Source organism: Sus scrofa, chromosome 6, assembly GCF_054392235.1.
Source record: "Sus scrofa isolate SSC_HxYL_T2T_F1_AM1 chromosome 6, Sscrofa_HxYL_maternal_Yorkshire_Landrace_v2.0, whole genome shotgun sequence".
NCBI lineage: Eukaryota > Metazoa > Chordata > Mammalia > Artiodactyla > Suidae > Sus > Sus scrofa.
In genome coordinates this window covers 171,330,561-171,582,491 of record NC_139388.1, presented here as the reverse complement: position 1 = coordinate 171,582,491, position 251,931 = coordinate 171,330,561, and the positions used below count along the sequence as shown (strand labels likewise).

General features: G+C 51.1%; 5 protein-coding genes across 24 annotated transcripts; 2 read left to right on the top strand and 3 right to left on the bottom strand.

Annotated features, from left to right (window-relative positions):
* The first annotated feature begins 10,986 nt into the window (after positions 1 to 10,986).
* KLF17 (KLF transcription factor 17) lies at positions 10,987 to 22,550 on the top strand. Its single transcript, NM_001164010.2, is given in 3 exon segments — positions 10,987 to 11,126; positions 20,405 to 21,260; positions 21,592 to 22,550. Coding segments are annotated over 3 exon segments (1,164 nt in total). The 5' UTR covers positions 10,987 to 11,066; the 3' UTR covers positions 21,840 to 22,550.
* Positions 22,551 to 40,655: 18,105 nt separating this feature from the next.
* LOC146403026 (uncharacterized) lies at positions 40,656 to 54,107 on the bottom strand. The gene is made up of 8 exons (XM_084965750.1): positions 53,955 to 54,107; positions 48,074 to 48,196; positions 46,962 to 47,075; positions 45,818 to 45,931; positions 45,100 to 45,309; positions 42,979 to 43,101; positions 41,970 to 42,747; positions 40,656 to 41,338 (listed from the first exon to the last, which is right to left on the bottom strand). Exons 1-8 carry the CDS (start codon positions 53,967 to 53,969, stop codon positions 41,163 to 41,165), a joined length of 1,653 nt encoding a protein of 550 aa, XP_084821876.1. The 5' UTR covers positions 53,970 to 54,107; the 3' UTR covers positions 40,656 to 41,162.
* Positions 54,108 to 65,047: 10,940 nt separating this feature from the next.
* On the bottom strand, positions 65,048 to 78,863 carry LOC146403025 (uncharacterized). Its single transcript, XM_084965346.1, has 7 exons — positions 78,765 to 78,863; positions 72,031 to 72,153; positions 70,898 to 71,011; positions 69,747 to 69,860; positions 67,108 to 67,320; positions 66,365 to 66,959; positions 65,048 to 65,733 (listed from the first exon to the last, which is right to left on the bottom strand). Exons 1-7 carry the CDS (start codon positions 78,777 to 78,779, stop codon positions 65,558 to 65,560), a joined length of 1,350 nt encoding a protein of 449 aa, XP_084821472.1. The 5' UTR covers positions 78,780 to 78,863; the 3' UTR covers positions 65,048 to 65,557.
* A 28,538-nt stretch (positions 78,864 to 107,401) lies between these two features.
* On the top strand, positions 107,402 to 115,986 carry DMAP1 (DNA methyltransferase 1 associated protein 1). The gene is given in 10 exon segments (NM_001243640.1): positions 107,402 to 107,814; positions 108,377 to 108,468; positions 108,727 to 108,922; positions 113,978 to 114,136; positions 114,239 to 114,406; positions 114,536 to 114,721; positions 114,845 to 114,916; positions 115,174 to 115,246; positions 115,376 to 115,671; positions 115,876 to 115,986. Coding segments are annotated over 10 exon segments (1,407 nt in total). The 5' UTR covers positions 107,402 to 107,709; the 3' UTR covers positions 115,936 to 115,986.
* A 420-nt stretch (positions 115,987 to 116,406) lies between these two features.
* On the bottom strand, positions 116,407 to 241,906 carry ERI3 (ERI1 exoribonuclease family member 3). 20 transcript variants are annotated; one of them, XR_014808512.1, is made up of 10 exons: positions 241,487 to 241,852; positions 238,941 to 239,016; positions 227,595 to 227,872; positions 209,689 to 209,805; positions 203,903 to 204,098; positions 202,857 to 202,916; positions 198,533 to 198,624; positions 174,686 to 174,758; positions 140,147 to 140,246; positions 116,407 to 116,932 (listed from the first exon to the last, which is right to left on the bottom strand). XR_014808512.1 is itself a non-coding variant. In XM_021096789.2 (9 exons), exons 3-9 carry the CDS (start codon positions 227,847 to 227,849, stop codon positions 116,850 to 116,852), a joined length of 780 nt encoding a protein of 259 aa, XP_020952448.1. In that variant the 5' UTR covers positions 227,850 to 227,872; positions 238,941 to 239,016; positions 241,855 to 241,906; the 3' UTR covers positions 116,407 to 116,849. The 20 variants fall into 20 exon arrangements, 19 of the variants coding, with proteins under 19 accessions (XP_020952448.1, XP_020952447.2, XP_020952446.2 ...); XM_021096789.2 differs by lacking the exons at positions 203,903 to 204,098; positions 241,487 to 241,852 and adding an exon at positions 241,855 to 241,906; XM_021096788.2 differs by lacking the exon at positions 203,903 to 204,098 and having other exon boundaries at positions 140,115 to 140,246; positions 241,436 to 241,852.
* Positions 241,907 to 251,931: the final 10,025 nt, after the last annotated feature.

The window sequence follows — 251,931 nt, the reverse complement described above, 5'->3', positions numbered from 1 at the left end:
AAGTAGGTCTAGTGGTGATGAACTCCCTCAGCTTTTGTTTGTCTAGGAAATTCCTTAGCTCTCTTTCATTTCTCTAGGACAAGTTGGCCAGCTGAAGTGTTCTTGAGGGGTAGTTTTTCCTGCAGCACTTTGTATATATATCATCCCACTATCTCCTTGCCTGCAAGGTTTCTGCTGACAAAGTCACTAATAGCCTTATGGGGATTCCTTTGAATGAGATGAATTTTCTCATTTTTCTGCTTTTAAATTCGTCTTTGTTTTTTGTTTGTTTGTTTGTTTTTGTCTTTTTGCCTTTTCTAGGACCACACACACGGCACATGGAGATTCCCAGGCTAGGGGTCTAATCAGAGCTGTAGCCGCCAACCTACACCAGAGGCACAGCAACTCAGGATCCGAGCTGCGTCTGCGACCTACATCACAGGTCATGGCAACACCGGATCCTTAACCCACTGAGCAAGGCCAGGGATCGAACCTGCAACCTCATGGTTCCTAGTCGGATTCATTAACCACTGAGCCACGACAGAAACGCCTGTCTTTGTTTTTTTTGACAGTTTTATTATATTATGTCTCAGTCAAGTCTTCTTTGAGTTGAATCCGTATGGGGACCTATGAGCTTCATGTATTTGGATATCCAATCTCCTCCCAGATTTGGGAAGTTTTTAGCCCTTATTTCTTTAAATAAGCTTTCAGCCCTTTTCACTCTTCTCTTTCTAGAACTCTCATAATGCAAATATTGTTTGCTGGGTCGTGTTATGAAATTCACGTAGACTTTCTTCACTTTTTCATTCGGTAACAATGTTCGAGAATGTTCTTTGTTCTCCTCTGATTGATTAATTTCAAAAGACTTGCCCTCTACTTCAAGATTCTTCTGCTTTAAGCAGAAGCAGTCTGCTGTTTATGCTCCCTACCGCATTTTTCTTCGTTTCATCCATTGTGTCTTCAGCTCCAAGAATTTCTGTTTTTTGTTTTTGTTGCTTTTAAATTCCTATCTCTCTGTTGAATTCACTTTGTTCATGTATTGTTTCCCAATTTCATTGAATTGTCTCTTTGTGTTTCCTCGTGGCTCACTGAGCCTCTATAAGACAGTTATTTTGAATTCCTTATTTTGGGCAAATTGCAGATCTCCGCTTCTTTGGGGTTGGGTACTGAAAAATTATTTTGTTTCCTTGGTGGTGCCGTGTTTCCCTGATTTGTCATGTACTTCGAAGACTTGCATGGCTACTTTCCCATTTGAAATAGCAATTACCTCTTTAGTTCCTTACCGACTGGCTTGGGGAGAGAAATAGTTCCTCTCCTCTTTCTAGGGCTTCTGAGGCTTTTTCAGACTTTTCCTAAGGGTGTGCTGCTCCACACGCACACTTCTTATCCTCTCTTGTGGCAGAATTCTTCTTTTTTTTTTTTTTTCCCCGTCTTTTTAGAGCCATACCCACGGCACATGGAGGTTCCCAGGCTAGGGGTCAAATCAGAACTGTATCTGCTGGCCTACGCCACAGCCACAGCAACACGGGATCCTTAACCCACTGAGCAAGGCCAGGGATTGAACCTGCGTCTTCATGGATGTTAGTCAGATTTGTTTCTGCTGAGCCGCGACAGGAACACCCCAGTGGCAGAATTCTTCAGCTTTTTGCATGTTTTCTCTTGATCCTGCAAAGCTAGACCAAGTGCTGGCAGCCCCCCTTTTGCTTTCCCATGTGACGGTACTGAATGCTCTAGTTTGTGATTTTCTACCAGGTCTGCAGAGTTGGGCTGGCCTTCTCCGTGTACCCACGAACCCTCTACAAAGGCATACCTTCCACACCATTCGGAGCACACACGGGGAGCCAGCCACGAGGTGGAGTGTGCGGGTGAGGCATGTGGAGTGCGGAGGGTACTGTGGGTCAGCTGGGGGGATTTGCAGGTGAGACGTCTCATGCCCAGTGGCTCACGGGCAGGCTTCCTGGGGGAGTCTGTGCTACGGTGAATAGGATCTTCGTCCCTTTGATGCCCTCTTTGAGCTCTACCTTCTGCCCCCACTTTCTTGTTGTGCCGGACATCTCAGTATCTGCGTGGGGTGACAGAGCCGTGGGAGTCTTTGGCACAACTGGGGATGCTGGGCATTTACCGCGAGCTCACTTCTCCCCATGGGAGACATCATGGGCCATCATGGTGTCTTGGCACCGAGCTGTGCCTGCTGAGGGGAGGGGCGATTCAGGAGAAGGGAAACGGTTCCTCTTGTGTTCTTTAATTTGCCCACTCTCAAGCTGCCTAAGTCGCTGCTGCGGGGAGGAAGGTGGTAGGACACTCTTACTCTGCGCTGGTGATGGCGTCACTCTCCTGACTGCACCTCCTTTCAGTGTCACAGGGGAGGATGGTCCAATGGGCTTTATTATTTAATTCTCTCAGGCAATGTGCCTTTGTCTGATGCTATTACTACTAATTAGGGCCTAGATTCTCTGAAGTCGCATGTTGACTTGTGGATTTTTGCCTAGTACAGATACCAGTGATATCTCTCCAGTGGAAAAGATAATTCCAACGATTACGGGTTTCAGGCCCTGTGGTACTAGTTTCATCTGGTCTTGGTTCAGGCTGCTATAACCAAGTACCACAGACTGGGTGGCTTATAAATAATAGAAACCTATTTTTCGCAGTTCTGGAGGCTGAAAGTCCAAGACCGGGATGCCAGCATGGTCAGGCTCTGGAAAGCGCCCTCTTCTGCGTCTGTCTTCTCCTCATATCCTTACACGACAGAAAGAAAGTGACAGAGTTCTCTGGGGTCTCTTTCATGAGGGCACTGGGGCCACGTATGAGGGTTCCAGCCTTATTGTATAATTATCTCCCAAACATTCCACCTCCTGTCATCGTAGTTCTTTTTTTTTTAAAATAAATATGTTTTAAAATTCTTTTTTTGGCTGTCCTGCGGCATATGGAGTGCCCTGCTGGCAACCTGGATCCTTCAATCCACGGTGCCAGGCCAGGGATCGAACTTGCGTCCTGGCACTGCAGAGACACCACTGATCCCATTGAACCACAGTGGAAACTCACATCGCATTTCAAGATAGGAATTTTGAGGAACACAATCATTTCGTCCATAAGCCTTTAATTTGGCAAACTTATTTAAGCATTGCCTTTTCATGTAATTATGTAAATTTCTGTTCTTTAAATGTTCCTTGAATCAGTTTTCTCAACCTTCTGAGTTAAGCTTTGAAAAATTCTACTTTGACAGAGTTAGGGTGAACCTGGGGTTGAGGGTTGAGACGACATTACTGAGCAATTAAGATCTGCACTAGTTATGGAGTTCCTGGCGTGGCTCAGTGGTTAACGAATCCAACTAGGAACTGTGAGGTTGCGGGTTTGATCCCTGGCCTCGGCCCAGTGGGTCAGGGATCCGGCGTTTCCCTGAGCTGTCCTATAAGTCACAGGCGCGGCTCGGATCCTGCGTTGCTGTGGCTGTGGTGTAGGCCAGCAGCTACAGCTCCGATTCCATCCCTAGCCTGGGAACCTCCATATGCCGCATGTGCAGCCCTAAAAGGACAAATGACCAAAAAAAAAAAAAAACTATTTATAAATGTTATATTGCATGAGCTCCTTTTTTTCTTTGAAGTAATATTTTTATAAATAAACTATTTAGAACTAACTTTAGGTTTACAGAAGAGTTACAAAGGTAGTTCAGAGAGTTACTGTGTACCCTTCACTCAGCTTCTCGTAATGTCGACGTCACACATAACAGTGGGACACTTGTCAAAACCAAGAAACCGGAGTTCCCGTTGTGGCTCAGTGGTTAACGAACCCGACTAGGAACCAGGAGGTTTCAGGTTCCATCCTGGCCTTGCTCCGTGGGTTAAGGTTCCGGCGTTGCCCTCAGCTGTGCTGTGGATGGAAGATGCGGCTCGGATCCTGAATTGCTGCAGCTGTGGTGTAGGCCAGCGGCTACAGCTCTGATTAGAACCCTGGCCTGGGACCCTCCATGTGTCATGGGTGCAGCCCTAGCAAAAACAAAAAAACAAAAAGATAAAAAACAAAAAAACGAAAAACCAAGAAACAAATACTGGGAGTTTCTGCTGTGGCTGAGTAGGTTAAGAATCTGACTTAGCACCGATGAGGATGTGGGTTTAACCCCTGGCCTCACTCAGTGGGTTAAGGCGTTACCATAGGCTGCAGTGTAGGTTGCAGATGCAGCTCAGAATCTGCACTGCTGTGGTATAGGCCAGCAGCTGTGGCTCCAATTTGACCCCTAGCCCAGAAACTTCCATATGTATGGCCATAAACAAAACAAAACAAATATTGGTACAAAACTACAAATTTAACCATTGACTTTATTCGGATTTCACCAATTTTCCCACTAATGTCCTTTTCCTGTTCTAGGATTCAACCCAGGATACTGAGTTATATTTATCAGATTGCACTTTTGAGATTTATGAAGATACATGGCATTCTTTGTTTGTTGGCCACATCTACAGCATGTGAAAGTTCATAGGCCAGGGATCGAACCTGGGCCACAGCAACGACCCAAGCTAAGCTGCTGCAGGGACAATGCCAGATCCTTAATCCATTGTGCCCCCAGGGGACCCCACATGGCATTCTTATTTATTCCTTCTGACTGAAGATGGAATTCCATTGTGTGACTGCAACCAAGGTATGTATTTTCCTTTTGGTAGGTATTTAGGTTATTTCCAAATTTCCTTTACTATTACAAACCATAATCCTAGTACCTTTGTCCTCACGCGGAGGCTCCCAGGCCAGGGGTCAAAACCACGCCACAGCAGTGACCTGAGCCACAGCAGGGACAATGCCGGTCCTTCACCACGAGGCCACCAGGGGATTTCTGTCCTTATCTTCTTTACACTGTCAGGAGGCAGAGAGAGAGCTGCTGTCTGTCATTTATGATGACGTCTCAGCCCGTAACCTTTGAAACCTGGCTCTGACTTTCTGTTTTGCTTCATCTTCACTCCCAGCCAATCTTCCAAGCTCACTACTGACGTCTTCAGCCCTCTAATGTTTTCTTTTTTTTTTCTTTCCTTTTTTTTTTTTTTTTTTTTTTGTCTTTTTGCCACTTCTTGGGCCACCCCCGCGGCGTATGGAGGTTCCCAGGCTAGGGGTTGAATCGGAGCTGTAGCCACCAGCCTATGCCAGAGCCACAGCAACGCAGGATCTGAGCCGAGTCTGCAACCTACACCACAGCTCACAGCAACGCCAGATCATTAACCCACTGAGCAAGGGCAGGGACCGAACCTTCAACCTCATGGTTCCTAGTCAGATTCGTTAACCACTGCGCCACGCCACGATGGGAACTCCTCTCTAATGTTTTCTAATGCTGCCCAGGGCTCTCCTAGTTTCCAGACTTGCCTCTGGTTATCTTCCTCACTCTGCCAGGAGTTCCAGCAGTCTCTGTTACAATGCCCTGCAGATTAAGAGCAGAATGGGATTAGTGAGTGTATTGTAAGAAATAATTGTTTTGTTTTTGGTGGTGGTTTTTTTTTTTTTTTTTTTTTTTTTTTGTCATTTTAGGGCCACACCCACAGCATAGGAAGGTTCCCCGGCTAGGGGTCAAATCAGAGCTGTAGCCACTGACCTATGCCACAGCCACAGCAACACAGGATCTGAGCTGCATCTGCAACCTACACCACAGCCACAGCACCACAGCCACAGCAACGAGAGATCCAAGCTGTGTCTGTGACCTACACCACAGCTCACGGCAACGCTGGATCTTTAACCCACTGAGCGAGGTCAGGGATCGAACCTACGTCCTCATGGATGCTAGTCAGACTCGTTTCCACTGAGCCACGACAAGAACTCCAGAAATAATTGTTATGTAAAACTTTCTTTTTATGATCATGGATATGAATATTTATGAGCATGGATATGGAATGAGACCACCTAGAGGCGTATGAGAGCGAAAGAGCTTTATCGAACACAGGCTGTAGGTGAGAGAGTCAGGCATGCCACAGAGGGGGCTAAACGGAAGATCACTAAGGAAGCTGGCTCAACCCAGTAGGTGGGTAGCCTAGAAAGACTGAAGATGGTGGCCGTGCCTTTATGAGGGTCAGGGTGAGGTCCACAGCAAAAAGAGTGAGGGGATTTCACTGCTGTGTTTGAATGTCACTAGGACACAGCCAGGAAAGGACAAGTAGGGGAACTTGTGGCAGGAACCAGCCTTATCACACTAGAGTACCTGGTCTCCTCGGCAGGGAGCTCACAGATGGTGGGGCTGATGAGCAGGAAAATATGAAGACTACCCTACCCTGGTGATCTCAAACATCCTAAAGGGTTCACCTCTGAAATCTACACTTCCAGCCTAGACTTTGCGTCCCATGCTTCGCACTCATAAATTTAACTGCTTCCTGGACATCTCTAGGGAGCAGGTAGATATAGGTAATCTCAAAGCCAACCTGTTCAAACATGAATTCATCATCTTAAGAGTTCCCTGGTGGCTCAGTGAGTTAAGGAGCAGGCATTGCCACTGCTGCAGCTCAGGTCACTGCTATGGTGTGGGTTTGATCTGATCCCTGGCTTGGGAACTTCTGCATGTCTCAAGCCGGGCCAAAACCCAAACCAAACCAAAACAAAAATGAATTTATCATCTGTAACATGCCCTGATTCTGTTCCTCTTCTGGGGTTCCCTACATCTTAGGGAACGGCATCAACAACCTCCCAGAACTCAAGGTAAACACCTGGGAGCTTCCCTTGCCCCCCTTCTCTTCCCCAGCATCAATCCAATGCAGCACCAATTGCGTCTATTCTATTATCTTGGGTCAGACACTTTTGTCAGTTGTATTCACTTTGTATTCATTTTTGCATTTACTCAATATCTTTTTATGCCTGAACCTGTTGTGTTATGGGAAACAGAAATAAGCCCATGCTTCTCAAACTGTCTTGGTGAAGGGCCATTTCTTTTTTATTTTTCCCCATCAGTCAAGGATAGATGCTTTTGTAAAACACAATGAAAATCAATTACTAGAAAAACAAAATGAAAAATAGGACATACAAAATACAAGCTCCAAGCTTTCATTATTAAATTCATGAAACAAAAATTACTTGCCAAATTGCTATAAACATTTCTAAACGTGTCTCTCAGTTTCTGTGCCTATCTGGTCGCAGAATGGTTAGGTTTGCAAACTTGGGGTCATCCGTGGACCACACTCTAAGTGGCATAGAGGAGAGGGAGGCAAACACAGAATAGGCTATGTGTATGTGGGTCTCGGAGTGGGGAGGGAGAAAGCGGAAAAAGAAGATTCTTAAGCAAACAAATAATAAGCACCTCATCAAAACCAAAAGCAATTAGTTACCTGTGCCAAGACGTGGGTAACCTAAGGCGGTGGGAGCACAGAGGAAGCACCTAACCCAGCCTGATACCAGGGAAGTTCGCCTTATATGAGGTGCAAGACAGACAGGAGTTAGTCAGGCTGGAAATGCTCTAATAATGAGTGAGATGGGCTTTTTCTTTCTTTCTTTTTTTTTTTTTTTTTTGGTCTTTTTTGTCTTTTCAGGGCCACGCCCACAGCACATGGAGGCTCCCTGGCTAGGGGTCTAATCGGCCTATGCCCCAGCCCACAGCAATGAGGGATCCGAGCCGCATCTGCGACCTACACCACAGGTCACCTAAACCCCGGATCCTTAATCCACTGAGTGAGACCATGGATCAAACCCGAATCCTCATGGATGCCAGTTTGGTTCATTAACTTCTGAGCCACGACAGGAACCCTGGAAAGGATATTTTTAGCATAGAACCAAATTCTGGAGACCTTACGTAGCTTGGGGAATCATCTTTCCTGATTGGATGGACTGACTGTGTTTCTCGGAATCTTAGCCATCAGTTCCCACATGCATAAATGGATGCGATAATCCTCTCTTTAAATGATGAAAGAAGAGAAGCCTTTAACAGAACCTGGTGCTTGGTACCATTGCTTTTTTTGCATGTAAGTGATACAGGAATCAAAGCTACCTCGGATGGTGGGGTCGAGGGGGTGGAGGGACAGGACTAGAGCCAAGGATGACCTGGGCTCTGGGGGCGGGGGTTGACAAGGAATGCAGGGGGACATGTTTGCCCTGACTCATCCCCCGGCCTCAGGCATGTTTCTCTAGGAGAGCCAGCAGATCATGGCTTTTTTAGGTTTGGGAAGGAGGCAGGACCCCAGAGTAATCTCTTTCCTCTAGTTCCTGGTGTTCCAGATGTCCACAGTAAAACTAGGCTCTCGGAGTTCCTATCGTGGCGCAGTGGTTAACAAATCCAACTGGGAGCAATGAGGTTACAGGTTCGATCCCTGGCCTTGCTCAGTGGGTTAAGGAGCTGGCGTTGCCGTGAGCTGTGGTGTAGGTCACAGATGCAGCTCAGATCCTGCATGGCTGTGGCTGTGGCTGTGGCATAGACTGGCAGCTATAGCTCACATCTGAGCCTTAGCATGGAAATCTCCATGCGATGTGGATGAGGCCCTAAAGAGAAAAAAATAAATAGATAAAAAATGAAAAGAAAATTAAGCTCTAAGTTAAAAGGTTGAAGGCTGGGGGTGGTTCTGTCTTTCCCTGGGGGGTTTGATGAAATAAAGACATTAGCAGATCATAGTATCCAGTCTTATATTTAGCTCTTTAATCTGTTTTGAGTTTATTTTTGTGTAAGGTATTAGGAAGTATTCTGATTTCATTCTTTTACATGTAGCTGTCCAGTTTTCCCAGCACCACTTTTTTTTTTTTCTTTTTTCTTTGTCTTTTTAGGGCTGCCCCCACGGCATATGGAGGTCCCCAGGCTAGGGGTCAAATTGGAGCTGTAGTCACTGGCCTATACCACAGCCACAGCAATGCCAGATCCAAGCCTCAAATGTGACCTACACCACAGCTCACAGCAATGCCTGATCCTTAAGCCACTAAGCAAGGCCAGGGATCAAACCTGAGTCCCCATGGATGCCAGTCAGATCTTTTCCACTAAGCCATGATGGGAACCCTTCCCAGCACCACTTATTGAAGGGACTGTCTTTTATCCATTGTATATTCTTGCCTCTTTTGTCATAGATTAGTTGATTGTAGTGCGTGGCTTTAATTCTGGTCTCTCTATTCTGTTCCACTGATCTATATTTCTGTTTTTGTGGCAGTACCATACAGTTTTGATGACTATAGCTTTGTAGTATAGTCTTAAGTTAGGGCGACTCATTCCTCCACCTCCATTTTTCTTTCTCAGGATGGCTTTGGCTATTCTGGGTCTTTTGTGGCTCCATACAAACTTTAAAATATTTTGTTCTAGTTCAGTGAAAAGTGTCCTTAGTGGGTCATTCGTAAATCCCAAAGCTAATCCTCTCAAGTGCTGGTTGCTAATAATCAGAGAGATTAAATTGCAGATTCCAAAATCTCAAAACTAGAATGATACAAAATTTACATGAAATTAATACAAAATTTGATTTATGAAAATAATTTTACCCTATAAGGGAATGAAATACTAAAAAATGATCTACTCTGGCAAATATGATTTGTTCCAAAAATGTTTTCTAAGTGCCATGTTGGAAGGGACATTAGGTATATAGTGACTGGAAGAGGCATCAATAGGAGTCAGAGACAACCCTGGAGGAGGTGGCAGCTGAACTGATAGCTACGCAGGTGTTAATCACAGAAGCATCACTACTATTTTTCAAGGGTCTGCTCTCAGCCCCACCCCTTGCTAGTAGCTGGAGATATTAAGTTGTCATCACTCAGTTGCTCCCTTGAGCAACTAGGGGTCATCTTGATTCCTCTTTTCCTCACAGCCCTTTACCATTCCAAAATATAGAGTTCTGAATTCTTTTTTCTTTTCTTTTTCTTTCTTTCTTTCTTTTTTTCTTTTCTTTTCTTTTTTTTTTTTTTCTTTTTTTGTATGTGGAAATTCTGGAGCCAGGGAGCAAACCCAGGCCACAGCAGTGACCTGAGCCACAGTACTGACAATCCTGGATCCTTAACCCGCTGAGCCACCAGGGAACTCCTGACCTTTTTAATTCTAAAATATTCTCTAATCACCATCACCAAACACTGACTTCTCTTTCGTGGGGGCCTGCTTTAGCTTTCTAACTGATGTTCCTGCTTCCACCTTGTCCATAAGCCTCAAAAGAGCCCAATGATTATTTTAAAAACTTCAGATCGGATCAATTTTCTGCTTAAAATCCTCCATGGTCCAGACTGCTTTCCATGGTCTCCGAGACCTCGGCCATCTCTGTCCTCAGGCAATTCCGCGCTTCCTCCTTTACCCACCTCACTGGCCCTCCCTCTTGCCAGACAAGCTCTTTCTTGCCTTGTGGTCCACCCGTCTTCCTACGGCTGGTCCCTTTCAGGCCCTTGGTTCTCAGCTCACATTTTCCTGTTTTGTTTTCCCCACAGTACTCACCACCACCTAAAACGATATGAACTGTTGACCTTATTACATTCATTTCTCGTCTGCCCATTGAGGATGAATATTTCTTGAGAGCAAGGACTTCGTGGTGTCTCGTTTGCCATTGTCTCCCTAGTTCCAAAAAAGAGTGCCCAACACACGGTAGGGGTACTCCGCAAATAGCACAGAAAAAAGATTTTGTTTCCCGGAGCACCCAAGGGACGTTGGTACCTGGCCTAGGGAGGAGGAGATCCGACTTACGGCAAGAACCCTGACCTGGTGGGGTGGTGCTAAAAGCTCTCCAGTCTGCAAAGGCCCTACGGAGGCCTGCTGCTCTCTCCAGCTTCTTTCAACAAGACCGGGCCAACGTCTGAAACCTCTGTGTCCCCATCCTCGTGTCCCCCCCCCGCCCCCCGCTTGCTTGGGAGAAATAGAGATGCTCAGACTGAAGGGTGGATGGGGTAGGTTGGGTGGGGAAGTCGTGAGACGTGATGAAAGCCTGACTTCTCCTGTTAGTGACCCTGCTGCGTTTGCGCAGGATCACCGAGGGGCTGGAGCCCTGCGGGGTGGGGCAGGGGCTGCTGGGTGGGTCCGTGGGTGTGGCCCTTGGCTCCGCCCCCTTGCCCGGTGAGAAGTAGACGCTGAGCAAGGGATTCCGTGATTGTGGCGTCGCGGCCGAGCACCGGCCCTGCGACGCGTGGCGGGTCTCAGCTTGGCTGATCTGGACCCTCACGGAGTCCCGATGTGCAGCGGATCCCAGGCTGAGATGGAGCAGGGGGCCGAGGGCCTGAGCCAGTGGCCTGTGGCTCCGCACCAGTTTACAGAGGTGAGTCCGGGGGTCCCGGGGACCCGCCTCGGGGCTGGGGGAGTGGAGGGAAGCCGCGATCTGGAGGGTGAGGCGTCCGAGGAACTCGTTGGGTAGGGAAATCTGGGGAGACGAGAACAGAAATCACGTATCCCTTATTCAATTAATATTCTCCGAGCATCAGCATTGGGTGGGGGTGGGTGGCGAAGAGGTTCCAGGTAACTTTTGATGGAGGCTTTTGAGTACTCTGGAGAGAAGGCAAAGTTAGAAAGTCAGCGGTGAGCAGACAGGGAGGGAAAAATGACTGAGGGGCAGGCCTTTGCTAGATTCTAGGAATGCAATGATGAGTTTACCATAAGATAGTCCACCAGTTTTATTAATAAGTAGCTGAATGATTGGAAGTCTACCAGTTATAGTAAAGGAGAATTACAGGGGCCATAGAAATGAGTAGTAGAGGTGTTTGATCTGGTTTAGGAGGTTGAGAAGACAGCTGAGAATTTGGTCTGGGACCAGAGAGAACTGGTTAGGCGAAGGGTTAGCAGATGCTGAGACCACAAACAGATTGCTTCCGCTTCGGAGGCAGTGAAAGATGGACTTTGAGACCAAGGCTAAGAGAGGGGTGGACGAGTGGCCAAGGCGAGGGGAGGGGAGGCGGGGACCTTGGGCATCCCGGGATGCCATCCCAGGCTTGAGATGGTTATTCCAAGAGTGGTGGGGAAGCCATTGATGAGTTTAAACGTGATCAACAGGGTAATTAGATTTGTATTTTGAAAAGAGTGCCCTGGGGGGGCATGGACCGAACTCTAGGCTCCTTATCTTGAAAATCCAATCAAAAGTCAGAATTGGTGGCCTAACTAGCGAGGTAAGAGTGGAGCTGGAGAAAACAGAATAAACCCTGGAGATGTCTTGGAGGAAGACACCGCAAGGGTTGGTAATTACTCACATCCAGGTGGTGAAGGAGGCTTTCAGGGCAACTTGGCAGATTTCTGACTTACACAGTTGGGTAAGAATAGTGGTGACATTTCTCACGTAAGAGCAAAGGATGCGAAGGAACGGAATTAATAGTTTCTTCCCCTGGGGGTGAGTTGGGGGTGTGTGTGCGGGGGTAACGTTGATCAAGAGTTTTGGGACAAAGTCCGACGATGTGCCTTTGGGCTATCCAAAAGGACTGAGCATTAAATGGCAGCTGGAAGATTCCAAAGAGGTCTGCCCTGGAGCTACCGATTTTAGAATAATTGACTATAAACAGAAATGGACCCATTAGCATGAGAAAGATTGCCCAGAGAGTAGCATAATGCAGAGAGGACTGAGAAAGAGGAAGGGAAGGAGGAAAACCAGGCACGTGTGTCCTTGTGTTCCAAGGCCAAGAGAAGGAACCATTTCCAGAAGATGGCCAGTAGTCTCAGCCTCAGGAAAGGTCAAGCAAGGAAGAGTCTGACGTGTGTTTGGACCTAGTAACTCGGAGAGGATCGTCAGGTGACTTTATGAAAGCTGTTTAGTCTATGGAGAGATGCGGGCCAGACTGAACTTGGAGGAATGACAATAAAGTGAGAGAGTGGGACACATGTATTTAGATGTCTCCAAAGAAGTTTGCTTGTAAAGCATCAGGAACGTAAAAGGGAGGGAAAGGGGGCTGAGTACCCCAGAAATACCCCAACAGTAGACAGTTACCTGGCCCCTGTTAGGTGCCAACCTGGTGCAAGTGGTGAATAAAATAGATGGGGGTTCTGATAAAAGAGATGGGGTGATTTCTTTTCTTCCAGGATCAAAACATTATACTGCTATCAGAATTAATGATAATTTCTTAATATCCTTTTAGATGTAATTCTTATTCAAATTCCCCTAGTTATCCCTAAAATGACTCTTCCAGCTAGTGTGTCCAAACCAGAATCCAATTTAAGATCACACATGTATCTGGTTGTTCCTGGTTATTACATTTCTTGAGTCTCTTTGCAATTAGATTCATTTTTTGCTTTGCTTTTTTTTTCTTTTTTCTTTTTCCTGAATGACTTCCCATCTTTCATCATCCTGAAGTCTCTCTTGGAGAAAGTTCCTCCTTGTGGATTTCTCATACTGCGTTGGCACGATTTAGGTTACCTATTTTTTGTATTCCCTCTAAAGTGAGGTTAGCTCCGAAAGCTAATTGGATTCCTGATTTATATTAAATTTTCCTTGATTGAAAATCTCCTTAGAGGTTGTGTAATGATTTTCCATCATGCTTTCTCCATGTATTAGCTTCGATTCCTCTGTAAAATAGGATTTTTCTTAAACAACTGGGATCATTTGGTGAGTTTGAAGTAACAGTTTCCTACTGGACAGAATAAATGCTTAAGGCTTTTACTTCAATTCACAATGTTTAAAGCTGGGATAAAAGCTGATCCTTTGTCACTTGTGGCTCATGAATTTTCATAAATTCAGTCTATTCAAATCAACAATCATTCCTTTGGATTCTCAAATTTTCACAAATTTGGTCAGTGGGAACCCCTTCTGGCCCTTTTTTAAACATTTAAATTGCAGTAAAGTCTGTATAATATAAGGATATGATTATAATGATGTTTAAGTGTACAGTTCAGTGGCATTAAACATATTTGCATTATTATGCAATTGTTGCCACCACCCATCTCCAGAATTTTTCTTATTTTCCCAAAGTGAAACCCTTAACTATTAAAACAGTAACTTCCCAATTCTTCCTTCCCTCACCTTCCACTCAGTCCCTGGCCATCATCGTTCTGCTTTTTTTGAATTTGATTTCCTTAAGTACTTCATACATAGAATCATACATTATTATTATTATTTTGTGTGTGACTGGCTTATTTCACTTAATGTCCTAATGTTGAAGCATGTGTCAGAATTTCCTTCCATTTTAAGGCTGAATGATATGCTCTTGGAGGTAAAGACCACATTTTGTGTCTCTTTTCAGCTGTTGATGGGCACTTGAATTGCTTCCACATTTTGGCTCTTGTGAATAATGCTGCTCTGAACACAGGTGTACAAATATCCATTCCAGTCCCTGCTTTCAATTCTTGTAGGTGTATACCCAGAAGTAGTCTTCCTGGGTCCTGTAGTCATTCTATTTTTAACCTAATGAGGAAGCAAGCATCACGCTGTTTCCATAACAGCTGTGCCATTGTATCATTCCCACCAGACGTATCGGTTCTAATAGCTCCATATCTTGCCAATGCTTTTTTTTTTAATTGTAATCATTTTAGTGGGTGTGGAGTGGCGTTTCATTGTGGTTTTGATTTACTGTTCCCCTAGTGATTAGTGATGTTGAGCATCCTTTTTTTTTTTCAACATTTTTTTATGTGCTTGTTGTCTATTTGTATGTCTTTGGAGAAACGTTCTTTGCCCGCATTTCTGAATTGAGTTTTAATGCTAAGTTAGAGGGGTTCTCTATATATTCTAGATATTAACCCCTTGTCAGCTTTGTGATTTGCAAATGTTTTTTCCCGTTCTGTGGGTTGCCTTTATACTCTGATGGTAGTGTCTTGATGCACAAAAGTTTTAAATTTTGGTGTCGTCTGATTTTGTCTATTTTTCTCTTGTTATTGTGCCTTTGGTGTCCTATTGCAGAAATCTTTACCAAATCCAATGTCGTGAAGCTTTCCCCTATATTTTTTCTTCCAAGTTTTATACTTTGGCTCTTACATGTAGGGTTTTGATCCATTTTGAGTTAATTTTTGTATTTGCTGTTAAGGGTCCAACTTCATTCTTTTGCTTGTGGATATCCAACTACACCGGCACCATTTATTGAAAAGACTGTTCTTTCCCTGCTGAATGGTCTTGGCGTCTTTTGATAATCATTGCTCCATCTGTGTGAGAGGTTATTCCTGGGCTTTCTTCCTTTCTGTTGGTGAATGGGTCTATATCCTTAACACCAGCACTATCCTGTTTTGATTACTGTGGCTTTGTCATAACTTTTGAATGAGGAAGTGTGAATTTTCCAGGTTTGTTCTTCTGTTTCAAGATTGTTTTGGCTATTTGGGATTCCATCTGAATTTTAGAGTAGATTTTTCTATTTTTGTTAAAGATGAATTTTGATAGGACTTGTATTGAAACTGTGTATTGCTTTGGCTAGCACTGATATAATGTATGTAATCCTTAGGATTTTCTACAGGGAAACAGTTTACTCACTATTGCTGATTTATTACAAATGATATTTTAAAGAATACACTGGAACAGTCAGATAAAGTGCACAGGGTGTGAGGTATGGGGAAGGAAGGGGCAGAGAGCATCCATTTTCCAGGCACACCACCCTCCTAGCACCTCCATGTGTTCAACAACCCAGAAGCTCTCTGAACTCTACTGTGGGGATTTTTATGGAGGCTTTATCATGTAGACATAATCAATTTATTAACTCACTTTTAGCCCCTCCCCTCTTTCTGGAGAATGAGGGATGGGGCCAAAAATTCCAAGGTTCTAATCATTGCCCACCGAGAGTTGCCCCATTGGAACAAAAGATGCTCTTGTTCAGGAAATTCCAAGGGATTTAGGAGCTCTGTATCAGGAACTGAGGCAAAAACTGATATACACATTTCTTATTCTATCATGAGTCTTGGAGTTACGCATCAAGCACAACAGGACCAGCTTTTATAGTTTCCATGTATGTGTCCTGGCTAGAAATCTTTTTTTTCATATAGCTTTGAGTTAATGTCCAGTGTTCTTTCATTTCAACCTGCAGGACTCTATCACCATTTCTTGCAGGGCAATTCAGATCTAATGGTAATGAACTCCTCCAGCTTTTGTTTATTTGTGAGTAAACAAAATTAATTTCTCCTTCTATTTGAAGGTCACGTGTGCCAGGTATAAGATTCTTGGTTAGGAGTTCCTACCGTGGCACGGCAGAAATGAATATGACTAGGAACCATGAAGTTGTGGGTTCAATCCCTGGCCTCGCTCAGTGGGTTGAAGACCTGGTGTTGCTAATCTGGCCTGGCTGTGGCTGTGGCTGTGGTGTAGGCTGGCAGCTGTAGCTCTGATTGGACCCCTGTGCTGGGAACCTCCATAGGCTGCAGGTGTGGCCCTAAAAAAAAAAAAAAGAAAAAAAGAAAAAGATTCTTGGTTAGACAGTTCCAGCATTTTGAATATATCAACCCAGGCCTTTTGGCATCCAATGTTTCTGATGAGAAATCTACTGATAATCTTATTGGGATCCTTTATGTAATGAGTTACTTCTCCCTTGTTATTCCCAAGAGTCTCTATCTTTGGACAGTTTGATTATATCATGTGTCTCAGTATCTATTTTTTTTTTTTCCAGTGTGGATCTCTTTGAGTTTATCCTATTTGAAGCTCATTGAGCTCCTTAAATGTTTATATTCATGTCTTTCATCAAATTTGAGATGTTTTCAGCCATTATTTTTTTTTCCCAAGCAATCTCTCTATCCCTTTTCTCTCTTCTAGGACTCCCACAAGCATATGTTGGTCTGTTTGATGTCCCACAGGCCACTTAGACCCTCTGCTCAGTGTCCTTCAATCTTTCTTCCTGTTCCTCAACTCAACAATTTCAATTACTGTTTTCAGATTAGCTGATTCTTCTGCCTGCTCAAATCTGCTATTGAATCCTGCTAGTCAGTTTTTCATTTTAGTTATTATATTTTCCAGCACCAGAATTTCTTATTCTTTTTTTTTTTTGCCTTTTTTTTTTTCTTTTTAGGACCACACTCTTGGCATATGGAGGTTCCCAGGCCAGGGGTCGAATCAGAGCTACAGCTGCCAGCCTACACCGCAGCCACAGCAATGTGAGATCCCCAACCCACTGAGCGAGGCCAGGGATTGAACCTGTGTCCTCATGGATACTAGTCAGATTCATTTCTGCTGAGCCACGATGGGAACTCCAGCACCAGAATTTCTTTGTAGAGTTTCTCTTTGGGTTCTCTATCTCTTTGTTGAAATTTCCATCGTGTTCATACATCATCTATGTGACTCTCTCCACGTCTTCTTGTAGCTCTTTGAGCATCTTTGAGACAGTTTTAGTTTCTTTGTATAGTAAGTTCACTATCTGGTCTTTCCCAGAGACATTTCTGTTTTGTTTTTTTTTTCTTCCTGTGTCATTTTATGACTTGTGTTTTTTTGTTGTTGAAAACTGGACCTTTGAATTGTATAATGTACAAACTCTGGAAATCAGTCTTCCTCTTCCTCAGAGTTTGCTGTTTTTTTGTTTCCCTATAGTTTTTTTTTTTTAAATAATGATTTTTGTTTTTTCCATTATTGCAGGTTTACAGGGTTCTGTCAATTTCTTCATTGATGTGTATTGTCTCTGTGCCAGGATCAGTCTGAAATGTATGTAAACTTAAGGTTTTCTCAGATCTTTTCTGAGCCTGCATCTTTTCTTGGGTATTTTCCAAATTTTCCAAATTTCCTGGTATATGTGGTTGCTTTTGAATACAATATATAGTATTTGATAATATTATATATAATAATTTAAGATAATAGTTCTTAAATATCTGGTTCCCCACAGGTGAAAAAAGGGGAAAAAATGAAGGGTGAAAAAAACAAATCCTTTTAAATAGCCTGGAAGTCCCGTCAGTTGGGGGAGGAGGGTTGGTAACAAGGGTAGTGGAGTCCCCACAATGGCCTCCCACCTCTTTGCACCTCATTACCCCAAGCAGCAATTAGTGATCAGAACACAGATTCCCCAGTATTTGTAGCACAAGGTTTTTATTGCCCAGTTCGGTCCCACAGCTGAGGCAAGCTGCTCCAGAACCATGAGCTCTGCTTCCTGGCATGGAACCCAGGGGTGTTTTGGGATAGGCACCGCCTACCTAAGGGCTGAAATTGACGGGAAATTAACTGCAATTTACTTCCCAAGACTTCTCTTGGAAGTTACAAGCATTTAAAGGACTCCATTGTTCCAGAGTCATTATATCCAGCAAATTCTGCCTGTGTAATTGTTATCTTGGTGGGGCTGTGGATTCCTGGGGCTTCCTACCCTACTATCTTCCCTGGTGTCACTTCCTGTGTCCTTTTGACACAATCCTAATAATCTTTGGAAGTTCCCTTATTTTCTAGCACAATAAGATGCACCAGGCTCACTTATTCTTTCCTTGTTCCAGACTTGGAGTCAGGAAATTCTCCAAGGATGACTCTTCCTTTTAGTTAGGACTGGAATTGAAGGCCAGAGTCTGAGCATGAGGGTTTTGTGTTTGCATAGAATAGTTTTTGTTTAAATACAGCATTATACTTATTTCTGACTTTTATAATTGCCCTTATGCTGAAAATCTTGATTTCTTACAGTATTATTTTAAAACTACTTTATTGCGAAAAATAACACTCAAACAGAAAAGTGAATGAGTACACGGCGTAATGAATTATTAGAAAATAATGACCTTTGAAGCATTGTTAGCACTGCAGAAGCCCCTACAGTTCCCCTTATCATTGCCCCTCTCTTCCATCTAATATTACTCATAACCTACTGTCCGGTCATAACTTCTTTGAAATCCTCAATTTCTTCCCTGTGGTGTGTCTATAATTGATGTGAAAACTGCAATTGCTTTAAATTTTGCTTTCTTTCTTTTCTTTCCTTTTTCCTTTTCCAGTGTGTATTTGAATGTAAATTTTTCCTGGATCTGTGACAGCACTTTTCTGGTGAATTTTCTTTTTCTTTTGAGAAGTAACAACCTTCAGTTTCTGTTTTGATGATTTAGTATCTTCTAAAGGAGTCTGGTCCCCCCCCTCATATTTTGGTTTTCATATTTGAATGGACTGGTCTTTTCTGGACCCTCCCAATGGAGGAGTAGGTGGGAGACTGTGGGATAACATTTCCAGTTTCTCAGTTCCAGAGCTCTCTATTGCTGCAGTAACTGACAACTTTAAAAAATATGATTCTTGGCCTTCCCATCATGGTTAAGGAATCCGACTAGGAACCGAGAGGTTGCGGGTTCTATCCCTGGCCTTGCTCAGTGAGTTAAGGATCTGGCGTTGCCATGAGCTGTGGTGTAGGTCGCAGACGTGGCTAGGATCCCGCGTTGCTGTGGCTGTGATGTAGGCCGGCAGCTACAGCTCCGATTATCTCCCTAGCCTGGGAACCTCCATGTGCTATGGGAGCGGCCCTAGAAAAGGCCAAAAGACAAAAAAAAAAAAATATATATATATATATATATATATATATATATATGATTCTTGAATCTTGTCTTGTTTCAAGAGGTTCTATCGCCAATCTCTCCTTTTTTCCCTTCACGCCTATGCAGGTCGGTCATCAAGGAATACCGTTCTTAACTTCCAGGACAATACCTCACCTTTTTCATCTCATTATTATTTTTTGTTTGTTTGTTTGTTTTTGTCTCTTTGCTATTTCTTTGGGCTGCCCCCGCGGCATATGGAGGTTCCCAGGCTAGGGGTCGAATCGGAGCTGTAGCCACTGGCCTACGCCAGAGCCACAGCAACGGGGGTCCAAGCCGCGTCTGCGACCTACACCACAGCTCACGGCAACGCCGGATCCTTAACCCACTGAGCAAGGGCAGGGACCAAACCCGCAACCTCATGGTTCCTGGTCGGATTCGTTAACCACTGCGCCACGACGGGAACGCCTCATTATTATTTTTTATGGCTGCCCCTGCGGCGTATGGAAGTTCCCAGGCCAGGGGTCCCATTGGAGCTGCAGCTGTCAGTCTGCACCACAGTTCATTGCAATGCTGGATCCTTAACCCACTGCTGAGCAAGGCCAGGGATCGAACCTGCGTCCTCTTGGATACTAATCGGGTTCATTTCTGACGAGCCACCGCAGGAACTCTCCCTCATCTTTTTTAAAAGTTCTTGTGAAGATATGCCTCCTCTAATGCTTGATCTCAGACCTGCCCACACTGTTCCCACTCAGGTGAGAGCCTCTTCTGTAGTAGGTAAATATCTGTGAATGTTCCAAGTTTTGCTAAAGCCAAGACCTATCTGAACTCTCTCCATTCATTCTTGTTACCTTTATGGCTTTTTGAACCTGTTCTGCTTGTTTGGGATGGTCTCTCACTTTCACACTTAAACATAACCTGAAGTTTGAGGGTGTGCTCAGAGTGTTGCTGAAGGTATGGATTGTCGAATATTCATTTGCTCTTTGTGCTTTTTATGAAATAAAAGCAAAACCATGCCAAGCAGGAATGGTGGCATGAGTCACAGCTAGGCTTCCACCATGCTTCTGTCAGCCAGACTTGCATTTTAGACAGCCCAAGCTGGGAAAAGGCCTGGAGGTAGGCTAATTCAGGCAGGGAAATGACGGAGGCCTGGATTGGGGTGAGGTCTGGAAATGGGGAGAAGAGGCTTGTGGAACAGGAATTTGAGCTATGGTGAATTTCACCTGACTCTCTTTCTCCAAGGACACTGAGAAGTCACTGTCCTTTTTGGACATGTCTTCATCTCCAGGAAGCGGTGGAGTGCACACCTCTTGGAACCGTGGCCCATCAGGCATTCGGCGTGTCCCTCAGTGCCCAGAGCTGGAGAGGATGTCCTTGGCCTCTGCGCAGGCACCCAGGCAGAGTGCCTGTGAAATGGGGCAGCAGTTCAGTATGTCACCGCCTGAGCATGGCCTGAGCTACTGCCCTCAGATGACGTTCACTGCTTCCCAGATGGTTTACAGTCAGGGAATGTCTCCTTCCCAGCCAGGAATGGGGGCTTTCAAGGGCGCCCAGGCCATGCCCTTAGGCGAGCCCAGTATTTCAAGTGTGGCTGTGACCTTCAGTGGGAATCTAAGGATGCCCCCCAGTGGGCTGCCGGTCTCACCTCCCAGTGGAATCCCGTTGATGTCGCACATTGGAATGCCAACAATGCCTTATTCTGGCCTCCCGACAGTACCTTTCAACGGAGACGCTTTAACACCTAACATGTTTTTGGATCCAACCATGCCTCCCACTGAGGTTCAGGCAGTGCTCCCCTCTTTGGCTCAGATGTTGCCCTCTAGAGATCCCCAGGACTTTGCAATGCCCCCCGCTGGATCTCCATCACTGCTGCCTTTGGAATCCCAGGGCTCTTTTCTGAGCCAGCCAGTCTCCCAGGAAGACTTTCCTAAGCACCACTTATGTGAGCCACGGAGAGAGGCGCAAAATTCCAGGGCTCAAGAAAGGGCTTCTGGGAGGAGCTCTCCCGTTTCAAGGCCTTACCACTGTGAGTATGAGAACTGTGGCAAAGCTTATACGAAGCGCTCCCACCTCGTGAGTCACCAGCGCAAACACACAGGTAAATGGGGGTCAGACGGGTAGGGTGGCTGGAGGAAGCTCTGGGCTTTAGCTTTGTGGGGGACCCCTGGTTTGTAATGGTTTGCGCTTAGCCCTTCATCCTTCAAGCTCGAGATCAAACTCTGCTGGCCGCACTGCCTCGCCTCCCCGTGGTCCAGAATGACTGCCGAGATGCTGGGGACTACTGATGATGCTGTCTCCTCCCTGCGTTCCTGTATTTGCCCTTTTGATTCCTCATCGTCAACTGCTCCGCTCACAAAGTCAGACTCCTTCCTTCCTATCTGGTAGCCTGTTCCTCCACTGAATTCCTTCTCTCGCTTGTCCTCCCCCAGGTGAGAGACCCTATAAATGCACGTGGGAAGCCTGTACCTGGTCCTTTTTCCGTTCCGATGAACTTGGAAGGCACACTCGAATACACACCAGATATCGACCACATAAGTGTGACCAGTGCGGCCGACAGTTCATGAGATCTGACCATCTCAGGCAACACCAGAGGACTCACATGCGGATGCCAAGATCCCCGGACCCGCAGGCAGACAGTGGACGCAGGGCCGGTCCTCTTCCTGCGCCTCATCTTTAGATCAATCTCGTCTTCCCCTCCTGTTGGCTGCTCCACCCAGATGCTGCCTGCCTCTGACCAGCCTGTCTCTCATAGGTGTAGGCTTAGATGAAGACAGAAAGATTATGAGGCAGGGTGGAAGCCCTTGTGAGCTCTGGACCCAGCGGGGCTCCTCCAAAACTGTCTTGGAGGCCCTCCCGTCTCTGGGCTCCCTACGTCTGTCAAGTGTAGCCGCGTAGGAAGGTGGAGCAACGTTGAGATCCGGAGCAATAGGAAGAAGCGCGTTTATCTTAGGTGATTCCCAGCTTGAAACACTGTAGTGACTCTCCTGTGCTTACTACATAAAATCCAAGTGCCTTATCTTGGTCTTTGACAGTTTTCCGGAGCCCGGCTATATTCAAATCCTGAATTTACCACTCACCAGCCATGTGACCCCAGGAAAGGTCATTATGCCCAGTTCCCTCCTCCGATAATAAGAAAGACTGTTTTGAACACATTTTATGCCCCAAATCAGATTCTCTCTGAGTTCCCGTTGTGGTGCAGCAGAAATGAGTCTGACGAGTATCCATGAGGATGTGGGTTCGCTCCCTGGCCTCCGCTCCATGGGTTAGAGGTCGAGTGTTGCCCTGAGCTGTGGTGTAGGTCGCAGACGCAGCTCGAACTGGATCCCGAGTTGCTGTGGCTCTGGCGTAGGCTGGCAGCCACAGCTCTGATTCAGCCTCTAGCCTGGGAACTTCCATATGCTGGGGGTGTGACCCTAAAAACCAAAACAAAAACCAATCCGATTCTCTCTGGCGCTCCCCAGCCACAGGTCCAGAGTGTGTCTCTCCCCTCATTTCCAGACGTGGGTGGATACTTCCTGTAGAACAGAAGACCTGGCATCTCGGTTAGCTACCAGCAACCCAGGAGTGTGGAGGAGCTGATGCTCGTAGGGTTACATTTGACTAATGGGAGATGGGAGAAAGCCACGCAGATAAATCTCCCTCTTCTTCCATCCCTTCCCGGAATTGGTGCAAGACACCATTTCTCCCAACAGTACGGCCAGTGGGAGGACCTCCCAAGTAGCCAGTGGACACACCACCTGGGTCTCTTCTAGGTTTGTCATGAACGAGGTTTAACCTGCTATCACCTTGTGTTACCTCCTGTTTTTCCTCACCTCGCATCTCTTTTCTTATTCTCAATGCCCTGGATTTGCACCACCCAAATAAAAAAGATCCAGTACTTAGTCCTTGTTCTGGGCTCTCTTTTCTAGGTGACTCAAGGGTGGAGGGAATCAGACTGGGGCAGAGAAGGATGAATCCCTCTGTAACTTCCTCTCTTACCCCGACCCAGCCACGTTGTTCAGCATCTCATTTCTGGACTTGTTAGCCATCTGTTTTACTGACCCGCAAATGGAATGGAGAGGAACTTGCCTAAAGTTCTCAAGTGGCAGAGCTGGGATCCCAGCTGGGGTCTGTCCACTTCCAGAGGTAGATCTGGAACTTAGAGATGATGTCTTACTACAGGTGTCTCAGCATCCAGGCTGGTGCCCGGCACTGCCAGGTGATGGCACAATAAAATGAATCAGGTTTGGTTCCTGTGGCCCAGGGGCCATCTCCGGGCTAGGGGCTGAAAGCGCTCAATATCACCAAGCAGGAGAAGAGCCAAAGCTCTGTGGACTTGAAACTTATTCTGGGCATCTGGGGGTGTCCCTGGCCTTGGCCGTGCCTGCCCCTCCCTCCTCCACCCCAATCCTGTCTTGCATGGCCACCTTGGTCTGTTTCTTTCGTGTCGTAGCCCCAGCATACCTGGGCCTGACACGCCGGTGGCTTCACCCAAATTCCAAATGAAGGAAGTGGATGTGATTTAAAACCTGGCGACAGAGGGTGCCCTTTTGGGACAAGAGCGCGCCATGCTTGCTACGGTGGTGGGCAAAACAGGCCCCCATCCCTCGGGGCCTCAACCTAGTGGAGGAGGGACTTAGGATGGTACAGCCTGTTGTGAGGACAGCTACCTGGAATGTGCCACAGTAGGCCAGCAGGCCAGGAAGGCATTCCTTGGGAAGTGAAGTTTGACTTCAGGGTTACAGATTAACTAGGAGTTAGGCAGATTAAGAAAGTAAGGGGATGATTGGAAAAAAAAATCAACCTCTCCTTTTATTGTCTGCTGATTATCCTGTGGCCGGCAAGGCTAATCCTTTCCCGGTATGGTCTTGCCCCACACAAGGCAGGATAATGGGTAGGTAAGACCTTGTGGGCTCTCAAGTAAGGCTAGAAAATTTTCATCCAGCCTGGCTGTGTGGCCTTGGGTAAATTGTTATCTCTGCTTTATTTATTTATTTATTTATTTATTTATTTATTTTTGGTCTTTTTAGGGCCCCACCTGTGGTATATGGAGGTTCCCAGGCTAGGGGTCTAGTCGGAGCTGTAGCTGTCAGCCCACACCACAGCCACGCCAGATTCGAGCCTCATCTGTGACCACAGCTCACAGCAACGACAGATCCTTAATCCACTGAGCGAGGCCAGGGATTGAACCCGCAACCTCAAGTTCCTGTTATCTCTGCTTTAGATAGCAATTGGGCCAGATTAGTAGATTCAAGCTCAAGAGAGATAAAACCAGTCGTATTCAGAAATGGTTTCTTTACGAATCTGACTCGCACCCTTGAGAATGCAGGTTCCATCCCTGGCCTCGCTCAGCGGGTTAAGGATCCAGCGTTGCCATGAGCCATGAGCTGTGGTGTAGGCCAGCAGCTACAGCTCCGATTGGACCCCTAGCCTGGAAACCTCCATATGCTGTGAGTGCAGACTTATAAAGACCAATAAAAAAAAGAAGAAAAAAAAAAAAAAGGAAGAAAGAAAAAGAAATGATTTCTTTGATTGGTTTAAGAGAGAGGGAGGGGTTTTCGGGGCTCCAGGTGAGAGAGGGAGGTGGCTTGAACCACGCTGTGAGCGTGGAGGTGGAGAGTAGTAGATTTAGGAGAGAAAATTAACCCTGGTGGTAACTGGACTTGGTTGGTTAGGGAGTGGTCAAGGATGATGCCCAGGTTTCTGCCTTTTTTTATAGGTAACACAGAAGGAGAATTGGAGTACATTCATTAAATTTATTTTTATTGTGATACCTAACGTGTGCAAAACATCTTTTGTATATGTACAATTTAAAGAATAATAAAAACACTTACCTTTTATGTCACTTGAGAAAATATAAGAATACACTTGAAGACTGAATTCCCCTCTCTGATCACATGCCTTGTCCTCAGCAGCGGTAACTGCGGTCAAGCATTTTGGTTAATCTTGCCTTTGATTTTCTTTGTTTTTACCATATATGTATCGTATTCTTAAGCAATGTAATGATGGGGTTTATGTGGCTTTGAATTTTGTGTTTATTTTATTTGGGGTTTATTGAAATGCTTCAATCTGAAGTTTTAAAGTCTTAATAAAATTTGGAAAAATTTGGCCATTGTTTTGTCAATTTTTTTCCCCACCCCTTCTTCTGACACACAATCTACCCACGTGATATTGTCCCACAGATCACCAACAAATATGTCCAGTGGTTTTTTTCCCCTCTGCTTCATCTTAGATGTCTTCAAGCTAACCTGGAGATCTTCTGTGATTTGCATCTGCTATCAGTTCCAACTATTGTGTTTTTCAGATACTGGGTTTTTTTTTTTTTTTTTCATTTCTAGAAATTCTATCTGGATCTTTTTGAATCTCTTCATTTCTCTCCTTATCAAGCATGATGATGTTTTTACTTTCTTTAACATACGAAGCATAGATATAATAGCTATTTTAATGTCCTCAGATGCTAATTTCCATTGTGTTTGTTATTTCTGAGTCTCTATCAGTAGACTGGTAATTGCCCTTATTTTTCTCATGGTAATTTTCCTTATTTTTCTGCTTCTTTGGCTGATAACTTTACTGGATGCCAGACAGTTGTGACTTTACATGGTTGCTTGCTGGATTTTGGTTTTGTTTGTTTGTTTTTGCTTTATTGGGCCACTCTTGTGCATATGGAAGTTCCCAGGCTAGGGGTCAAATCGGAGCTGCTGCTGCTGCTGGCCTGCGCCACAGCCCCAGTAACGCCAGATCCAAGCCTTGTGTGCAACCTACACCACAGCCTCAGCAGTGCCGGATTCTTGACCCACAGAGCAAGGCCAGGGATCAAACCTCATCTTTCCTCATGGATTCTAGTCGGTTCGTTATCACTGAGCCACAAAGGGAACTCCTGGATTTTGGATTTTGTTTTATTCCTTTCAATGGTGTTTCTTGGTTTTTATTTCCAGCATGCATTGTACTTGGAATCAGTTGGATTTCTTTGAGGCTTACTCCCCCCACCCCACCCCAGGGAATTTTTATTTATTTATTTTATTTATTTATTTTTGTCTTTTTGCCATTTCTTGGGCCGCTCCCTCGACTTATGGAGGTTCCCAGGTTAGGGGTCGAATCAGAGCTGTAGCCACCAGCCTTAGGGAATTTTTATTTAGATGAGGCTTTACCTTTAAGGTTTTTTTAGGATAGGCTCAGAGCTGCCTCCCCCACCCAGGACTAATTTGCCCCCTCCTTTGGCAAAATATCCCGAGGGTTCTGCCTTATCTGTGTGCTCTGTCCTTGCATTCTGGCTGTTGGAAACAAAATGTTTCCAGCCCTGTGTGGGCTGTAGGAATTGTCCGGCTTACACTTTTCAGTGATCTTTTTCTTAGTCTTGAGTAATTTCTTCTCAGGATGGGCAGCACTCAAAGACAGGGAGCCATGTGTCCGGGTCTCAAGTGCACGCACACACACACACACACACACACACACACACACACACACACACTCTGTCTCTCTGCAAAACCATCCTCTCAACCACTCTGCCTGACAAATTCCAGCTGCCTTGGGCTTCGCAAACTTGAGTCTCTGTTTCCTCACGACCTGTGCCATCCATGGTCCCTTGCTGAAAACCACGGCGTCGTCTTTTGTCTGGTTCTCTAGGAGTTCAAGGTGAGAATGCAAACCCAGCGTCTGGCACGCCACCTTTAAAACACATTCCAGGGGAATCACAGTGTAACGAAGTCTGAATGTGTATTTTTGCTCCCATTTGCTTACGCTTTTGAGATTTATCAGGGACGTGCGTGCTGAAGGAGTGTGTTTATTTTCACCATTGTGTAGTATTCTATTATCTGGATATGCAATTTATCTATCCTACTGGGTCACTTCCAGTTTTTGTTGTTATTAAGAACAGGGCTGCTTTGAATATTCCTGCTGAAAGTCCCACTTGCCTTTATGACAAATTTCTCTTTGAGGCATTTCCAAAGGGTGGTTGTTAACCCATTAGTGGGTTGTGAGCTGATTGGGGAAACACAGCAGTTGTAGGGCAAGGTTGGCAGGGGCTGAGCTTGGTGACAGTTTATTGAAGCATCCGTCTATCCTGTTTTGGGACTTTCTCCTGTGGCGTGAGTGGCTTGTGTATTTGCGAAAGAGGTGGTTAGAGTCAGCAGGGGTTGAGGTTTTGTCAGGTGGGTGCCACAGCAGGACAAAGGAACAGAGGCATTTAGGACAATGGCGGGAGAATCAAGGGACCCCGGAATCTAAAGCAGGGTGGGATAGGGAGATGTGAAGTCCAGAGGAGGCTGAGGAACCGACACAGTAGAGCTACCCATAGGTTCTTAGGAGGTCAGATAACTGGTAGATTAGCAATAGTGGAGGGAGGCTGGCAAGAGAAATGGCGGTGGAGCCTGAGATGTTGAACAGGTATTTTCGAAGGAAGAATGATGATGACATCGAGGATGTGGCCCTAGAAGCAGGCAGCTGGGGTAGACTAGAGGCGAAGATTTGGGAAATGTTGAGAATTCAGGGTGTCATCCTTGCCTGGTGCTGAGGACTATGGCTAAGCCTTGGGCGGAGGGGTGTACTCGAGGCAGGTGACAAATCCTAGGAGTGAGTGAAAGTGACCAGGGAGGGGAGTGGAGAATAGTGACAAGGAGAAGGATAAGTAAGGAATCTAAGGATTGAACTTGCACCACAGCAGTGACCTGAGCCACAGCAGCGACAATGTGACAATGTCGGATCCTTTAACCACGATTCTTCCCCATTATGGGGAAGAAGAGCGATTTTTAAGTACATTGTGGTGAGAGATCCAGAGGTAGGTGGAATGGGGAGAACGAGGGATCTCCATAAGGCAGAGCTGTAGCGGGATCTGAAGGCAAGCAGAAGAGGGAACTTCTTGGCAGAGACGGAGGAGGTAGTGGAGTCCCTAGATTCTGGGCAGGAGTTCCAGAGGGTGCAGTGGGGGTCATTTGGGAGGGGCTTGGGAGAAGGATGGGGGAAAAAAGACCTAGAAAGGGGAAGGCTTTCCAAAGATCTTTCAGACATTCATCCCGCCGAGTGTTAGAACTCTCCTTTTACTCATTCACTGATCAAAATGGACTGGGTGTCCAGGGGTCTTGGTGCTGGGGATACAGCGGCCAGGAGGTCAACTGGGTCTTAGCTTCCACAGGAGCTCTGGGCTAAGGGTAGAAAGTGACAGGTGATTTCAGTTGCGTGTGGGAAGCCCATCTTGATTGCCTCGTACAGAGGATGGATAGAAGATTCTGGGCTGAAGAGTAGACAACCACGTAAGGGTTGCAGATAGGGGGCTGCACCGTCAAGCAGATTATGCGTAGCGGTGTTGGGGATGAGGGAGTTGAACGGAGATGTTTCTCCTGACTTCACTCCGTAGGTCCCTTCCCAGGCCCCAGCCACGGTCCCTGCTGGGGGGGGGGGGGCTGTGCTGGCAACATGCCCCTCGCTATGTGTGTGTGGTGATGCTGCCTTTGTCAGGGAAGCACGGGAGGTGGGTGCTTGACCAGGGGTCCTGGGGCTGCAGCTAATGCCCTCCTGAAGGCAACACCCCCTCCTCTGTTCCAGACCCGTGTAGAATTCAGCCACCCTCCACAGACTGGAGAGACAGTTCTTAAAGGAAATCCTGTGGGCTGGAGAAACGAGGCATGGAATCTGCCCTTGAATGAAGCCTTGGATGGTTGCAGAAAAGACAAGATGGGAAGGGATAGGAGGAATGCACACAAGCTCTTAGAAAACACTGGTCCATCTTGTATTCCACTCTTGCAGAGTATATGCAGAAAAGAAAGCCCCTTGTCTTTTCTTGAGCCACACCCGCGGCATTGGGAGGTTCCCAGGCTAGGGGTCTAATTGGAGCTGCAGCTGCCGGCCTTCACCACAGCCACACAGGATCCGAGCCACGTCTGCGACCTACACCGCAGCTCACGGCAACGCCGGATCGTTAACCCACTGAGCAAGGGCAGGGATCGAACCCTCAACCTCATGGTTCCTAGTCGGATTTGTTAACCACTGCGCCACGACGGGAACTCCAGAAAGCCCCTTTTCAATAAGTCTCTCTCTCCTCTGGCTTTCAGGTACTTATTCATCCATTCATTTGTTCAGTTCTTGCTTAGTGACTCAGACCTCAGGCTGCGAATCTTCCCTACGTTTGTGTTGAGATAAAAGATAAGCCTCTAACTTTCAGTTATTCTTTCTCTTTCCTTTCCTTCCTCCTTTTCTTTCACCTGATTCATTAAAAACATCTCAAGTAGATAATATGTCCACGCAGTACACAATTCAAAGGCAGCCCATATTGCTCAGTGACAAGTCCTCCTGCCACTTTTGAACTTCTCTCCTTGGAAACGATGCTGCTTTTTGCCATGAGCCTTCCATACCTATCGCTAATATATACACGGTATTCACACGGTTGGGTCTCTTGCTGCTTTCACTTATCAGTATACCTCGAAGGCTCTTTGATGTCCGCAAATATAGAAGAGCTAGTATTTTTTAAATTGATGCATATCATTTCATCATATGGATATACCGTATTTCATCAAGTTTTACTGGAGCATGTTCATTTGCTATGATCAATGCTTTATCTTTTTTAAAATTTTTATTTTCTTTTTCTGGCCGCATCTGCGGCATAATGAGGTTCCCAGGCTGGGGTCGAATCAGAGCTGCAGCTGCCAACCTACACCACAGCTATAGCAACGCGGGATCCTTAGCCCACTGAGCAAGGCCAGGGACTTGAACTTGCATCCTCACGGACTATGTCAGGTTCTTAACATGTGGAGCCTCAACAGGAACTCCCCAATGCTGAGATCTTGGGAAAGTTGTTTTTCTTTTAATAGATGAGTGTATTTCCATTGCGTTATAAACATTTAATCTTATGGATTTATTTTATTGCCTTTTGAGGGGACAGTTTGGTAAGCTTTATTTTAGAGCAGTTTTGGGAAAATTGGGACCATAGAACAGAGAGATCTCATGTACTCGATACCCAATTTCCTTTCTTATTAACATCTTACATAGGATAGTATATTTGTTACAGTTAATAAACCAATATTGATACATTTTTATTAACTAAAGGCTATGCTTTTTAGATTTCCTCAGTTTTTACCAAATATCCTCTTTCTGTTCCAGGATTTCATCCTGAAAACACATTGTGTTTAGTAATCATAATTTCTTTCTTTCTTTCTTTTGCCACACTGGCAGCTTATGAAATTTCCTGGGCCAGGGATGCATCCCATGCCACAGCAGCAACCCAAGCCACTGCAGTGAGAATGCCGGATCCTTAACCCACTGAGCCACATGGGAACTCCAATAATCACGTTTTCTTAGGCTCTTCTTGGCTGTGACAATTTCTCACTTTTTTTAAAAATAACCTTTAAGTTTTGAGGCATACCTGTCAGATATTCCGTAGACTGTCTCTCAGTGCATTTGTCTGATATTTTTCCTCATGATTTGTCTGGAGCTATGTGTTTTTAGGAGGATGCCCACAGAGATAAAGTGCCGTTTCCAGGATTTCCTGTTGTGGCGCAGTGGAAACAAATACGACTAGGAAACAGGAGGTTTCGGGTTTGATCCCTGGTCTCAGTGGGTTAAGGATCCGGCGTTGCCGTGAGCTGTGGTGTAGGTCACAGACGTGGCTTGGATCCTGTGTTGCTGTGGCTGTGGTGTAGGCCGGCAGCTGTAACTCCCATTCGAGCCCTAGCCTGGGAACTTCCATATGCCATGGGTAAGGCCCTAAAAGCCAACAACAACAACAACAAAACAGTGCTGTTTCCAGGAAATCATAGCATGGGTATATATTCGTGTGACTTAGGCTGTTGGCGTTAACCTCGATTGCTTGGGGGAGGCTGTGTTTGTTCAGCTTCTCGACTGTAAAGCTGCTCTCCCACCCCCTCTCTTACACTGTGCTCTTGGGAAGGGAGGGCAGCCCACAGCTGAGAAGTGGGAATGGCGTTCCACCTTCCGAAGGGGAAGGAATTCCTCTGCATGGGAGATTTGCCTAGTCTTCCCTATTCATTTAATCATTTATGCCCAAATAATATCGCAATAATTCACATAAGAAAATCATCCTTTTAAAGTGTATATTCAACAGTTCAAAAATGTATTCATGAAGGGAGTTCCCTTTATGGTTCAGCGGTCAACGAACCCGAATAGAATCCATGAGGATGCGGGTTCGATCCCTGGCCTCGCTCAGTGGGTTAAGGGTCCGGTGTTGCCATGAGCTGTGGTGTGGGTCACAAACGCTGCATAGGCTGGCAGCTACAGCTCCAATTTGACCCCTAGCCTGGGAACCGCCATATGCCACAGGCGTGGCCCTAAAATAGCAAAAAAAAAAAAAATATATATATATATATATATATATATGTATACATATATATGTGTATATATATATGTTCATGAAGTTGTGTGATCATTGCCACTAATTCCAAGACGTTTGCATCACTCCAGAAAGAAACCCCGTACCTGTTAATAGTCGCTGTCCCACCTCCCGATTCCTCTACCCCTGGGCAGTCACTCATTTACTCCCGTCCCCTGGATTTGCCTGGCCTTGGCATTTCATGTTACTGATTCATGTTATGTGACTGGCTTAGCTAAATGCTTTCCAGGTTCGTCCGTGTTGTAGCCTGAATCCCGACGTCACTCCTTTCACGGGTGAGGAGTTTTCCAGGGGATGGACACCACCCTTGGTCTCTCCATCAGGTAGTGGACCCTGGGGGTGTTTCCACTTTCTGATATTATAAATCATGCCGCTGTGAACATCTGTGTACGGGTTTTTGTGGGGGGCACGTGCCTTCAGGTCTCTTAGTGTGAAACCGCTGAGTCATAGGGGAACTCGTGTAACGTTTGGAGGAACTGCCAAAACTATTTCTAAAGTGATCACACCATCTTACGTTGCCACTGGCAACGTGTGAGGGTTCCAGTTTCTCCATTTGATTAACATTTGCCCGTTTCCATCTTTTTTTTTTTTTTTGGTCTTTTTAGGGCTGCACCTGCAGCACATGGAGGTTCCCAGGCTAGGGGTTTAGTCGGAGCTGCAGCCGCCGGCCTACACCACAGCCACAGCAACGCCAGATCCAAGCTGCATCTGCGAACTACACCACAGCTCACGGCCACACTGGATCCTTAACCCACTGAGCCAGGCCAGGGATTGAACCCACAACCTCATGGTTCCTAGTCGGATTCGTTTCTGCTGTGCCACGACAGGAACTCTGCCAGTTTCCGTCTTTTAATTTTAGTCACCCTAGTGGGTGTGAAGTCTTATCTCACTATGGTTTTAATTTGCATTTCCCTAGTTGAGTATCTTTTCATGTGCTTATTGGCCATTTGTGTATGTCTTTTGTATTTTTCTTACAAATATAGCAAATTGGCCATTTGTATTCTTTCTCTGGAGAAATGTCTATTCAAATTCCTTTTTCAATTTTTAATTGGGTCATTTGTCTTTTTATTGGTGAATTGTAAGGGTTTTTATGTTCTGGATACTAGACTCTTACCAGATATATGATTTGCAATATTTTCTCCCACTCTGTGGGTGGTATTTTCATATTCCTGATGAGATCCTTGGAAGTACAACAGTTTCAAATTTCGATGAATTTCAGTCCTTCTATTTTTAATTTGGTTGCTTGGGCTTCTGCTGTCATATGCAAGAAATCATTGCCTAATTCATGGTTAAAAGACACACCTGTATGTTTTCTTCTAGGAATTTTCTAGGCTTAGCTCTTATATCCAGGTCTTTGATTGCTTTGAGTTAATTTTTTCTTTTTTCTTTTTTTTTTGAGTTAATTTTTTCTTTGCTGTGACTTCATTCTTTTGCATGTGGCTATCCCACTGTTTCTGTATTATATTCTCTACTCGCTAAGGTATCATGTTCATAGTTTTTAAAGTTTTTGGACATGTATAAAATAGCCGATATGAATTCTTTGTTCCGTGAGTCTGCTATCTGGGCATCTTTAGCGACATTTTCTCTCAACTATTCCTTCCTAATGTATTGGCCGTTCTTTTTTGTTTCTTGGCATGATTGGAGATTTTTTGGAAAACCTGACATTGTACATGATAATGTGGCAGCTCTAGAGATCTGATTCTCCTTCTCCCCAGGGCTGGTTGTTGTTATTGTTATTATCTGCGGAATGACTTTTCAGAAGGAATTCTGCAAAGACTGGACTCTTTGTTGTGTGCGACCACCAGAGTTTCTGCTTAGCCCCCTTAATGGTCAGCTAATGATTGGACAGATATTTCCTTAGATGCCTGGAACCGATAAGTGTCACAGTCTTTGCCAAGTGGTTCTGTGTGCACATTGGGGTGGCACCTCGTCAACGTTCAGCCAGGCAGCTGACAACTCTTATCTCAGCCTTCACTTCCTGCTTGCACAAAACCTCAAGGTTAGCCAGAAATAAGAACCCAGGGCCGTCTCAGATCTTTCCTGAGCACATGCACCAAGACCCAGGCATGAGCCCAGCATTATATAGGTGCGTGACCTTCCAGAATCCCAGTAATATGTTGGCGCTTTCCAGCGTCTCCTGTGGCTCTTTTATCTCCCAGCTTTTCCATTTAACCTTCTTAGTAGCCTCCCGTTTGCTCTCAATTATTGTCTACTGCTCCCAAGCAGGTGTGATGGTCACCCATTGCCTGAGTTCATTCTGATAAATGCCCCCCAGAGAAAAAGGCTGTTTGTATGCAAGCAAGCACTACATCAGACCAAATACTGTCAGTCTTGCAAATGGGGCCTTCCAGGGGCCTTCCGTCAGTTCAAATAATGACAGTTCTCCGGGAACAAGCCTTTTGAAACTTTTTTTTTTTACTTTTTATTTACTTATTTTGGCTTTTTAAGGCTGCCCCTGAGGCCTATGGTGGTCCCTGGGCTAGGGGTCGTATCAGAGCTGTCGCTGCCAGCCACAGCTACAGCCACAGCGGATCCGAGCTGTGTCTGACTGAGCCAGGTCCGGGACTCACTGAACAAGGCCAAGGATCGAATCCACATCCTCATGGATATATTAGTCCGATTCCTAACCTGCTGAGCCATGAAGGGAGCTCCCCAGCCCCATTTCTTAAAGTTCGTCTCTCTTCTAGTGTCTCTCTCCAGAGGAGAGACATACGTCCTTATGTCTATTTGTGGGCTTTTCATTTTATTCCAGTCATTTGTCTCCTCGTGGATCAGCTCCACATCACTATTCACTGCCTCGCAGCCCCAGAGCACAGCTTAGGATCACCTTGCAGCTGCCCCGTCTATGCAGACACTGCACCCTGCAGGCCTCCTACCCACACCAGTACCCCTGGTAACTCCCAAGGTTCTTCTGACTCTCCCGACACCACGGCCCTCCCATCCTGGACACTGTGTGTTCTGTGCCTCATGCCCACACAAGCACCTCCATTCCCTCTCATGCACTCAGCCCGTCTACAGCTCGCCTGCACCCCGGAGGTTCCTTCCTGCTTGGTCAGTGACTGTGGACCAGCTCGGCTTCCGCAGTGGCTGCAAACCTGCAAACTTCTCTGCCATTCGCCTTCTGCAGCTAGACCCTTTCAGTGAGATCTGAACCCCAACTAGAAACAGGCTTCATCTTCCAGGCTTGTCCTCACTGTTAAGCTTGTCCTCTCTTAACCCCAGGGATCCGTATAATGTTGCCCGGTTGTCATTCTTTTATCACAGTTTATTCCCTCCGTGTATTAAAATTCCCGTTTAGATCAGTGTGTTTTCTGACTCCTGATTGGACTCAGAAGGATGCAGAATAGGAGTTCCCTTCACGGCGCAGTGGAAATAAGTCTGACTGGGAACCATGGGGTTGTGAGTTCCATCCCTGGCCTCACCCAGTGGGTTAAGGACCTGGCGTTGCTGTGGCTGTGGTGTAGGCGGGCAGCTACAGCTCCGATTAGACCCCCTAGCCTGGGAACATCTATATGCTGCAGGTGCAGCCCTGAAAAGAATGATGCAGAATAGAGCATGTTCTTTTTGTGGTGTAAAAAGACCACATAATTAGTGTCCCATGTTGTAAGGTATCATTGCCTATTGCCCACTGTCATGTCTACTAATGAGTTCATTACATTGTAAACAAATATCGAATTGGGTGGTTAATGCTTTATATACTGTGAAATCCCTAGTGGAGTATTATATGAGCGTTTTAGTGAAATTTTGGGAAGGTGGTTGGGATTTTTTAACGGGCTGGGAATGGATTACACTTTTTCACTTTTAGTTTAAGGTCTAAAAATCCACTGTCCAGATTAAGTATGGATAATGAGAGATGGCTGTATTATCTTTTTATGGTTGTTGCACTTGACCTAAGACCCAAGTGCCATGTCATATCTCTTTGGTTTCCTCCCTATCCCAGTGTGTTGATAACATATAGAAATTTTCTTTGGGGGTTGTTAAGACTTTTTTTCTTTCTTATTTTTTGGTCCAAGCAACAACACAAATGATTCTTAGAAGTATTTTAATTTGAAAATACCCCAAGTTCAGAAGACTATGAAGAATGTAGTATTATATGCAGTGTAAGAAAAATTATATATTTTTAACAATTCATTTGTGATAAATTTATATGAGGAAAATTAATGGAATCTATACACCTAAAATTCAGAGTAGTAGTTAATTCTAAAGGCTAGACAGACGGACAGATGCGGGAAACACACAAGTAAATACAAAACTATCCAGATTATTCAATTTTTTCTTCTTGTCTTTTTTTTTTTTTTTTTTTGTCTTTTAGGGCTGCATCCGCGGCATATGGAGGTTCCAAGGCTAGGGGTCCAATCAGAGCCTACACCACAGCTACAGCAATGCCAGATCCGATCTGTGTCTGCGTCTACACCACAGCTCACAGTATCACCAGATCCTTAACCCACTGAGCGAGGCCAGGAATCGAACGTTTGTCCTCATGGATGCCAGTCAGATTCCTTTCTGCTGAGCTATGATAGGAACTCCCTCAAATTGTTTTTCTTTCTTTTTTATTTTTATTTATTTATTTTTTTTGCTTTTAAGGCCATACCTGAGACATATGGAAGTTCCCAGGCCAGGAGTCAAATTGGAGCTATAGCTGCTGGCCTACTCCATAGCCACAGCAGCACAGGATCCAAGCCACATCTGCGACCTACACCCCATAGCTCATGGCAACGCCAGATCCTTAACCCACTGAGTGGAGCCAGGGATCGAACCCACATCCTCATAGATACTAGTCACGTTTGTTTCCACTTAGTCACAATGGGAATCCCATAATATTCCAATTCTTAAACCGGATGGGAGTCTAGCTCCAGTCTAAATCCTATGTGTGATTTTTCAGGATGACCATAAGGCTTTGCCTGGCTGGTTTCCTGCAGGAAGCAGCCCTCCCCACCCCAGACCTGGTGCCCAGCCAGAGCAGTGCCGTTGTCTGAAGGGAGTTGCAAGGACAGACACGCTGGTGCATATTTGTGTATCTTGCCTGGTCACCTCCATCCCAAGGCCTCTTTACCAGGGGCCGTGGTGAGACATTTTTCTTCACTCTGAGTGCTTTTCCAGTCTCAGCCCTTCCTCTCCTAGACTCCCCAAGTCTCTGAAATGACGGAAGTGTGTTTATTTGAGGATCCTGGCGGTGAGATTATTCCTGCAAACACCTGACCTTTGCCCAGTGCTTGCTGAGGGGCTGTCAACCCAAAACAGCAATAAATCATCTGTAATAAGGAATAGAAGAGAACGTCGTTCTAGGAAGTTCCTGTGTTGCACAGTTGGTTAAGGATCCCGTGTTGCAGCAGCTGTGGCAAAGGTCACAACGGCAGCACAGGTTCAATCCCTGGCTAGGGAATTTCCACATGCTGCGGGCACAGGAAAAAAAATGCAGAGGGTGTTATGCTAGCCACACTGAAAACTAGTGTGGAAGTGGGGTCTCCACTAAGGAAGAAAGCGCTCTGGAGATGCCTGGTTTTCAGCATCATTTTAGATCTTCTCAGAACAGAGACCACACATCACATGTGACAGGGGTACATTCTCTCAAGGTTTCAAAGGAGACAGCTTAGCACCTACACAGCGACTCCCTGCGACCTTGGCAGCTGGGAAGGGACTCTTCCGAGGAGAACTGGCACTGCCGTCACAGGACGGGAAACGTCCATCTTATCCTCAAAGTCGACGTCCTTTTACTTCCGGATGAGCCTTCTTCTCTTCCACTGTCAAAGCAGGTGTGCAACGGATGTTTGACAGGCCAAAAGCCAGGCTGTTCTAGTCCTTAAAGTTTAGGCCAAATTATATATAAGCCAGAGTAACGTCCCCATACGCCAGTGTGTGAAAATCTTTCACGTCAGGGGGAAGTGGAGCTTTAGGGAGCCAGCATCTCTGTTTCACCTCTTGCTTGCGCAGTCCCACTAAGTGAATAACCGTTTTGACTTTTACCTGCAATTTGAATCCTTGTCTTTTTTTTTTTTTTTTTTTTTTTTTTTAGGTCTACACCCACATCATATGGAAGTTCCCAGGCTAGGGATCAGCTGGTGGCCTATGCCACAGCCACAGCAACAGGGGATCTGAGCAGTGTCTGCGACCTACGCCATTTAGCTCATGGCAATGTCATATCCTTAACCCACTGTGTTTTGTTTTGTTTGTTTGTTTTTAGGGGGGTTATTTGTCTTAATTAACCATCCTGGCACCTGCTTAACCAGGTGATGCGGCCAGCAGGATGGTCAGTGGAGCCCAAAGCCTTTCCGAAAGAATAAAAAGCCTGGGTATTCCATGCAAAGGAGCTTTGGGAGTACCAATAGGTTATTTTTGGAAGCTTTCTAGTTTGGGGGGGAACCACTGGTTCTCAACACCCTGGTTGAGCTCTCCAGGTAGGTCAATTTAGAAACCTAACAGAGGGACTCTGGTAAAGCTGGGGAAGCCGTTCCCTGGCCACGGCTCATGGTCCCATGGCCATGGGACCAACAACTGTCAGACACACTGCCTGCTGTATTGCATCAGTAACCGTTGCTGGCTCCAAGCAGGTCCCTGTTGCCAACGGAGGTCCTGCAACACAACGTGTTATTGAGATCCGTGGCTTCAGTGCAGGGTCCTTCAGGATTGCTTTGTCTAGTAGCTCGAAGGGACCTAGGGTCTCGGTTAGTTTGCCTCCATGGTGACAAAGGTCATCTTGTTAAGCTTCATGATGGAAAGTCTGCTGGTGGACCCTGACAGGGTCAGGGAGGAAGAGGGGAGGGGGAGGGGCAAGGCCCAAGGGTCCGAGACCTCCTTCCTCTGAAGGCTGCTCTTTGCTTCCCTCAGGTTTGGTCCACCTGTGGCAAGTTCCTGTTTGGTTCCAGGGACCACCAAGACCCCTTCAATGAGGGGTTGGGGGATGAGATGGGAAGACTTAGCCAGACTCACATTTCCAGGTTTGTTGATCCTGCTTGAGTTGGCGTTGGTCACTGGGACTGGGACGTGCCACCCCATTGTGAGGTCAGGTCAACTGGGCCACAACACAAACACCAGTTCAAGTCTTAAGCGGCAAATTTCTAGATGCGGAAAAAGCAAGCGGCCCTTGGCAGAAGAGCCAAGACTGACCTAGAGAGCGTGGTGTTAGAGTAATGACCTGGCGCCCTCTCCTGGGCAACCTGGGCAAAGGCTTTCCCGGAAAGTGCTCTGAATTGGAGTCCTGGCTGGCGGAGTCTCAAGGGAGACGGACAGCCCAAGGAAATCAGAACCAAATGCTGGGCCCCGAGACACCTGATGGGGCCCCCAGGGAGCCCGAAGATGAATCGAAGAACAATGCCAATGTGACCTCATCTCTTGGCATTCGAAAATAAACAGGACTAAGGGTGGTGCCAAGGTCTCACCAAGGACTAGAGATCTTATGTGCCACAGTCAGGATTTGATGTTGGGGAGAACTGTGCTTCTTGGGCCTTTGGCTGCTGGTGCACAAGTGACTGTGGGCCCCTCCAGTTATTTCTGGGGTCAAGGAGATGTCCCCAATTACACATGCACAGTAAGACGCCCAGGGGTCAAAAAGGGAGGGGCACCAGGCCGTAAGAAGTCCTGATACCATCCTGGCACCCATTGCTCTGGAATCCATCTTTGCTAAAACATGAGCGCGCATGTCAGGGAAGGGCCTGTGAGGAATGAAACAAGATAATTGGCCAAAGGGAAAGAAAGACTGGGAAGAACTGTGCCACGTAAGTGATTTAAGTCCCTCTCTTCTGCGCTCCTCGCTCGGGGGGACACCTGCACCTGCGCTCCTCTTTGGGGTGTGTGTTACTTCTTTGCTTCTGACTTAAATAGACCACGCCTCTGTGGGCTCTCCCACATGCTGTCCTGTGACTCTAACGATAAACTTTATCTCTGTTTTTGCAGTAAAAAAATAAAAAAAAAGTGACTGTGGTCTGTGAAACTCTGGATCCAGAATGGGGAGGTGGGGGGCAGATAAAGCTCTCTGCGCTTGGGTTTGAGGCTTCTCACAGTGAGACCCTTGCCCAAGTCAAGATACAATAATTCCTCGCAGGTCCCTATAAACCTCCTTTGCTGTGGCTCTCGTTACTGGAGATGTTATTGGTATAGACGGTGGTCTCTGTGTGCTCCCACCTGCCTTTGCCCCAAAGGAGAAGTTTGAATGTTGTATGGCAAAGGGAAGGCCTGGAATTTGTGGTCTACTATTTCTTTTTTTTTTTTTTTTTTTTTTTTTTTTTGCTTTTCAGGGCTGCACCCTCGGCATATGGAAGTTCTCAGGCTAGGGGTTGAATCAAAGCTGCAGCTGCCAGCCTACACCATGCCATATCCAAGCTGCAACTGTGACCTACACTACCGGTCACAGCAACACCAGATCCTTAACCCACTGAGCAAGGCCAGAGATCGAACCTGCATCCTTATGGATACTAGTTGGGTTCATTTCCACTGAGCCACAGTGGGAACTCCTTGTCGGTTTTTTTAAAAGTCTCTGAGCAGAAAGTGCCTTGGAAATGAGCAGTAGGACAGATCACATCCTTGGCTTTATTCAGACTTTTTTACCAAAGGGATATTAAACAAGCTGGCCCTTGGATGGGAGTCCAAGCCAGACCTAAGACAACAGAGCCTGCAAGAGGTGGGAGGAAGCCCTAGACAGCAGGGAATTTTGGCTAGGCACCTCAGGAGCAGGTGTCCAGCCATGCCCAGGCCAAGAAAAACAGACCTGGAGTTCCTGTTTTGGCTCAGCGGGTTAAGAACCCAATATAGTGTCCATGAGGATGCAGGTTCAATTCTTGGCTTCAATCAGTAGGTTAAGGATCCAGTGTTGCTGCAAGCTGCAGCATAGGTCAAGATGCTGCTTGGGTCCGGTGTAGCTGTGGCCGTGGTATAGACTGGCAGCTGCATCTCCAGTTCAACCCCTAACCTGGGAATCTCCGTATGCTTCAGGTATGGCCATATACAAAGAAAAAATAAAAAGAAACAAAAAGAAAGACAGACCCCAGATCACTGCAGATGCAGACGAATCAGCAGAAGCCATGGGGGGGCAGCCCCAGGGCCCCGTGGAAAGGATGTGTCCCTCCTCTGGCAGCCCACACTTGCCCACCTCTCCTTCGACACCACCTCCCCCGTGTCCCGACAGCATATTGAGAAGGCAGAGGGAAGGCAGACACTGTGCCTGAGGGAAGAACTAGCCAAGACAGGAGGTTTTCAACATTTTAATGGGTGAAGTTCATCCTAACGAGTTTCCTTTCCTCTGCAACCACATGACACTGGACGCGACCAAGCGCCCCCTCCCCTTAACGCCAAAGAAAGGGACCGCCTAAGAATCATGAGCTCCGATGTGGAATGCTACCTTCTTTACACATCTGAACCGTGCATGCATTGTAACCGTGTGCATATAAACTTCTTCACATGTGCACACAGAAGGCAACACACAGGCAGCCGTCCACAGGGATTCAAGCACACTGATGAAAAGTCACTCCCGAGAGGAGAGTGAGTGAAGAGGGCTTCTGAGCCTTTTGAAATCATACCTGTATTCTTTGCATGTTCCAGAAAACAATACATGAAACTCTGAAAACTTTACAACTAATTTTAAGCATCTACTAAGTGCTGGCACAGTGCTAAGTGCTAACAACAATTTAGCAAGAAGCGTCTTTCAGTTCAATTCATTTCCTCCAAGGCTGATGGGTTTGTCATCCCAGGTGAAATTTATCTGTGGACTCTCTGATGCTGCTTTAAGTGATCAGATCGTGCGAAGTTCCTGTTGCATTGAGTACACAGGTAGGGCCTCTCCCCGGTGTGCTTCCTCTTGTGTCTGTTGAGCTCATCCGAACGGGAGAAGGCCCACATGCATCCATTCACAGGGCATTTGTAGGGCTTCTCTCCTGGACCCAAGAAAGAAAGAGAGACTTGTCATGCTTCTGGGTAGCGTGGGACAGGGAGGTTGGAAGTGAATGGAGAAGAAAAAGGACTTGAGAATGTGAGGAGGGACAGGGAGAGACAGGCCAAGAGCCTGGGGCGGGGGCGGGGGGGGTTCGAAGAAAAGGAAGAGAAGGAGGGCAGCATGGGCTGGAAGGCTGAGAAGAAAACTGGCAGGAGGAGAGGAAGAGAAAACACTTGGAGGGTAAGAGGAAGGTCCGTGGGGTACAGAGAGTTGAGGGTCGGGGGTTATCTGTTGGGCCTGCAAGAGTCCATGAAGAGCCAGTCCCCATAGACATAGGGTCACCAGCATCCCATGAGGCCAACAAATCCCTCTACTTGTCGCCATCCGTCATCCCAGCAGAGTCAGCACCACCAAAAGGCAGCAGCTCATGCTGCCTCTGCTCTAGAACAAGAGTCTGTTTGTAGGACTGCTTTACGTCATCTTTCAAACCTGCCAACCTTTTCTAGGATGTTTTCAGTCCCAGACTGAGACGGAGGTGGCGACAACCTCAAGGGGTCCCAGAGTTTGGTCAAGGCTCACATCTCGAGTCGTCTTCCCGACACCCCCTCCCTCATCCGTCAGTCCTCACTCACCAGTGTGTAGGCGCTCATGGATTCGCAGATGGGAAGACTTTGCATATGATTTCCCACAGTCCTGGTGTGTGCAGGTGTAGGGCTTCGAAACGTCAGGATTCTTCTGCACCCGACGTCTCTGGATTTTAAGGCCCTGCTTCTGCTTTTCTAGTGGTTGTTCTTGGATCAGACGGGGATTTGAAATACATAGAAATCCCGGGTATGGCAATGATGACGATGCATGTGGCATCATATGGCCTCCCCGGAGCGTGTGGTCATCACTGAGTGTCTTCATCTGACCCCTATAAAAGGTCTGGTCCCCACCGAGGATCACCTGGCATCCACTGAGAATCTGGCACTTGCCAATGATCTTCATTTGACCTCCAGAAAAGGGCTGTTGCCCACTCAAGATCATTTGACCTACAGGGAAGGTCTGGCTTTCACTGACGGTCTTCCTCTGATCCCCGTGTTGGGTCTGGTCCCCACTGGAGATGACCTGGCCTCTACTGAGAATCTGGCATTTGCCAATGGGCGTCATCTGACCTCCGGAAAAGGGCTGGTCCCCACTCAAGGTCACATAGCCTTCATTGAGGGTCTGGAGCCCACTGAAGATAATCTGACCCGTAGAGAGGGTCTTGTCATCATTAAAAGTCTTCATCTGGTTGACCTTGTTGGTGCTGGGCACCTTGTTTGCATTGATGGCTGTGTCTTGGCAATCAGGTAACGGCGTCTTCAGGGTGTCGGTGACATTGGTCATCTGGCATGTTGCCATAGGTTTTCCATCATCGAAGGAGCTCACCTATGGATTTAAAAAATTGCTTATTTTACAGGGAGTAAATCAAGGACTTTAACATGGGGTAATCTCAGTTCTGGACAAGAACCATGCCAGGGATATTAAAACATGCATATACCATCATTATGGGCCACAAGGATTCATCCCCAGGTTCTACATGGACCTCTTTTGGCCCTGCTCATTATGGGCAGAAAGAGATACAAAGGGCTGTGGATCTGGCCCAGCTGGAGCTCTTACCTCCTGTGTGTCATTGAAGTCCTGGAGGAACTTCTTAATTTCCTCAAGAATCTGAAGGTTAGGGTCTGTAGAAGGCTCTTTGCTGTTGCCAGATAATTGAAATGGATTTTCAGATGTGGCATTCTGCAAAAAGAGTTGGAATTTTAGGCATCTTATCCAGCTCAAATTTCAATTCCACATACCCTTCATGTGGAACCCTGCTGACCCAATGCTAATTTAGCTCACCATCATTGTTTGCCTAAAAGTCTACAATTGCCTCTTAATTGTCCTTTGGGAATCTAGAGTTGATTCCATCTAGTATGTCATCCACACATAGACAGAGTAATATTTCTAAAATGCAAACTCTTCCTAGGCTACGCCGATCTCTTGGTGGAAGTGGGAATCTAGATGAATGCACAGATGTCCCACCATCCCACTGACCCACAGATCCTTTTTAAACTGAAGTATAGTTTATGTAAAATATCACATAATTTACAAGAAGACAATAGACTGATTGACAATACATAAAAGTTATATTCAATTGATACTTACTATAAAATAGTGGATATATTTCGTGTGTTGTACAGTACATCCTTATAGCTCATCATACACACAACAGTTTGTACATTCTAAGCCCCTACTGCTCTGATGCTCCCCCCACACACAGTCTTTTCCAGCGATGCCCCATCTCCCAGACATCCTACTGGAGAGGTGGTTAAATTAATGAACTTCCAAAAATATTCTCTCGTTTTCCTCTCCTCATCACCCCCTAAACAGAAACCATGATTAATCCCTACAGTAGACACGCAGACAGGGCTTCAAAGAACTGAACCGACTTGGCCCAGGCAGAAGATTCTTAACTTGAGTTGAACCTGTTTTGCTCTGGGTGTTCACAGGCTTGCATCCACTCTGGACATTTCCCCCAGAGACCTCCTGGGGTTCCCCCTGATAGGCGAGCTTCCCGAGAACCATCCTAGAAGCATCGGCCTCTAGGAACCATTCCCAGAAGAAGCTTCTTTACAGGCAGAGCCCTAACGTGCACATGGCCAGCGTCGAAACCTCTATTCCAAGGGGCCATCCTCAGGCTTTAGGCTTCCTATACCTCTGGTAGAATGTTTGCCACTAACCCCCCAGAGCCGGCATGTCGGTAGCCACTTTGCCACTCTTGTCCTTCTCTCGCCAGACCTGCCTGCTCCGTTTTGCCATGTCCCTGACCTGCCCCTTGCTCAGCCTGCCTCTCTCAGCCAAGGGTTGTGGTGACTGGAGCCCGTCTTATCAAATACATCTCCATTCCCACCCCTGCCACCAAAGCCTGGTCTCTCCTGCTCTGTGCTGACTCTCAGAGCAGAGAGACAGCCGTGGCAATTCCCCCAGGCTGTATCCAGAGCTCAGGACTACACAGCCATTGCGTATGCAGACTGAGGACCCTCTGGAGTGCTCTCCTTCCACACGGACTCCATCAGGGTGAGGGACGGCCTTAAATGTAATTGTGGTCTAGAATCACGCTTGGAAATAGGTGGGGATTGTAAACAAGCCACAAGGCAGCACAGGCCACTGTCAGTTGGAGGTGTGGGGGGGGTACCCGCCTGGGGCCAGTGTCACTGTGGAGACACTCCAGCAAGAAGAGCCCTCAAAACCTAGGGATCCTCTGAGATGAAGGCCTCATTGAAAGCCAACCCCCAAGAGGATCATATACCTGTTCTTCTTTTCCTAACGCCCACTCTGGAAATACTGCAGTGCCTGTCTCCTCCCCTTCCCCCACCACAGGAGTGAAAGCTCTTCAGGGCTAGAGAACTCTGCTTCATCTTTAGCAGGATCGAGCAGATCCTGCTGGGAGGGCCTCAGAGCAAAGGGACCCAGTGAAGGACTTTGGATTTCCATTCCCCAGCTCTAGGTCTGCATCCAGAGCCTAACAGTTCAGGATATGTTTGAAGTGTCGATGACACCTGTCATGTGGCATGCTGCTCTGGGTTGTCTCTGACCCAAAGAGGTGACCTTGGGGTCAAAGCGAAGGTCTTGTTTGGCTTATCCTTGAGGCAAATCAAGGGCTTTAACGTGGGATTGTTAGTTCTAGACAAGAACTGTGCAAGGGGCGTTAAAACATGCATAAATCATCATTGCGGGCCTCAAGGGATTCACTACCTGGTGCTGGGTTGATGTCTTTTGGGCATACTCATCAGGGGTAGACAGAGTGACGTGGAGCGCTGACTCTGGTCCACCTGTGGTTTTTGTTGAAGTCACATTGACGTCCTGGAGGAACTCATCAATTTCCTCAAGTGTTGGAAGAAAATAATGCGTGGAACCCTCTTCGCTGTTGCCCGATAACTGAACTCGATGTCCAGCCATCGCATTCTGCAAAAAAGTTAGAAGTTCAGGTGTCCTTTCCAGCTCAAGTTCCAATTCCACACACCCTTCCTGCCGAACCCTGCTGACCCAGGGCTAGTCTAGCTCACCATCATTGTTTGCCAAAAAAAAGGCTTGCAATTGCCTCTTATTTGGTTTCTGATTCTGCAGAGGACTCCATTCAGTGTACCCTCCACACATAGCCAGAGTAATATTTCTAAAATCAGACTTTTCCTATGCTATGCATGTTGCTCTGGGTGTTCTCTGATCAAAAGAGGTCACCTTGAGGTCAAAAGAAGTCTTGCTTAGGTTTCCAGGCGGCAAGTCAAGGGTTTTAACATGGGCTACTATTAGATCTGGACAGGTACTGTCCCAGAGATGTTAAAACATGCATAAATCATCCCCGTGAGCCTTAAGAGATTCATCTCCTGGTTCTAGAATGACCTCTTTTGGCTGTTCTCATCACGGGCAGTCTGAGGTACATAGAGTTCAGGCTCAGGTGCACCTGGGGTCTTACCTCTTTGGAGTCATTGAGAAATTCCACGATGTCCTCAATTGTCTGATGGTAGGAGTCTGTGGAAGGTTCTTTGCTGTTGCCCGATAAACAACCTGGATTTTCAGTTGTGGGACCCTACAGAAAATTTAGAAGTTCAGATGTCCTACTCAGCTCAAATCTAATTCCATACACCCTTCCTCTAAATCCCTGATGATCTAATCCTAGTCTAGCCCATTATTCCTTGCCTAAAATCCTCCATTTGTCTTTAGTTTTTTTGAAGTACAGTTGATTCATAGTGTAAAAATCCTCAACAATATTCTAGCAAACCAAAATTCAGAGCACATTAAAAGGATCATACACCATCATCAAGTGGGGTTTATCCTTGAGTTATAGGGATATTCAACATACTCAAATCAGTAAATTTGTCAAATGAATCAATAAAACTTACATGATCATCTCAGTAGCTGCAGACAAAACATTTGACAAAATTCAATACCATTTTATGTCAAAAATTAGATACCAAACTAGATACAGAAAAGATGAAAGATTTTTCTCTAAAATCCAGCCAAGACAAATGTATCCTTTATCATTTCTCCTCAACATAGCACATAATACAGGATGTCTTACTGCTCTCCTTTCTTTCCTAATACTCCCACTGTTGAAATACTTCAATGTCTGTCTACTCTAGTCTCCCACCACGGGACTGAAAGCTCTTCAAGGCTAGAGAACTCTAGTTTATCCTTAGCAGGATCTGGTAGATCCTGCTGGGAGGACCTCAGAAAACAGGGACCTGATGAAAGACTTTTGATTTCCATCCCCCCAGATCTAGGTCTGCACCCAAAGCCTAACATTTCAGGATGTGTTTGAGGGTGTCAATGACACCTGTCGTCTCACATATTGCTCTGGGTTTTCTCTCATCAAAAGGGGTCACTTTGGGATCAAAAGAAAAGTCTGCTTAGCTTTCTAGGAGGCAAGCCAAGGGCTTTAAGACTGAGTAACATTAGAGCTGGACAAGTACTGCCCCAAGGATGTTAAAACATGCATAAATCATCCCTGTGGTCCTCAAGGGACTCATCACCTGGTTGTAGATTGACCTCTCTTGGTTGTTCTCATTATGGGCAGTTAGAGGTATGTAGACTGCCTTAGGGTGCACCTGGGGTCTTACCTCATTGTGGTTTTGAAAAAAGGCTTCAGTGTCCTCAATTATCTGATGAAAAGGATCCGTGGAATGTTCTTTGCTGTTGCCTGATAACTGGCCTGGGTTTTCAGTCGTGGGACCCTGCAGAAAATTTAGAAGTTCAGGTGTCCTACTCAGCTCAAATCATAATTCCACACATGCTTCCTCTCCATCCCTACTAACCCAATCTTAGTCTAGCCCATCATCATTGCTTGCCTAAAATCCCCATTTCTCTGTTTTTGTTTTGAGATACAGTTGATTTAGAGTATAAAAATCCTCAACAATATTCTAGCTAACCAAATTCAGAGCATATTAAATGTATTGTACACCATCATCAAGTAGGGTTTATTCTTGGTTAACAGGGATACTCGATACACACACATCAGGAAATGTGTCAAATGAATCAATAAATGAAAGATGAAACTTAGAGGATCATCTCAGTAGCTGCAGACAAAGCATTGGACAAAAGTCAACACGGTTTCATGGCAAAAGCTCATCAAATTAGATGTGGAAAAGATGAAAGATTTCCCTTTAAAATCCAGCCAAGGCAAAGATATCAGTTATCATTGCTATTCGTCATAGGGTGCAATACAAGAAGTCTTACTCCTGTCCTTTTGCTCCTAATATTCCCACTCTTGAAATACTGCAATGCCTGTCTACTCCCCTTCCCCCACAACTGACTGAAAGCTCCTCAAAGCTAGAGAGCTCTAAGTCATCATTAACAGAGTCTGCCACATCCAGTGAAGGACTTCTGATTTTCATTTCCCCAGTTCGAGGTCTTCATCCAGAACCTAACATTTCAGGATGTGTTTGGGGTGTCAGTGACACCTGTCATCTGGCATGTTGCTCTGTGTTTTCTCTCATCAAAAGAGGTCACCTTGGGGTCAAAGCAAAGGTGTCATGGTTTCCTTTGGGCAAAGTAAGTGCATTAACATGGGGTATTGCTAGATCTGGACAAGATCTGTCTTGGGGATGTTAGAACATGCCAAAATCATCACTGTGGTCCTCAAGGGTTTCATGACCTGATCTGGATTGACCTCTTTTGGCTGTCCTCATCATGGGACACAGAGCTCTGGCTCTGGTTCAGCTGGGGCTCTTACCTCCTGTGTGTCATTGAAGTCCTGGAGGAACTCCTCAATTTCCTCAAAAATCTGAAGGTAGGAGTCCATACAAGGCTGTTTGCTGTTACCAGATAACGGATCCAGATCTCCAGCTGCAACATTCTGCAAAAAGAGTTAGAAATTCAGTTGTCCTACACAGCTCAAACTCAGATTTCACACACCCTTCCTGTGAAACCCTTCTGATCCAATGCTAGTCTAGCTCACTGTCACTGTTTGCCTCAAAGCCCACAATTGCCTTCTAATTGGCCTCTGTGAATCAGAGATTGACCCAACCTAGTGTACCTTCCAAGCACAGTCAGAGTAATATTTATAAAATGCAAACTCTACCTATGCTGCAAATAAATACATCCAAATTAAGAACACATAAATATATTAAGCAAATATGACTGCTACTGCAGGGAGAAATAGCCATCAACACGACAAGAGTAGGGCATCTCATTCCCCACTTTCAACATTAGATACAGCATCCAGACAGAAGTTCAGTAGGGAAATATTGGACTTGAACAGCATGTTAGACCAAAGGGACCTAACAGATATACATACCACATTTCACCCAACAGCACCAGAACACATATTCTTCTCTGGTACACTTAGAACATTATCCATGTTAGATCATGATCATATTTCTAAAAACAAAATCAATTTTAAAAATTTAATCAGATAGTACCAGGGATCTTTTCTCATCATAATGGTGTGAAAGTAGACGTCAAATGGAGAAATTTTGGAAATTCACAAATAGGTGGAAAGTAAACAAGACACTCCTGAGCAATCAATGGATCAAAGAAGAATTTTATTTAATAGAAAATATCTTGAGACAAATAATATTAGAAACACAATATACCAAAACTTACAGGAGGTAACAATGGCAGCTCCAGGGGAGAAGTTTAAAGTGGTAAGTGTCTACATTAAGGAATAAGAAAGATCTCAACTAAACAACTGAACTTCACATCTCAAGAACAACAAAAGAATAAATTACGCCCAAAGCTAGCAAGAGAGAAGAAACACCAAAGATCTAAGCAGAAAGAAATGAAACAGAGTCTAGAAAAATAATAGAAAAGATCGATGAAACCAACTGCTGATTTTGTGAAAAGATAAGCAAAACTGACAAACCTTTAGCTAGACTGTGTATGGAGGAAAGAGAACAGTCTGACAAAATCAAATATGAAAGAGAAGACAGTAGAACAAATACTGCAAAAAGAAAAGATCATCAAAGAGGAATATGAACAATGACAGTTCAACACATTGCACATCCTACAAGAAATGGAAACGTTTCTAGAAACATATAATTTACTGACACTGCACCAGCAAGAAGGAGAAAATCAGAGGACACCTATATCGGTCATCAAAAATCTCCCCAACAAAGATGACCTCACTGAGGAATTCTACTAAATGCTTAAAGAATTCACACCCATCCTTCTCAAACTCTTCCCAGCCAAGGAGGAGGAAGGACTAGTTCCAAATTCATTACACAAGCTCGGATTTATCCTGATACCAAAGTTAGACAAGGACACTGCGAGAAAATTGTAGACAAATGTTACGGGTAAACATAGATGGAAACATCCTTAGCATTATACCAGCAAACCAGATTCAGAGCACTTTCAAAGAGTTTATACACCATCCGCAAGTGGGGTTTATCCTTGGCTTGCAGGGAGGTTCAACACACCCACAAATCAACAACTGTGTCAAATGAATCACTAAATGAAGGATAAAATTCATCTGGTCATCTCAGTAGTTGAAGACAGAGTGTTTGACGAAACTCTCCACCTTTTCATGACCAAAAAAAACCCAAAAATTAGATATTGAAAAGACAGAAGCTTTTCCGCTAAGATAAGAGGACCAGACAAGACAAAAGTGCCCACTCTCACTTCCATTCAGCATACTACTGGAAGTGCCACCCTAAGCAATTAGGCAAGAAAAAGTAATAAAAGGCATCCAAATCAGAGAGGGAGAAGCCAAACATGTCTCTTTGCAGATGCCATGATCTTATAGACAGCAAACCCTAAAGATCCCACCAAAACACGCGCAGAATAAGTGAATTCAGCAACGTTGCAGGGTACAGAATCAATGCACAAGAACCAGTTGTGTTTCTATACACTAACAATTCTCAGAAAGAGAAATTCAGAAAACCATCCCATTCCATTTATAATAGCATCAAAATAGTCAAGTACTTGGGAATAGATTTAGTCATACCTATTTGGTGAAAAACCTGAACACCAAAACCGATTAATATATGGATTAATCGGAACTGAAGAAGACATAACTAGATGGAAAGATATCCTGATTCTTGAATTGAAGGAATGTCTGTCCGTGTTACCCAAACTGATGTACAGAATCAAAGGAATCCCTATCAAAATCCCAATGGCATTTTCCCCCCAAATAGAAAAAACAATCCTAAAATTCAAGTCAAACCACAAAAGACCCAAGTAACATAGCAATCTGAGAAAGAAAAACAAAGCTGGGGGCATAACACTGCCTGATTTCAAACTATATCACAAAGCTAGACGCATCCAAACAGTATGCTACTGGCTGCAACACAGACACATAGACCAATGGCAGAGAAGGGCGAGCCCAGAAATAAACCTGTGCACATAGGAATCGTTGACCAGGGTGCCAAGAACACACGATGGAGAAAAGACAAGGTGTTGGGAAAACTGGATATACACAGGCAAAAGAGTGAAACTGGATCCTGATCTTATAGCAACAGAAAAATTAACTTGAAATAGACTCAAGAATTCAATATAAGACTTGAAACCATGAATCTTCTAGAAGAAAATGTAGGAGAAAAAGCTCCTTGACCTTGGTCTTGACATGGAATTTTTAGGCTAGGACACCAAAAGTCTATGTAACAGAAGCCAAAATAAACAAGTAGGACTCTATAGAGTTCCCATTTTGGTGCAGTGGAAATGAATCTGACTGGGATCCACGAGGATGCAGGTCCTATCCCAGGCCTCACTCAGTGGGTTAAGGATCCTGTGTTGCCATGAGCTGTGGTGTAGGTCACAGATGCGGCTCAGATCCTGCATTGCTGTGGCTGTGGCACAGGCTGCCAGCTATAGTTCCGATTCAACCCCTAGCCTGGGAACCTCCACGTGCCACAGGTACAGCCCTAAGAAGCAAAAAATCAAAACAAAACATGTGGGACTCCATCAAACTGAAAAGCTATGGCACAGCAAAGGAAACAATCAACAAAGTGAAAAAAACACCAGTGGAATGGGAGAAAATCTTTGCAAACCATCTGTCTGATAAGGGATTCATGTCTAAATATATATGGAACTCAGATCACTCCATGGGGGCGGGGGGAATCTGACTTATAAAGGGGCAAAGGAGCTTCATATCATTTTCTGCAAAAGAGAGAATCAGATGCCCAACGGTTACATGAAAAGGTGCAAACAGAAACCAGTGAGAGAGCACCTCACACCTGTCAGAATAGCTCTCATCAATAAGACGAGATATACTGGGGGGAGATTGTGGAGAAAAAGAAGACACGTGCACCGTTGTTGGGAATGTAACTAACAGAGCTCTTGTGGAAAACAGTAGGCAACTTCCGGAAAAAAGAAAAACTACAAATACCATTTGATCCAGCCATTCCCCTGCGGAGCGTTCACAGGAAATGAAATCCCTATCTGCAAAAGAGATCTACACTTGCAGGTTCATTGCAGGGCTATTCTCAACAGCCAAGACGTGGATACAACCCAAGTGTCCCTCCATGGGTTGACTGCAAAAGCCAATGTGGTATTCAGGTATCCAGTGCTTTTAGAAATTTGCTCTAGGCCGCTCTGTGTTTTTTGGCCCCAGCCACAGCATGCTCAAGTTCTGGGGGCCAGGGCTCCAACCCACTCCACAGCAGCAACCAGAGCCCCCGCAGTGACCCCGAGGGAATCCTTAACCCACTGGGCCACAGCCAACTCCTATGCCACTTTGCTTCTGTGAAAGACCTATATTAGTACCTGTTTCAATAACAAAAGCAACAACCACCACAAATCAGAAAACGATTTTCACTTTTACAAATACAGGCAAGGAGTTCCCATTTTGGCACAGCAGGATTGGCTTGGTGGATCGCCACAGTGCCAGAACTCAGGTTCCATCCCCTGCCAGGACACTGGGTTAAGGGTTATTGCATGTGTGGTATAGGTTGCAACTGCAGCTCAGGTTTGATCCCTGGTCTGGGAACTCCATAGGCCATGGGGAGGCTGAAAATGGAAAAAAAGAAAAAAGACCAAATGCAGGCAAAAGTGACCCTCGCATTCATCATTTGTTTTACATCCAGCTGGAATAGAGGCAACACCCAGGGGACTGGCAGCTCCTCTCTCCAGAACAACCCTCAGCTTCTCCATAGCTAGCTGCCATAGCTTTGAACTCTGTCTGTGGGCATTTATGGAGGTTTCCAGGCTAGGGGTCTAATCGGAGCTGTAGCCACCGGGCTATGCCAGAGCCACAGCAATGCAGGATCTGAGCCTCATCTATGACCTACACCACAGCTCACGGCAACACTGTATCCTTAACCCACTGAGCAAGGCCAGGGATCGAACCCACAACCCCATGGTTCCTAGTCAGGTTCGTTAACCACTGTGCCACGACGGGAACTCCTCTCGATTTGGTTTGTGCATCTTTTAGCAGGATGTGTTCTGAGGTAATTGCCTCATTGCTTTACCCCATTTCCAGCTTACAGAACGTTCCACAGGAATGTGCTCTAATTTCTGAGAGCAGAGGAAACCTGCATGTATACAATGGACCCTCATTACGCAACCAGCAAAAAGAAGCCAGTCTTGCCATTGGAGACAACGCGGATGGACCTAGAGGGCGTTATTGTATATGGCAAATAAGTCAGAGAATAGCATCAACTGCCTGGTATTACTTAGAGGCAGAGTAAGAGAAAAGCAGCTGAATTCCTAGAATCAGAGAGTAGAGGGGTCGTTGCTCGGGCTTGGGGGGGCGGGCGGCAAATGGAAGGTGTTGGCCAGAGAGAATAAACAGTCCAAGGAGGAGTAAATTCTGAGGATCTAATGTACAGCATGGTGGTGGAGAATAAAGCGATACTGGATGCTAAACTTGCCGAGAGAATACATCTTAAGCATCTTCCTCCACGACAGAGCGGTAACCACATCAAGTAATGATTATGTTAACTATGAGGATGGCAATCCTTTCAAAACAGGTACATGCATCAAAGCAGCCAGTTTGACATTTTAAATCGATGCTAGTTTGTCGATCATACCTCAGTAAAGCTGGAGAAATAGAAATAAAAATACAAACGACAGTTTTTCAAGGAAGGAAGAAATGGGTACCATTCACAGACTATAATTCTCTCGGGATTGTCTAATTTAAAAAAAATTTTTATTTTATTTAACTTTATTAAGACGAACGGCTTCCCTGACTGGGAATCGAATCCTGGGGAATCAAATCCGGGCCGGTGAGCCGAGAGCAGGGAATCCAACCACTCGACCACCCCGGAGCGTCTAACTAATATTTAACCCACGGAGGCCCCTCCACCTTAGGCCTTGCGTTTGGGGCATCCTTCCACCCCTTCCACAGGGGTTTGCAGTAACGAGGTCCGGCGAGGGGAGAAAGGGGGTACTCAGGCAGCTGTTGTGCCCTCAAGGAGCCTTTGGAGGCAGCAGCCAACTGGACTGGTCCCAACACTGTCTCCTTGCAGGCCTGCAACTGCCTTGATGAGGCAGGGCAGGCACGCAAAGGTGCTCCGTAGACAAGCCCCCCCTCGCCCCAAAATGAACCATTTCGAAAGTTTGGGGTCCTCTTCCCCTCTATGTGGACCCCCCTGCGAGGATTCACCACTATCCACCTGGCAGTTGCATTCACGCCAGCACCCAGACTTTGGCCCCTCCGTTAGAAGTCCCACACTCACCATCAGGGGATCCATCGTGTGGCCTGGGACCGCACCGCCTTGCGCCAAGAGAGGCCAGAACTGCAGTGCTGGCGGAGGTACCTAGCCTCTTATAGACCCTAAGGGCGGGATGTACTGGGGTCCCAGACCAGCAGTCTTTAGTTGGCCACGCCCCTCTGGGCGGATCACAGCGCAAAAGAAACCAAACACCTGTGAATTCTCCGCCTCTGATTGACCAACCTGATTGGATTACCCAGAAGGCCCCTCGGGAGGGTTGTGCAGTCATTTCCCAGGACTCCAACTTGGCGGGAAACAGGTTTTTACCCAATCAGCCCATTTCATCCCCATCACAGTCCCGTGAAGTTGAATTTAGGATTGTCAGCTAGGATGCGGAAAGTGACGCTCAGGGAGCTTAAGCAACCGGCCAGAGGTCACAGAGACGCAATGGCAGATTCTAGATTGGCACGCAAAGGGTTTGGCCTTGGTGATCTGGGTCCTTCGACACAGGACCCGTCAAGCCTCGACCCAATCCGCTGCTCATCCCTGCAGATTCCAGGGCTGTCAGTGTCAGCAGAAGTACTTCCCGGGCGAAATCCCAGGTTTGATCCGATCACCTAGAAATGATGGGCCCCCTCCCCTCCCCCACCCCCACGGCCCACCGCCACTGTTTCATCCCAGCAGAGTGACGCCTGTCTTGGGTCGCATGAGTGACACACCTTTGCTCCCAGTCTGTGTCGGGTCCCCACTGCCTATGGCCCATCAATCGCCAACAAGCCCCGGGGCCTTCACCGTTGGTAGACCCGCCAAGGGGTGGCCGGACACCCTCTGGCCTCTCAAAGTTTCAAGGCAAGCTGGCCACGCCCCTCCACCTGGGGCCCACTTGGGTTGAGTGAGAGGTGAGGCGAGAGGGGCGGAAGGAGGCATCACGAGGGGGCTCTTGGACAGACTCCCAGGCTCGGGCTTCTTGCTCTTGGGCCCTGGAAGCCTGTCCTGGCGGGCACCTCCCGTTGCCTTGGCCTCCCCTCGCCCTGAGGCAGCTGAGCCGGGGCACTGTTTGTAATCCAGACCGGCCTCCCCCTCCAACCCCTTCAGCCCCAGGCAACCAGTGTGCTTCTCTGGCGGTTCCTTGTGTGGAAAGGACAAGGTCTGGTGTTTTCTGTGCTTTAAGATTCCTATGCATGGCACTTCTCTGTACGAATTTGAAATGTGCCTTTTCTCCCTGGGCCTTATGGCTTCAGATCTGTCCCTGGGGACAGACAATCAGTGAGGTCTTTTTACAACTGCTTCCCCCCAACCCCCACCCCACCCCGCCCCACCCCGCCTTTGTGTGAGCGGAGAAATGAGGAGGTGCCATCCAAGAAAACTCGAGGTCCTGGGGAGAGACTGGCTTTCCTGATTCTGAATCAAGTCTGGTACCAGAAGCATGGGGTGTGAGCCCACCCAAGGGGCAAAGGAAGCTGGTTCCTTCCCAGGGTACCTCTGGATACGCTGGGAGGTGATGCTTGATTAAGGACAGCAGGCCTGTCCACTTTCATAGAGGTGAACAACAGGAAGGTGGAAGCCTCTCAAAAGAATTCAGTGTTGCTGATTGGATTTGCATTGACTGCTGAAAGAAATACAGTAACTGATTGTAACCAATCAGTACCCTGAATCTTAAGGTGGTTTTGCCTTTGAAAAAGGTATGCCTACTAAAAGTTTTTCTAAAGTAAAACTTTGGTTAAAGATTAAAGCTTACACTGTAATAAAAAATTTAAAACATCGTGTGAACAGAGCTGTGTTGAACAAGGGGTGCATGTTATCTTTTTGAATGTTTTGTCTGGATATATACCTAGGAGTGGGATTTCTGGATCCTATATGGTCATTCTCTGTTTAGTTTTCTAAAGTATTCACAGTAGCCAAGATATGGAAACAACCTAAATGTCCACTGACAGATGAATGGACTAAGACGTTGTGGTACATATACACAGTGGAATACTACTCAGCCTTAAAAAAGGACAAAATGCCATTTGCAGCAACATGGATGCAAGTAGAGATTATCCTACCAAGTGAAGTAAGTCAGAAAGAGAAAGACAGACACCATATGATATCATTTATATGTTGGAGTCTAAAATATGGCACAGATGATCCTGTCCACAAAACAGAAACAGACCATGGACATGGAGAGCAGACTTATGGTTGCCATGGGGGAAGGGGAGGGAGTGCAATGGATCAGGAGTTTGAGGCTGGTGGATGCAAATGTAATGTTTGGAATGGGCGGTCAACGGGTCAACGCCGTATTGCACAGCACAGGGAACTGTAGGTGACTGGGTCACTTTGCTGTACAACAGAAATTGAAGAAACATTGTAAATCAACTGTACTTTAATAAAAACATCATGTGAATAACCATGTCAACAGGAAAGTTACCGGCAAAAAAAAAAAAAAAAAAAAAAATCAGTGTCCTTCTAAGGTCATTCCTTTTCCTAGAGTTTGTTGGATGAGAGAGTGAAAAACTACCTATGGCTGTGGCCTGGAGAGTCCCTCTGAACTGAAGATAAAAAATGAACACATGAGAGGTGACATTTGGTCAACAGTTCAGAGTCATAAATGAACTTTTATGAATGAACTTTTCTGTACTAAAATTTTAGTGAGATTTTGAAAGTAAACTAAGCCCAGGAAATTAGCATTTCATGGAAGTAAATGTAGTCATTGGTGGGAGTCTGGACTTAGACGGTGGCTCGAAGACGCTTTGATTTTACTGCTGGAGAAATAAACATGCACATAGGATATTTTAATTTATCTTAAGACTCTGGATTTGATTTAAACAGAAGGGTAAACGAAAAGAACCACCCCAGTTTCTTGTCTACCTTACGTATCGTGTAGTTTATCATTATTTACACTAACGTGAAGGATTCTAAGTGTGAACATCATTGTCCAATTGTTGGATCATAATTTGAAAAACTAACATTTTATAAATTTTGTCCTTACAAATGTCAGGCGAAAATAAAAATGTTAGCCTGTGGAGTTATGCTAACTAGACTAATTGGATAAAGGTCATGTTTCTTTGTCTCATTCTTATTATTAACCGTGATTGCATCATTCCTTAATGATAATTTAATTATGTCCTGTAAAATTGCTAACTGACTTAGGATTGGGGATTAATCCAATATTGAGACAGGAATAGTCCTTATGTACTGGAAAGCCTTCCAAGAAGTGAAAATTCAGAGAGGGGGAGAAAACAATTTTTTTTTTTTTTTTTTTTTTTGCTTTTTGGGGCTGCACCATGGTACGTGGAGCTTCCCAGCCGAGGGGTCCAATCGGAGCTGCAGCTGCCAGCCTGTGCCACACACACAGCAATGCCAGATCCGAGCCTCGTCTGTGACCTGCACCATAGCTCACTGCAACTCCGGATCTTTAACCCACTGAGTGAGGCCAGGGATCAAACCTGTGTCCTCGCGGATGCTAGTTGGATTCATTTCCGCTGAGCCACAACAGGAACTCTGAAAATAAAATTCTTAATTTCCATATGATTTTCAGTGAATGTTTAACCTATGTATTCTTGAGCATATATTTGTTCTTCGCAAAGCTCAAACTAAGGCGGGAAGTCATTCCACATCTTAAAATCCTTGTTCTAATATACTACATCTTTCCATTAGCCTTAGCATTTATAAGAATCACCTGGAAAAGACCACAAATAGCAAATATTGGCCCAGATGTGGAGAAAAGGGAACGCTTGTACATTGTTGGTGGGAATGTAAATTGGTGCAGCCACTGTAGAAAACAGTTTGGTTATCCTTAAAAAAAAAAAAAAAACTAAAAATTGATCTGTCATATGACTTAGCAATTCCACTTCTGGGTATTTATCTGAAGAAAATGAAAACACTAATTTAAACAGATGCATGCACCCCAGTGTCCACAGCAGCATCATTTACAAATGCCAAGATGTGGAAGCCACATTAAGTGTCCATCAAGAGATGAATAGATAAAGAAGAAGTTTTATATACATATACATATACATGGAATACCACTCAGCCCTGGAGTTCCTGTCGCGGAGCAGTGGTTAACAAATCCGACTAAGAACCATGAGGTTGTGGGTTCAATTCCTGGCCTTGCTCAGTGGGTTAAGGATCCGGCGTTGCCGTGAGCTGTGGTGTAGGTTGCAGGTGCGGCTTGGATCCTGAGTTGTTGTGGCTCTGGCATAAGCCGGCAGCTACAGCTCCGACTGGACCCCTAGCCAGGGAACCTCCATATGCCGTGGGAGCAGCCCTGGAAAAAGCAAAAAGGCAAAAAGGCAAAAAAAAAAAAAAAAAAGAATACCACTCAGCCCTAACAAAGAATGAAGTTTTGCCTTTTGCAACAATATGGGTGGACTTGGAGGTTATTATGCTTAGCAAAAGAAGTCAGAGAAACAAAACACTTACATGCAAAACTTAAAAATTAGTGAAAATAACAAAAAAGAAGCAGACTCAGAGAACAGACTAGTTGGTTACCAGTGGGGAGAGGGAAAGGGGAGGAGCAGAACAGAGGTAGGGGATTAAGAGGTACAAACTGCCATCGATAAGAAAGGTAAGCTACAAGGATCGAGTATACAGCGTAAGGAATACAGCCAACATCTTGTAGCTATAAATGGAATATAACCTTTAAAAACTGTGAATCGCTTGGTTGTACATCTGAAACTTAAACATTATTGTAAACCAGCCATACGTCAATAAAAACAAAAAAGAATCCCCTGCAGAGCTTGTTAAAGTATGTATTTGGGGGCCCACCTCCAGAGACCGATTCAGTAGGTTCAAAGAACTGGAACCTAACTGTGTCTGAGGTGACACTGCTTCTTGCAGCTCCGTGGACTATTTTGGGTAACTCTGCCTCAGAACAAGACGGATTGATTTTGTTTAAAAAACAGAAGTTAGAAGTTCCGGTCATGACAAGCGGAAACAAATCCAACTAGGAACCATGAGGTTGCGGGTTCATTCTCTGGCCTCATCAGTGAGGTAGGATCCGGTGTTGCCATGAGCTGTGGTGTAGGTCACAGACGTGGCTCAGATCTGAGGTTGCTGTGGCTGTGGCATAGGCTGAAGCTGTAGCTCCGATTCTACCCCTAGCATGGGAACCTCCATATGCCCTGGGGGCAGCCCTAAAAAGCAAAAAAAAAAAAAAAAAAAAAAGCATAAGCAAACAACAACAGCAGCAAAACCAGCAGTTAAAGTTTTGAGTAATGGCACTAAACATATAGTTTGCCGTAAGACATATCCATATACATAAATACACAAACACGTGCAGTCAACAAACTTAACTATCCATGTGTGATGAAGTCAGCAAAATAAGAAGTGTTTAACAGAGACACCAGCAGCTCCAAGAAGATGGAATCATGCTTCAGGTACACAATCTATGCTTAAAACGAAGCAGCAATTGTTCTCCTTCTCCCCCTGTCTCTTCTGCCAAGACGGCCCCACCCAAGCACATATCAGTCCTGAGTGTCTGTTGAAATTCGGACGGGCTTTTATTACATTTTTCCCAGGTTCAGCTGAAGACATTTGTGAAACAATATGGCTTCTCACACTGGAAGGAGTAGAAATGTCCCATGATCCTTATGTTACTTTCTGTCAAGATGTAATATAATGTTGTCACTGATTAATAACATAGGCCAGGATGTAGCCATTTCTTGTTCTCTGTCGCCTTTGCTCTTATCATTGTGAACCGACCAGTTTTTTTTTTTCCGGTGACTTTTGCTGATGCTGCCTTTCTGTAGGATCCAGGTGTCTTTAGCACCAGGATTGGTTTTGCCTGTGCACCTGCCCGGAGAGACCCTGAATGTCACCAATGATGTACCCTCATCTGCTGGATCTGCTTGGGCATCTTAAGGGAATGCAACCTCTAAGGGGTTTTAGAAAAAAATTGCTAGGCTCCTAATTTTTCCAGAGCTGTTCAATAGTGCAGTGAAAATTGCCTTTTTTGTTTGTTTGTTTGTTTGTTTTGTTTTTTGCCGACCCAGGGCCTAAGGAGTTCCCAGGTTAGGGATCAGAGATCCAAGAGGCAATTTCAACAATGCTGGATCCTTAACCCGCTGTGCTGGCTGGGGATTGAACGTGTGTCCCAGCACTCCAGAGAGTCCACTGATCCCCTTACACAACAGCAGCAACTGGGAAAACTGCTTTTGTTTGTCATTCCCATGTTGCGGGGGGAAAAACTGTCAAAACAGAGAGGAAAACTTCAGGGCTGCCATTAGGTTGATTCTACCCAGAGGAATAAGACACGTTCACATCTTGTACCGTAGCAGGTCCCGTCACCTCTGTGGTATTCCTCCCCCAAATGCAGTAGCTCCAACATAATCATGAGAAATCATTAATTGAGAACATTTAAACAGGTAAATAATACCTGTCTGACAATCTTCGAAAATGTCCAGATCGGGTAACACAAGGAAACCCAGAGAGACTGCCATAGATTGGAGGAGACTAAGAAAACAGGTGAATGCAGTGTGGGGTCGGGGACTGGATTCTAAAAAAACAGAACAGGACAGCAGTGGGAAACTGTCGAAATTCAAATACGGTCTTCTTCGTCAGTCCAGCTGAAGGGGGGTCCATTTTTTAAGCATTTATATTATATACATGTTTTCCACACATAAGTCTTTGGCCACCCACGCTCACGGCATATGGAAGTTCCCAGGCCAGGAGTCCGATCCACGCCTCTGTTGCTGCCTATGCCACAGCTTCAGTGATGCCAGCTGGGGATCGCACCTACATCCTGGCGCTTCAGAGATGCTGCTGATGCTGCTGCACCACAGCAGGGTCTCCCCTTCTCCATCCTTTCGCATTCAAGCTAGTTGTGTCCTGGTATCTAACGTGAGTCTCTTGTAGACAGAATTCAGCTGGGTCATGTGCATTGTTTCATCCTACCAACCTGTCTTTGGAGTGTTTAATCCATTACAGTAATTACTGACAAGGAAGATTTCAATTTCTACCATTTTCCTGTCTGTTTTCTTCTATATGCCTCGTGGCATTTTTTTTGTTCCTCATTTCCTGTATTGCTGCCTTCTTTTGCATTTTGTTGATTTTTTTTTATGTTTTAATTCTTGTTTCCTTTTATGTGTATTTTATAGCCATTTACGTGTGGTTACCATGGGAGCTACGTTTAATATCATAAATTTTGAACACTCTAACTTGAAATTGTAGCAGTTTAACTTCAAAAGCATCGGAAAAGTGTTCTTCTGCACCTCCCCCCTCCCAGCCATTTCAAGAAGGATGAATGGGAACTATATTCCTTGCACGGTGGTATGTTTAAAATTGCTTTCCTACTGCCTTGATTTTACAGGTAAACTGTCCACAATTTCCTTCCCTGTGTGTCCTTGTGTAGATGTTATCTCACTGTTTTCTTGTGTTGAGTCTTTATGTCAGGAACATAATGGCACATTGGATTTTTCCCCTTATGAAATGACTTGGTCTTTTTGCTTGGAGTTACTCAGGATTTTTTTTTATTATTATTTTCTAAGTCTAATAATTTTACGAGACTGTCTCAGAGTTGATTGTACTAGGTCAGTTTGTCTGTAAATGGGGTACATTTTAGATATATGCAGATGGATCCTATTTAACCTCAAAATGCTTTCTTGAATTAGAATTTTATTTTTTTATTTTTTAAACTACTATAGCATTTTATTACTCAATTACATTTATAGTTGCACAATGATCATTACAACCAAATTTTATAGCATTTAGAATTTTAAAAATTAGCTCCTTTCCAGTGTTTGGATTTTCTTTCTCAGAGACTCCAATTATACATCTATTGAATCTTCCTTGTCTGTTTCTTATATATACCACTTTCTTTTTGATCTTTAAAAATCAATTTATTTCTGTATGCATTTACTTGTTATGGTCATACCCACAGCATATGGAAGTTCCCAGGCCAGGGACTGAATCTGAGCTGCAGCTGCATGACCTACACCACAGTTGTGGCAACACTGGATCCTTTCACACACTGCACTGGGCCAGGGATCAAACCGGTGCCTCTGAAGCGACTAGAGTCACTGCATTTGGATTCTTAACACATTGTGCCATAGCAGGAACTCCAAAAATCTATTTATTTAATTTTCAAATTTTCCTAGTTCTTTTTATGTCTCTTCTTTGCTATTGTATCACCTTCTATATTCTCATGGACACCTTATAATTTCATCTTCCTCTTAGATATTTTTTTCTTTGTCCGTCTCTTTCCTGAGTTAATAACTCAGCTACAATTTACATGATCCACAAGCTTCAGTTTACAGTTTGGTCTATTTCTGTATTTCTGCATCTTTGCTCCTTGTGTTCCCCTCCCCTCTCATTGACAACTACTTGTTGAAGCATTTTTAAATTCAGGTTGGATTCTTGTGTGATGATTTTTTTCTGCTGTATGGTAGGGACTTTTCATTGCCTTTTCATCTGACAAAAATAATTCATTCTCATTTGTAACAATCATTGTATCCTTATGAATGCTTGATTTTAATTTTCCCTGTTTATCTTTAGAATGTTGGTTTTTTTCTGGACCATCTCTTTGAAGAAGGGATTTCTGGAGGGTGAAGTGGGAGAGTTTAGGTATTTTTCCTAATTTTTATTTCAAGGACTCCCTTTCTTTTTATACAACATAGGGCTGTTTCTTTAGCATATGATACTTTGTTTCTCACTCCTTTCTCTGATCCCAAGATCTTCTCTAAGTAAAATCTTTATTATGAGCCTGTTTTCTCCTTTTTTTTCACCATCTACTGAGGTTTCCTGGAGATACTGCTATCTTCTAGGTTTTTTCGTTTACTCGTTTTGTTTGTTTTTGTTTGTTTGCTTTGCTTTTTAGGGCCACACTGGCAGCATACGGAGGTTCCCAGGCTATGGGTCTAATCAGAGCTACAGCTGCTGCTCTACACCACAGCCACAACAATGCCAGATCTGAGCTGTGTCCATGACCTACACCACAGCTCACAGCAAGGCCAGATCCTTAATCCCTTGAGCAAGGCCGGGGATCAAACCTGCAACCTCATGGTTCCCAGGAGGATTCCTTTCCAGTGCACCACAACTGGCACGCCTCCTCAATTCTCTGTTTGTCTTTTAGGAGGAAATGTGGGACGTATCACTCTATTGTCCACTGCTTCAGGAAGTTAAGATGAGCAAAAACTCCCTATGGTCTTTTTTTTTTTTTTTTTGGTCCATGCCCAAGGACTGGAAGTTTCAAGGCCAGGTTTCAAACCCATGCAACAGCAGTGACAACACCGGATCCTTAATTTGCTGTGCCAGACAGGAACTCCTGTCTACAGTCATTTTTTGATAAATTCCCCCAGAGAACATTCTGTTGGCCTTAGGCTTACTCTGAGTGAGTTCGCCTATTGTCTGTCTTCCAAGTGGGGCCTTCCAGGGAAGCACCAGTAACCTCCAGTAATGACAGTCCTTTGGGGATGGGGTTTTGCAGGAGCTCCAGCTTGTTCCATCCCCTACCGAGGCTGCCAGGCTACGAGTTTTCACTGTGATTGCAGACTGTTCATTTACAAGGCTAAACTGAAGCTGGGATGATGGAAATAGGACAAGTGGAAATGTCACAAAGCTTACGGTTCGTAGTCATTTTTCTTGAGTAAATGCTCCTCAGATAGCTGCAAGCCTCTGGCCAATTTCCAGAGTTCTAAAAAATTTGATTCTCATCAGCTCACTGGTTTTATGGAGGAGAGAATTTGTGGAGGTCCTTACTCCGCCATTTTCACTGGCTTCACTCTTTCATTGCAGTATTAATTTGTATTTTATTATAAATGATAGATGTATTTTCATATATTTATGGACTCAAGCATGTTTTCATGTAAATTGTCTATTCATGATTTTTTCCATTTTTTTTCCTCTGGATTTTAGTGTGATTTCACCTCAATTTTTAGAGTTTTCCAGTGTCTTTTGAGTTTATGTATCTATCTATCTACCTACCTACCTATTTATCTGGCTATTAATCAATCATTTATCTACCTACCTATCAACTTTTTGCCTTGTCAAAAATTTTTATTTTCATGCAATTTTACCATCTCTCTTGTTTATTGCATCAGGATTTGAGTCCTAGTTAGAATCCTTTCTCTAAATTCTGGTTATAGAAGAATTCACTATTTTTTTCTTGTGCTTGCAAGGTTTCATATTTTACTTTTAGATACCTGATCCACTTGAGTTTATTTTACCCATGGAATGACTTACGGATCTAATTTCAGCTTTTGCTAATAGGTTAAGTAGCTATCCCAGAACCATTTCTTTTTCTAGTATTATTATTATTTTCTTCTCTTTTTTTCCTTTTTTTTTTTTTTGGCTTTTCTAGGGCTGCACCTGTGGCATATGGAGGGTCCCAGGCTAGGGGTCTAATCAGAGCTGCAGCCGCCAGCCTCAGCCACAGCAACAGCAACGGAGGATCCGAGCCGCGTCTGTGACCTATACCAGAGTTCACGGCAACACCAGATCCTTAACCCACTGAGCGAGGCCAGGGATCGAATCTGCAACCTCACAATTCCTAGTTAAATTCTTAACCACTGAGCCACAACGGGAACTCCTATTCTTTTCTCTTTTTTGCTGCTATATAGCAGTGACCTACATATATATATATAATTCTCTTTCTTATATTATCTTACTAAGATAATGACCTATCCTAAGAGACTGGCTATAGTTCCCTGCACAGCACAATTTATTAAAGTTCATCCTTCTTCCAGTGGTTTGTCACTTTCATATTATTTCCCATATGTCCTTAATGTCTGATTATGGGATTCATATTTTATTTCACATCTATTTGTCTCTTCATTCACTAGACCTTTTTGCTAGGGGGATATTATACAAGCTGGAAGTGGGATGGGAGTCCAAGCCAGATTTCAGAGGATAAGGCCTGAGAGAACTGTGAAGAAGTCCTGGGCAGCGGGGGAAGATGGCTAAGCACCTCCGTAGCAGGCGTCCAGCCACACCCAGGCCAAGAAAGACAGACCCCAGATCACTGCAGGTGCAGACGTATCAGCAGAAGCCATGGGGGGGCAGCCCCAGGGCCCCGTGGAAAGGATGTGTCCCTCCTCTGGCAGCCCACACTTGCCCACCTCTCCTCCGACACCACCTCCCCCGTGTCCCGACAGCATACTGAGAAGGCAGACACTGTGCCTGAGGGAAGAACTAGCCAAGACAGGAGGTTTTCAACATTTTAATGGGTGAAGTTCATCCTAACGAGTTTCCTTTCCTCTGCAACCCCATGACACTGGACGCGACCAAGCGCCCCCTCCCCTTAACGCCAAAGAAAGGGACCGCCTAAGAATCATGAGCTCCGATGTGGAATGCTACCTTCTTTACACATCTGAACTGTGCATGCACTGTAACCGTGTGCATATAAACTTCTTCACATGTGCACACAGAAGGCAACACACAGGCAGCCGTCCACAGGGATTCAAGCACACTGATGAAAAGTCACTCCCGAGAGGAGAGTGAGTGAAGAGGGCTTCTGAGCCTTTTGAAATCATACCTGTATTCTTTGCATGTTCCAGAAAACAATACATGAAACTCTGAAAACTTTACAACTAATTTTAAGCATCTACTAAGTGCTGGCACAGTGCTAAGTGCTAACAACAGTTTAGCAAGAAGCGTCTTTCAGTTCAACTCATTTCCTCCAAGGCTGATGGGTTTGTCATCCCAGGTGAAATTTATCTGTGGACTCTCCGATGCTGCTCTAAGTGATCAGATCGTGTGAAGTTCCTGTTGCATTGAGCACACAGGTAGGGCCTCTCCCCGGTGTGCTTCCTCTTGTGTCTGTTGAGCTCATCCGAACGGGAGAAGGCCCACATGCATCCATTCACAGGGCATTTGTAGGGCTTCTCTCCTGGACCCAAGAAAGAAAGAGAGACTTGTCATGCTTCTGGGTAGCGTGGCACAGGGAGGTTGGAAGTGAATGGAGAAGAAAAAGGACTTGAGAATGTGAGGAGGGACAGGGAGAGACAGAGGCCAAGAGACTGGGGCGGGGGCGGGGGGTTCGAAGAAAAGGAAGAGAAGGAGGGCAGCATGGGCTGGAAGGCTGAGAAGAAAACTGGCAGGAGGAGAGGAAGAGAAAACACTTGGAGGGTAAGAGGAAGGTCCGTGGGGTACAGAGAGTTGAGGGTTGGGGGTTATCTGTTGGGCCTGCAAGAGTCCATGAAGAGCCAGTCCCCGTAGACATAGGGTCACCAGCATCCCATGAGGCCAACAAATCCCTCTACTTGTCGCCATCCGTCATCCCAGCAGAGTCAGCACCACAAAAAGGCAGCAGCTCATGCTGCCTCTGCTCTAGAACGAGAGTCTGTTTGTAGGACTGCTTTACGTCATCTTTCAAACCTGCCAACCTTTTCTAGGATGTTTTCAGTCCCAGACTGAGACGGAGGTGGCGACAACCTCAAGGGGTCCCAGAGTTTGGTCAAGGCTCACATCTCGAGTCGTCTTCCCGACACCCCCTCCCTCATCCGTCAGTCCTCACTCACCAGTGTGTAGGCGCTCATGGATTCGCAGATGGGAAGGCTTTGCATATGATTTCCCACAGTCCTGGTGTGTGCAGGTGTAGGGCTTTGAAACGTCAGGATTCTTCTGCACCTGACGTCTCTGGGTCTGGAGGTTCCACCTCTGTTCTTCTAGTGATTGTCCTTGGTTCAAATAGGAATTTGAAATACATAGAAATCCCGGGTATGGCCATGACGATGCCTGTGGCATCATATGGCCTCCCTGGAGCGTCTCCTCATCATTGAGTGTTTCCGTCTGACCTCGAGAGTGGATCTGGTCCCCACTGAAGGTGGTCTGGCACTCACTAAGGGTTTTCCTCGGACCCCCATAGAGGGTCTGGTCTCCACTGAAGATCATCTGGTCTCCAAAGAAGCTCTGGTCTCTACTGAAGGTCATCTTGCCACCACGTAGGTTCTGGTCATCATTGCGGGTCTTCATTTGCCTACCCTCACTGGGAACTGTCATCATGTTTGGATTGATGTCTGACACTTGGGAACTGGGTAATGATGTCTTTGGTGTGTCAGTGCCATCTGCCATCTGGCATGTTGCTCGCAGGTTTCTCTCATCAAAAGAGGTCACCTTGGGGTCAAAATAAAGGTCTCGTTTTGGTTTCAACAGGGTAAATCAATGGGTTTCAAATGGGGTGCTGTTAGTTATGGACAAGAACTGTGAAAGGAATGTTAAAACATGCATCAATCATTGTTGTGGGGCTTAAGGGAATCATCACCTGATTCTGGGTTGGCCTCCTATGGGCATACTCATCACGGGTAGACAGAGGGACGTAGGGCTCTGACTCTGGTCCAGCTGTGGTTTTCGTCTCAGACGTCACATGGACGTCCTGGAGGAACTCATCAATTTCCTCAAGTGTTGGAAGAAGGTAATTCGTGGAACGTTCTTTGCTGTTGCCTGGTAACCACACCGGATGTCCAGCTGTGGCATTCTGCAAAAAAGTTCAGGTGTCCTTCCCAGCTCAAATTCCAGTTCCACACACCCTTCCTGCCGGGCCCTGCTGACCCAGTGCTGATCTAGCTCTATCACTGTTTGCCTAAAAGCCTACAATTGCCTCTTAAGTGGGCTCCGTGAATCTGCAGTTGACTCCATTTGGTGCACCTCCACACACAGAGTAATGTGTCTCATTTCTATCTGTCTTTTTTGCTTGCTTTTCTTTTTTGTCTTTTCCTAGGACCACACCTGTGGCATATGGAAGCTCCCAGACCAGGGGTAAAATCAGACATGCAGCAGCTGGCCTATGTCACAGCCACAGCAACCCAGGATCTGAGACACATCCGTGACCTACACCACAGCTCACAGCAATGCTAGATCCTTAACCTACTGAGCAGGGGGAAGGAACGAAATCCCATTCCTCATGGATACTAGTTGGGATAGTTACTGCTGAGCCACGACGGGAACTCCCAGAGTAAAACTTCTAACATGCAAACTCTTCCTAGGCTACGCTGATATGTTGGTGGAAGTGGGAACCTAGATGAATGCACAGATGCCCCCCCATCCCCTGAAGAGATCTTGCCCCACAGGCTTTTTAAAACGGAAGTAGAGTTTATGTAAAATATTGCATAATTTACAGGTGGACAACAGACTGATTTTAATACATAAAAGTTATATTCAATTTATACTTACTATAGCATTGGTGGTAGAGTGGTAAGCACAGCTGCCTTCCAATTTCTACTTACTATAAAACAGTGGATATATTTCATGTGTTGTACAGTACATCCTTATAGCTCATCATACACACAACAGTTGGTACATCCTAAGCCCCTACTGCTCTGATGCTCCCCCCACACAGTCTTTTCCAGCGAGGCCCCATTTCCCAGACATCCTACTGGAGAGGTGGTTACATTAATGAACTTCCAAAAATATTCTCTCGTTTTCCTTTCCTCATCACCCCCTAAACAGAAACCATCATTAATCCCTACAGTAGACACGCGGACAGGGGCTCAAAGAACTGAACCAACTGGGCCCAGGCAGAAGATTCTTAACTTGAGTTGAACCTGTTTTGCTCTGGGTGTTCACAGGCTTGTATCCACTCTGAACATTTCCCCCAGAGACCTCCTGGGGTTCCCCCTGATAGGCGAGCTTCCCGAGAACCATCCTAGAAGCATCGGCCTCCAGGAACCATTCCCAGAAGAAGCTTCTCTACAGGCAGAGCCCTAACGTGCACATGGCCAGCATCAAAACCTCTATTCCAAGGGGCCATCCTCAGGCTTTAGGCTTCCTATACCTCTGGTAGAATGTTTGCCACTAACCCCCCAGAGCCGGCATGTCGGTAGCCACTTTGCCACTCTTGTCCTTCTCTCGCCAGACCTGCCTGCTCCGTTTTGCCATGTCCCTGACCTGCCCCTTGCTCAGCCTGCCTCTCTCAGCCAAGGGTTGTGGTGACGGGAGCCCGTCTTATCAAATACATCTCCATTCCCACCCCTGCCACCAAAGCCTGGTCTCTCCTGCTCTGTGCTGACTCTCAGAGCAGAGAGACAGCCGTGGCAATTCCCCCAGGCTGTATCCAGAGCTCAGGACTACACAGCCATTGCGTATGCAGACTGAGGACCCTCTGGAGTGCTCTCCTTCCACACGGACTCCATCAGGGTGAGGGACGGCCTTAAATGTAATTGTGGTCTAGAATCACGCTTGGAAATAGGTGGGGATTGTAAACAAGCCACAAGGCAGCACAGGCCACTGTCAGTTGGAGGTGTGGGGGGGGTACCCGCCTGGGGCCAGTGTCACTGTGGAGACACTCCAGCAAGAAGAGCCCTCAAAACCTAGGGATCCTCTGAGATGAAGGCCTCATTGAAAGCCAACCCCCAAGAGGATCATATACCTGTTCTTCTTTTCCTAACGCCCACTCTGGAAATACTGCAGTGCCTGTCTCCTCCCCTTCCCCCGCCACAGGACTGAAAGCTCTTCAGGGCTAGAGAACTCTGCTTCATCTTTAGCAGGATCGAGCAGATCCTGCTGGGAGGGCCTCAGAGCAAAGGGACCCAGTGAAGGACTTTGGATTTCCATTCCCCAGCTCTAGGTCTGCATCCAGAGCCTAACAGTTCAGGATATGTTTGAAGTGTCGATGACACCTGTCATGTGGCATGCTGCTCTGGGTTGTCTCTCACCAAAAGAAGTCACCTTGGGGTCAAAAGAGAAGTCTTGCTTAGGTTTCCAAGAGGCAAGCCAAAGGCTTAAACATTGGGAGACATTAAATCTGGACAAGTACTGCCCCAGGGATGTTAGAACATACATAAATCATCGCTGCAATCCTCAACAAATGCATCACCTGGTTCTAGACTGACCTCTTTTGGCTGTTGTCATTATGGGCAGTCAAACGTACATAGGGTTATGGCTCAGGTGCACCCAGGGTCTTACCTCTTTGTGGTCTTGGAGAAATGCCACAATGTCCTCAATTGTCTGACGATAAGAGTCCTTGGAAGGCTCTGTGCTGTTGCCTGATACCAGGCCTGGGTTTTCAGTTGTGGGACCCTGCAGAAAATTTAGAAGTTCGGATGTCCTACTCAGCTCAAATCTAATTCCACCCACGCTTCCTCTCCATCCCTGGTGACCCAATCCCAGTCTAGCCCATCATCACCCCTTTCCTAAAACCTTCCATTTGTCTCTTTTTTTGAGGTACAGTTGATTTACAGTATAAAAATCCTCAGCTATATTCTAGTTAACGAAATTCAGAGCATATTAAAAGGATTACACACCATCATCAAGTGGGGTTTATCCTTGGGTTACAGGGATGTTCAGCACACACACATCAGTAAATGTGTCAAATGAATCAATAAACAAAAGATAAAACTTAGCGGTTCCTCTCAGTAGCTGTGGACAAAACATTTGACAAAAGTCAACACAGTTTCATGGCAAAAATTCATCAAATTAGATGTTGAAAAGATGAAAGATTTTCCTTTAAAATCCAACCAAGGCAAAGGTATCCGTTATCACTGCTATTCAGCATAGTACATAGTACAAGAAGTCTTTCCACTGTCCTTCCTTTCTTAAAATTCCCACTCCTGAAATTCTGTAACGTCTGTCTACTCCCCTTCGCCCACCACTGGACTGAAGGCTCTCAGAGGCTAGAGACCTCTGCTTTATCCTTAGCAGAGTCTGCCAGATCCTGCTGAGAGGACCTTGGAGAAAAGGGACCCAGCGAAGGACTTCGCATTTCCATCCCCCAGATCTGGGTCTGCATCCAGAGCCTAACAGTTCAGGATGTGTTTGGGGTGTCCGTGACACCTGTCCTCTGGCATGTCGCTCTGGGTTCTCTCTCATCAAAAGAGGTCACCTTGGGGTCAAAAGAGAAGTCTTGCTTAGGTTTCCAGGTGGCAAGTCAAGGACTTTTAACATGGGGTGATGTTAGAGCTGGACAAGTACCATCTCGGGGATGTTAAAAAATGCATAAACCATTGTGATCCTCAAGGGATTTATCGCCTGGTTCTAGACTGACCTCTTTTGGCTGTTGTCATTATGGGCAGTCAAACGTACATAGGGTTATGGCTCAGGTGCACCCAGGGTCTTACCTCTTTGTGGTCTTGGAGAAATGCCACAATGTCCTCAATTGTCTGACGATAAGATTCCGTGGAAGGCTCTGTGCTGTTGCCTGATACCTGGCCTGGGTTTTCAGTTGTGGGACCCTGCAGAAAATTTAGAAGTTCGGATGTCCTACTCAGCTCAAATCCCAATCCCACACACCCTTCCTCTCCATCCCTGGTGACCCAATCCCAGTCTAGCCCATCATCACCCCTTTCCTAAAACCTTCCATTTGTGTGGTTTTTTTTTTTTTGGAAGTAAGTTGGTTTACCGGGTAAAAATCTTCAACAATATTCTAGATAACCAAATTCAGAGCATATTAAAAGAATTATACACCATCATCAAGTGGGGTTCATCCTTGGATTACAGGGATACTCATTACACATACATCAGTAACTGTGTCAAATGAATCAATAAATGAAAGATAAAACTTACAAGATCATCTCAGTAGCTGCAGAGAAAGCATTTGACGAAAACCGAACACCATTTCATAGCAAAAATTCATCAAATTATATTTTGAAAGATGGAAGATTTTCCTTTAAAATACATCCAAGGCAAATGTAGTCTTTATCACTTATATAGTATAGGAAGTCTTACTCCTGTCCTTTTGTTCCTAATAGTCCCATTCATAAAATACTGTCTATTCCCCCCACCCCGCCCCAGCCACTGGACTGAAAGCTCCTCAAGGCTAGAGAAGTTTATTTCATCCTTATCAGGATCTAGCAGATCCTGCTGGAAGGACCTCAGAGAAAAGAGACCCAGTGAAAGATTTCTGATTTCTATCCCTCCAGATCTAGGTCTGCAGCCAGAGCCTAACATTTCAGGATGTGTTTGGGGTGTCAGTGACACCTGTCCTCTGGCATGTTGCTCTGGGTTTTCTCTCATCAGAAGAGGTCACCTTGGGGTCGAAAGAGAAGTCTTGCTTAGATTTCCAGGAGGCAAACCAAAGGCTTAAACATTGGGTGACATTAAATCTGGACAAGTACTGCCCCAGGGATGTTAAAGCGTGCATAAATCATCACTGTGAGGCTCAAGAGATCCATCACATTGTCTGGATTGAGCTTTTGGCTGTCATCACTGTGGGCAGCCAGAGTTGTGGCTTTGGTCCAGCTGGGGCTCGTACCTCCTCTGTGTTATTGACATCTTGGAGAAACTCCTCAATTTCCTCAAGTGTTGGAATGTTCGTGTTCGTAGAAGGCTCCATGCTGTTGCCTGGTAACTGAACTCCATGTCCAGCTGTGACATTCTGCAAAAAGAGAAGTTCAGGTGTCTTACCCAGCTCAAATTCCAATTCTGCACACCCTTCCTGTCCAACCCCGCTGATCCAATGCTAGTCTGGATCACCACCACTGCTTGCCTCAAAGCCCACAATTGCCTCCTAATTGACCTCTGTGAATCTAGAGTTGACTCCATCCAGTGTACCCTCCACACACAGTCAGAGTAATATTGCTACTACACAAACTCTCCCTATGCTACTCCTACCTACGAGTGGAGGTGGGAATCTAGATGAATGTCTGAGTGTCCTACAACCCCCTGTAGAGATCTTGCCACACAGACATTTAGAAATAGAAATAGAGTTGATGTTTAAGGTTTTAGGACACACATAGACTGAAACGAAAATATATTCCTTGCAAATGGAAACCAAAATAGAGCCAGATAGCTATACTATGTCAGAAGCTGGTCCATGAGAGAATTGTTCCCTTCTATATACTAGAAGGGAACAATTAATCAAGAAGTTATGGCAGCTGGAGTTCCCCTTGTGGCGCAGGGGAAATGAATCCAACTAGTAACCATGAGGTTGCAGGTTTGATCCCTCACCTCGCACAGTGGGTTAAGGATTCAGGGTTGCCATGAGCTGTGGTGCAGATCAAAGATGAGGCTTGGATCCTGCATTGCTGTGGCTGTGGTGTGGGCCAGCAGCTGTGGCTCCAATTCGACCCTTACCCTGGGAAACTTCATATGCCACGGGTGCAGCCCTAAAAAGCAAAAAAAAAAAAAACAAAAACAAAAAAAAAAAAAGGAAAATGGAAAATATCTTGAGACAAATCAAAATGGAAAAACAACATACCAAAAATTTACAAGAGGAAAGAATAGCAGTTCTAGGGGAGAAGTTTAAGGTGATAAACATCTACATTAAGAAACAAGAAGGATCTTGGAGTTCCAGCCATGGCAGAAACGAATCTGACTAGGAACCATGAGGTTGTGGCTTTAATCCCTGACCTTGCTCAGTGGGTTAAGGATCTGACATTGCCATGAGCTGTGGTGTAGGTCGTAGTCAAATGGCTCAGATCTCACATTGCTGTGGTGTAGGCCGGCAGCTAAAGCTCTGATTAGACCCCTAGCCTGGGAACCTCCATATGCGACTGGTGCGGCCCTAAAAAAGAAAAAAAGAAACAAGAAAGATCTCAAACAATGAACTTCACATCTCAAGAACAAGAAAAGAATAAATTATGCCCAAAGCTAGCAAGAGAGAAGAAACACCAAAGATCTAAGCAGAAAGAAATGAAACAGAGTCTAGAAAAATAATAGAAAAGATCGATGAACCAACTGCTGATTTTGTGAAAAGATAAGCAAAACTGACAAACCTTTAGCTAGACTGTGTATGGAGGAAAGAGAACAGTCTGACAAAATCAAATATGAAAGAGAAGACAGTAGAACAAATACTGCAAAAAGAAAAGATCATCAAAGAGGAATATGAACAATGACAGTTCAACACATTGCACATCCTACAAGAAGTGGAAACGTTTCTAGAAACATATAATTTACTGACACTGCACCAGCAAGAAGGAGAAAATCAGAGGACACCTATATCGGTCATCAAAAATCTCCCCAACAAAGATGACCTCGCTGAGGAATTCTACCAAATGCTTAAAGAATTCACACCCATCCTTCTCAAACTCTTCCCAGCCAAGGAGGAGGAAGGACTAGTTCCAAATTCATTACACAAGCTCGGATTTATCCTGATACCAAAGTTAGACAAGGACACTACGAGAAAATTGTAGACAAACATTACGGGTAAACATAGATGGAAACATCCTTAGCATTATACCAGCAAACCAGATTCAGAGCACTTTCAAAGAGTTTATACACCATCTGCAAGTGGGGTTTATCCTTGGCTTGCAGGGAGGTTCAACACACCCACAAATCAACAACTGTGTCAAATGAATCACTAAATGAAGGATAAAATTCATCTGGTCATCTCAGTAGTTGAAGACAGAGTGTTTGACGAAACTCTCCACCTTTTCATGACCAAAAAAACCCCCACAAATTAGATATTGAAAAGACAAAAGCTTTTCCTCTAAGATAAGAGGACGAGACAAAAGTGCCCACTCTCACTTCCATTCAGCATAGTACTGGAAGTGCCACCCTAAGCAATTAGGCAAGAAAAAGTAATAAAAGGCATCCAAATCAGAGAGGGAGAAGCCAAACATGTCTCTTTGCAGATGCCATGATCTTATAGACAGCAAACCCTAAAGATCCCACCAAAACACTCGCAGAATAAGTGAATTCAGCAACGTTGCAGGGTACAGAATCAATGCACAAGAACCAGTTGTGTTTCTATACACTAACAATTCTCAGAAAGAGAAATTCAGAAAACCATCCCATTCCATTTATAATAGCATCAAAATAGTCAAGTACTTGGGAATAGATTTAGTCATACCTATTTGGTGAAAAACCTGAACACCAAAACCGATTAATATATGGATTAATCGGAACTGAAGAAGACATAACTAGATGGAAAGATATCCTGATTCCTTTTTTTTTTTTTTAATTTTTTTTTTTTTTTTGGTCTTTTTAGCTATTTCTTGGGCCGCTCCCACGGCATATGGAGGTTCCCAGTCTAGGGGGCGAATCGGAGCTGTAGCCACCGGCCTACACCAGAGCCACAGCAACGCAGGATCCGAGCTGCGTCTGCAACCTACACCACAGCTCACGGCACTGAGCACTGAGCAAGGGCAGGGACCAAACCCGTGACCTCATGGTTCCTAGTCGGATTCGTTAACCACTGCGCCACGACGGGAATTCCAAAGAATTTTTTTTTTTTTTTGCCATTTCTTGGGCTGCTCCCATGGCATATGGAGATTCCCAGGCTAGGAGTCCAATCAGAGCTGTAGCCACTGGCCTACGCCAGAGTCATAGCAACGCGGGATCCGAGCCACGTCTGCAACCTACACCACAGCTCACGGCAATGCCTGATCATTAACCCACTGAGCAAGGGCAGGGACCGAACCCGCAACCTCATGGTTCCTAGTCAGATTCGTTAACCACTGCGCCACAACGGGAACTAGATATCCTGATTCTTGAATTGAAGGAATGTCTGTCCGTGTTACCCAAACTGATGTACAGAATCAATGGAATCCCTATCAAGATCCCAATGGCATTTTCCCCCCAAATAGAAAAAACAATCCTAAAATTCAAGTCAAACCACAAAAGACCCAAGTAACATAGCAATCTGAGAAAGAAAAACAAAGCTGGGGGCATAACACTGCCTGATTTCAAACTATATCACAAAGCTAGACGCATCCAAACAGTATGCTACTGGCTGCAACACAGACACATAGACCAATGGCAGAGAAGGGCGAGCCCGGAAATAAACCTGTGCACATAGGAATCGTTGACCAGGGTGCCAAGAACACACGATGGAGAAAAGACAAGGTGTTGGGAAAACTGGATATACACAGGCAAAAGAGTGAAACTGGATCCTGATCTTATAGCAACAGAAAAATTAACTTGAAATAGACTCAAGAATTCAATATAAGACTTGAAACCATGAATCTTCTAGAAGAAAATGTAGGAGAAAAAGCTCCTTGACCTTGGTCTTGACATGGAATTTTTAGGCTAGGACACCAAAAGTCTATGTAACAGAAGCCAAAATAAACAAGTGGGACTCCATCAAACTGAAAAGCTATGGCACAGCAAAGGAAACAATCAACAAAGTGAAAAAAACACCAGTGGAATGGGAGAAAATCTTTGCAAACCATCTGTCTGATAAGGGATTCATGTCTAAATATATATGGAACTCAGATCACTCCATGGGGGCGGGGGAAATCTGACTTATAAAGGGGCAAAGGAGCTTCATATCATTTTCTGCAAAAGAGAGAATCAGATGCCCAACGGTTACATGAAAAGGTGCAAACAGAAACCAGTGAGAGAGCACCTCACACCTGTCAGAATAGCTCTCATCAGTAAGACGAGATATACTGGGGGGAGATTGTGGAGAAAAAGAAGACACGTGCACTGTTGTTGGGAATGTAACTAGCAGAGCTCTTGTGGAAAACAGTAGGCAACTTCCGGAAAAAAGAAAAACTACAAATACCATTTGATCCAGCCATTCCCCTGCCGGGTGTTCACAGGAAATGAAATTCCTATCTGCAAAAGAGATCTACACTTGCAGGTTCATTGCAGGGCTATTCTCAACAGCCAAGACGTGGATACAACCCAAGTGTCCCTCCATGGGTTGACTGCAAAAGCCAATGTGGTATTCAGGTATCCAGTGCTTTTAGAAATTTGCTCTAGGCCGCTCTGTGTTTTTTGGCCCCAGCCACAGCATGCTCAAGTTCTGGGGGCCAGGGCTCCAACCCACTCCACAGCAGCAACCAGAGCCCCCGCAGTGACCCCGAGGGAATCCTTAACCCACTGGGCCACAGCCAACTCCTATGCCACTCTGCTTCTGTGAAAGACCTACATTAGCACTTGTTTCAATAACAAAAGCAACAACAACCACCACAAATCAGAAACAGATGTTCACTTTTACAAATACAGGCAAGGAGTTCCCATTTTGGCACAGCAGGGTTGGCTTGGTGGATCGCCACAGTGCCAGAACTCAGGTTCCATCCCCTGCCAGGACGCTGGGTTAAGGGTTACTGCATGTGTGGTATAGGTTGCAACTGCAGCTCAGGTTTGACCCCGGTCTGAGAACTCCATAGGCCATGGGGAGGCTGAAAATGGAAAAAAAAAAAAGAAAAAAAGAAAAAAGACCAAATGCAGGCAAAAGTGACCCTCGCATTCATCATTTGTTTTACATCCAGCTGGAATAGAGGCAACACCCAGGGGACTGGCAGCTCCTCTCTCCAGAACAACCCTCAGCTTCTCCATAGCTAGCTGCCATAGCTTTGAACTCTGTCTGTGGGCATTTATGCTTTATCTCTATTTGGTTTGTGCATCTTTTAGCAGGATGTGTTCTAAGGTAATTGCCTCATTGCTCTACCCCATTTCCAGCTTACAACAGGTTCCACAGGAATGTGCTCTAATTTCTGAGAGCAGAGGAAACCTGCATGTATACAATGGACCCTCATTATGCAACCATCAAAAAGAAGCCAGTCTGGAGTTTCCGTCGTGGTGCAGTGGTTAACGAATCCGACTAGGAACCATGAGGTTGCGGGTTCGGTCCCTGCCCTTGCTCAGTGAGTTAACGATCCGGCGTTGCCGTGAGCTGTAGTGTAGGTTGCAGACACGGCTCGGATCCCGCAAGTTGCTGTGGCTCTGGCGTAGGTCGGTGGCTACAGCTGCGATTCAACCCCTAGCCTGGGAACGTCCATATGCCGCGGGAGCGGCCCAAGAAATAGCAACAACAACAACAACAACAACAAAACAACAACAAAAAAGACAAAAGACAAAAAAAAAAAAAAAAAAAAAAAGAAGCCAGTCTTGCCATTGGAGACAACGCGGATGGACCTAGAGGGCGTTATTGTATATGGCAAATAAGTCAGAGAACAGCATCAACTGTCTGGTATTACTTAGAGGTAGAGTAAGAGAAAAGCAGCTGAATTCCTAGAATCAGAGAGTAGAGGGGTCGTTGCTCGGGCTTGGGGCGGGCGGCAAATGGAAGGTGTTGGCCAGAGAGAATAAACAGTCCAAGGAGGAGTAAATTCTGAGGATCTAATGTACAGCATGGTGGTGGAGAATAAAGCGATACTGGATGCTAAACTTGCCGAGACAATACATCTTAGGCATCTTCCTCCACGACAGAGCGGTAACCACATCAAGTAATGATTATGTTAACTATGAGGATGGCAATCCTTTCAAAACACGTACATGCATCAAAGCAGCCAGTTTGACATTTTAAATCGATGCTAGTTTGTCAATCATACCTCAGTAAAGCTGCGAAAATAAAAATTTAAATATTTCAGGGAAGGAAGAAAAGATTGCCATTCATGGACTACAATTCTCTATTCTGATGGTCAAATTTTTTTTTCTTTTCTTTTTTTTTTTTTTAAGGGCCCCACCCAGGGCATATGGAAGTTCCCAAGCTAGGGGTCAAATCGAAGATATAGCTGCCGGTCTACTCCACAGCCACAACAATGTGGGATCTGAGCCAGGTCTGCAGCCTCCCCCACAGCTCACAGCAATGCTGGATCCTTAATCCACTGAGCGAGGCCAGGGATGGAGCACACACAGCCTCATGGATATTAGTTGGGTTCATTACAGCTGAGCCAAGATGGGAACTCCTGTCTAATTAATGTTTAATGGAACCCACTGAGGCCTCGCATTTGGGATATCTCTCCATCCCTTCCACAGGGGTTTGCAGTAACCAGGTCGGGGGAGGGGAGAAAGGGGGTAGGTATCTGGGCAGCAGCTGTGCCCTCAAGGAGCCTTTGGAGGCAGCAGCCAACTGGACTGGCCCCAACACTGTCTCCTCGCAGTTCTATGACTGTCTAGATGAGGGCACCCCTGGGCAGGCCAGGCACACAAGGGTGCTCCGTAGACAAGTCCCCAAAGAATGAACCACTTCCAATGTTTGGGGTCCTCTTCCCCTCTATGTGGACCCCCCTGCGAGGATTCACCGCTATCCACCTGGCAGTTGCATTCACGCCAGCACCCAGACTTTGGCCCCTCCGTTAGAAGTCCCACACTCACCATCAGGGGATCCATCGTGTGGCCTGGGACCGCACCGCCTTGCGCCAAGAGAGGCCAGAACTGCAGTGCTGGCGGAGGTACCTAGCCTCTTGTAGATCCTAAGGGCGGGATGTACTGGGGTCCCAGACCAGCAGTCTTTAGTTGGCCACGCCCCTCTGGGCGGATCACAGCGCAAAAACAAAACAAAGCACCCACCCAGTGAATTCTCCACCTCTAGTTGGCCAACCTGATTGGATTACCCAGAAGGCCCCTCGGGAGGGTTGTGCAGTCATTTCCCAGGACTCCAACTTGGCGGGAAACAGGTTTTTACCCAATCAGCCCATTTCATCCCCATCACAGTCCCGTGAAGTTGAATTTAGGATTGTCAGCTAGGATGCGGAAAGTGACGCTCAGGGAGCTTAAGCAACCGGCCAGAGGTCACAGAGACGCAATGGCAGATTCTAGATTGGCACGCAAAGGGTTTGGCCTTGGTGATCTGGGTCCTTGGACACAGGACCCGTCAAGCCTCGATCCAATCCGCTGCTCATCCCTGCAGATTCCAGGGCTGTCAGTGTCAGCAGAAGTACTTCCCGGGCGAAATCCCAGGTTTGATCCGATCACCTAGAAATGATGGGCCCCCTCCCCTCCCCCACCCCCACGGCCCACCGCCACTGTTTCATCCCAGCAGCGTGACGCCTGTCTTGGGTCGCATGAGTGACACACCTTTGCTCCCAGTCTGTGTCGGGTCCCCACTGCCTATGGCCCATCCATCGCCAACAAGCCCCGGGGCCTTCACCGTTGGTAGACCCGCCAAGGGGTGGCCGGACACCCTCTGGCCTCTCAAAGTTTCAAGGCAAGCTGGCCACGCCCCTCCACCTGGGGCCCACTTGGGTTGAGTGAGAGGTGAGGTGAGAGGGGCGGAAGGAGGCATCACGAGGGGGCTCTTGGACAGACTCCCAGGCTCGGGCTTCTTGCTCTTGGGCCCTGGAAGCCTGTCCTGGCGGGCACCTCCCGTTGCCTTGGCCTCCCCTCGCCCTGAGGCAGCTGAGCCGGGGCACTGTTTGTAATCCAGACCGGCCTCCCCCTCCAACCCCTTCAGCCCCAGGCAACCAGTGTGCTTCTCTGGCGGTTCCTTGTGTGGAAATGACAAGGTCTGGTGTTTTCTGTGCTTTAAGATTCCTATGCATGGCACTTCTCTGTACGAATTTGAAATGTGCCTTTTCTCCCTGGGCCTTATGGCTTCAGATCTGTCCCTGGGGACAGACAATCAGTGAGGTCTTTTTACAACTGCTTCCCCTACCCCACCCCCCGCCCCGCCTTTGTGTGGGCGGAGAAATGAGGAGGTGCCATCCAAGAAAACTCGAGGTCCTGGGGAGAGACTGGCTTTCCTGATTCTGAATCAAGTCTGGTACCAGAAGCATGGGGTGTGAGCCCACCCAAGGGGCAAAGGAAGCTGGTTCCTTCCCAGGGTACCTCTGGATACGCTGGGAGGTGATGCTTGATTAAGGACAGCAGGCCTGTCCATTTTCATAGAGGTGAACAACAGGAAGGTGGAAGCCTCTGGAATTCAGTGTTGCTGATTGGATTTGCATTGACTGCTGAAAGAAATACAGTAACTGATTGTAACCAATCAGTACCCTGAATCTTAAGGTGGTTTTGCCTTTGAAAAAGGTATGCCTACTAAGTAGAAAAAGTAAAACTTTGGCTAAAGATTAAAGCTTACACTCCAAAAAATTTTAAAAGATCTTGCGAATAACCATGTAAACATCTAAGTTATTGGCGTAAAAACAGTATCATTTAATGTCATTCCTTTTCCTAAGGAGTTTTTGTTTGCTGAGGAAGAGAAAGGCTACCTGTGGCTCAGAAAGTGCTGAACCGGACTCTTGTCTGAAGACTTAGAGCTGAAATTTAGAACCTAAACTAAACCCAGGAAATTGAAATGTCATCAAAGTTAATATATCTAATAAGGGTATGCTCCGATGAATTCAGTTTCAGGGGGAGTCTAGGACTGGAAAGGTGGCTATAGGACTTCTTGATTTTATCACTGTGAGAAATAAACATGCAAATATGTTATTTTCATTTAGGTAGGACTTTGAATTTAGTTTAAATTAAAAAAAACTAAGTTAAAAGTATCACCTAAATTCCTTAAGCTGCTTATGAATCGTATAGTTTGTTATTATCTACACCAGTTTTAACAGTTCTATATGTAAACATCGTTTGTCCAATTAAGTTGAATCATAATAAATAACTAGCATCTTTACAAATTTTATCCTTATAAATCTCAGGCAAAAGTGAAAATTATGAGAGCCTATGGAGTGAGGCTAACTAACTGGGTAAAGTTTTCAGGGTTCATGCCTCTCTGTCAGATTCCTATTATTAACGGTGTTTGTATTACTCTTCAATGATAGTTTAGTTATGTCATCTACTAATCCAATATTAAGATAATAGTCGGCATTGTTTACCTGGAAGCCTCTAAAGTCGTTAAAATTGGGAGAGGGGGAGAAAATAAAATTCTTAATCATCATCCAATTTTCAAAGTAATTTATTTATTTACTTACTTATTTTTAATTTTTTTTTTTTTTTTGTCTTTTTGCCTTTTCTAGGGCCGCTCCCACGGCATGTGGAGGTTCCCAGGCTAGGGGGTTCCAATCGAAGCTATAGCCACTGGCCTACACCAGAGCCACAGCAAAGTGGCGTCCAAGCCGCATCTGCAACCTACACCACAGCTCACGGCAATGCCGGGTCCTTAACTCACTGAGCAAGGCCAAGAATCGACCCCGCAACCTCATGGTTCCTAGTCAGATTTGTTAACCACTGCGCCACGACAGGAACTCCACAAAGTAATTGTTTTAATTAAAAAAAAATTGGGGGGCCATGCCCAGAGCAGGAAGATGGTCCTGGGCCAGGGATTGAACTCTTGCCACAGCAGTGCCAGATCCTTAACCTGCTAAGCTGCTTCAAATATGTTTTTATTTTTATTTTTATTTTTTGTCTTTTTGCTATTTCTTGGGCCACTTCTGCGGCATATGGAGGTTCCCAGGCTAGGGGTTGAATCAGAGCTGTAGCCACCGGCCTACGCCAGGGCCACAGCAACGCAGGATCCGAGCCGTGTCTGCAACCTACACCACAGCTCACGGCAACGCCGGATCGTTAACCCACTGAGCAAGGGCAGGGACCGAACCCGCAACCTCATGGTTCCTAGTCGGATTCGTTAACCACTGTGCCAAGATGGGAACTCCCAAATATGTTTTTAACCTCTGTATTCTTGGCCATATTCTTGTTATCACCATGCTCAAACTAAGCAAGTCGTTTCTCGTCTTAAAATCTTTGTTCTAAAATAGTGTGTCTTTGCATGCGATGTAGTGTTTATAAGAATCACTTGGGGGAGTTCCTGCTGTGGCTCAGTGGTAATGAACCCAGTAAGTGTCCATAAGGATGCCAGTTCAACGGCTTGGCCCCACTTGGGGTGGGGGTGGGGGGCGCCGCACGCACAGTGGGGGGGGGGCGGCGGACAGTAAGGATCCGGCATTGCAGTGAGCTGCAGTGTATGTAGGTTGCAGATGCAGCTCCAATCTGGCATTGCTGTGGCATAGTCTGGCAACTGCAGCTCCGATTCGACCCCTAGCCTGGGAACTTCCACATGTTGCAGGAGTGACCTTAAAAAGGGGGGAAAAAAAAGAAAAAAAAAGAATCACTTGGGGAGTTCCCATTGTGGATCAGTGGATTAAGAACCTGACTAGTATCCGTGAAGATGCAGCTTGATCCCTGGCCTTGCTCAGTGGGTTAAGGACCTGGTGTTGCTGTAAGCTGCAGCATAGGTTGCAGAGTTGGCTTGGATCTGGCATTGCTGTGGCTGTGGTGTAAGTCAGCAGCTGCAGCTCCAATTCAGCCCCTAGCTTGGGAACTTCCATATGCCTCAGGGGCAGCCCTAAGGGGGAAAAAATCACTTGGAAAACACCACAAATAACAAATGTCTGCCCAGATGCCGAAAAAAGGAAACGCTTGTATATTGTTGGTGGCAATGTACATTCTCCAGCCACTGTGGAGAAGAGTATGAAGATTCTCCAACTAAAAATAGAACCTCCGTTTGACCCAGCGATTCCGCTTCTGGATATATATCTGAAGACAATGAAAACTGTAATTTGAAAAGATACAGGCACCCCAATGAGCATAGCAGTATATTTATAATAGCCAAGATATGAAAGCAATCTAAGTGTCCAGCAATAGATGAATGGACAAAGAAGTGATATGTATCACTCAGAGTATCGTGAGGATATGGGTTCCATCTGTGTTTATTTATTTATTTCACTTAGTATGAGAATCTCTAGTTGCATCCATGTTGCTGCAAATGTCATTTGTGAAACAGTACAGCTTCTCACCTTTGAAGGAGTAGAAATTTCCAATGATCCTTATGTTGCACATATATAATGGACTATTACTTGGCCTTGACATTTTGTCATCTGCAACAACATGGGTGGACGTGGAGATTATTATGCTTAGAGAAAGAAGTCAGACAAAAAAGCCAAATACTGTATGGGATCACTTATATATGGAATCTAAAAAATTAAAACAAGCTAGTGAATATAACAAAAAATGAACAGACTCACAGATACAGAGAACAAACTCTCAGTGACCAGGTGAAACAGGGGTAGGGGTTTAAGAAGCACAAACTGCCTGTGTAAAAGAAATGAGCTACAAGGATTTATACACAGGGAATATGCACAATATCTTATACAACTCTAAATGAATATAACCCTTAAAAATAGTGGATCAAAATTAAATAAATAAATGATCAAAGATAAAAAAATAAAAACAGTGGATCACTATCTTGCACACCTGAAACTTACACACTATTATAAATCACCTATACCTCAATATAAACAAAAACAACAAGAGTCTCCTGCAGAGCTTGTTAAAATACAAATTTCTGGACCCTCCCTCTAGATTCTGACTCATCTGATCGGCAATAGGACCAGAGAATGGGAATTTAACCATCTCTGTGATGAAGCTGCTTCTGCAGATGGCTGGGGACTACACTGTGAAATTCTGCCCCAGAACTAGGCTCATTAGATTACTTTTTTAAAAATAGAATTTAAAGCTTTGAATAATATCATCAAATATATTGTTTGCTGTAATTATATAAACACACGTAGATGTACATCCTTAACTATCAATATATAATGAAGTTACAAGTGTATAAAAGAGAGACACTGGTACCTCCAAGAAAAGGACACGAGGCTCGCCGCACACAATCTGTGTTTAAAACTAAGTAGCATCCTTTCTCTTTCTTCTACTCTCCTGCCAAGACGGCCCCAGCCAAGCATGGATGCATGAGTCTCTTACCATTTGGATTGACTTTCATTACATTTTCCCATAATTCAGATGGAGACATTTGTGAAACAATGTGGCTTCTCAAAATCCAAGGAGTAGAAATTTCCAATGATCCTTATGTTACTCTCTGTCAGAATGTAATAAAATACTGTCACTGATGAATAACACAGGCAAGGATGTTGCCATTTCTCATTCCCAGGCACCTTTGCTCTCATTATGAACTGATAAAGTTTTTTCCAGTGAGTATTTTTCTATTAAAGTACAGTTGATCTACAGTGTTGTGCCAATTTCTGCTGTAGGGTACAGTGACCCAGATATATATGTGTATGTGTTTGTGTGTATAATCTTTCTCTCTCTCTCTTTTTTTTTTTTTTTTTTTTTTTTTTGTCTTTTTAGGGCCTCATCTGCGACATATGGAGGTTCCCAGGCTAGGGGTCGAATTGGAGCTGTAGCCATTGGCCTATGCCACAGTCACAGCAACGCAGGATCCAAGCCGCATCTGTGACCTACACCACAGCTCACGGCAACACCAGATCCTCAACACATGGAGTGAGGCCAGGGATTGAACCTGCGTCCTCATGATGCTATTCAGATTCGTTAACTGCTGAGCCACGAGAGAAACTCCTATATCTTTTTCTCATACTATCTTCCATTATGTTCTATCCCAAGAGACTGGATATAGTTCCCTGCACTGTATTATAGGACCTCATTGCTTATCTATTCTAAATGTAATAGTTTGCATCTACCAACCCCCCAAACCCTGTCCATCCCACTCCCTCCCCTCTCCCCCTTGGCATCCACAAGTCTGTTCTCTACATTTGTGAGTCTGCTTCTGTTCTGTAGGTAGGTGCATTTGTGCCATATTTTAGATTCCACATATAAGTGATATCACATGGTATTTGTCTTTCTCTTTTTGACTTATTTCACTTAGTATGAGAATCTCTAGTGGCATCCATGTTGCTGAAAATGCCATTACTTCATTCTTTTTAAGGCTGGGTTGTATTCCACTGTGTATATGTACCACATCTTCTTAATTCATTCATCTGTCAACAGACATTTAGATGGTTTCCATGTCTTGGTTATTGTGAATAGTGCTGCAATGAACATATGAACACACGGGTGCATGTGTCTTTTTCAAGGAAAGTATTGCCCAAGAGTGGGATTGCTGGGTCGTATGGTAGTTCTATATTTAGTCTTCTGAGGTACCTCCATGCTGTTCTCCATGGTGGTTGTACCAGCTTACATTCTCATCAACAGTGCAGGAGGGTTCCCTTTCCTCCACACCAGCTCCAGCATTTCTTACTTGTGGACTTATTAAGGATGGCCATTCTCACTGGTGTGAGGTGGTACCTCATCATAGTTTTGATTTGCATTTCTCTAATAATCAGTGATGTTGAGCATTTTTTTCATGAGCTTGCTGGCTATCTGCATGTCTTCTTTGGAGAAATGTCTGTTCAGGTCTTTTGCCCGTTTTTCAGTTGGGTTGTTGGTTTTTTTGCTGTTGAGTTGTATAAGTTGTTTGTATATTTTAGAAATCAAGCCCTTGTCAGTTGAATCGTTTGAAACTATTTTCTCCCATTCCAGGTTGTCTTTTTTCTTTTTTCTTTTTTTATGGTTTCCTTTGCTGCGCAAAAGCTTGTCAGTTTGATTAGGTCCTCATTCTGCATTTTTAATTCAATCCTTCCTTTCCTGCAGTCTGATGTAGACCTGATGAGGAGAGTTTCTGGAGGACACCCCCTTCTCCCCAGGAAAGGATTTTTCTGCATTAGTAACTCTAAATATATTTCCAATGTCGATTTCCCAGAACCCCCTTCAATGATCTCTAAACAAAGGTTCTTGCTTCAGATGCTGTTTCCTTCTGGTCTCGACACAGTGGGTTGGACTATTCTTTGTGTGTAGCCAGTTAACATAGCTTTCAGGTACAGAAACCCACTCCAAGGCCAGAAGTTGCTTCTAGCGCCAAAGACCCTGCAGAAGTGGTTTATTAAGGAAGGCGTCCAGGAGAACCAGTGAGAGAATAGGGAAGCAGGATCCCAAAAGGGCAGACGCCAGGCAACGGCAGGATTGCAGGTGATGTCCCAGATACACCTGGTCCTGCTGGAAGTTCGGAGACAGGAATTGGGCTTCAGAGATTGTCCTGCATGAAAGAGATGAGATTTTTGTACTCCTGGCCACTGACTGGCTAAGGAGCGCCTAGTGTGAGAGTCAGGTGGACTTGTCAGACTCCCAGGCACTTCTGGCTTCGGAGTGGTGGGGCAGAGGTGGCGGCCCAACACCAGATCCATGCTTTGCCACAAGTGTTAGCTTTTAGCAGCAAAGCATGCAGAAGCTTGGGGAAGGGCACACAGAACAGATAAATGGAAACAGACCTGTAGTGACCACTCCTTGTACATAAATCTGTTCTCAAAATACCTGCTGTGAGCTGAATTTGTGTCCCCTTCAAATTCGTGTATTGAATTCCTAATCCCCAGGACTTCAGAATCTGACTGCATTTGGGGATAAAGTCTTTAAAGGGGTTAATACGTTAAAGGGAGGTGATTAGGGTGGGTCCTAATCGGGGTGTTAGTTACTGATAGGATTGGTATCTATAAGAAGAGGAAATTTGGACCCACCCTGTGAAGACACAGAGAAGGCGGACATCTGTAGGCTAAGGAGAGAGGTCTCAGGAGAAACCAACCTTGCCAACACCTTGACCTCAGAGTCTAGCCTCCAGAACTGTGAGAAAATAAATTTCTGTTTTATAAGCCACTCAGTCTGGGTATTTTGTTATTTGCATCTGGAAGCAGAAGGTCTCCTTTCTATAATGATATCACTTTTAAAACAAGCTTTTTTTCAAAGAGCCTTTCTATGCCTGGATACCTGTCGGGAGGTCACGGAGTTAGTAAAAGCAGCTCTCTTTCTTTGTCTTCTTCTTTTTTCTTTTTTTTTTTTTTTTGTCTTTTTAGGGCCGCACGTGGGTATATGGAAGTTCCCAGGCTAGGGGTCAAATCAGAGCTGCAGCTGACAGCCTACACCACAGCCACAGCAACACCCGATCCTTAACCCCACTGAGCGAGCCCAGGGATCAAACCTGCATCCTCATGGATACTGGTTGGGTTCATTACTGCTGAGCCACAACAGGAGTTCCAAAAGTAGTCCTCTTTTAATTCAAGATTGCCTCTATTAATGAAGCAGTACTGCCTTCATTTCCAGTTGTGCCCAGTCCAGCCACAACATTGTCTGACACACCACCTACTGCTAAATATTTCACACTCACAGCCTCGGGTTCTACCTTTTATTCTGTCCCAATCTAAAAGAAAATATTCCAAGGCCTACCCATTTTTCCAAATTATTTATTATGTTTCCTGATTGTTTAGTTTCATTTGACATATAGTGATGACCTATTGCTATTCTTTCTTTCAGTGGATGCCTCAAATCTTTCCTGTGTTGCCTGAAAGAGCCACAGTGCTTTGTGAAAAATACTGCAGTTACAGTACCCTGGGTCCACTACCTGGAACATAGTATCTCTGCAAGGGAACAGCATCTCTCCAACAATGGAGAAGAGCTTTTTTCAAGGCCTCCAGACATACCACCGTTTCACAGATGTACTCTTTATTGGGCCCAACTGGGAATTTTCTCTTTTCCTTTCATGCATAAGAATAAGGTAAATGTATGGTTAATGGGATTTCATATTCAAAATGTGTTGAGTGTCTTTTTTTTTACATTTAAATGAACATGATTTGAGCATGAGATACAAGCTTTGGGCAGTAGAGCTGCTAGAGACATGGTGAGCCGGGGGAACTAACCTAGATGAGAAGAATCCAGTGGGAGTTTCCTGGTGGCCTAGTGGGTTAAGAATCCCTGGCCTCGCTCAGTGGGTTGAGGATCTGGCATTGTCACTGCTGTGGCTCAGGTTGGATCCCTGGCCTGGGCACTTCCGCATGCCATGGGCCTGGCCAAAAAAGAAAAAGAAAGGAAAGTCAGAAAAAGAATAAGTGTCTATTCCAACAGGGGGTCAAATCACTTCCATGTTAGGACGTAATCAAACCTGCTTCCAGGTACCTGACTGTCCACAAGTGCAGGGGGCTAAGCGTTAGTGACCCTCTCTGGTAAATCGGGCCTCAGTAAGGGCAATAAACCTGTCAGCCGTGGTAAGAGGAAGTCCCCGTCACCAAGGCTGTTTACTCGATGAGTCCATTCAGCAGGTGCTGGAGTGAGAGGGGAGGGAGGCTGACCGACACTCACAGAGCAGGGCGTCTTGTCCACCAGGTTATGGACAATCTCAATCACAAGGTGAGTAAATAGTCATCGTCTTGACCCTTTTTTTTTTTTTTAAATCTTTTTGGGGCTGTACCCTCGGGATATGGAAGTTCCCAGTCTAGGGGTCCAATCGGAGCTGCAGCCACCGGCCTACGCCACAGCCACAGCCACACGGGACTGAGCCACATCTTCAACCCACACCACAGCGCTCCACAATGCCAGATCCTTAACCCACTGAGCGAGGCCAGGGATTGAACCCGACTGGATACTAGTCGGGTTCGTTACCCCTGAGCCATGACGGGAACTACCTCTTGACCCATTTTAAGAGGGTCTTAAGTCCTTCTTCATACCTCTTCTCCAATCTTCCTTGTCATCCTTTTTCTCATCTTGCCCCATCCAAATCCCTGACCATAAACTGACTGTGCCATTTTTTTTTTCTTTTGGCTTTTTGGCTTTACAGGGCTACACCCGCCACATATGGAGGTTCCCAGGCTAGGGGTCTAATCAGAGCTGTAGCCGCTGGCCTACGCCACAGCCACAGCTACATGGGATCCGAGCCGCATCTGCGACCTACACCACAGCTCATGACAATGTCAGTTCCTTAACCCACTGAGCGAGGCCAGGGAGCGAACCCAACACCTCATGGTTCCTAGTTGAATTCATTTCCACTGCGCCACAACGGGAACTCCAGCACACTTGTTTATGTGCGCCAGTGGGGGACTTACCTGGAGCATCTTCCTTCACAAGGAGAGGGGACAACAAGCTGTCTTACTTACGTTCCACCCACTGGAAGGATTTCCCTTCTCTATTGTCCTCCAGGGACCCACTGAGTGTGAGACATGACACCATCGCATACTTCTGGCCACTGCCGGTGTCCTGTGCTAAGTGTTTGTAAAAAGGCTAAAGGGTTTTCTTTCTTGGCTCACTGGTCATAGGAAGCTCTCCGGGAGGTCATAGGCACGGGCCGGGGGCTGGCTGACAGGTGAAGAGAGGAGGCATGCTGGGATGTAAGCCGTCCACTCACGCCACTCACGCGTATCTTCAGACTTGGGCCTGGTCTTATAAGACCACGTCCACTTGATGGATGGACGGAGTGCCCTCTATTTTATGGTTTGGGGTTGTTACCAGCTGGGGTTCTTGGCCTTCCTTTTTTAAAAAGAGAAATTGATAAGAGGCCAGGCAAGAAAGTCAAGCAAGGGGAGTTCCCCTTGTGGCGTAGGGGAAACGAATCCGACGAGGATCCATGGGGATGCGGGTTCGCTCCCTGGCCTCACTCAGTGGGTCGGGGATCCATCCGGTGTCGCCCTGAGCTGTGGTGTAGGTCGCAGGCATGGCTCGGATCCCACATTGCTGTGGCTGGGGTGTAGGCCGGCAGCCGTAGCTCCAAGGTGACCCCTAGCCTGGGAACTTCCCTATGCTGTGGGTGTAGTCCTAAAAAGCAAAAAAGACAAAGACAGGGGAAAAAAAAGAGAAATTCAGGCAAGGCTTAATTGGGACCTTTGCTGCAGCAGAGGGAGGCAAAAGCAAACAACAGCTTCCCTTGCTGGTTGGCTCGATTGCTGAGGGGGGCGGTGGTGGCCTGGTTCCTTAGGTGGGGGGAGGGTCGGGTCAGGTTCATGAACTGGGCCAGAGGGGTGCTCTAGGTGCTTTACCCACCCTCTGGTAGCGTTGTATGCAGGAGGCATGAGTGGTACCTGGTTTGGCTCTCAGCTTCTCAGAAACAGCTGTTGGGTTGTTAGTTTTTTGCTATCTTCTTGCCCATAGTTGGCCCCAACCTGGCATGAATGCAGTTATTTTTAATCCTTTACAGTTTCTTTGTATTTTGTAGCTGGAGATGTTTGTCCAGGTACAAACCCAGCAGCCACTATAGCAAAGGGTTCCAGGTCTCGGGTCCCGGGTCCCAGCCTGTCTCAGGATCAGTTGGGGTGGTGTGGTCACCAAGGGTTTCATGCCTAGATGTTCTGATACTCTCCTGGACCCTGGGAACAAGGTCCCAGTTCCCCAAAGCCAGGTGCTATTTCCTCAAAGAGCCATTTGCTGAAGATGACGGGCTTCCTAAATGACGCTCTGCTTATTAGGGTCAAGTTAGCTTCACCTGGCAACTTCAAATGATTGGCCTTGTGGCCTTAATAGATGTTTGTTCTACCACACCAGAGTATCTCAAACCAAAGGCCGCCAGCCCCTGTCTTTACTTGGCTTAAATAGATTACTTCATGCCTCAAATTTTCCCTATCGGCGCCCACTGATGTAAAAAAAATTAAAAGAAGAAGAAGAGGAAGGATGGAGTGTTAGCCCTTTGGGAAAATTTTCTAGAACTGGGTCCTGGATCCCATAAAACTGCCGTATAACTATTTATCCTTCTCCCGGGAAGCATATGGGATTAACAGACTGTGACAATGGTCTTTTATTTTTCCATAATATTTTAACTTCTATCTGTTAAAAGGCTTTCAAGACCAAAGAAAGCAACTTAAAGGAAGTAATTTATGTTATGAAACGTCTCTTTGATCTAACACTTGATCTTGCTCTTTTGAGTTCAATGGCTTCATCTGGGGAGACGCGTGTGAGAGAATTCATACTCTTTTATTACGGAAAATTTCAAACATACATAAAGTAGAGAGGAGGGTATAATAAGCCTTCAAGCACCTATCATTCTGCTTCAACAACGACCCACATTCTATTCCTCTTATTTACACTCTATCTTTCTCATTGCTACTTTTGTTTTCTTTTGCTGGAATGTTTTAAAACAACCTAAGACATCATATCATGTCAATTTGTAAATGCCACCGTGAAAATCTCTAACATAAAGACAAATTTTATAACCATAGCGTAACCACAATTTCATGATCACACTCAGTAACACTAAGAATTAATTCCTAAACATTATCGAATGGTCAGCACATGTTCAGCTTTCCCCAGTTGTCTCAAAAAGCCTTTTTATCATTGGTTTATGTACATCATTATGTACACAAGATCTACGTCTTGCATATGGTTAGTAGGTCTCCTAAATCTCTCTTAAAAAAAAAAAAAAGCTAAATACATTCTTTTCTATTGAAGTAATTCATGTTTTTCTTTTTCCTAGTTCCTGAAATAGGCATCAGGGTTCTAAACAGAATGAAAAAGTCTTAGCCAAAAGCCACATATTAGTTATTCAGAATGGTCTAAGAAAACTAAAAAAGTGAGTGAATGAGCTTGAATTGATGGAGAGTGCACATTCAAACAGAATTCAGCTTTTGTTCAGAAACGTGAACCAAAGGCAAAAATCTCCAAGATTAAGGTTCTTTAAAAATTACAGAAGTTCCCTTCATGGCTCTGCGGTTAACGCACCTGACTAGCATCCATGAGGATATGGAGCTTATCCCTGGCCTCGCTCAGAGGGTCAAGGATCTGGGGCACTGCCGTGAGCTGCTGTGTAGGTCGCAGACACAGCTCGCATCCAGCGTTGCTATGGCTGTGGCTCTGGCGTAGGCCGGCAGCTACAGCTCCGACTGGACCCCTAGCCTGGGAACCTCCATGCGCCTCGGGTATGGCCTTAAAAAGACAAAAAAAAACAAAAATAAAAAATTATACACAGCACCATGTATTTTTCCCTCCATTTAGCATTCACCTTGATATTATATAAAGTGTATTGCCAAGAAAGAAGACAAGTTTCCCAATTTTAAAAAATGGCATAGAACGTTTCCTTTGTTTTAGAGTCTTGCTTATACCTCTTGATAGTATTTTGGTTTCATCGTCACACACGTAGTGTAAAAGGTGACTGCAACAATCAGATACCTCTAAAGCCAAAGCTCGGACACAAAGCACAGCACCTGTGATGCTGATGGTTGCAGCCAGGAAGGATTCTTTCTTCCTCTGCTGGTGACAGCTTGAGCCTTGGCAGTTTCCAGGCGGGAAGCCGAGGGCTTTGGTAAATACGGTCATCCATCGCTAAGCCTAAGCATAAAATATCTGTTAGGATGTCACCACAAAGCAACATAGGAGTTCCCGTCGTGGCTCAGTGGTTAACGAATCTGACTGGAACCATGAGGTTGCGGGTCCGAACCCCGGCCTTGCTCAGTGGGTTAAGGATCCAGCATTGCCTGAGCTGTGGAGTAGGTCGAATACGCAGCTTGGATCCTGCGATGCTGTGGCTGTGGCCTAGGCCGGCAGCTACAGCTCCGATTAGACTCCTAGCCTGGGAACCGCCATATGCCACGGGTGTGGCCTTAAAAAGACAAAAAGACAAAAATAAAAAAAATAATAATAATAATAACACAGCGTGGGGAGCTCTTTTCCTGGAACTGAAATTTAGGAAAGTGCCCTTTTTTTAAAGGAGGTGCAAGAAAATCAAACACATCGGTACCCAAGATATAAAGCGTATTTCCAAAGAAAAATGAAGATGCTCCGATCTTTTGACAGGAGATTTAGGCGCCCTCTGACATTTCTGGCCACCGGAGCTTCCATTTCTCAGAGGTGTGGAGGTGAGGCTCTCGGCTGGTCAGAAGACGCCTATTCAGAGCTCCCTTGAATAGCCTTCCAGCTAGGACCAAACTCAAGAGAAAAGGAATTCATAAAGCTAGCCAAACCTGTGGCTTTGTGGAAGCTCCCCTGTGGCGCAGAAGGTTGAGGATCTGGCATTGCTACTGCAGCAGCTCAAGTTGCTCCTATTCTATAGCATGGGTTCAATCCCTGGCCTGGGAACTTCCGCATGCCCCAAGCCTGGCCCAAACAAACTAACTAGCTAAGGAAACTGTCTTTGTCACAGTAAAGAATTGTCATTCTCAACCAAGAATATGAAAGCACTGCAGGAAGCAGCCCCTCTTTTGGAAAACAATGTAAGCCAGCGTGTCTGCCTTCTGCTGAGGCTTCATTATCAGCATGACATTTGTTTCCTTAAAAAGTTCAGTATTTTTTTCCGGTTGAAAAACAACGTTGTCATCAGTTGTCAGAACTGGTGCGTCTGCTCTTGCACCTCTTCATGTGTTATCTGTGACATTGACGTTAAAGCCGGGGCTAGAAAATTTGGCAGAACTTATCACAACCAGCTATTCGCTGTGCACCGTGGGAGCCGCTGGCTGCCTCCCAGGCCACTGAGCCCCAAAGGAGGCTGACATCTCGCTGGGGCCAACCTTTGCTTCTCTTAGGGATAAAAGCCCTTTAAATAATCAATAGAATAACTTTTTCCCCCCTCTTTTTTTGTTACTGGTCTCATTTTGGTTTTGTTTTATGCGATTTGCTTGTTGAAGAAATTGGGTAATTTGTCATGTGGTATTTCCCACCTTCTGGATTTAGATTTGTGATCTCATATCATGTAACATATTTTCGTATCTGCCATATTCTCTGTAAATTGATAATTACGTCTAGAGGCGTGATGATTTTTTTCTTTATGTCAAGGATACTTTGCAAACGGCGCTCTCTGCATCATATCAGAAGGCACAGGATATTGTCCAACTTTGAGTGATGCTGAGACTGTAGCCTGATTTAAAATCTGTCATCAAACTGAATAAAATCCATTAAAATATATTTTACCAAAAAAATAAGATTTGTCATCAATTTTCCACACAATCAATCATTTTAGGAGCAGTTGATGATCATTGCCTAGATCCCTGACCTCAGAAGGGATTTCAAAATAGTGATTTTTCCATTTTCACCATTTCTTTTGTATTCATTAGCGGTGGTTTTCCTATAGATTACTTTCTCTCATCACCAATTTGAATAGCCTGAACTACAGGACCTGCAGGAAAGGCACCTGGATGCGTGCCTTAAAAAAAAAATCGGAGTTCCTGTGGTGGTGGCTCAGTGGTTAACGAATCTGACTCGGAACCATGAGGTTGCAGGTTCGATCCCTGGCCTCGCTCAGTGGGTTAAGGGTCCAGCGTTGCAGTGAGCTGTGGTGTAGGTCGCAGATGCAGCTCAGATCCTGCAGTGCTGTGGCTGTGGTATAAGCCAGTGGCTACAGCTCCAATTCAACCCCTAGACTAGGAACTTCCATATGCTGCAGGCGTGGCCCTAGAAAATACAAAAAAAAACAAACAAAAAAAAAAACAATCAACTTTCAGAATAATAAGATGGTACCCTAGCAACATCCAGAGATGACCAATAAGGTTTTCGGATTTTTAAGCCACTACAGTTCGCAGTGGGTTTATTATGCAGCAAGAGCTGCTCAAAACAAGGAGTCACAAATGATCATAGTGCAACAATGAGGTTTCCAAGAGTATTATCACTATTAATTCATGGATATTTCTGTATTCCTTGTGTTTTCATGCATTGTCGTTCTTTGTCTAGACACTGAAAGTGTTCCATGTTTGGCCAGTGAGAGCGTCTCCAGTTGGTGCCTATCATTTTGGCATGACCTAGTGTCTTTGATGGCTCCTTTGCTTTCAGGTACAGACATGCTAGGCTGGTTCTGTGTATTTCCTGCCCCAGCATTAGAACTGGCCAGTTCTCCAAGGAGCCCTGGTTGCTTTGAAAGGGAAATGGCATTTTAGAGACCACAGTCTGACCTCTGGGGGTGCTCATTGCCACCTGATTTTCATGGCTTCTGGGCGTTTCAGTGACAGAGAAAGGAAATGCGTATTCTTTTAAAAAGAGAACAAATAATCAAGAGTTCACATGGATGGTTTCAATTCAAATTAAAATTATATAGTTTTTACTTAACTTTGATTTTATACACACATGCTTTGTCCTCTTAGACTCAACATCCTGGTTCCTAATGACATTTACTTTATCCCATTGTATGCACATAATTATATAATATGCAACTATATATAATTTTCAAAATTATGATTCTGAAATATCAATGCCAATTTATTTCTAACACTAAGCCTCCTCATTCATTTTGTTCTTCCGATCCATCTCCCTTTATACTGTTCAGCCAATTGTGTTTCAAAGTCACTTAAAATAATTCTCTGTATGATTAGGACACAACTTGATAAAGGGGTTTGTTTTTACACCATCGTACGCCAGCCAGAATAGCCATCATCAAAAAAGTCTACAAACAATAAATGCTGGGAGTCCCCATAGTGGCGCAGTGGTTAACAAATCTGACTAGGAACCATGAGGTTGCAGGTTCGACCCCTGGCCTTGCTCAGGGGGTTAATGATGCAGCGTTGCCGTGAGCTGTGGTGTAGGTCGAGGACTCGGCTTGGATCCTGTGTTGCTGTGGCTGTGGCGTAGGCTGGTGGCTACAGCTCTGATTAGATCCCTACCCTGGGAACCTCCAAATGCTGAGGGAAGTGGCCCTAGAAAAGGGAAATAAATAAATAAATGAATAAGTAAGTAAGTGCTGGAGGGGGTGTGGAGAAAAGGGAACCCTATTACACTGTTGGTGGGAATGCACATTGGTGCAACCACTGTGGACAACAGTATGGAGATTCCTCAGAAAACTAAACATAGAACTACCATTGGATCCAGCAATCCCACTCCTGGGCATCTATCCAGAGAAAACCCATGACTTGCAAAGATACATGTACTCCTATGTTCATTGCAGCACTATATACAATAGCCAAGACATGGAAACCACCTAAATGCCCACCGACAGAGGAGTGGATCAAGGAGATGTGGTACCTACACACAATGGAATATTACTCAGCCATTAAAAGGAACGAAATAATGGCATTTGCAGCAACATGGATGGACCTAGAAATTATCATGCTGAGTGAAGTCAGTCAGACAGTGAGACACCAACATCATGTGCTATCCCTGACATGTGGAATCTGAAAAAAGGACACAATGTACTTCTTTGCAGAACAGATACTGACTCACAGACTTTGAAAAACTTTTGGTTTCCGAAGGAGACAGGTTGAGGGTGGGAGGATGGGCTGGGGGTTTGGGATGGACATGCTGTAAAACTGGGTTGTGATGTTTGTTGTCCAACCATAAATGTAACAAAGTCCATTGAATTAAAAAAAATGAAGTTCGCTTTTACTCCTGGTTTTTGGTGTTTGTGTGTATGTGGTTTTTTGTTGTTGCTGTTTGTTTGTTTGTTTGTTTTGCTTTTTAGGTCTGTACCTGCAGCATATTGAAGTTTCCAGGCTAGGGGTTGAATCGGAGCTACAGCGGCCGGCCTACACCACAGCCACAGCAACACAGGATCTGAGCCATGTCTGTGACCTACACCACAGCTCACTGCAATGCCAGATCCCTGACCCCCTGAGCGAGGCCTGAGATTGAACCCAAATCCTCATGGATACTGGTTGGATTCATTTCCACCACACCACAATGGGAACTTCATGTGCCATTGTTTACGCACTTGTCCTGTGTAGGTGGACGTGTGGACGGTTCATAGCCTTTGATACAAAATGTGCGGCAATAAACAGCCCTGAGCATTCATCATTTCAAGTTTCTGCTATTTTGTCTTAAACATACACACCTAGAGGGGAGGTTACTTGAGCAAAGGATAAATGCATAGGTAATTTTGCTAGCTATGGTCAAATCCCCCTCCGTGATTGTATAATTTTCCAGCCCCATCAGCAACCCATGAAAGTACCTGTTTCAATGTGTACATATGTATGACTGGATCATTTCGCTGTACAGCAGAAATTGGCACAACATTGTAAATCAACTGTGCTTTAATAAGTGCCTGTTTCTCCACAGTCTCACCAGCTCAATGTGTTGTCAAGTTTGAGATTTTTGCAAATCTAATAGATAAGTACTGATATCTCAGTTTAGTTTTTTGTTGGTTTGGTTTTGTTTGTTTGTTTTCTTTTTAGGGCTGCGCCAGTGGCATATGAAAGTTCCCAGGCTAGGGGTCAAATCAGAACCACAGCCACAGCAACGTGGGATCCAAGCCGGGTCTGCCATCTACACCATAACTCACAGCAGCACCAGAGCCTTGATTCACTGAGCGAGGCCAGGGGTTGAACCCCCATCCTCATGGATCCTGGTCATGAGCCACAACAGGAACTCTTATCTCGGTTTAGCTTTGATATGCATTTTTCTTATATGATCAAGGTTAAGCATCTTTTATACATTGAAGAGCTATTTGCATTTATTTTTCTGTAACATTTTTATTTCACTAGTCAGTTAGACCAGGATTTGAATTTTCAATATTTAGAAAAATTTTATATATTAGGGATATAGGCTTTTTGTGATATTAGTTACAATTTTGTCTGTTTGTATTTAACTTTGACATTGCTCATGATATTTAAGGAATGCAATTATTTAATTTTTTTTAATTTTAGGTAGATAAATTTATCTGCTTCTCCTTTATTGAATCCAGGTGTGGAATCAGAGTTAGGAAAGTCCTCTTCATTCCCAAGATGTAAAAAAAAATTGGCCAATGTTTTCCTCCAGTATCTGTATGACTTTATGTTTTTACATTTAGGGATCTGATCCACCTGGGATTTATCAAGTGCAAAATGTGAGGAACGGATCTGGTTTTATCTCTTTTTTTTTTTTTTTTTTTTTGTCTTTTTGCCTTTTCTAGGGTTGCACCCGAGGCATGTAGAGGGTCCCAGGCTAGGGGTCTAATTGGAGCTGTAGCCACCAGCCTACACCAGAGCCACAGCAACGCAGGATCTGAGCCGAGTCTGCAACCTACACAACAGCTCACGGCAACACTGGATCCTTAACCCACTGAGCAAGGCCAGGGATTGAACCTGCAACCTCATGGTTCCCAGTCAGATTGGTTAACCACTGAGCCACGACGGGAACTCCTATTAGTCCTATTTTCATGTTTCTTTGTTGCCTACCCATTTTATATCTGAGCTTTTAAATTTTTGATTAGTATTGCTCTTTCACAGGTTCTATGATTTTCTTAATTTCTTTTGACCCTTTTAAAATATTAAGTTACTTGGAGTTCCCATCGTGGCTCAGTGATTAACGAATCTGACTAGGAACCATGAGGTTGCAGGTTCGATCCCTGGCCTTGCTCAGTGGATGAAGGATCCAGCGTTGCCGTGAGCTGTGGTGTACGTTGCAGACGAGGCTCAGATCCAGCATTCCTGTGCCTGTGTGTATGCCGGCAGCTACAGCTCTGATTAGACCCCTAGCCTGGGAACCTCCATATGCCACGGGAGCGGCCCAAGAAATGGCAACAAGACAAAAAATAAATAAATTTAAAAAAATAAAATATTAAGTTACAGTCTTCTGCATTGTGGCCATATTTTTCTGTTTGCCTAATTTCCTTAGGTATGTTATTACTTTGTTCTTTTATCCTTACAATTTCTTTTTCCAACAAAACACCTAAGCCTTCTTTCTTCTTCATCTCCAGAATATCTGCCCTGATAAATCTATACAATATCTACACTATTTACATCAGTTTTTCCTCAATGAGTTCTGCCCTCTCGTTGGGTATTTTCTGGAGTCTTGAGGACCCAGATTCCCCCAATTCCCTCACATCTTCCTGTAGTCCCTGTACACCCACCTGAAAATTGACACCTGTATAGCTCCATCCCACTTCTGCCTGTTCTCAGTTCCACCAGCCAAGCTCTCCACTCTGAATGGATCCTTCCTTCGGGAGGTGAGTATTTGTTGATGTTTTAGATTCATTCTCAGGCTTCTCTGTGCTTCTTCCTTCACTGCTGTTTATACCACCCAGGTCTTGCTCTTGTTTGATTCCAACAGTTCAAATTCTAGGATTCATGGGGAGTATTTTTCCCCTTGTTTTGTTGGAACACTGTCAAAAACAACTTCCACACACTTTTTTCCTTTTCCATCCTGGTTACTTTGCTTAGTGGGTGTCATCCTGTGTCGCTTGGGTTCCCTCAGTTAATGAGAAGGCTGGATTCTCTCAGCGGCTGAAACTGACATTGCGTTTACTGAAGTGAGTCACCCCAACCAAGGTCATTCATTGCCTTTCTCAGGATGGCCCACATCCAATGGGAATATAAGGGTCTGTTTCCCTCCCCCATCTGGGGGCAACTCTGAAGGATTATTCCTCTTTCAGAGCATCTCACGGCGTCAACTCCAGTCCTCGCTGGGATTTTATCACAATCTGATTTCTCTCTCTATCTAATAGGATAAGGCTAATAACAGCCAGGCCAAACTAGTTTTTTCCCCTTTCCCTCTACAGGTGTTGTTACCAAGAGTCCTCCCTACACGGAGATCAGAGCATCTCTGTTTCAGACACACTTTTGGGGACCTCAAACCACAGCCCTCTGTTTTCATGAGTGAGTGTGGGGAGACCCAAAACGACGCCCCCAATCTCATCGTCCACTTACTCCAGGGTTTCACTCTGAAGCAAAGTTTGTGTGCTCTTTTCCCAACATGAAAAGCAAACATATAACTTCAGTAAACCCCTGCTTCAAAGACCCACTCCCAATTTTGCTTAGAACCCATTTCGGGGGATTTTTCTCCTTTAAAAAAACAGGAATAAACTTAGCCTTTGGTATCCAAAACAAGGTAAGAGTTGTGATAGAATCTCAGAACGTGCCTACGATTTATGAACATCAGGAAAGCGGTACAAGGTGTCGTAACCTCATCCTCGATGGCAGGACAGCCGTTTTCTCCCTCCGATGCTAAGCTGCATTTCAGACACTCCCTGAGTCATCAGCCACCTTTGCCCCATTGCCAAAGCCAGTTCTGGGTCTCAGGACTGTTCGGACAATTATGAAATCTTTCCTTCAAGCAGAGGACAGGCACAGTACGAGTAATGTCTGGATGGTACTTCGCAGTGGCTTTGGTATAGGGAGAGAAGAAAATAAAACGCTTTTGATCCGTCTCTGTTTCTGGGTGAGGTTTCAATGACCATTCTCTCTTGCAATATACATTCAAAGTATGTGCTCTTGTTTATGGGGACTCTGGAGGGAGTCTTCTGTATGAAGTTGTGACTCTCATTCTCAAATCCTCTTTCATTTATACACAAAGCAATTTCAAGGGATAGCATTGGTCCCTGACTTGCTCCTGTCTTTAAAGGGAGGGCATTTGATGTTTACCATTTAATATGATGTTTGTTCTTAGTTTCTCAGAAAGAGAAAAGAAACCAACTCCTTATCATAGTTAGGAAATATCTTTTGTCCCTTGTTTAACTTAGTGGTTTTATAAGGAACAGTTCTTGACTTTTCTCAGCTGTATAATAAATATAATTGTACGGTTTTCAACTTGACTCTATAGCAACGTGATTAATTAGATTGGTGGATCTCCAAATTTTGAACTCTCCGTAAGGACTGAGATAAATCCTATTTTTAGATTTATGCTTAGGTAGTTAATAGTTTTTGCTGCTGTTGTGAATGGAATCTTACTTTCTATTACTTTTTCTAGTTGGTTATTGCTGGTATATAGGAAAGCTATTGATTTTTGTGTGTTTATCTTGTATATGGTCACCTTGCTGAATTCTCTTATTAATTCTAATAGTTTGTCAATTGATTTTATTAGATTTTTCTGTGTAAGCGATAGTGTCATTTGCAAATAATCACAATTTGCCTCTTCTTTTCTAATGTTTATACCTCTTATTGCTTTCCTTCTCTTCTTGAATTAGAAAAAATATCTAATACCATTTTGAATATTAGTGGTGACAAAGGTTATTCTTGCTTTGTTTCTGACTTCAGTTGGAATGTGTCTATTGTTTCACCATTAAGTATGGCATTTTCTATAGGTTATCACTGTCTTATTAAAAAGAAACAATGTATCTAATATCAAATTAAGGCTATTCTTTTCGTAGATGCTGGGAGATTTTTTTCTTTTATGTCATGAATATGCGTTGAATTTATTAAGACACCTTTTTTTTTTCTTTTTCTTTTTTCTTTTTTGGGCTGCACCCGCGGCACATGGAAGTTCCCAGGCTAGGGGTCCAATGGAAGCTAGAGCTGCCGGCCACAGCCACAGCCACAGCCACAACAATCTGAGCCACATCTGCGACTTACACCACAGCTAATGGCCGGATCCTCACCCACTGAGTGAGGCCAGGGAAGGAACCTGCATCCTCATGGATGCTAGTCAGATTCGTTTCCGCTGAGCCGCAACAAGAACTCCCTAATTTTTTTTAACTTATTAATATAGTAAGTTAAATTGATATATAATCTAATGCTGAACCATCTTAGCAATGCTTGGATAAATCCTCTTTGGACTTGCCAAATTATTATTTCAATACACTGCTAGATTTAATTTGTTAACATTTTATTTAGGATTTTTTGATTCTTTGTTCATATGTGCAGTCTTGTATATATTTTTTCCCTTGCTGTTGTCTGGCTTTGGTTTTAGGATATGCTGGTCAGAAAAATGTGTTATGTAGCTTTCCATCTATATTTCTTTCTTTCTCCCTTTGATAAATGACAACTTATTTTTTACACGTAAATGCTCCTGAAAAAGATCACTAGTTTTATTAAAGAAAATCCAACATCTTTTTTTTTTTTTTTTTTGTCTTTTTTTTAGGGCTGCACCCACGGGATATGAAGGTCGCCAGGCTAGGGGTCGAATCAGAGCTATAGCCGCTGGTCTACACCACAGCCACAGCAGCACCAGATCCAAGCCACATTTGTGACCTACACCACAGTTCACCACAATGCCAGATCTTTAATCCACTGAGTGAGGCCAGGGATTGAACCTGCATCCTCATGGATACTAGTCAGATTTGTTTCCACTGAGCCATGATGGGAACTCTGAAAATCCAACATCTTGATTGAAAAGTATGATGACTGTATTTGCTATCATTTAAGTTTTCTAAAACAACTTGAAAACATCCAGCGTGCATGTTTAATTTCAACACGATGAATCCAAGACAAAGTATACATGTCACATGCATCAAGACTAGGTTACAGGAGTTCCCGTCGTGGCGCAGTGGTTAACGAATCTGACTAGGAACCATGAGGTTGCGGGTTCGATCCCTGGCCTCGTTCAGTGGGTTAAGGATCCAGGGTTGCTGTGAGCTGAGATGAAGGTCGCAGACACAGCTCAGACCCCGAGTTGCTGTGGCTGTGGCGTAGGCGGGCGGCTGCAGCTCTGATTCAACCCCTAGCCTGGGAACCTCCATATGTCGCATGGGTGCGGCCCTAGGAAAGACAAAACAAAAAAAAAGACTAGGTGACAAATGATCTGCATCATCACCATCATTGTCATCACCTTCACATTTTCTTCTAACAGATTTAATGTTTCACTGGCAACGCTTTTTTTTTTTTTTCTGCTTTTTAGGACCGCACCCGAGGCACATGGAGGTTCCCAGGCTAGGGGTCAAATTGTAGCTGCAGCTGTTACCCTACACTACAGGCACAGCCACATCAGATCCAAGCCGAGTCTGCAACCTACCCCATAACTCCTGGCCTCGCCGGATCCTTAACTCACCGAGCAAGGTTGGGGATCAAACCTGCAACCTCACGGTTCCTAGTTGGATTTGTTTCCACTGCGCCACGACAGGAACTCCTGCAGGCAGATGTCTTTTTTGGTAAAGACTTAAGTTTCTATTCTAGAGATGTCAAGCAATACCTACCAAGTGGCAATCTAGGGCCTGAATATGACTTGACCGATGGCAAAGCGTTTGATTAGGATGTTCAGCATTTTCTCATTTTTTTATTTAATTAACTTATTTATTTATGCTTTTTAGGGCTGCACCCACAGCGTATGGAAGTTCCCAGGCTAGGGGTCAAATCGGTGCTACAGCTGCCGGTCTCCACCACAGCTCATGGCAATTCCAGATCCTTAACCCACTGAGCAAGGCCAGGGATCGAACCTGCATCCTCATGGATCCTAGCAGGTTCATTAACCGCTGAGCCACAGAGGGAACTCCTCTTATCTTTGAAAATACATCATATGAGGTGAAAATTAGGTATTCTTCGCAGGCATTTCTCTCTATTTCAGGGTCTGATGTGTGCTGCTCTCTTGAGTTGAGAAAAATGTCGCCTTCTTACATGCTCTCAAGTCGACTTGTATAAAAGATGGAACAATCTGTCCCTTGACAGTCCGCTAGAGCTCATCTGCGTATAATTCTCAGCCTGTTACTCTGAACATTGTAGATCCATGACAATACCGTTAGTTTTTCTGTGATTATTCCTCCACTCGGTTTTCTAATTCCTTTGGGAACAATTTGGGCTGCTTGTTTTTTGCTGCAAAAGGTACCTCAGAACTATGAGCTTTAACTGATAAAGAAACTGGTATCAGAACAGGCATGAATTTGGTATTTATTTCTAGGCACTGAAAATCCAGCTAATATTAAAGGTAACCCTTGGCCTGCTGCCCATAGATTGTCACCTGCAATTGATTATCACCTGAAGGGAAGATGCACTGAAGGCAAAGCTTTGAGGAGCCAAGTGGCCTCTGCCGCAGAACAGTGTGGAGGGCAGATGCAGGGCAGAGGGGTTCGTGAACTGCAGTGAAAGGGAGCTCATGTCTGCACAGAGTGAAGAAAAAGAATGTGAAACTCAATAACCTAAATGTTGGCTCAAGACAAGTCAACCATTGACTTTTTATGTCTATGATAAAATTAACCTACCTCTTGCAGTTATGGGGCTCATAGCAACTGAAAAGCAAGTCCAACGTGTGACATCAAGAATTGCTATGGTACAATATCAATTACAATCACCGCCTTGACAGGTCTCTTGTGTGACCATTGGAGCACTGACCAGAAAAGAAAGTAATCAGATGACTCAGAGCAACCAAAATCCTACCACTCTGAGTCTTTCTGGCCAGCAGAAGTGGCTCCTCTTCCTCTGCTGAGGCTAATGGGTGACTTGTGACTCCTTGTCAGTGGAGGAATAGTTTTGTGAAAGCCTTCTGTTGACCTCTTCCGGTAAATCAACAATATGCTAAGATCAAAGTTCCCACCGCGGCTCAGCGGTTAACGAATCCAACTAGGAACCATAAGGTTGCGGGTTCGATCCCTGGCCTTGCTCAGAGGGTTAAGGATCCGGCGTTGCCGTGAGCTGTGGTGTAGGTCGCAGATGTGGCTCGGATCCTCGTTGCTGTGGCTGTGGTGTAGGCCAGTGGCTGCAGCTCCGATTCGACCCATAGCCGGGGAACCTCCATATGCCTTGGGAGCAGCCCTGGAAAAGGCAAAAAGACAAAAAAAAAAAAAAAAAGAAAAAAAAAAAAGAAAGAAAGAAAGAAAAGACTATGCTAAGATCAAAGCATCTTAGACTCAAAGAAATAAGGTAAATTCTGTGAAAATACACGTCAATGATGTTCCTGGCGGGCCAGTGTTCTAGGGAGGGTTACAATGTCCCTTCATAAATACACGTTGCTTCACCTCATACCCGACTACCATGTGAAAGGGGTAGAATACTACATTTTACTAATTCTCGTTAAAAAATAATTTATTGGGGTAAAAGTCATATGTCAAAATTTACCATTTTCAGGTGAACAGTTCAGTGGCATTTAGTACATTCGCAATGTTCTTTCTGATATTCTAACGCTTCTGAAGTGGAATTCACCTTACAATCAATGGTATGCTATGATTTAATTGATAACATGAAGTTCTTCATAGTGGAATATAAATAAAGGTGCACCTTTCAGTTGACAGTGTGTTAGATTAGTTGAATTTTGGTACTTGGTCGTTTTCTTGGATTTCTGAGGAGCATACATCACATGTGGGTGTCTTGCATCCCACTCATTTACGGCGTAACCCGAGAGGCTGGCGGCTTTGTGAAAAAGCCATGGCAAAGGAAACTGCCCACTTGGTCTAGGCTGCAGTGTAAGCAGATAGGCCACCTGGTCTCCGCGACCCATCGGAGATCCACCCATGCTGCCAACCGTGGTGACAGAGTCTATAGCAAGCCCAGGACAGCAGTGCAGAAGTGAGGAAAGTCACACCCTATTTGGTAAGCAACCGATCTCCTTTGAGAAACAGCCTTATTTTATTACTGGGACCTGATAGAGACTGAGTGTTTGTCCATGGGTGAGCCCGAAGCCTGAACTTCCCCACATAACCGGCACACTATTTGAGCCGCTCTAAAGTTTATAGCATTCAAAAGCGTGTGTCATCAGGTAGGAAGGATAGAAATGAGACCGGTCCTGAGGGTGTTCTCCTCTGCTGCCCGTCCCTCAATCAACACTTATAGTCTCAACGGGTGGAGATGGTTTGAATGAACAAAGAAAAGCAAAACCCAAATATCTGCTTTACACAAGAGAGGCACTTTAGGAGTTCCCACTGTGGTGCAGCAGAAACGAATCCAACCAGGAACCATGAGGTTGTGGGTTCCATCCCTGGTCTTTCTCAGTGGGTTAAGCGGCTACAGCCGTGAGCTGTGGCGTAGGTCACAGACAGGGCTCGGATCTGGCGTGGCTGTGGCTGTGGCTGTGGCCAGCAGCTGCAGCCCCTATTCGACCCCTAGAGTGGGAACTTCCATATGCTGCAGGTGCGGCCCTAAAAAGCAAAAAGATGAAAACGAAAACAAAACAAAGAGATGCACTTTAAAAGATGCAAGAAAGTGGAAGGAAAAAGATACAGCATGCAAACAGTAAGCTTATGAAGGCTGGAGTGGCTATGCTATTTATTAGATAAAGTATACTTCAGGTCAAAGACCATTACCAGAGATAAAGATAGATACTTGATAATGAGAAAAGGATCAATACGCCAGGAAAATATAATAATTATAAATGTGTAATAACAGAGCTTAGAGTCTAATCATAGAACTTCAGACTATGTGGAACAAAAATTGACAATTAAAATGAGAAATATACAATTCTACAGTCATAGCTGGAGATTTAAAAAAAAGCCCTCAACAATTGATAGAACAATAGACCAAAAAATCAACAGACATACATTATATGAACAATACCATCAGCCGTCTTAGCCTAATTGGAATTTATAAAACTCTATACCACAAAAGCAGGATACACACTCTTTTCAAATACACTTGATGTGTTCACCCGTGGACTATATGCTGGGCCGTAAAACAACTCTCAGTAAATTTGAAAGGACTGAGGTCTCATAGAACATGCCCTCTGACCACAGTGAAATTAAGTTAGACATCAATGACCATAAGATACCTAGAAAATCCCCAAACATTTGGAAATTAAGCAATGTAGTTCTAACTAATCCATAGATCAGAGAAGCAAAAACAAGGGAAATTAGAATGATAATGAAAATGTCCAGTGGTTAGCGGAATGCAGTTAAAGCAGTGATTAGGGTGAAGTTTATAGCTCTAAATATTTGTAATAGAAAATAGGAAAGGTCTATATACTCCTTATGCTGTATCCTGGAATGCTGACTTGCATCCCCAGATTTATGGCCTGGTGGATCAGAAAAGTCTTAGTACATGTTGGGAGGTCTCATGGCGTCTCACGGACAGGTGCTCAGGCTCCACCAGGGTCGTTGTAAGCCAGAGACTGCTTTTCAAGTAGCGGCCCGTTGTTTACAGGTGGGATCAGAGCCTGACTTCAGAATTCTGGGCACCTGTGCTGTGAGTCCTCGACTGGATTTCTGATAAATGAGTCAGAACAGCATGCCCAATTGTAGGACATGTAGCCTCCAAACCCAAAGGCGGCCGCGAAACTGTCTGACTCTTTCTTTGAGGTAAGTGGTACACGGTGTGTTATCTTGTTTCCTACCTTAATTTTTATTTATTTAGTTCAGAAAAGCAAAAGACTTGCCTTGCAAAGAGGTCTGTGAGACACTTTAGATTTGGGGAAGACTGACTCACCAACTGAAAAATACAACCTGTATTTAAAAGATTTTTTTTTTTAAGTTGTCTTAGTTTGAGCTGCTGTAACAGTGGGCCCCACGAGCCCCACGAGGCCCTGACCCACAGGCACCTCCTTCAGAAGAAGCGCCCGCGAAGGTCAGCCCTCGCTCCATCTTGGCAGCCGCCCTGGGAAACTCTCCCTTGTCTAGTTCTCTCCCTCTCCTAGCAGTGTCTGGAACACACTTAGCACTTAAAGAACAGGGGAAATTAACAACACGAATTCATTTAATGAAAAAAAGCATGTGCTAATGTTTTGCATGGATTACCAGCACTTTATTTATGCAGGTCTCATGACAATTTCCATTTTAAAGTGAAGAAATAAGTTCAGAGAAATTAAGCGACTTCCGAGGTCACAAAGCTGTGAACTGTCTTGTCATTGCCCGAAAAACGTCGGAGCAACGCAGGCAGAAAATGCCAGACGGCCGCAGGCAGCGCAGGAGACCGGCGGGCTCCTGGAAGCCTGGGGGGGCCGCAGTCTGCGCGGTCAGTAGTTTTCACGCTGGGTTGCCAGTCGGCTCTGTTTCCGCTAAGCACCGGCCGGAAGTGTTCCTGTCGGTCGCATTTCTAAAGCGCGCTACCGGAAGTTTCTTTCCGCGGCTTTGCGGGAGTAGGGGAGCTGCCGGGCCGCCGCTGGGCACTCTAGTTGCAGAGGCGCTAGGGCTTAGGTGGCAGCTGGAACCGCAGCGGGACCCAGGCGGCGGGACACTGGCCGGGCGCCCACCCGATCTAGGCCGCTCTTGCCCTCGCGGGCCCCCTCTTCGCCCCGCCCCCACGAGGCCCCGAAGTGGCTCCGCCCCCCGATCTGAGCCGGGTCCCTCCTCTGGCGCTGACCCTTGGCTTCGGAACCGCGCCCCCATCTCTCAGGCGCGATGGCTACGGGCGCAGATGTGAGGGACATTCTAGAACTCGGGGGTCCAGAGGGGGATGCAGCCTCCGGGACCATCAGCAAGAAGGACATTATCAATCCGGACAAGGTAGCAGGGGCGCCTGAGAACGCTGAGCAGCGGGAGTGAAGTGGTGGGGAGGAGTGACAGCCGAAGAGAGCTGGGGGAGATGGTGAGGTGCCACACTTCTAGCGAGATGGGCGGTAAAAGACGTGACATAACGGGATAGAGAATGTGTGTCTCACTGACATGGGATGGAGGAGGTGGGGCCCCCGTGGGAAATGGTGGGGACCAAGAGGGTGTGACACGTGCAAGAGATGAGAGGACTTAGAGAGTGTGGCACTCGTTATATTGGGGGTACGGGGGGGCATTAAGTCGGCGTGACATGCTGAGAGATGCTGGAAAAGTATCTTTTGCTCTCGCTGGTCACGACTAGCCAGGTGAGGTGGGTTGAGGAGGGAATGACCTGCTCAGACCCAGGCGCCCCTTGAGTGGATTTCTGTGCTTTCCTTGTGTGTCATTTTGTTTCGTTGTGTGTATGTGTGTCATTGTACCTGTAGGTGCTGGTTTGTTCAGGGTTTGAGCTGGGCTAAAGAATTTTCAGGGAAGGGAGACTAGGCTGTGGTTCCTCTCCTGTGGTTTCCCTCCCCAGAAAAAGTCCAAGAAATCCTCGGAGACACTGACCTTCAAGAGGCCGGAGGGCATGCACCGGGAAGTCTATGCACTGCTGTACTCTGACAAGAAGCAAGTATCAGAATCCCAGATCCTGCAGGCTCTGGTCTCTGGCCAACCTGCGTGTCCCCGACTCCTCATTTTCCCAGGCAGTTTTCTCCCCACTCCCCTGCTCAGCCAGGGCCCCCATTGCTTATTAAATGCAGTAGCTGGGATCTCTCACTCCAGGACCTGCCCTCCTTGCTCTAGGGTAGCTCAGCAGCCTGGGTGCAAGGGCTCTGTGCATACCTTGTGACTCTAATCTCTCACCACCTTAAACCGTGCTGCCAGGGATGCTCCCCCACTGCTCCCCAGTGACACTGGTCAAGGCTACCGCACGGTAAAGGCCAAGTTGGGCTCCAAGAAGGTGCGGCCCTGGAAGTGGATGCCATTCACCAACCCTGCCCGCAAGGACGGAGCCATGTTCTTCCACTGGCGACGAGCAGCTGAGGAGGGCAAGGACTACCCCTTCGCCAGGTTCAACAAGGTGAGCTCCCACCGTCTGGACATAGGCCAGCGTTGCCCACCTACTCTGAGCCCCTGGCGCGGGCTCTCCAGCCTCCTCGTTGGCTCTGGAGGCACCCTCAGGCCAGCCTCTGTCTCCGCCATGGTTTCCCACTGAGTCCGTGGGGCACATACCTGCAGGACAGGACTCTGGGTCTTCTCTGCTCGTGGAACCTGTCTTCTGGACCTGGTCTGGTTTTTGGTGTGCTGTCTCGGCCCTTCAGTTGTCCCTGTTCTTCAGAGCTTTCCTCTTCTCATTCTCCTTTCCTCCTAGAGCGTCTCATTTACCCTGCGACCTCAGTCCCCTCCGTGTGCCCTTAACCCAGCTTAGCATCTCCAGTCCAGAGCAGTGGTTCCCCTGCAGCCAATCCTTTGCTTCCATCTCTCCCCGAAGGCCCCACAGGTACTTCAGAACCAGTAGATACCCTTGAGGAGAACGCCTAATCCTCCCTCTGTTCCCTGCCTCTAAATCTATTCCCCACATCGGTGAACCGCACCGCCGTTCCGCCAGTTGCCCAAACCAGAAACTTGGGGATCATCCTTGACTTGGCGTCGCCCTCAGCGCTCAGATTATTTCAGTCAACAGCGGGACAGAGAAGGGGGGAGGTAGATAACACACATGCAGGCAAACAAACGGGGTTCTTCCAGGTAAGAGCCATCCGTAAAGAGACCAGGCTATGCAGTGAGACAGAGGGTGAGCTTATAAGTGCGGGGGGGCCTCCTGTGGATGGGGGGGCAGAGAGGGCCTCTCTGAGAAGCTGGTGTGTGAGCTAGAAGTCGGTGACACAGCTAGTCCTTGAGCCCTGCTGACGCTGTTTCTGCGTCACATCTGCCTGTGCTCTTCATCCTCCGTGCCAGCACCCACTCCACGCGTTATTAGCTCTGCTCTGGATTCCCGAGGCTCAGAGGGAGCGAGCAGGGCCTCCCCCAGCCTCACGCAGCTGGTGAGCAGCAGAGCTGGGCCGGGCCAGGATTTCCTAGCCTGTCGTTGGAGCTACTACACGATACCACCTGGCAGGCCCTGCAGCTTGGGTTAGCCTAGTCTCTGAGCCTGAGAGTACGAGGGCTTGAACCCAGGGCTCCCAGGTCTGACCTCTTTCCCCTTAGCCCAGTACATCCATCTGCACCCGGACCCCTCCCCTGGACGGCTCGCCGGCTTCTCAGGCCCCGTGCGTCAAGGTGTGACCCCTCATTCTTCCCCAGGCCCCAAACTGTCCCGGGGCCCTTCAGGTCCCCTGCAGGGCGAGGCTGGAGACCTGAGACTGAGAAGGGAGAACCGAGAGGAGGGAAGGCATTTGAGGCCGGGGAGGGACAGTTTGAGGTGGAGACAAAAGCGTGTTCGTTTTGTATTTAGTAAATACTGCTCCGCGCCAAGTCACGCCCAGGCATCGAGGACACAAAAATGAATCAGACGCAATATTTGTCCTCCAGAAACTCTCCGTGTTGTTGGGGAGCTGGGAGGAGGCGAGGCAGTTATGGTTTGGTGGGATACATGCCATATTGGGAAGGACCAGAGGTCATGGAACCTTCCAGGAGAAGTTAGAACTTGAGTCCCCCCCCCCCCCCCTTTTTTTTAAAGTGTAGTTGATTTTCAGTGTTTCGTTAGTGTCTGGTGAACTGCAGTGATTCAATTATATATTTTCTTTTCCTTGATAGATTATTATAAGATAGTGAATATATGTTCCGTTGATCTGTCAGTGGACGTTTAGGTTGCTTCCGCATGCTGGCTGTTGTAAATGGTGCTGCTGTGGACATTGGGATGTATGTATCTTTTGGGATTAGATTTCCTGCGGATATATGTCCAGGCGTGGGACTGCTGGGTCATTTCGTATTGAGTTGAGTTTTGAAGGATGTCCTCACGTGATAGCAGGAAGGGCGTGCAGAGACTTGTTCGGGGAGAGGGGACAGAGCGAGCAGAGGCATAAATGAGAAACCAGCCACATGTATGGGCTGCTGCAGGCATTTCCCTGTTGATGCAGCTTAAGCCCAAGGTAGGAATTGGCGGGAGATGAGGCCTGAAAGGTCAGCAGCCAGGCCGATGTCGCTGGGCGGCCCCTGGCAGGTCTTGAGCGCCCTCAGGATCAGAGCTGAGCCTCGGGAAGATGGTGGTGCCTGCGGGCGGAGAATGAGGTCTGGGGTGAGGGACTGACCGTCTCCATCCGAACACTGCTCGGTCCTGCTTTCAGTCCGTGGCTCTCCCGCCGCTCTTGCTCAAGCCAGACACACTGGAGTTGCCCATGACGGCGTCTCCCCCCACCTCACTGCCAGGCGCCAGGTCCTCTGAGGTTTCATCTGAAGCCTCTCAGGTCCGTGCCCTTCCTCTGCCTTCCGCTGGGGCTGCTTAGCTCCCTTCACCTCCCACCTGGACTCTTCCTATGTTTTAATTTTTTATGCCACACCGGCAGCATATGGAAGTTTCCCAGCCAGGGATCGAATCCAAGCCCCAGCGGCAACAAGGCCGGATCCTTAACCCACTGCACGGGCCCAGGGATTGGACTTGCGCATCCACAGCAAGCCAAGCCACTGCAGTCAGGTTCTCAACCCACTGTGCCTCAGAGGGAACTCCCCACCTGGATTATTTCTTCAGTCTGCCAGCTGCTCTCCCAGCTGGTTTTACCCGTCTTCCTTAGTGTCGGGGTGGTCTCCCAACAATGATTTGCAGAGGATGAGTCCTCTCTTTCGGCACTAACCTGATTGTGGCCTCCCTTTGCCCTCGGGATGAACTCCGGGCTCCTTGCTGGGCACACAAGGCCTGCAGCACCTCGCTGCTGCGGGCTCGCCAGGCTCTCCCCAGGCCTCTCCTGGTCTTGCCCTCGTCTTATTTCCCTGACATGTCCCTGCTGCCACCTGCACACTTCAGGCTATTTCTCTCTCATCGCTCTGTGTATGTGCCCCTTCTGCCCAGGGGTTTTTCCACCACCTCCCTCACCAGTTTTCTTCTAGTTCGGACTGAACCAGGCCTCACCCACTTCTTCGCTGACAAGCCTTATCCTTAGGCTGGGTCAGATGCCACTCCTTACACCCTGGCACACCTTCGGCTTCAAGGTCACTGCACTGTACTAAGTGGGTTTTTCGGCTGGACTGTGAGCTCTGCGGAGGCAAGGCCCCTGTTCATCTTATTCAGCATCGTGTCCCCGGCACGGGGCGAGTGGGCCCTTGATGGATATCTGGTGAATGAGTGACCACCTCCCTCGCTTGACCATGAACTTCCTGAGAACAGGACTGGCCATACAGTTCCTCAGTGTATTTTTAATTAAAGGGAATTGAAATGCGTTAACCAACTGGAAAGAGATCGGAAGGGTGAGAAGATATCTAGATGGAAAGTCGGGGAAATGGGAAGGCAGTTCAGGCAAAGGCTGAAAGGGAGGCCCTGGTCCATTCTGGCAACTGGTAGTCGTTTGGCTGGAACTCAGGACCCATGAAGCACAGTGGCTGCGGGCAGAGGCTGGGTCATTCAGCCGTGTTTACTGACGGATGCAGTAAGCATTCTCCGGTAGCTCTCGTGCGCAGGTGCTGCGCTGCGCCCTGTGGGCAGTGAGCCAGGCAGTCCTTCCTCTTGAGGCGTCTGCAAATTGTCCCGAAGGCGCTTTCGTTGTCGAGTCGCAGGGAGCCTTTGGGGGTTCACACGGGATGGCTGGGTGACGTGATCGGCTGTGTGTTCTAGAACACTGCCTCTCAAGTCATCTGATGAAGGACATACTTTTAAAAATGTCCCTTTCATCAGGGACTAATAAAGATAGGAAAGTTATTTAGAAAAGACAAACAGAGGCCCGCCTTTCTTCATGTTAGATCTGGCGGCGTATGGTTGCTGCGAAATTGTTAAGATAAAAGTTCTAAATCTTACTCTCGGTCTCTCTACTTCCCGAAGACCGTGGATAAGTTGCACCAGCCCTGCTGCAAAAGCTGTCCTTTAAGTAGCCGTGTTCAGAGAAACCCCATCTTGGCTGCAGATGGAGAATTGCTTGGAGGGGACTCAGTGCAAGCGAGAGGCCAGCGGGGCGGCTGGCGGCTGTCCCTCGCGGCGGTGGCGGTCTGGACGGGCCGGGGCGGTACAGGTGCAGAATCGGGCGGTAGAAGCCACAGATTCGGGACGGGGAGGAGTCAAGGGTAACGGTAGGAATTAAAGAGGCCTCCTCGGTTTCTGGCCTGGGCGACAGTGCCAGTGGCTGAGATGCGGGCAGGAGGAGATAGACGCCTGAGGGAGGGTGCTGGACTCCGTACCCAGCATGTTCAGATGCGGCTTCTTTTTTTTTAATTGAGGTATAATTAGTATATGTCATACATATACTAGCTTCAGGTTACCATGTCATGGTTCAGTATTTGTGTACAGCACGAAATGATGACCCCAGTAAGTCTAGTTAACATCTGTCCCCTGAACACGTCAAGTGTGAGGTGTGTGCGGGACCTCTGGTAGAGGTCCAAGAGGCAGCGGAAATAGAGGGTTTGAGAGCAGGTTCAGGGCCGATGTGGTCTTCGATTTAGAAACTTCCCTGCTCCAGCCTAGTCTTATCTCCTTCCTGTGGTCTCTGACAGGCCCAGCTGGGGTGCCTGTGTTGGGAGTTGAATTCAGGTGCCTTTTCTATAGAGAGGTGACCTCGGTCCACTCTCGGGGAGCTGCAAGTCTCACTGTCACCACTGGGTGGCAGGAGTGCTTCAGACAAGTGTTCCATGACTAGGGCTCCTGGGCCTTTTTCCACGGGCCCTGCTGCAGTTAACCTCTGGACGCCACAGAAGCGCTTACACATGGCCCCTCACCTTAACCGTGGGCTCAGAAGCCCGTGTCCTGGTACAGGGGCTCGGGGGCGGAGGGCCTGGTGACGTTGGTCCTGGGTGGACCCAGAGGCGGGCAGGTGTCCTGGAGTTCTTTTCTTCTTCTGGAAACATCACCTCCAGGTGCCCTGGACCGGGTCCCAGGCAGCGGATATGCTTTCGCCCTGCCCAGGATGGGCGGTAAACAGGAGGGGCTGTGGTCACGGGGGCTGGAGCCTGCTGGACGTGCCGTGACGCGGGCACGTCCCCCGTGCCTCCCTGCCTGCAGACGGTGCAGGTGCCTGTGTACTCAGAGCAGGAGTACCAGCTCTACCTTCACGACGACGCCTGGACGAAGGCGGAAACCGACCACCTCTTCGACCTCAGCCGCCGCTTCGACCTACGCTTTGTCGTCATCCATGACCGGTACGACCACCAGCAGTTCAAGGTGTGTGCCCAGCCCCCGGGCCCGGCGGGCCCACCGCCTTCATGCTGTCCTTTCCACACGCCTCTGAGCGTTCATCCCCCCAGCCCAAGTTTTTACTCTCAGAAACGCTCTGTGGAGGACCTGAAGGAGCGGTACTACCACATCTGTGCCAAGCTCGCCAACGTGAGGGCCGTGCCAGGCACAGACCTCAAGATACCAGTGTTTGATGCTGGGCACGAGCGACGGCGGAAGGAACAGCTGGAGCGTCTCTATAATCGGACCCCAGAGCAGGTGAGCCCCCGCTCTCCTCCACGCCCTCAGCCCCGTCCCCCGGGTCCCCTTCCCCTCCGTGCCCGTGCCGCCCCCCCGCTCCCTGCCCTCCATGGCCCCCCGTCTCCCTGTCCACCCTCGCCGGCCCAGGTGGCGGAGGAGGAGTACCTGCTGCAGGAGCTGCGCAAGATTGAGGCCCGGAAGAAGGAGCGGGAGAAGCGCAGCCAGGACCTGCAGAAGCTGATTACGGCAGCGGACACCACTGCCGAGCAGCGGCGGACGGAACGCAAGGCCCCCAAGAAGAAGCTCCCCCAGAAGAAGGAGGCCGAGAAGCCGGTGCGGACACTAAGTCAGCCCCGCTCAGGGCGGAGGGCTGGAGAGCACGCGGGGCCGGCAGGGGGCTGGGACCCACGCGGCTCTGCTGTGACAGCCTGGTCTCCGTAACACCTTCTCCCCCAGGCCGTTCCCGAGACCGCAGGCATCAAGTTTCCAGACTTCAAGTCTGCAGGTGTCACCCTGCGGAGCCAGCGGGTACGTGAGTGGCCGCCTTCCCTGGTGTGGGCCCTGGGCTCTGCAGGCCGTGGGGCTGGCGCACAGGGACCCCAGGGGGATGCCAGGCGGAGCTCAGAGCCTTCACGCTGTCCTGCTCACTGGCTCTTGGCATCTGTGACCCAGAGCTGCCTCCGGGGGTCGGCTGCTCCGCCCTCCCCCCGCTGAAGGGGCCCTTCAGTCCCCTTCGTTCTGAACCGCCTGAGGGGGAGAGGGCTGAGCTGCTTGGGCCATTGCAGATGAAGCTGCCAAGCTCTGTGGGACAGAAGAAGATCAAGGCCCTGGAACAGATGCTGCTGGAGCTGGGCGTGGGTGAGTGCGGGGCTGGGCCCCACGGGAGGTGTCCACCCTAGCCTGGGGCTGAGCGGGGTGGCGGGCAGTTCCCGCCGTCCGTGTCGCCAGACCCCAGCTCTGCCTGTGCCGTCCTCCGCCCACCTGCAGAGCTGAGCCCGACGCCCACGGAGGAGCTGGTGCACATGTTCAACGAGCTGCGGAGCGACCTGGTGCTGCTCTACGAGCTCAAGCAGGCCTGCGCCAACTGCGAGTACGAGCTCCAGATGCTGCGGCACCGGCACGAGGCGCTGGCCCGGGCTGGCGTGCTCGGGGGCCCTGCCACACCGGCCTCGGGCCCGACCCCCACCCCGGCCGAGCCAGTGGTGCCTGAAGCCGGTCTCGGCCCCGACCCCAGCAAGGACAGCATCATCGATGTGGTGGGCGCGCCCCTCACGCCCAACTCGGTAAGCGGCTGGACAGAGCGGCAGAGCACGAGCCGGCCGCTGGGGAGCCCGCCCCCGCCCCTGAAACAGGAACCCGCACTCGGGAGGGGGGGCGTGCAAAGACGGGAGGGGGCGGCCATCACCTAACGCACTGATCGTGCAGCACACGCAGCCGGCCTGAGCCTGGCCTTGGAGGCCACTGAGCCCAGCCCTCTGTCTCCGCAGAGGAAGCGACGGGAGTCGGCCTCCAGCTCCTCTTCGGTGAAGAAAGCCAAGAAGCCGTGAGAGGCCACACCGGGTGGGGTGCTGCTGTGTAAATAGAGCTGCTGAGCCGGACTGGGCTGCTTGCCTTTCCTTCCCTCCCCTCCCGATGCCCCTGGCTGGGAGGGTGGGCAGGAGGGGGTCTCCATTCTCAGGCCATGGGGGCGGCACGGGGGCTTGACTGCATTGAGGCCCTTGGCAGCCCTTTAACCACTGTCCGCTTTTGTCCAAACCCCCGTGTCTGGGTACACCTGTGGTTCTGCCCGCGAGATGGTCATACACAGCGGTGACCTCAGATGCTGCTTCCAACAGCCTCGTGCTCAGACAGTGCCCGGGGCCCTGGGTGTGATCAGGGAGGGTCCCAAACGTGTTTCCGTGCCCACCCGCTCGGGCCCTGAGCACAGAGCAGCCTGGCACTCTCACCCCGGCACAGCCAGACAGCATCGGGCACAGCACCGCCTGGTCCGCGCGCACACACCCACACACACCCAGGGCCTCGTTTCCCCGACTTTATTCAGTGGCACGTTCACAGCGGGGATGGGGGGAGACACAAGGTAGGGCCTGATCTGTCCTGGAGCCCTGGGGGCACCACACACCATGCACTACAGGTGGGAGGGGGCACAGGGGGGCTCGGCGGCCCCAGCAGAAGCCTGTGTACCAGGGAGGAGGCGGTGAGGAAGAGGCCCCCCAGCCCAGGCCCACAATGGGAGGTGCTAATTCTGGGCTGAGGTTGAGGGGTGGGGGTGGGGGGCACAAAGTGTCTGCTCCAGAGGGGCCGCGTGGCCAGGCCGGACCCCGGGCGCAAGCCCGCAGGGCAGGCTGGGGGACGCTCTGGACGTAGAGCTGTGCCACTCCCTTTGCCCCTCTGGTGAGGGAGAGGAGGGTTTTGGGCTGGGCCAAGCAGCTACCCTGTCCTGCCCCATCCCGTCCTCGGCCAGTCAGAAGGGCTTCGACGTCTGCTTGAAGATGAAGCCTCGGTACGCGAGCGTCTTCATGATGTTGGCGATGTTCTTGCAGTCATCTGCAAGAGGAGAGGGCGACACTTAGCCGGGCCCCACACCCTCGGGCCCACGGGTGCTCCCCCGCGGGTGGGGGAGGAGGCGGGTCGGGGTCGGGGCCACAGGCTGCAACCCAGGGGCTCCCGGCCCGGGGGGCAGCCTCTCCAGCCTCGGGTCGGGCTGGGCCGGGCTGGGCCGGCAGGAAGCCTGGGCTCAGTGCTCCGCGGTCCCATAACTCACGCTGGAAATTGGCCGGCGTGTCCCGCCCCGGCCCCGGCGGTGATGTATGGGCGCCGTCGCAGTAAGAAAAAGGCAGAGTAAATGTGTAATTTCTCCCTTGACGGCCCCCAGCCGCTGGGCGATCCTTCTTGTTGCCGCCGCGTGGGGACGGCCCGTCCGCCACACTCCGTCTTCCCGCCACCCGCCTTGATGTCTCCATTTCATTACTGTGCGGCCATTCATCACGCCCACGGCCAGGGTGACTTTGCCTGCACGTGCGTGTGTGTGTGGGAGACGTGGCCCAGGTCGTCACCACTGGTGCCAAGGCACAGGTCTCGGCACGTCCAGGCCGGGGCCCCAGCCCCTGTGCAGCCCTGGTCAGTGGACGGGGGCCAGGTCTGTGGTCCTCTCTCATGAGACCCCGGCCAGCAGCCGTCCTTCTCCCAGACCCGCCGGTGCAGCGCAGCTGCAGCCCGGCCTCTCCCACCTGGACAGGCCCCGCGTGGGTGCTGGTCAGGCTTCTGCCCGTCTCTGCCTGCCAGCCCCCGTCACAGCGGTTTCTCCCCTACTGATTCCCACACGCGACTCACTGGAACAGGCTACCCCGGGGGCCTCGGCGTCTTGGTCCTGGGCCGGGACGCCCTTCCCCCGCCTCTCCCTCGCCCCTCTCCCGCTGCCCACAGATGCTCCCGGGCCGTAACCTCAGCCGCCTCCGCCTTCATGGGATCGGTGCTGCTGGGATTGCAGAGGTGTCGCACGTCAATGTCGTCATTGGGTGTGGGGGGGGGGTAGTGAGGTCAAGGTGGGGTCAGGAGGCCCCTGCACCTGTCAAGCACCAACCCCTTCCGCTGAGCTCCCAGCCTGCCCTTGCCAGGACCTTAGACTAAGAAAGGGGACCCACCAGAGCCAGGAAAAGACTGGGAGTGGGAGGCGTCTGGTCAGGCCAGGGACTGTACCACCAGCCAGGTGCCAGTTCTGCAGACCTGCGCAGGGCAAACCAGGGGCCCGTCCCTCAGAGCTCAGTGTGTGTGTGGCCATGCTGGACGTGGGCAGGGACGGGACCCAGGACCCAGGGACGCCCTGTTCCTCCAGGCACTGGGGAAGCCACGAGGGCTGGTCCGAGGCAGAAGAGTGGGAAGACAGATGGGTGGGTCGTGGCGGCCATGGCAACTCCAGACGTGACCCATCCCCGTGGTTTATGGGCCGGACACGCGCCCCGCTCAGCTGAGGCCCTGTCATTTGTCTCCCTTAGTGCGAATGCCTGTGCTGTGGAGGGAGGGGCCGTGACAGGAGGAACTAGGCAGTTGACAGGGAGGGGAAGGGGGCGGGAATGGTTTGCAGGAGGGGTGGGCGAGGGGGTGGGCCAGGAAGGGCCCCCGCGTGGGGAAGGTTTACGACAGGGTCCAGAGGCTGCGATGGCACCGCTGAGAGGGCTACGATAGGGTGATTTTCTTCCCAAATAAGTCTGGCCTTGCCAGGGCACCTCCCATCCCTCCCGTCTCTGGCACTCGGGGGACCACGGCCGCTGTGCATATTAAGAATAAGTCCCTCGTTATCTGCAATTACCCGGCGGCCACACACCTCATTTCTTCCAGCAGAAAAGAAAATTAGTTTTCTATTGACTTCATCTGGCTCCTCCCTCATCGCTGGACAAATCGCTCAATCTGCCTCCCTGGCCCAAGTGACTGTGCCCTGCCCCTCCCCCCAGGCCACCAGCCAGCCAGCGCGAAGGCTCTGAGCTCCCCCCTGTGCCTGGTCGGGGGCTGGGAGAAGGTCCACGTGCCCCAGTCTCGCCTGGAGCTCCCCCAACACACACACCTGATGCTTCACCCACATCCTGAGCTCCGAGACCGCAGGTCCAAATGCCTCTGGGACACCGCTTCCTGGATTTCCACATGAACCCAAAACGTCCCGGAACGAGCTCCTTTGCTCCCCTAAGCTTCTCCGCTCCCCTGTGCTCTCCATCCCGGTGAATGACACCCCAAAAATGTCCCCAAAGAAACCTGATTCAAGCTTGACATCCGCACTCTCCCCCACTCCCATCAAGCATGGACCGCAGGTCTTCTTCCGCCTCATCGTCTACTTCCCTTCGTTCTGGCAGCCACCTCCCAGCCCAGAGCCCGTCACCTCCTTCTCTGGTAACAGAAGCTGGTCCTCCTTCTTCTCCCTTTAATTCACTCTCTTAGAGCTAAAGGGATCTTTCGTACACAGATCTGATCACATTCGTTCCTCTGTAAACCCCTCCGCGGCTCCCCTGCCCTCAGTTTCAAGTCTACACGCTCTTTAGTAGGACTTCAGGGTAAAGGCCCTGCAAAAACAGACCCCGCCATCTCGCGTCTGGCCCCCGCCACTCTACCTCCCACCCTCGGATTTCAACCTCAAGGCACCCCTCGCTGCCTTCTGCAAATGACAGTGTAGGTTTTGGAGTCAGAAAGCTCAACTTCGCCCACTAGCTGTGTGCCCTGCAGCAAGTGCTGTGCTTCTCTGAGCTTCGGCTTCACTGGGGGTGACAATGGACGCTACCTCGGTGTCACTGGGAGGGCTGAACGGGGGATACACTCACATGTCTGCACAGGTTCTGTTTGGAATGCCTCTCCTCTTCCTGAAGGGAAGGCGAGGATGCTAGTTTTCTCGTGACCCAGTGGCGAGAAAGTGCATGCCTGCAATCACGGCACTGATGACGTAGGGGCCAGCACACTTGAGGAAACCACCTGTTGCTCATGTCACAAACTGACCACTGACCCTGCCTACGGGGATTCTGCAGTCTAACTTGTTGGAACTGGTCCACTACAATGAAGAGAAACCCAGACTGGGGAAGTCGCTTGTTCCAGCTCACCCAGCAAGTCAGGAGGACGGCAGCTCTGGGCTTCCCGCCTTGGAAGCCAACCCGAGTCAGTGCAAGCTGCTCATCAGTACAGACGAATCTGGGCTCTTAGGGGACTAGAAGTTCAGAGGGAGCACAAAGTCCTCTGCCTGAAGCCTGGGTCAGCAGCCCCGCCGTGTGGCCCCTCACGGCAACGATGCCAGTCTGAGGCTGTTCTGGGGGAGAGGGCAGGGAGCACAGCCTTGTGCCCACAACACAGCCTTCCCCACGTCCGAGTTCTAGGAGACGCATCTGTTTTAAGTCCCCTCAGGATCATCCACTCGTGACGAGATGAGCCTCCTCTTTTTAGAGCGAGAGCGTATTTGGCACATTGGCATCCACTCCTGACGTTGTTACACCGCCAAGCCTGTGACGGGATGGGGGCAGCCGTGTAAACCCCCCAGAGAGCTGAGTGGGGCCAGCACCTAACAAAGGAGGAGCTTGGTGGCTGGGCCCAAGGGTAGTCAAAGAGCTGCTTGGCAAAGCAGCTGCTAGTGGGAGAGGGGCTCAGGTCGCTTAGGACACCCGGTGAGAACTCACAGAGGACAGCCACCCGAGGCTGACAGGCTCCACTTGGCTGCTGGGCTCTGGAGCTGAACAGTGGAGGACGGGAGGCAGAGCCGGGGCCAGGGCTGGCCCAGAACTAGGCCAGTGGCCGCAGAGATGGAGGTGGCGATACACTGATGATGTGGAGAAGGGGATGAGGCAAGGGACTTCTAGGAAATGGAATGAGCAGGACTTAATGAGGGGACTGCAGGACGGAGGAGGGATGAGTTTAGGATCCAGTGGCACTCACTGGGGCAGGCAAAGCAGCGAAGGTGCAGGTTAGGGCCAGTGGTGAACTTAGCTTCAGATGGGCTGTCTGGGGATTCCCACGGGACATCTAAACTTTTCAGGTGTTTCCTTCCTAGTTTCTGGGCTTAAACAGGCCTTCCCTGTCTCAGTATTATGAGAAAACCATCATGTATTTTCTCCTAATACTTCATTTTCATATTTAACTTTTTTTTTCCCCCCTCAGGGCCACACTCATGGCATCATGGCATAAGGAAGTTCCCAGGCTAGGGGTCAATCTGGAGCTGCGGCTGCCGGCCACAGCCACAGCCACGCAAGATCTGAGCCATATCTGCGACCTACACCACAGTTCACAGCAATGCCGGATCCTTAACCCACTGAGTGGAGCCAGGGATCGAACCCGCATCCTCATGGATACTAGCTGGGTTCGTTACTGCTGAGCCGCAGTGGGAACTCCCACATTTAGCATTTTAATCTGTCTGGAATTTATTTTTGTGATTTGTAGGTGGGGAGAAGTAGATCTGACCGTTCTCCCCGTAGTGGGTGGCCAGCTGCCCTATCCCACTGACTGAGCTGTCCATGCCTGCCCTACACTTCGGAAATGGTGCCTCTGCCACACACACAATTCCCACATGCGGATCTGCTGGAGCCAGGAAAGAGACCGAACATGGATGGTCAAAGAGGCAGACCAGACTCAGGGGACATCGGAGCAGCACGGTGACAAGCCGCTGACCCTCTAAGGCTATGAGGCAGGGTGGCCTAAAGGAAGACTCCAACGCAACCTGCCTAAAACGTCAGCGTGGCTAATTAGAATCTCCGGGAGCTGGTGAGGAACCATGGAACGGGGACCGGAAAGGGGCAGAGGGAACATCGCGAGAGCCAGGAGCCACGACAGGGAGAGAGCGAGCAGAACCTGGGAGTGTCGACTTTCTCGAGCCTCCTCTCCTCTCCACCTCTGTCTGTCTGTCTGTCGGGACACCTTGGCAGCAGCGTGCCTGAGTACCGAGGGCCACGGGGACTGCCAGACCAAATACGGTCCCAGCCCCACTTGGGACGTACTTACACTAAAAGATTATTTGCTGTTCATCTGAAATTCGGATTTAACTGATGCTAAATCTGCAACTCTGTGCTGGGGGCCAGCATCTCAAGCGACAACTGGGTGCGATTCAGGGCACAACAAACGGGAACCCAGGAGATAGGGAGCCACGGCAGAGAGCTTAGGACTGAACCAGCAGAGGGCCCTGTATAGCCTCAGATTCTGGGTTCGAATCCAAACTCCATCGCTTAGTAACCGTGTGAACCAAGCAAACCGCTGTCCTTTATTTAACCTCTCCGTGTTTTGGATTCTTCTTCTCTAAAATGGGAATAATAATGATAATTAGAGCAACTACTTCCCTCAAAGGGGTGTTAAAAAGATGAAATGAGTTTTTATTTGTTAAGTGCTTAAAACAGTGGCTGGGTTAGTTATTATTAGCATGGCGTTGGTGGTGTGAGTCCGGTGATATATAATAATATACTTATTCCCACAGAAATAGCCTGACCACCCCCGATCCCCTGTTCCTCGTCTCAGGCACGGCCCCCACCATCGCCTGGGCCCCGGGGCCCACCTGACCCCCCGGCCAGACACAGATACTCTTCTCCCCACCGACTGGGCTCCCACAGCTCCCTCCCCCGCCCCAGACAGGGCCCTCACAGCCTCAACTCCGAAGTGACCCCTTCTTCCAGCCCCTCCCCGCGGCCCTCCTCCACCCCACCGAGGTGCCTGGAGGTGCCACAGGGCTGATGGTGAAGGATGGCGCTGGTTCCACAATAAGGAGAAAAGGCAATTTCATCTTGATTAGCAGGCGATTTCTCTCTCCGTAATAAGCGCGCTCCAAATAATTAGCGTGTTTTACGTAATAATGAAATTACAGAAATGCAGTCCACTTATTCAAACAACTCACCATTACCATATTTTTAAATATTAGACTTAATTAGAGTTTATCACTTCAGAGAAGTATGCGGACGGAAGATGTTTTTAAAAAAATCCTCATAAAGTGTTTATTAAGCGCTGGTAAAGCTGGGATAATGATGTGTTTGGAAATTAAGGCAATCAAACACTTACCGCCGCTCCTGGAGGCCGGGCATGGAAATGAGGCCATTACACGCCCATTACCCGCCAGCTCGCAGCCACTTGGGGGGCGGGGAGAGGATGCGCCTGGCCGAGAGGGCACAGTGCCCGGAAACGCCCGTGCCAACGGCCCACAACAGCGTGGCCAGTAAGCAGCGCTTCACTTCCAGGACGTGCGGCCACCAGGAGCCCAACTCAGACTTGGCCAGGCAAGTGACTGGAGGGGTCCCGACTGCCAGAGACGGCACCGAGACTCCCCCAGCTCCCGCCTCCCAGGCTGGGCGGCCACGTCAGCTCTGTGCACACCCCAGTGCAGGTGCGGACAGGAGCCGGGCTGGGCGGCCAGGGAGCTCAGTGACAAGCGGCGGCGGCTGAGCAGGAGGCAGGCCCGGATGTCCACTCTCGACTCTGGGCCGCACGGGAGGGGGGAGCTAGCGCAGTGGAGAAGGGCCTAGGAGGCGGCTGGGGGACGGAGCTGGGGGGCCAGGCTCGGGAACACACCTGGGGACAGACCCAGATTGGGGAGCGCGGGTGAGAAGGGTGGCGGGGGAGGGGCTGGGGCTCCAGGCCCCATTTATCCTGGTGAATAACTAATTCCAGAATTTACAGTGCTGGGTTTTGTTCTGCGGCCATTTATATCTGCGAGGGGCGGAAAGGAAGAGGCAGCGCGGACGCCACATCTTTCTGTGTTATTGCTTGTCTGCCATTTGCAAATCATTATTAATTGTGGGCCCTGGTGGCGGCCGGGCGGGGGCCGGGCCGGGCACATCCACATAGCTCTTCATCAAGGACCCCAGCCGCTGCCCCAGAGAGCCAATTACCCCGCCCTGATTGGGATCAGATAAAGAGGGAATTTTTACAAATTAGGGAATAAATAGAATTTCCACACAGGGCGCGGGCAGGACCTGAGAGGCTGTAATGAAAAACCATCCGTCACCATCAGCGCGGGCTGGGCACGAAGCCCCGGCACTCCCTCCCCTTGCGGGCCCGCCCTCACGCTCGGGGCCCGGGCGCACAGGTCTAAGGGCACCCCAACCCCTCCAAGACCCAGAAGCAGGGAGAAGAGTGCCAGGGGGAGCGTGTACTCCCTCCGGGCCCCAGCTCGAACGCCGTCCAGAGGGCTGCCTCTCCCCGCCTGTCCGCCTCCCCCGGGGCGCCTCGACAGGGAGGAGACTGAGGCAGCCCAGAGAAAGGCCAGAGCTGGGGACCACGGCGCAAAGACCACGTCCACGCCCCTCCAGCCATGGCAGCCCCGGGGCAGAGCCCCGGGCGAGGACCACTCACTCGGGCTCCCATTAGCGCTCCTCCCCTTGGATCATTAAATATGTATATCTTATTACACGCCTTGTTAGAGTATCGAGCTCTATTGACTGATGATAAATCCTGAGCCTCGTCCTGGCCATAAATTTATCTGGAGATGATGAAGACTCAATAATCTAGTCAGGCAGATAATATCATCGGGCCTTAAAAAAGATCATTACATTATATGTCAGAATTAAAAGTGAAATACGCCGTAGAACAGGGCGGCTGCTCTGGCCGTTACAGCGGGTGCCCGCCACCCCCCCACGCACCCCCAGCCAGGTAGAAGGGCCGAGGAGCCCTGCCCTCCTCTTGGCCCCGGGACACCACAGCTGGAAGTGCCAGATAACCTAAGGCCAAGTGAAGAGGACCTGACCTGGGAGCGGGGAGGGAAGGGGAGGCTACTGAGGGCAGCCACCTCTGCCCCAACCAAGCTCCCGCCGTACCCCATGCCCAGGGGGCTCCGGAGGGACTGTCTTCGTGGGGTCCTTGAGTGGTTCCAGTGGGAAGGTGACAAGGCTTCTCCCCGTCCCAGAATGGCCTGACCCATCGGGGCAGGTTCTTTCCAGATGGACACTGAGATACAGAGTTTGGCTACTTGTCTGTGCACCCCAGGCACCCGTGACCTGGGCTCACACCCCTGCGCCGGCAGCCTACCCGAGGCCTTGCTTGTGAACACGTGCTGTCACTCCAGACCACGGCCACCTCCTTCCCCAGAGCCCTGCCTGGCACAGCCTCCACAGCCTGTCTTCTGAGAACCCGGCCACCAGGCCCTAACGACCGTCTCCATTGCATCTCGTCTTCCACCTGGTTAGCATCCTCCACTGCGCTTCCTCTGAAATATTAAATCCAAATATCCCCAGTTCCTGACAATAACAGGCCTCTTCTCTCATCTCACCAGACCCCCGAAACCATGTGTACCCCTAGTCTCTCCGTGTCTTCGCCCTTCCCCGGCCCACTCTGACTGCTCACCCAACGGCCACTCCCTCTCTGCCGACCTGGCAGAGCCCGCTGCTTCCCCCCGCCCCAACCACAGAGGGGCACCTCTGTGGTCTGGGCTGTCTGGGGACATCCTACCCCCTTGCCAGCCATGGGTTTAGGAGCAGCCAAGCACTCTGGCTCCTGGGATATGAGGGTAAAGTTTGCCGAAAGACCTTCAAGGAAAATTTCTTCAGTCTTAAGAGAAGCATGAGGGGGAAAGAGTCTTTCATATTCTGCTGGATGTTTTCACGTCTGCCCATAATGGCTGGGACCGCCGAAGCCACCTTCCGACCTCGAGGGGAGTTAGGCTGTGAAGAACATGCTGAAGATCAAAGAGAAGAAAAACGGAGAAGGATCTGGATCCTTGATGACATTACTGAGATGCTGAACCAACCAGCCCTGGGATCGCTGTGCCTCTTCTGCGAGCTAAGAAATCCTCCTCTTATTTGAGATTCACATCGGTTTTTTTCTTATCGCCGAGAACGCACTGACTGACCCAGAATGTAAAGGCAGGAAAGAGAACATGACAAAACAAGCGGAGGGAGGGCACAGGGCAACAAGGACACTCTCTCAGGCTGGGAAGCTGGGAACCCTTGCCAGGCTCTCTTAGAAACATTTGCTCACCTTGTTTCCTCCTGTATCTCAGGACCTGGGGCCCCCTTACGAAAAAGGCTAAGAGTCAAGTTTCCACAGGAACCCAGGTGAAAACAAAGGGAGGAAGATACAACCTTTACTAAAAAAGGATTTTGATGTCTGTGACGTGCAAAGTAAGGTGACTTTTTAAAAGTCCCACAGCAACACAAAGTCATGAGACTCAAGGCTTCTCCTCTCTCCCTTGCTCTTCTTAGTATGTTGCTTCCAATTTCCAGGTTATCTCATGGTCTAACATGGCTGCTGGAGCGCCAATCATCACATCCACATTTTAGGAAAGAGGAAGAAGGAAAAAGCAAGACTAACGTGCATTCTGGCTGAGTCACGGCCCTTTTCCCTTGTTCCTGGAGGTCTCGCACACTTTTCTTTTCATCTCATTAGCCAGAACTCAGGGAAATAACCATATTTAGCTGTATAAGAAACTAAAAAAAGCAGTCTTTCAACCCTTTTAACTGGATACACCCTGGTACCCTACTCATCCAGGGGCCCCCGTTCAGTGGAGAAGGTCAGTGGCTACTGGGTACACAGCAAACAGCTTCTGTCCTAGCAACATAACCAGCACACCCCACTCTGGAGCTTGGCATCCATGGCTCACCATCTCAGGCCTTTCTTGCCAAGAGCTTCCACGCCCTCGCTCCCTTTTCCTCTCATCACCCCTGCCGGGAAATACCCAAACTCTCCTTCTCTGTGTCTGCATCTGGGCTGAGTGTGACCAGAGAGGAAACAGCGCCACCTTACAGATGCATGTGGCTCATCAGATCAGTCATCAACCTCAGCTGGGCGTCACAACCACCCAGCCAGTCTCCCGTGTTCCCGATCAGTGTGCGCATATGCTCTCCTGCCCTTTCTGACTAGCGATCGTTTAACACTTCCTCCACTTTCCACAAATCTCAACCTGACCCCCCATTACCGCCCAGGACCCCCTCACCCACACAACCCTGTCTCCGACTTCACTGGGCCAGTCCTGGCCTGATACAAGAGAGGACCCACCCTAAGGTCACTTCTGAAGCCCCCCCCCTCCCCCTCCCCCGGCTTCTTTTCAGGGGCTTCATGTTATGAGTAACCCCCTCTCTCTGAGATACAGCTCCAACTGCTGCCTCTGTGCTGCTGCCTTCACGAGAGCATGTCAGTATATCAAATCTCTCCCATCTTTAAACACAAGCTCCCTTTAACGCCTCTTCCCAAGCTCTGCTCCCTTTCACGGTCAGCATCTCAGGTCTCACTTCCCGCCCTGCGACCTGATTCCCCATCAGCGCCTTGCAGGCTGTTTTCTCTAGCGATCTGCACGGCCTCGTGGGGCTGCAGCCCAGCGGAAGCCTTTCAGGTTTAGATCGACCCAGTGGACCGACTCCCGCCTTGAACCTCCTTCCTCCGTTTCAGCGACACCACCTCTTCCCCACCGCTCTCCTCCAGCTCCTCTGTACGTACCTGCTTTCTCTCCCCACGACCCCTAAGAGGTGGGTGTTGCTCAGAGCATCATTAGCCCTCTTCCCTTTCTCTCTCTGCACTCTGCCCCGGCAAACGTATCCACCCCTTAGCTCTATTTTACCATGTATTTTCCAGGAGTTCCTAAACCTGTCTTCGAAGGCACCATCCTGATCCAGCGTTCCACCCGCTCTCATCCAGGAGGCATTCGTGCCCCTGCCAATCGCCCCCATGGTGTCCTTCTAAGCCACAGATCTGGTCTTTTCACTCCCTGTTTAAAACCCTTCAATGATCCGGGAACAGAAAAAAGACACTAGCGAAAACACAGGTGAAACTGAACTCAGGCCCTGAGTTAACAGTAAGTACCTGCAGCAACGGTGCTGACAGCTGTGCTGTGGCCGGTAAGATGCTACCACGAGGAAAAGCTGGGTAAGAGACACGCAGAACCTCTTCTGCAAATGTGAAATTACTTCCAAGGAAAAAGTTTAAGAGTTAATAATAACTAAAACAATAGATGACCCCCCCACCACCACCTCCAGAAGTGCCTCACTGTCTCAGGAGAGCATCCAAACTCCCACCTTAGGGTCCAGGGATGTGCCCAGGTGGCCCTCCCCGGCCTCGTCCGCCCCAAGCTCCAGCTGGACCGCAGGGTTCAGGCTCCTCCTCCTGCCTGGGAAGCTCCTCCCCCACGTCTCAGCTGGAGCACCCGCCCTGCGACAGTTGCCTGAGGCCCTACCTGCACCCCTCACTGGCATTAGGAATCCTGCTACGGGTTCCCACAGCGCCCAGTGTTCCATCTGGCGGCTGCCTCTGTCATCCGCCAGCTCGACCACAGACCCCTCACGTTAGCTCCCAAAGGCCCTCAGGAAATATGCGTTAAGTGGCAGAAAGGAAAGGACTGGAGGAGAAGGAGGCGGGGGGGGGGGGGGGGGGGGGGGGGGGACGGGAGGGGGAGAGATCACAGGTTGAGCCCACTCCAGCCCTGACATCTGCCAGCCGAACCCAGACGGACGCAGGCCCTGGAAAGCAGGCACGGTCCTTCCCCAGATCCCAGTGTGCCGGGGGCTTCGGCCCCATCCCCGCCTCCACTCCTTCCTGGTACCTCGACTCCTCCAAGACCTGCTGCACTGCAAGACCAGCTGGGGCCTGTCCCGGACCAGGGCATCTGGGGGTGAAAGTAGCAGTGTGGGGGCGCTGCAGCCCCGGCCAACGATGTGCCCTGGAGAGGGGCCTGGCTGTGCCTGGGGACTCGGGGAGGGGGCCTACCCTCCCCCAGCCCAGTCCCACCTGGTAAATATTTCATCCCCAAGCTGCTCAGCTAGTCCCTGTTAATTTCAACGCCGCCGCCTCGCCGGGCTCGGCTCCCAATGCATTATTTATCCCTTTGTTTGTTTGTCGCTAACAGGTGGGCCCCAGCGGAGGCGCTGACTGGGGACAAGCCCACTCCATCACGGTGTGGCTGTGAATTAATCATGAGGACTAATGGGAACCACCTCAGCTGCGGGCACTTCCTCAGCCCCTCCCCCTGCCCTGGCACCTAGAGGTGGGCCGGGGCCATCTCAACTCAATTTAACTCAATTCGAAACAACACATTTTATTTGCTTCCTGCCTACGGGAGTCAGACACCACACTATGCTTTGGGGATTCGAGCTGACAAACCGGACATAAGTTCCTGCCCTCAGGGAACTTACCATCTAGTGGGGGAGGGAGGCACCAAACAAGTTGTTTCTTAATGAGGACTGTGCGGAATGCTCCAGAGGGGGAGTGCACAGGGGAGGGACCTGCCCAAGGCTAGGAGTCGGGGCAATTTCACTCCGAAGGACCAGCAGGAGGTTCTTAGGCCAAGGGGCGGGAGTGCGGGGCTCCCACGGAAAATAAAGCCACATGGGAGCCCTGAGGCGACAGAAGGCACGGCAGGTTCCAGAAAATGTGGGAGGCATTGTGCTGCAGTGCAGGGGATGCGAGGAGAATGGCCTGAAAAGGGGCAGGGGACCACCCCTATGCCAACAAGGCCCAGCCTGGGGGCGCTCTTCTCCCTAAATGACCAGCTTTGGTCCCCATGGATGAGCACAGAGACAGGCGGATTATCCTGGACACCCTGATACCCCTGCTGATTTGAGCGACATCTGATTTCGTGGCCTTGTGCCTCTGGTGCCCAACAGATGGTCAGGATCACGGAGCTTCAACTGCACAGATGAGGAGGCCAGGTGAGCACTTGGCCTGGAGGTTTCTGAGGGGCCGGGGGGGGGGGGGTGCTCCCGGCACCCTGAGGCTTAGGTGTGCCCACAGCAGGCCAGGGCTGGGGACACTGACTGGCTCTGGCCACGGGTTGAGACCACTCCAGCCCTGACATCTGCCACCCGAACCCCAGACAGGCCCAGGCCGTGAAAAGCAGGCACGGTCCTTCCCCAGATCCCAATGTGCCAGGGGCTTGGGCCCCTTCCCCGCCTCCACTCCTTCCTCCCAGCAAGGAACCTGCCTCACCTCTGAACACCCAGCACTGGGCGGGGCCCCCAGACGACCCCAGCAAAAACCTTCCAAATGAGTGACCACACAAAAGCCAATGCCCCACCATCTCCCACAAAGCTCTTTCCCCAGCCACTCCCTCCCAACGTTTCCAAAGACTCAGATATAGACAAGCGAGCCACCCTGTGCTCAGGGTTTCAGAGTACTTTCGGAGTAAGCCTGAGAAAGAGGAGCCGTCATCAACTCCATTTCAAGGATGAAGAAGCGGAGGCCCCGGGCGGTGGACAACTTGCCCCGGACCACGCAACCTTAAGTAACCGACAATAACCAGAATGAGGTCAGCCTGGCTCCAGCATATCCACAGGTCTGCCCCCTCTGTGGGCACTTCCGCAGGGATCTCCCTTGGTGACTCCGGGGACTCTAGTTCTCGAGAACAACCCTGAAAGGCACCCTGTTTATGGGCAGAGGCCTCCTCGGGCACATACACAGGCAGGGGTTGGTAATTCTGCTCAACGCGGTCGCTTTGAAAACCCCTATGTCTCCAGGCTCTCCGTGTATCATGGTGTCAAGTCCTGCAGCAGGAGCGTCCATCCGCACCTCCTGACGCCATGGTCTATGTGCCCACCCGCTTGACCCACCCATGTGCCTGTCTGTGGCTGGCCCTTGCTCTGGCAGCACCATCCCGCCCTGTGAGAAGGCTCAGGCTCGCGTACCTGCTTGGCCCAGGCGAGCCCCGGCCTTCTGTCTAGTCCGACGGCGGGCCCCACCCCTGCTCCCAAAGGCCTCCTCTGCCCGACCGACCGGGTCTCTGTTCTCTTGGAGCTAGGCAGCCAGCATGGAGGCAGCCTCGATAACTCGCTAACGTGCTGCCCATGCTGTTCTTAAAAATTTATGACTGTGCAACATGAAAAATCCGGCTGAGGCGCCGTCATTAGCGGCGCTGCCTCCCTCCCCCACCAGAGCCGCCCTCGTAAATTGAGATTTATGGCTGCAGCAGGGGGGCGGGGGCGTGTGCAGGCGGTGAGGATGCGGCGGGGGAGACAGGGAGAGACCGACGAGGCAATGGTGGGGCCGGGGGCTCCCCCCTGCGGCAGCTCCAGTTCATCGCAGTCTACGGAGATACCCATCAAAGAGTTGGCCGGGGTGTCAGCCTAGAGTGGATGCGGGTATCCGCTTACCCGCGGGACGGCAGGGGGAGGAGCCTATCCTCTGCCAATCACTGGCTCCTCTAGGGGTAGGACCAGATCCTGAGGTCCAGGTGCCAACCAAGGGCCTCTCAGTAGGATGACTTGGGGAGGGGGAAGGCTGGACCTAGGCTGGAGCTATCACCCTTGCTGAGGTCACAGGGCTCCCCCCCCCCCCCCGCCCCAGCCCCGCGTCAGCTTCTCCCACCTGGAGCTCCAGGGGGCTGTGACTGTGGCATCCCAACCGGAGAAGTGAAGGGGAGGGAGGGAGGGAGGGAGGAGGAGGCCGGGCAGCGTCCCTTTCCTTTCTCTGGGAAGAAAGGCCAGTGGAGTTAAAGGCAGCAGTGCCAGGGCTGGTTCAGTGACAGCCTCCCCGGACAGAGGCCAGGCTGGGGCTGGAGAGGAGAGGCGGTGATCCCACCAGCCTGCCCCCTCCCCTCCAAGCCCTCCCGATTACCTCCCCTCCGCCTCCCCTGCTCACTTAGCCCTGTCAGCCAGGCCATTATGAAATTGGGGTTTCATTTACAGACTAATTAAACATTACAGCTTGTTCACAATTACAACGCGGGGATGAGGGAGTAACTAATTACGGAAGAAATGAGCTAACATTTATCTCTGCTCCCACCCTCCCTCTCCCCACCGCCCCCCCCCCACCTGGCTTCCTCCCACTCTCTGGCCAGCACCAGCTCTCAAGGCTTCTTCCCTAGGATGGGGGGCTGGACGGGCCCAATACCCACTCACCTAGATACGTGGGTGGACTCCTGTTCTCAGCCACCCTAGCGGAGGGGCTGAGCTCCCAGGGCCCTGCCCCGAGACAGTCCGTACCTTTGTGCAAGAACCTGTGATGGTACATGTGGCCAGGGCACGGGGGGCTGGGGGTGGGGAGGCTTCTGCTTTGGTGCATGAGTGTGACGGCACTGCGGGGCCATGTGGCTCTACGCATCTTCATCTTGCGGGGGGAGGTTCTGCTGTGACTGCTGCAGACAGCCGTGTGTGTGATGGGGTATGGGCGACCCACGCCCGACCCCCAACCTCCCAGGCAGCAGAGGAGAGAATCCGGCTGCAGGTGACGAGGGTCTAAATGGGCCTGGGATGAGGCCCTGGCAGCCCCGGGATCAAATCCTCACTGGGCGGCCTCATTCACGCCCTCAGAAGCAGGAGAGGTAGCAGGGCTCCCCGGCCCCAGGGCTCAGCTCGTCGCTTTCCTCAGGCTGGCCTGGGCTTTGGGCCAGATGCCCTCCTGGGGCCCAAGGAGCCTCCTGGAGGCCTAGGGTGCCCCCTGTGGGCAGGAGTCCTGGGGTCTGGCTGGCCTGCTGCAGCGTTTAATAATAGTAACAGTGAGAGTAAGCGTTTCCATCCTTCCTGCCTTTGGGCAGGAGAAGAAAGGAAAGAGGAGGGAGAGGAGGGAGTGGAGGGAGCGGCTGAAGGGAGGCTTTGAGGCCTCAGAACTCACATCAAACGGCCGGATCTGGGCCTAATTGTCTGACCCCTGCCCCTGCCTTCAATCAGCTCTGCGGCTCCCCGCCCGCCCCTCGCCTAACTAGCAGCCATGTTCTCCTCATTAGGACAAGCTCCCCTTGCACACGCGTCCCGGACATGTCCCCAGCACTCCCAGCTCCCAACTCTGCCTGGTGGGAGGGCCCAGCGGGGACATTTTGGAGGGGCCCCTGGGACAGCTCCACCCTCAGCCACCCCCGCTGGCTGGCCCGAGTGGCTCAGCCCCTCCCTGAGCTGCAGGGTCTCGGATGCCATGTGCTGTGGCACATCCCTGGACTGGCGCAGCCGCTGGATACGTCCTGTCCTCTGTGTGTCCTTCTTGCTACAGCCCAACTGTCTCAGACACGCAGCTCCTGAGGGCGAGATGCGTCTGCCTCCTGTCCCTTTGGTCCGATTCAGTGCGGCAGAGGGTCTGGTGTGGGTCAGGGCCCGTGTTCAGAGGCCTGGAGCTGAAGGAACCTGTCTGCCTCCTGTGCACGGATGGGTCCCTTAAGCGGATCCAGGCGTGGTGATGTGGGTATCAAGGGTGGCAGAGCAGTGAGGCAGGTGAGCGGAGGTTGAGAGGCGCGTGTTTCAACGCCAGCTCTCCCAGCTTCCTTGCCCTGCTGCCTGGGCACAGGACCCCCTTCCTGAGCCCTGGCTTCCTTAGGTACAGGAGAGGTGACAGCCCAACCTCACGAGGCTTAGGAAGTCAGCGACAGATGCAAAGCTGTCTGCACTCTATCGGGCACTTAGCGAATCCTGTGGAAGGACACTGGTGTGCGTGGTGGATTCAGACCCGACCAAACAAATCCGCTCCTCCGCAGGCCACAGGCCTCACTTTGCCCAGCTGGGCCAGTACCGTCGGGGTCAGGAGGAGCTGTGAGAAAGGGTCCAGAGGCCACTAGAAAGAGCAGCTCCCAGGGGACCCCGCTGATAGCAGGGGCTGAAGCACCTATGCTGAAACCAAAACCGAGGGGCAGGGATGTCTCCCGGCAGCTTTAGGTGGGAGGGGCGGGGCCCAGCTTAAGGACTGCCAGGCGGCCTCAGGTCAGATGAGGTAGGTTGGCACGGATGCCGCAAGAACACGGTGGGCTCGGGAGGACAGGACGCTGTGAGCGCCCCTGGCGTGAAGGCTGGCAGGGTGCCAGACCTGTACAGGACTGGCGGAAGGACTAGCCCGGTCTGGGCCCTGACATTGCCTCTCACCTTAAACCAGTGGCAATGACTTGCAAATATTGATGAAAACGCAAACTACAGAGATGGTGTTTTTCGGGGAGTGAAGGTGGGGAGAGGGATAAGGAGGGAAATAAACTGAAATGAAGTCCGGTTATCTCCCATCTGTGGCTGCGCCTAATCCCCCAGCCCAAAGGAATCCAATGCAGCCCTTATCTGCCCTGTCAATCACTCCATCACCGCCCAGTGCTTGGTGGGCACCGCACGCCCTCGCGCACACTCAAGCACATGCTCACACACGCGCACACATGCACACACTCACTGCACAGACTCTTGCTCCAACACTCCCGCCCGCCCCCAGCCCATTACTCCTCTGAGTAGGAGCAGCCAGCACGCAGGTCCTGCCAGATGGATGCAATTTGCATAATATCAGCAGCGGAGGCTGCAAGATCACCAGGGGTCAGGGCGCTGACATCCCCGCACAGTCTATCTGCAAGTGCTAATTTGGCCGGCATTGATCTGTCTTTCTGATTTCTTTGTCATTTACGTCTGCGATGGTTTGACAGGAGATACAGAGAGAGACAAGGGGAGGCCAAGCCAGGCCTGGGGCTAGGAAGGTAGGGAAACAAAGATTGCACTTCCCAGGGCACCACACTCACGGAACACATTCAGACATCCACCAGAACCTCCTCCGCCTGTCCGTCCGTCCACCTGTCCCGCTGTCTAGCCATTCTACCCTCTGTGGCTGCTGCTGAAGACGACAGCCTGGCATTCAGCAAGGACCAGTCCCTCAGATGTCCCTGGGCTCCAGGGTGCCAGCTCGAGGGAGGGGGAGGGAGCAGCCCTGGGCACCAGTGGAGACACTGTTGATGCCTGGAGTTACCCCTTCTTGTGATCAGCTAGCCCCTGGCTCCTCCCGTTCTCTGGGACACCCTGGAAAGAACCGGGCAGGGGTGGGGTGGGGCAGGGGGTTGGCAGTGCTCCCTCTTCCCAAGGCGGCCGTGCTGACGCCGCCCTTCCCAGCCCTGAAGATGGCCAAAGCAGGGCAGAGGGGGCGAGGTACCCTCCGTCCCTCTGGAACAGCCAGGGACAGGGCTCTCGGGTCTGCAGAGGCCTCGTATCAATACTTCACCACCCTCAGGTTCAGCCAAAGCCCAGGCTGGGCTCCGGCTGACTCCGAAGCGCTCCATCTCAGCCCGAAAGTTCCAGATCAGATCAGATCTACAGCCTACCTGCTGGACCCTTGGCCCCCACATTCTTCCCTGCCTTGGGAGGGGGGTTCACCACAGGGATGGAGACACTGCCTGGGCAGGAGATGTCACGGGGGCAAAGGAGGGGAGCAGGGGACGGGCGCTCTGGGGAGGACGTGGTCACGGTGACTCTGTCTGTCCAGGGAGGCGGGGGTGGGGGGGGGGCAGAGTCTTCCGAGGGTGACCCTCCCCCCACCCCGTGGCTCTGTCCTGGCCCCACCTCTCCCTCGCCCAGGATAGCAGGAGCAGGGTGATCAGAAAGAACTCCCTGCTGGGCAAGAGGGGGGCTGGCATTTGGTGTGTGCTAATCCTGGGCCCGAGGTCTTCAGAGGGACCGGGGAACTTCAAGGAGGGAAGACAGGGCTGAACTGCCGACGAGCTCATTAGCCGGCACCCCCACCCCCCCACGAGGAGGAGGGCGGGCGGCCCAGGGAGCACGGCGGCAGAGGCGGCAGAGAAAAGGCTGTCACTGTCCTTTCTTCCTTTTGGCACAAGCATCTCCCCGAACCGGTGATTCTCCTGCAGTGACACCTCTCACAGGCGCTAATGAGATCCATGTCACCAAGCTAATGCGCGCCGACTGGACTCTGATAGACACCCCACTCCTTCAGGGGAGCCCACAGGCCAGCACTGCCCGGAGACCAGGCCCCGCCCTGCCACCCGCCAGCCCAGCTCTCTTGCCAAACTGCGGAGCGGCAAGCTCCTGAGAGAGCCCACCCGGTGTCTGGCCATCCCGTCTCACCTCGTCTGCGCCCGTGGGACCCCCCCCCAGTCCCTGAGCAGAGGAGCTAAGCGTCCAGGGCAGGACCCCCCAGCTGGGCACCAGGGAAGGTTCTGGTTGTTCTCCGTGGGGCCGCCGTGTCTCAGCAACAGGGGAGATGGCACTGACATTTCCCGCACAGACTTCCAGAAAGAAAGAAGGGAAGGAGCCCTGGGTCCTGCCCTCAGAGAGGTCAAGGACGTAGGCCTCATCATTCTCCCAAGAGACGAGACCCGGGGCCCAGGGAGCTATTCTGTGCGCTCACACCGTGGGGCCGGGGGGGGGGCAGGACCCCCAGAGGCGGCGGCCCCTTCCGGGCCACGAGGTGGACGGAGAGCAAATGGCAGTCACAGGGGAGACCTGTCAGGGTCGGGAGGAGGCCAGAAGCCACGTGGCAGGGCCCTGGCTCCGAGGGCGACGCTGGCAGGGGAGAAGGGCGGCCATGCCCCCTCCTTTTTCTTCCTCGGTTGTGGCCTCCACGTTTTACACACGACCCTGAGGGAAATGCAGGCTGTGAGCCTGCTTTCTTCCCCACCATCTGCTGGCAGCATGAGGCCAAACACCAAAAAGGTGCTCCTAGCCCAGGGCGGCGCTAACAACACAGGCTTCGCGCTCAGACGCACCTGGGTCTGAGTCAGGGCGCCTCAGTTCAGCGGCCAGCGTGACCCCAAGCAAGGCCCTCAACGGAGCCTCACCCTTCCAATCTGTGAAACAGGCATGACGGTGCCCGCCTTCGTCGGACTCTGTGAAAACGCACTTAGTGAATACAAAGTGCCCCCGAATAATGTGAGCGTCTTGCCCACCGACCACTGGCTGAAAGGAAAGAAGGCCCACGTGGCACTTCGGAAGCTGCCGAAGCCGAGAAGGCTGACGAGCCTGCTGGCACAGCCAGTCGGCACTCCCACAAACATGCAGCCCTCCTCACCCACAGCCTGCTGCACACCAGCCCGCTCCCCAGGCCCCCAAGACCTACCCACTCCCCCAGAGGAAGCATTGTGTGGCCATGCCGCCAGCCCGGGAGCCCCCCCGCCCCGAAGCCCACCTCTCCTTCAGTCCCGAGGACCAAACCTTCACCCCTCCTGGTGTCTGCGCCTGTGTTTTTACTGACGCATGTTTAGCACCTACCCCCGTTCCTGACACGCACAGCAGGTGCAAGGTAAAGGTTCACCGCCCCACGCCTGTGGCCACCGCCAGCCCTGAATGAACGACCACCGTCTGCATCCCTCCCGCATGTCCCCATCCCCTGGGGCCTCCTTTCCGCCACTTCTCCCCAGGAGCCCTCCCTGTACGAACTCTGAGAAGGCACTGCCTGGGCCCAGACTCTGACCAGGTCCCTCCCCCACCCAAACTCCCGACGGCTCCCCCTCCAATGGCTCGACCACGGGCAGCCATCCCAGCGGGCTCCTCCCTTACACAGCCTACGCCCCTGCTCTGCCCGGCCGCCCAAACCTCCAGCACGCCTGTGCCCTTACTGTCACGCCGCCACCACCCCAACGCGCGGCAGGGGTCCTGGCCGGGCAGGCCCAACAGGCTTCCCGTGACACACGTACCTTAGAAGGAGGCCCGGGAGATCCCTCCAGGGCTCAGGGTCATGGGGGATCCGCACACCCACCACTGGCCCCCACGGCATTTTGGGAGAACCAAGACACTCCTGGGGGTGGCTAAGCTGTGGGATCAGCAGAACCCTTATCCAGCGTCTCCAGTGCCGCCTCACCAGTGCCGCCTCACCCCCAGCAAGATACCCACCACTCCCCGTCGGGCTGGCAGCTCCTCACACAGTTAATTAGCACCATGTCACGAGGACCAGCCTGAGTGGCCAGTGACAGGAGCTGACCTCTGACCCCAGGGCTGGGAAAGAGTCCACATCAAACCCTTCCAGCACGACCCTTTTAGCGTGCACAGCGACGCGGGGCACCGCCAGCCAAAGCTCATTAAAGCTGTCTCTTTGGTGCGAGGGCCATTAACCTCACTGCTCAAACCCCACACCTCCCTCCCCGCCTCTCCCAGCCCAATTAATGCCCTGCGTCCTCCCTCCCTTCCAAGCACCCTCACCCACACCTCGGAGCCAGCCGGGAGCCGGCAGGGCAGCCCTCTTCACTCACAGAGACGTGCGGGAGCCCCCAGCACCCTGGGGGCACACCCACTGTGTGTGCAGGCTGCACAGGCCGTTCAGGCAGGGGACTTCTCTGAGCCTTCCCAGCGGCCCCAAGGGGCGGGTAGCATCGTCCCCCGCCTCACGTCCCAGGGCCAGAACTGCTTCCGGCTCCAAAGCCCCGACTGCATTGTCACCCATCACCATGGGCTGTCGCCTGGGGCCCACCCAGATGGGAAAAACATCTCTGAAGAAGGAGGGAACAGGCTTCAGGGGGCCCAGCCCAGAGTCAACGTGGGCCAAGAGGCAAGAACGGCATCCCTGAGACCCAGGAGGCAGCAAAAGAGTAGGAGGAAGGAACTCCCTCCTCTCATAAGCACCCCTGGGACAGAGCCGCAGAAGCAGGGTGCCCAACTCTAAGCTGTTTGGGTGCATTACCCCCAGTCCCCCCGCGCCCCCGCCAGCCGACTCAATTCCTGGCGGCTCCTCCTCCCTCGGCCAGTGCAAGTCCTCTCAGGGCCCTGGTCCCCGGGCCCCGCCCTGTCCATCTCCTACACCCATCCACCCTCACTCACTGGCCATCCACCGACCAGGGCGTTTGCTGAGCACCTACTCAGAGCTAGTCTATGCGGCACCAACGGCCTCGCGGATTCTGGATCGGAGCGCCGATCCTGTCGCACTGATGTATAAGAAGCCACTGGCAGAGCCTCCAATCTCACTCAGAACTTTCTCTTTTCCTCAAAACCCCACAGAAAAGCCACACTCTCTAACCTGGCTTTCAAGGCTAGCTTATTTCCCTGTTTATTTTCGAGCCAGTCCCTAGCCCCACATGGCCCACTCCAGTGACAGGAAACTACTTTAGATGTCCCAAATTGTCCTCCCAGCATGCCAGGCTTCCCCATGCCCTTGGGCTTTTGGACACATGGTTCCCCAAGGCAGAAAACCCTTCCATCTGTCTGCCCAGCAAACTCCTACTCACCCCTCAGGGGTCCCCTGACCCAAGGGTCATCTTCTCCAGGAAACTTCCTGCTGACCTGCCAGGCCTATCGGCTTCCTGGGTTTGGGGTTTCCTCTAGGCTGTAGGGAAGAGCTCCTGGGAGGGCACTTCCAATTCCCCAGCCCCACTGACCCCTTCCTCATCCCCCCAGAAGAGGAGGTCCCGAGACCCCAGAAGAGCCTTGGGGGGTCCCAGTAAGAATGATGTGGGGCCTCCCCGAAGTCAGTGAAACATAAATGGAGGCGGAGAAGCCACTTGGCCCTGAGGACAGGGGAAACCTCCCTTGTAAGAGGCAGCCCAGTGTTTGCATCAGGGCCGGGGGCCCCTGGGGGGAGACCGCCCAGTTCAGTCCGCTTGCTCCCAGGATGCCAGCAGCCCCGAGGCACAGTGGTGTCTGCAGCAGAGGACTGACTGTTCTCCGCGCAGCCTGCCAGTCCTCTCCCCCAGACCCCTCGGGTACACAGGTTACGATAATGTCACAGAGCCACCAGGAACAGCCCCGCTCCTCCCCCCTCAGAACAAAGCCTAGGCCTGCCAAGTACCTGGCTTGAAAGCATTTGCATGCACATGTGTGCACACATCCTCACAAAATAAGCTCACACAAGTGAACACACACACTTTCCGATGGGTATACACATAGGCTGATGGGTGCTTCCGTGCAGAGACAGGTGCCCTCAGGAAAAGGCCTACAGACACGCTGTTCCACATACACGCATACATGCATCCCTCAAGCAGGTACACACGCATGGACACATACACACTCCCAGACATACACACGGAGACACGCGGCTTAAGGTGCCATTCACACACACATACCCTTACACACAGACACAGACACCCATCCACGCTGATAGATAAGAAGCCAGCAGAGCCTCCAATGCCTAGAACCATAGCCATTCCAGCCCCCTCCCACACAGGAATCCCCCCAGGGGTGCACCCCCATCTGGTACCCCAAGTGCCCCCCCCCAAAGGCACCGCTCAATGGAGGCTGCTGCTCCTGCGGGGGAGTTCAATACCCTGTGGACGGAGCCATCGGTCAGAAGGACCCCGACTAATTAAAAGCTGGTGAGGTTTAAATAATTCATCTCCTTAACTCCCATTGATCGCCCAGTTTAGTGGCCACAGACTTGAAACAATATTAAACAGCCTTCTCCAGCTCCACGGGGGGTGGGTAAGCTGACATGTGCCCACCCCTCTGAGAACATCAGCCACCAGAGATGCAGCTGAGGGCGGGATCCCTTGGCCTGAATCCAAGGCCACCTGTGACCCACCCAAAGCCCAGATCCCAGCCTCCTCCTGAAGGCTGCTGGGAGAGACCCTCTCCAATGGCCAGGCTCTACTCTCCCGCACTTCGCCCTCTTCCCCGCTCCCCCCAGCTCTGCAGAGCGCCCTGCTGGAGTGCTACGTGAGCCACAGAGCCCCTCTGTGTGCCCGGGGACTGGGGCATGCGGGCAGGGGACTGACCGAGCTGCCGGGGGAATTGTGGAGGGACTGACCAATGCCGCTGTGGGGCCGGCCTATGTGTTGCAGGCTGAGGCCCTTGTTCATGTCTAGGAGTCCATTCTTGGGCCAGCAGCCCATGGCGAAGCTGTAAGCCTGGAAGACAGGAGGCAAGAGTGGTTAAGAGAGGCCCGGACCCAGCCCCGCGACTCACCAACGCCCCGCCCCCGGTCCTCCCAGCAAGGGCCTCCTCTCATCACGCCGCTTCATCTGAGTCCCCTGCTGGGTCCCCGTCCCCCAGGGCCTCCTCCAGAAAACCCCTTCCTCCTTCGGAGCCCCCTTCTGCCGGGCGTCTCCCCATCAGAGGCCCTCAGCCCTCACCACGTGCCCCTCACCAGGCTCCTCCCTAGAGCCCCCGTTTTCTGGGCTCCTCCTCGTCAGGGCACCTCCCTCGCCACGTAGCCCGCCTCGTCCAGCATCCCCGGCCCTCTGCTCGGCCCCTTCCCCACGGTGTTACTGGTCACAGAGAGTGTGTCAGGAGGGCCGTGGAGACCGATACACCCAGGCTTCACTGAGACAGGAAAGCTGGTGAGAGAGGAGGGGACCAAACACCTGCCTGCAGTCAAGCTGCCTTTGACCAGGGGGCAGGCCAGACTGTGGAGCTGAGTGCCACATGGGGCTCAGCGGAGGTGGGGGTAAGGTCACCTGGCCTGGCTGACTCAAGCCGCTGTGAGGACAGCACATGAAGTGTGTGTGTGTGTGTGTGTGTGTGTGTGTGTGTGTGTGTGTGTGTGTTGGGGGGAGCAGATCTCGCTGAAGGTCAAGTGCTCACTTATGCATATTCAAAGCGGCCACCCATCGATCTGTACTTAATTGTTTTCCTGGGGTTGGGGAAGGAAGTGCTGGGGGCATCGATCTGCTCAGGCCCCCAGCACTCCACGGCCCCCCCTCTGTCCCCTGCTCCCGCCACCTGGCCGCCACCAGCCCCCGGGGTGGGGGGCGCACATCAGGACAGAGCTGGCACCTCCTCTTCCATCCCTTATATGCATGGCAACCTGATGGCAGATGAGGAAACTGAGGCCTGGCAAGACGGCCCTTAACAAGGGTTAGAAGGCTATTAAGTGGCCCGACAGGGATTTCATGCCTGTTGGGCCTGCTAGCCAGTCCTAGGCTTCTACTAGCGGGCTTGCGTAGCTAGCTGATCCTTTAAACATGACCCACCTCCTCACCTTCGAAGTCCCAAACACCAGGCTGCCCTTCTCCTAGTAGTGGGAAGGCGACAGCGTGTGGGAGAGTGGTCCATGGGAGTGAGATCTGGGTGAGGTCTCAGAAGCCGGACGGTGAGGCCACTGGCAGAGCTAAAGGGACTGCTAGCGAAGGTCAGGCAGACACTGCAGAGCCCCCTGCCCATCACTGTGCCCAGGAGGTCCCCATCCCGCCTCAGACTCCCTCACGGGGGGAGCCTGCCCAGCGCAGGGTCAGAAACAGAAGACAGGAGGCTGGACACACAGGCTGTGCCAGGACCTAGGGGCCGGGCAGAGGGCTAGTCCTCTTCCTTCCCAAATGCAGGCACCAAGCCTCGGCCCCTTGGGTACTGGGAGGCTAGGAGCCAACATACTTCAACCTCAGCCCCCTCCGAAGCCACTTTCCTTGCCCCCACAGGTACCAGCCACAGCCCAACTTCCCAGCCAACCTTCCCGCCCTTTCCCCGGCCACAGCTGTACCCACAAATGCGGGACTGAGCATGAGGCTCAAGGACAGGGGAGAGGACGCTGGCTTCAAGCCAGGGCAGAGCCGGGGACGCGGGCAGCAGGGAGAGGAGCCAGTGGGAGGTGCACAGCGGGAGGAGCCGCTGAGCGTGGTCAGGGCCGCGGCTGGAGCGCACCGGGCCAGAGAGCAGTGGCGGGCCGGCTTTCAAGTACTTTAAAATCACTTACAAAGGCCGGATTAAACGATCAGAAATTCCATTTAATAGGACAAATAAAGAAATAACAATCTACTCTATCAGCCTGGAGAAGGCGAGCTGGATGGGTTTTTTTCCCCTTTAAAAAGGAAAAAAGGAAGGAAGGGGGAAAAAAGAAGGATAATGTGTGTTTACTCAAGCAAAGAAAAAAATATTTAAGTGATGTCGGGGAGAAGATTGCAGTAACTAGTGAAGAATAACATCGTCTACTTTGCTGTCAAATCACACCCGAATTTCAGTAATAGATTCTCGGCTGACACTCAATTCAATTCGAAGGTGATCCTGCTTTATCCCAGCCCATCAAATATTAAACACTTGCATTAGCAGGTGCTGCCGCTTCCCGGCTTAAAGCGGCGGGCGGGCGGGCGGCGGGGCTGCGGAGGCCCCTCTGCTCTGCTCGCGGCGCGGGGACAGGGCAGCTCAACGTTATCTGCGCGTCACCCTGAGTCTTATCGCGGCTAAGCGGGAGGACCACTTCAGATAACACGAGGCGCTGGCCCCGCCGCGTCACCAGGGTTAGATGATTCTTCGAATCACGACTCCCCAGGATCGTCCCCAGACGGGGACGTGCGGAAGCGGGGTGGAGGGCACCAGAGCCCAGAGGGCCAGACTGGGTCCGGCGAGTCCATGGTACGCCGGAACGCACGGCGGGAAAGCAGGGGTACCAGGCAAGGCGGCAGCCCGGTCCCGCCTGACGGATGCCTTTCAGGAAGGGCAGTCTAGCTTGTCAGAGCGAGGCCAAGATGAATTGGCGTCTCCGCTGCGGCCGCGGGTGTCATGCCACACAGTTTCATATTCCCAGATAAGGCGTGATAACCAATTGCTGCCGTGACACGGCCTCATCCGGCACTTCCTCGGGGGGCGCGGGCGGGGGGGCGTGCGGGGGGGATGGCGCGTGCACATGGGTCTGCCAAGCTCCTAATAAGAGGGATTTAATTTTTACAAATGCTGCTTCCAGCGGGGCTTTCACATACCAGCCAAAGTCCAAAATGATATTAAAAACGGTTAATTAAAACTGCTCTCCTTCAGCCTGGGCTCTCCCACTGCTGCCCCTGGTGAGAACCCTGGCATGTCTCCTCCAGGTACTGCCCCGCACCTCTGCAGGGCAGAGCCTTTGGACGTGACCACCTGCCTCGTGGAACCACCCCCCACCCCCGACACAATACCTGGGCACAGCACCACAACACCCCCCAGTGCCTGCTATCTTGGGTACCCTTCCTGCACCCAGCTACAGGGGCACCCAGACAGCACAGGGTCCTTCCGCAATCTGTGCTCCTAGCAAGTGTGGTCTGGATCCTTGCACCTGCTGCCCCTGGGCCGCTACGCCACACGGCCCCCACCCCCAGCGCTCACTTCCAAAGTCCCTCTCCTACCCGCCCCCCATATACACACCATCAAGCACAGTACGCAGACCCACGCAGGCACCAAGCTCCCCCTCAGGTGACTCAGCCCATCCCTGCATCCCTACCCCCTCCAGATGCATGCCCGAGAGGCATCCGTCTATGAATCTTAGCAGAGCCCTCCCACGAGTCCAGCTCGGGGCAGGGCAACGCGGGCTACGCCTCAGAGATTCTGGCTGAGAAGACTGGGACCCATGAGAGCCACGAGAGCCGGAGGATCAGGGAGGCTGTCCCCTGGGAGCTGCCCACAAGGACAATGGAGACAATGAGACTCATGAGGGGCTGCAGATGGCAGGACAGCTTCCCGGAGCGGGTGGCACTGGAGGGTACCAGAGAGAAGACACAGCACGGGGCACAGGAGAATGACAGGAGCAAGCTCCACGAGAACAGGCAAGGGCTGCGGCGGCCAGTGTGGACGGAAGGAGCCGTGTCTTGCGGTACTGCCTCCAGCTCCTTGCGACACTGGCCTCCATCTGAGCGCCCTAATTGGTGTCCCCACCCTTTCTCCCACCTGCTTCCTGTCCCCACTCGTCCCACTCTCCTGCCAGCCGCTGCGGGGGAGGGGTAAGGGACCCAAAAGCTTTCTGACCCTGATCAGTGCTGGGCAGGAGTTTAAGAGCCAAAAGCCTGTACCTGAACCCCTTTCCCACGCTGGTTCCCCATTCTCCAGGTGCCGCTTCTCCAGCTGCACCTCTCCCAGCTCCCAGGGCCCACCTGCCCGGCTGGGGGTTCCTGGCCAGAGGGTGGGGCAGGTGGACGATGACTGCGGAGTCCTATCCGCGGCAGGGAGAGTTGGGGTGAAAGATGCTGGGCCTACCAAACCACCCACGCCAGCCCTGTGCCAGGCAGGCACGCACACTTCCCTTCCCCTGGGCTGCTGTAATTTCCATGCGCAGGGAAGCAGGTGCCGAGCTGTTCCCGGCTGGCTCTCCCCTCTCGTGGCTCTGCCCGCCTTGGCTGCTGCCCCATTAGCTTAGTGGCCAGCCATCTGCGACGGGCCTGCCGCGCAGCCCTGCTGGAGGCGCGGCGGGTGGCCCCCTGTGTAACAGGGAGCTTTGCCATTAGCGCCTTTAATATTCTGACACCTCAGCACAGCCTGCTATTACATGCAAACGCTGATCGCCCTGTGAAATTACATTGCTGGGCCCGCGAAATGGAATCGTGTATAATCAGCCTCCTCCATGCACTGTCAGTCCCATCACAAACACGGCGCCCGGCGGCTTACGGGGGCTTAGCAGCTGCGACAAGTGTATTGGGTTTAATAGATGAAGTAGCCCTCATCGGCAGCAGCATCGGATCCTTCAACGAGGAAAGAAGAGCCGTGGACAGCTGCTGGGGTATCTCTGCCCACCCACTCGCTACCTACCAGGGCCCTGAGAGGTGGGTGGACCAGAGTGGGCAGGGCAGAGGCTGGGGCTAGAACCCAGCTCAGATCGCAAAGCAAAGCACGAACCGCTCTGTGACTTGCAGGAGACCTGGAGCCTGCAAGCCAGCAGCAGCACATCTGACCTCTCCAGCCTCCCCAGGAGGTCACTCTGGGGCCTAAGGCTGAAGGGCTAGTTCCCAAGATGAGGAAGCAAGTCAGATCACCTTCCATTCCCACAAACACCCAAAAGACAAAGGCAAAAAGGTGATACTCAGGAGGCTGCAGGAGAGCCTGACAGACCTAACTACTACCTAACCTTCTATTTAATGGGCCAACACGCTGATGAACCACGTACAGAAGCCGCAGGTGAGGGGTACCCAGCAGCCCAAATCTCATGGAGAGGTGGTGGCTCAGGAGTCACACTTGGATAGGGTTCCCCATTCTACCAGCTGTCGGCACCAGAACTTTGGATGCGTTATTGAACCTCTTGAGCCTCCATCCCCTGCTGTACATGCTGGATAGTTCTTTCTCCCAGGAGACCACTTCTTGAGCTCACTCAGGAACACCCACTGCCATTGCCACCCCCAAATATGCTTGGGGCCAGCACCCAAAATGCACCTTGACTTTGCAAATGCTGTTTCCTCCTCCTTTCCCAAGTTCAGCTCAAAGCCAGTTATTGCAGCCTGTGTTTTCCAGTGCTTGCGTGACATTGCTTCCCACCTCATATGCCCTTCCTACAAGATGACGCTGATACGCCTGCCATCAGCGGGGAGTCCGCATCCCCGCCCTCTGAAATAGCACGAGCTCTTGTTCAGAGTAATACAGAGGTAATGCTATGCGACCTGAGGCTTGCGCTGCTTCTAAGTGGTCAGCCTCCTCCAAGACAGCCATGATGGAAGGAAGCCCAAACCAGCCCACGGAGAGACCACATGCAGAAGCCACACGTCTAGGTGAAGAGATACCCCGCCAGCCTCCCGCTGCCCCAACCACACACGGGGCCAGCTCCCGTCACTAACCACACACACATGCTAAATCCTGAGCCAGAACTAAGTAACGGAGCCTTTGCTGAGTTCCTGACACAGAAACCCTGAGGGATGATAAAACGGCTACTATTTTAAGTCACTAAGTTTTGGAGTGATTAGTTATGCAGCAGTTCTGGAAAACTATTATCGACTCACTTCTAGATATACTCCGTCAATACCATCAAATTCTTTCTTGCTGCTTCTGGACAATTCTTCCTCTCCCTCTAGGATCTCGTTTCAAATCATCATCACTCTGGGTAACTTCAGAATCCATGGGATAAATCCACCCACCCATGAATCCTGCCTCTTGATTTCTCAGCTCCCTGTGCTCTAATGACCTTCTCCTCCACCAGTCAGCCATCTGTCCTTACGGCCACACCTGGGGCCTTGTTATCACCCAGAACTGCTGCCCCTCTGAAATCATACAATGACAGGTTCCACTCTGACCCCAGCCTCCTATCGTTCCGGCTCCCCCCCCCCCGCCCAGTCTGTCCTTCCCCTTCTGGTCCTTTTCTACCAAGCCTGGATGCCCTGAATCTTTCCCTTTGACCACCCCAATCTTCAACTCCCCTGCCCACTTATCTAGTGCCCCTCCCCCGAGAAACCCCAATGTGACTGCTTGTCCACACCTGCCATGAGCTAAGTGATTCTGGGGGAAAAAAGTCACTGTTACGTACAGAAAGTGGCCACTACAGATCCAAGATCACGAACTTAGCAACCCTGGATAGCATCCAACCATCCCACTCCCTCCTACTTCCTCAAAGATAATAAAAACTGCTGGGCAGAACCCTTTCGAAGGAACGGCCCCCTCCCCTTACACACAAGCATCTGTACCCTTCCCCACCTGCTCCTTCACCGAGGCTGCTCTGGCAGCAGAGACACCCCGCTTCCAGCCTGACGCCGAGCTCACGTTTGTGAGGCTACGTCTCCCTCCTTTCTGCCTCCTCAGTTCCTGGTCCACCCAGGAGCCCCTTTCGAAACCTCTGAGCTCCCCGTCTCTGCTGGCTCCTTTCCTTTAGCACTCGAGCACAGGCTTCTGTGACTTTTTGCGTCTCGGTTTCCTCTGTAAAACGCGGGTCCTAACAGTTCCTGCCCCACAGAGTTGAGGGAGGATGAAGCGCTACCGCGTGCGCAGCGCTTCAACGACGCCCGGCCTGTGAAAGCGACGCGCGTGTCAGATCCTCGCGTCCACAGCCGTCCCCTCACCCCACGTCCTGATCCAACGGCTGCCCGGGCGCCTGCGAACGACCAAACTTCTCCAGGTTGTGCGTTCTCCTTCACTCTCCATCCCCAACACTCCTTTACCCCGCAGCCTGGCGATCAGCCTCATCAAGTGCCACTGAGCTCCTGAGAAGGCCCACGGTCCTCCCCACGCTGCCCACGCCCAGGGACCGTCTCGGGCCCTTGCCGCCTCTGCCGCTCTGCAGCCCGCGGCATCTTTGAAACCCATTCCCTTTGAGGTTTCTCGACATCCTCCTCTTTGAGGTCCCCCCTCTGACGTCTCCCTCACGGCCTCCTAAGGGTCTCATCTGGTCAGGCGTGGGCGGGCCCGTGCCCTCTCCCTTCCCGGTTCTGTCTGGGCTCTGCCACTCTTCCTGGGTGGTTCCTTCGACTCCTCGGTCCGCGACCTCTGCAACTTCCACAGTGATATTTCTTGCCACCACTTGAATGTCACACATATATATTCTACTGCCTACCTGGCACTTCCACCTGGATTTCACTCAGGCTCTTCACTCTCGCTATGTTTAAAACCCATGTCAACCTCTCCCCTCCAAGGTGCTCCTCCTCCTGGACCCCAAGGCCCAGCGAAGGCCCTTACCATCTACCTGGTCTACCAGAGACGCAGGGGTCCACCCTGCTTCCTGCTCCTTCTCCACCACCTACCACGTCCTGGGATTGCTGTTTCCTGTGCTCTACTCGGGCAATGCTTTCAGCCCACCTAGAACACCCTCTGTCTTCTCCCGCGTTTTCTCCTACGAGCACGCATTCTGTTTTCAACACTCAACTCAAAAGTACCTTCCTTGACCACGTCTTTCCTGACTCGTCCTTTCCTTAAACGCTTTGAGTAGCCCCTGTAATATTAGATTTGTTTACAAACCTGTTACCCCATGATGCGGGGTGACTCCTAAGCCGGGGCTGTATCTGCTCTCTCTGAATGGTCTCCACCAAGGGCAGGGAAAGAAAGACCTCTCTGGGTGTAATTCCACCAGACCAAAAGGTCTGGTTTTCAGAGCTGCTGCTCCTGCAGATCCTAGCCAGTCTCCTCTAGGAACCACTGCTGTTCTTGCCCAGCAGAGCGGCAATCCCCTCTCGCCATCAGCCATCCTGGGAACTGGGGGCTCAGCTGCCCGGGTTAAGAAAGCAGGGGGAACTGTTCGTGTCCCCTCCTTTACTGGACTCTTTGGCCTTCTGGGTGGCCTTGACTCCACTCCTCGGGCCAGCAGAGCCCTGGTCAGTACAGACACAGCAGCAAAAGGATGGGCACCCCCATCAGGTGATACAAACCCATCCTTTCTACCCCCAGATGGCAGTTCTGTGGGTCCGCAGTGTTCCCTGGCTACCAACATACTTACGGGGCGCCAGAGCTGCCGCCGCCTCTGTCCATCGTCAGAACTTGAGTGGGATACTTATCTTCTCCGTGTACTTAACCTTCCTGCTCGTGCCCTCAACAGGACGGCTGCCTCTGGTGCAGTGGACCCACCACCGCCACGGCAAAGGCAGGGGCTGTGCTACAGGTCCAGGATCCACAACCTCTGGAAGAGGGCGGCCAGCTTAGTTTGACCCCTTGAGGGTCCTGAGTCTCTTTTCAGGTTCTCAGAGCCTTGCCCCACTGCTAAGTCAGAGGGGACCTGGGGACACCCAGGCGTCTAGGGAAGGGATCATCAGACAAGGAGCAGGATCCCGAGCCATGCTGCCTGAGCCCCCACAGAAGAGGGTGGCCTGTCTGGGGCTCCACGTGTCCTGTTACAGAGTCAAAGGCAGCGGGTCGGTAGGAGCCAGCTGCCCCGGGTGAGAGCTACATTGTGGGTTTTCTTTGTTTTCATTACAATTTCCTCTCCCATTGCTTCTTTTGAACCGGCCCTTTCCTCCCCGGGGTGCTGGGGATTGAATGAAACACCACCCCCGGCTCCAATAAGTGTATTTCAATTACATCTGTCACTGCATAACGATATAATGATATATCATGTGATATTAAATCCATGGTAATCATATCAGGGATTTTTTTTAATCGTGCACTAATCGCATTATTACATCTCTATAATTAACAACAGGAGGTATGGAAATCCAGTTAGGGCAGAAGGCTCGGGGTACCCCCACCCCCGCCCCATCCCGACCCTAGCTCCCCCAGATTAGGACCCGGTTAGGAGATGGGGACTGCTCCCAGCTCCCGGTTCCCCAGCCATGGGCAGGGTCTTCAGCACCCAGGGCTGGCAGACGCAGACCAGACTGAGAGCAGGGTACTTGTGTGTCTCGTGGCTGCTCAGGAAAGAGCCTAGGGCAGAGGCCACACAGGGAGACCCAGTGACAAGGTGCAGCGGGGCCTTCTAGACCTCCTGCCCTTGCAGCACCAAACCTTCTCCGCGGGGAGGGGTGTTACCCTTCCCTGAGCCAGCGAGGCCCTCAAGGTGCCTGCAGGGCACGAGGCGCGTCCCTGCCTCCCGGCCTCCTGGACCAGATTCCTCCTGCTACACATCCTCCCTCCCTCTGACCTCGCCCTTTGTGTTGGCAGCTCTTAACATCACCAAGTCTAGCAGCTGTGATGTCTCTGCCTCTTGATCCTATCGCCCCCCAGCAGAACAGACCCAATTCCTCCTGGGGCCGCTCCTCCCCAGTTCGCGCTCTGAAGTCTGGTCCTGAGTATCGCAGGACAAGTGGGTTTCTGATAACCACTGAGGTCATTCCAACAGCCCCCCAAATGGTGCAAGTTCTTATGTCCTCCCACCCAGGCCTACGCGGAGAGGGGTGGAGCTCGGGACGGCAGCGTGAACCATGTCAAATGACCCTGTCTCTGCCGCCCCCTTCCTGATACTGAGCTGTCAGAGCTAATCCCCTCAGGGGTGTCAGAACCAGTCTGCAAAGCGGAATTTTGTGTTTCAAGTCCAAAGCTTTGAACTTGGCATGTAACTAGTCCTCAGTGAGGGGCAGGCATTTTGCTAAGTTTGACTCTCAGAAGTTGGACAGGCCTGAAGATGAAAGAGAAAAATCATGTCCTTTTTCCTAATAAAAAGGAGACACTAATAGCAGTCAGCACTTAGGCAAAGCACTTTAAGTTTCTAAAGTGCTTTCCAAATTAAAATATAATCCTTTATGGGGCACATGACACCACCACCAAGGCCCCCCGGCCCTCCCACACGAAGCTATGTGTATGCTGGCACACAGCGCACACACACCTTGCCTTCCCGCTCCCTAGGAACATGAAAAGGGTGTTCAACCCTTCATCCCAGACCCCCTCCTGCTGTGCTGGCCTGCTCCTACAGCACACACTCGAGGAGCCCAACGCTGTGCCCGGCGCTGGAGATCAAGCAGACCAAGCCGCAGCCTTCAAGGAGCCTCCAAGCTCGAAGGAGAGACACAAACGCAAACGGTGGGGGCAGAGATCCTACAGAAGAGCTCCGGCGGAGAAACCAGGCCCGGAGGGAAAGGGCTGAGAAGGCTCAAGACGGCCTTCCCTGGAACGCCCCGTCCCAGGTGGGCGTCTGCGGAAGCTGGACATGCAGGCCGGGAGCTCGGGTCAGAGGCCTGAGCTGAGGCAAGACAGCCCTAGGAGAGCACACGGTGGGCCCTGGAACCACAGGAGTGGTGAGATCACCCACGGAGAGAATACCACCCTTTCGGGTTGACGAGGCCTCCTCTTCTCTGGGGTTTGGATGGAAACCAGGAAGGCTGAGGGATGGGAAGGCTGCCAACGACAGCCTCCAGAGCTAAGGCCCAAAGAGACTTCTCTCCGAGCGTGTCCAGCCTCCTGGCCTCCGTCCCTCCCTTTGCCATCCCCTTCGCCTCACCCAGATGTGACACTGTGAAATGGGACAGACTTTAGGCTGACAGCCACCGAGTCACGACAAACTTTATCGACAGCTTGTCATATGCCAGATCATGTGTGCACAGGTCGCAATACAGACACAGTACTGTCCAGAGAGAGCTTCCAGCCTACTGGAGAAAGCAGACGTTAAATAAATGACAACTTAAGTCACCAGCAGGTTGTAGCTGTGACAAGGACTCATAGAAGAAAAGCAGGCTGTTCCTATGACGGAAGGCGGGAGCCTGACCCCCTAGATGGGCAGCTATGAGGACAGGTCAGCAGACACTGACTGGGAGCGGCCAGGGGAATGACGCAAGCTAAGGCCGTTGGGCAAACTCACACAGCACTGGGAAGAAATCAAGTGAAGGCTAGTGTCCCTGGAGCAGAGAAGGCAAGCAGGAGGCGGGGCCAAGGAGGAAGGCAGGAGATGGCAGGACCTCAGAGGACACGATGAGGGTTCTGTGCTGATTCCCAAGGCGACGGGGAGCCACCCAAGTGTCTACCACTGCCATGCTGGCTGATCCTGGGTGCCCACCAGGGTCACAAGTTCGTTCCTTTGCACACCCACCCTCCCCATTCCCAAGGGTGGACGACCTAGAACTGGGACCATCTTTTATCTAGAAGGAAAGGAAGAAACTGCACGAGCAAGGGACCTCCTTAATTCCCATACTCACTGAAGGCCTGCTGGACCCCGGCAACTCAACTGAACCACATGCAGATTCTGCCCGCATGGAACTCACGGTCCTTTGCAGGAAAGCAGACCTGACGTCACTGCGATGGCGAGTGATGAGCGAGACCCGCGGCGGGGCCGGAAGAGAGGACGGTGCTCAGGCCCGAGGCGTCTGGAGGCTGGCACGGGGTGTGCTGCCCTGGCCCTCAGCTCGCCGCACAAGCTGACGCAGGCTGGGACAGCACTCCCCGCGCAGGCTGCAGACTGCGTGGGGGCAGGAGTGTGAGGAGGAGCCCACACTCCTGCCGAGCCAAGGCTCCTGAGAAAAGGCTGGGGTCAAGCAGCCGTCCACCTGAGCCGCGATCTTCCAGGTGCAAAGATGAGCTTTCTTGAAAGGCTGTGACCACAGCCACTGAGCAGAGAAGAGAGAAGAGTTCACCGAATCAACCAAGGGAAGGGGCGCGTTTAGAACAAGCAACACCGTTGACTAGAAAAGCATTTCAGCAAATGGCAACTCCAGTCCCCAGGCTTGTTTCCTCTTTGGAAAATGAGGGGCTGAGGGTGAAGAGAGAGGGAGGTTGGGATTAACAGACACACACTATATGCAAAACAGGCAACGTACAGCACAGGGAACTAAATTCAGTACCTGTAATAATCGACACTTTACAACACTGTAAATCAGCTATACTTTAATAAAAAACTTTTAGGGGGGGAGGGGCTTAACGACCTTTTCTCTTAGGTCCCTTCCTGGAAGGACATTTACCAATTCTGAGGCTCTCCGGCCTCCCACAAGAGTCAGGCTTATTTCTGTCCCCACAGACTTGCGCTGTTTTCCCACCTAGAACACCCAGTCTTCCTCCACCCTCTCCAAATCCTGTCTGGCAGGGCGCCACCTTCGGGAAGCCCCCCCTGATTTCTCTTCTCTCCTCCAGGTCCCACCCTGACCTGCACAGCTCACACCACAGTCCTCCCAACAGCACTTTGCTTCGTCACCTATCACAGATGGTCTGGGACTCTTACTTGACTGGCCTGGGCACTGTCTCATCACTCCCTGGCCCCTGACATCCACTGCGGGGGTGGGAGGGAAGCGCCACCCACACAGGCCCTGGAAGCAAACCCCAGTCTGGGTCCCCGCTCCCTGTGCCCACAGTCCTCTGAGAGCCCGGCAGGCCTCCCCTTGAAAAGGGGGCCGAAAGCAATGATGTCTCCAAGTGCGACGGGAGACACTTGCGTCTGCTTTACCCTTGGCTTTTTGCTCCGGTTCAGGCAGGAGCGGGGTGGGCCGGCTGGCAGATCTGAGAGCGCGGCACGCCCCAGCGGGCAGGGCGCACAGCGCGGAGGAAGGCGCGAGTCAGTCTGGAGTGCTCCCCATTTATCAAGCTCACGCAGGCCGCCAGCCGAGCGAGTCTTTCTATCATTACACCTCTCAAAATCCGATTCATACCACTAATCCTGCCTTCATTCTCCCCAGATTAATAACATCTCTTTCAACCTTCACAGTGTGATAAATAGACAAAGAGAGAACAAAAGGAGAGACAGAAGAGAGAGAAAGAGCTGGAGCAAGTCCCCATAATAGAGAGAGCCGAGAAAGAGCAGAGGGAAGAAAGGAGAGCGCGCAGAGCCGCCGCGGCCCGAGACTGCAGCGGCCTCGGGAGCCGGGGACGGCGGCGGCTGCGCCCCGCCACGCGCCGCGCTCCGTCCCAAAGAGAAAGAGAGGCTCGTTAACAGCTCCTTCCTGCCTGCACTTTTGTTCGAATTCTTTTCTTCCTTTCCAATCCTGCTTTAGGTCAAATTCCAGTGAAAATGAGTCTCCTGGTCTCCTCCCAGCCTCCCTACCAGGCCCGGAGAACCAATCCGGGCCCCTGGCGGCAGGGCTGGGTCTGGGCGCAGGACCGGGCTGGGCAGGGACTTAGCAAGGGGCGGAGGGAGCTGTCCCTTTAGCGGCCGCCCTGCGCCTTCCCTGCTCTTTAGGCTGAGCAGGAGAGGGAACAGAGGGGAGTGGGGGCTTGGGGCCCATTCCCAAAGGCTCTGCCCTGCCCCTCTTTCCAACCTAGGGCTCTGGCTGGTTCAATCCAAGGCTGCCAGCCAGCAGCAGCGCAGCTAGATGGTGAAAAGCAGGCTCCCCTCGGGCCTGTTGAAACCAAGGTGTGGCCCGTCCCTCCAAGCTACGACGGAGAAGCGTGCTGGGGACAATACGCCCCACTGGGTCCCAGCCCTGCCCCAACGCAACTAACCCGTGATACGGCTCCTTCTCTCTGTCCCCGGGCTGGCCCCGACCTATCTCCAGGCGCACTCACCACCCTCCTCGCAGACACTGGATGCCTGGCTGAGCTCCTCTGGGGGGATTCAGGCACTCCCTCTTCTGGGCTCTGGAAGCCAACAGCACTCCCGTTATCCTGGAGCGAAGAGCTGTCTCCCTCACTCCACGGAGCCTGTCTTCCGAGTTCCTACCCCCAGGTCCAAGCTGCCCACGGCACTTCCATTCTTTCTTCATTGTGCCCAAACCAGCCCCAGCAGGAGACGAAGCCAAACAAGGCTCGACACTCCCTCCGTCCCTCTGGACACAAACTATTCCTGGGCGCCTGGCAAGCTAGCTGAGGCTGAGGCAGAGGCAGAAGCACTCCACACGGCGAGGCTCTCCTGGCCCCGTGCACACACGCCCCTCACAGTCCACCAGAGCGGGCACAGGTGGGGCTGCACCAAGCTCCCCGGACCCTTCCTGCCTTCGGCAGAGCCTTGTGCGGGGAGGTGGGGTGGCACCTACGCAGAAGGAAGGCCTGCCCTAGCCGATCCAGCCGAGCAGAAGGAGACTTCCAAGGAAGTCGAGGCTTCTCCAAGTGCAGAGTCCAGCGGTAGACAGCAAAGAGCCAAAGCAGACCCTCAGCAGAAAGCTGGTGGCCTTGTGATCTGTTAAGAGGTAGGTCCCTCCCGGGGGAACAGCTTGCAGACACTTGCCAGATACGTTCCTCTAAAGCGCTTCCCTCGACCCTCTGCCCCCAAACACAGTCTTCCTTTTGGATCAAAATGGCTGCTACCTACTCCCCATTCACTCCTGGGGACCCCATCCGCTCCAGGCCCAACTCTCAGGGGTCTGCCCAGTTCCATGTCTGCCTGGGGAAAGTTCAGAGAAAAAGAGGCTTCAGAGGGCCATGCCGAGACAAGGGGATCCTACCCCACTCACCAAAGCCCCCAGAAGTTCTGGTGCCCTCCCCTCAACCCCACATCAGGACTCTGCACACTGTCACCGGTTCCACGGGGCCTCCAGGAGCAGACACCATGACAGGGAAGGCCGGAAGGGTGACAGTGACTGACATCTGTCCAAGGGTCCGAGTGACCCAAGGAGGGGAGGGGCTGAAGGGGAGGGCAGCAAGGAGAATGATACAGTCTCCCTGAAAAGGAGTGGTCCCCCTACCAGCAACCTGGCCCACCTGTATCCTGGGCTCCAGGGCGGGCGGGGTCCAGCTGGCACACAGACCTACTCTGCCTCCAAGCCCAGGGCCACGGCAGAGTTCCAGAAGCATGGAGCCCAGCCCAGGCCCTCCCTTCCCTTAGAGCCCACACTGCTGGCAGATCAGGGCGCCTAAGCCAGCCACGCCTGCAGCCTTCTAGACGCAGGTGAGCAACAGACCCACACATCCCCAGACTTGCTCTAAGCAGCTGCTGCACTCCAAAGCCCAGGCCACTCGCCGGACGCTTCCCCTGGGGCGCAGAAGGATGCCCCACCTCGGATGGGACAGTTCCAGGCCCTAGGAAGAGAAGTCGTGGCAGCCCCTCTGTCCTCTGCCTTTACCCAACACACAGTCTCAGGGCCTTCCCCAAAGGCATGCCTCCACCAGGCCGTCCGACTCAGGGTGAACCTTATCCCCTAAGGGTGCCTGGCCCCTGAAGTAGAGAGAGTCAGCCTAGACCCTGCTAAGGGGCCTGTCGGAGGTTAGAGAGAAGAAAGGCAACCAGACACAAGGGGGTCATTGGCAGGTCGAGAAGCCAAACCCAGGTGATGCTTTCACCCCAAAGCAGACTTTACAAAGCTCATTTCCTGAATACCTGGTTCTAGAGCCCACTCCTCGAGGCAGCCGGTGGCACAGAGCAGGGAAGAAGTTGGGCCTTAATGTGTAAAAAGCTCGAGCAAAGCAAAATCATTTACTCTTCGGTGCGACTGCTTAGCAGAGCTAATAAATCTTGCATGAGCAGGGCCGATTCTAATTTCCTAATATGAAAAGGCATTTGGATTGAGAGAGAGGGGGAGATAAAAGTGATTGAATCTCCAATAGTCCAGGTTACTGACAAGAAACATCCTGCTCAGCCCTGGGAGAAGGATGGCAGCGCCCGCCCGCCTGCACACACCCATCCGTCCTGCCCCCTCTTGGCGCGATGCATCTCCGTCTCCTCTATTGACAGGACGTGGCTTTAAACACAGTTACACAAGTTATCATTTCTGCCTTCTGATCAATCTGAATTTTCAGGACAATTACCCTCTTAATCAATGATTGCTATCAGCAGCCCTGCGCCTGGGCGGATTTCTCAGCAAGGTAATCATGCCGCCAGGCTGGACGGCGCGTGCATAGGCAATGAAGCTCCGGGTGGGGTCTCCCCCCCTCCCGAGTCCCCCATACCCCAGCGCCGCTGCCAGGATCGAGGACAAGGACGGCAAAGTGTGAAGGCCACTTCAAGGAGTGATGGGAGTGGAAGGAAGGGAGGGAGGGGGCCCAGCCGCCCTGTCAGCCTTTCAGACCTCTGACTACGGAACAGACCTATTAAACCCCAGATTTACTGCCCACCACACCGATGCATCTCCACATGCCCTCCTGCCATCATTCCTACCTCCTAATTAGCCTAATAAAGCCCAATTCTAATTATGGGCTCCAACTATTAGGGTGAGTAAGTGCAAAGAAAAGAGAAATATTGGTTTTGTTCATCTCTTAGAGGCTGTTGGCTCTAGAAATTCCTTTTCTTCCAGAGACTTGTTCCTATGAGCTACGGACTGCAACGGATGGTGCAGCCTCTTCGCCTCCTCCTCCTCAGAGGTCTAGGCACTGGCAGCTGTCACAAGCCAGCCTGGCCTGGAGCCAGGAGGCCACCCAGCCCAACGCTCCCTCTAGGGTCCTCTCACAGATTCGGCCCTTCGAGCGTAAAAGAATCCAGGGCTCCTCAGGAGGAGAGGGACAGGGTAGGGCCGGGGAGTAGGTCTCTGCCTGTGTCAAGCTAGCTCGAGGCTCTATCTGCCATCACGGGGGCAGCTCGGGTTCTCACATCACCTGTTGTTGGGCGAAGGACACCAGAAAGGCCAACAGGGGAACGAAGAGGACACGAATGCTTCCAAGTGGCTGGCACATATGTGCATACAGTTATACCCAGGCCAAGTAGGTTATGGGATTTTAACAGGTCTCCAAATTTGCCACTACATCCCAAGGGGGAAAGAGGATTAGAACGCATGGCTATATACACGTCCTGACACTTACGGAGGGCTAACCAGGGGCTAAGTGTGAGGGGTACAACAGGGAACAGTCCAGAAGTGACCCTTACTCTCAGGAGCTCACAACCTACTAGGAAATACAGACAAGCATAAAACACACACACACACACACACACACGCACGCGAAGCAAAAGCAATGAAGTAAACTTGTACACGAGTGTTCACAGCAGCCTTATTTAACAGTCATAAAGTGGAAACAACGCAAATGTCCCTCAGCTGATGAGCAGATACATAAAGTGTGGTGTATCCATACAATGGAATGTTATTAACAGTAAAAAGAAGTGACACTGCACCGCACAGCGAATTATATTCAATATCTAGGGGTAAACCATATGGAAAGGAACGTATGTGTGTGACTGAGTCACTTTGCAGTACAGTAGAAACTAACACAACACTGTAAATCAACTATGCTTCAATAAAATTTTTTTGAAAAGAAAGAAACGAAGTGCTGATTCATGATACAACATGGATGAACCTTGAAAATTTGCTAAGTGAAAGAAGCCAGACACAAAAGGCCACATACCAGAAATTCCCAGAATTGTGAGAATAGGGAGCTTTATAGAGATGAAAGTAGACTAGCGGCTGCTTAGGGCTGGGGGTTTAGGGGAAATGGGAAGGGATTGCTCCTGGAGGTCCTTTCAGGGTAACGAAAATGCCCTCAATTTAGAAGGTGAGGACGGTGGCACAGCCCTAAGACGATACCAAGAAACACTGAACTGAAACACTTGCAATGGGCGAATTATATGGTATGTGAGTCACATCTCAATAAAGCCTGTTTCACACATACACTGTGACAGAAAAAGTGCAAGGACCCACCGCAGGCTCACCAGCAGTGAACAAAGGCCGGGAAAAGCTCTAGCGCAGTGCCCAGGTGCTTGGCAGGCACTCAGGATGGGTGCGGGAAGTTCTCAGTGGGAGAGGGGAGAAGCCCTAAAGACGAAGGAGCTAGGTCTGGAAGGATAGGCAAGAGCTCACCAGGCAAGAATGAAGCAAAGGACGTTCCGTGCAAATGGAACCACTGTGAATACTGCCTGCAGGTGGACAGTCAGCCAGGCTCTCTTGATACAGCTGGCGAGGTCCTCTCTAGCCTGTCCTCAAAGGACAGGCTAGAGAGCTTGCATGTCATTCAGGAAGGACCAGGGTTTTTCAAGCAGGGAAGTCGGATGATGATCAGTGCAGGCTAGCTTGGGGTTTGATGGTACAGGCGTGGGAAGTAACACATCATGATGGACAGGACATGGTTTTAGAGTCAGATGTGCAGGCTTTAACATCCTTCAAGTCTTCTTCCACTAGGCTTGGATAACCAGCAAGGGCTGGGATCCTGTTATTCTGCTCACTACTCTATCCTCAGGGCTTGGCAGAGTGCCTGACCCAGGAGGTGCTCACTCGCCATTCACCGAGTGAAAATGAATCAATGAATGGCTATGCTGAGCTCAGCTCCATTTGGCAAACAGTACGGAACACCTACCATGAAGCTGGCACGCTGGTACGTAGGCCCCTGCTGATCTCTGCCTCAGCGCCTCACCCAGCTTCTGTTCGGCTCGAGCGCTGTGTCTTCCCTCCCGTGGTCTAGGAGGAGTCCCTAAGACCCAGTGAATTGTGGAGAGAGGTGGCCTGACTACACCTCTGTGGCTGCCAAGAAAAGGGCAGCTGAAGCTGTAAGGACGGACCGCTTCAGGAGCATGGGGTGGTGCCCTCAGTATTTGTCCCAAAGCAAAGCCACAGTGCTCCAGAAGGCGATCCATGCCACCCAGGCCAGGGCAGAGCTGAGTGGAACAAGACTGTTCCCACAGCTCCTTCTCAGACTCTTCTGCAGGCCTCCACACAGGGAGCCTAGCACAGGTAGGGCGGAAACGGAAGCTGCAGGACTTGCAGGTGGAGGAGGAGGAGGGAAGATCGAGTCTTACCTCCTGAGAACCCTATTCCGCCCCTGGAGAGCTGCCACTTCTGCATCTTCCCTCTGGGGGGGGAGGGTGATCGGCGTTGCAAGGGGACTCCTCAGTCTCCCAGCCCCCGATTCCTACGGGGCCTTTCCCTCCCTCCATCTCTTCCCTCCCTCTCCTTCCTGCAGAGCTTCCCTCGAGCCATAAAAATAAAATAAAACACAAACACCCACAGTCCAGGAGGAGGGCGTCAGACAGATAATGGGCATTTTATATCTTTTTATGACACTCCCCATAGGCAGCTCGGCAATCACAGTGCAATAAAGGCAGGCATGCAGCTTGCATAGTTAAACAACTGCCGGGTAATTAGGCACAGCAAACACACCACTGGGGAGGCCTCAGGGCTGCCCTGGGATCTGCCTGCAACCTGCCCTCCTGCTTGTGGCCAAGTAGGTGCCAAGCCCAGGCCTAGCACCACAAGACCCAGTTGTGGTGCTGAGGTCAGACCCCTGGCTGCTGCCATATACACTTGGACGCATGACTGTGCACACTCACAAGCACACTCACACACAAGCACGTCTTGAGCAGCAAGCCTGAACCTCATCTCCCCAGGAAGGCCACTCCCCTCTTCCAAGCAGGGTGGCCCTGGGTCTCTCGAGGGCCCTGCTTTAAAGCCCTTGAGGAAGTCGCGGGCCTGGCTGCACAGGGGCTAGCTCGGCCGGGTAGCTCTGAGCTTCCTGAGCTGCACAGGCAAGGGGCCAGGTGAGCACAGATATGCTCACATGGATGCTTTCGCCTGTAAATTCCAACTCAGGACAGAGTTGAATTCGAAATAATTTTTTTTTTTTTTTTTTTGGTCTTTTTGCTATTTCTTGGGCCGCTCCCGCGGCATATGGAGATTCCCAGGCTAGGGGTCTAATCGGAGCCGTAGCCACCAGCCTACACCAGAGTCACAGCAACGCGTGATCCAAGCCGTGTCTGCAACCTGCACCACAGCTCACGGCAACGCCGGATCGTCAACCCACTGAGCAAGGGCAGGGACCGAACCCGCAACCTCATGGTTCCTAGTCGGATTCGTTAACCACTACACCACGACGGGAACTCCGAAATAAATTATTTTTAAAAAAATACACTCACACACGTATTCTTTTTTTTTTTTTTTTATTGTCTTTTTTTGTCTTTTTTTTTTTTGTCTTTTTGCCATTTCTTGGGCCACTGCCTCAGCATATGGAAGTTCCCAGGCTAGGGGTCGAATCAGAGCCGCAGCCATCAGCTCATGCCAAAGCCACAACTACGCAGGATCCGAGCCGCGTCTGCGACCCACACCCCAGCTCACGGCAACGCCGGATCCTTCATCCACTGAGCGAGGCCAGGGATCGAACCCGAAACCTCATGGTTCCTAGTCAGATTAACCACTGCGCCACAAGGGGAACTCCACACACACGTATTCTTACCAGTGCCTTTACGACCTCTACCGTATTTCCGCCCGTCTGCCTTGACCCAGCCATCTTCCTTGCTAGAAGAGCTGGAGCTCTGCACAGGTGGAGACCTGATTCATCTCCGCGTCCACAATGTGCCCTGAGGCGCGGGGCTTTGCTGAGGAACTAGGGTTGAGACGGCTATTCAGATGGGCTGGCCCAGGCCCAGCATCAGTTACTTGCTACCTTTGGCCTCGGTGCCAGGCGATCTGCGCCCCACCAAGAGAGAGAAAAGCCTCACAAGCACTCAGGCAGCTGCACTGTGCGTCCACACAACACCCGTCTACTCTCTAGTGACCCAGCCGAATTCAGAAATTTTAGGGAACTGATGGCTAACTACTTGGACAGAATAGACAAAATCCTGGTACTTGAAGACTGGAACAAGGATCCCATCTCTGACAGCCACCCAGCTCAGCTCCGTGGAGTCTGCCGGGGAAAATTAAAGCCCCCGAGCCTAAACCACTCTCCCCCTGAGAAAGCTGACAGCGGTCAGGTGAGCTCACACGAAGACCTTGGGTTGACCCAGCACAGTCCCCTGTGACTGGGAACACACTCCAGCTCCTTTTCCTGGTCTTTATCTGGCCATCGCTCCACGTCCACCGAGAAAACCAACCAGAGGAAGGGCCTGGACGGTACCCTGCCTTGGGGTACGGAGAGGCACCCCCTCCACCGCCTGGAGAAGCAGGGAGGCACGCTTCTCCTCACCCCATATGCCGACAGAGAAGCCCAAAGCCTCCACGGTGTTCAGCTCCAGTCCAGGTCACCCCAAACCGTGACAGATGCTAGCTGTCCAAAGGCCTCCCCACTGAGGCCCCAGCTCCCCTGACCTGACGCCAGGCAATGCCTGGCCTTCCCTGGACTCTCAACTTTTCCCAGCGGGACAGAGGAGCCGCTCCAGGGCTGGAGAGCAAGGCAAATAAGGGTCAAAGAGGGGCTTCTCCTCCCTTCCTTGCAATGGTCACATTTTTTGCTGGGAGGAGAAAGAGGAAACCTCGGGTCCCGTGAACGACCTCAGAATGGCAAAGGTAGGAGAGACCATGAGAAAGACCGCCTCATTCAGATTCCTTCCTGGTGGGCAGGAAACGGAGGCCTCGGGAAGAGCAAATGACCCAACAGTCCACGTCTTTTTTATTTGGCTGTGCCCTTGGCACCTGGAAGTTCCTGCGCCAGGGATCAACCCCAGGCCACGGCAGCAACCTGCTACAGTGACAACGCTAGATACTTAACCTGCTGCGCCAGACGGCAACTCCAAGAGCCCACATCTTTATCTTCCAGCTTTGAGTTCCGTCTGGGGTTCTCCGCATTGGACCACGCTGGCCTCTAGAGACAAGGCCCGCATCTGCACACCTTCAGGGGGCGTCAGACCCCAGAGCCCACACCTGCACGCTCACACACGCACGCGGGAGCATACATGGACACAAGCCTCCCCGCATGGAGAGATAAGAGATACACATCTTTCAACACATAGAGACGTGTGTGCACACACGGGAGCAAGCACACACACAAATACATTCCCATTAAAGAGGTGTCACTCCCAGGAGAACTGGCACATGAGGCCAATCCCTGTCCTTCCCCACATAACAAATAATGGCCAGTGTGTGTCTGCCTGGGCCTCCAGCTCAAACCGGCCCAGACCAGAGGAACTGCCCTCAGGTGGGACGTGCTACGGGACAAGTGACAAGAAGGAAAGCACCCAGCACAGAGGCCAGCACGGGCTGGGGCGCAGCACGGCGGGGCTCCATCACTGGTGCCAAGAGACACGCGCCAACCTGCCTTTCCGGAGTGGTCTGCAGGGCGATGTGGGAGACACTGCCTTTTCTCCCCTTCTCTATAACCCCTCCCACCTTCCAAGGCCCAAAGTCGCAACAACAACAGTCTTTAACAGAACCTAGGCGAAGGCAGAGTAACGAAGGGGTCCCTTACCGCACGCGGACTGAACACCCAGGAGCCCTCCTCTCCCGCAAACTGCCCTCAGCCCTTGCACAGTGTCCGTGTCTCCGCTGGCCTCCCGAGGCCCCCCACGTGCCCAGCTCTGTGGATGCAGAGCAGCAGCAGAGCCGGTCCCTCTCCGCAAGCAGCTTATAGTCCGACCCAGGGGCAGACCAGGCCACACCCAGAAACCGAGAGGCACAGACCCTGGGCCACTCTGCGCCCTGGCCCCGGGCCCGAAGGCAAGAGGATGAGCTCTGTGAGTCCAGATGCCGAGGTTTAAACCCAGACCCCAAACCCACCCAGGACAGCTCTCCACTCTCCCCTGCTCCAGAGCGAGCTAAGGATTCACTTCCTCAAGGACACAGGAGACAGACAGGAGGCTCACAAGAGGACCAGAGCTGCCGCTCCTCTGAATCCACAGAGCTGGGGACTGGCACAAAGAGGCTGTGTCACCTGACAGGACACAGACCCTGAGCAGTAGCCAGCGAGAGGCCCACCCACACACCAAGTACCAGCACGCTTCTAAAAGCTTTACAAACGTGACCTAACTGCTCCTCCACTGGTAACTTTCACTCTGTTATCCCAAGGGTGCCGGGGTCTTCCCGCCAAGCAGTCTCGGACCGCCCGCTGCCCATAAGGCCACAAGGCATGGCAGCCTCTCTCCCTCCCAGCTACCCTGGGCCCGTGGGTTCTTTGTTCCTGCACGTGGACATAAACATGGCAGTTTTCTGGAGCTACTGCCCTGGTCTCAGAAGGCAGCTGAGGCTGGCACCACCCTAGGCATCGGGCAATGGTTCCTCACTGCGCTCTCTTGCCTTCGCTTTCTCTGCTTTTTGTCCGATAAAAAGTATACACGAGCTGCCCACATCAGTAGCTTACCCAAGCTGAAAACGACTGTTTGTAGATGCCCCATCCAGCCAGCACCTTCCCCCCGCAGGCCTCTGTTCACACGGCTCCCTCTGCCCAGAAGGTCCTTTCCATCCTGCCTCCTACAAACTGACTCACCTTTCAAGGCCACGGCAAGAGTTCCTTCGCTGACACTTTGCTGCTCCACCGGGCCCCGCCCCGACCCCTCCCGCCTCACACTGGAGGCTGCAGAGCAAGGAAGCTCCCGCCTAGATTCAAGTTCCCACTCTGTCGCTGCCGAACCTTGGAGAAGGCACCCGACATCGCGGTGGCTCAGTTTCCTCATCTGTAAGATGACTCATGAGAGTACTTACGGAGTTGCTTGAGGACTGAGTTAATTTTACAACAAGCATTTAGAGCGCGCCTGTGGATTATTAATTATCTCTTCTTTACAAATGAGGAACCCAAGATTCTGAGAAGGTAAAGAGCTTGTCTAAGGTCATAACACAGGCGGACGGCAAAGGCAGGAGTCGTCCGAAGCCGAGTGGGACGCACTACGCCCCCGGACAGCCAGGCACGCTGACGGCGGCTGGAACCCAGGATGTGAGATGATGGACTCGGGTCTTTAGTGTGAGCTGAAGGACAGCTGGTCCATGGGTGGTGGGGGGCTCCTCCTCCCTGGGGCTCACCTGAATTCTGCCGGAGGAACCCCGTTTCCCTAGCTCCCACCCAAAAGGGCTCATGTGTCTGCCTTGAGCTCCTGTCTCCTTTCCCCTTGCAGCCCAGTCATCTCCTCTCTAGCGGTGAGTGTGAGGACGAGGAAGGCGCACAGGCACAGCGCTACCACTTCAGGCCCAGGACAACTCTTCAGAGTGGGTACTGTTCTTCCTGTTTTACAGAGGACAATAGGGAGGCTGAAAGAAGTTAAAGTGACTTCTCTAAAAACCTCACAACTGTTAAGCGCAGAGTACAGGTTCCGTGTGTCAGATACTATCATCTTTACAGGTTCAGAGAGGTTAAGGAACTTGCCCCAGATCTCACAGCTAGTTGACAGTGGTATCAGACATTTGAGCCAGATTCCTCTGGCTCCAACAGCTCTTTCTCTTGCACCAAAGGTCTCCAGCCTGTGAGGCACATTCCCAGGGGCCAGTGTACCCATCAAGCATCACCTGGAGACAAGTGAAGGGTGAGTGTCACACAGCCATACCAGTTAGAGGATGCAGCTAGTATTGTATTAACAAAATACAGTTTCATTTAAGAGCCAATCAGATACACTGTAGCTTTTGTCATTATGTACTTTATCACCATACACCCAAGATGCAAGTTCACTAAGTGCTCAAGGGGAAGGGAGTGTCTCAAGCCTTCTGCCACCACCCTGCCTGCCTGCCTGCCTCCCTGCCTCCCTAAGAGCTCTCCGAAACACACTTAGCACCTTTCCCTGAGCCTGAGTTACAAACTCACAACCGAGAAGCATCTATTGTGTGGCATAACTGTCCAAAGGTCATTAGCAGGAAGGTGGCACAATCCTTTCCGGGCCTTGGGTCTCAGGAACATTAAGAAGGAATGCAGTCTCCAGCAAAGAGGACCCAAGTCCTAAGCAAGGGGAGGAAGGAAGGAGTCAGGGAAGTGAGTCTGTCTTTCCTATCCCAGCCTCTAACTCCTGCCCTGTCCACCTGCCCAGGACACATGGTCCGGGGAAAAGAACACTCCTACTTGGGTTCAAATCCTAGCTTTACCTCTTCCTGGCTATGTGCCTACAGGCAAATCACTTGATTTCTCTATTTGTCTGGGAAATCTGGCAGAGGAAGGCATCTGAGCCCTGGAGCTCATTAGTCCAGCCTTATTCAATGCGGGTTCAATGAATGCTTCTTGATGCCCAGTGTGTGCCAGGCCCAGTGCTAAGCAGGGGAAATACAGAGATGGGTGGGAATCAGGCCTCGGGAGCTCACAGTCTTCACAGGAAACGCAAGCGTGTAAGCAGAGGATCACAAGACCATGTGATAGACTCGTTCTGAAGTACTGAAGAACTACAGAGGAGGAGGTGATCAGCTGTATCTATCAGAAGGAGGGAAACATCAGAGAAGGCTTCATAGAAAAGGGTTTTGAAGGATGAGCAGGAGTTCTTCCAACCCACTAAAAAGGGAAAGGCAAGGTGAGCAAAGGGAACAGAATGCACAAAGGGAAGTGAAAGTGTCCTCTTTATTTGAAGAGCAGCAAGAAGTTTGATATGGCCGGAATGGTAGAGGGACAAGAGATATGAAGCCAGGACGGCTGCAGCGAGCTACATGATCCAGGCCTTGGGTACTGTGCTCAGGGCCACAGCCTCCCCTACCTACCCTCTTGGCTCCGGTGCTCTTCCTGTCAAAACAGGCGCACTGTGATCGCACCCATTCCCATGCCTTTGATTTAAGAGTTCCTCTCCTGGCCCTGACAGTAAGGCATTTCTGTCCCACAGATTATAACTCACTCTGGGCTATTATTCAGCTCCCCAGCCCTGGCCCTGCTGCAGTTAGTCCAAACATAATATCCTTCATGCATATATTATCTGTCTCCCTATTATCTGGAATCATTTCGGAATTAAATTTCAGTCCTGCAATATTGGCTTCAGGAGCGGCGCGCTTTATGGGCTAGTCAAAGGTTAGAATACCAATCAAAATAACAGTGCCGATGCAGCGAGACATTTTAATATTCCAAAACCCGGTAATTGTAAAAGGACATAATATTTTTTCCCTGATTACCCCAAAGGCAACACATGTTAACAAGGCGAAGGAAGGAGTGAAAGAAATTTCAGAGTTCAGACAGCTGTGAGACATATTTAAAGGAAAAGCCTGGACAGAGCCCTACACCATGGGGGCAGGGAGCGGAGTGGAACGAAGGCGCTCTCCCTAGCTCCAGCTGTCCCCGGCTCCAAACACGGCACTGTCCCTCTGCTACCTCTGGACTACGTCCCAAGAGCTCATTGCCAAGGGCAGATGTGGCTGAGGATGGGCTGAAAGGAGAACGATGCTGAGGCTTGAGGGCCAAGTTCCAGCTCCAGCTCTTCAATCCAAAGCCTCAAAGTGGCCCCGCCCAGGGCTTCAGCATCAAACCCAGCAGCCAGCGCTCCGGGCTGCTCTCCTACTCGGCCTGTCCTTGTCCCGGGCCGGGGCCCCCACCCGTCCCACGTTTATACCTGGCGCTCTGTGCCCTGTCCTCTGTGCACCTATCTCTTCCCAAAGACAGCAAGAGGCTCTGATCCACCTGGCCTCAGAGCTGGCTCCCCGCCCCCCGCCCCGGCCCGAGGACAGCAGCCTGTCACTGCCCACTACCTAGGGACAACGCTCCGTGCTTGTCTGATGTCAAAGACCCGGCCACAGCCCACTGCGGGGCCCAGAGATTTCCGTCTCGGTGCAAGCCCTCCCCTTCCAAGATAAAACAAAACGAACACCTGGCAGGGCCCTACATCTTCACACCCCTCTTGCTTTTCATTTCTGTTTTGTTCTTGTTTTTTCCAAATAGCCTCCATCAAGGGGCTTTGCAGCAGGCACACATGCAGCCACCGTTCAGAGTCCCAGCCTCTGTCGGGCTGTCACTTGAAGAGCTTTATCCCCACGGTTCCCAAAGAGTGTCCTGACCAGCAGAGTGTCAGACCGTTTCCGTCCTGACGGCTCCCCAGCTAGCTCAGCCCACTGGCTGGAGCCTCCAACCTGCATCATGCCGACCTGCTGACCTGCCTATGGCCCCCAGCAAAGAACTTCATTAAGGCCAAGAATTTATTCCTCCATAAGCCCTTAATTTATTACTGTGCTGATTGGGACTCTGAAGGCTCCAAGGTCAGGAAAAGTCGCACTCAATCGTAGACACCAACCGCCCTTTAGCAGTTTCTCCTGGTGTCTGCTCCCGAGGGAGGGGGGAGAGATAAAGGCTTCTCGGAGGGACCCAGGAAGGTCTCTTCTCCCTCTTTCATGGCTGCTCCAACCCCATCCCCTTCAGGACACCCAGAAATTGTAGCAGGGCACATGGCACAGATGGCAGGGGCAAAGTGGAGTGGCCCGGTTCATGCAGGGCCTGTCAAATTCTAGGTGACTTCCAACCCCACAACTTCTGAGCATGACCAGCTGCGCCTGTCTGCCAGGACTGAGTCGGAATCCTCCTAAGGCTGCCTGCCTGCTTCCTCAAGAGCCCATCCAAACAGGCCCAAGCACCAGAGGGAACTCCAGACCATTTGTGAGTGTACGTGCCCGCATGTGCATGGCTTGGTCTGACTGTGCAGGAATTGTACATGTGTAGGCATGCACATATCCATATATTTATACCTGTGTCCTGCATACGCTGCGAGTGAGTATGAGTGTGTGAATAAAATGTGCACATCCACACACATCTTTCTGGAGGTCTCACAGGAACTGTCCCTTTCTTGACCTCTTATTTACAGTAACGCTCTCCTCCACCTGACCTTAGCTACCCACCTCCATGGGCACGCCTTGGAACGTGCCAATACCTACGACTGCCCCACCTCTGAAAGCACTCGTTCAGAGAGCGCCCTACTCTCCTACGCTTTCGTGCGGCTCCTCAACCAGACCTGGTACAGCTGCTCCTCATCTCACTGGCAACTATCTACTCGTCCACAACTGCCAGGTGCCTGCTGCCTTCTCCCTCCCTCCACATCCAGCTTAGACACCATAATCCGCCTGGACGATACCTTCAACTCCCTTCCTCCTCTCACACAGCTCTTGGGAAAATCGCCGCCGAGGGGAATGGAAATGTCTGGCTTCGGCAGGCCCACGGCCAGGCAGCTCAGCGCTGCGAAAGGAGGCCATGCAGCCGAGAGAGGTGCTGCTGTGCATTCACGTCTTCGACCTCAGCTGGACCTCCAGCACCGCCTAGAAATCCTACTCTGCCTCTCGAGTCAGCACGCCGCCACTCCGAACCGAAACCGCAGCACTCCTCTCCACTTTCTGCAAAGCTCCCGGCCTCCTCCACTAGTGATCAGCGAATGACTATTTCCTGCGTCAGAGGGAAAGAACCAACGCCCCTGTACGGGAGCTACTTCTTGTCTCCACCAAATCCACACGCTCGCCTGCATCGGTCTGCACCCGTTTTCTCCTTCCCATCATGACGGGACAGGGACTTTCCTCTGGAAGAGACAATTTAAAAACCTATGTTTCCGGAGTTCCCGTCGTGGCGCAGTGGTTAACGAATCCCACTAGGAACCATGAGGTTGCGGGTTCGGTCCCTGCCCTTGCTCAGTGGGTTAACGATCCGGCGTTGCCGTGAGCTGTGGTGTGGGTCGCAGACGCGGCTCGGATCCTGCGTTGCTGTGGCTCTGGCGTAGGCTGGTGGCTACAGCTCCGATTGGACCCCTAGCCTGGGAACCTCCACATGCCGCGAGAGCAGCCCGAGAAATGGCAAAAAGACAAAAAAAAAAAAACCCTACGTTTCCATCCTCTCTCCTGCCACTTCGCAGAGACCTCTCTCACTCCTCTGTCTGCAACGTTCCCTTCTCCGAGAGGGCCCACGACAAGCACAGGCGTCTCCCACCTAAAAGCCCCGCAGCCGCCTCAACTCCACACCTGCCCCGCCCCGGCCCGTGTCCTTTCTCTCCCCCTCGAAGCCGCATTCCTGCAGGAGGTGAAACCTCTCTCTCCCCTCACTGACTTCTCGATTCCGGCTTCTGTCCCTATCGTGCCGTGGGGAGTTCACACCAGGGCCACCCAGATCCCTGAGCCCGGGTCTGCCCCTCCGACGAGAGTCTTGACCTCCGGCGGCTCCCTTCTCCTGCACACGCCTTCTTTCCTGGGTTTCGGTGACATCGCGGCCTTAGGTCCCCCTCTTCTTCTACCATGCCTTTGCTCTTTTTTACTCTTTTGACTTTTTAGCAGAGTCAGGAAAAGCTTCAGTTTGCCATGTACCAAAGTGACACGTGGAGCAAGTTTTGTCACCACTCCGTGCCTCCGTTTTCTCAACCTTAAAATGTAACAGACAGCAGTAACTCCTGTACAGGGTTGCGAGGGTTTGCCGATGGAGGTACGTGGGCGTCGAGTGTGGCACAGCACCGCCCGAGGCAAAGCCAACGCACGCCACATGAGTAACCTACGAACTGAAGGCCCAGCGCAAGTAGAAAGAAGCGGATGAAACTGGTTTTATTTAATTTAGTACATCCAGAGATTACCAACCCGTAATCAACATAAAAAACCACTGAAGATGTACTTTGTATTTTTACACTGTGTATCAATTTGCACCTACAACACACCTCAGTTCAGATGCTACGAAATACTTGATCTGTGTTTAGATTTTAAACACTTCACAGTTGAAAATGCTGATTCCCCCACCCCGTGTGTTCTTAAAGAGCTCTTCGAGAAAATGTTTTATTTACATTTAAATTAATTAAAATTAAGTAACATTTGAAATTTGTTCCTTAGTCACATCAGCTACATTTCAGGACCTCTATTGCCACAGGTGGCTAGTGGCAATTATACTGGACAAGACTCAAAATGCAGTCGCTAAATAAGAAACACTATTACTACTCTGAGCAACTGCTCCGCCTCCTTCTCCAGGTGGCTCTTCCTCCCCACGTAACAAACACTTCCCAGTGTTCCATCCTGGCCTCTCTGTTCTCCTCACCTTACACACTCCGCTTCCAGGACTTCCCTTATCACTCACACACCAGTGACTCCCCCAGCTCTGAATCTCGTCTCCAGACCCTGTCCCTAAACCTTACCTATAAATTCATAGGCTTCCTCAGGAGCTTCGTAAGAAAGTCTCAAAAGCATCAACTCAAGACGCTCCAAGCTGAATTCACCTCCTCTGGCAATCCCCCAAACAGCTCCTTCTTCCATTTTCCCAGTAAATTCGTCCCCCTTCGCCCCGCTGCTCGAAGCATAGGCCTGGAGTCACCAGGGTTTCCTCTGCAGCCTCGAGCCTCACGGCGGATCAGCCGTCATTTCCTGTCTGCTGTGGAGTCGGCTCTGCTGTAACACTCGTTTCGAAAGAGCCAATGTGTTTCGGCGCATCTGAAGTATGAGGGATCCGTTCAGCAGAACAAACATGTTGCATTTCTGTGTGAGACGTCTGTCCATAAGCAAGACGAGATAAACACAGGAAACGAAGCCACGGAACAGAGCTGCGTAGGAACATACGAAGTACACACATGCACACACCTCGAACGCGTTCCAGCTCCCTGGATCTCCGCCCGTGCTGCAAGCCACGCCCGTCTGGTGACAGCGTCTGGTCTCAGAGAGCTCTCCCGCCAGCTCTGCGTAAGAACTCACGAGCTACGGCCCTTCTCCTGTCCATTTCCAGGAGCAAACTCCAAGCTTTTTCAAGGTAAAGTGCTGTATTCATCATAGTATTTATGTATTTCTTAACCATTTAACGTGTGTAAAATCACACTAGTCATAAATTTTACTTTATTAGATGTTTTATTAGAGTCCCGTCTTTTCTCCTGTGCCTCTGATGAAGTTTCTGAGTGCTGTGTCTCATTTTTACTGCACAGCTTTCCATGGCATGGGAACTTGGGGGCAGGTATTTGCTGCCTCACTGCAGCCCTGACGGTCCGCTGAACGCTCCAGACTCAGCCCACGTCTCTGCGTGTCCAGCGCCGTCAGCTGAATCCCAGCAACGGCCATCTTTCCCTTGGACGGCTGGCAACGGCCTCCTTCTGGATTCTCAACCGGCGACAGACGCTCCCCACTCCCACCCGGTCCAGGCCCCTGGAAGTGTGTGTGTCTGTCAGGGGCCCGAGCGGGCCTTTTTAGTTGTCGCGGTGGCTTGGAGAGGGCACTACTGGCATTCAGTGAACAAGGGTGGGGCTGCTGCACGTCCAGGGACGTTGCTCCCACAATGATTTGCGCCCCCCCCAGCATGCCGCCCACCCCCCGAAGACAAATCAGCCCTGGTCCCCATGTCTCGTCCGCGCTCTCCACTGGGTGCTGCCAGAAAGAGCTTTTTCAGAGTGCAAATCAGACGATGCCTCTGCTGTGGCTGGTGCCTTCGAAAGCCTCTCCTCGCCCTGCAGATACAGCTCACCATCTAACGTGTGCTCCACACGTTCCTGCCTCCCTGCAGCTTCCTCTCCATCAACCTTCTCCCTCCCACACTCACCAAACTTCGGGCAGCCGTTCCCTCAACAAACACTGCTGAAACGTCCACTGTGTGCCCCCAGCTATCCACAGTGATGAGGACGAAACACTGACCAGAGGCAAAAAGCCTCGGCCCTCATGGAACGTGCATTCTAGCTCCGTGATGCTGCCAGGCTGCTCTTCACCCAAGGCCTTGCCACACTGTGTCTCCTCGGCTTCGCTGCTTCCTGCTCATTCCCCAGGTCTCAGCGCAGACACCCTTCCTCAGGGAGCCATTCGCTGACCCCAGCCCACGAAGTCAGGGCCCCTTGGGATACGACCCCCTGACTTAGTGTTACGACACGCCTGAAACGGCGTAACACCCAGCTTTTCCATGACATCCCCAGGGCTTAGCGCGGTATCGGGACCCCAGGAGGCAGCCAATGGTACTCTGTTGACTGACGAAGATGTGTGCGTCTACGTATGTGCAAGCGCCTTTACATTTTATGAATATGTATATAAACAAAATTGTGTCTGCATATAGTTTCCTACATTTCTGCAGGTGAGTGAGCGTCCACACATGTACGCAAGGACGGATAAGTACGTACGATTTTGGGTATGTTTGCTTGAGTGCATTCATTCACATGAGTCTGTGTGTGTGAGTGTGTGTGTGCGTGCACGTACACTCTTCTGGCCCCTCTGTGACAGCTCTGACCTCCTGGAGGCCGTTGGAAGCAGGCCCCCAAGTCCTCTCTAAGCTGACAGTTCAATAAGATTATAGATCCTTCAATGACATTCCAAATGTCAGCAAACACTAGCTTGCTCCTCTTTGCTACAGGGAAAGCAGGTGGAGGCGGGAGATGCGGAAACCTGGCCGGAGAAAAGCTGCTTGCCCCGATGCAGCCGCCGCCACCTCTGGACAGGAGAGGGTGGCTGAAAGATGACACGCTGCCTCCCCTCGGGCCGGAGGCCTTTGCGGTGCTGAGGGTGAGCTCAGCCCCAGGGGCCCACTCCCGCAGCTGGTCGAGGCGGGCCAGCAGACCGGAACCTTCCCCCTCTTTTCAGGGGCAAAGCCCTGCTGGGGGTTGAGGGGAGAGGAGGAGGAAGAGCGAGGGTAAGAGAGGAGCCTGTACACAGCCGGGGCCTGGGTCGCACACGAGGAAAGGAGGCACGAGCAAGGCTCTTACAGGGGACTCCCACACCCTTGGCAGTGGCCTCACTGGCTTAGCTTCCATCGTGACTCTTTTGGAGAACACAGGCATCGGTGCAACCTGCGCCAAGCCACACTGGCTAAGCGTCGGAAAGAGCACCACCGGACTGGACCTCCAGGCCCTGCACCTTCCTGTCTCGAGTGGCTGCTGGCAAGGACCAGGCTAACGTCTGGAGTCGGGTGTCTTTGCTGCTGGGCCCTCAAGCACAGCTGGAACAGGACGCGGCTGGAGGGCAGAGAGGAAGGGGTGAGACGCCTGGCTCTTCTGTCACCGCCCGAGAGGCAGGCACAGACGCCTCGGTTTGCCCGAGGACCCAGCCCTTCTCCACGTCTCCGCACGCTCTGGCAGAGAGCCAAGCTGAAGAGGCTCGGCAGGGCTGCCTCCACCGCCGGCAGCGCCGAGGTGGTCCCGGGCGGCAATGTCATCACACGGGTGGGCTGCTTCCCTGCCTCTCCGCCAAGGAACCCAGAGGTGGGGCGCTATCCACACACCAAAAAGTCTAGTGAACTTCACAGAGCAATCGCGCGTGGTCAGTGACCTCCTCGCCTGGCCGGGCCTTCACAATGCATTTGCCGAGACCAACGAGCAGCCTCAGATGCACTCTGACAGCTGGCACGCCGTCTTCCAGGAGCGCAGGCCTGGCCACGCCCGCACGAGCAGCCCTGCCAAGGTCTGCGTGAGAGGGCCTCACTGGAGCCAGCTCTCGAAGGTCAGTCAGGCAGCCAGCAATGGTTCACTGAGCGCGTCCTCCGCACCCAGCTTTGATCTGGCCACCAGGGACTCAGCCTCCGTGCTTCGCATGGACAGGTCTGCAAGGAAACCTACGGCCTCAGTTTCAACACTCTAAGATCGCTGCTACCGAGAGTGTCAAGGAGCCTTGAGGCAAGAGGCCCGGCTGCTGACTGAGACCCGGCGGAGGTGAGAGCAGCGCTGAATCATCAAGGACAGGGCGTGTGCCCCGTGAAGACGACTGCAGGCGCTTCAGATGCAGGGAAGGCCACAGGCCAAGGCCCGAAGGTAGGACAGGGCCCGGCCTCCTCGGCCAAAGGTGGGAGACAGTGAGCAGCCGCTGCGCAGCTGCAAGGGCGGTCAGCGGGAGAGTGCGGAGCGGCAGAACACAGACAAGCCGGAGGGCAAAGGACCTGTGCACCCGCGAAAGCAGAGGAGTTCAGACGCCATCACCAAGTGCCTGCCCGCAGACCTGCGGACCAAGTCCAAGGTCACTGTCTCCCACCGCTCCTCCCAGGGCCCGCTTCGCTCCCGGCCCACACACCAAAAGCCTGCCTCTCCCCCGCCTGGGTGTCATCGCTCCTCCTCAGATCCACGTGCCAGCTCCCTCAAATGCCCAGTTCAAGACCCAAACCCGCACGACACCTAGCCTGACCTTCCAATGACCTCTCTTTTCTCTGATGGTTCCAGGAGTCACTGAGCGGACCAGCAGCGCGGGGTGCCTGAGGTGGCCCCCGGTCTGTGGCCCGAACATCAGAGGGATTTCGAGGAGTCCGTCTCCCTGGAGGCCTGGGCCTCGTGGAACAAGGATCCTACCCGAGCCGGGGGTCTGGGGAGTCTGCACCCACACCTCCTTTCTTCTGCTCACCTGGGGCGGTCAGCGCACACTAGGAAGGCACAGTTTTCTGGGGGACTCATCCTCTGCCAAGACCCGCTTTCCCTCCCGGCCCACAGCCTCAGCACCCACCGCCCAGCTGCTTGGTGCTACCTTAGTGCCAGCCTCCTGCCCACGCTCAAAGGGAGGTGGGCTCTAGGCTCCACAGCCCTCTTGTCACACAAGCAAGGTACTGCCAGGCCAGACAGGCCCACAGCTGGCCCGAACCGTCTCCACCTCCCAACCAGAAGTAGACACCAGGGCCAGCCCGGAGGGTCAAGGGTCACCTTAACATCGCTCGGGACACTTTTCCGGGACTCAGCTAGCAGCACATCCCTCCCAGAGGCAGTGCAGCTCAGTGCAGAGGGGGAGCACTGAGCAAGAACCTGGAGAACCCCCTTCATGGGGATCTCTCGGCACAGCTGGGGGACGCCGAGGAGGACGGTGTCAAACTACCCCCAGCAGCCTGGTCCCCCCGCAGCTCCCCACTCCCAGAAATGACCACACCCTGCCAGTGCATGGTAGCTAGGGAGGAGGCAGGAGGGGTATTACAGAAAGAGAAGAACCAAGAGAAAGGAGAAAAGATGAGAACAGACGAGAACAAACGAGAAACGAAAGCAGGGCGGGGTGGGGCGGGGACCCGAGGCACAGGAGGACGGGAGGAGGCCCCGGGTGGAGCTCGGACACAGTACCTTTTTCAGGTTAATCCACTGCTTGAAGTAGTCTGCCACGGGCAGGCCCAAGTACTGGCACTGGCCTGGGAGCCTGAAGAAAGGGAGGAAAGAACAAGTTGAGTGACCCGTGTCCCAGGCACAGAGTCTTAAAACAGGGCACGCCGCGTCTGTTAGAGACAAAGAGACTGCAAGAGGCTAACCCACTCCGGGTCCTGCCCCACCCAAGCAAGGCACCCCACCTCCAGCACACTGGACACTGGGCCCCAGACAACCTAGAGACTCTCGTCAAGATAGCATCGGCTGCTGCTGCTTCCTGACGGATGGCGACAGGCCCCGTGCCTTCCTTACAGTTTCACCTCAACTCGGAGTGATGCTGTAAGCCAGGGAGACGTGTGCGTCTGACAGCCGGGAAAAGGAGATTCTGAGGGGTACCCGAGACCCCGCAGCTCAAGCACGCGAGTGCCAAGAACTGAACTCGAATCTGCCCCACTCCAAAGCCTATGTTCTTGCCACCGCACCAGGCGGCTGTCGTTGTCGTGTGACACAAAGAGGCAGGGGTGAGACAGGAGGACAGAGAGGAAGAGCACGTGATCTAGAGGTGTCTGGGCAGGGGCTTCAGCTCTCGCAAGAGGCCTTCTGTGGCAGAGAAGAGACCACGCAGAGGGATAAAGAGAGGTCAGAAGCTACACCGAGAGTCTGTTCTTGATTTTTCCTCAAATTATAATGTACACACCGTGTCCTCTTCTGGCTGACAACGCCATTTTGCCCCCACAAATCCATTCAACCAAACGCTTACTGATGTCTAATAAGAGTCAGGCACTTAGGACTCAAAAAGTAAGACTTAACTTCTGCCCATAAGGAGCTCACAGTTTGTTCAACAGAATGGGTGATGAAAGAAACAGATAAAACGCCTTAAGTTGGAGCATTGGGGTACACGGGAGGATGGAGGAAGGTACTAGAAATATCAGCTGGGAAGATCATAGCGTTTTCTTGCTAAGAGGAGCTTGGCCACAGGCAACAGAGAGCCTGTGAAGAGCTGTGATTTACAAAGGGACAACAAAACAACACAGCAGAAAAGCCGAGGAGAAGCCAGGAGACTAGACAGGCGCCGTGGAGACAGCGAGCGAGCAACAGAAGAAAAAGGGATGCAACCAAATGCGATGCGGGGCCCTGAGAGAAAGCGGCAGGCCCCGTTCAGAGGCGTGGGGCCTGGCGAGCTTCGTGCTACCCACTGAGACAGAGGCAGAGGCGGGAGGCAGGGGCACAGACGGCAATTTGACAGACAAGGCGGAGCAGCGTTTAGTCAATTTCATCACTGTTTTCAAATCCCCTGCAAGCGCTGTCTCCCTAAACCGGGGTGGACTGCTCCCACTGCCTCACCCCGACGCCGCCCCAGAAGGAGCCATGAGTTTGCCAAGGCAGCTTTAGGTACACGCCAGACACGTGCTAAGCACTCAGTATCTGTTGAGTTCGAGGTGCCCGGGAGGCACCTGGCCGGGGGACAACGTGCAAGAGGCAGATGGATATCCAGTTCCGAAGAGAGCTCTGGCCTGGAGATACACACTGCCTGGTCATTAATGTCACAGAAGTGACACTAAAGCCATGGGAGCGGAAAAGATCACCGGGAGCGTGTGGAAGGAGGCGAGCAGAGGGTAGCATCTCATGGTGCTGGGCTACAAGGAAACCAGGCCACCCCAGGAGACGGCCAGCACGGACCAGGACTCACCACTTGACCCAGCAGTCAGCTCGAACGCTGGACTCCTTCGATTCCTAGAACACTCTTCCGTGACGCTCAACTAAAATCTATGTCTTGTAACTTTCGCCTATGCGTCTGAGGTGTGTCTTTAGAAACTACAGACAATGAGACTCCCAGCTTTGCCTGGCAGAACCCGCCTAAGATCTGAGAGCCCACCAAGCTTCCCTCAGAGCAGCCTTTTCCGGATCACAAATCCTTGGCATCGTTGAGAATTCTGAAGGAGATGATGTACCCCCCAAGCCCACTCCGCCCCCAGAGGATGGGGCTCCCAGACCCGCTTCAGGGTCATCAGACAGCCAAGACCCCACATGCTCTCTGGACCCCACTTCACGTCAACTGTGAATGATGACGAAAGCAAGCTTACTCTTTCTGGAATATTTATGACTGACTTTTGAGCTTAAAAAGCAGGTCATGAGCGTCAAATGCCGTCAAGTGGTACAGCGAGATAGAGCTGAGAAAACCCAATGAATTTGACTTCAGTAGGCTCGTGGGGAGAGAAGGCAGCAGGCAACACTGAAGAGTGAGAAGAGATAAGGAAGTGAAGTCACAAACTCCTTTTTGGGGGGGGGGTCTTTTTAGGGCGGCACCTGTAGCATATGGAGGTTCCCAGGCTAGGGGTCCAGTCGGAGCTGCAGCCACTGGCCTACACCACAGCCACAGCCACACGGGATCCGAGCTACATCTGCAACCTACACCACAGCTCACAGCAAGGCCTGGATCCTTAACCCACTGAGCAAGGCCAGGGATCGAACCTGCAACCTCATGGTTCCTAGTTGGATTCGTTAACCGCTGAGCCACCACGAGAACTCCTTTTTTAAGAAGTTGGGTAACAAGAATACAGTTGAAATGACTGTTTCTATGCTAGAAAGTTTCAGGGCAGTCAGCCTCCCCTTCCTCAATTTTCAGTTATCTGACAGATACTATTGGGAAGCTGATGCCCTTACTTCGGGCAGTACAGTAAAGACTCACTCTTTTAAGACCTGAGATCTCCTGCCAAGAAGGTTCCCCTCAACCCCCAGGCAGCACAGGTCAGTTTCCTGGAAGGGAAACTGGCTGAAGCCAAGATGCCGAAGTATCCAAGCAGGATGTCCCATGTGGGACCAAGCATGTAAGGAAATTAGGCAAGATTTTAAAAGACGAAAGGCAGCTTTAGGAACTACACTGCAGTTGCCTAGAGCAGAACTGTAATGTCTGGTACTTCGTTTGCCCTTCAGTCTTCCTTTTCTGTGCCTCATCGGTGGTACCTGCGACCACGCGTGCTCGGGTCCGCCACTTCTGAAACATCACATCAAGGTCTGTGAGGGGAAGGAACCACCAGAAGCAGCAGAATCTGCGAAGGACGAGCCAGGGGATGGCCAGCAAAAGGCAGGGGGTTCCTGGGTGACCCACCCTACTCTCCCTTCGCCAAGTCTAGCATCCCTGACTCTCCCAGTCGGCAGAGGCCAGGAGTCCTGTTGGCTGCGGCTAGCCCTGGGAGAGGGCGGGGCTCCGCCTTCAGCAGGAATTCAAAGGTAGACGCTGGTACGACCATTTCTACCCAAGCAGGAAGGGTCTAGCTCAGCAGGATCCTGCCTGACGCACTTGGAGGAGAACCGATACCAGAGGGGCCACACTGACCAGAGACTAGGCAGACTGCAGGCTGGAGACGTGACTTCAGCTACAGCTCAGCAGCAACCCGGAGGGCTGCCTGTGCCCCGAGGCTGACGGAAGCAGAGGGAGATGGGGCCGTACTTCTCCCCCAGGGCTCTAGGCACTTGCAGGTACACACCCCATTTGCAGACTCAGGGGCATTAAGGTTGCCGAGTCCTCTACTCAGTGGGTGGTCCCAGAGCGTGACATGCAGGCACGAGCAGAACAGAGGCAGCAGGGTCCAGGCCCATCTTCCCACAAGACCCAGAGCCAAATGCCAGAACCTGAACTCCCAGGTGCCTCGTGGGGAGACAGCTAGACACTTGGATGACAGAGCCTTGCCCAGCTTCGAAGGCACCAAGGGGAACCCTGTGAGGAAGGGAGGTCAGGACAGCTGTCAGCCCCTCATAAAAGAGGACGCTAATGTCCAGAGAAGAAAGAGGATTTGCTCGGCCAGACAACAAGCCAGGAGTTCCTTTCGTGGCGCAGTGGTTAACGAATCCGACTAGGAACTATGAGGTTGTGAGTTCGGTCCCTGGCCTTGCTCAGTGGGTTAACGATCCAGCGTTGCCGTGAGCTGTGGTGTAGGTCGCAGATGTGGCTCGGATCCCACGTTGCTGTGGCTCTGCCGTAGGCTGGCGGCTACAGCTCCAATTGGACCCCTAGCCTGGGAACCTCCATATGCCGCGGGAGCGGCCCAAGAAATGGCAAAAAGAAAAAAAAAAAAAAGACAACGAGCCAAGGGCCGAACGAGAAATGGGATCCCAGTCTTTTTGTCTTTTTGTCTTTTTGCTATTTCTTTGGGCCGCTCCCGTGGCACATGGAGGCTCCCAGGCTAGGGGTTGAATCGGAGCTGTAGCCGCCAGCCTACGCCAGAGCCACAGCAACAGGGATCCGAGCCGCGTCTGCAACCTACACCACAGCTCACGGCAACGCCGGATCATTAACCCACTGAGCAGGGGCAGGGACTGAACCCGCAACCTCACGGTTCCTGGTCGGATTCGTTAACCACTGCGCCATGACGGGAACTCCAGATCCCAGTCTTCTGGCCACACAAGACATCGATCACGTAGATGCACTCAGAGCTCTTTCCAGGCCCCGGGAAGGCAAGGTCTGGGGCTTTAGAGGGGCGGGTAGCATGGCGGTCACCACTCAAGGACACATCTGGCCCAAGGTTCCTAGGAGTCCAAGGCCACGGTCACACGGGGTTTCATCAATCTGGAAAAGAAAGGGGCAAAAGTTCCTCCGACACAAAGGGCCCGAATGCTGTGCGTTCCCACCAGATACTGATCCCAGGAAAGGAGCCACTGGCAGTGGGCCCTGGACTAGCCTGCGGGCATGAACGTGCAGGCAGGTTTATGGTGCCCAGGTCTCCGTGCAGCTGGAATCACTGGGCACAGAGCTGCTCAACTGCCCAAACATCATCTGGCCATGCTTATTACTGTTGCCCAATGAAATTTTATGCGCCAAGTCCACAGGTGTGACTTCCCCTTCTTTATGAGGGTCGGGATGACATCACGGACGGCCAATCGAAAAGAGCCAATTATGTCCAGGCCGTAAAAACGAATGGGATTTTTTTTCAACCAAGTCAAAACTTTCTTCTGCTTCATGACTGCAAGGGGGCCCCTTTTAAGAAAGCCCTCCCCCCACCCCCACCACCCCAGTCCTGCCCGTGGGCTCTAAACCAAGGGATGCGATCGCTTTCCAAATACTATGGGGCCCAGGGCCAAAGAGGGGCCCCGCCTTTGGCATTTACCATGGGGCCCTGCTCTTATCACACTGACCCCGTAAGGTCATCAGCAGAGACCATGAAGCCCTACCCTCCGATGCCTGGCTGGCTCTAACCGGGGGGAGTTAGAAAAGATGGGAGACTCCTCGAGTTCCCTGACTACTCCTGCTCCACTAGAAAAAGAAGGCAGAGCAAGCCTCTCCTGCTGAAAAAGAAGACAAGTGCGTGGGAGGGACAGGGGCGTAAGAAACAGCACCCCCACCCCCACTCAAGAAGCACACAGCACAAAGCAAAAGGAGCCCCTCGTCCAGCCCCACCACCTGCAGCCCAGCTCTCGGGCTAGGCCCAGACAGCCCTGATGGCAAACAGGTGTGACCAGCTCTGCGCCAGCCAAGGCAGGGGACCAGCTCGTTAAGGGAACGCCACCCTCGCTAATGGGTATGGGTGGGATGAAGCCATTGTTAGCAAGAGCTCAGCTTTGAAGCCTGGGCGAAGCAGAGCTGAAGGTCTCCGCTAGAACTGCTAGGCTTGAGCTGAGGAGGCCAGCAGCCTCCATGGAGCTCTGACAAACAGACCGGCAGACACCAAGCACCAGCACCAGCAGGACAGCAGGCACCAGTGCTAGCAAGTGTCACGGACAGTCTTCCGTGCTTCTCCCTCTGCAAGTCTTAGGGACAACCCTAAATCAGGGAGAAGCCCTTAAAGAGGAGGAAGCCAGCCACATCTGAGGCCCTATCTGACCCCTTTCTGTCTCTCCAAAACAGCTGTGGGACCTGGATCTCAGAGTGATGTAAGCTGCCATCCTGGTACCCAAAAGCACATACTGCTCACCTGCAAGGGCCAACTACTCTGTCCCTCTGGACAGGCAAGAAAAGGGGTGTGCTGAGGTGCAGAGCTGAAGATCAAGGAGAAAGGACCTGTCTTCTTCAAAGAAGACCTGTCAGAGCGTGGAGGCACAAAAGGTCCGGCCTGGGGAAGGCATTGGCAGCAGACCCAGCCAAGGCGCTAGATGGCACGAGGGGGATGGAGCTTGTTTCCACGAGGGTCCCCACGCTTGCTCATTCGGGTACAACCTTCCTGCAGAATGCTGTCGCTGGCGGTCCCGCATCTCAGAATACACTTCCTAGGCTCGTCTCCAAGTGCCAGGGCTGAGCCTCGGGAAGGGCCCGTCCCCCAGGTCCCAGTCTGGACGTCCTACCAGGCAGAGCCTCCCCAGGCAGTGGGGCCGAGGCCGCAGACAGCCCGGGCAGGCTACCCCGGCCGAGGCGGCACGAAGCTGGGGACGCAGCTCTTTGTCTCTCCCGTTTCCAACCCCACCCAGAGGAGATAAACAGACCCCGGGTGATAAACGGCCAGCCTTTCACGATCACTTTTCCTCAAGTTGAGGAGAGGAGCTGGTGATGGATGGGCTGGAATTTGGTTATCAGGAAGGGCTGTCAGCCAGAGGTGCCTCTCTCCTCCCCCACCACGCAGGGCATCATTACGCTGTGGCATCGAGGTAAAATATGAGCAAGGGGAGGGAAGGAAGAAAGAGGGGAAGGCTGGGCTTCTACACGGAGCCAATTGAGCTACAATGAGAGCAGGCACGGGGCTGGGACGTTAGTTATCTGCCCGTGACACCTTTTATCTCTGCACAAATTGGTCCTTCCGCCCCCACTGCACCCTCTTATACAAACAGAGGCAGGCACAATGTGTCACCACTGCAATCGCGTAGCAATTTAACCCGAATTAGTGAGGGGGTCAAACCAGGAAATAGGGGTTTTTCATTTCAACAGGTTCCGTAGTCCCTGCTCTGAACCACCACATTGTGGGGAGGAGGGCAGAGAGAAAGCAGACTCATAATTGAATTCACTCACTTGGCTGCGGCTGATGTATAAAAAATTAATGCTCAAGCCTCGTACTTATCAAAGCCGGTCCGTTTCCATCTCACCTGTGAGACGCACCGTGGCGGAAGCCCGGTGCCCCTGGTGGGCCGAGCACGCAGCGCTTCCAGCCACCTCAGGACCAGCAAGGACAGGAAGGGAGAGAAGGTACCAAGCACCCCATGCCAGCGACCCCTCGAGAAGCCTACAGGATAGTGTGTCGGATATGGGGAAGGATGGCGGCAACGGGGTCGGTGGGGTGAGCACATCAAAGAGGGTCCCGGCCAGTCCGGGAACACACTTGAGTCTACAGAGAGAAAAGGCACTCTGGCTCCACCCTCCACCCGGAGACGTCCAGGGTGTTTTCACCAGGGATCCCTCCCTGTCCCACCGACACACACACACAGCTGTGCTGAAACTGAGGAAGCCGACAGGAACCCTCATGGCACCTGCAAGGCTCGAAGGGCAGAGAGTGGGGGAGTCAGGTCTGTTTCCCAATCACCTCTTCCATGGCAGCTAGAAGGGCCCCTGATGGGGGCCCCGGGGGAGGGAGAACCAGCACACCCCCAACCCGGGACACGGCTCTGTCACTGAGAGGCAACTTGGTCAGGTGACCATGAGTCCTTGGATAAATGACATCAACTCCACACCCTGCTCTGGGAAGGTCAAAGGAGCAGGCAAGGAAAACATATTTCATGAACAAGCACGCTCACAGAAGCGATTCTGGCTATAAGGAGGTCAGCTGAGACCAAACCTGTCACTGCCTCTGGAGATGCTTCCAGGCCACCCGCATTGAGAAGGCAGTGCCTGAGTGAAAAAAGGATACGGGAGACGCTTCCTGGGGATGACAGAGTCAGGGAAGTCCCAGAACCATTCAACAGCTGCCCAAATGAATTCCAAGTAGCCTGTGGGCGAGGGGAGGGGCTGCGGACGGAGAAGGTAGGCAGCCTCCAATCCGAGATATCAGCACGTAAAGAGGAGGGAACGAAAGTCCAGGCCCCGGTCCAGACACAAAACGGGGGCACTTCCTGCCTCAAGTGCCAGCCCGTGTTTATGGGTATCACTGAGTCCCAGGACCCGCAGGGGATAGAGGCCAATCAAACCTGACTCCTATACTCAGGCAGCACTGGGAACCACCCAGAAGATAACCACAGCGTCAAAGTGCGTGACTACTGCAGAAGGGCTGTCTCACTTCTGGGAACGGGAGGGCGATGCTGGGGACACATACAAAGACTCAGCTTCAATCCCCTTTGCTCTCTCTCTCACACACACACACACAGAGTCCCTCCAGTCTTCTCTGCCCGCCCACAGCCCGGGGAGAGTGCACTGCCAACTCCTCAGCCCACTTTGCCCCCACACTTGCCCCCATCCTCTGGGACAGCTGCAGGTTACGATTCCAGCCACAGGCTTCAGAAAGACGATACACTTGCTGGAGGCTGCAAAGGGTCAGGAGAGAGTATTGTTTGAAATACCAGTGTGACAGCTGGCTCCTTGTCTGCCTCTTCCTCCCCCACCCCCCTCCCCAAACTTGTCATGGTACAAGAAGTCTATAAGCAGCCCATCAGCTTTAAATATCAGTGTGCGTGAAGCAGGAGCACGAGAGCGAGGGAGCGGGAAGCAGACAGCGAGCGCCTCTGTCGCCACTGCCTGTCAGGGAACACTAATGAATTTCACCACCAGCAGCCATGCTTCAGATGGGGGGGGGGGAGTAGGGGGGGGAGTTTTCTAGGAGAACTCGCGCAGGATTGAAACATCTTTTCCCAAAGCCCTGCTGATAAATGTCACTGTGGAGCTGAGAACTACACCGCCACTAGGACTTCCAGGCAAGCCCCGAGGCGCCCGCAGATAGGAAGGGGAGGGCAAGTGGGAGGCTGGAGGGAGCCAGCTGAACCCCCCAGTTAGAAGAGGGACCAGCATCACCCCCATCATTCTCATAAAGGCCTCAGGCTGCTTGGTTGAGAGGACAGGACAAGAAGGAAAGGCCTCTCGCAGGGAGAGGGTGCCACCTGGCCGCACGCTCCCTGCCCTCCAACCCATCAACCTCAGCCAACACCCTTCACGTGGGGAAAGGGGCTCCGTGCCATCCTTCCAGATGTGGGGAGGGGGGGCCTCTGGCACAAGTCCCAACAGGAAGCTACTTCCCCCACAGACGTCAGGGGCCACAGCTGCTTGTATTGCCCACTTGACAAATGAGGAAACAGAGGTCGAGGGTGGGAAGGCGACCTGCCCAAGATCCTGCAACTGGGAGGTGGTGGAGCCAGGACCGAAACCCAGGTCTCTCGTAACCCTCAAGGTCCTGCTCTTTCCACAACAGCACACAGCTTCTCTGAGGAGGGGCGGACCACCTCCCTGCCTCCTGTGTGTCTCTGCCCTGCCCCTCCACTCCCTCCCAGCAGAACACACGTGCACCTCTGGCCTGGCATGGCCACAGCTGCCATGCAGCACAGGGCTGGGCTCCAGGCCAGGGTGAACCCAGCCTGGCAGAGAAAGCCCTGGGCATGAGCCAGGCCGTCACCTGGGAGTCTCCACAGCTCAGAGGGCATGGCTGCAGGCGCACGCCTTCCCTCGGGTGCCCTCGGCACAGCTCTGATCAGCAGTGTCTGATCTGGCAGCGACCTGCTGTGCAGGGGGCAAATGACATTTAATTTCCTCCTGGTTTCCCTACGGTACAGACGAAAGGCCGTCACCTGCGTCTGGGTCTGGCAGCACAGCTGGAAGTGTTCCCAGACATGCTGCTCTGGAGAGTTCCCAAACAAACCAGAACACAGGCGGGTGCGGAGGGATGCCCCGAAGACCAAGCCGCCTGGCCTCCCAGAGAAAACCAGCTTCAAATTCCCACTGGCAGGCAGTTGCCCGAAGCCTCCACAAGGCACTGTACGTGTTGAGAGCGCGTCCCTGCTCCACTGCTTCACGGTCCACTTGCCCACTCTCTCTACTCCCATTTCTCGCAGAGTCCATATAAATGCCCACGGGAAGGACACAAGAGCCACAAGCACCCTGTGGAACAGCGTAAGATGCACGTCCCCAGTGCCACGAACACCTCCCCAAATCAAGGGCTCTATCTCCCCAGCCCCTCTCTCTACTGAAACAGCAAGACCAGCGCCTCTCCAGAGTCCCTCCCATGGGAATTCTTCCAGGGAAAGGGCAGCCCCCATCAGCTGTGGCTAGGCGAGTGCTTGGAGCCACCAGCAGGACCTGGTCGGCGCTCTTTCCCCAGCGGGCAGCAGGGAGTGAGCCCGGGGAGGACGATGAGCAGGTGACAGGTTCCCAGGGGATGCGGGTCCATGTCTCAGCTGGGGAGCTCTTCTCGGCGTGGCTCGGGAGCTCCCAAGCGGTTCGCGTGGTCTCCAAGATGCCGTACTCATGGCCCACGAGAGTCTCCACGTGGCCTATGGCCATCCTGACCCTTTGCCTGGGCTGCCTTTGTGTGGCCTATGATGCCCTCTGGAGGCTCTGTGGAGAGCATCCCGCAAGCATTCAGGATGTGGGATGCAGTTTGACCTCTGCTTCAAGGACACGGCTGTTCCCCTTACCCCGCTGACCTCTGCCCTGACCCCAGCTCCCTGACTCCTGCAGGATGCATAACCCTTGGCCTACAGCGCCACACTTCTGGTGGGTATTTTAAACCATGCTCCGTGCAGCTCTGGGCTTCTAGCAGGGACATCGGGCTACTCTGCGGACTGGGGCAAGAGGAGGAAGAATGGGCAGGGCCCCGCCCCAGCTTCAATCAGAACAGCTCAACTTTTCTACGTTTTATAATAGTGGGCTTATGCATTTTATTTCTAAAAAGTTTCCTGCTAAAAAAAATCCTACCCATTCGGTCTTTCTGCTGTGCTGCTTGTGGTTCTCATGGCATCTGGCTTGTATCGTCCTTGCAGTGTCCTCATGCTCTACCATGCTGAGCACTCGGCCTGCAGCTGACGACGCACGTGCCGCTCCTTCTGTCCTGATCACCTGGTGGTCCCTACGGTCCTCAGCACAGCACTTCCCGCGCCCAGAGCAACTCTCAACAGGGGCTTACTTCAGGGTCCTGCTGGACTTTCCTCCCAGGACACCCAGTGGGGAGCGCCTTCGACGGCAGTTTCCGACAGGATTCCTTGGAGGAGACGAGCTGCGGCAGACAGTGACGGATATTTATAGGAACGTCCTCGTCAAGACACATGGCACATGCCACTCTTAAATCACCAAGTGGGGCACACTTGCCACCATCACCAATCATCTGTGTCAGCCTCCGGGGGACCAAGGAGACTTTTGCATCGGTCCAGTCCTTGGGCAAAATGCAGTCTACACCCACAGGAATGATCACTCTTAGAAGTTTCCAAAGCATGAACGCTGACCATGGGGATACAGGACGATGCTCCCCAGCCACGTACTCAAGGGTCTGCTCCCTCGTAGAGGAGTCACTAGCCCACAGTTTTGTTTATTGCGCTGGAAATGGGCGAAGCCCCTTGGCCCATCAGCCACCCAGGCCTCCTTGTCCAGCCAGCTTTGGGGAGGCGGGAGGGGGAGAGGGGATTGTGCTCCCCCTAGTCAAAGCCACTTGTTATTAAGTCCTAGATCCTTTTATGGGGAGGGGGGTGGAGAGAAAGTAGCAATGCGCCTTCTCCCTCCCTCCACACCCCCCCACCCCACATATGCCTCCCAGCAGGGCCAGGGAGGAGAGCCATTAGTGTGTGCCAGAGCAGACAATGGGGAGGAGAAGTCTCCAGAGCAAAGGACAACTGCAGCAATTAGAATGCAGGGAGGTTCAGAAGCTATTTAACTGGGTGACCCTGAGGTCGCTGCATCTGACTCCCATCCCTGGATAAATATTGTATGAGCGGGGAGGGGGCCAGCGAGGGAGCCGGCGCAGCGCGGCTCCTCCTTCCACTCCTTTCCCGCCCCACACGGCTGCCTCCAGCCACACACGCCAAGAACATTATTTACAGCCCTGACAGTCAGCGCAATCACTCTGCTAACCAAGAGGGAATGGACAAAGTCGACTTACCAAAAATTGACTATGGCAATCGAAGAAGAATCCAGGGCTGTGGGGGAAGGGAGCTGCGCCAACCCTGAGATGCAAGGCTTCCCCCGCATTCTGGGCCCGGCTGGTGCACGTACTCTCCACCACCCCAAAACACCAGCAGGGAAAGCTGGTCCCAAACGGCAGAGAGTAAATCAAAAAAGGAGCATCCTTCCACCTTTCGGGGCCCCACAGTGGAAAAACTCCTGGATCTCATGGCTAACCAGGTGTTCTTGGGCAAAGACAGGCGTCCTAGCCACCTGGCCAGAGGAAACAGGACTGGCGACCTGCCACTTACCCAGCGGGTCCCCTAGCTGGCCTAGCGGGAAAAGGCCATGAGCAGGAAAGTCAGAGCGAGCGGAAAGGGGTCAGGGTGGGGGAAGAAGAGAGCGTCTGAACGCGGGCTGTGCCTCAGCCCCACGTGCCGCTCCTCCAGTCCTGCTCTAATGCACCCTGACATGCCTCTGAAGACAGAGAGCTGTTTGCAGTCAGCACCGTGATTTGTTAGTAATTATTTCCATGGTGTCACATTGCTGTCACTCTGTTAACAAAGAGACAGGCTGCCTCGGGCTGCCTGCAAGAAAGAATCGCAGAGAAAAAGGCCTGTCAGGCTCCCGGGATTCTCTGGGCTGGCTGGCTTTCTTCCCCAAACCAACATCCTTGCAGGCTTTGGAAGAAACAGTTTTACAGAACTATCAAGTCTGAGCTGTGTCACCCTTTAGCCAGGGACACAGAATTTATCCCACCCACTCGCAGGCACCCTTCTCAAAGCCCGACAGAGCTAAGCCCCAGAGGCCACAGATCACTCAGGCACAGGCCTCGAGTTCCCGGGCCTTCACCTTCCAGGACCCCTGCTTCCTGACTCCTCTTCCTCCCTCGGGTGCTCACAGCCTCGCACGTGCTCTTAGGAGCCTGATGATAGAAACCTATTTCAGAAGCAGCACCTGCTGGCCCGGGTGGCAGCTGTGAATCTGCCAGCCACTGTCCGGGACCGAAGCTGCTCAGGTGCCGACTCCCCCGTCACCCCCAGGTGCCTGAGCGCCTGGAAGGAGATCCTCATTGAGCTTCCCAGATCGGGACAGAATCCAGGAGAGACCTGGTGGTTTGCTTTAGCACAAAGTAATGTCTCCATTACCCTGGCTGGGAATTAGAGGACAGACTGGCAAGCACTGACAAAACAGAGGTCACTCACCTTACAGGCCGGGGAAGTTGGGGATTAATTCTCTCCTCTCACAGAGGGAATCAGACTCCTGGATAGCGGACGGAAGCACCAATCTCGAGAAACCCTTTCACTGCCAAGCAGCAGCAGAAGAGGGAGATGAAAGCCCACAGAAGCCCTAGAGAGGCCCTGCCAAGGTGCCAAGGACCACCACCGCTCAGCTCCCCCCGCCCTGCCACAGAATCCCACGGACAGAGGAGCGTGGACAAGACCAGGATTCTCCTGGCATCTGGGCCCAAAAGGCAGAGGGCAGCGCTGGCTGCCTGCACTGAAATGTAAACCCCATGAAGGCAGGACGTTTTGGAAGTTTTATCTCGTTGTTCACTGCTAAATCCTCAACGCCTAGAGCAGTGTAAGACATGAAATGGGTGTTCAACAGACATTTGCTGACAGAATAAAGCAGTGGGCCGCGAGGGCTCAAAGGCCACTTCCACAGGCCTAGAGCCAGCCCCTCTCTCTCTACCACAGGAGTTAAGAGAAGAAGGCGGCCAGTGCAGATGCCGCGAGAGACAGGGCAGATCACAATTTGGTTGGAAAGGATGGGGGAGACTGGGACAAGCTGACAGGCCTAGGAAGCTGCTTATACCAGACTGGATATTCACAGAGTCATGCGACACACGTGTACTGACGGGCTAAAGAAGGAAGGCAGTCCAACAAAAGGCGCGGAGATAAACCGCAGTGGAGTAACACAACGGCGTCCAACCTGGCAATAAAAAGGCTGAACTACCAACACATACCTACAACGACACGGAGGAATCGCTCCTACGTTATGCTGAGCAAAGGAAATCAGACTCTGAAGAGTACACCTTGTGTGACTCCATTTATGCGGAAGTCAAGGACAGGCAGAGGAACCAAAAGTAAAACCGAAGAGCAGTGGTTTCCTGACGGGGGAAGGACATGGGAAGGGGCGCCAGGGAAGCTCCTGGATTGGTGGAAAGGGTTCTCCTTCTTGATCTGGGGGCTGATTACACAGGAATATACTTCTACAAAAATACACCCAGCTGCCCATTTCACATTTGCACACTGTACGCACCCTACTGTACCTATTTCAAACCTCCCTTTCTAAAAAAAAAAAAAATGAAGAAAAAAAAAAAGGTGGGTCTCAAGGGTCACATAATGAGTATTTAAAAAAACACAGAAATACCTCCCCCAACGGAGAATCTTTTTCAGGATGAATGGTGGCTCTTTCTCCCTGGAGTTCAGGACACAAGCCCTCCAGAGCCTTCACTCGTTATTTACAAGAGGACAGAGGGCCCAAACAAATGGCCAAGGCCTGGGAAAGTCCAAAACTGTTCCAAACACAAAGGAAAGCAGCCTGAGTCTTAGGCCAGGGAGGTGGTGACCTGGCGGGAGGCTGCGTGCAGCCCCTCCTCCAGCCCACGTGAGCTCCAAGGAAGCAGAGCTGGCACACACGGCCAAGCTGCGCGCCGCTGGTCCTGGCACCCTCCGAAGCAGCCTGTCAAATTCTCCCACTGGGCACAGACCGGACGTCCACAGACTGCCTGGAAGAGCCCAGAGAGAGAACTAATTTGTTTTCCTGACAAGCTCAGCAGAGACTGGCGGAGCTATCCCAACTCTGAGCAGTGGTCAAGGTCTGAGTGCCTACAGCCCCTCCTGCCAGCAAAGAGACGTGGCAAGAGCCTCATGGAGGGTCGAGGGGTACTCCATGCATCAGAATGGGGACTAGAAACGAGGCGGCATCACTGTCTCAGGCCCAACGAAGCAGTGAGAGCCACCTAGTCAGCAGCTCCGCCCAGAGGCCAAAACAGCCGCTCCCACCACCACGCACATCTCAAAGCTCCATCAGCTGCTACATAAACATCTCTACCTTTTACCAGGGTTTTAACTGAGCAAAACTTCCGCTCCGGGGATTCCTGTGACCACGAAAATGCTTCAGACCCTCTGACACCTTCCCGGGGGTGAAGACATGAGGCTGCCACTAGAATCCCACCCTTCAGCCCGGAAAGTGGGATACCAGCGGCTCCGTCTTCCGGGGCAGAGGGAAGCAGGCGGGCGTGCCCACGGGCCTGATGACAGAGCTTCTCCCCTAGTGACCGTCCAGGCCCACAGTCCCCCCCAGAGCCAGCCGGCCAGCATCCCCACACTTAGGCTCTGGGGGAAGGAGGCAGGCTGCGCTCCCGCTGACCTGCCATTCAGGAACCACGCGGCGAAGAGTGGGTAGAGAGAAACCTGCTCCTGCCCAAGGATCTGCACGTGGGAGACGGATGCTCCGCAGCCCAGCCCACCTTCAAGAGCCCTTTACCTGCCAGGTCTCGGCCCCAGGACAGGTGCAGGAGGGGCTCTCGTGCGTCTGTGAGAAGACTGGCCCCAGAGGCCTGTGAGCGCGCAGGTGTAGGTGGGCACCCCTCGCTCCTCCGCCCCCAGGAACTCTCGGCCCAAGGAGCTGTCAGGCTAACGAGGCTACCCCACCACCACTCCATCTGAGCGTGGCAGGCTGCACCGCACGACTGGCTTCAGGTGGCTCTTCTTTAATTAATGGCATCCCAGGCTCTGCAGGGAGCTTCACCCCACAATGAATGGCCCTCTCTCATTAGAGGCAGGCCTGCCATGATGTATTCAGGGCGAGGGCCAGGATTCATTTCCCTGTCTGTGGTTGGGGATGGGAGGGAGGGGAGCGGCAGCAGGGAGAGATTTATATCGAGTGACTTGGATTAGCTGCAGCTGAAACATGACCCCATCAACACAAGCTGCCTTCCTGGGGCGAACCCGACACACCTCTGCTGACGAGAGGGCTCTAGGGAAGCTGAAGGGAGGGCAGAAGGTCTGGTGCTTGTTCTCTCTGGGCTTAGGCTGCAGCTCGAAGGTCCAGAATTCCTATACAACCTCCAGAACCCCCTCCCCGCTCCCCACACAAACTGTGTGCCCTGGGAGCCTGGCCCGGCTCTGAGCTGATCTTGCCTTATCCAAAGCCTCCTCGCGGCCGGGAAGCTGACTCACTGGCCTCAAGCGACAGGACTGCCGCCTTGTCCACCGCCGTCAGCTGGCTCCCTGCTTTGTGCAGGGAACGCCCTCACTCCCCACCTTAGAGGAGACGCCCACAACGTGGTCATGCCCATGTCTGGGGTGTGGGCAAGACCCAAGTGTGTGCTGCCACAGGACATCTCAGAGCCCAGGCCACCCGCGCTAGGGAAAAGGCAGGCATCAGTCAGACACGGAAACACGCTGGCAGCCAGCACCTCACTGTGGTGGTCCATTAGGCTGAACCCCCTCCAGGGCGGGAGCGCCTGAGCAGCACTGCGCCCCCTCCCTCCTCCTGGCGCCCCTCACAGGATCATGACACTGAGCACCGTGGACTGGGGTTTCCTAGGCACTTCTCACAGACCTGGCAAAAAGGACAGCCTGCCCTCCGCCAGCCACACAGGTGGTTTTAGGCCCAGGAGCTGGGCGGGTTCAGGCTGGCAGCACAGGGCACACAGGCCTGCGAACTCCCTCTGCAAATCCCACTGAACACTCAGGTGTCGCTTGTGCTTGGGAAAGAAAGCCCACTTTAGCGCCTGCCCTCGTTCCATCCTCAGCCCTCTCACTCAGAATGCCCGGTTCTCTGAGAGCTGGGGGGTGGGCCCTCACCTTCTGCTGCCAGCCAATCAGAAGGTTGCTTGGCAGGCTGCTGTGTCCCAAGGAGTCCAGGGCAGAATGCCTATCATCTGTAGGCGCCCACTCCAGGTCATCCAGGCTTCTCCTGGCCCTCGTGGTGGAGCCTTCATAGACCCTTCCTCCCCTACTCAGAAAGAGAGGTAGCTCAGTTCCGCTTTGCTGAGCCCTATTTGGCAATGTGTCTAAACACATGCAAACTTAATTAGTTCAGGAGGGGAGCCCAAGCGCTTGCAGTGACAGATAAAAGTATCAGGAAATGAGACAAGTCGGGACTGCCAGGGAGTTGTTACTCCAGCCCCTTCCCCCGGCAGGCTGCTAATCAAAAGTGATACAGCTCAGGGCTGGGACCAACTGGCAAAGCCATGGACAAGGTTCTCATGAGCTTAGTGACACGATGAGATGCCCCGTGTGCTTCCAAACAAACTGCAGGATAGAGGGGACCAAAGTGATCCTGGCAATGGTTTCCTTCAAGCCCAAGGAGTCATTCATCTGTCACTCAGCAAGGAGGCTCTCAGCCCCAAAGCGTCCCCCGCCACCCTTCCTGGGCAACCGCACCCACACATCAAAGAGAACCTAACAGCCCAGACCCCCGCCAACACCAGACCAGGTACCAGAAGCAGAACGCGTCAGAGAACACCTGAGGCTTCTCCCTCTACGGAGGGAGGGCATTCCCACCACACGGCCCGAAGGAAGACGAAGCGTCGGTCAGGCAGCGGACTGGTTAAACACACGGCTTCTAGAGTCAGGATGCCCAGGTTTAAACACCTGCCACAAATTGGTTGTGTGCCCTTGGCAAATTACTTACCTCTCTGGGCCCCAGTTTCTTCATTTGTTGGGGGGGGGAATGGTTATAGAGATGATTTATTTCACAGGACTGTAATAAGGATTAAACGAGATCGTGTCTCAGGTATAAAGTGCACAGCAGGGAGTCCCCATTGTGGTTCAACGGGTTACAAACCCAACCAGTATCCATAAGGGGGCGCATTTGATCTCTGGCCTCACTCAGTGGATTAAGGATCTGGTGTTGCCGTGAGCTGTGGTGTAGATCCCAGATGCGGCTCAGATCCCGTGATGCTGTGGCTATAGCGTAAGCCAGCAGCTGCAGCTCCAATTTGACCCCTAGCCTGGGAACGTCCATATGCCGCAGGTGTAGACATTGAAAGAAAAAAAAAAAAAAAGCACAGCAGGGCCCCTGGTATATATAGAAAGTGCTCAGTAAATGCTGGCTATCCTTATTTCCTGATGTAAACTTTTCCACAGCAGTCCCAGCCCTCCATCCTAGAAGCACCAATCTCTCAGAGAAAGCCCTTCCCATGGTGCCTAGCACCAAACTCCTCCTCCCTCACCCAGGCCCATGTGCCATCTCACCCAGTGCCCACCGTGCGGAGGGCCCAACACCCAGAGCTGCCAGCAGGAAACCCAGGAGCTTCCTGGCACTAACAGTGCAGTACCCTAGCCCCTCACTCTCAGGCTGGTACAGGAGAAGCCTTCCTCCGTTCCCTTTTCCCTGAATCTACCCACCAGGACCCTCTGCCGCCTTCCTGAGCAGAGAGGCCACAGGCGCACTCCACGGCTTGGTTGTCATCTATTCAACAGATCCTTACGGAACAGCTATTACAAGTCAAGCGTTGTCTAGGGTTATAACGGTGCCTGCAACCTAAGGAAAGAGACAGGTCAAGGCAGCTATGATACAATTTCCTGTATGAAAAAGTGCACGTGCTCCAGGAACACATAAGAAGGCACCGAGAGAAAGGGGTTAGGAGGGACCGTTAGGAACCGGCCAGGAGCGTCTGGCTGGGGTGGGGCTGAATACTTAGAGAGCATCAAGAGATGAGGCTGGAGAAATAAACAAGAGCTCTAAGAGCTTCAATAAGCAGTGTGACTTTGCCTCCAGGGCAACGGGCAGCCGTGAAGGGTGTGAAGGGGGTGTGATGTAATCTGCCACAATTAGGAGGGCAGAATAGAAGAAACAAGACAGTCAGATCAGCTAGAAGACTTTCGTAGGAACCCAAGGAGAGTATGGTGACCTGAGCTAGGACAGTGGTAGTGGGTTTAGAAGGAAGGCACCGACTGTGAGACCCCTCTGGGAGAAAAGGTCAGCAGGACCTGGCGATTAACTGGTTACAGGCAGAGGAAGAACCAAGGATGACGCCCAGGTTTCTGACACAACTACTGAGTAGAGGGTACCAATCACTGCTCGAGAGAATGATGGAGGACAAGGTGCCGGGAGAAAACCACCACCTGAGCTCTAAGGCGCACGTGGGTGTCTAGGTAAGACAGAGAATAGGAGCTAGAAACGAAGGCCTGGAGGTCAGACGGCAGACTGAGCAGATGCCTTTTCTCCAGCGGCATCACTGCTGCAGGTCAGTTCCCATTTCTCAGATGGAGAAAAAGATGAGAAGACAGCACGCAGAGAAGAGGGGAAGCCAGGGCAATAGATGAGATCACACTGGGAAGCGTGAGTGTGTAGCGTAAAAAGACAAGACGGCTAGGAGAGAGACCAAAGAAACACCAATATTTAAGAAACACTAAATTTAAGGAAAAAAGGAAAGACGCCTCTGCAAAGAGGAATGTGGAGGCAAAGTCAGAGAATCAGGAGACATAAGGAGAGCTGAAGGATGCTTCAAGTGGTCAACTCTGCTGAATGATGCCAAGAGGGCCCAGCCTGGCTCCGGCGAGCATGTCACTGGCTGCCCTCTCAGCCTTCATCTACCTCCCCCGACACGGGACCGGCCCTGCCCGACTGTGCTCTCCCAGGCGTGAGGTCCCATCGCCAGGGGACTCCCCTCCAGGCAGCAGCAGTCTCTGCTTCTCAACAGTCTTGGCTGCATGACCCTCTGTAATCCCTGCTGAGCACATGGCCCCGTATCAAACAGCGAGCAGGGTAATCTGAGCCAGCGTCTGGGGGCTTTTTGCTTTGCTAAGTCCGAGACATCATGCTTATTTGTACTTGAAACAAGAAGCGAGGCTTATGTCATCTGGAAAAGGACGAGTCATCTTAAAAAAAGAAAAAAGAGTGTGACCTCAGGTGTGACGTTCACACAGATGCTCCCACCTGCCTCCTGACTGGGTCTCCTTCATGATGAATTAAGAACAACAGAGCGCAAATGACCTCGGGTCAGAGTACTGAAATAACAGGAGCAGGTCTCATTTTCTTTGGCCAGACGGCACAGTACCAAGCGCTTTCCCCCACTGGCGTTCTTACAAATGACAGTTACTTCTTTTTGCAGACAGTTTTCTACCCTGGGCTGCAAAATTAGTCCGGATGGGCGTCCACGAAGTTACGCTCGACGATGAGCAAGCATCGCCCCCTCTCCAGACGTCCTGGTCCACGTCGGCACAGCGTCAACAGGGGTGCGGCGCGCACCTCACCAGGAAGGCAGGGAAGACGCCCAGGTGGAACGCCGGCCTGGCCCTCCGACGCCCCCGCCGATGGAGGCCACCCGCCCGTCCCAGCCAAGGCTGAGCTGGACGCGGGACCTCTCAGTCGGCCCTGAGCAGGCCCCTGGCCCCGGGCGCCCACAGCATGTCTGACCATCGGGGCCCTCTCGGAAGGGCCTCTTCCCGGACAGCGCCGCCGACCATGTCCACGCTCCCCCCATCGGCTCTTCCCGACCCCTCACCAGCGGCCCCACCCGTCTCCCCAGCCTGCCCCTCTTCGCCGCCTCCCAGGCCCCTGGCAAAGCCTCTGGTCTAGCTTCTCAGCTACCTGTGTGTTCAGCTGGTAAACCCAGGTCTTAAGCTACTGGCGAAAAGCTGAGCTCCTCAGAGGCGGCAGCTGCGCTGGTGTCGCTGCCTCCGCCCCGCGCTCCCACCAGGCCCGAGATGGAAGCCCTTCACCGAGAGAACCCACAGCCCAGGCAAGCGGAGAGGAGAAGAAGTTGGTGAAAGAAGGCTAAGCTCTAGGGAAGCTTCAAGAAACACCCAGGAAGGCAAAGGAAAGGGAGGTCAAGTAGGGAAGGCAAGCCGACTGAGCCAAAACCAAAAGTGTCGTTTGCCTTTGCCTTTTTTTTTTGTCTTTTTAGGGCCGCACCCACGGCATACGGAGGTTCCCGGGCTAGGGGTCTAATCGGAGCTCCAGCTGCTGGCCTACGTCACAGCCACAGCAGCGCCAGATCCGAGCCACATCTGTGACCTATCCCACAGCTCACAGCAACGCCAGATCCTTAACCCAAGGAGCGAGGCCAGGGATCGAACCCACAACCCCATGGTTCCTGGTCAGATTCGTTTCCACGGCGCCACAACAGGAACTCCCAAAGTGTCGTTTCTTAGACAAGTTTCGAAGGAAAGTCAAATCTGCATCCACGAAATTAAAACCCACCTTGGCCGGATCTGTGACAGCAGCATCAAAGCCCACGTAAAGCTGCGTCTCAGCCCATCCAGGCCGACAAGAGACGGACACAAAATGATTCTGTCAGGGTGGAGGCAGATGTCTTTTCTCCAGTGGGCTCTCCGCTGCCACTTCAGTCCCGTTTCTCGGTGCCTCTCTAATCAGACCCTTTCCAACGAAGGTGACGTGAAACTGGCTGGGGCGGGGCGGGGGGTGGGGGGCAGCAACGGGGAGCAACCATGGCTCTGGGAAACCAGGGTGGGAAATGAAAATATGTGCTGAATGCCCGACGCTTAGTTAAATCTGAAAGTGATGTCAAAATAGGAAGCGAGCCACATCCTAACAAGTAGTGGGTGTCAATTCCCCAGCACCCTTGTCAGGCTCATCCGCAGGCTTTGCTGAGCGCCTGGGAAGGTGATGGTTCTGACGAGAGCCATCCGATGAGAGGCTCCAGGACCACGGAGAAGCTGTGTGCTGTCACGCAGCACAGCTTAGATTCCTCTCTGGCTGCTTTACTTTGTTACACATTTAATTAAGAGCCTTCCCAGCAGTTGGGGGAGTCCGGCGCCTAAGAGGCAGCCACACTCTCTCCTCCCCCAACTCTGCCACCTGCCTCCTGCCTCCTCCCTGCACACTGGTTTTCAGAGCTTCACTGGACTTCCCGACCCAGACCCGAACCGGCCACCAGAGTCTGCCTGAGCCACCTCTTTTGGAAGCTATGTGGCCTGAAGAATTCACTCCTGCCTAGCTTTGAGCCTACCAATTGGAGCATCAGTGTTTAATTTTGCTTTGTTTTGGCTGTTTCATCGACAAAAGGGAGATAGCACCTCCTACCCAAGAAGGCAGTCAGGAGGACTGGGTGGGCTGTGGAGCCTGCTCATTAAAATCTGATTTCCTTTCACGCGTTCTTTGATTCCCCAACCCTAAGCCTCTTCTTGATGACATCAGTGCCCGTGAGGAGGACAGCAGCCTCCGGAGTCCCCCGGATCTGCCCAGGCCTGAACTGGTGCTGTAGGGCCAGACCCAAAGCAGACAGCAGCTCTGAAATTCCTCTCCTGCTCCTGCTGGAGAAACCCACTCCAGCCTAGGAGGCCCAGCCAGACAGGCCCCAGCGTCATGCACAGGGAAGCTTTCCTCTGCCTGCAGGCATCACACCCTTCACAGCTCTCACAGAAGGGGCTGAAATCAGGCCTGGGCCACGAACACGCGAAAGAGAAAACACCCCTGGAAGAGGGGGCATCTCCGAAGGCAAACTGGAGAAACTGGGCCTCCGGCCTGGGCCGCCAGAGCCCAAACGCCAGCACTCTGGGTGTCAGCCTGAAGCCGCCCCACCCCGGATGGCTTCTCCCGTGCCCGAGCTCCACGCCAAGTCCCTTCCCCGCTTCAAGCACTCAGAGCTGCCCAGGATACTCTCAAGGAGAGCACCGGCCTTCCTCCCCTTCCTCACCTTCTCCACAGGACCCCTCCTCCACCCTGCATTCGGCTCCGCCTCCAGGCCCCGGCCCTAAAATCTCCCTGACAGTGAACGTTATCCAGGAGCTTTGGGGGCTGTGCGGTGTGCAGTCAGTCAGCAGCGAGCAGGTGCGCACAACTTTAGGGCCGGGGAGACGAGGCGAGCGGGTGGTCACGGGACTCGGCCTCGCTCTTCCTCCCGCCTCACCTCGAGGGTGGGGTCCAACAGCAGGCTGGGCAGCCACCTGGGTACAGAACTTCGCCCAGCTTCCAAAAGGCACATAAAAAGGACCTTGGTGAGAAAACAACGCCTGAATTGGTAGGAGATGTCACTCCAGAGCCACGACTCCCTACCCCCACCAGTACCCCACCCTATGCTCAAAAGCTCACACACACACACACACACACACACACACACAATGCTTGCTGCCGCCTTCAGTCACAAAGAACACAGAGGTATCGATTCTATCAATCCTCAGCAAACAGTGCCCCCACCACCTCCAGTCCGCTTTTGTTCCCTGGGGGCTGTCTGAAGCCAGGTATCCATGAGGACAGACGAGAGGCAGGAGCGTCAACCCCGCGAAGGAACCAGTTCTGTCTTCCACAACCAGGGCAGGATCAGCAGACAAAGGAGAACAAGCAGGGAGGACAAAGGAGGAAAGAGGAGGCTGGGGACTTGGGCGGCTTCCTCTCTCATCCCCACCACTAGGCTCTCGGCGGGGTCATCAGGCCTCATGTACCAGATGAGAGCCGAGCCTAGCAGAAGGGTTAAGAGAATGAACCCTGGAGCCAGGGTGCCCGGGTTTGAATCCTGGCTTTGTGAGTTCTTGGGCAAGTTACTTAACCTTCTGGGCCTTAATTTCCTCATCTATAAAATAGGAATCACAAGAGGAGCTAGGGTTAGTAAATGAGTTACTATTTCTAGAGCGTTTAGAACAGTAAATGCTATGTATTTGGTTTAAAAGGAAATGAAAGACCCCCTTTTAACTCCCTCCTTTCAGGGCAATAACATGTAGCCCCACCACAGGAAGACCCGTCCTGGCAAAGGCCAGAAGGCAACAGCAGCGCTGGGCGGGCCCTCGGCTCGTCCACTCGCAGCTCCGGGGGCAGAAGGCAGGGCTCCCAGCCCTCGTCTCACCTGCTGGCCCCCAGGATCCAGGGACTCCCTGACCCCGCTGCTCTGTGGGCCTGGACACTGGAGCCTGTGAAAGGCAAAACCTGGTCCCGCAGCTCCCGAGCCCTGCCGGCACAGGAGTCCTGCTCATACTCACATGACTTTTAAGTCCCAGTCTCCGCAGGTGACAAAAATCGACTTGACGTTTGGATCTAAGAGGCCTTCCTTCGCCATCCACTCATCGACCCTCTGAAAAGTACACAAGAACAGATGAGATTTGCCTTTTTTTTTCCCTGAGTCTGTGAAGAGCCACAACAGTGAGACGCAGATAAGCTGCTTGTAATCAGAGCAGAGAAAATTGTAATCTTAACCCGCCACAGCTCCACTCTGGGCTCTCAGCCTTGGCTCAGCCTATGGGGGCGCTCGCAGGGCTATCCCTGCGGGCAGATCCCACAAGCCCGGGTGTGGGGGGTGGTGGGCAGGGAGGCCCTCCACTCCCCCACCGCCTGGGAGCCCACCCTGGACGGGATACGGACAGATCCCAGTCGGTGCATCCAAATGCCTTCAGTCCTCAAACGAAAGCCCAGCCTAGCACGACGCAGGCTATCCTGGGCCAGGAGAACAGGCCGGAAGGAGGCCTCAAGCAGGGAGCCCCAATTCATAGGTGCGTTCAGTCATTTATTCATTCCACCCTCCTACGCAGTGTCCACTACCCAAATTTACGAACTTGGGTATTCGCCAAATGAAGGGGAAGTTAATTTTCACCGTGAGTCAACAGAAGAGACTCCTCTGCCGGGCTGGAGCCCCATCCTGACAACTGGGAGAGCACTGCCTGCTCCAGGTGCCAGAAAGTCATAAACTGGCCCCAGACTTTGTACTTCCTCTCTCCTGGATGGGGATTCAAATGCAGCAGAATCTTTTGAAAGCTGAGCTCAATGCCTAGACAGGGAAAGAAACTGCTCCCAAACACACTTTAAGTCTTTCTTTCCCTTCACCCCTTTGATCGGTTTTATTATTTGCACTCACACTGGAAGTACAAACACTAAACTCAGTACATAACAAGAGAATTATCAGAAAGAATTCATGAATCGTTGCCGATTGTTCAGAAGATCCCGGGCATGGGGCACGAGTGCAGCAGATCACACCGCTACTCCACTCACACGGGAGGATTAGTTTTAAAGGCTGCAGCACGTAGTCGTTAGACCCTTGGAAAAGTCAGACGCATCTGGGTTCTAACCTTGGCTCTTCCATATCCCAGCTGCATCGTGATGCGAAGTCATTTAAAAGTCATTTAACCCCTCTGAACTTCAGTTGCCTTCATCTATAAAATGAGGTAGGATGACTAACCTTACTGGGTTGTTTTGAGAATCATATGTGATAATGCATTAAGTGCCTACCTAAAAATAGACGGCAGGCCGGGAGGGGAGACAGACACATCATCGTAATATGCCATAACAGAGGCAGCAGCGGGGAGGCACCCAGGACACTATTGGACCAAGCGGAGGCAGAGGCCAGCCCTACCTTTCAGGGGGAAAGGAGTCAGAAGGGTTTCCTAAAGAGGAGGGTGAGACGCCAAGCCTGGTGGCAGAGCATGCTCGGCAGGGTGGAGCCCAGGAAAGGCTGCTCCAGGCGGAGGCAAAGGCAACACAGACATTTGGCATCTGAGAAGCAACTGTGTACCGTCTGCCTTCCCCACCAGACCATCGGCCTCCTGAAGGCAGGGACGCGCATCTGTGTTCTTCCACTGTCTTAATCCCACACCCAGCACAGTGGCGTCTCGATAGCTATTTGCTGATTCACTGAAGTGTGAGTAGAGAGCAGTGTGGCTGAGTCGGCAGTAACCGGAAGGAGAAGCAGGCACAGAGGCTGGGGGAGCAGGTGAGGCCAGCCTGTGAAGGGCCTCGTGTGCCCACGGGAATCCTGGGCTCCCTGGATATCCCCGAAATCCTGGAGGCCGTGGCCCATGCCGAAGCGGTCCTTGAGCAGGGCCAAGGACCCCATCGAGCTCCGCGGCTACAACAGCCCTGCCTCCTGGGACATCGGGGCTGCTCCCCAATGCCAGACTCTGCACAACCTCTTCACAGCGTGTCCACCACAGACTCCTCCTCAACTCAAGGGTCGCCCCAGCAGCTAACTTCCGGGCTTTGCACTGCTGAACAGTTTGTCTCCCAGCCATTTTGGCCCCACCCCTTGCACACACACACAGACACACACACACACACACACACACACACCCCTTCCCGAGAGTCACCTAAAGAAAATAAGACAGACTTTATATAAGAAAAGAGGTAAGGCAAACCTGGAGCTCCCTAAATCAGCTAATCTCGCTCCGGTTCACTGGCCTTAAATCCCCAAGGTAAGTGCCCCACCTGCTAGGGGGCTCCCCAACGCCCCAACTCCTGCACAGGGGGTCCTGGAAAAGAGAGCAGGACAGGACAGGACTGTCAGGAGGCAATGCCCAGCAAGACCAGGCCTTCCCCATGAGAAGCGCTTACTGCTCCCTGGGGTCCTTGGAAGCTCAGGGGCGAGGCCCTTCACTCATGCAGCAGACATTTAACGAGCAGCTTCTGCTCTGAGTGCTCTGAGCCTGTCCCAGGACGTGATACACTGGAGTCAGGCCTTCCCTTCTCTGAATGGATAAAGGATCGGTGGGACCACCAAGACACCCCCCCACTCAGGCAGGCCAGCCCTCCCAGCTCCTGGAGGTCTGGAGGAGCCCCGCCTGAGCCCTACTTAGAACAAAAGTGTCAGGCAAACATCCAGCTGGCCATCTGCTCGGGGCCTGGGTTACGAAGGGACTAGCTCTTTAGCTCTACAACTGACTCAGAGCTAACGGGACAAAGCAGAGCCCAGTCTGGCCCCCTCATCCTACCTGAGACCCCTTACCTGGGCCCATGCCGGGAAGCTTCCCTCTTCACCCACAAAATCGGAGCAAGTAGCAGAAAGTAGCTTGGGTGAGCCTGGGCATCCCCAGAGCACCCTGCTCCAGGGCTGGCCCGGGGTCAGCAGGAAGAAGACGCCTAAAGACCAATCTCCCCTCCCACCAGCGCCACTGAGGGAGCCTCCATCACCTCAACAGCCCTGGTTTGGTGCGAGCCCAGAGTATGCGTCGTCCTCCCAGCACCCCCCCCAGAGACACGCCACAAAAAAGCTGCCTGTCCCCCCGCCTTGTTCTAAGGTGCTGGCTGAGAGACAGGGACGGACGGGTCCCTTCTTTCTCCTTGAGTCTGGTCTTAGAGGGCGCAGTCCAGGCTGAGGAGCCCCCTTAGTCATAAGGGCAAATCTCTTCCCCTGAAAAGAGGATCAGTGGGGCTGGGAGGCACCTCAGGGGTCATCTTCTCCGAGGCCCACGGGAGCCTGACCGCTGGCGGAGCCTGGGCCTGCACACTCCCAGGGACAGGGAGCACGCCCGGCCACCGGGCGAGCCTACAGCCATCTCCCTGGCCCTGGTTCCATCCCGAGGAGCCCAGGGAATCCAGTCCTCATTTCCCTCCCCCGGGACGGACCCTCTGGGCTCCAGGAAGAGCTCTTCCCTCCTCTCCTGCCGCCTCCCCACCTCCTCTAGGCTGTGCCTCCAACGCAGAGGCGCCCCGCTCTCGTCCACACGCCTGCCCTCTCCGGTCACGGGGGCCGAGCGTTGGGCTTGTGGCTCTTAAGGATAAATACGGCACCTACTGGGATCCACAGGCTTTTTCTCTTCTCCCCTCCCCCCAGAGAGAAGGGAACGGAACGGGACCTTCCCCCTCTCTGAAAACCCCAGGCCAGACGGGGGTGGGAGACAGGCTGAGGCCAAGCGCTGCTTCCTTACTCCCTCAGGCTGGAGCACAAAAGGCAGCATCTTAACCTTTTCCAGCTCCCCGAGGAGAACATCCCAGAAGTGTGGTCTCTGCCAAGGGTTCTACAGCCTTTAATTTGATGTTCCTCACATAGGCAATTGTTGTAATTATTCTGATTAGGAATCATTACCCAGGGCAGCCTCTGCACCCCTGACAGGCACACTGCGTCCAGCGGCAAGCTGCAGTGGGGCAGGCGGGCCCAGCCGCGCCTCCTGGAGGAGCTGACAGCAAACAAAAGCCATCGACGGGGAGTTCTGGGCGAGTTAATCAAGTGCTCACATGCCACAAGAAGCCGACACTCAAGCTAAACAAAAACACCGCCGGTCCCCGGGCTCGGCTCCCCCACTCCCAGCCCGCCCGGCACAGGCGCCCGAGCCGGCGGCACAGGCCACGGGCCGGGGCGGGCGGGGGCCCCGCCGACTCCCGGCGGCGCTGGGACATCTTGTCAGTAGCCCTGACGGGAACAGCTGGAGATGACAGATCAATGGTTCAATACTCTCAACAGCATGTCACGGATGTGACAGCAAATGTTATTCTAATCAAGCCATAATCATAGTCAAATTACACGGCTACATTCTCAGGAGGGGAGGGGGGAGGCAGCAGGAAGGGGGTCAGAGGTCAGGAATTAAAGGTCACTCAACCTACCTCCAGCACTTGCTGCAGGCTTGGCTGACCATCCACCATGGCTTGAATAATGCCGGTGAGCTGAAAGGAAGAAGAAAGAGCCAATGGGTGGAAAACCCGGGCGCAGCCACTCAGAGCTGGACGGGAGCCTCTCCTTTCCGTCCTTCTCCTTCTGTTTTGAAAGAGTCCGACCTGCACAGCTGCAGGCTCCGAATGTGACAGGAGCCTTGGGAACCGAGTCCCAGGACACAGGGTGAACTCGCCCCCAAGGTCCTGCCCGGAGACGGACACGCACAGCTACACACTGACCACTGTTTCAGCTTTCGTTTTGTAGAAAACTTGATTTTGTATGTGTCTTTCGTATTCAAGAACCTCAGTAAGGCCCCGCAAATTACAGTCTGAAGTCAGTTCACCTCCAAGCTTCTCGGAAGTTGCTGCAGAACTTGGGGAGTGCTCACACAGCCAGGGCCCTGGCTTCCGAGTCCACCTCCTCTCTCAGCCCCGATGTCCGGCACCTCTCCCCAACAGCGGTGCAGGGCTGGGGGAGCCCCCAGGCATCCACCCCTCACCCTGCATGCCTGGGCCCTCAGTACCAGCCAGCCAGGCAGGAAAACAGGCACCTTTAGCTGACAAAAACGCCCACAAACCTAATCTAGAGAATTTCTAGAACTCAAGGGCCTCAGCTCCACCTAGGTCAGGCTGAGGTTCAAACAAGCTTGTTGCTTTGCTTTGTCTTTGTTTTGTTTTGAAGTGAAAATATCCCCCAATTGCAGACTAGACAGGCTGCCTGGAGGGACTGTGGCAGGAGGCCCCCGGCACAGACGTGACTCAGCTCGAAATCACCAGGGCCAGGGTGCCCCTGGCCACTTCTAGACAGAAGAGCATCTCAAGCCTGCTTGGAAACTTCCTTTTTTTTTTTTTTTTTAAAGTGTTGGGGGTGGGGATTAGACTCCAATTAAACTATAATTACATTTAATGAATACCAAATACCCAACTCACAGAACCTGCTGGCTCTAAGAGGGAAGGTTATTTTCTCACAGCGACTTACTCGGAATGGTAATACACACCTTTTAGGGAAGAAATTTTCATTTTAAGAACGCTGGGTTCCTCTAGGTGGGTTTCTGTAGTTCATCAAGTCATTATTAGGTGGTATTTTAAGGAAGTGTAAGGACACAGCAACTCTATTTTATATTCCAGAAACTGTTTTTATATTAATCTGTATTTTAATTGGGTAACAGCTGCTGCCTACAGACTTCCCATGGTCTAAAAGGAAAATAAATTAGAAAGATTAACTACACTGTTGTTTCGCGAGGCTTTAACCCACAGCATGCCCGCCCGGCTGGCACCTCCACACCCCTTCCTTGCTTGGGAGACCAAAGAACTGCCCAGCAGAGGGAGGGCCTGAGCCAAAGAGAAGAAAAGGTGGTCCCCCGAGGCCGGGGCCGGGGCGGGCAGAGCTGGCGAAGGCGGCTTTCACCTTGGAGGGCTGGCTCCGCCTTTGGTTTAGTCAACAGCTACTCCCGAGACCGGCCCAGCCGTGTCTGGGCCATTCGGGATGCAGGGGTTCAGCAGCCAAGAGGAGCACGGACGCGGCCCTCGTGGAATCTGTGTTTTCTTGGGAGTCCCATCCTGTCCCAGCTCAGCCAGCACCCAAGCCCGTCGGCCACCCACAGCCAGACACTGAGCAGCCTGGGATCTGCGTTTTGTCTCAAGCAGGGGCCAGAGTCCAGAGGAGGCCTGGTGCCAACGCCAGGTTCAAGAGCCAGATGACTGGCTGGCACCATGCACCCGCCACTGCCCTGTCTCGCCTAGCTTCTCTCCTGCTCAGTTCTTCCAGGGCAGTCACATCCCTAAGCCTAGAGCTGGGGCTTGGGGGCAGGACTATCCTGGAAAAGAGGGCCCACAGCCACGCTCCTTGGAGAGCTCCAGGGTCTGCATGCTGTCTCGTGTCCAGTCTGAGTTCCCTGGGGCAAGTTAGGTCTCCTTCTCTTGGCTCACTCAGATGCACACCACAGGGCCTCCAGAAAGTCTCGCTTGCACAGGAAACCACTGGCAACCCTGCCAAGAACCCTCCCTCCCTCCTTGGAGGTGGGACTTGGGTCAGCCTCTGTACAGGTGCACACGCACCTGCCCTGGGCCCCAGGAAAAGGCTCTACACCAAAAAGGAAAACCGGGGCCCTTCTCTGCGGGGTCTCTCCCTACAGACTAGGCCCACCTCTGCCTGCCCTAGGAGGGTGGGGGGTGGCCCCGGGGCTTTCTCACACCCCTCTCCAGTGGTCAGCAGTCCTGGCATCATCAGTCCAGGAGGAACCTAGTGAGCTCAGCTCCCTCCGTCTCCATGCTTCCCAGACCGCCTATGGTCCAGCAAGAGAGCTTACAGCTTATAGCTAAAGGACTTGAACTCAACCCCCAGAGACACAGGTGCTTGAGCTACTGGTTTAACTGGAAGCATCCTTTCAGGGGGAGGCCTCACTCCTCTGCATTAATGTCTCCAACAATGGACTACATCTTAGCAGCACTGGAGGAATAGGGGGTGAAATCTAAAGGTAGTCCCTTAACCTGATACTGACAACCTGTACGACTTATATCAGAAACTGTGAGGAAGGAGTTCCCATTGTGGCATAACAGGATCATCTCTGCAACGCCAGGACACAGGTTCAACCCTTGGTCTGGCACCGTGGGTTAAAGGATTTGGTATTGCCACAGCTGCAGTGTAGGTCACAACTGCAGCTCGGATCCGATCCCGGGCCTGAGAACTCCATATGCCTCGGGGAGGCCAAAAAAGAAAAAGAAAGAAAGAAACTGGGCATTCCTGTCACAGCTCAGCTGGTTAAGAATCCAACTAGTATCCAGGAGGATGCAGGTTCAATCCCTGGCCTCTCTCAGTGGGTGAAGGACCTGCCATTGCCATGAGCTGTGGTGTAGGTCATAGGCACAGCTCGGATCCCATGTTGCTGTGGCTGTGGCATAAGCCAGCAGCTGCAGCTGATTCGACCCCTAGCCTGGGAACACCTAGCTGCAGGTGTGGCCCTAAAAAGAAGACAAGAAAGAAGGAAGGAAAGAAGGAAAAAAAAAAGAAATGAAGGGAGAAAAGAAAAGGAATGAAACTATGAGGGAGACACTGTAACAAAAAATATTTTGTGAAGTTCTACCTTAGGCCTAACCTAAACCTTTCATGCTGCTATTTAAGTCCGTTCCCATTTGGGTTAATATATAGGTTTGTAAAAAGCTTTCACATCCTCACAATGAAAGGTACTAGAGCAAAGCCAAGTATTATTAAGCTGAGAACCAGGGCTCACAGGCTAAACAGCGCTCAAAGACCTCAACCACTTAAAGCAGGAGAGGTGAGAGGAAGAATTAATGTGTGCTCTGTGGCTCCTTTCACTGAGGGATTACAGATTAACTCCCGCTTCTCCAGACTCGGAAACCACAGGCGAGGGGCTTTTGACCCTGACTGACAGCATGGCTGGTTACTGAGGTGCCCCACCGCACAAGGGCTTTATCCAGGAACGAGCTGGCTTCCTCAGAAACAGCCCAGCCGGGAAGCAGCCCCGGACGCTCAGTGCCAACAGCATGTCAGCACCCAGTGCTTCCTCCATTCAGAGTTTATCTCCAGCGCAATCGTATTCTGACACCAAGACAGTCTGTTGATGACAGAAGCTCTTGTCTCTGGTGGGCAATCTGATAATCAGACCCACTCTTTCTCCTCAGACAAAGAGACCAATAAATCTCACCCTTTATAAGTACAGGTGCAAGACAAAGCCCTTTACTGGCATTTACCAAAATCAGTATTTTTCCTTTTTTTTTTTTTTTTTTTCATAATGACAACAACAAAAGACTGCATGTGGTCAGGGACTGTGCAGCACCCCAGCTGCCAGAGACAGAGGTCTGAGTTGGGCCAGACTCTAGAGGTGGCAGGGGAAGGGCCTGAGGAGGAGGGAAGCACAGCCCACCCTATCTCTGTAGAGCCACGGGTCCAGGCAGACTGTCAACTGGAACTAAGAAAGGGCCTCAAGAAGGCTCATGACCCGGTCACTACACAGTGTGTCTACAGGTGGGCCACAGACTCGCTCCAGGCAGAAGCCCTCTTCCTGCTGCCCAGCACGCTCCGACACCAGCATGTGCTCCTGTGTGCACACGAGCACGCACAGCCAGGGTTCTTGAAAACTTCTTGTGCAAGAGAGAAAATCCTCCCAGAGGAGCTGCTCAGGAAAACAGGTCCACGGTGGTTCCTCACGCTTACGAGTGAAAGGCTCTTTCTGGCTGGAATGACCGCCCTTCCTACCCGCACAGGCACGTGCTGCTGGCCTGGATGAGGGCTCAGAATGGCGACAGCCCCATCCTGTGTCCACGCCTCTCTCTGCATCACAATTCCACCCAGTACAGAAATGGGGCCATGTTTATGACCCGAGGTTTTCGAAAGAAGATTTTTCTTACTCAAAAAAGCAAGTCAACGGTACAGCTGCTCTGGGGAGAGGGAGTCTGACAATATCCATTCAAGAAACAGGTATTTTTACTTGGTGCCAGGCCCTAACGATGTGACGAAGATGGATCAGATCTAGTTTCTGCCCACAAGGAACACACAGTCTAGTAAGGAGACAGAGAAATCATTGAAGTATAATGCAATGACGGGTGTAGGCTGGGGTGAGCACAACCAGCCTGGACTCAGGGAAGGCTTCCCGGAGAGGGGACCCTGGGCGGAGCGCGGCAGGACCAGGAGGAGGCGGGGGCAGCACACAGGCAGGAGCATCACGCACGGAGGCCGACTGTGACAGGGCGACCTCTGGGTGAGGGCAGCAGGGAGACATGAGGCTGGACACAAAGGCAGGGACCAGGTCAGGGCGCACTCTGAGCTCTGGAAGCCTGAGACAAAATGGCAGAATCACGTCTGCAGCCCAGCTAGGTCCTCACTTTCAGAAGAGGCTTCATGACCAGGATCCCACCACCCCCAGGCCTACGACGCTCCAAATTACCTATGCCCTTGGGTGAAACTTTCTGGAAAAAAAGAAACAGCTTCCATCAGCGTCTCACAATCCCTCCTTCCCCTCCCCCAAAAGAGAAGCAGGAGTAGCCCTGCTGTGGGGGAAGGAGAAAAAAAAACGTTTCCCCAATATTCTCAAGCACCTTACCGCCCAGGGCTGAGCTCCAGCAGGGCTCTGTTCCACTCCAAAACAAGCAGCAACCCTCCCCACATCTAGGCCTGCCGCTCTACGACAGGCAGCTGGAGCCCCCGAGGGAGGCAGAGGGAGGAGGAGAGGAGGGAGGAGGAGAGGAGGGAGGAGGAGAGGAGGGAGGAGGAGAGGAGTGCATCTTCTACTTCGGGGCCAGTGGAGGCCTCAGGTATCTGACTGGTTTAAGGAAAAGTCTTCCCTACCCCTCCCATAAGGAAAGGGATTTTCTTTCTCTCTCTTTCCTGATTGTCTTTTTAGGGCTGCACCCAAGGCATATGGAGGTTCCCAGGTGAGGGGTCCAATCGGAGCTACAGCTGCCGGCCCACGCCAGAGCCACAGCAACGCTGGATCCTTAACCCACTGAGCAAGGCCAAGGATCGAACCTGCATCCTCATGGATGCCACTCGTTTCCACTGAGCCACACCAGGAACTCCCCAGGGGATTTTCATCATCATTAAAATGTTTTTTTTTTTTTTCCCCTCCCCAAAAGGGGCAAAAAGGACAGATTAGCGCCCCCTGGTGGTAGAGGTAGTTCCCAGGGGAAAGGGAGGGAAAAAGAAAAACAGTTGACCCCAGAGGGAGTTAAGAGCCTCAACATCGCTGGCTGGGCAGCCTGATGCCTACCAACAAAAGGCCCACCTGGGTCACAAGCCCAGGAGGGACCCTCAGACCTCACAGCTGAGCTAAGTCAGAGCCCACAGAGCCCTCTCAGCAGGGGCAGACAGGCCCTTCCCAGCCCCCCAGGCAAAGCCATGGTTTCGGGATTACTCAAGAACGTCTTTCTCCCTGCTTCACTCAAGGCGAAACCAGGTCTCTAAACGAAGGCGCCATGTCTCCATGGACCCCAAATGACCCCAATGCTTACAATTCCAGAAACACTTACATTTTCCCGTCACCTCTGCTGCCACACACACCTGAGCCTGATTCCACCACAGCCTGCGGCCACCACAGCACGCGACACAACGCACCCCAGGCAAAAGCAGCCACAGAAGGCCTCTCCATGCCGCCCTGACGGTCAACCCTCCAGGGGCGCTTCCTCTCACCAGTGACTCTTTGGAGCCTCCAGCAAAGACCGAGATCTCAGTCCCAGTTTCAGAATCTGTGAAATGGAGCCAGCACTCACCTGCCGGCAAAGCGGCCACATATGGAACTGGCTTGGGATAAGGCTAAGGACACGTGAGCCTCGGCCAAGCAGTCCTCATACCCCTCCCGGACTGGCCTTCCCTTTCCTCAGGGACAGAAGGGCTGCGCTTCCCACAGGACTGCTGCGCCCAAGGACAGAAAAGCACCACCGGAAAGCTGAGAAAGGCGCACAGAAGCGCTCCTTCCAAGAGGCTGGTACTCTCCGCCTCTGGCCGAGGATCCTAAGGGAAATGAACCTGAAAGCTGAGCCCCAGAGGCACCCACCCTGCTCCTACACTCCACGTGCCCGTCACTAGGAAGGGCAGGAGTGACCAGGAAGGCCAAGTGGGGGAAAGCTGGGACGGACTGCGCCACTGCTCCCTGGCTTCCCCAGGAACCAGTGTGATCCAAGGGGGTGGCAGGCTTTGTAGAATGCCGCCTGCTGGGTCCAGCACGCACCTGCCCCAAGCCCTGAGAAGACCTGAGCTTTCCCTAAGAGCAGCAACGATCCCCAAGCCCCCGTCCCGGCAGCACTTGCCGCCCAGCCCGCGGGCCCTTACCTCTGTACAGAAGGGAGTGAGCTGTGGGTGGACTACGGGCTGGACATACATGTGAAAGGTAGACTCGATCTCCATGGTCCGGCCGTTTAGCTTCAGGATGGGGAACTCGATGATCTCCTGGAACGGCAAAGGCACAGGAGAAGGAGGAGTAAGGTGTTTTTAGTAACTCGGAGTCAAGAATGAGGGGGTGTTTTGGACTCACGAGCTCCTGCCAGGCCAAACGCAAGACTGAGGTGGTTCGAGCCCAGCTAGGACTCCTGACGCTCCCACTGCCAACGTCCTCACAAGTTCCAGGGACTCCACACACCCACCGTCCCCACTGTCCCTGGAAAGGGGAAGGAAGACAGCAGTGACATCGGCCCAGGTTCCCCAACTGGTTCTCCAGCAGAGCCCTGCTCCCTGGAGCCCCGAAAAGCAGGCCCCTCTTCCTCTTGCCCAGCTCCCTCACCCTAGCACGGGCCTAGGTCTCCAGCCACAGAGACAAGCAGCCATCAGACTGATGCACAGATTTCCACATACGAAGTTTAAACAAAAGCGGATGAGTTTCATTAGTTTCCACACCCCCCCCCCAAAAAAAGATAAATGATTAATAAAGCCGAAGGGGATACTGGAGAGGAGAAAACTGAGTACGAGCCCTAAAAGCGGGTGCCTCCCACCTTTCTTTTGAGCAGTACACCCTCCCCTCAGCCTGCCCCCCCATCGCCTAGCCAGCCCTTCCCAGTCCACTGGAACGTAATGGAAGAGAAGGAGGAGTGACAATTTGTTTGGTGTCTCTAAGATTAATTTGTCTCCGTTATTTAATAGAGATGCACAGCACCAAGGTCCTGGTGTGCAAACAGGCTTGCAGCCCGCCGGCTGTGCAGCCCGCCTCACACATCGCTCCTGGGAAGGGAGGAACACGCCGGGGGCGGGGGGGAGGACCAGAGAGAGCACACGCGCACACACGCACACATGCACACGCACACGCCGGAGAGAAGAGGGAAAGCCAGGAGAGAGAATAAAAAAAATTACTGCTTTTTAATATTCAAAAACAGTTTGCAAAATTTAATCAAAGCAGAGGAAAAGCTAACATTTTTACCACTTTGACATTTTTATTAGCGCTTTCATAAATTTTTAAAACATGAATGGAATTAGTTTACAACACAAAAAAACTGCCCTGAAAACATCTGGAAGAGACAAATAGGAAATAATAAAAAAAATAAATAAAAGCAAAATCCTCTGAGGAAAATTAGCATGTGAAAAAGGCCTCCGCTGCAGAGAGAGGAGGGGGGCTTGGCCCACTCGGTGGCCCCAGCCGCCGGCTCCAGTGGCGTCCCTACCCCAGGCCTCCCGGCCCGTGTGGACCTTTCCAGCATCGCTAAAGCAAGGCCAACTGGCTCTCTCCAGGGGTGGCTGGACAAGCAACAGCGAAGCTGCCGACACCTGACAGCATCCTGGGAAACGGATGACGGGGGAGACAGGAGAAATGGCCCATCTCCCGGATATTCCAAGGCAGCCAGCTGTCTCCCCACCAAACATACCTGCTCTACAGGGCTCGTTTTCAGAGCATCTTTATCCAACACCTCACAGCAGGGCTGAAGACCAAATCATAGCAGCCACACTTCATGACAGAGAAAGGCAAAGGTTCTGGTGGCACAGTGTCCCAGGCTGCCCTAAAGAGGGGGCAGGGATAGGAACGGTGGAAAGACTGCAAGACTGAGTCTGAGGCGGGACGGAGAAGGAGGCCCAGGCTCCTGCTTAAACTCAAATACCTCTCCCCCCAGAGCACTACACAGTAGGCCAGAGAAAGTTTTGTTCTGAAAAGCAAAACTGAGGCAAGCGCGCGCGCACACACACACACACACACACGAAATACACACTGGTCCCCCTGAAAAATCAGATCCCCCAGATTTCCCAGTGCTGCCTCGAAGGTGGGGCTCATTTGAGTCAGGTGCATCGGACTCCCAAATTCCTGATACAGCCTCCCTCTGCCGCTAAGTAGAAGAAAACACTTTCCTTCCCAACAAAAAAGACCTCCGTAGCCTGGTGAGTTGGGCGGCCCCGGCGTCTAAGGACACAAACGCAGCCAGCTCCCCGCTAACAGCGTTAGCTGGGCCCACAATGAAATTTAACCTGGGCACAGCCGTACTTTTCACTTAAACTTTCGCTTGGAGAGAAGCAGTGTTTGGAGACCTGCAGTTTGTCCTGCTAATAAAGACAAGTGTTGGGACCTTTAAGGATGCCATTCATCTCTGGCTTTTATTAAATTCAATTTTCTTAAGCCCATGATACATTATGAAATTAGGAGGTGACATTCCTCTGGAAACAAAAATATCTATCAAACATAAATAGGAAAAAACCCTCTATTACCAAGAATTTATGGCTTAAAGTTGATCTCTTTCCACTTCTTTACAAGCCCATGGTTTGTTTTAGATATGTGAAATGTTATTATAGATCTGGAATTTTATTAGTATTTATCATACAATAGTAAGCGCTTCAGCTCCCACTCTGACCAGCACCAAGTCAGCATCCCCAGGGGATACTCTTAAAACTTGGCCTTTGGGTTCCCCACTGCAGCTCCGTCTTTCCTGTCACTGGTTTCCTCATCCCTGGGGAAATGGAGCCAGCCTAAATGCTCACAGTTTCACCCTTCCAGAGAGGGGGGACAAGCCAGCCCCAGCCCCCCTAAAATGCCCTGGAACCAGGACCCAGCAGACTGGACCTGTCCTAAACATGTCTCTAAAGCTGCTCGCCCATCAGCCAAGCCTTCTCTCCAAGCCCCAAAAGAAGGCCAGTCGCAGAATACGACTTTGCAGGGGCCCTTCCTCAGCACTGCCGTCAGCTCCTGCAGCAATGACCTTGCACCCTGGCATATTCTTTTAAGCCACTGAGGATGCAAAAGAGGAACTTCTGAGAGAAGACCCTTTGGGGAGTCAGGACAGAAAGGATCTCACGGAGGTACTTCTGACTTTCCCATACTGCCCAGCCAAGCCCAGAACCTTGAAACACTGGCCCCAAAAGCCCATTCACAGGAGACGAGCCTCAATCTGCAGCCAGCACACAGGGGGTACACCAAACACCTCAACAGCTTTCAGCTGATAATGATCAGAGAGGGAACCCCAAAGCCAAAGGTTGATTAATTCCAACCAAGAGCTTGGGAAGATGTGCCCTAAGTGCCAGCTGCTCGGGCCAGGTGCTCAGATCATGAAACTGTTATTCCTGCTCTTCCTCCTTTGCCCTTCCCCCGGGAAGGCTTTATTTTTAAGGAGCAATTGAGTGTCTGCTTGGGTAAAGGTAGCGCCATGAAGGAAAGAAGAACCAGTGTGTGTTTACTAGCCCTCTTTCCCAGCCCTGATAATAATTTCACAATTCCTTACTTTTTTTTTTTGTCTTTTGTCTTTTGAGGGCCGCACCCGCAGCATATGGTGGTTTCCAGGCTAGGGGTCGAATCAGAGCTGTAGCCGCCGGCCTACACCACAGCCACAGCAACGCGGGATCCCAGCCGCGTCTGCGACCCACACCACAGCTCACGGCAACACCGGATCCTCAACCCACTGAGCGAGGCCAGGGGATCGAAGCCACAACCTCATGGTTCCTCGTCGGATTCGTTTCTGCTGCGCCACGACGGGAACTCCCACAATTCCTTACTTTCTGCTCTGAGCATCTACTCTGCGCAGGACATGGGACGGGTGTTGGAGGGGATTCAGAGGTAAGGGGCAGTCTGCTTTGGCGAAGCACGAGAAGGAGCGCACATGTGAGCGAATAATGAACAAGGCACTACGGTAAATACCGTAAATACCGTGGCAGAGGTACACACCCAGCGCCAGGATTTTCCTTAGATCTTCCATCTTCTGATCTCACCCTTTAATCCTGGAAGACGAGTCACCGCGTCACCATCATCGGGTCATACACCAATACCATCAAGCACCTACTATTTACCAGGCAGGGCTGGGTGTGGACACAGAAGCAAACACGACGAGATGTGGCTCCTCCGTCTGAGGTGCTCGGAGTCTGGGCGAGGGTAGAGAGGAGTGACCCCACACCCTCAGAGACGCACAAAAAACAGAATCATTTCATTCTTTCCATTTATTGTTTACTATGTGGCAGACACTCTGCTAAATAATAAACAGGAATGACCACACTGAATCCATCTACAACTGCTGGGACGGGAATCACCATCATCCCTAATTCACTGAAACCCTACGGCCCAAAAGGCAGTCGTCACATGGTCAAGGTCACGCTGCTAGGAAGGGACACAGCTGGGACCCCAAACAGGGAAAAGGAGACTTAAAGAGAGCAGGACTAACGGCTTTCAAAATCTGAAGGGTCAAGAAAGATCTGATTCTGTCAGTCTGAAAGGCTGTCTTTAAGGAGCCCAGTCTCCCATCTCCTAGGAGAGCAATGAACGTGGACCGTCCCGGCAGAAAGTCCTGCAGGACTGCTCCTGAAAAGCCTCCACTGCGGAAGCAGTGACACAGATGGTGCTGAGCTCTGGGCGCGAGAGGTGGAGAACTATGAGCCTTCAAGTCTGCATCTCCAGCACCCAGGTCTGTCCTAGCACCCAGACCTCACTCTCAGCTTTGGGTGAGTAAACACAAGGGGCTGATAAATGGCAAGATAGAAGCCAAGTGCATGGCTCTAACAGAAACTACTCTGTTTTCACAGAGCTCTCCCTAGGACCAGACAGTTGGAGGGATCTAGCTAAAGTGACAAGAGGGTAGGTTGGTAGAGCCAGGATTCAAAGGCAGACAAATATTGCTCCAAGCGGTCTCTCCTCCTCCCTCAACTGCTGCAAACCACCAACGTTCTGTTTGCCTGGGACCATGAATTTGCTTAAATTGGGACAGCTGGTCACCCTACACCAGCCACAGCTACCTGCGCTACTAGGCTGCCCAAGGGTAGAGCATCATAATCCCAAAAAGCTGGTCTACTGATGGTGGATGGGAACTGGCCTCAAGTTGACAACCAAGGCCATAAGTCTAAAAACTTGGATTTTTTTGAAGCATCCATGGTTCCAAACCTATAGTATCTGCTCACTCAAAAAAATATTTTAAGGGGAGGGAAGACAGAGCGATAAAAAGGAAGCACCAAACAAATATTTTTTCACCTTTTTAAATGAGCAGAGGTTTCAGCTGAAGCAGAGTTTTTTAAATACAGTTATTTTCTAATTGCTTAAGTAGGAACCCCAATGATTCTCGTGATAAACTGAGGACAAAACTACAATGGCATCTCAAACGAAATTTCACCCAGGATCAGTCGATTACAAAACACAAAGGAAGAGGCTGCTTTCTGCGTATTCAAACTCTCTTAAAGTACCGTGTGTGCAGTGCTATGATCACAGTGGAAGATACTACAACAAAGGGCCTTTAAGCAGCAGCGCCCTGGGTTCGGGTCCGAGCATCTGACAGTGTAGCATTCTTACACGCTGGCTTCCCAAAGCACAGAGCCTTCTCAGACGGAGCTGACCTGTCTACGGTCCTGTCTGAAACGAGCAGACCATTGTTCACGCGCCCCCCGCCTCAGGAACCCAGCACCTGGCTCTCCTTCACTCCAGAGGCGGTCACAACCACTCTGCCCCTTCTCTCAACCCACGGACGCAAAGTCCACACAGTGTGCACCCTGCACAGGAAGGTTTAATAAAACCCAAAAAGCAACCTCGTCATGTGATGGCAAAAACGTGGATTTTTCCAAACCATGATTTTTGGATAAAAGTTTCATGCAAAGGCAGGTCCTTTTCTCCAGGGCATCCAGGAGCTTCTTGGCCAAAGGAAGAGGGAAAGTTGAGAGGGAGAAGTGAGGGCTGCACGGAGAACATGGTTTGCTGAACAGTTTCTCCTTTGGAAAAGGGGAAAAAAAAGACATTTTATGCACAAGGAGCTTATTTCTTAAACAAACACTCGTGGTTTTGATTTACACCACAGCCTGCTCCTAAATAATTTATGGCGGGTTAAATTTATTGCCGAGCCCTGGCTGGCTGCAAATTCGAATTGCCAAATAATTAGATTTTAGGGCAAAGCTTATAAATTACCCGTCGATTTGTCCGGACTTGTTTGTCAGTTGCTTTGTGCTTCGGGTCATCTTTGGCATTTGGCTGTTTGGGTTTTAATTGCTGATTTACACTTTGACAGATGAGAGCTGATGCTCGAAGTTTCAGGACAAGGAAGGGTAAAAAATTGGAGCTTTAAAAGGCTGATTTTTCACCTACATGTCCCTCTTCACCCATTCCCACAGACCCCAAAGCAATTAAAATATAGAAAAGAGGCTGAAAATAGACACTGCTATTCTTTATTCGAAAGGGGGAGTGCATTATAATTTACTTTTACTGGAATCTGAGTTTAAAATATATATACACACTACCAGTCACTGAAGGAGACCAAAAGTCTTAGAAACGGCATCCTCACCCAGGAGTCTGTGCCCACCTGCACACCCGCACGGCTCCGAATGAGCCTCCGTTCAGACATTTTTAGATACTCAATTGTAAATAACTCCTGGTATTAGGGGCCTCTGTGAAGCTGACCCTTCAGGGCAGCAAACAACCAAATGGTTTCTCTGTAGCTACCTGTATACACATATTTGTCATGGAATTAATTTAAACAAATCTCAGGTTGTGTGCAGGAGAGGTTCCCCCAGAGGCAGCACTACAGGAAGGCATGCAAGTGGAAGGGCGCCAAGCCCAACTTAACCATTCTAGTGGGGGAGAAAATCCCTTTGGATAGCGCTGTGGCTCTGTCTACATGTTGACAGTGGGCCTGCAGGCTCTCTTTATGCTCCCCAGAGAAGCAGGGCCTGCCTCCCAGCCACCTGCTGTATCCCAATAGCTTTCTAAGAGGCCGTGAGTCAAAATAATACTAGCAGTAATTCTACTAACAAGACCTGACACACACAGCTATGACATGCCAGGCACTGTTCTAAGCTCTCGCATTTTATCCTCCCAACAGTCCTGTAAGATTGGTACCACTATTAACCCCGTTCTGCCAATAAGGCAACTAAGGCATAAAGAGTACAGGGAACTTGCTCAAGGTAAGTCACATACTGCTAGCAGGTGGTGGAGACCAGACTGAAATCCAGAGGGCCCAGTTCTGGAGCCTGTGCTCTGAGCCACTCTGCTATATTGCTTCTCACCAGAACAGACTCTGCCTCAATTCCCCTCACTTTGGAGATTGAGAGGCCACATTCTGGGACCAGCTCATCACCCAGCAGGGTGGGGAAAGAGATGGAACATGCTCAGGACTGAAAGATAAATCAGAGGCTGGGTTTGACAAGGATCATTTTTCCAATAAGTACAAATAAGTGAGGATCCACTAGCAAGGCTGGGGGCAGAGGGTGGGGCGTGACAGGTGATGCAGACAGACCAGGCCCACTCAGGCAGACAGCAGGTTCGGACCAGGCACCTTGGAGAGAGGCCCAGAGGCTGGCTGAGCTTCAGGAAGCCCGCTCAGTAATCCCCAGCGGCCCCAGCCCCAGCCCCAGGGGCTCCTGGTGTCTTCACAGCTCCCCTGTTCTCTTGCTGAATCTGACAGCCAGAAGCCAGGACAGGGAGTCAGTTGTGCTGGCATGACGGCAGATTTTCAAAATCACTGACCAGTGAGCAAGCAACACACAAACCGACATCCTGCCCACAGTGCCCTGCACACCCCTCTCACACACAGGCTCATCCGAACCGGCATCTTTGGAGGCAGGCGGGTATCACAGCCCTATTTTATAGACCCGACTAAGGCAGCCAGTGCTTTAAAGCGTGGTCCCTTACAGGCAGGATTCCGTCACCCAGGAACATATGAGACATGCAAATTCCTGGCCTTTACCCCAGGCTTTCTGAGCCAGAAACCCTGAGGGTGGGACCAGCGGTCTGTGGTTTAACAAGCCTTCCAGGTGATTCTGATACTCGCTGAAGATTGAGACTCACTGGTCTAGAGTAGAGCGGTGTTTCTCAGACTTCAAATCACCTGAAGATCTGGTCAAATTAGACTCTAATTCGCGCTGGAAAGGGCCTGAGGCTCTGCATGTCGAACGCGCTCCCGGGGACGGGGTGCTGCTGGTTCTCAGAGCGCACTTTGAACAGCAACGGCGTGGCCTGGATCATCCTCGGGGCGATCCCTGGCACAGAGAGGCTGGCCAGGTGAGAATCGGAGCCCAAGGGTCTCAGCTCTTCTCAGAGCAAACCCTTACCTGGCCCACTTTCAAGCCCTCGGGGGAGCCCTTTGGAGCTGCCAAGCACCCCCGCCTCCTGCCATCAGACATTTCATTCTCCTGGCTGCCAAGATCCAGGGTGGGAGAAACTGGCATGTCACAGCCCAGAGCTTTGTAGAGCAAGCTGGCACATCTCTGTCAGGAAGCCAGCAGGAGGTCTTCTTGCCATGGCAACGCCTGCTCCCCTTACGAATGCAGTCAAGACCCAGGGCATCAGCTACCTACCAAGCACTCATCCTCCTGTCTGCCCCGGAAAAACACCTTCCTCTGTACAAATGAACCCAGAGCAGGACTGGACACCTCTCCTAACAGCTCTCACGAGAGACCTAAGGCAGGAGCTATCTTTCTGCCCCCGGTCCTGAGAAAGGCCTGACACTGGCCACAGACCTCGAACGGGATCACAGCAATTCCTACGATATCCGGAGGCCCCAAGCTGGAGACGCCCCACCACGACCTCGCCACCTCCACTTCGGACATCGCACTCTCAAGCCACGGCCCTCGGTCTGCACTGCACTTGTAGAGCGAGATTCCGAGCTTTTCAGCCAGTTACCATCCTAGCTACCCAACCATCACCACCTACTTCTCAAAAGCCAATGGTCTCCAGTTCCTCAACAGATCCTGGAGGAGTAACTACCTCCAGCGCCACTAAGGCGCTCACCTGTGTCAGGTCTCCCTGCCTCCATTTACACCAGCCAGGGGTTCCTTCATTCCGCTCCTTGCCAAGTCTTAGCACCACAGACTACCAGAGCCCGTGAGTATCCAAAAGAGCCACGAGCTACTGAAGAGCAGGGTCCTCAAGCTTGCTTCTTCCCCGGCACATCTAAGGGCTACAGTACAGGCCTCCTCTCCGTCCCCACCGTCACCCCTCAGTCCGAGCCACAAACCCACTTTCAAGTCATGCCTCCTAACAGTTTCCCTACGTCCACACTGAACCCGTGGCACAGCTTCCCCTCCACTCCCAGGGGCTCTGGCTCCCAGCATCTACTTCTGACTCCTCGCCGCCACTCAACAGCACCTTCTCGTCTCCTTCTCTGGCTCGCCAGTTTCACCCCCCGCCTTGCGATGGACTCTGCACTTCGAGTCCTTTCAGCAACATCAGCATCTCCCAGTGAGAGCCCCTGGCAGGGTTTAGCCTTCAGACGAGTCCTCGGACAGAAGGAGACACCGACCAAGCACTGGAACGGGAGTGGAGCTCACGCAACAGAAGTGTGCCGCCACAGCCCAAGATCGCCCACTGCCAGCTGCACACAGGGGCAACTCTACTTCAGGCCAAGAGCTTCCTTGATGCCTGACTCTCTCTCCGGAGTCTACCTCCCCCCTGACTCCGCCAGCACCTAACCAGGCCTTGCTCGTGGCAGCACTCAACACACACAAGCCCTTCTCCGCCTGTCCTGGGCTGCTCGCCCGTCTGCTGCAGCCCTGCCAGCCCGGGGGCGCGTGTCAATCGGGGAACGCTCTTGTTTCAGGCTTTTAGGCAGTGACTCAATTTTCACAGCTAGAGTTCAAAACTCATCACGTAAATGTATGACTGCGGAGGCTTTTTAAGTATTGTGAACACCCAGGATGAGGGAATAAAAGATAATCATTCCAATGGCATCTTAATCAAAATGATGCGGGGTCCTTTTTCCCATCAAGACACGAAGACGGAGGAAGCATCTCCCAAAATCAGTTTCCTCATGTCAGGCGACCGAGGTCAGTCTACAAAGCAAGAAATGGGACCCTCAGAGGGGAGAAAAACAAGACAGCCGGGGCGGGGGGGGACGTGAAGCCCACGGACTTACCCTCAACGCCCCCCTCCCCACTTGCCAGCATACTGGCTTTCTCTCTGCGGCTGCGGACCCGCTGCTGCTGCTCAAGGGGCAGCTCCCCCCCCCCGCCCCCACGCCCTCCAGTCTCCCCGCTGGAGCATCTCTTCTCGGGCAGGCCCTCCTGCCCCTTCATCAGTGCTTCCCTCCTCCCCTCTCTGTGCGTTAGTCGGCGGCCATTCATCTGCTTGAAGGGCACGAGTCTCCCCGGTCTAGGGAAGGAGGTGCTCCCAGGGGATGCCCAGCAGACCCAGATCCAAGCTGCCAGCACTCTGGGTGGGTGGGTGGGGTGGGGGGAGGTGTCAGCTCATTCCCCAGCCCCTGCCTCTCCCTAGCGGCCTGGCAGCGCAGCCCAGCCCAGCCCAGCCCAGTGCTCCCTCCCTTCAGTGGCAGCTGAGGGATCAGATGGCTCCCCCTACCCACAAGGCCTCAGGGCCTCAGCTCCTCTTCCTACCTGGACCCTCACCCTTTTGGCCCACGTTTTACTGGCGAAAATTCTCTTAGATCTCTTGCCGCCTTCATACTCTCACCTGCAGCATCCCATTAACACGTTCTACTAGAACACGGCAAATGGCATAGCACCGACACCAAGGAGCCCGACGAGCTCGTGGCTGAAACACTGTGCTCCCCCCACCTCACTGTCAACATTCCCCCAAACGAGCCTGCCATCCAGGTCAGTCTCAGCCTCCGGTCGGCTGGCTCCGGCTCACTCTGTGGCCGCCTTCCTTCATCCCGGCCACAGCGCTTCCGAGAGGCCTCCACTTGGCCCACTTGGCCCTCTCGGCCCCCAGACTTTCCCTTAACGTGAAGCCTATGCGACACCCCCCACACACACACACACAGCAAGCAGGGCTGCCGGGCCCCTCCGCCAAGCACCCACTGTCCTGAGGCCTTCCCCAGGCAGTGGCAGCTACCACGCCGCTTCATGGGGTGACACAGACGCCCTCCCTCCGACAGGGCGCCCCTTGAGGGCAGGGGGCCTTCCTGGCCTTTACGTGCCAGTACCTAACACAGAGCTTGAAGCTGTTATCCAAAGAGTAAAAAGAGGGGGCTTTTGTTTGACTTGGGGGGGTTGGGGGGCAGCACCTGCAGCATGCAGCAGTTCTCAGGCCAGGGACTGAGCCTGCGCCACAGCAGTGACAGTGCTGGACCCTTAAGCCACTGAGCCGCCAGGGAACTCCAAAAGAAGTCTTTTTGTGCCTCTAGGGTAGTTGCCGTCGGGCCCTCCCCATTCCCTTTACCGACTTGTTTGGTTTTGTCGTGTCCGTCAAAACCCTGAGAGGCAGCTCAGTGTCTCTGTTAGTTTACAGTCCCTGATTTCATTCGCCATTTATCAATGGCCCTATTCTTCAGAGCTCTTCTCCACCACCAGCCTTAGCCTAGTGTCTAACAAAATCTGCATTCCAACAGCTGTCTCCGCTCTGGAGGGGCCACCAGGATAAGAAGAGCCTGGGCGGGGGGAATGTCTCCCGATCTGCACGAAATTACATGGTGATGTTGTTACCAGTGACCCAACACTCCCCGAGGAAAGTTCCTGGTGCCACCCCCAGGCAACCCCACAGCCTAACCCCGCGCTGTGGCAGCTTAAAGGTATAAGCCCTGGGGAAGGTAGAGAAGCAGTCCGAATAGAGCAAATAAACTCCCTTCGATCGTACCTCTGCTCTGCCGAACACACAAGGCAGCACCACCATGCAGCAGTGCTCCCCTCCCCGAGGTGTATATTTTACTTTTTACGTTGCTATGTCTGCTCCAAACAAGAAGGGCCCTTCGGCTTTCAAGTGAAGTCACAACAGGGCCAAGCCCTGGACACAGCAAATGCTTGTTCCCATACGGGGAGCACTGGCGAGGAGCCACAGTGAGAGCCGGAGCCGGGGGAGGCCCATCCCCATGAGGGGACCACCAGGAAAGCCAGACGGCAACCTGCCGAGGCGGCTGGGCAGGGGGAGGGGGAAGCACCGCATTTATGGAAGCAGCAACAAAAAGGACAAAAGGGCCTAGTGGGCTGGCCCTTTCCCACCCATCACTGGCCACCAATAGAGGAATTCATTTATGGTGACCCTGGAGGAAGAGATGTATTAAAGCAGAGATATAACTGAAAAGAAAGGCAATAATTGGTCTGATGGGCAGGGGAAAAATTATTCCGGGAGTCGAGAGCCTATGCAAGAACACTTAGAGCTCACACGGTCGTCATAACTCAGCCCCTCAAGCATTCTTTGCTCTGCTTATGGTGTTAACTTTAACGTCTTCACATATTACACCATCCGCACCAACACAAAATACTACACACGCCACACGAGGCTGAGTTATAGTTGCTGTGGGAAGCATAACTTTGAATTTCCTGATTTTGGTGCATTTAATCTCAGCCATAATGTTACATTAACGTCGGTTTTGCATTTCATTTCCCAGTTTAGAAGAATAGCGTCAGCGCCTTTCGCCTGTCTGTGCAGAAAAAGGGGCGGGCAAATGGACCAACAACTGGGCCCTCCTGCTAAAACGCGGGCCCAACCCCTCCCGCCTGGAGGAAGCCAGACCAGGCCAAGGGAACGGGGAGGAAAGGGTAGGTTCTTTTCCTAGGGAACGGTCTTTCCATGCATTCGGAGAGGGCAGGAACCAAGGGCAGGGAGGGAAAGAGGCTGAATCCAGTACGCGAGCAATGTGAGTGCGTGGGGGTGGGAGTGGGGTCGGCAGGGGGCAGGGGGGGCTCCTGCCTCTCAGCCTTGAATGGAAGAGAGGGGAATCCATAGCGCGTGATTTGTAGGGCTCTTAACCAATCTCCTGTGAAGTTTTCCAAAACGTCTCTCTCACAAAAGACTGATAATGAGGAGCCGGCTTCAAGTCAAACTGAAATCCTCCAAATGCCTCTTTTCCACATTATTCCTTCTGCCACCGTCAGCCCTCCCCCCCACCGCTACCCCACCCTCCCAAAAATAACCCAGCATCTGGACAATTTTCTACAAAAAAGAAACTCCTTCACTCATAGTTTTAACTCAAAATGCAGATGGAGTCTCTTCAAGGTTTCCCAAAAAAAAAAAAAAAAAAAAGCCCTGTGGACAAAGCCCCAACACCGGAAAACCTCACCCCCAAAGGTCACTTTTCTCCCAGGTTACAGGCACCTGAATACAGATGAGAAGGAAACCTGTCAGCGGCGGTGGCTGCAGAGCAGCGAGAGGGAAACTCAGCCCAGGAGCCCGACAGCCGCCGGGGGGCCTCAGGGAGGGAGGGAGGCGGCCCCTCCCTGGCCGTTGGGACAGCTGAGGTGACGTCCTCCTCCTCCGGGCGCTGTGGCCTGGACCTCGTTTTCCTCACTTACATTTGCTTTGGTCTTTTCTGAACACGGAGGTGGTGAGAGAACTTGCCCCCAGGTTAAAGCTGCACAATTAAAGTTCCCACCAAAGCTTTCAGGCTGCTCCCTGGGCTGCGGGGTCACAGGCGCCGTCATTCGATGCGCATGCACACCAAAACGAGCCACCCGGCCTCCTGCTGGCGAGGACAAAGGAGCCACGATGCTCCGAACGGATAAAAACCGACGTCCAGGTCAGGAACAGCTCCTAAGGCGAGAAAGGCATTGCATGCCTCCAGTTTTCAGGCGCTAAAACATGGCAAGCCACCTGAGTTAATCTTTCAGTGAAAAAATATTTCTCAGATGAAAAACAGTCTCCTATTCAACGAAGACCTATCATATTAATCTCAATCAAAACACGTAAACCAAAGTGAGTGCAAAAACCAGAGAGTGAAAGTCTGTTACTGGAAACCAGACACTCCAGTTTCACCAAAGCTGAACAAAGTACAAAAATAAACGGCAAAAATGATGAGGAATGCAGGAAACCAGGTGCTCCACCACGTCTGTAACCAGCACTGCCACACTCAAGGACATCAGCGCCCGCCACCTGCCTTTCCGTGGTGGCCTTCCTTCCGCACAGCCCCGACGAGCTGACTCAGACTTCTGAAGACCAGACGCAGCTGGGGAGACGAACCCCACGCCATGCCTCCCGACAGGCCCGGACCCCAAACTTGTTCCTGCCTCTGGCACAAGTGAGGGGCGTGACCCCCGCCCTAAGAAGCGGACGTGCACTCTGCAGAGGCCTCAAGTGTTCAACACTCGGGAGCCGGGCAGGAGAGGAGCTGGGGTGGCTCACGGCCCCAACGCCTCCCGGGGAGGCACGCAGACCTTGCCCAGAAAGCCCAGGCTGCTCGGAGAGAGCGGGAGGGCTCATCTCACCTGACACCATCGTCTGGTCCTTTTACTGTCTCTTCTAAACATCCATTCTACTCCCGAATCTCAGCTCTCTCCTGCTTCCACTTAAGTTCATTTACTTTTCGTCCTTATTAATAAAATGAAGAGCAAGTGTTACAACCACATGCCTGAGAACAACTACGTCTGTTGGGACAAGAAATCAGTCACTAAAATTCAATGTCTTTTCTTTCTGAGTTTTATTTGTGTGCCTCTAATGGGTTCTGCTCCTCTTATCATGAGCGTTTCCAGTTCCTCCACTGCCCCTGTTGACCAACAGACCTAAACAGCACCGAGGCTGTAACGAAACCCTGACCTGCGATGCCCTCAGTGGAAGCACAATGTCCTATCTGGGCTGACAACTTCTCCAATCCATCCTCCAACCTTTCCGGTCAGGACCCTGTTACCTGCAAACTTTCAGGAAGATCTTTAAAAACAAAAAGGAGGGTGTGGGGTGGGGGCTCAATCTTGCCGGTAACACTGTTTCGAGTCACTTCTGAGCTGCCCATCCCTTTCTTGAGAATGGTCCCGTGGGCAGTTCAGCCACAGAGCTGACTGGCCCCAAACTCACCCTCCTACCTGTTGCTCGCAGCATTGTCAAGGCTTAATGGAGTAGAGATGCATTACATTTATCACCTGCCCTAGATCCACTCAAATCCATCACTATGTCACAGCAAGAAGTTAGATTGATCTGACAGGATCTGCTCTTCTTCACAAACCCATGTAAGTTATTACTCAGTACCCCATGCTCTTCTAGCTGTTTGCTGATTGATTATCTGACGATCAGGTCAAGTATCTTCTCCGGAATCACAGTAAACTAACGGGTCTATAATTTCCAAGATCATTCGTATTCGCCTTTTAAAGATAAGCCAGACAGCAAATGCTTCTTCCTGAGTTCTCTAAAGCAACAGCTAATGCTTTGCTAATAATGAACCAGGGCAGCCAATTCCTTAAGTGCCCTTGGAATCACATCATCAGGGTTCATTGATTCTGGAGACAATCTTTAATCAGGCTCAGATCCTGGTAGACAGCAGGAAGCCCAACCTCAGCCCAGGTCTGGAAGGCCTCGGTGCCTAAGTCTGGGGAGGAAGTTGGTGATACGCGTGATTTAAAACCATACTGCGTTAAGTCTTCAGCACTGCAATAAATAAATTAAAAGAACAAAAAATAAAAAGAACAATGCCCTTGAAAGGCAGATTGAATGTGATACTGACAGACCAAATTGAGACATGAATCAAGCTTCACCTTCAGCGATATTGGCAGGACCCTCTGTAGGACAAGAGAACAGTGCTGCATAATTATCAGAGCTTATAATCTAACTGAAAAATTCAGAAACAAACATATGGACGCATGTACCAGGAAGCAGAAAGCAGAAAATGTCACAAGGACCGTGCCAAGCAATCGTGAGACTTCAGAAGAAGGATGAGGAGTTCCCGTCGTGGCGCAGCAGAAACGAATCCCACCAGGAACCATGAGGGTGGGGGTTCGATCCCTGACCTCACTCAGTGGGTTAAGGATCGGGTGTTGCCATGAGCTGTGGTGTAGGTTGCAATGTGGCTCAGATCTGGCATTGCTATGGCCCTGGCATAGGCCGGCAGCTGTAGCTCCCTCTGATTAGACTCCTAACCTGGGAACCTCCATATGCTCTGGGTGCAGCCCTAAGAAGACAAAAGACAAAAAATAAAAATTAAAATAAAAGAAGAAGGATGAATCCTACGCAACAGAGACGTGCTGGCTTCTAGGTTCAGGTCCCACTAGGGCTTACTCAATGACTGAAATCATCAGGAAGGGAAATAATACGGCATCTGGGGTGTGGATCCCTGATTCCCAATCTGAGAGACGTTTTAAACTCCCACCTGCTACCCAGGCACACCCGCTAGACTCTCCAGTAGTTTGAGAAGTGGAGGAGAGGCCTCTAGAGCATGGGTAGGAGCAAGGGGCTGAGAACGTGTGGCTCGGGAGCTCCAGAGCCAACTTCCCTTTCTCGCAGCAGTTCCTTCCCCCCGATACTCTCCTCATCCAGCTCCTGTCTTCCCGAGCCTCAGCAGGCCTGATCTCGCTCCTCCCCCAGAGCAGACCACCACTCTAAGGGAGAACAGGAAAGCGGAGAGGCAGGGGGAGGGGAAAAGGGTCGTGGCATCTCTTGGCTTTTTGGAAATACCCTAAAGACAGACCCACTTCCTGGAAAAGAAACAACCATGAGAAACAAACCCAGTTTATCTCCGGATAGACCGTCCTGTCTCCCAAGTGCCTGCTGCTCTACAGTCCTCTCCTCCTCCCCCCTCACTACGGAAAGCTGCTCCCAGACCAACAGGCCCATGCAGCCCAAAATTATACACCTGACACCAGCCCTACACGGAAGAGTTCTAGTCCTAGAGCTAGGCATACCCAAGTCCCCCACTTGGGTATAATGAACTGCCGTGTCAGCCCCCCGTCACACCCCCAAGGTAAAAACCAAGCACCCCAATGTCACCTGGCACGGGTGCCTCTCTGCTGCTAACCCAAGCTTCCTAGCAGCTCTACTTTAAAAAGTAAAACGATCTCTGAACACAGTCGGCAGCTAAGAAAAAAAAGCAAGCAAAGAAATTTTCCTTTCCGACAGACCAACAATGGTATCTGTTCAGTTTACCTCATGCTGCATATGACAAGTCATCCCAAAACATAGTGACTTCAAACATCAATAGTCATGTATTATCTCTCACAGCTTTTATGAGCCAGGAATTCAGGAGTAGCTCAGCTGGTCAGTCCGGCTCAGGGCTTCTCCTGAGGTTGAAGTCAGATGTCCCCTGGGACAGTAGTTATCTGAAGGCTTGACTGGGGCTGGGAGGTTCACCTCTAAGACAGTGCCAAGAACCTGTCTGGCAGGTTGGTACTGGCTTTGGGCTAAGAGCCTCAGTTCCTGTCCACATGAGCCTCTCTCGCCAGGGCAGCCTGAGTGTCCTCAAAGCATGGTGGCCAGGGAGTTCCCTTCCTGGCTCAGTGGTTAACCAATCTGACTAGGATGCACAAGGATGTGGGTTCAATCCCTGGCCTCACTTAGTGGGTTAAGGATCCAGTGTGGCTGTGGCTGTGGTGTAGGCTGGCAGCTGCAACTCTGATCCAACCCCTAGCCTGGGAACCTCCGTATGCCGCAGGTGTGGCCCTAAAAAGAAAAAACAAACAAACACATGGTGGCTGGCTTCTTCCAGAGCAAGTGACACAACAGAGCGAGGGAGACTGCCATGCTTTTCTGAAGCAGCCTCAGAGTTACACAAGGTTTCCTCCGCTATAGCCTCTCGGTTATCCGGGGCTGGCTCTGCTGCAGTGTGGGACGGGAACTACCAAAGGGGTGAATATCAGCAGGCGAGGATCGCCGGGGGCCGCCTTGGAGGCTGGCTACCACAGTGTTCCTTAAAAGAACACGCGGCAGCTGCAGGAAAAGGAAGGCGGGAAGGGAAAGGGGAGAGTGAGCATGGAACAGAAGGAAATATTTTGATTCCCAAAGGCGGAGACCAGAGAGAAAAGGTGTTGCCCACCGGGTGAGACCTCGCAGGTGCACCTTACCTAGCATACCTGCATCAGGTCCTGCTTCGAAGGCAGGACCTCCGGATGAGTAGCCAAAAGCCAAGGAGACATGAGAAAGTCCTTGGGGTTCCAGAAAGCAAGTCTACGCTCCCTCCCTCCTTGCCCACCCACCTCTTCTGAAGCAATGATGCAACCGTTACCTGAGGATGAATCTGCGGCTTGTCGCACGTGGCCTCAAAGTCCAGCACTAAAAAGTAGTGATACCTCTGGGGAGGGAAGGACACCATTGCCGCCATGGATGCGCCAAAGCCGTGGGCCGCCAGCTTTCTGGTGGATATGGAGCAGAACTCCGGAACACCACAGGGAGAAAATAAGTGGGAGCCCAGCACTTTTCTTGCTCTTGAAAGTAAATATGAAGAAAATCGAGCTGCTCCAGTCTGTAACGGTGCTAGCATTGAACATCCAGAAGCATCTAAAACTTAGGGGAGGAAAGTTAAAAAAAAAAAGGGGGGGGGGAGAAAAGAACAGAGAGCCTGGGTTACTCCCTCCCACCGCGGCCTGTTCATCTAGGCTTCAGGAACAGTCACACAACATGAACCACGCCCCAGTGTTTCGGGCCCCTTTCCTACATCCCTGGGTTCACTGCTGAAGTTCGAGACCCTTCATGCTGGCCCCTGCAGCATTACGACAGCTCCGAGTCTCCCAGATCACTCTCAAGGCCAGACGCAGCACTGGCCTTGACCTTTAAGTGGAGCTCCAAAGTTCCAAAGCGGAGAGAGAAGGCTGTGGTCACTTCTCAGGGGGCAACGGTCAACATTACAGCTAAGTTTCCCAAGTAACCTGAGTGACCCAGTCGCACAAGCAGGCCTGGGAGCTGAGCAGACTCAGAGAGACAGCAGAAAAGGCCCGGGAGTCTCTCCTCAGCTCCCTTACCAGCCAGCTGCCCCAGGTTTCCCGTCTGTATCTTGACCTCTCCACATATCCCTCCCTTCTCCCAATGTGAAAGCATGAAAGGAGCAGAGCCAGTCACAGAGAGCTCACTCACCGCACTCTGGTGATCCCCCGCCCACCCACCCCCCTGCCAGTAAGCAGCACCCCGGGGGAATGAATGAAGCCTGCAGAGCACAGCTGGCAACAGCCTCAGGCCTTCCCACTTGCTGCTTTTAGACTTGCTCTCCACCAGCGGCCTTGAATGACTGCAGGACTTTTTTAAATAGGGAAGAAAAAGAGAAAACCCAGATGTGGCCGTAATGGGAGCATTGCTAAAAGTCTAGTAAAGTTTTCTGAGTGAACATGTGCAAAAAAAAAAAAAAAAAAAAAAAATCCAAATCACTTTTCAAGTTTTCCCTTTAAATGTGCAGAATGTCTGCTCCTTAGAGGGCTAACTAAATATAAAAATCAAAGCCTAAGTTTTACTCACAAATAACTCAAGTTTCCTTTAAAAAAAAAAAAAAGAATAAAGCAGAAATTTTGGTTTTCCCCTTTTATACCCAACACTCAAATTCCCTCAACTTTAATCCTCAAAGTCAAACAAGACATGCTGCTGCTCAAAATGGAAGTGGCCACAGTCTAAGCTCTCCGAAGCATCACTCTGAGCCAAGAGCTTGCCTCTGAAAGACTCCCTCCCTCCGATAGGGTGGAGGAGGCCGGCAGCCTGTGAAATCCAGAGCACACTCGAGGCAAGGAGGTCACTGCTAGCTGAGTGGACATGGACAATGCCAAGTACCGCTTCTTGTCCCGGCTCTCCCAGGACCCATGGAACGACCTACAACAACTTGCCTGAGCATTTATTAGGACACGTGCTGTGTGGGTCCGCAATCTCCCTCTCCCTATGGTGAGATCCCACGTGGAGCTAAGACCAAAGAGTATTTTAAGTTCTTTGTGGATCCAGCACAAGCACAGTACTTGTTTTCACCGAGGCTTTATGGCCTCTCCAAAAATGCAGCCAAACTCCTTAGCCTAAGATAGACAAAGGTTGGCTTGAGTTGCATTATGGAATCCCTTCGAAAGGCAAACGGGCCAACATCCCTGTGAAAGCTGGAATCCAAAATAACTCTTCACATCACCCACTCCTGGACGGTACTGGAAGCCTTGCTGAGAAAGCAGACACCAGTCTGCTCCGTACGACACATTCTAGTTTGGATCTAAAGTCCCTCAGGGCCTTAGAACTCTCCTCCAACCCCGCAAAGTCAGGCCATGCGTGCGGACTTCAGAAAGTCTTCAAGGAGTTCCCGTCGTGGCTCAGTGGTTAACGAATCCGAATAGGAACCATAGAGGTCGCGGGTTCGGTCTCTGCCCTTGCTCAGTGGGTTAACGATCCGGCGTTGCCGTGAGCTGTGGTGTAGGTTGCAAATGCGGCTCGGATCCTGCGTTGCTGTGGCTCTGGCATAGGCCGGTGGCTACAGCTCCGATTCAACCCCTAGCCTGGGAACCTCCATATGCCGCAGGAGTGGCCCAAGAAATAGCAAAAAGACAAAAAAAAAAAAAAAAAAAAAGACTCTTCAAGTTCTCCGTGGGTATGTGGGTCGTATAAAGCGTTTATGGTCAACCAGACCCCATCTGCCAAATACTACAAGCAAAAAAGTGCCGTGGTCAGGAGGGTTTCCAGGTTTTATTTGACCATTTATTTGCCATGGCACCTTGGGCAAGCTCGGTTCTTCAAGTCCTCACCTGTAAAATGATAGTAACAGCAGCTCCTACTCCTTAAGTGAGACTACATGAGAGGACACATGTAAAGCACTTCGAGCGGGCTGACACATACAGCTCAATAAATACTGGCTCATCATTACTACCACCACAATCCTACTGGCCTACGCCCCCCCGGCCACGGCTGGACCCCCAAACTTTGGGCCTATAAATCCAATTCATGCACAAGGCCACCTCAGGGACGAACATCAATGTCTCCTGCATCCCCAGATTGCTCTAGACCTGCCACAGAGCATACCACATATGCCATATCTCCTCCAACGGGAAACACACAGACAGCCAGAGGCCCTCATGCCTGCAGGCCTTGCTTTCTCAGCTGATTTCACCCGCACCTCTTGAAAGCAGACATCAGGAGACCAGGGCCCCTATATCAGCAGCCACTGGGTTCCATACTTCCCTTACTTCCAAAAACCAAGTTCAACGCAAGAAACAGAAGGAAGCTCTTCTTCCCTTTCTGAAAAATTCTGTCTAAGAGCTTTAGAGCCATTAGTCGTGGCTAAGGAAAGTGGGTTCTACATCAGTTGAAGTGGGAGCAGCAGCAGGGGAGGAGGCATCCCCAGAGGCAGGAAGGTGTGATGCAGCACGCCAGAGCCCAAGTACGGTATGAAGAGCATCTGCTGGGCGACAGGGAGGGGCAGCCTGATGTGGAGAGCTGTGGGCAGAGCAAAAGAAGCACCCACGAGGGGGAAAGGGCAGTAGCAACACCGGGAGATTAGTTCCAGACAGAGGGGTTGATCCAAAGAGGGCATATACTAAGGGTAAGGGGACCGGGTTTCTCAGAGGACAGAATTAAAATACGGAAAGGGAAAATCAAAATCCATGGGGTCGAACTGGAATTGGAGGTAACAGTGTGAACCACAGTTTCTGATATATATAAATAATATATAAAAGCAAAGCTAGATGGAAATGTGAGGAAGAGTATATATCCACACACAAACATATATACACTTGCATATATATTTTCTAGCTCTGTTTACTGAAGGGCCAGGAACCAGCAACACTCAATAGCAATGAGCACATCTGGCACCTAGCTGTCTTCTGAATAACGTTCTCCACTGAACGACTCAGAGCTCTTTGGAGAAATGGCTGATTCCAGGGCTGTGGCAGGGGAAGCACAAGATGAGCCTAGAACATCTTGCTGTGCCAGAAAGCAAGGAAGTGCTCAAAGAATGACGGGAACATTATCAAAGGACACAGAAGCCAGCTTGAAGGGGTTCCCACGGGTAAGTAAATAATATTAACGGACTACAACGCAATGAGTAGAAAGGGAAACCACAAGGCCATAAAGAGATAAAGAAATAAGTAGATGAATACCTAAGTAAATTGTTACAACTAAAGTTTGGTAAGGGATTTCACAAGTTTCAAAGTTCATCACTAACAGGGAGTAAGTTTACAAAGGAGACGCCGGGCAGACGTCACCTTCACCAAGTGAGCGAGACAAACATCACCAGTAATGGGACCGAAACCATGCCTCCCATGAGATGCGACGGGAAAGACAAGGCAGCGTTTCCTTGATCTTCCTGCTGAAGAGGCATAACTTGAATCTGATCGTGAGAAAAGAGATAAACCATTCTGAGGGACAGTCTACATGATAACCAGCCCGTAACCTTCAAAAGCATCAAGGTGATGTGTGCGGAGGAGCATTTACCGAAGAAAGTCTAGGGGCGAACGAAGAGATTTGACAGCTAGATGCAAGGCACCATCCGGAACTGGGTCACTCTGCCGCCGAGAACACTACGGGACAACGGGCAAAACCTGAACGGGGCTTGAGGATTCGACGGAGGTACCGGCCACGATCCGTGTTAATTCTCGGATGTAACGGTTGCATTGCGGTTCGGCAGGAAAAGGTCCTTGCACGTGGGACATACATGCACAGTGTTTAGCGTGATGCGGTGTCAGGTCAGCCGCTTAACTCACAAACGGTTCAGGAAAAAATTCTTTGTGTCGTACTTCCAACTTTTATGCAAATGTAGCCTATTTCAAACTTTTTTTAAAAATGTTTTTAATCCACATGGAATGTTGTTTTTTTTTTTTAAAAAAAAAAAAAAGAGAGAGAAACAGAAAACAGTATACGAGGGCGCCATCTCCCCGTCCTGCCCACAAAAGGAGGCTGCACACCCTCCTCTGGCAGGGAGGCCCGCAAAAGCCAGCCCTCAAAGTGTGCAGGCTCCACCCTGAGAGCCCCGCCCGGCCACCACCAGGGCCTGCAGAGGCGCCACCTGCCGTCTACCCCCTGACACCTTAGGCACTCCCCCTTCCTACTGAGGTCCTCACCCCAGAAGGTGAGCCCAGGCTTCTACCACCCACTGGGACGCCGAGGACCTGGCTGAGGGCAGAACTCGAGAGCAACCCTCTACCGCTCGCCGTCCTTCACCAGAGCCCAGCGCTTCCCCACGTTTATTCTCTGACGCCACTTCCTCCTCCCGGCAGATTAAAGGCAGTAAGTGGCCTGGGCAAAGAGGAAAAGGAATGACTCGCTCCTCAAACTAAAGGGACCAGCCCCTCGGCGGGGCAGGAGAGGGGAAAGCAGGGACCGCCACAGGGCCGGCCGGACTCAGAGGGGCAGGTCTGCGCCACAGCCCCGCGGGGACGGTCTCTGTGCAGAGTGTGTACACAGCAGACACGATGGCTCCTCTGCAGCCGTTACTGTCGGCCAGGTAAATAACGCCTGTGCCAAAACACACATTTAATGAGGGAAATAATATGCCTTTATAAAAAGCTTCAATCTGTATTTACCTGAGAGACCAGAGAAGCACCAAATCACCAGATTAGCGGAACCACAGAGGAGTCATTCTGGTGTCCTGGGTAAACAGACATTTTATAGCCTTCCATTACTGGAGGGGTAAGGAAGGGAGAAGGGAGGGGGCCACCCTTTAATATCCACATACAGGCCAGGGGAGCCTGGGGGACAGCAAAGCAGCCCATCGTGAAACAGGGGGTCCGTTCCCACCCATCTCCCTGTCTACACGGACCTGGGATCTCTGGGGAGGGTGTAAGTTTGTACCATCCCTGGATTCAACCTGTTCCATAAAACCAGCCGGGGAGGCAGCGGTAGATGCCAGAGGAGCTCCAGGGCACTGAGGCAGGTTCTGGGTTCAGCACACGAGAAGCACATGGGACACCCGCAGCTTCTCCAGGCCCCATTCCCAGGGCAAGGCCCTGTCCCAACCTGACTGTGGGAGCACAAGGGCTCAGGCATCCTAGCCATAGAAGCTTCCACAGAGAACACCTGTCTGGAACTCGCTCAGTCACAGGCCCTGTCTCAGGCGGCTAAAAATAGCCTGGGAAAAATATAAATAAACTGCATGCCTTCAAAAGTCATAATGTTCAAACTGACGAATGCATCCTTACTGCCAGAGCACTTTCTGTGAAAATCAGACTGTCAAAGGTGAAAGAAAACCCAAGAGGAGACAGTCCAACCAGCCAGGGAAAATGAGCCCCAGGAAGAGAAAAGGGCAGCCCCAGGTTCACACAGCAAGTAAGGGTACAGACCCCAGGGCTCCTGATTCCCAGCTCAGAGCCCCTGGCCATGCCCCAACACAAGGAGCAGGCGCCACCACTCTCCCCCAAGCTCCTCCGCAGTCTCACAGTGGAGGCCTCGGATCTGAGGGCTCTGCCCAGTCTGCCGAAGGGGGAACAAAGTCTGACGTGCCCTGGAACCTCTGTGCCAATTCCTGATGGCTCCAAAGTGGAGCGGAAGCAAGCACCCTAAAGCCGGGTGCTCCCCTTAAAACACTCTCCTCCTCGCTACACCCTGTCACCCCACTGGCCTGCAGCTTCAGTGGCTTCTGCCCCAAGGCAGGGCTAGGGAGAACCTGCCCAACATCAGCAGCAGATGCTGAAGTCACTGAAGACCTTCAAGAACACCCAATTCTGACGGCAACACCGCAGGCATAGGAGGCTCCTTCTCACCCTTGATTAACCTGTCTCAACAGCTCAAGGCAACACAGAAAAAGAAGTACCTGCTTGGGATGTGCTTGCTGTCTGTTAATCCATCAGCCACAGCCAGAAGCCGGGGCAAACTCCAAGGGGCCGAGGCAGGGAAGCATCTCTTTGCAGAGACCTACACATCAGCTGTGACCCCATCACACACACGAGGGGCAAAGGTTAGCCTCCTAACACACCATCAATAGGACAGGAATGGAGGCGGGACAGGGTATGGTGCGGTACTCTCATCCCTCTCCCACTGCAGACAGCATCTGACCCAAGCAGGGAGGCGCCCAGAACCTCCTCTGCCCCTGCTTCCAAGATGGGCAACTGGAGCAGAAACAAGGAGTCATACAGCTGGTGGTTAAATGCTGGTATTAGACAAACACAGGTTCGAATCCTGACTCTACCACACATTCCTTCTAGTAACAGCTATAATAATCTATTTGTGAGGGGTCTGATTCAACCATACAACACACACAGTAGTAGTTTCTCAGTAAAAGGGAGCAACTGCTGTTAATACGTGAGAAAGAGGAATGTGAAACACTATTTTCCGAAAATCGACTACAAACCAGGCACTGTATTAGCGATTCACATATTTCATCTTATCCAAGTCTCCCAACAATCCAGCAAAACAGGCACCAGTACTCCCACTTCACACAAGAGATCACAAAGGCCCAGAGGCCCTCAGCCCTTCAGGGTCCTGTTCTCTCCCACCTTTGAGGGCCCACCTTCCTCCACTTGGCTGGATCTCCCATCCGCCAGGGTTAACAACACACACCAACTTCAGTTTTTCCTTTGAGCTGAGGTACGACTTTAACTAAAAGAAACTCAACCATAAGCAATAATTAAAGCTGTCCAAATCGCCCAAATTCGTTTTTAACAAGAAAAACAAATCACAGCCCTGCGAACAGAAAGCAGTGTCTTAGATTAAAACAACTGCAGCACGAGGAACTCAAAGCCTCTTCTCAAGCCCACGGGAGCGAATCCTCCCATCACACAGAGTAGAGACACCGGCAGGAGGCAGGGTGACAACCAGCTCTTGCTCAAGCCCCTAAACATGATGTTTCCTCTGGCAAACCTGTGCCTTGGCAAGTGCTATTCGCCCTGTTTTAAAACGCGCTTCCATTTTCACCAGGCAAATTACTGCTCCTTCTTCAAAAGCCCCCCTTTTAGTGGCTTTCTCTGACACCTCATCAGAAAGTTAACTGCCTAAGTGATCCAGGAGCACAGTCTATTCCTATTTCCTACCTTCAGTCTCACTATCCTGAAAGATTTTCCTTATGTGTTTCTCCTCTTACCAGTGATTTTCAGGGAGTCAGGTGAGAAGGATGGAATAGAGCAGGTACGGGGGGTGTGTGGTGTGTGTATGTGTATGTGTGTGTCAAAAAGCCTATCTGAAGAAATTACTTCTTGTACATGTTTTTTGTCAGACCCTTGAGTGCATTTTAAAATTCCAAGCAGCCTTAAAGAAAAGTAGAAGATGAGTTTTCTCCACCTGAAGAGTGCATGAGCTCACAAAGTCTCAGGAACACGGCGCTAGACAAAGACCCTAAGGGCAAGGACCGTGTTTTATTCATTTCTGTCCTCCCAGCACAGGGCCAGGCACGAAGGGAGTGGAAGCTGATGTTTGCTGAATGAATTATGATGTCAACTGCTCTGGAATCAGAACATGTCTAAACAGAGCAGGGCCTAAGAACCAGGAAAAGCTTCTTTTCGTCTGTCCTGCTCCTTCTTCCTACACCCCCTCCCCCGCCACACACACACACATATTCTGTCCTCCCCAGTTAGAGAGTGAGTGAGCACTGCCTTGGTGCCAGAATACTATTAAAAGGATTCATTTAGGGACCGGTGTTTGGACTGTCAGATCCAATCACTACCCACAGATCTACAGCTTCCCAAATCAGGCTCATGCAAAGAGGAATCAATTGCAAGGACACAGAGGGTCTGAACAGGCATACTAATGGCCTCCTGAGGTGCCAGCGGCCAGCTCTGACACTCCCATAAATTATCCGCCTTTTGATTTTACCTGTAGCTGTGGGGCACAAGGCACAATTTTGAACATATCAAAGCAATCTCTCGTAACCCAAGGCTCCCCCAAGAATGTCCCCAAAGGAGGATGGACTAAAAACAATGACCCAAAGAGAATCTGCTTCCCAGCAGGCCTGTCCCTAGCAGTCATCAATTAAAACCCAACAGGACCAAGTGGATGAAGTGGGACCCAAATCAAGACTAGCAGATCCGGACGAGGCATGCCTCCAACTGCAGCTCTGCAGTGACTACACATCCCTCCCCCAGAGGAAGAGAAATCACAGCAATAAACTAACACTATTCCATCTGGAGGCACCTCGGCACCAGCTCCAACAGGACCTCACAGCACGACCTCAGACAACACGCTTCACCTGCCTGGGCTCAGCTTCCTCACACGCACAGCAGGGACAGTAACGCTGACCCCCGAGCAACTTCCCAGAGTGGTGGTAAAAAGTAATAATAATAAAAAAAAAATTCAAGAGGCATGTTACACAGATGTAGGGCCACAGGGTAGCAATACTGATAAATGACCCTGAAAGACCAGAAGAAATGACTGGTCACACTTTGCTGAATTTGGGCAGCTGCTTGCTTAGTTCGTTTCATTGATGGTGTTGGGGCTAAGGTCCACCCTGAAAAAAGTTCTGTAATTCTGCATGAGACGCCTGCTGTCTGAAAATTTTCCATTAGGAAGAGCAGCATCTTGCTTTAGTTCCAAATTCCTCTGGTCTGCTGGCTGCCTCAGCCAGGGGCTAGGTGTCTATCACGTGACCACAACGACACTTGTAAGGACCCCAAAATTACTAAGCCAAAGGCCAGGTCACCCGATTGCTGGCTGCTTTTTTTAAAAATGTGCAAAATGCTATTAATCGCAAAAGTTAAGGCCATTGTGCTATAAGCTTTACATCTCATTAAATCCTTTAACCAGCCTATGAAGTTCCACTTTACAGACAGGAAAGCCAAACTCAAAGAGGTAAGTCGCTTGCCCAAGGTCACAGCACTGTTATCTGAAACCTACAGGCTTCCCTCCAGCCACGTCCACTGGGGCCTGTAGGAGGAAGACAATCCATTAGATGCTCAGCAAATACTGTCTCTGATCCCTACATCCGACATAGACCATCGTACACAAGCAGGAGGCATTCCCAAAACAAGAGAAAGGTCGTCAGTTTCCGACACGCAAGGAGAGACTGAGCAGGACGTATACAGCATGACATAATCCCTGGTAAGCTTAGGAAAATGGGTCCTTCTCCTCGTGTAGCGTTCGAGAAGTTCAAAGCACCTGACACTAAGCTATGACCCCAAAGGCCATAATCTCTCCTGGGCTCCATTCCCTACTTCTTTCAATAGAAAAGAGGTCCCCAAAACTTCTCAGCCGTTCCACACCAACTTCTCCTTCCCACATCTTTTCTAGTCTCTGTAAAAGGAGCTGGTATCACCCAATTTCTCTGACAATGTCTAAGCTCACCTAGATGGCCAGGAAATTAGAAAAAGAACCAGTATACACACAGATGTAAAAAGTCAGGTATGCTCGATTTTTAATTGTCAATACACTGCCTCAAAGGCGAAGATACAAAATGCTACCCGTGTAACTGCCGCCACCTCCTTACTGGTCCCTCCGCCTCAGGGATTGTCCCCTTCAATCCACTCTTAGCACTGAGATCAGAGCAAACTCTCTAAAACACCAATCTACCATCGGCCCACTGCTTACACCTTGTAAGGGCGTCTCCTTGTTTCTATGATTGGTCTGACCCCGTGGTTGGTCCATAGGCCAAATCCAGCTGCCACTTGTTTTTATAAAGTTTCACTGGAACACAGCCAGGCTCGTCCATTCTCGTACTACGGCTGCTTTCGTGCGATAGCAGCAGAGTTGAACAGAGAGGAACAGTTGTGACAGAGACCCACAAAGACTAGATAGTTGCTATTTGGTCCTTTACAGAAGGTTTGCTGACCTAGTCTTTTTTCCTACTCACCATTTACGGCCCTGGCCTCTGCTCACCTTGTCTCCTTCATTTCTCACCATTCTCTCCTGCCCTCTGCCCACTGAGTACTCTCTATCTCCATCCCACTGAACCTCAGTTTCTCAAAGTCAACAACGCTCTGACCTTCACACTTCACACACCTTCATGTCCTCATCAGATTCTAGCCGAGAAAGGTTCTTCTGAAAAGCCTTCCCTGAGCCCACCAGTCCGGGCCGGAGGTCCTTTCAAGTACTCTTAACACACATACACTTACCTTGTTCTAGCGCAGAGGTCTCGTAACCGCCTCTATACTATCTGTCTCTCCCATGACTTTGTAAGCTCTTTGGTGTCAGGGAAAGTGGCTGTCTTGTTCGCCACCACAATGCCAGGACCTAGCAAAATGCCTGGACCTTAGTTATTCAACAAACTGCCTCTGAGATCCTGGCTATCAATCATCAGAGTCCACCTTTTAACCAGCCCCAATCCTTGTAAAATGGAGCTAAGCAGGGATTAACCACCCACCCAAAGGTGAGCCACCCAAATTAAACCAAGACCCCAAGGGCCCTGGTCAAGTGCATTTATCAAGGGGCAAATGAGCAAGATCCTCCTGGTACCTCAAGATGTGCATTTCTCAGGATAAAGGATTATTCCAGCTGTACTCAAGCTTCCTGAACTTCAAGTAAACCCTCCTACGTAAAAGCAATGCCCACAAAGCAATCCTGATAGAACTTGAAAGTCTAGACACCCCACCTCCAACCCGCACCACTTTAGACTTCAGGTAAGTTTCAGTAGCCTTTCAGCATACGGCATCTTGCCCAAAAAAGCTACAGACAATACAATCTGCACCAGTCCCCACTCCCCACCCTCCAAGCCCATATACTCATAAGGAAGACGTCAAGCCTGTTGACCAGGCAGCAGGATTCTCACCTCTCCTTACTTCGAAGATGCCAAGACTGGCCGCCGGGGATGCTGAAGGTTCTGTGAGAGCTGGAAAGCCCCAATGCTGTGAATAAACACACATCTCTGCAACAAGTCTATTTCAATAGAAAGGATCAAATCCCCAGGGGGTTGCTGTTTGAAATAACTGAAGGACCACACTATCCTTCAAACTCCTAAATCAAACTCCTTTGGCGTAACGGCTATCTATGGGGAAGCACAGGGCTGGTACAGAGCTTTCAGAAGCTACTGGTACTAGAGTTGACCCTTGAATAACACAGGTTTGAACTCTGTGGGTCGAATCATATGCAGATGTTTTTCAATAAATATAATGGGTATTTTCTTGGAAATTTGTGACAACTTGGAAAAAAACTTGCAGCTAGATCACATAGCCTAGAAAAACCAAAACAATTTTAAGAAAAAGTTAAGATGTTATGAATGCATTAAATACATGTAGATATACATCTAACATTCCAAAATATGTCAATCAATTGCTTATGTTATCAGCAAGGCTCCTGGTCAACAGTAAGCAATTAGTAAACTCTGGGGGAAGTCAAAAGTTATAAGCAGATTTTCAACTGTTGGAGGGGGGTGTCAGCATCCCTAAGCCCTGCATTTTTCAATGGTCAACTGTACATATTTTAAGAATGATGAATTTCATGTACTCTGCTGGCATACTTTTCTTCCTAAGGAGTTTATCTTAACCTAGAAACACTAAACATTTAAAACATCTGAGCTTGGACTGTGAAGGATGACCATGAAGTGGTGGCTCTGAGGATAATCCAGAATCCTAGTCTAGTCAAGGAGGGGGCACTTGTAAAGGCTAACAATATTCAGAAGTCAGGAGCTGAGGCCAGGACTGGAGGAAGGGGTGGGTGCCACAAAGCTACAGGCCACACTGCAAATGGCCACACATGAAATGCTTGCAGGATACATCCAGGTCTGCCTCAAGTTCTAAAAAAGTCAAGATAACCAAACTCCAAGTCAAATTATCAATGGGTACCGATCATTTTTATCACTTAATTCGCAAATCTTCCACGCTCTGGTTTCTCTTCAGGTCACGTAAGTCTTAATGCCTTTTACCAATCAGATCTTCCAAAGGACTAGAAGTTGCAAAGGTGCCCTTAAGAGCTAGCAACATCCTTTGAACAAAGAAACTCCTAGGTTTAGAAGCAACCTATTCCTGTCCACCACTCTACATTCTCAACACTTTATCCTGCGCAGATCCCCTGGGAAAATGCCACTCACCAATCTACCCCAACCCAAAGAAAACACTTTCCAAAATGAAAGGGAATAAAAGCACTTTTATTTGGAAATTTCAAGTTAGAAGGAGAGCTTTCAGCCAAGCTCTGTGACCTAGCTAGCCGATTATTTACAGGATCTTTGGGCAGGAATTGTTAATGAGCTTTTAATTTGGAGTGCTTAAGTTGCCAAAGTGCTCTGAGCTCCAGTGAAGCACCACAGAATCCATCAAGGAAACCTTATCAATCACTTCCCAGCAGCTACCTTCCCCCACCACCACGGCCCCCACCTCTCTGACGACAGGCAGCCAAGTGGGTTTCTAACCAAGACCACAGACACACACATTAGTGGGGTCACACTCCAAGACCCTGTTTATAAATTGCCTTTTAAATGGTAGGGGATTCAGGTATAATATACTTAGGCTCCAGGCATGAACCCACTAAAACAAGGCATGCTGTGTATGATAAAGTCAGAATAAAGCAGAATTTGATGAAGCCAATTTCCCGTAGGAACTCTACACACAAAAATCATCCAACCCATCACAACTCACGAGTTCAAACAGTGTACATAGTCTTGAGCCAATGGGATTCCTGGTTTTTTGCCCTTCAGCTGGGAGACCGATAAAACCTCTGACAAGAACTAATACCAGAGACCTGGCCAGCGACTTACAGCACAGGTAACGATGGGCACTATCATTTTGCAAAATCCAGACCTAAAGACAGAATCCACATCCCCAGTGAGGGGCCACATTCAGAAGCTCCCGAGGCAACACGTCGCAGTTATACTTTACAAGAGTTCACAGTCAAGCCCCGATCCAAGTTCATGCCTTTTTGTTTTAAGGAAACACCTGTTGCTGGAACACTTGCAGGAAAAGCAAACAGAAAGCTAGCCAGGTTAGCCCTCCTTATTCACTCCTTCCACCATCACTATCGCCATCGCTACAGACTTTCTAAGAAGGAAACAGCTAACCTTGTGTGTCTGCCTAGGGGATGGGGAGTGGGTAAAGGGGATGTTCCATCTACTATCTCCTCGCGGGGTTTCTAACCTCTTTAGTCAAACCCCTCTTCCTCCTCCTAAGTAATCCCAGGAAAGAAGTCAGCACCCTTAATCACCTCGGCGGGTCTGTCTTGCAAAGCCCTGCCCCTCTCCCTCTCCACCAGAACGTTACTCAGTGGCTCGTGCACCCAGGGTGAGCACATGGGCGAGCACCCCAGGCTGCACAAACTGCGCGCCGCGACCCTCACCCCGCATGCATGACCAGGGCCCAATCTGGGGGGCCTCTCCGCATCACCCACCCCGGGGTGCTGCCCCCAACTCGGGCCCATCCAAGTCCAGGGGAGAGTAAGGGGAGGAGCAGGGGGCCAGGAGACCAGCCCTCCTTCCCAGGGCCGCCCCCGCCCCCCGTCAGCAGCGGGAGAGGCTGTCGCCATGGCAACGCCCCCTCCTCGGGGCCAGCGCGGCAGGCTCGCTCCAGGTGCAGGCCCCGACGTCTCCCTCGGCCTGAGCAGGCGCTCAGGGCAGTTTACGGCGGCGGGCGCGGCCCGCGCCGACTGCGGCGCCGGCCAGGCAGAAGCAGGGCCAGCTCCGCCCGCTCCCCACCGCCCGTTCCCGGCCGCCTCAACAGCGGCAGCCAGCACCACGAGTCCACAACACACCGACTCACCTCCGCGCACTCTGACCCCCGCCGACGTGACGGACGGGCGGGCGCGGTGGCCAACCGCTGAGCCCGCTGCCGGCCCCCTCGACCAATGGGCTGCAAGGAGGCGGGGCTTCTTCTCCCCAAACGCTCTCCCTCCCGCCGACATGCGCGCTAAGCTGTGTCAAGATGGTGGCGCCCCGGGCCGGCCTTGTGGGACTTGTAGTTTCGAGGTTGCACGTACTTAGAAGAAAGTGAAGGGGGCCTCGCTTCCCAGCTGTGAAAGAAATTTTTTTGAAAAAACCCGACACTTCCTAAAGGCCTAGGACGACCCAAGGCCCCCACTTCTGTTTTTCCACCTTCCACTGTTCTCACGAGGTGAGTCTAGTCTCACGAGGCGACAGGTATTTAGATGTCACCTTCCAAGGATGCGGGCCTTCAACAAGTCCTCATTATCGTCACGGTCTCGGGTGGGCCCGGGGGAGACCGCAGAGGAGGGGCCCTTGGGCGAAGGAGAAAATGCTGAGGTTCTGAAGGGCCTTCGCAAAGAAGCGGGAGCTGAGGTGTGGGGCGGCTGCCTCGTCGTGAGAAGGGCTGCGGCCTCAGCCCTGGCGGCTTCCACCCTCCGCCGCTCCGCGCCGAAGCCGGAGGTGGCGTCCTCGCCTTGGTCGTGCCTCTCTGGGAAGTCGCAGGCACCGGGTCCTGAGCTGGGAGACCGCGGCCTCGGCCGGGCCGGGGACCGTGTTCTGGGCCCAGCCTCAGGCCCCACGCCCTGTGCCTGCCGTCTGCCTGGTTCTCGTAAGAAAACAGGGCCGTTTCCGGGCCCTGTCTCCTCCGAGATCTGACCTCAGCGTCAGAAGAGGTCCCACCTGAGTCGGGAAAGCCGGGCGCTCCCCCAGTCGGGGCCTGCCTTCCGTAACCCACGCGAGGAATTAGCGAATTCCTCTCAGCAGCGACAGCACTGATCACATTGGTGTATAATTGTCTGGGTGCTGTCGTTGTCGCTCCCTCAACTCTCTAAGCAGCCTCAAGGTCGGCGTTATTTCCGTGTGTTTCGTGCTGTGTCAGTTATGCCGGGCACAAAGCAGGCACACGGTAAATGTGAAGAAATGAGGGAAGGCGCCATCAGGGACAAGTGCCACTTAACCCGAGGTCAGTAAAAGAGAGGCACATCTGCCTATTCCTCGAGTCTTGGAGCTGGATCACAGTCTCCTCCCTTAATGTTATCTGGATGTTAACCCCAGATGAGTGAATCAGTCGCCATATTATGGTGCCTCTGCTAAGTGTCAGGCACTGTTTCTGTTGCTGAGGACTCAGGGTAGATAAGACACAAAACCTGTACCCTCAAGGAGCTTTTATATCGAGGAGAGGGAGAAAGAGCAGACAATAAACAAAGAAGTAAATAGGTAAATAAGATTCGACAAGAGGCCCTAAGGTGCCCTGTCTTCTCTCTGGCTTTGTTACATCCTGAGTGTGTCCTGAGTCTCGGGCACAGCCGGCTTCTTGGTTATAAGAATGATGTAAACCTCCACTGTGAGGACTGGAGACTTTCTTTAAGGCCCATCCACAGTGGAGCCTTCCATGGTCCCCTGGACTTCCCCAAAATGTGTTTTTCCTCCTTAGTGCTCTAGAGCCCATCTGAACAATTTCCAGGGCCTCACCAGATTGTAAGCTCCTTTTGGACAGAGACCAGGCAAAAGGCTTTGAAATAATAGGACAGTTTAAGAGCTCAGTATATACTTGGTGCCTCACACTGCTGCCTAACCCAGCCTTGGGCTCCCTCAAGCCTTTGGCTATATTGTGATTCCTCGTGTTCTCTGGTTCCCTAGAAAACAGAGCCTGAAGCAAAGCTGAGGTGGTAAGATTTCATCAGGAAGTATAATCCCAGGACCACAAGAATAAGAGGGGAAAGGGAAGTGAGTCAGGGAAGGAAGGAAAGAAAATATAAATAGTATGACCAAAAAAAAAAAAAAACCACAGCTAGGGAGTACCCATTGTGGCGCAGCGCAAACGAATCCGACTAGGAACCGTGAGGTTTCGGGTTCGATTCCTGGCCTTGTTCGGTGGGCTAAGGATCCAGCATTGCTGTGAGCTGTGGTGTAGGTCACAGATGTGGCTCAGATCCCACGTTGCTGTGGCTGTGGCGAGGCCGGTGGCTACAGCTCCGATTAGACACCTAGCCTGGGAACCTCCATATGCCACAGGTGTGGCCCTAAAAAGACAAAAGACAAAAAAATAAAAAAAACCTACTTAGTTGCTCTGTCATACAGACCATGGAGAACCTTCACTTCTTAGGGAGAAAAGAAGGGTTGCATCACCTCACCACTCTGGTGGCCACAGGGGGCACCAGACCCCACACCCAAAGCATAGTGGTTCATCTGAGACCAAAAATGGTGAGAGGAACCTATAGTTCAGTCAAATCAGGCCACTGCTGTCCCACCACAGTGGGCACATTAGAAGCTCTATCAAGACCTAACTGTCCTCCCAAAGGAAGCTAACACAGCCAGATGTGTTTGTAAATGAGATAATAATAGTAGCCGCTGGCCTGTCCAAAAAACAGGGGGCGAAGGCCCTGGGTAGGGCATGCAGGTGGGGCAAGTGAATTTTTGGAGGCCGGTGAACTGAGTCCAATTCAGACACAGATACACCCTGGGTAGACCTCTAGCCTGGCTGCTGGGTTAAGTGGCTGAGCAAAAGTGAACCCTGAGCATCTGCAGCAACTTGGATGGGCCTAGAAATTATCATGCTTAGTGAAGTCAGTCAGACAGTGAGACACCAACATCATGTGCTATCCCTGACATGTGGAATCTAAAAAAAGGACACAATGAACTTCTTTGCAGAACAGATACTGACACACAGACTTTGAAAACCTTATGGTTTCCAAAGGAGACGGGTTGGGGGGTGGAGAGATGCGCTGGGGTTGTGGGATAGAAATGCTGTAAAATTGGGTTGTGACGATCGTTGTACAACGGTAAGCATAATAAAATTCACTGAGTAATTAAAAAAAAAAAAAGTGAACCCTGAGAGCAAAGGCCAAAGAGGACCTCATTGGTTCTCCTGCTGTCCCATCAAACCACTAGAAAAACAGCAAGATGGCCATAAAAGTTGAGACCTTACTCAGCAAGTGAAGGGCAGAGAACCCAAGACTCAAGGACAGTACATGGCAGCCCCCAAACTTGTCACAACTGAGAGAACCCAGGCTGGGTCTGAAACCATTTTATCTGAGAAAAACTGGAAAACGCCTGCCATTCTCAGTCCCCGTAAGCTTCATAAGAGAGTTAGGAGGAGTGGGAGCTCAGAGAGAGCCCACCAGGGTTTGAGTCCTGGCTCTCCCTGGGACTTAGGCAAGTGACATATTCTCTGAGACTCCGTGGCTTCATCTCTATATAGTGTAGATAATAATGGGACGCACTTGTTGGTGGAATTGAAATGCCTAGTGCAGCATCCTGCATAGACTTAGTAAACATTGGCTATTGCTGTGATTCTGGCCCCTCCTCCACCCCTTTTCCAACTCCTCTTCCCACCACAAGCACCCCCTCGCCCCCCACTCCCGCGCCACAGTCTTCCCTCCAAGAGCAGTGGGGGCTAGACCCGACCGTGCCTTCTTTGCCCTGCTTTCCCCGGGGCTCTTCCCCAGGAGTCTGAGCCATTCATCTCCCTGGTGACCTGAATCTGAACCAAGAGATGGATGTGGGGTGGCTGAGGCCAGGGTGGTAATGTGCTCCCTTATCTCTGTGCCCCTCACTGGGGCCTAGTTAATTTTCCCTTTGATTTTAATATAGATTTATTGAAACTTTCAGTTATCAAAACAAACTGTAGCAGCAAATTGGTGTTCTTTGCAGGCCTACAAGTGCCTATAAAGCTGCCATGCTCGGGAACGAATGGCGCTCTCCGGGAGGTCAGTCATGGCAACAGGAAGTCCCTGGGGACGCACACACTGCAGTTTAATATTTTTCTTATTAGCCTTTTTCTTCTTGGCTATCTAAGCCTCCCCTTTAAATCGGAAATCAAATGGAGCCACCTGCCCAGGGAGCCTCTCTTGCCCAAGCCGCTCGTGCTTTCTCCCCTGGCCCTAGCCTCCCTCCTCTCATCTTCTGACTTCTCCCTGCCCTGCCCACTGTTCCAGAAAGAGTTGTGATTCACATGCCCAGAGGTATGCCCACAGCCCTGTCCCAACGGCGGAAGGTCGGCTTAGGCTGTCTGGCCACTAGTCAGAGGCAGAGAATCCCCAAGAAGGATTGGAACTTCTTCCAGGTATGGTGCTCAGAAGGGAGGAAAAAACAGTTTTTAAAGCAAAAAAACACTGTTTTCTGAAAGGCAGACGGTCCTTCCCGTCGAGTCACCGAACTCAGCAGGAGCGAAAAGGAGAAGATAATCCTAGAGACGGGGCAGACCTCCCTGCAGCCCAAGAAGTGCGTGATTTCGGTCTCACGTCCCCGCTGCCCCTCCCCTCGGTCCCAGCTTGTTTTTGAAACCCTCCATCTTCTGGTTCCACTCTGCTTCTGTGCCAACAGCCTCGTTTCTTGCTTGCCCCGGTGACTCCTGTATAGGTTGAGCCACTCACTGCCGCCTGGAATCCGTCCTGTCCCAGGGGAGGGTCTTCATGATCTGGTGGCCGCTCCTCTCCCGGTCATCATCACCTCTTCTGGGCCCGAGGTGCTCCCGGGGCCCTGGTACATGCGCATCCCAATTCCCAGTGTCTTCTCCTTGCCTCCCCCCCACTTTTGTTCTTTTTGGCCGCACCCACGGCCTGCGGAAGTTCCCAGGCCAGGGATCCAACCTGCCCCACAGCAGTGACAACGCTGTCTCCTTAACCCCCTGTATCACCAGGGAACTCCGTATTCTCCTTGCTCGTAAACATTCCGTGCCAGCCGCATGAGCTACTGCTCCTCCTCAGAACTCGGACTGTGACTCAGAGTCCTGACAGCTGTAGCTGTGCAGCTGGAGTGATGGAGGGTGCCAGACAGTCCAGGACGGGAAGCTTGGCTCTGACACGTGTGGACACGGTGACTGGGGGAATCTCCCTGTGGCTCCATTGCACCTTGTGCTTGCCTGTCCTCTTGGCTACGTAGCCCACTCCGTGACGAAGTGATCGGTCTCTCTCTCTCTCTGACCGACAACATTCTGAGATCCTCGAGGAAGAAGCCTGTGTTTTACTTGTCTTTCTATTCCACGTGTGTCTGTTTGATGAATAAGTCAAGTCTGTTTCCTCTACTATAACATGGAGATAAAACCTACATAAACAAGAAAGTGAAAAAAGCACCCACCACAGCACCCAACCAGCATGCGGGGTGCTCAGTGAGTGGTTTCCTTCATCAGTTTTCCCTTAAGATTGGTCATCAGCCACCAGCCCTCCCAGCTTTTGCCCGTTGCCATTCAGCTTCAAGTTCAGCCCTCTCCTGTGGCCTGCTGGAGCTCTTCCGTCACTGATCAGATGCCAGCATTCACCCTTGTCCCTTTAAAATGGTACTTCTCTCCTCTAGACCAGGCTCCCTCCATTTTTTTCAGATCTGTCCACAAACTGCCATCACCCAGTGGCTCTAGGCCCTGGACTGCCTTGTGGTGTGTCTGTGGCAATGCGGATGCCCTACCATCTCTATACCAGCTGGTAGTGTCAATGAGTTTACCTTAACCAATCTTGCTAATTCTAGGCCCCCACCTGCTCCTATAGGAATACGAATGCCTGGCAATGTTCCCCTAAAAAAGCCTCAGTTGTGCCATAGAGCAGGCTAAGCCACGATGCTCCACTGGCCTCATTGCCAAGTGACCCTGGGTGCTGGCCTTGAGTGCCCCTACGTGATGTGCTCAGTTCTTATGGTACCATGATGATGTGAGAGCATCGTACTCTCTCACAAGGAGGAAGGCTCCCTCCGTATCACATGCAGTTAGGGGGACCGGAAGCCCCACAGCAGGAGGATTTGAGCTCTTGAGTGTTTCAGAAACAGCTCTTTCCACCAGTTGAACTGATCTTTTCCTTCTTGTTGCGCACACCTGCCGCTACCAGAGGAGCAAAGACGGGGTGAGCTTAAGAAAAGTCATCATAGTGAACCAGAGCCATGAGCCCCCTTCAACCCTTAGTCCTATTGTGGAACCTGGCTCCTCTGCCAGCCTCTCTTTGCCTCTATATTAGGTTTCTCTTTGGAGCTCTGCTGGCCCTTTCAGCAATGTGGTGTCCAATGGGTTATCCAGTCATGCAGATCTAGTTATAGGCTTGGTTCAGATTTGTTTTCCCCTGAGAGGATTTCCAGCCCCATGTAAAACAGTGGATTCAAACAGATATGTGGGTCAGGAAACGTTGCCTGAGGCCCCACACCGGATGTAGCCAAGCGTCAGCTCCAAACCCACTAGGATCCGCGTTACGCTGCGTTCCTCCCCCTGCCCCGCCCCAAGATTTAGTAAATGAACTCCTTTCACTGCCTTCCACCTTCCTACCTTCCCAAACTGGGAGGGCCTTGTCCTCACACTGGACCCCCTGTGGTTTCATAGTTCCTCCTTCCTGGTCTGGGCATTCGCGTGCGCTACACTGGTGCCTCAACTGTGCTTCCAGCCTCATTTCCTCATAGTTCTTTACCTCCTCTTCTCTTCCAGGCCAGAGGGACTGATTGTTGCTTGCTGAGGTGCTTTGCACTGTTCTGCCTCCAAGACTTTGCTGGTGGTGTTCTCTCAGCTGGATCCCCATCCCTACCCTGGACTCCTGGAGAGATGCACTGTCTCAGAATGCACTTCCTCATCCTCAAGTGGCTGTTGCTTCCCCCTCCCTGAGTCCTCAAACCCTGTCTCCCGGTCCTGCCCTGAACAGCACTCACCAACCCACAGGCGGGGCTTACTCGGCACTCCTGACCACAGCCCCCAGGACCTGAGGCTGCAGTAGGGCTTTTGGCAGGGCATCCAAGGCCTTCGGGGGATGTCCTCCAGGAACCCCAGCTGAACTAAGATCGTGAGTGTATACTTTTTCAAGACGCCACAAACATTCTTTGAATACGTGATTTGGGCTAAGCTCCCTGAAGACATGGGACAGGAACATGAGCAACAGACACAGCTCCTGCCCTCACAGGGCTTACACTTTAATGAAGGGGACACAGGTAAGGACACAAGTGTCTCTCAGGATGATAACTGTGGTCATAGAGCCCAGCTGCAATGAAGGTCTGAGGACGATGGGCAGTCACAGCTGGAAAAGGTTCCCGGAGCAGGTAATATTTAAGTCTTAGAGGCTGAGTAGGAACTTCCCAGGCCAAAGAGAGGAGGAAGCAAAGAGTGAAGAGGAGAGGGGCATCCAGGCAAAGGGAATAGAATATGCGCAAAGGCACAAGGCAAAGAAGAGGCCCACAGGTGGAGGGGGCGAAACTCAGTACTGCAGGAGCAGGAAGCATGGCGAAGAGTGTGAAACAAGACTTTGGAGAAGGAGGCAAGAGTTAAGGTCATGTATGGTCTTATAAGCAAGCCTTCTCAAAACATTTGGACTTGATCTTGAAGGCGGAGCACCACGGAAGGGTTTAGAGCGGGGCAGTGACTAGGGCAGTTCTGAGTTACAGCAGTGCTAAGTCAAACTTGTCACGTGCTGGCAGTCCAATCACCTGGGGGTCTTGTTAAAATGCAAATTGTGACTCTGGTTCTGGGAAAGGCCTCAGATTCTGCATTTCTAACAGGTTCCCCGCTGATGCCGCTTCTGCTGGTCCTCGGACCACACAAGAAGTAGCCAGGTCTTAGTGTAATCTTTCTGGTCTAGCCGCCCTCCTTCCCCAATGCGTCCACTCACAGAGCATTCTTCTAGTCACGGAAAATGGTTTAAGGCTGCTGTGACTCCTCACTTTTATTTAGTGTGTGTGGGTATATATATTTATATTTTAATTAATTAATTTATCTATTTATTTATTTATTTAGGGCCACAGGTGCAGCACATGGAAGTTCCCAGGCTAGGGGTCCAATTGGAGCTACAGCTGCCGGACTACGCCACAGCCACAGCAGCATCAGATCTGAGCTGCGTCTGCAACCTATACCACAGCTCACGGCAGCATTGGATCCTTAACTCACAGAGCAGGGCCAGGGATCAAACCTGCAACCTCATGGACACTAGCTGGGTTTGTTACCACTGACTCACAGCAGGAACTCCAGCATCTATATTTTAGAAGCTATTCATTAAATATGTGTTCCACACTTAGCCAAAGATCAAGTGCAGGGGGCACGGGGCTGGAGGAAGACAAAAAGCAAGGCATTTTTCTGCCCAAGAGTGTTCAGCGGCATCTAGGAAGGGGTGGTTTTCCCTGAGCTGCCCTCTGCCAGGCCTGTCATAAACATGGTAAATGAGGCCTGTCTCAGTAGTGCTCCCTGGGGCCCCACCTCCTCTGCAGCCCCCTCCAGCGATGAGCCTGTTTATCCCTGACGGTTGTCTCCAACCCTAAATCAATTCCCCATCTGATACAAACCCTCAGTCCTCCCCAACCCTCCTCCCAGTTCCAGGCTCTGTCAGTTTGTAAAATTGGAGGCAGTGTGTGATGACAGGAGTGACAAGCTCAGGCTCTGAAGTCAGACTGCCTGGGTTCACAGTCCAATGCCACTACTTATCAGCTGGGCCACCCTGGGCAAGTGGCTTAACTTCCCTAAGCTTTAGTCTTCTCGTCTGTAAATTGGGGATGATAATTCTTCCTGTGTCTTGAGGCCGTCGTGAGGGTCAGGTGGAACAATGCATATAAACCACAGCCCCTAAAAACAAGCAGAAAGCACCCATAACTTGGTTATAGTTTTTTGTTTGTTCATTTTGCTTTTGTTTTTTTATGGCCACACCCACCGTACGTGGGACTTCCCAGGCTGGGGGTTGAATTGGAGCTGTATCTGCAGGTCTGAGCAGGGCCAGGGATCAAACCTGAGTCTTTATGGATGCTAGTTGGGTTTGTTACTGCTGAGCCACAACAGGAACTCCATCTACCGTTTTTTTTAAATCCAGAAACCTGTATGTACAAGAGCTTACAAAGCCCTTTGAAATGCTAAGGGGAGTTCTTGTGGTGGTAACGAACCCCACTAGTATCCATGAGGACTTGGGGCTGTGGCTGTGGCCAGTAGCTGCAGCTCAGATTGGACCCCTAGCCTGGAAATTTCCATATGTGTGAAGAAAGAAGGAAGGAAGGGAGGGAGAGAGCCTATCTGAGGGATAGTCCCTGTCCCTGTCCCTGTTGTCACCCCCTGCCCACAGTAGCTCTTCCTTCTGGCATCACCCCGTCCCTAATGCTGGGGAGGCAGGACACAGCCCGAGTCCAGCAGTGCACAGAAGCCCTGCTGGATGAGGCAGATTTTGGGGAGACTAACAGGACAGGAGGCTTTAGCCTCCCAAAGCTGAGACTCCGTGTTGGAGGGGACGCTCTGCAGATTCCCTCCTACCTCAGTCCATCCCCGCAGTGTCTGCTCTGTCCAGGGTCACCCAGGCTGCCCCTCCTTCCGGCTGCAGGGAGAGAGGCAGCTCCAATCATTCATCTTAATGTCTCTATTAAGCAGGGTTATGACCAGGATGAGACAAGAAACAAGGTCTTTTAGTGTAAAAACACGGCTTCCAGGGCTTGGCCCCAGGGGACTCCTCCCGGGCACTGCCGCTGCTCCCAGCTACTGCTGCTGGAGGGTAGCTGCGGCTCCAGGTCAGGCAAGATGATTCTGCCCTGCGTTCTCTCTCTCCCCACTTCCCGGGAACCTTTTAAGGGCCTGCTCAGAGCTTTCACATCCAGAGAGAAGAGCATGACTTGCATTTGATGGCAGCCCAGGGGTCCTTGAGGCTGTCTGTGTGAGGCCCACACCCTGACTTGGGATCACTGTCCTCATTGGCCACCTCATCACCCACCCGGAATTTGCAGGCAGCAACAGGCTTCGGGGCAGGGGTGGGGAGGGGGAGGCACAACTGGGCCTCCCCTGGAGTCTGGGCTCAGAGCCTGTGTTCCTGGTTATGGGAAGGTGGAAGAGGATCCTAACAGGACCGTTCCACAAGTCCCCCTTGCTCTGAGAAGGTGGAGGAGCCTCGTGGAGTCAGCACATGCTCAGACCCGGGCCTGGGCTCTAGGAGGTAGCAGTCGGCCCACAGAGCCCATGGCTCACGGACTCTGACCTGTCCCCACGTGAGGGCAA

Bases quoted from the DNA above. Each gene is read 5' to 3' on its own strand.
- LOC146403025 (XM_084965346.1), bottom strand. The intron at 71,012-72,030 runs GTACGAGCCCCA...AATTTTCTGCAG, and splicing joins ATGTCAATAACACAGAGGAG to GGTCCCACAACTGAAAACCC. The intron at 69,861-70,897 runs GTAAGACCCTGG...AATTTTCTGCAG, and splicing joins TTCTCCAAGACCACAAAGAG to GGTCCCACAACTGAAAACCC.
- ERI3 (XM_084965371.1), bottom strand. From the start codon at position 241,621: ATGGCGACAGCCTCTCCCGCTGCTGACGGGGGGCGGGGGCGGCCCTGG. The intron at 198,625-202,856 runs GTAGGTTGAGTG...TGTACTTTTCAG, and splicing joins GCCTGCAGCAAGTGCTGGAG to AGGGTCGATGAGTGGATGGC. The intron at 140,247-174,685 runs GTACTGTGTCCG...CCTGTCTTCCAG, and splicing joins AGTGGATTAACCTGAAAAAG to GCTTACAGCTTCGCCATGGG.
- LOC146403026 (XM_084965750.1), bottom strand. The intron at 42,748-42,978 runs GTAAGAGCTCCA...TTAAATCCATAG, and splicing joins ACTTCAATGACACACAGGAG to GTGAGCTCCTTCGATGATGG. The intron at 41,339-41,969 runs GTGAGTGAGGAC...TCTTGGGTCCAG, and splicing joins CCATGAGCGCCTACACACTG to GAGAGAAGCCCTACAAATGC.